At 43.9% G+C, this 267,123-nt stretch overlaps 5 protein-coding genes across 47 annotated transcripts in view; 3 read left to right on the top strand and 2 right to left on the bottom strand.

Annotated features, from left to right (window-relative positions):
• Nucleotides 1–23,605: 23,605 nt before the first annotated feature.
• PISD (phosphatidylserine decarboxylase) lies at nucleotides 23,606–62,381 on the top strand. 15 transcript variants are annotated; one of them, XM_070516437.1, is made up of 11 exons: nucleotides 23,661–23,736; nucleotides 30,045–30,124; nucleotides 33,736–33,911; nucleotides 55,481–55,730; nucleotides 57,491–57,656; nucleotides 59,045–59,281; nucleotides 59,485–59,623; nucleotides 59,888–60,034; nucleotides 60,323–60,483; nucleotides 61,078–61,351; nucleotides 61,920–62,381. In XM_070516437.1, the coding sequence occupies exons 4-10, from the start codon at nucleotides 55,681–55,683 to the stop codon at nucleotides 61,300–61,302; spliced, it is 1,125 nt and encodes a 374-aa protein (XP_070372538.1). In that variant the 5' UTR covers nucleotides 23,661–23,736; nucleotides 30,045–30,124; nucleotides 33,736–33,911; nucleotides 55,481–55,680; the 3' UTR covers nucleotides 61,303–61,351; nucleotides 61,920–62,381. The 15 variants fall into 15 exon arrangements, with proteins under 15 accessions (XP_070372529.1, XP_070372530.1, XP_070372532.1 ...); XM_070516438.1 differs by lacking the exon at nucleotides 23,661–23,736 and adding an exon at nucleotides 26,099–26,277; XM_070516431.1 differs by lacking the exon at nucleotides 55,481–55,730 and having other exon boundaries at nucleotides 23,647–23,736.
• Nucleotides 62,374–152,156, bottom strand: SFI1 (SFI1 centrin binding protein). 15 transcript variants are annotated; one of them, XM_044775544.2, is made up of 32 exons: nucleotides 152,017–152,156; nucleotides 139,299–139,424; nucleotides 131,915–132,088; nucleotides 130,365–130,436; nucleotides 122,072–122,182; nucleotides 120,618–120,712; nucleotides 111,966–112,083; nucleotides 109,921–110,023; nucleotides 100,160–100,316; nucleotides 98,705–98,866; nucleotides 96,787–96,857; nucleotides 95,659–95,751; nucleotides 93,537–93,634; nucleotides 92,118–92,184; nucleotides 86,613–86,743; nucleotides 76,202–76,283; nucleotides 75,700–75,878; nucleotides 74,832–74,907; nucleotides 74,243–74,338; nucleotides 73,695–73,771; nucleotides 72,457–72,559; nucleotides 71,109–71,205; nucleotides 68,191–68,351; nucleotides 67,662–67,736; nucleotides 67,000–67,074; nucleotides 66,683–66,859; nucleotides 66,343–66,605; nucleotides 65,439–65,543; nucleotides 65,050–65,281; nucleotides 63,376–63,713; nucleotides 62,637–62,748; nucleotides 62,374–62,559 (listed from the first exon to the last, which is right to left on the bottom strand). In XM_044775544.2, exons 2-32 carry the CDS (start codon nucleotides 139,319–139,321, stop codon nucleotides 62,455–62,457), a joined length of 3,828 nt encoding a protein of 1,275 aa, XP_044631479.1. In that variant the 5' UTR covers nucleotides 139,322–139,424; nucleotides 152,017–152,156; the 3' UTR covers nucleotides 62,374–62,454. The 15 variants fall into 15 exon arrangements, with proteins under 15 accessions (XP_044631479.1, XP_044631478.1, XP_070372512.1 ...); XM_044775543.2 differs by lacking the exon at nucleotides 152,017–152,156 and adding an exon at nucleotides 146,947–147,107; XM_070516411.1 differs by lacking the exon at nucleotides 152,017–152,156 and adding an exon at nucleotides 146,947–147,107 and having other exon boundaries at nucleotides 62,374–62,547.
• EIF4ENIF1 (eukaryotic translation initiation factor 4E nuclear import factor 1) lies at nucleotides 151,345–195,857 on the top strand. 11 transcript variants are annotated; one of them, XM_014834322.3, is made up of 19 exons: nucleotides 151,345–151,556; nucleotides 152,691–152,813; nucleotides 165,692–165,765; nucleotides 167,849–167,976; nucleotides 170,563–170,849; nucleotides 171,125–171,326; nucleotides 175,596–175,771; nucleotides 181,243–181,378; nucleotides 181,585–181,764; nucleotides 182,518–182,750; nucleotides 185,508–185,579; nucleotides 186,043–186,226; nucleotides 187,182–187,261; nucleotides 187,606–187,748; nucleotides 190,332–190,410; nucleotides 192,230–192,362; nucleotides 193,711–194,055; nucleotides 194,340–194,504; nucleotides 195,114–195,857. In XM_014834322.3, exons 2-19 carry the CDS (start codon nucleotides 152,718–152,720, stop codon nucleotides 195,353–195,355), a joined length of 2,955 nt encoding a protein of 984 aa, XP_014689808.2. In that variant the 5' UTR covers nucleotides 151,345–151,556; nucleotides 152,691–152,717; the 3' UTR covers nucleotides 195,356–195,857. The 11 variants fall into 11 exon arrangements, with proteins under 11 accessions (XP_014689808.2, XP_070372524.1, XP_014689815.2 ...); XM_070516423.1 differs by having other exon boundaries at nucleotides 151,444–151,556; nucleotides 187,609–187,748; XM_014834329.3 differs by lacking the exon at nucleotides 151,345–151,556 and adding an exon at nucleotides 151,567–151,738 and having other exon boundaries at nucleotides 187,609–187,748.
• An 8,056-nt stretch (nucleotides 195,858–203,913) lies between these two features.
• Nucleotides 203,914–227,019, bottom strand: DRG1 (developmentally regulated GTP binding protein 1). The gene is made up of 9 exons (XM_014834407.3): nucleotides 226,709–227,019; nucleotides 225,800–225,923; nucleotides 224,177–224,352; nucleotides 218,326–218,395; nucleotides 215,575–215,744; nucleotides 212,656–212,786; nucleotides 211,335–211,502; nucleotides 210,731–210,853; nucleotides 203,914–206,509 (listed from the first exon to the last, which is right to left on the bottom strand). The coding sequence occupies exons 1-9, from the start codon at nucleotides 226,748–226,750 to the stop codon at nucleotides 206,410–206,412; spliced, it is 1,104 nt and encodes a 367-aa protein (XP_014689893.1). The 5' UTR covers nucleotides 226,751–227,019; the 3' UTR covers nucleotides 203,914–206,409.
• Nucleotides 227,020–256,344: 29,325 nt separating this feature from the next.
• The window catches only part of PATZ1 (POZ/BTB and AT hook containing zinc finger 1), a 17,620-nt gene continuing 6,841 nt past the window's right edge, over nucleotides 256,345–267,123 (top strand). For 3 of the 5 annotated variants that reach the window (XM_014834430.3, XM_014834439.3, XM_014834421.3), the window contains exons 1-3: nucleotides 256,425–257,700; nucleotides 259,079–259,142; nucleotides 264,840–265,011. In XM_014834430.3, coding sequence (XP_014689916.1) covers nucleotides 256,430–257,700; nucleotides 259,079–259,142; nucleotides 264,840–265,011 — 1,507 coding nt within the window. In that variant the 5' untranslated portion in view covers nucleotides 256,425–256,429. Of the gene's footprint in view, nucleotides 257,701–259,078; nucleotides 259,143–260,393; nucleotides 261,396–264,839; nucleotides 265,012–267,123 lie in introns of those variants that run through there. The other 2 variants (XM_014834427.3, XM_014834449.3) reach the window with 2 other exon arrangements.

Here is a 267,123-nt window from a genome sequence, read left to right as displayed (position 1 = left end):
TGCCATAAATTTTGTAGCTTAAAACAACACAAATTTTGGGCTGGCCTGGTGGCATAGTGGTTAAGCGTGTGCACTCCACTTTGGCAGCCCAGGGTTTGTGGGTTTGGATCCTGGGCACAGACTTACATGCTACTCATCAAGCCATGCTGTGGCAGTGTCCCACATACAAAAAATAGAGGAAGGTTGGCACAGATGTTAGCTCAGGGCCAATCTTCCAAACCAAAAAAAAAAAAAAAAAAAAAACACACACACACACACACACAAATTTATCCTTTTGCAGTTCTGGATGTCAGAAGTCTAAAATCAGTTTCAATGGGCTAAAGTCCAGGTGTCGGCAAGGCTGATTCCTTTTGGAAGCTCTGAGGTGAGAATTTGTTTCCTTGCTTCTTTTAGTGCCTAGTGGCTGCCTGCATTCCTTAGCTTGTGACCTCTCCCTCACATCACCACATCTTGTTTCTGTTGTCATATCTCCTACTGCTCACTGTGATCTTCTACCTCCCTTGTGATTACATTGAGTCTATCCAGATAAACCAGGATAATCTCCCTATCTCAAGATTCTTAATCACACTTGCAAATCACACTTTGCCATATAAGATGATATCACAGGTTCCACTAATTAAGACATGGACGTCTTTGGAGGGCCATTATTCAATGTGCCATACAGTATATAGTGAGATCGTGTTTACTTATCCATTCTGCCCATCTTTGCCTTTTAATTAGAGTTTTAAGTTTATTTAAATTTCATGTAATTACTGATAAGACAGGATTTACATCTGCTATTTTACTGTTTTCTATATTTATTATGTCTTTTTTTCCCCTATTCCTCCTTTTCTGTCTTCTTTTATGTTAAATAAATATTTTCTAATGTAACATTTTAATCCTCTTTTCATTTTTTACTATTTATTTTGGAGTTATTTTCTTGGTGGTTACCCTGAGGGTTGCAATTACCATTTTAACTTATAACAATCTAGTTCAGATTAATACCAACTTAGTTTCAATAGTAGATAAAAATTTCTCCTGTATGGCTCCATTTCCTCCTCCTCCTTGTGCCATTATTGTCATACAAATTACGTCTTCATACACTGTGTAGTCATCAATGTAGATTTATAATTCTTGCTTTATGCAGTTATATTTTAAATCAGATCATAGAAAAGTTACAAACAAAAAATAGTTTTATATTGGCTTTGATATTTACCTATGTATTTATTGGTGCTCTATATATTTACCTTTTTTTTCTTTTTGCCATATTCTTTCCAAGATTCCTTTCTTCATGTGGATCTGAGTTACTCTCTAGTGTTCTTTCATTTCAGCCTGAAGGATTCCCTTTGATATTTCTTGGAGGACAGGTCTACTAATGAAATTCTCTCAGTTTTTGTTTATCTAAAAATGTCTTAATTTCTCATTCATCTAAACAATTTTTAAATGTTTTTAATTTATTTTAAGAAGAGTAAATACACCTGGAAATTTGTTAATTTTTATTATCTCCATTTTTTGAAGATTAGTTTTGTTGGATATAGAATTTTTGGTTGATAGTAGGGGATTTTTTTCTTTCCTTTTTTTTCCCTTTTTCTGGTGAGGAAGATTGTCCCTGAGCTAACATCCATGCTAATCTTCCTCTACTTTGTATGTGGGACTCCATCACAGCATGGCTTGATGAGTGGTGTGTTCGTCCACACCCGGGATCTGAATCTGTGAACCCTGGGCCTCCGAAGTAGAGTGCATGAACTTAATCACTACACCACCAGGCCAGCCCCAATAGTGGGTCTTTTAAAGCACTGTTATGTCATCCCACTGCCTTTCTCCTGGTTTCTGATGAGAAATCAGCTATTAACTGTTGAGGATCCCTTGTATGTGATGTCGCTGTTTTCAAGATTCTCTCTTTGTTGTTGGCTGTCAACACTTTGATTATGATGTGTCTAAGTGTGAACCTCTTTTTAAGTTTATCCTATTTGGAGTTTTTTAAGCTTTTTGGATGTGTAGATTAATGTTTTTCATCCAATTTGGGGAGTTTGGGGCCATTATTTCTTCGAATAATCCTCCCGACTTTTCTCTCTTCCTTCTCCTTTTGTGACTCCCCTTATACATATGTTGGTATACTTGATGTTGTCCCAGAAGTCTCTGAGACTATGTTTATTTCCTTCATTCCTTTTTTTTCTGTTCCTCAGACTGGATAATCTCAATTTATGTATCTTCAGGTTCACTGATTCTTTCTTTTGACTGCTCGAAACCACTGTTGACCTCCTCTAGTGAACGTTTTAAATTTCAGCTGTTGTACTTTTCAACTCCAGAATTTCTATTTGGTTCCTTTTTATAACTTAAGAGAAAAAGGAGAGTCTGTTATATTTACCTTTTTTTTCTTTTTGCCATATTCTTTCCAAGATTCCTTCTTTTATCATTTCTTTCCTGTTTAGAAAACTTCCTTTAGTCATTCTTTTAGGTTAAGTCTGCTGGTGACAAGTTATCTCAGTTTTCCTTCTTCTGAGAATGTTTTTACTTCCTCTTCATTCCTAAAGGATTATTTCACTGGATGTAGCATTTTCGGTTGACAGTTCTTTTCTCTCAGCCTTTGAAAAATGTTGTGCATTTCTTTCTGACCTCCATGGTTTCTGTTAAGGAGTCCTCCATCTTCTTAATTGGCTTTCTGCTATAGGTAGGTTGTCTTTTCTCTCTTGCTGCTTTCCAGACCTTTTCTTTGTCTTTTGTTTTCAGAAGTTTGACTGTAATATGTCTTCATGTGGATTCTTTTTGTTTATCCTCTTTGGGATTTACTCGGCTTTTTGAATCTGTAGACTTATTTCTTTTGCCAAATTTGGGAGGTCTTCAGCAGTTATTTTTTCAAGTACTTTTCCCAATCCTGCCCTCTTTCTTCTCTCCTTGTGAGACTCTGATGACACAAATATTAGATTTTTTTGTTTTAATCCCACAGGTCCCTTCACTGAGACTCTGTTCACTATTTTTTTAGACTATTTTCTCTCTGTTGTTCAGATTGCATAATTTCTATTGTTCTAGCTTTGAATTAACTGATTCTTTTCTCTGTGCCTCCATTCTGCAGATGATCCATCCACTGAGAGTTTTTTTTAATTTCAGTTAGTATTATGATTTTTTACTTCTAAGATGTCCATTTAGTTTTTCTTTATATTTTCTATTTCTTTGCCAAGACTTTCTATTTCATTGCAGGGACTTACTACTTTTTCATTTGTTTCAAACATGTTTGTAATTGTTTATTGAAACATTTTATGATGATTGCTTTTAAAAGATTTTAATCTTTGTTAGATAATTCTAACCCCTCTGCTATTTTGTTTTGGCATATATTGATCGCCTTTTTAAAATTCAGTTTGAGATCTTCCTGGTTCTTGGTATGGTGAGTAATTTTTTTTTAAGATTTTATTTTTCCTTTTTCTCCCCAAAGCCCCCCAGTACATAGTTGTGCATTTTTAGTTGTGGGTCCTTCTAGTTGTGGCATGTGGGATGCTGCCTCAGCATTGCTTGACAAGCAGGGCCATGTCCATGCCCAAGATTCGAACCGGCGAAACCCTGGGCTGCTGAAGCAGAGCACGCAAACTTAACCACTCAGCCACGAGGCTGGCCCCCTGGTGAGTAATTTTTAATTGGAACATAGAAATTTGGGGATTTATGTTATGAGAATCTGGATCTTATTAAACTTTCTGATTTAGCTGGTTTCTTATGACACCACTCCAACAGGGGAAGTGGTGGTTCTGTCTCATGACTGCCAGTTAGGGGGAAAAGGCCAGGTTTCCCATTTTCCAGCCTCTGTTACCACCTAAGGAGGGGTCCTCATTACTACTGGGTGGAGGTGGGAGTTCTAGCTTCCTACTAGATCTTCATTGATGCCTCCCTGGCTGAGGGGTAGAAATGCTTGGTACTGCTCCCCACGTGGCATCCACTGGCACCACAGAGTGGAGGGGTGGCTTTGTTACTGCTGGTTGATGGTGAGAGTCCTGACTCTCCACTAAGTTTCCTCTGACACCACCCTAATGAGGATGGGGAGGAACACCTTGATCCTACCAGGTAGGTAGAAGTCAGGCTCCCCATGTGGTCTCCACTGACACCATGGGGGTGAGAGAGATGAGCTTGGTTACCTCCTGATGGAGATGGAAGTCCCAGCTCCCTCCTTGGCCTTCTCTGACACAACCCCAGCAGGGAGGTTGAGGTACCTCATTACAGCCTGCCGAAGGTGGAAGTCTAGGATCCCCATTTAGCCTTTGCTGGCAGGGCTGGGGACACACTTTTTTAATGGTATTTGACTGAAACAGAGTGGTTATTTCTAAAAGTTTTCTGTCTTACTGGGCTTCCCGTTTCCTGGTCCTTTGGCTAGAGAGAGCAGGCTTTTGTTGGGGCTTTTTTGGTACCTATTGGCATTATATGGTTGACAACTTTTTCAGCTTCAAGTCTGGGATATATGAGGCAAAAAGAAAACCCAGGAATCTCACCACTGTTGTCATTACTTGTGCTCTGAGTTACCTAGTCAGTCTGCCTCTGTCTTGCTTTCAGAGTCTTCTTGTGTTTTATATATATAATGCCCAGAGATGTTATTGCACATGGCAGGAGGACCAAGAAAAAGTACATCCACTTTATCTTCTCAGAAGTGGAAGTTTAAGGATAAGATTTTCATTCACGAACCTGATCATGTTGCTTCCCTGCTCCAAATACCTTAGTAACTCCCAGTTTTATTAAGATAAAACCCCAAATCCCTGCCTGGTCTGACCCCTGTTATCCTCTCATCGGCCTCATGTTGTCTACTCTCTGCTTTTCTCCTAGAGTATATTTCAGTCCCTCAATAATGCTGAAGGGTTTGCATGGCTGTTTCCTCCGCCGGGAACAGTATTTCCTGCATAGTACCTTCCCGCTTCCTCTACTTCTCTACCCTACCTGTAGGTCTATGTTAGTTTCCTTTTACTACTGTAACATGTAGCCGCCCCTGACACAGGAAGGGTTAATAATCACTGGAAAAAACTTGCCAACAAACTGTGACCGGGAGGTGAGAAGGCTGGTTAGCCAATGACGGGTAAGACCTCCAGGGGGAGGCAACCTAAGACAGGCGTCGGCCGCCCGGGGGCACAGATGGAGAAACGATATCGATATTGGGATCAGGAGGGACCGTTGCCTAAGAGACCTTGCCTGCTCCGAGATAAAAATATACGAGCACAGCAATAACATGATAATATCAAAACAGACGCCGAGGGAGGGCTCCTTGAGAAATCACTAAGAATTCTTGACATTCGCTAATTATTTCATCCAGAACACCTGTGTATGCCTAACAGATGCAAGCTATGTATATATTGAAACACTGCTTACAATAAACTCAGAGTGGCCATCAGCCCTCTCCGCATCTATCCTGGTGTGTACATTGGATCGCGACACCGACATAACAAATTGCCACCAACTTACTGGTCTAAAACATAAAAAATTTATTATCTTATACTTCTGGAGGTCAGAAGTCCAAAATGGGTCTTACTGGGCTAAAATCAAGATGCCAGTAGGACTGCATTCCTTCTGGATTTGTAAGGGAAAATCAGTTGTCTTGCCTGTTCCAGGTCCTCAAGGCTGCCGCATTCCTTGGCTCTTGGCTCCCTTCCATCTTCAACGCCAGCAACGGCTGGCCGAATCTTTCTTGTACTACATCCCTGACCCTCCTGCCTCCCTCTTGCACATTTAAAGAACCCTGTGATTACACTGGGGACACCAGGATAACCTTAATTCCATTTGCAACCTTAATTCTACTTGCCATGTAACATAACATATTCATAGGCTCTGAGGATTAGAATGTGGACATTCTGGAGGTGGTGGGGGGGCGCATTATTTTGCCTACTACAAGGTCTCATTGCAAACGTCACCTCCCCCAGGAGCCTTCTGTACCAATCACTGCCACCAACCCAAATTAAGTGAGCTGCCGTACTTCTGACTGAACTTCCTAATATCTGACAACGTTAATCATATGTGAAATTAATCATGTGACATTTTGTATGTAATTTTTGGAATGGGCTTTTAACTCTTGGGTTGTATAACCACCTGTCTTCAGACTGTAGCTAATAGTTAGCTTTTAAAGAACTACACAGTCCCTTACGTATTTCAATAATAATTTTCCTTATGCGACAAACATGATAGAATAAAACACATTAATTTCTTTGGTTGAGAGGTTGAACTCTAAGGACACAGTTGAAGACGTGCCTCTCGCTGATGCCTCCTCACATTAGAATATAAGTGTCATGAAGGCATGGGTGGCCACCCCCATACCTAGAACAGAGAACCCATAAATGCATGCTTATTAAATCAATGAGTAAGTAAATGGATGAATGAAGAAGCAAATACTTCTGACCAGAGGTGTCATGTGTGGCTGAGGGAAGGGAGGAAGAAGGAAGGGCAAGGGCAAGGTTGAGAGACAGCAGCCCTGTAATAACAACAATGATGGCAGCAAAGACAGTAGTCTGCACTTATCAAGAACGTCCTGTATGCTTCACTCAGATAAAGTTGTTGGGAACCCTCATAATAACTCCATGTTCCCATTTTAAAGATGAGGAACCTGAGCAGAGAGGCTGAGTTACTTGCTCTAGGTCAACAGCTAGTTTGTGGCAGAACTGGAATCAAACTGAAGTCTTGATATTCAAATTGGGGTCCATTTGGTTCCCAAGCCTGTGATCTTTCTACCATGTGGGGCCAGCGAGGATGCTCAGGACTGAGTGTGGCTGGAGTGGATGTCTCTGAAGGACACAGAATGGAGAGGAGGGAGGTCAGACACGAAGAGTGGATGGAGCCACACCTTACCTTGTGTGGATCTGGTTTGAAGCACCGTCCTGTGGGAGTTGACAAGGGTTAGGGAGGGTGGGCTGCTCCTTGGGGGCATGCTGCAGGGGTGGGAGGGTCCAGGGAAGCTGTTTCAATGCGTCAGTCCTAGGGACCGAGGAAGCTGTGCTGGAATGAATGAATGGGCATCAGCTTCTCCACTCCTTTCCTTGGCCTCAGGGGCCGTCTCAAGTGAGAGGAGGTGTGGCGACCTTGAGGAAAGACTGCTAGGAAGACAGCAGCAGGAAATGGGACAAATCACCCATGTCCGATTAACTGATACCCCAAAATCGTGGTGCTTTCTAAGAGAGGAGCTGCTTCACCTTTTCCAGGACTTGGGCTCCAGTTTGGGGTCACTTGATTCTGCACATCTCAGGGACATCCAAACTGCTTGGAATCATTCGTTCTACAAGAATGTGTTTAGTACCTCCCATGTCCCAGGTCCCACGTCCCATGTTCCATTGCGATAGGCTCCAGGGATCTAATGGTGAGCAAACAGAGGTATGGATTCTGCCTTCTCTGAGCAAAGAGTGCTAGGTGGTCATTTTCAAACTGTAACAAGTGGATAGAAAATGACACACTGTGATGAGTGCGAGGAAGGGCAAATATAGGGAGCTGGTAAAGCTGTAACAAGCTGGCAAGTCACTGTTTTTAAAGAATGTTGAGTGTATTGTCGAAAAACAGAAATATGTTCATAGAATTGGATAACTATATTTGGGTTGTTCAAATGTGCTCAAAATTTGGTTTTGGTTCTCACTCACAACTAACAATTCATATAATTTTAATCTAAATAGCATCTACTTTATCAGCAAAAAGTCTACTGATCTCAAATTATACATGCCAAGAAGTCAAAATATCCAAGTAGACCAGAATATTCAAACCTAAAGAGAAAGTTGAGTTTGGTGTTGATCGATGTGTTGGCTGGAGCCCTGTCCCCCGAGTATGCCACATATGGAGACTTAGGGGGTCCGGGCATTCACTTGATAAATAGTTTTTGTTGTTATGGAATTTACGTTCTAGTGGGAAATATAAATAATAAGCAGATAATCTATATGACGTCACATCAGGTAGTGATGAGGCCTATGAAGAACAAGGAAGCAGAAGAGGGAACAGAGTGACAGAGGTGCCGTTAGAACAGTGCTCTGATGGCAGGCAGGCAGGTAGGTTTCCAAGCAGGTAGCTTCTCCAACACTGTGAGCTGGAGCACGCCCACCCACATGCAGCCGTAAACGTCATGCTGGCAGCTGTCAATCCTTTTGAAATGGGATCTTTTCTGAGTCTCTCATCTTGCAGCACTGCTATTTACCAAATTTCTTGTATAATCCTAAAAGCCACTTTGAAGCCACTGTGATTCCAGCCAATAAGAAGGGGATGTCCAGATTCTGAAGACTGAGGCTGGAGAGAACCTCAGCCCAGCCTCCCCAGCTGGACCCTCGGAGGCCCTGTGTGACGGCTGCTCCCCGCAGGTCATCTCCTTCTGGGCAGTTAGGCCCTCATGGCCATCCATCCCCCTATCTCCCTCTACACATACAACTCTTCTAGAACTTAACACAGTGTCCTGTAGGTAGTAGTTGACATCTGTCTCCCTCAAGGGGTTCTGAGTTCCAAGAAGCCCTGGGGCCATGACAGGGATTCCCTGGGTTAACCATGGCCCCGGGATAAAGTAGGTCCTCAACAACGCTTGTTGAAGGCTAATCTCCTTTTCTGTGCCTTTTCAGGAGACTTAACCTGCTTCTCTCTGTAGCACCGAACTGTCCTCCTGTCACCTTTTCCATATCCTGTTTGAACCCCAAACCTAACTCATGATTGGTGTCTCCCCACTTTCTAAATTGAGGTGACATTCACACAACAAAATTAACCCTTTTTTTTGGAAAGAATAAAAATATTTTTATTTCATTATTTTTATTGTGGTAAATACATATAACATAAAATTTACCATTTTAACCAACTTTAAATATATAATTCAGAGATACAAAGTACATTCACAATGTTGGACAACCGTCACCAATGTCTATTTCCAAAATATTTTCATCATCTCAAACAAAAACTCCACAACCATTAAGCAAAACTCCCGGTCGACCCTCCCTCTCAGCCCCTGGTAGCCACTATTCTACTTTCTGTCTCCATGAATTTGCTTATTCTTGGTACCTTATGTAAATGGCATAATACAATATGTGTCCTTTTGTGTCTGGCTTATTTCACTTAGCACAATGTCCTCAAGATTCATCCACGTTTTAGCATATGTCAGTTTCCTTCTTTTTGAAGGCTGAATAATATTCTGTTGTGTGTATAGACCACAGTTTGTTTGTCCATTCATCTGTTGATAGACACTGGATTGTTTCCACCTTTTGGCTATTGTGACTAATGCTGCAATGAACATTGGCATACAAGTATTTGTCTGAGTCCCTGCTTTCAACTACTTTGGGCATATGCCTAGGAGTGGAATTGTCAAATCATAAGGTAATTCTAGGTTTAGCTTTTTGAGGAACTGCCAAACTGGTTTCTAGCGGCCGCAGCATTTTACATTCCCACCAGCACTGTACGAGGGTTCCAAACTCTCCACATTCTCTCTAATGCTTGTTATTTCCTATCTGTTTGTTTGCTTTAATTATAGCCATCCTAATGGGTGTGAAGTGGTGTTCAAATCCTTTGCCCATTTTTAAATTGGGTTGTTTGGGTTTTTTTGTTGTTAAAATTAACCACTTTAAAATGAACAATTCAGTCCCATTTAGTACATTCACAATGTTATACAACCATCATGTCTATCTAGGTCGAGAACATTTCATCACGCCAAAACAAAATCCTGTTGTGCCCATTAAGCGGTCACCAACGTTGCCCCATTTTAGTCTGAATGGACTGAATCGTGTCCCCTGAAAACTCGTATGTTGAAGCCCTGACCCCAGAACCTTCAGAATGTGATTGTGTTTAGAGAGCGGGCCTTCAAAGAGGTGACGGGTTCAAATGAGACTGATACGGTGGGCCTCAATCCCATCTGACTGGTCCTCATAAGAAGAAATTCGGACACACAGAGAGACACCAGGGGTGTGCGCATACAGAAGAAAGACCACGTGAGCGTAGTGAGAAGGTCATCTATAAGCCGAGGAGAGAGGCCGCAGAAGAAACCAAACTAGCTGACAACCTGATCTTGGACTTCTGGCCTCCAGAATTGTGAGAAAATTAATTTCTCTTGTTTATGCCACCCAGCCTGTGGTCTTTTGTTGTGGCAGCCCTAGCTGATTAATACACACGACTTGTAAGAGGCCCGGCCGGCACTCGGACACTCCCAAAGCCTCAGCTTCCCTCATCGCACCAGGAGTGATGGCATACCCTCCCCACCACCACTCAGGGCCGGCTTGACCAGCAGGCACAGTAGGAAAAGTGCTAGGGCCATGATATTGCTAGGGGCCCACGGCAATGTTTTGATTTTAATTTATTTTAAATAAGAAAAAAATAAATATAACAATGAACCCATCCTGGATTCTATTATCTTTATATCAACACAGTTGTAAATATGGTTTTTAATATTTTTTTTATGGAGGAAGGGGTTCATGAAGGTAAAAGTGCCTACGGCCCATGAAAGGCATAGTGCCGCTCAGCCGCCACCATCCACTGTGAAACTGCTTTGGAAATGCAAAGTTGAATCACCAAGGAGTGCATATTCATTCTTAAATCCTAGGCTGACTCTGCCCCCTAGTGGCAGTAGGGAAATCCCAGAAGAAATTAATGCCCAGTGGCTGTTGGATAATCCGCACCTAACAGGTGCTTTGAAAGTGTGCTGCATCATTTCATCCTCACAATTCCATGAAGCAAGCAATATTCAAACGTCCATCTAAGTCACTGAATATCAGAGTGGTTAAGTCATTTAACCAAGGTCACCTAGCTAGTTAGTGGAGAGTTAGTTTCAAGCCCTGGCCCAAGACTAAAGGGAACCCTGTTTTCTGGATTTCTCATTGTTGAGATGGGAGGCTCAGGAAGGTGAGAATTACAAGAATGCTCCAGGTTTTCCAGTTCGGAGACAGAGCAGAACCTTCGGAGATTTTGACGCCGTCGGCATCTTTCATGCTGTCTGCATCTGTTCAGAGCCAGAGACGGTGCTTAGGGAACTGCGATGGGCATCGCTTCTAAATGTAACTTATCAGAGTCTTCAAGGAGGTTACGTTTTTCAAAGTAGAGAAGAGATTTGACTGTGATGCCTCATTCACAACTCTTTGTAATCACACGTCAAATGATTTATAGCAATCAGTATTCAAGTATTAAGGATGCATGGGGAAAACGAATAGCTTTGTCATAAAGGGATACCCCCCATCGCTGACTTTTTCTTCCCACTCTGCTCACACACCACCAGCCTCTCCGAAAGAAAAACACTGGGTGTATTACTCCTTTTGGATAGAGGAGTGGATGCTTTTCCCTAGTGAAGAAGGGACAGCGAGGGCAAGCGTTGATGGGCACGGAGCATGTTCTAAAGTTTGGGACTATCTTTTATTAAAACCACTCAGGTATCCATTTCTTTCCTTCTTTTCCTATAAGCTTGGAAAAATAGGCTCTCTCCAATTCAGCCACATCACAGCAGAGAGGATGCTTTTGGGGGTTACCAATGGCAACTGGAAGGACTAGAATTTGGTTACTGTTGTCCAAGAGTCCCCGAGGAGCTACCTTTGGGGTAATTTCTTCACTTCAGCCACATCGTGCAAACTGTACACACCTGTTTCATGTAAATAAGCTACCACCATTATTCAGTTGTTCTTCTGCTCCTGCCACATGAAGACAGCTTTTTGTGGACCAATGAAAGTGGCCATGATCCTGCGGTGAACTTAGCTCCACTGGCTGCATTTATCTGCCTGTATACAGGTCACGTGCCACATTTAGGTCTGCAACACAGCTTTGGAAGAACTTTAATAACATTCTCTAAGAGGCCAGGAGCTGGAGAAGAGGCGCCGTGAACCTGCCTGCCCTCCCTAGGGTCTCATTTTCAAGTCTAGCTCATTACAAGCATGTTTGTTTCTAACGCAGCATCTTCCTTTTTCTCCCTCCTTCCCTCCCTCCCTCTCCTCTTTGTCCAGTCACTCTCCCTTCTCCTCATTAAGTAGACACAACTAGACATTATTTATTATTTAAAAATTTGGGGGCCGGCCCCGTGGCTGAGCGGTTAAGTGCGCGGCTCTGCTTTGGTAGCCCAGGGTTTTGCCAGTTCGGATCCTGGGCATGGACATGGCACCGCTCGTCAGGCCATGCTGAGGTCTAGAGCACCCTGCATGGCCAGGTACTTGCTTGCCCCTTTGAAGCCTCTGGACTCACCGACAAGCTCTCCCTGGCCTTTTCCACAAGGATTTCCAGCTCTCCAGCAAGCCCTCTGTGTCTTTCCCCGCATATCCCAGGATACCTAACCTGATCCAGAGTCCTCTGATTCCCATCTGAGTTCTAGTCTTGGTGGTAACTGAAGGTAAAAGAGCTCCAGTCATCCCTGAAGATACTCGTCCTTCTTGGTGAACTATATCCACCCCCCTCCCATAAGTTTTTCTTGAGCCTGTGGCCAGCCCCCACCTCTGATGCCATCTTCACTCTGAACCATAGGGCGGAAGCCCCCAGTCACTCTCTCTGCCTGGCCATGCAGGGTGCTCTAGACCAGGGGTTACAAACGTTTTCTGTAAAGGGCCCAATAGTAAATATTTTAGGCTTTGCAGGCCATACAGTCTCTGTTGCAACTACTCAACTCTGCGCTTATGGCAGGAAGGCAGCCATAGATGAGGTCAACAAATCTGCGTGGCTGTGTCCAATAAAACTTTGTTTACGAGAACAGGTGGTGAGTCCTGGTTTGCCAGCCCTGACTCTGGAGGAAAACCATCTCTACTCAGACTCAGGAAACCCCTCTTGGATTTTACCAGGGCACTCACCAATCCAGGATGTTTCTATATGGGATGACTTAAGGGGAAAATGAAACAAAATCTGTCAACACATGACATCCATATACTGTTTCTGTACCCAACCAGAGGAGACCTCTGTCAACACAGAAGTAGCTGGAAGCTTCTAGTCCAGTGCATGGCAAAAGGCAGCTGGGAAGTAGACAGAAGAGTCTGGAGCAGAGGGTGTCACTTGACCATAGCAAATTCCCTCAGGTCTATCTCAAGCCGCTGCAGTGTTTCCTCCTCCTTTTAATACCACTAGGACCTGGTGTGACAGGCCGTGAGCTGGAAGGAAGAGAGTCTTCATGTCTCTCATCTGCACATCGAGCCTGGGCTTTAAAAGGGTCATTCCAGAAATGGTCTCTGGAAAACAAAAGTAGAAAACTGTTTTTTGTGGGGTTTTTTCAAAACTTGTTTGGCAGCAGGACCAATCAGAGAGAACTGGAGACGTTTTCATGGAGAAACTTCTTCAGCCAAACTTACCAAGTATTTTATTAAATACTTATACAAACTTATTAAGTAGCCAACTACTTAATTCAGTAGTTTTTGTCTTTGCTTTAGTTTTTCCAGATTTTTTTTCTTTTTATTGCTCTATAATTTACCCACTGGAGAATGCACAGAACTTACATTTAACATTTGATGAGTTCTGACAAATGTATACATCTATGTAACCACCACCCAGATATTTCCATCTCCCCAGAAAGTTCCTTCATGCAACTTCCCAGTTATCACTCCTGCCCTGAGGAAAGCAACTGTTCAGAGTTCTATCCCCATAGAGTAGGTTTGCCTGTTCTTGAATTTCCTATCACTGCAACCAGACAATATTATCCCATGGTGTCTGACTTATTTTGCTCAATGTGATGTTTTTGAGATTCATCCACGTTGTTGCATGTCCTGGTAGTTCATTCATTTTTCTTGTACAGTAGCATCCCATGGTGATTTATTTGCCCTAATCTTGCTAATGGATATTTGGGTTATTTCTAGTTTGGGAACCTTATGAATATAGCTGCTATGCACATTCCTGCGAAAACAAAACAAAATCTAGTGGAAGAAAGATGCATTATGGTCTTAATACAAAGGCAGAAAAGGGATAAATGGAATTTAAACGTTCTAAGGTGCTTGCATTGACCAGGAATGAGCAAAAGTACTAATTTATACTTTTTACCGTACTTTTGATTGTAAAAAGTCAAAGATGGAGAGATTTCTCAGGTCCATGAATGGGGAAGCTCAACATTGTTAAAATGTCAGTTCTCCTCAAATTGAGCTCTGGATTCAACATAATCCCAATCAAAATCTCGACAGGCTTTTTGATTAAAATTGACAAACTGAATTCAAAATTTTTATAGAAATGCAAAGGGCCTACTGATAAAAGCCAAAACAATCTTGAAAGAGAAGAACAAAGTGAGAGGATACATGCCAAGTGATTTCAAGACTTACAATAAAGCAACAGTAATTAAGATAGATCAATGGAACAGACAGAGATCATTGAAACCCAGAAATAAACCCACACATGTACTGTCAGTTGACTTTGACAAAGATGCCCAGGCAATTCAGTGAGGAAAGGAAAGTCTTTTCAGCGACAGTGCTGGAACAGTTGGATAAGTTTATGGAAATTGAACCTAACTTCACATACATAAATTGATTTGAGATCAGCCATATACCAAAATATAAAAGATAAAACTACAAAGCTTCTAGAAAAACATGCAGGAATATCTTCATAGACTTAGGGTAGGCAAAGATTTCTTAGGATTAAAAAAACTATGAAAGAAAAAATTAGGGTCAGCCTGGTGTTGCAGCAGTTAAGTTCACTCGTTCCGCTTTAGCGGCCTGGGTTTCACTGGTTCAGATCCTGGGTATGGACATGGCACCGCTTGACAAGCCATGCTGTGGTAGGCATCCCACATATAAAGTAGAGGAAGATGGGCACAGATGTTAGCTCAGGGCCACTCTTCCTCAGCAAAAAGAGGAGGATTGTCAGAGGATGTTTGCTCAGGGCTAATCTTCCTCAAAATAAATAAATAAATAAATAAATAAATAAATAAATAAATAAATAAAAAGAAAGAAAGAAAGAAAGAAAAAATGAATAACTTAAACTGCATTAAAATTAAAAACTTCTGCTTATCAAGAGACTCCATTAAGAACATGAAGAGGCCAGCCACACACTGGAAGAAATATTTGCAATACATATATCTGATACAGAACTTATAATCACAGTACATAAACAACTCTGATAACTCAAGAATAAAAATCCAAACCACCCCATTTTTTAAAATGGGAAAAAGACTTGAGCAGACATTCACAAATGAAGACATATGAATGGTCAATAAGCACATAAAAAAGTGCTCAAGGTCATTAATCATCTGGATGATACAATTTAAACCATAACGAGATACATCATATCCATTAGAATGGCTAAAATTAACGTTGGTGAAGATGAGGAGCAACCAGAACTCATATGTTCTGGTAACAATGTAAAATGGTACACCCTCTTTGGAAAACTCTTTGGCAAGTTCTTATAAAATTAAATATCCTCCTACCCTACAACCCAGAAATTCCAGTCCCAAGAGAAGTGAAAACTTTTGTCCACAAAAATGCTTGTACAAGTAAGTTTACTGCCACTTTATTCATAATAACCCCAAACTGGAAAGAACTCAAATGCCTCTCAATAGGAGAAGGGACAAACCGTGGTATGTGTATATAATGGAATATTACTCAGCACTGAAAATGACTGCACTACTGATATATGCAACAACATCCTTGAATCTTAAAAGCATTATTCTGAGCAAAAGAGGTCAAACACTAAAGAGTACACACTGCATGATTCTACTTTTATATGAAGTTCAAGAACAGGCCACACTAATATAGTGCTGGATGTTAGAATAGTAATTGCCTTTGGGTAGCAGAGATGGTATGAAAGAGATTGAGGGAACATTCCGGGATAATGGTAAGGTTCTCTACCTTGACTGAGGTAGTGGTTATATGGCTGTATACATTTATCAAACCTCATTGAATTATACTTAAGATTTACGTATTTCTGTGTATGTAAATTTTACCTAAGTCAAAAAGGCAAACATATATGTTTTAATCTCTAGGGTAACCATTAAAAGACTAGTACAGAAATTATAACTAATCAGTTAACAGATGGGAAAGAATAGAACAATAAGAAAAAAACGTGATATATCTAAAAGTAGGTGATAAAAGAAAGAAAAAGGAATATAGAACAATTTGGTTAAATAGAAAATAAAAGTAAGACAGTAGATTTGAATATAAATGTATTGATAATTTAATTAATGATGGACTAAACACTCCAATTAAAAGATAAATATTGTCAGACTAAATTAAAAAAACAAGACCCAATGATATGCCACTTATAAGAGACACGCTGTAAATATAAGGACACATAGAGTTTGAAGACATAATGATTGAAAAAGACATACTTACTATGCAAACACTAGACAAAAAGAAAAAAAATGGCATAGCTGTACTAATATTACATATGGTTAGACTTCAAGGCACATAGCACTATCAGAGACAAACAGGGACATTCATAATGGTAAAAAAGGCAAATCCAGCAGGAAGATGTAACAATCTAGAATTTTCATAAATGTTAAAAAACATGTTAAGTCAAAACTGACAGAACTAAAAGGAAAAATAGACAAGTCTATATTACAGACGGAGGTATGAACATATCTCCCTCACCTGATGGAACAAGTAAACACAAATTAGTATGTTATAGAAGACCTGAAAACTTGATTAATCAATTTAACCTAATTGACACATATAAAAAATCAGCCATAGTTGAGCCACTAAGCAAATCTCAATCAATACAAAGTATTGAAATTCCAAGTACGTTCTCTGAACACAGAGGAATTATGTTAAATATAAATTACAAATAAAAATAAAACTATAAAAACCCAAATGCTTTTCAAATTAAGCAATTCATGATTATGCTAAGGGTGAAAGATGAAATCACAATGTACCTTAAAAGCATTTTTTTTTGTAAAGATTTTATTTTTTCCTTTTTCTCCCCAAAGCCCCCCGGCACATAGTTGTATATTCTTCGTTGTGGGTCCTTCTAGTTGTGGCATGTGGGACGCTGCCTCAGCGTGGTTTGATGAGCAGTGTCATGTCCGCGCCCAGGATTCGAACCAATGAAACAGTGGGCCGCCTGCAGCGGAGCGCGCGAACTTAACCGCTCGGCCACGGGGCCAGCCCACCTTAAAAGCATTTTGAACTGAATAATATTGAAAATATGATAGCTCAAAATAGAGGGCATAGCTAAGCCTGTACTTAGAAATAAATTATGGCCTAAAATGCATATATTAGAAAAGAAGGCTGAAAAACAAATGATCTAAGTATTCTTCTTAAGAATTTAAAAAAGAATACCGTATTAAACCCAAAGAAAGTAGAAAGAAATAATACAGCTAAGCAGGTATTAATGAAATAAAAAACAAGTGGACAATGGAGCAAATAATCCAAGTTAAAATGTGTTCTTTGGAAAAATAATACAATAATAATAATATTATTAAACATGTTTTTTTTTGAGGAAGATTAGCCCTGAGCTAACATCTGCTGCCAGTCCTTCTCTTTTCGCTGAGGAAGACTGGCCCTGAGCTAACATCCATGCCCATCTTCCTCTACTTTATATGTGGGACGCCTACCACAGTATGGCGTGCCAAATGGTGCCATGTCCACACCCGGGATCCGAACCAGCGAACCCCGGGCCGCCAAAGCGGAACGTGCGTACATAACCGCTGTGGCACCAGGCTGGCCCCTAAACTTTTATTACTACAAAATAATGCAATTAATAAAGCTCTAGCAAGACTGATTAAGAGAAGAAAGAAAGAGAGACTTCAATGTCAGGGAAGAACATGAGTACATCATTAAAGATCCTACAGACAGGAAAAAGAGTATAAAAGAATGTTAGTAACAAATTTGTGCTAATTAACTGAAATTTTAGATAAAACGAATACATTCCTAGAAAAAAAGACAGTTTACCAAAACTGACACAAGAATAGAAAACCGGAACAAATACTACATCTATTCAATTTACTCAATCCATAAGTAAAAATCTTCACACAAAGAATTTCCATGCCCACATAGCTTTGCTGATGAATCTTCCAAATTTTAAGGAAGATGTAACACCAATCTTACACTTTCCAGAGATTGAAAGGGAGGAGCACATATTCATTTATGATGACAAACACCTGAGAAGGGAAAAAAGAAAGGAAGGAAGGAAATAACGTTCCAATCTCTCTCACAAAGTAGCTGCAAAAAACCTAAACAAAATATTAGCAAATTGAATCCTGTGATATATGAAAAGGACAATACACCATGACCAGCAATGTAAGGTTGATTTAACATATGAAAATCAATCAGTGGACAATTGCATAGCCACAGGCAAAAGAATGAAGTTAGATCTTTACTTCACATCATGTACAAAACTTAACTCAAAATGGATCAAAGATGCAAACATAAGAGCTTAAACTATAAAACTCTTAGAAGAAAACATGGGTGTAAATCTTCACGACCTTGGATTTGGGAAAGGATTCTTGGATGACATCAAAAGCATGAGCAACAAAAGAAAAAATAGATAAATTAGACTTCATCAAAATTCAAAATCTTTGTGCTTCAAGGGCACCATCAAAAACTAAAAGATAACCCACAGAATGGAAGAAAACATTTGCAAACCATATATCTGATAAGAGAATTGTATTTAGAATATATAAAAAAACTCTCACAACTCAATAATAAGAAGACAAATAATCCAAGGTAAAAATGGCAAAGAATTCAAATAGACATTTCTCCAAGGTAGATAATGTAAATGGCCAATGAGCATAAGAAAAGATGCTTGGCATCCTTAGTCATGAGAGAAATGTAAACCAAAATCACAATGATATACCACTTCACATCCATTAGGATGGCTATTGTAGGCGCTGGCCCAGTGGCGTAGTGGTGAAGTTCACACGCTCTGCTTAGGCGGCAGGGGGTTTGCCAGTTCAGATCCTGGGCATGGACCTATGCACTGCTTATTGAGCCATGCTGTGGCAGGCATCCCGTGTATAAAGTAGAGGAAAATGGCCACAGATGTTAGCTCAGGGTCAATCTTCCTCAGCAAAAAGAGGAGGATTGGTGGCAGATGTTAGCTCAGGGCTAATCTTCCTCAAAAAAAAAAAAAAAAGAAAAGGGTGACTATTCTAATAATAATTTTCAAAAGACAGAAGATAACAAGAGATGGTGAGGATGTGGAGAAATTGGAACCCTCACACGCTGCTAGTGGGAATGTATGTAAAATGGTGCAGCCACTTTGGAAAACAATCTGCCAATTCCTCAAACAAACACAGAGTTACCAAACAACCCAGCAATTCCTCTCCTAGGTATATATACAAGAAAAATGAAAGTATACGTCCATAGAATAATTTGCATATGAATGTTTATAGCAGCATTATTCATAATTGCCAAAAAGTAGAAATGACCCAAATGTCCATCAACTACGAATGAATAAACCACATGTGGTATATCCACACAGTGGAATATTGTTTGGCCATAAAAAGGAATGAAGATACATGTTACAACATGGATGAACCTTGAAAACATTATGCTAGGTGAAAGAAGCCAATTCCAAAAGTCTACATATTATATGATTCCATCATATGAAAATCCAGAATAGGGAAATCTATGGAGACAGAAGGTAGATTACTCATTGCTTAGGGCTGGGGAGGTGGGAATGGGGGACGCAGAGTGATAGCTAAAGGGTATGGGCTTTCTTTTGGGGGAGATGAAAATGTTCTAAAATTCATTATGGTGATGGTTGCACAATACCTGTGGATATACCAAAAACCATTGGATTGTACACTTAAAATGAGTGAAATACATGGTATGTGAATTATATCTCAATAAAGTTGTTTTAAAAAAGGAAAGTAAATCAATGTAATTCTCCATTAACGAGAAAAAGACCCAATAATATATGCTCACCTTAATAGATGCCAAAACAAACACTTCATATACACTCACACATGATAAAAATTTTATACATAGGGGGAATAGAAGAGAAACCTGTTAATTAGAAAGAGGATATCTACTATAAACACCTACACCAAACATCTTATTAGATATAAGATCAAATACAAATATCAAGCGTATTTCTTTATTCCAGCCACAAATAGAAACGAAAAACTTTAAACAGCTATATTCACATATAGTTCACAAACTATGTAATTCACTCATTTTAAGTTGACAATTCCATGGTTGTTTGTAGCTTTACAGATATGTGCAATCACCACAATTTTAGAACATTTTCATTACCCCCAAAAAAGTCCTGTACCCTTTATTTATCCCTCTATTATCTCATTCCTTCTTCCTCAGCCCTAGGCAACCACTAATCTGCTTTCTGTCTGCAGATTTCTCTGTTCTGGATATTTCATGTCAATGAAATAATACAATATGTGGTCTTTTGTGACTGGTTCCCTTCACTTAGTGTAATGTTTTCAAGGTTCATCAATGTTGTAACATGTATCAGTATTTCATTTTTTACAGCGGAATAATATTCCACTGTATGGTTATACCACGTTTTGTTTATCCATTCATCAGTTGATGGACATTTGTGTTGTTTCCACCTTTTGGCTTTTGTGAATAATGCTGCCACAAACATTCATGTACAGACTTTTGTGTGGACATACGTTTTCACTTCTCCTGGGTAGATACCTACAAGTGGAATTGCTGGGTAGTATGGTGGTAACTCAACGTTTAAGTGATGAGGAACTACCAGTTTGTCTTCCAAAGAGGCTGTACCTTTTCACATTCCCACCAGCAGAGTATGAGGATTCCAATTTCTCCACATCCTTATCAACACTTGTTATTAACTCACTTTTCTTTTTTTAAAGATTGGCACCTGAGGGGGCTGGCCCCGCGGCCAAGTGGTTAAGTTCGCGCACTCCGCTGCAGGCGGGCCAGTGTTTCATTGGTTCAAATCCTGGGCACGGACATGGCACTGCTCATCAAACCACGCTGAGGAGGCGTCCCACATACCACAACTGGAAGGACCCACAACAAAGAATATACAACTATGTACCAGGGGGCTTGGGGAGAAAAAGGAAAAAATAAAATCTTTAAAGATTGGCACCTGAGCTAACTGTTGCCAATCTTTTTTTTTTCTGCTTTATCTCCCCAAATGCCCCCAGTACATAGTTGTATATATCATAGTTGCAGGTCCTTCTAGTTGTGGCATGTGGGATGCCTCCTCAACATGGCCTCATGAGTGGTGCCATGTCCACGCCCAGGATCCGAACCGGCGAAACCCTGGGCCACTGCAGCGGAGTGCGAGAACTTAACCACTTGGCCATGGGCCAGCCCCTGACTTTTTTTTTTTAAATTGAGGTCATAATGGTTTATAACATTGTGAAATTTCAGGTTTATATTATTATTTGTCAGTATTCTGTATAGACCACATCGTGCTCACCACCAATAATCAAATTTTTATCCGTCACCATATATATGTGCCCCTTTACTCCTTTCACCCACTCACCACACCCCTTCCCCTCTGGTAACCACTAATCTGTTCTCTTTTTCCATGTGTTTGTTTATCTTCCATATGAGTGAAATCATACAGTGTTTGTTTTCATCTGGCTTATTTTGCTTAACATAATACCCTGAAGGTCCATCTGCGTTGTTGCAAATGAGATAATTTTGTCTTTTTTTTGCCAAGTAATATTCCATTATTTATATATACACCACATCTTCTTTATTCATTTATCAGTTGATCGGCACTTGGGTTGCTTCCACGTGTTGGGTATTGTGAAGAATGCTGCAATGAACACAGGGGTGCATAAGTCTCTTTGAATTGTTGATTTTGAGTTCTTTGGATAGATACCCAGTAGTGGGATAGCTGGGTCATATGGTAGTTCTATTTTTAATTTTTTGAGAAATCTCCATACTGTTTTCCATAGTAGCTGCACCAGTTTGCATTCCCACCAGCAGTGTATGAGGGCGCCCTTTTCTCCACATCCTTGCCAATGTTTGTTATTTCTTTACCTGACTTTTTAAAAAATTGTGGTAAAATATACATAAAATTTACCATTTTAACCCCTTTTAATTGTGTAATTCAGGAACATTCATTAAATTCACAATGTTAGACAACCACTGCCACTGTCAATTTCCAGAACTTTTTCATCACTCCAAATAGAAACTCTGTACCTATTAAACAATAACCCCCACTCTCCCCTCCTCCCAGCCTCTGGTAACTTCTCTTCTACTTTCCGTTTATGAATTTGCCTATTCTAGGTACTTCATGTATGTAGAACCATACAATAGTTGTCATTTTGTATCTAATTTTACTTACTATAATGTTTTCAAAGTTTATCCATGTTGTAGCATGTCAGTACTTCATTCCTTTTCATAGCTAAATAATATTCCATTATATGGATATATCATTTTTTGTTTATCCATTCATCTGTTAATCCACTTTTTCACTATTGTGAATACTGCTGCTATGAACATTTGTGTACAAGTATCTCTTTGAGTCTCTGCTTTCAATTCTTTTGGGTATATAACTATGAGTAAAATTGCTGGATCATATGATAATTCTATGTTTAACTTTTTGAGGAACCACCAAATTATTTTCCACAGCAGCTATACCATTTACATTCCCACCAGCAATGCACAAGGGTTCCAATTTTTCCACTTCCTTGCCAACACTTATTTTTCATTTTTTTAAATAATAGCCATTCTAATGGGTGTGAAGTTGGTATCTCATTGTGGTTTTGATGTGCATTTCCCTAATGACTAGTGATGTTGAGCATCTTATTGGCCATTTGTATGCTTTCTTTGGAGAAATATCTGTTCAAGTCCTTTGCCCATCTTTGAATTGGGTTTTCTGTTGTTGAGTTTTAGGAATTCTTTATGTAATCCAAATACTAGACCCTTACCAGATAAGTGATTTGTAAATATTTTCTCCCATTCTGTGAGTTGTCTTTTTACTCTCTTGATAGCGTCCTTTGATGCACAAAATTTTTAATTTTGAGTAAGACCAATTTATCTTATTTTGTTCTTGCTGGTGCCTTTGCTTTTGGTGTAATAACCAACAAATCATTGCCAAATTCAACGTCATGAAGATTTCCCTTATGTTTTCTTTTAAGAGTTTTATTGTTTTAGTTCTTAAGTTTAGGTCTTTGATCCATTTTGAGTTAATTTTTGTATATGTTGTAAGGTGAGGGTCCATTTCATTCTTTTGCATGTGAATATTCAGTTTTCCCAAATGTACTTCATTTTGAAATAACATCCCCACATGGTTTTGAGTTACTACTCTCAATTGAATAGTAAAATCAATTCTGTACTTTTTTCCCCTCAGATTTTTAAAAATCATAGAAGGAGGTCTCTCCCCTCCAATAGGAAACCTGATGCTTGTCAGGCTCCCCATAGGGGCTGGTTATGCCCTAGTTGAGCTTAAATAACCACACAAATAATTGCAGGCATCAGGCAACCTGGAGCTGTGTTCCTTCAGCTTGGGAAGGTAAGAATGAGACACCATGCATGCAAAGTGCTCAGAAGAGAGCCTGGCATTTAGAAGGCACTTAGTAAGTAGTAGCTGGGTTGTGGATGCTCTTCGTTTCCCCATCCGTAAAATGAGCGAATTAGCTCAGGTGATATAGTCTCAAATCTCGAATGACTCAGGTTTTCCAGGCGCACGAGGAAATGCACGTCAGAGGGAAGGCGGAACACTGGCAACGCTGGGCCCAGGCCCAGCTTCACCATAGCAGGTGCCGCCACCACCCAGGCCTACCTAACCCGGCTCTGCAGCTGCCGGAAACTTCAGGCTGGTGGGGCGGAGAGCAGCCTGAAGGAGTACTTTAGTCGGCTCCTCCCACAGCCCTCTCGCGTTCCTCGTTGGCCCCGTGAACTCGAGGCTCGTGACGTCACACGCGTGCGCCCCGCGTGTGAAAGGGGGCGTGGCCCATCGGGAAGGAGGAGACAAGATGGCGGCGTCCGTGGGACGTCGGTGTCCGAGATTGCTGCGCGGGGTCGCGTCGTGTCGGAACAGGTACAGCTGCTTGGGGAGGCTGCCCCGGGGTGGGGCGCGGGGGGCGGCCTGGGCCAAACCGGGGTCGGGAGAGAGAAATAGTATTTCCATCGCGGGCTCGCCCTGAGGAGAGCTCGGGTGGAGACGGAGCCACCCACCTTCACCTCGAGCTCGGGAGCAGGTGCGACTGCCGCCGTGTAGGGCTGTTCAGGTTTAGTTAGCGTCAGGCCTAAGCGCTCAAGCTTTGCTCTGTCCAGGGAGGTGGAAGTGCACAAGGGGCACGCACACACAAAACAGATAGAACGTGTGCTCCCTAGTAGAATCGAGGCGTGACTGGACGCCTCTTTCTCGGGGATTCTGTTCCTGAGAGGGGCAGTGTGATGTGGGAAGAGCACTGGACTGGGAGTCGGGCGGCTTTCACATCGGATTCTTGGTTTTGAAGCGAGGGAGTTGGATTCGGTAGTTTCAAAATAGTCTGTTGTGGAATTGGGGTCTTGGTTACTCTGGTGACTTCCAACTGTTAGGTTCTTAGAGCTGGAAGAGACCTGAGAGGTCATTTAAATGCAGCTTTTTTGGAGTTGGCGAAATTGTGGCCCTGTGAGATGAAGGAGCTTGCTCAGTGTCACCCAGCCAGTTAGTAGCAGAGCCAGGACCACACCCGGGTACCTCTCTCTCACGCAGGGACCTTTCCTTCGGGCTTCCCACCATGAGGGCATTTATTATTTAGAAATAGCGTGGGAGCATTTGGACTCTCGGAAAATGGATTAAAATGTTGGTAGCTATGACTTCAGAGTTGGTTGCTCCGTGTCATTTCAGAGTTAAGGTTTGACAGACCCACAATACTTTTGTGTTTCCGGCAGGGATCATTTTGTCCGCATTGACCAAAGCTTGCGCTGTGCCTGGAGGTGACTTATCATTGTAACTTTGAGAAGTAAAAGGGCACTGAATTTCTACGGTGAGGGAAAAGAAACTGTCACTGGCTTTGCCGTGAAAGCTTCACTCTTCCATCGTTAAGTGTTCAGAAATGGTGTAGCTCTCTCAGGAGGCCGCTCTGCGATGTGGTGGTAACTGTTAGTATTTGGACAGGAAGGTCTCTGTGGTTTCAATGTTATTACCAGGTGTGCTGCTTGTGAGTCAGCCATGAATTCATCTAAACTGTGTCACGAGATGGAGAGCCTAAAAAATGACACTCCTAAAATATACTTTTTAAAATGGTGGTGAGGATATGTACCTCACTCACCATCATTAAAAAAGGAAAAGGAAAAACAAGTCATACTTTAGTACCAGTGTAGGTAGATAAGACTGGATTTAGGTGCAGTGGGTGGAAGGAATGAGGATTTGGGTACAATAAGAACTTGTAGTTTTCAAAGGTATTACATATCAAGATAGAAACTGTATCAATACACAAAAAAAACCCAAAAAGATAACATTCCCATGAGTTTTGAGTAAAGTAGTGTCTGTGAGACGTATAGATGAAAGCCTTGTATTGCAGGAAAGTTTTTCAATAACTGGATGACGTGGGGCAGGTGATAGATCAAAGAGAAAGGACCATCTTGGGTGATAATTTAGGGCCGTGTTTCCCAAACTTGTTTAATCAGAGAATGGGGTGGGATAGTTATTAGAAATAGAGATTCGCTGATATACCCCCACCCTGCTGCCAAATTCAGGTTTAGTAGATGTAGGTTGGAGCTCTGGCAACTATGCTTTTAACAAGTGCTGCAGGTGATTCATAGGTTCAGGCAAGTGTGGACATAGTGTCTAGGGAATGGTTGCTTGTGGAAGACTCATTCAGAAATGTTTATGACATCGTGCCAGGGACCATGGGGGAAATAGAAGAAAAGAGAGGAACTAAAAGATATATTTGAAATAGGCCTTGTGTTTAAGGAACTTTACAGTTTAGTAAAAAAGAGGAAACACTCTACTAAATATTCTAATACAAGATAGAATGTGGAAAAAGGTCTTGAAGAGGGAGAACTTTGACAGGTTTAGAAAGCAGGAGAGATATAAGGATTCTAGTTAAAATGTTACCGCCAGGGGTGATGTTAAAAATTTTATAACCAGGACAGTGTGGGCACAGACCAATCAGAGTGGACACTAGTCATAGATAGTTGATGTGGCCATCCCAGTATGATGAGCTGAATATCACCTCTGTTACTTTTAATAATAGTAATAAGTAACTAGGTGCCAAGCCCCGGGCTTAGGGTTTCACATAATTGTCTCAGTCCTAATGTGGTAGATCCTGTTCTTAGAGATGGAGAAACTGAGGCTTAGAATTAGTTAAGAAATTTCCTAAGGTCCCACAGCTAATAAGTGGCAGAACTGAGATTTGAGCCACACAGTCAGACTTGAGTTTTAATCATGCGCTGTAATTGCCTCCTTGCAGAATGCCCATTTGAGTTCACCATGTGGAAGAGATGTCTGATTGAGCCTCTCCTTTCATCTCCCTGGGGCTTAATCTCACTGTTGAGGTTGAAGTCCACTGAGAAGACAGACAAACCGCTGTGTTCCTGGAGACATACAGACAGTAAACGAGTGAACATATGTAGCATGTCTTCATTTCAGGTAGTGAGATGTACTGTGAAGAAAAATAAAGGAAGGCAATTAAAGGTTGGAGAGTGCTTGAGAGGGGCCACTCTTGGGCATATGGTGGTCAGGAAGAACCAAACTGAGGAGCAATCATTTGAGCAGAGAACTGAATGATGAGGGAGTGAGCCACATAGAGGGGTGTGCCCAGTAGTGTAGACAGCACATGCAAACGTATGGAAGGGGGCAGAGGTGTGGTATGTAGCAGGAGACATGAGTGACGAGGAGAGGGAAAGCAGCAGGACATCTCATAGGTCAGCAGGGACCAATTACATAGGATCTCATCTTTCTGTTTTGAAAAGATCACTTGGCTGTTTTAAGGCGAATAGGATATGAGAGGCCAAGAGTGGAAACAGGGAGAACAGGCTATTGCAGTCCTCCGGTCAGAGATCGAGTGGCTTGGGCTAGGGTGAGAGTGGTGGCCATGATGAGAAATAGGCAGATTAGGATATATTTTGAAGATAGAGTCTTCATGCCCTGCCAGTGGGTTGAATGTGGCTGGTGAGAAAGAAAGGACTTAAGAATGAGTCCTAGGGTTTTGACTTGTGTAGCTGGGTGTATGGTGGTCCCTTTTTCTGAAATGGTATATTAATTATAGTAACACTGCTGTCATAACAGGTAAACCCGAGCGTCTCAGTGAATTAATACGGTAAAAGTTTACGTCTTGATCTTGTAAAGTCCCAGTGGGTGCTCCTGATCTGTGGGGCAGCAGAGATTCGGGAACCCGGTCTCCTGCCATCTTTAACACATGGCTTCCCAGGGTCTGCATGTTTGCATCAAGCAGGCTGAAAGGGGAAAGCCTGGAGGTGGGTGCCTGGGAAGCCTGAAGGGTCCTCACATTGGCTAGAACTCAGTTCTGTGGCCACACCCTACTTCAAGGGAGGCTGAGAAATGTAGTCTGTTGAGTGCCCAGGAAGAAGAGGCAGATTTGGTAAACATCTGGCTAGTCGCTGCCGTAGATGGACAACTCTAGGGGAAGAGCAGGTTGAAGGGGGGTTCGGGAGGGTAAGGAATTCTGTTTTGGACAAACTTAGCTGGAGAGGAGTCACAGTGGGAATGTTGAGTTGCCAGTTGGAAATACGGATCTGCAGGTCCCTGAAGGAAAGAATCATCAGTATCTGGCTATTTAAAGCCATGCGACTGGATGAGTGTTTCTAGGGAGAGAGTATAGACAGAGAAGAGGTCTGAATCCTGGACTTGGCAACAGTTTGACGTTAGACAGAGACCAGAGAAGTAGGAGGAAAATCAGGGTCCCAGAAGCCAAGTGAGGAATGTATTTCAAGCAGGAGAAAGGGTAAAGGGGGTCAAAAGGTTCAAACTTCCAGTTATAAAATGAGTCTTGGGGATGTAACATACAGCATGGTGACTGTATTAATAATACTGTATTGCATATTTGAAAGTAGCTAAGAGAGTAGATCTTAAAAGTTCTCAGCACAAGAAAAAAGATTTTTGTAGCTATGTATGGTGATGGGTGTTAACTAGACTTATTGTGGTGATCATTTTGCAATATATGCAGGTATTGAATCATGTTGTATACCAAAACTAATGTAATGTTATATGTTAGTTATACCTCAATTTAAAAAAAAAAAGAAAGGGATCAACTGTGGCAAATGCTGCTGAGAGGCTAAATAACGTGATGGCCAAGAAATGTGTGTTGGTGTTGACAACATGGGGCTTGTTGGTGACGTTGACAAGAGGTGACATGATAGGAACAAAAGCCTGGTTGAGTGGGATTAAGAGAGAGTGGGAGGTGAGGAAGTGGCGACAGTGAACATGGCTCTAGAGCTTATTATGAAGGAGAGCAGAAAAGTTGGGTGGAAACTAGAGAAGGATATGTAGTGGACGGTAAGATCACTAAGATTGGAGAAAGTACAGCATTTGAGGATGGGAATGATAGAGTAATAAAAGACAAACTGTTGTGATGAGGCATTTGTTCCAGGAGCCGGCGCTCCAGCAGAGAGCCGAGCTCTGGGTTCTTGGGCGGGGCTGTGAGGGGGAACAACCATGTGCAAAACCAACCACCTGAGAGCTGTGCTTCGGTTATGGTGGATAAACGATTATCTCCCGTTCGTCCCTCCCCCAGCCAAAAAAAGAAAAAGAAAAAAGCCTTATTCAACAGTCTGCAAACATTCTTTTAGTTAGGAGATTCAGCATTAATTCTGGAACACACAGTACAGCAGTGTGCAGAACATAACAATGCCCCCTTTAGTAAGTTTCTACACTTCTTATTCTGATTCTGTTTGGAAAGCAGGGTTTTAGGCTTTTAGCTTCTGTGGTGGGAGTATCCACTCTAAGAGATGAGCATTGTTCAATGCTGAAAGAATGTTCATATTCTGAAACACACCCTTCTTTGTGTTAATAGCTGTGCTATCTGTCTGGCCTTAGGGGTGGGGATTGTCATGGTCCCATGCTTTTTCTCTGTACAAACCTTTTTGCTTATTGGAGACTCAGATTCATCTTATTAGCTGTGTTAGCACCATGCTGTGAGGGTGTTTTTAAGTCAAGGAAATTTCATGTGAAAAAATGAAGGTCCTAAATCTGGTAATGTTTACAGGATATCTTTATAAGACATAACCACTAGATATCCATGGAAGTAAGTATTATTGTATGAAAGTCATAAATTCAGTTGTATTTTCCACAAGAATAGCAATTTAGACATTTATAATAGAGTAAATCATTACATCATTAAAGGGTTCCAAGTTAAAAAGAAGTGCTTACTGACAAGGATATGGTCTCTTTACTTTAGATTTCAGGCCGATATTTGGGGAAGCTGAAGTGCTATCTGAATTCAAAGTGGGATGTTTGCTCCTTGATTAAGGGGAGATCTAGCCGCTAACTAAAAGTTCACTGATGCCTTGCTTGCTGGCATCGTCGTCTCTTATGCCACTGGGATATGTCCAGTTTCCCTGGGTGAAAACGGAACAAAGAAGAGAACCAAACTGAATCAGATATAATATTTTTCTTAGAGCTCAAAAGCTGTGAAAATAATTGGTAATTTTTTCTCGGAACACTTGAAACCTCTTCACTCTGTTGAAGTAGCTTTTGTGGCAAAATAGCCATGAAAGATAACTCAAAAATTCTAAACCAGTTGAGCCTTCCAGACTTGAAGTAGATTAGAATAATTCAACATGGTTTGTTTGTGTCATTTTTTTCCAGGATAAACATTTAAAATTTCAGCCACCTGCACTATTAGATTCTTTAATGAGTAGGGGTTAGATATTTACAAGGCTTCCTACAACTCTTTTGTGGTACAGAAATATCTGGCTTTGTGTAAGAGTACTGGCTTTGTTGCTCGTTATGATCTTAGGTTTAATTAAGAAAAAGGTAACTTTTTATTGTGAAATCATTTCAGACTTGCAGAATAGTTATGAAAATAGTACATAGAATTCTCAAATACCCTTTACCCAGATTCCCCACATGTCGACTCTGTTTGTTTTTTCATTCTCTCTCCCTCCCTCTCCCTCTCTCCCCCCCTCTCTCTTTATGTGTGCGTGTGTATATATGTTTTTTTCTTAAATATTGGAGAGCAAGTTAGACTTGATACCCTTTTACCTTTAAATATTTCAGCTCTTTTCCTACAAGAACATTTTCTTACATAATCACGGTACAGTGGTCAAAACCAGGAAATTAATATTGATATAATACTGTTATTGAATCTATAGACTGTATTCAGATTTTGCCAGTTGATCCAGTAAGTTCTTAATTTTAAGAACAATGTTTAATGTTTCATTTTTGCTTGGTTATAGCCTTCTTCACTGTGAAAACACTACCCTGAGCCATTTCCTACAACCCATAAGGAAGCTGCCTCTCAGAGCCTTTTGCACAAGTAAGTAGCAATTAGAGTGATGCTGGCTTCTCTGTGTTTCACTTTGCTCATCAGTAAATTGGGATAAACTTAGCACCTATGTCATAGGATTGTTGTTAGAATTAAATGAAATTGTGCCTGCGAAGTGCTTAGAGTGCCTGGCATGTAGTTATCACTGAAGCGTTAGCTATTAACTCATCATTTTTACTGGCTGCATAGTATTCCATTGCATGACTGTACCATTTGGTGTTGCACATTTAAGTTGTTTCTAGTCTTTTTCTTCTACAGACAATTCTGTTGTAATGTATCTTTGTGCATCTTCAGGATAAATTTGTAGAGGTAGAATTGCTGGATAGAAGAGTTTACATATTTTACAATTTGGTATTTAGAGCAAATTGCTCTTCAAGGAGAGTTGGCCCAGTTTACACTCATAGGAGCAGGAAGTGCTCGTGAGTGCCTCACTTTCCCACACCCTCACCAACACTGTGGATTATGAACTTTTTTGATCTTGTAAACAGCTGTTGGAACCCATACAAAAATGTGTATTATCTTTATTATCTAAATATCCTTTTTATTCCAGCATACCAAAAGCTATTTTTAGCTGCCTAGTAAGTGTACTTTGAGAATAAAATGAGATGGTTAATGAGGACAAAACAAAAAGCTTATTATGGTAGTTAATAGGGGCACATCTGGGGTTTACTTATTAATGAGGACTTGCATGCTGGAACACGTAGCAATAACAAGAAGGGTGGAGGAGGAGCCTCGGACATTGAGTCATAATCTGGATCTGCAGGAACGCTGTGCTCTTGTGAAGTGACAGACCTAGCAGAGAGGTGGTCAGGAGTGGAAGCTTCACTCTACTTACTCCTTCCACGTGGAGGGTGAAGTGAGCCTTTGAGAAGGCAAGAGAAAGAGCCCTGTGATCGAAGAAAGGACCAGTGTCCCGGACAGCATTCAGTAGAGGGTGACCAGTCAGTCTAGGATGCTGACTCAGTGCAGGGAGGGTACACCAGTTCTCTTGTCACCAAATATTTCAGAAAGAGAAAAAAAATGTTTTTTGCTTTTTGACAAGTCTTTCTTGGTCAGAGGTTGACTATTTAGTTGTTAAGTAGTAGGGTTCATTAGGAATAATTAGAAGATGGAAGAGATTAATGACATCTACACTTGCTCATTAAAAAAAAAAGAAACAGTAGGGGGCTGGCCTGATAGCATAGTGGTTAAATTTGCCTGCTTTGCTTTGGCAGCCCAGGGTTCATAGGTTCGGATCTTGGGTGCAGACCTATGCACTGCTTATCAAGCCATGCTGTGGTGGCATCCCACATACAAAATAAAGGAGCGTTGGCACAGATTTTGGCTTAGTGACAGTCTTCCTCAAACAGAAAGAGGATGATTGGCAACAGATGTTAGCTCAGGGTCGATCTTCCTCACCAAAAGAAAGAAAAAAAAGAAAGAAACAGCAACAACTAAAACATGGAGGAGGGACAGTGATGTCAGAAGCAGGATGATTTCCTTCCTTTGGAAGTTAGGCATTGCTAAGGTTATGCTCTTTGGTTTTGCACAGGCTACTGAGAATTCAGTTCTTGAGATTTTAATAACAGCTTTGTTGAGATAGAATTCGTGTAACGTAAATTCAGCCTTTTAATTATGCAATTCAGTGCTTTTTGATATATTCGCAGAGTTGTGCAACTGTCACCACTATCTAATTTTAGAACATTTTATTCCCTCCTTGTGCTGCCCTTGCTTTGCCCGCATAACAGCACTTGACCTATTAAACTGTCACTGTCTGTTTCTCCCTACCCCAGGACACTGGCAACCACTAATCTACTTTATGTCTCTATAGTATGTTTCCTGTACTGGACACTTTATTTGAATGGAATCATACAATATGCAGTCTTTTGTGGCTGGCTTTTTTTGCTTAATGTTTTCAAGGTTCATGTTGTAGCATGTGTCAATATTTCATTCCTTTTTATTATCAAATAATAGTCCATTGTGTGGATGTATCACATTTTGTTTATCCATTCATGAGTTGATGGACATTTGGATTGTTTCCACTTTTTGGCTATTATGAATAATCCTGCTGTTGAACATTCTTTTGCGGAGTGGGGGGAAGATTAACCTTGAGCTAACATCTGCTGCCAATCCTGCTCTTTTTGCTGAGGAAGACTGGCCCTGAGCTAACATCTGTGCCCATCTTCCTCTACTTTATATGTGGGACATCTACCACAGCATGGCGTGCCGAGCGGTGCCGTGTCTGCACCCAGGATCCGAACTGACAAACCCCAGGTCGCCGAAGCGGAACGTGCACACTCAACCGCTGCAGCACCGGGCCGGCCCCTTGAACATTCTTGTACAAGTTTTTGTGTAGATGTATGTTTCACTTCTCTTAGGTATATATCTAAGAGCAGAATTGCTGGGTCATATGGTAATTTTACATTTTAACATTTTTGGAGGAACTGACAGTCTTTTCCAAGTGGCTGCCCCATTTTACAGTCCCACCCGGAGTATGTGAGGGTTCCAGTTTCTCCACATCCTTGCCAACATTTCTTTGTCTTTTTGATTGTAACTATCTTAGTGGGTAGGAAGAGGTGTCGCGTTGCTGTTTTGATTTGTTTCCCTGATTACTAATGATACTGTGTTGGTTTGCTAGAGCTGCTGTAACAAAGTACCACAGACTGAGTGGCTTAAACCGTAGAAATTTATTCTCTCCCAGTTCTGGAGACTAGAGGTCCGAGATCAAGGTGTCACAGGATTGCTTCCTTCTGAGGGGTGTGAGGCAGAATCTGCCGCATGCCTCTGTTTAGCTTCTAGTGGTTTGCTGGCAATCTTTGACTCCTTCAGCTTACAGCGGCGTCGCCTAGTCTCTGCCTTCATTTTCACCTAGCACTCTCCCTGTGTGCGTGTCTGCCTCCCAATTTTCCCTTTTCATAGGGACACCAGTCATATTGGATTAGGACCCACCAATGATGCCCTTATTTTAACTTGAGCACCTCTGTAGAGACCCTGTATCCAAGTAAGCTCACCTTCTGAGCTACTTGGGGCGGGCACAATTCAGCCCATAACAGATGTTAAGCATCTTTTCATGTGCTTATTGGCCATTCAGATATCCTCTTTGGAGAAGTGCCTATTCAAATCCTTTGTACATTTTTAAATTGGGTTGTCTTTTTTGTTGTTGAATTGTAAGAACTTATGAGATTTTGCATTTGAGAATACTAGTGTCCAATGAGAATTGGGCCTGGATTGTAAAAGTTAGAGAGCCTTGGGTGAGAAATGGTACCTGGCTCGCAGTCATGGACTGGTTGGTGGCCCGCTGGGCAACCTTGATTAGTTTTTTGACCTCTTTGTGATTCAGTGTTTTCATCTTAAATTCTGTGACTATGGTGGCAATTGAGGTGCACTGTAGTTTCACAGGAAAGATCCTTGTCCCTTATTTCTTGATAAAATTTGGTGACAGAAGGATCTTAGTAGTGACTTAGGGTTGCACCTGTTTGTCAGATCCCTTCAGGCTCCAGTCATCTTTACCGAGGGCTTCTAAGATGCGTTGACTCTTCTGGGCTCTCCTGTTGATGCTGTGTTTGTATGACTCGTCCTTGTCCCTTCTCCCAGGCTCAGAATTTTTCTGTTTTTTGTTACAGGTGCCAGAAAAGTCCACACTGCCCCTGCTCGAAGCTTGTTCCTGCTGCGCCCCCTGCCTGTTCTTTTTGTGACAGGCACCGGGTATGCAGGTTACCGGCAGTATGAGAGGTACAGGGAGCGAGAGCTGGAGAAGCTGGGATTGGAGATTCCACTCAAACTTGCTGGTCCCTGGGAGGTAGGATTAAGGTGGAACCACCTTGAGTTCTCATCCAGCACAACTGTCTGTCACTTTTTAAATTGCCCCAAAGTTGAAATGTTTGAGGAAGTGAAATGTGCTTTTATTGGAGGTCAGGTCTCTGGTGGGTTTTTGGCAAGATACAGTTGTTCTACCTTTGGCGTCACGTCAAGGTTCCCTTCTGTCTCCAGACCTACCTGTGGTCTCCCCAAGGGCTCTGAGTAGAAGTTTCCTGATGTTGAAATCCTGAGTGTTCATGCCTTATACTGGGGCTGGCATCCTGGCAGTTCATGCCCTTCTCAGTGTGAGGATGAGCTGAAGCAGTCGGACTTTTGTGATGTGGATTAGTTCTCACCACGAACCAGACTGAAATAATCAAATTCCTTTATTGTTATTACTCAAAATGCTCTCCCCATGATAGGGCCACACAATAGGGACATGAGGTATAATGCACTGTCTTATTCATCTGTGCTTCCCTTTGCCAAGGCGATACCTAATTCAGAGCAGACATCCAGTAAATATTGAAATTAAATATAAAGGGGTAAGTTTGAAAATTACTTTCTTTTCAGCCATAATTTAGCAAATGAAAAATCTGAAATATCAGTATAGTCTGCTAGCTGGGGCAAAAGAGGGGGTGAAAGTAGAGATGCTATGGTATTTGGAATGATGCGTTTGGGTTTCTTAAGGAGTCACTCCATATTGGTAATCCAGCTCAGCTGAATGCAGTAGCCAGAGTGTCTGGGTCCTGAAGGCGAGTCCCAACCCTGCCCCTCGCTAGCTGTGTGAACTTGGACATGTCACTTTTCGTCTGGTCCTCTGTGTCTTCAGCACAGTGGGTTGGATTGGAACATGACTCTGCGATTCCTTCCTGCTCTAACGTGTACATAGGACTCTTTGTTGGCATTGGCATTACATGCTACATTATAGGTTTCCTTCCAAAATCCTGTTTTGTTTTGGTTTTGACTTTCTTCCTCCAATAGAATCCAGTGTAAGGATTTCACTTGATTTCCAACAGTCCTGTAAAACTGTGACTTAGTCAGCTGGCCATACAGATCCAGATGTGTCTGTTACCCTGAGAGGTGTCTGTCTGTGTGCCCATGTGTCTGCTCTTTGGCCTGTCCTTTTGGCTTGGACTTCATAATAACCTGGTAGTATATCACAGCATCCTTTTGGTGATTGGTAATTGTGTCATGTATGAGTCACACTTTCAAAGTATGTTGTACTCCTTTATTTCCCATGACGGTGGTGGTTTCCTCTGTAAACATATCCTCCTCTAGATTAGTAGAGTACTTGTAAGACTGTGATCATGTGACTCCACTGAAGCGTTAGACCCAAGCTGACTTCCCTCTGACCCCAGACATTTGTCAGGCTGACTCACCTTGTGACCAGCTCACATACTTTCAGGAAATTCCTACTCATTTCAAAGGTATCCCAAGAGAATCTATATTTGAAAGAAATCTGCTGCTTCCAAAATCATGAAAGACCGATGTCAGAAGTTTTTTTTAGCATCCACCATTTGTAGAACTGGTATTACCAGCATGAATGAGTCAAATACCTGAAAGATGATTGTTTTTAAAGAGGACGGGGTTGATTAGCTCAGAAGTTCTAGGGCCAGGACAGTGACAGGACACTGAGCAGAGTGTCCTAGTGCAGCATGAGATCTGAAGCCCCTGCTGGTAGAGAACTGAGCTTAAGTTAGATCCTGGTGTTTTGGTTGAGTAACATGGCCACAGGACGGCTCCTGGATTTCTAAGTTGGGCTCCGTCATTGCTGTCTGTGAAGAGGAAGTGGTCTGGACTCAGAGTAGACATTGTAAGGTTTCAGAAGAGGCAGCAGGCTGTGAGACGGAGAGTCCTGAACTGGCAGTCGGGGGCTGGGTCCCAGTCAGGCCCCTGGCCCCACCTAATCACCGTCGTCTCATATGAAAACGAGTGAGGACCCCCGTCTGGCTGATGATCAGAATTATTGGGGTGCTTTAGAAATTGTGGATTCTCTGGTCTCTCTCCTGGAGATTTAGAAAGATTGGGCAAGGCTCATGATCTTTGTTTTAAAAAAGCCCCTGGGTGATTCTGATGACAGCCAGATTTAGGAACCATGGACAGATGAGCTGTAAGTTTCCTTTAAGGGCTCCATTTTTAAGTGGCCAGTGAAAATTTCTGGTGGTGATTTGCTGGACTGTAATCCTTTGATATCCCTGAGGTCAGGTCTGGCATTTCCAGAGCTGAGAGAGAACACAGGCTGGTAGTTACTGCTGAGATGAGCCCCTGGGGTCAGGGGCGCAGTTGAGGTGATTGGATGATTTTGTTTTACCAAATAGCATCTTCTGGGTTTCCGGAGATCTACAGGGGTCGAGGGGCGAGGTAGCCTTCCCCACGCATGAAGCATTCCTGTTAGCTCCTGCTGGTCAGTGTGCCAGCAGGAAGCCTTTGTTCCCCTTTCCCATCTTGTAAATTTCTCTTGTGCCAGAGAAACATCTGATTATCCCTCTGATTCAGAACTCTTAAGAGAGTGGTTGTAATACGTTATGTTGAACAGCACTTCACAACTTTTTGAACCCTTTTCGTTACAACAGCTTACTGAGGTGGTCAGGGCAGATGTTAGAGTCATTTTATAAATGGAAAGACTAGTTGGTAGCAGAGTGGGTTTCAGAACAGAGATCTTTTTTTTTCTTTATGAGGAAGATTCACCCTGCGCTAAGATCTGCTGCCAACCCTCCTTTTTTCTTTCTTTCTTTCTTTTTTTTTGCTTGAGGAAGATTAGCCCTGAGCTAACACCTGTGCCAGTCCCCATGTACTTTGTATGTGGGATGCCTCCACAGCATGGCTGATGAGCAGAGCAGGTCCGCACCTGGGATCTGAACCCACAAACCAGGACTGCCGAAGCGGAGTGCATAGAATCTTAACCACTTGGCCGCAGGGCTGGCTCCCAGAACAGAGATCTTTTGATGCCAGATCCCATATTCTTTGAACAATACCATGTGGCTAGTAAGAGGTGTTCTTAATACGGAAGTCAGACACTGATTGCAAGAGATGGAGGTGAGCTCCCTGTCCACTGGGGCTTGCTGTGTCCTTGTGGTACCTCCATTCTCTGAGGGCTCTGACTGTTTAAAATGTGAGTGAATGTGAGCGTACTGACTTGAGAAGTTGTCCGCCATATTGTAGGTGAACATTCATGTTAGACCTCCCTCCCCTAGCATAGCGCTCTTCAAGAATTTATACCCAGATCTTTCCTTTATTTTACTAGAATTTCTTTTTGTTTTTGGTAACAGTATGGAAGAAACCGTAACTCCAAAATCTATGCCAACTGCTTACTACCAGCTGTGCTCTGGGGTGTGGGGGCAGGGCTCTCACAGAGGGGCATGGAGGGCGGAGTGTTGGACAAGGTCTAAAGAGACTTGAGCTCTGGGCGCCATCAGCTGCGAGACCTTGGGCAAGTTCTTTTACCTTTCTGGGTTCTGTTTTTACACATTCAAGAAAATATTTCTAAGATCTTTGCCTGCTCTAAGATTCATGGTCTTTTTATGGTAGGAAAAAAAAAAGGCTCATGCAGTTGGCTGAGTAGAAATGAAACCTTTGTGTTTGCAGCTATGGGATTAAAGGAATCCTGTAACTAGCAACGGAGTAACCTGTTAAAGAGGGTGCTCCAAAGTCCCCAGAAGCTTGCAGAAGCATCTAGGGTCTAGGTTCTCTCTTTTTATATATATGTGGCATCACTTTCCCCAACGTGGAAATAGCTTTGTCCTTTATCTAATTACAAAGATGTGTTCATTTAAGAAAAATCAGAAAATGTTGCAAAATATGAAGATGAGAACAATGATGACCCATAATCTCAGAACGCACAGGAAACCACAGGTAACATTTTGGTGAACATTAATTAGCCCTTCCAGGCTTTGGCTGTGTTTAGGAATGTGTATTGTTAATTTAATTTTTATTTTTAATGAGGTGGTTTTAAAAATTTCAAATAAAATATGATCATATAAAAATTCAAATAGTTAAGAGGGGTTTACATAAAAATAAGTCTTTGACGGGGCTGGCCCTGTGGCCGAGTGGTTAAGTCTGCGTGCTCTGCTGCAGGCGGCCCAGTGTTTTGTTGGTTCGAATCCTGGGCGTGGACATGGCACTGCTCATCAAACCACGCTGAGGCAGTGTCCCACATGCCACAACTAGAAGGACCCACAACAAAGAATATACAACTATGTACTGGGGGGCTTTGGGGAGAAAAAGGAAAAAATAAAATCTTTTAAAAAAAAATAATAAGAAGTCTTTGATTCTCCACCTCATCTACTGATCACATCCCGACTCTCCAGAAATAAGCAAGCATTTTTAATATTTATGTATATCTTTCCAGAAAGTCTCTCCATACCTACATAGCTTTTGTTATTCAAAGTTGATTTAATTTTTTCCAATTTTATTGAGAAATAATTGACATACATCGCTGTATAAATTTAAGGCATACAGTATGATAGTTTGATTTATATATATTGTGAAATGATTACCAACAATAGTTTCAGCTAACATCCATCAACTTATTTAGATACAATGAGAAGAAAGAAGAAAAAAAAATTCTTTTTGTGATGAGAACTCTTAGGATTAACTCTCTTAACTTTCCTATGTTTTTTACAGCGATGTTAACTATAGTCATCACGTTGTACATTACATCCCTATTACTTATTTATCTTATAATTGGAAGTTTGTACCTTTTGACCACTTCCTCCAATTCACCCTCTGCAGTATAATCTCTTCTCTTTTTTAGATTCCACATATAAGTGAGATGGTACAATATTTGTCTTTGTCTGACTTATTTAGCATAATGCCTTCACGGTCCATCCGTCTTGTCACAAATGGTAAGATTTCCTCATTTTTATGGCTGAATAGTATTCCATTATATATATACACACATACCATGACTTCTTTATCTATCCATACCTCACTAGACACTTAGGTAGCTTCCATGTCTTGACTATTGTAAATAATGCTACTACAATGATTTAATTTTTAAGTCAGCTTTACTAAGGTATTCTTTACATACAATAAAACACACCCTTTTTAAGCATACAGTTCATTGGCTTTTGATAAATCTATGCACCTGTGTAAGTGCTGCCACACTCAAGATGGAGAACGTGTGCCCCTTTGCAGTCAGTATCCACCTCTGGTTCCAGGCAATCACTGAGCTGCTTTCTTTCACTGTAGGTTAGATTTGTCTTGTGAGAAATTTTATATAAATGGAATATACTCTGTTATATGTGGTTTATTTCACTGACCATATTATAGTATTGTTGTTGATGTCTTCTTTTAGTTCTGTTAGAGTTGCTTTACAAATTTTGGTGCTCCTGTGTTGGGTGCGTATATATTTATAAGCGTTATGTCTTCTTGGTGGAGAGTCCCTTTTATCATTATATACTGTCCCTCTTTGTCTTTCTTCACCTGTTTTGCTTTGAAGTCTACTTTGTCTGATATTAGTATAGCGACACCTGCTTTCTTTTGTTCATTATTAGCTTGGAGTATTGTCTTCCATCCCTTCATTCTGAGTCTGTGTTTGTCTTTGGGGCTGAGGTGTGTTTCCTGGAGGCAGCATATTGTTGGGTCTTGTTCTTTGATCCGTCCTGTCACTCTGTGTCTTTTGATTGGAGAGTTCAATCCATTTCCATTTAGAGTGATTATTGAAATGTGGGGGCCTACTGCTGCCATTTTGTGTCTTGTTTTCCGGTTCTCTTCAATTTCCTTTGTTTCTCGTCCCATGGTTTAGTCTGTTCTGATGTAGACCTGCTACTCTCTGTTGTTGTCCTTCTACTTATCTCCTTTGCTCTTGGTTTTGTAGTCCCTTTCCTTTTTTTGATTTTTCAGGAATGAGGGTTTTCCTGAGCATTTCTTGAAGAGGAGGTTTGGTGGCAATGAACTCCCTTAATTTTTGTTTATCTGGGAAAGTTTTTATTTCTCCATCATATTTGAAGGATATTTTCGCTGGGTAGAGAATTCTCGGCTGCAGGTTTTTGTCCTTCAGATTTTTGAATATATCATTCCACTCTCTTCTAGCCTGTAAAGTTTCTGCTGAGAAATCTGCTGAAAGCCTGATGGGGGTTCCTTTGTAGGTTAATTTCTTCTGCCTGGCTGCCGTTAGTATTTTCTCCTTGTCGTTGACTTTTGCTAGCTTCACTACTATATGTCTTGGGGTTGGTCTACTTGCATTGATAAAGTTTGGAGATCTATTGGCTTCTGTCACATGAAGTTCCATCTCTCTCCCCAGGTTTGGGAAGTTCTCAGCCATTATTTCTTTGAATAGGCTTTCTGCCCCCTTCTCCTTCTCTTCTCCCTCTGGTATACCTATAATCCTTAGGTTGCATCTCCTAATTGCGTCAGATAATTCTCGGAGAGTTTCTTCATTTCTTTTTAGTCTTAGCTCTCTCTCCTCCTCTGCCTGCAGCATTTCTATATTCCTATCTTCCAAATTGCTAATTCTTTCCTCCATATTATCGGCCCTACTGTTCAGTGCATCTAGATTTTTCTTAATCTCCTCTATTGTGTTCTTCATTTCCAGTATATTCTGTTTGGTTCTTCTTTATAGTATTGAACTCTTTTGTGACATAGCTCCTGAACTCGTTGAGTTGTCTATCTGAATTCTCTTTTAACTCATTGAGTTTTTTAATGATGGCTGTTTTGAAGTCATCATCATTTAGGTTGTATATTTCATTGTCTTTGGGATTGTTTTCTGTGTGTTTGTCATCTTCCTTCTGTTCTGGAGATTTAATATATTTTTTCATATTGCTTGATGGTGTAGATTTGTGTCTTCACATAGAGATAGAGTTTAGTCACTGCTTCCACTTGTTTCTACTGGTGTGGTGGGGGGACAGCTGTTTATACTGCTCCAACCAGGAACCCTATCAGCTGTTGCTAACTGGGCCTGGGCCCCTCCTCGTAGTCACAGTGGTCCTGTGGGTTCCCTCTTCAGCTGTGGGGGCCGTCACAAGGGGGCTTCAGACTGCTGGTGCCTACTGTTGCAGACCACCTAGACGTGCTCCCTCCTTAGGGTCTGCAGCAGTGTTATGGGCTTTCCCAGTGGCCAGGGGCAGGATCACTTATATTTGCAGCTCTGTGACTGTCGGCGCCCACAAAATCTCGCTTGTCCGCTATAGGTCACAGCAGAGCTATGGGCATCTTCTGCAGTCTGTGGTTAGCTCACCTAGCGTTGTGGATGCTGGGCGGGGCCTCTCTGATAATGGCCGGTAAAGACTCTGCCTGCTGCCGGGATGGAACTCTAGAGTTTCTCCCCTGGGCTGCGCACCCAGCCGCTGGAGCTCCACCCAGCCCCAGTCCTCTCCCAGGAGATTTCTGGTAGTCCTGAGCCCCTCCCGGGTGAAAGCCCGGTCAGTGGAGCCGGCGGTGGCAGCTGGCGGGCCAGCGCGCCATTTGGGATTCTCTCCGGGAGCCCCCAGGCGTTGTGGAGGCTGGGCGGGGCCTCTCTGATAATGGCAGGCAAAGACCCTGCCTGCTGCCTGGACGGGACTCCAGAGTTTCTCCCCCAGGCCGCGTAGCCAGCCGCTGGAGCTCCATCCAGCCCCGGACCTCTCCCAGGAGATCTCCGGTAGTCCCGAGCCCCTCCCGGGTGAAAGCCTGGTCAGTGGAGCTGGTGGCAGCGGCAGCTGGCGGGCCGGCGCGCCGTTTGGGATTCTCTCCGGGAGCCCCCAAGCGTTGTGGGTACTGGGCGGGACCTCTCCGCTAATGGCGGGTAGGGGTTTTCCCCACTGCCTCCGGTATGTAACTCTGGAGCTTCCCTCTGGGCTCAGGTGTAATTGCGGGGGGCTTAGGTAGGGCTCTGTTCACCTGTTTCCACCATCGCTCCTCTGGTGTATGCTCCCTCCTGCCCTTGGCATGCGGCGATGTTCTGGGGGCGTCTGCTGGAAGAAAGCTGCCCGCAGGCTCTAGGCTGTTCGGGGGTCGGGGTTGGAGAGTTTTCACCTATCTCCACCTCCTCCCGGAGGGAAGTCCATCCGCCTTCCGATGTATAGCAGTGTGGGTCTCTCTGACGTCCTGAGATGCTACAAAGATATCCTTTGTCAAGCGATGAATGTCCAATTAGTTGTAGATTCGAAGGGAGAGAGACAAAGAAGTCTGCTCACGCCGCCATCTTGGATCTTCTCCCCTTCACTGACCATAATGTTGAGATCCATCTATATTGCGTATATTGACAGATTGTTCCTTTTTGTTGCTGAGTAGTATTTCATTGGGTGGATATACCACAAATTATTTTTAATCCTTTATCTGTTGGTGGACATTTGGGTTATTTACAGCTTTTGACTATTATGTATAATGTCTATATGAATATTTGAGTATAAGTATTTGTGTGGACATTTGTTTTCATTTCTCTTGTGTAAATACCTAAAAGTACAATTCTTTGGTCACAGGTATGTGTATATTTAACTTTATGAGAAATTACCACACTGTTTTGAAAGTGGTTGTACCATTTTGTGTTTCTATTAGCAATATAGAGAGTTTTTGTGATCTTGCTAAATTCACTTATTCTCGTAGTTTTTTTGGTAGAAATTTTCATTGTAGAGACTCTTTTTCATTTTAGAAGTTTCAAGTGATTCTCTTTTATGTCTTCCATTTCTCTTATTATGCTCATATTTTCCTGTAAATCCTTGAGTGTATTGTACTTGTTTATGTAGCCATCTCAAAGTCCTTTTCTCCTAATTTCGTTATCTTCTCTCATTTCTGGATCTGTTTCTATTGACTGATTTTTTACCCTCTTCCTGATTGTTTTCTTGCCTTTTCACATGTCTAGTTATTTTGATTCAGTATACATTGTGAGTTTTGCTTTCCTTGAATGCTGGATTTTGTTGTTTTCCATTGAATAGTGTTAGATTTTATTCTAGCAGTCAGCTTATTTGTGGATCACTTTGATCCTTTTAGGTTTGTTTTGAAGCTTTGTTAGGATGAATTTAGAATAGTCTTTATGCTGGGCTGGTTTAGCCCTGCTACTGTACTAAGGTGTGACCCTTCTCGGGTGTCTCCTAAATGCCCTGAGTAAAATACAGTGAGGAATTTCTGTCTGTCTGGTTGAAATGCAGATGTCTCCTGGTCCTGTGTGAGCTCTGGGAATTATTTGGCTTTCAGCTCTCACAAAGATGATTCTTTGCCAGCCTCATGGAATTTAACCCTAGAAAGTCAATGCTTAGTACTCAGCAAGGGACTCAGGGGAACCCCTCTGTAGATTTATGGAGTTCTTCTCTGCATGGTTCCCTCCTTTCTGGTTCTCAGCCTTAGAGCACCTAGCTCTTTATTGGTGTAAAGTCACCTGGATTTCATTACAAACAAGGAGGGCTAGAATTGCTGGATCATATGGTCATGCTATGTGTAACTTTTTGAGGAACTGCCAAACTTTTCCTCGGTGGCTGTACCATTTTACATTCCCACTGGCAGTGCATGGGGGTTCCAATTTCTCCACATCCTCACCAACGCTTATTTATTTATTTATTTTATCGTGGTCATAATAGTTTATAGCATTGTGAAATTTCAGTTGTACATTATTGTCAGTCACCATATATATGTGCCCCTTTACTCCTTATGCCCACCTCCCAACGCCCTTCTCCTCTGGTAATCACTAATCTGTTTTTTTTGTCCATGTATTTGTTTATCTTCCACATCTGGGTGAAATCATACAGTGTTTGTCTTTCTCTGTCTGGCTTGTTTTGCTTAGCATAATATCCTCAAGGTCCATCATGTTGTTGCAAATGAGACGATTTTTGTCTTTTTTATGGCTGAGTAGTATTCCACTATATATATATATATACCACATCCTTCTTTATCCATTCATCAGTTGATGAGCACTTTGGTTACTTCCATGTCTTGGCTGTTGTGAATAATGCTGCAGTGAACATAGAGGCGCATAAGTCTCTTTGAATTGTTGATTTCAACTTCTTTGGATAAATACCCAGTAGTGGGATAGCGGAATCGGATGGTATTTCTATTTTTAACTTTTTGAGACATCTCCATACTGGTTTCCGTAGTGGCTATACCAGTTTGCATTCCCACCATCCGTGTATGAGGGTTGCCTTTTCTCCACATCCAGTATTTGTTGTTTTTTATCTTGGTAATTATAGCCATTCTAAAATGTGTAAGGTGATATCTCATTATAGTTTTGATTTGCATTTCCCTGATGATTAGTGATGTTGAATATCTTTTCATGTGCCTGTTGGCCATCTGTATATTTTCTTTGGCAAAATCTCTGTTCATAGCCTCTGCCCGTTTTTTGAATAGGTTGTTTGTTTTTTTTGTTGTTGAGTTGTATGAGTTCTTTATATATTTTTCACCAACACTTATTTATTTTCAATAGCAGTCATCCTAGTGGGTGTGAAGTAGGTATCTCGTGGTTTTGATGTGCATCCCCTAATGACTAATGATGTTGAGCATCTTTTCACATGCTTATTGGCTATTTATATATCTTCTTTGAAGAAATGTCTATTCAAGTCCTTTGCTCATTTTTAAATTGGATGGTTTGTTTTTTATTGCTGAGTTGTAGGAGTTCTTTATATATTCTGGATACTTAGACCTTTATCAGCTATATGTATTTGTGAATATTTTCTCCTGTTCTATAGATCGTCTTTTCACTCTCTTGATACTATCTTTTGGTGCACAAAAGTTTTTAATTTTGATTAAGTCCAATTTATTTTTACTTTTATTGCCTGTGTTTTTGGTGAAATATCCAAGAAATCATTGCTGACTTATTTGCAAAGATTTTCTCCTTTTTTCTTCTGAGAGTTTTATAGTTTTGTGTCTTATGTTTAGGTCTTTGATCGATTTTGAGTTTTTTTTATATGGTGTAAGGTAAGGGGCCAACTTCATTCTTTTGCATGTGGGTATCCAGTTTTCCCAGTACCATTTGTTGAAAAGACTGTCCTTTTCCCATTGAATGGTCTTGGCACCCTTGTGGAAATCAATCGCATTCTCTTTTAAATGACAGAGTTGATATAACACTGTGACAGAATGTTGGAAAACAGGACAGTTGTGATTCCCACCCCTTCTCACCATATGACTGCGATTGCATAATCATGGGCTTTATTTTTCATGCATTCACTTCCTGTCTTTGTGTCTATTTTTAAATGGATATACCTGTTTTGTATCTTGCCTTTTTTGCCTTATATGTATTGCTGTGTATGATGATTTTGCAACACCGCGTGAAAGCACTTTTAAGTGGCTCTACTACCACAATCGATTTTGGTGCACCAGTAGTTTTTTTTTTTTTTAAAGATTTTATTTTTTCCTTTTTCTCCCCAAAGCCCCCCAGTACATAGTTGTATATTCTTCATTGTGGGTCCTTCTAGTTGTGGCATGTGGGACGCTGCCTCAGCGTGGTTTGATGAGCAGTGCCATGTCCGCGCCCAGGATTCGAACCAATGAAACACTGGGCTGCCTGCAGCGGAGCGCAGCAACTTAACCACTCGGCCACGGGGCCAGCCCCGGTGCACCAGTAGTTTTTGCCGTTGTGAATACTGTTGTAGAGCACATCTTTGCATATAGATCTTTTCCTCAGGGTGAATACGTACATGTGGAATTGCTGTCTGCAATAGTCTAGACACCTATGTGGTTTGTGATATGTATTTGGCTTCTAAAGCTGTTGTATCCATTTGTAGTTGTTGTTGTTGAGTACATGAACCACACTGGATGTCAGCAAAACAAAAATTGTCCTAGATGAAAATGATTCCTGTCTTCTTGAATTCTCTCCTTCACTCAGCAAATCTTTGAGTTCCTCCTATATGCCAGGCTCTCTTGAGAGGCTAGGGATCCACTAGTGAATAGAACCAGAGTTCCTGACCTTAGAGAGCTTCCATTATTAGTGGGTGAGATGGATAAGAAGCAGATGAACACGTGGACGTGTCAAGTGGTTGAAATGCCATGGAGAAAACTGAAACAGGTAAAGGGCACAGGTGTCTGGGACTGGGTAGAGCTAGGCTGCAACTGAGGCAGTCAGGGAAGGAGGGCCTCACTCAGTGCTGCGTGAGTGGGTGAGTGGAGACTGTAGGAGCAGAGGGCGGGCTGAGGGGCATCTGAGGGGAGAGCAGTTCAGGCTGAGACTTAAGATGGACAGAGTGTGTTTGTCACTGTTGAGGAAGAGCAAAGAACCCATGTGGCTGGAGGCACAGAGGGCAGAGAGGTAGAAGGGCTGGAGGACCCCATCGTGGGCCTGTCCTCTGAGTGAGGGTTGAGTGACCTGGGTTCTGGTGTGGCTGCTGTGGAGACAGACTGTAGGGGATCTGGAGTGGAGTCAGGGGAGCTGTTGGGAGGCGCTGACAATATCCCAGCAAAAGAAGGTGCTGGTGGCCTGGATCAGGGTGGGTGCAGTGGAGGTGAGGGGAAGGGACTCGATTCTGGGTGTGTTTTGAGGGGAGAGTGGACAGGATGCACTCATGGATTGGATGGGGGAGGGGGAGAGAAATGGAAAATGACTTGTGATTTTTGACGTGAGCAGATGGAGGGGTAGAATAGTTCTTTACTGAGAGCTGTGGAGGAAATAGGGAACATCAAGACTCTGGTACCTTAATATGGTTTGTAATTTGCTTTTCTTTAAATGTGAGTCCACTTCAGCATTTTTCACATGTTTAGACTCTGTTTAAATTGGTTCAGAGTATTTAAATTGAACATTTAGATTGAATGGCATGGAACAAGGAATCCATGGTCCTCCAGAAACAAGGCTCTCAGCCCCGGTCAGACCACAAGGGTGCCCGGCCCTTAGAGCAGGAGCTGTAGGCAGTCAGAGCTCCGGGAGTAGAGGAGATGCTTCTACAGATTTCTTTTCAGGAACCCATGATGTCCTAGAAGAGCCCTGGGTTTGTGGTCAAAGTGCCCGTTCATTTGGACTGCCCAAGGCCTGGCGTTTGGCCTTAGGGAGGAGGGTGGTTGACATGGGGGCCTCTCTGGAGAGCTGGCTTTGAGTGAACAGCACAGACAGAGGATGGAGGGCAGCGAATGTGCCTGATGTTTCGTGTGTTCTGCGTTCATGTGCCAGTTGTGATTTCAGATGTGCTGTCCTTTTGTCCCCATAAGTCAGAAAGGGGGAACAAAACCTTCAGAAGTACTTAGTGAGAGGCATGGAAAGAGTGTAGTGTCTGTAAAGCTAAAGTTACCAGGTGATGTCAGATGGGCTGGGGGAGTGCACAGGTGTGCATCCTGGTGATTCTGGGGTTTCCTGTGAACTTCTAGGTGATTTGAGTTCCATGCGGGATGACATCTGGTGACAGACTCCCCTTGGTCTCTAGCATTCCCAAGGTGTCCTTTCTTCCTTGGCTGCTGGACTTGGGGACAGAGGCACATGTGGTGGAAAAGCTGGCCAGATGGAAATCATGGGCCCTTTGGAGTAGAAGTGGTCCACGCGGTCTTCCTCTTTCTGCAAGGCTCAGAGGGGACTCTGTGGAAATGAGAGGGCCTGTGGCTGCAGGGTGAGCTGTGGTTGGCAGCTGGCCTTTCCCGTCAGGCGTGAAGGGCTCTCTCTCAAACACCAGCACCCAGCCCGGAGCCGGGCACTCAGGGTGCTGAATGGACCTGGGCTGAGTGGACAGGAAATAAGTGGTTTGGTCCTGAGTTCCTGTGTTGAAGTAGCAGCAGTGGGTGATGGGGCACCCTGAGAGCGGGCCTGGCTTGTTCCGCCTTACCTCAGAGCAGGAGAAGCTCTGCGTGGGGAATGCGATCTTGGGTTTTTCTCCCCAGAAATAGAATTTAGAGGTTTTTCTGTTCTTCAAAGCAAAGTCTTCCAGTTCTTTTGTTGTGAACACTTTTGAACAGAGTAAGAAGTTGAGAGAATAGAGTTACCCACGTGCACACCCCTTGATTGGACAGATCGAGCATAATAACAATGCAGATTTGTTGTTTTGGCCTGGCCATGGGGGCTTGTGGTGAGGTCTGAGGTGTTTGGGGAGCGAGCGTGTAGACAGGCCTCAGTTAGAAGCTGGCTTGCATCTCACTTCCTGTGACAGCACTGTTTCCTTATTTCTAACCTCAGTTGAGAATTTTAAAAAGTGTGTGGTGCACCATTCTGGGTCACGAAAAGGAATAAAGAGATCAGCCTGTCCATTCTCCACATTGCCCCGCGTCCGTTCCTGCCCGCCTGCCAGAGCCCCGTGGGCCTGCCCTCAGCGTGCTCTTCTGTGCTCTGCTGTCCATGACCCTGAACAGTATTGAACATGTTCTGCACGTTTGTAAACTTCATGTAGTTACAGCTTTCTTATCCGTGAACAGGCTGCTATTAACTCCCTCCTCAAGTTGTTAAATGAGAGTGATGTGTGTGAATACCTGGTCTCGTGCTGGCAGGGAGTAGAGATTTGGGACGCACTCTTTTACTTCTTACCTCCTAGGTGTTGAGAAAACAATGGTGGATGTTAAAATGGGCAAATAGGCAAGGTGGCAGGGAGGTGGATCTCCCGCCTGGTCAGGGGCGGTTTCCTTCCAGCCCAGCTCTGTCCTCAGAGAATCTTGGGCTCTTTGTAGGGCTCAGGGCCCCTCCTTCCCGGTGCCCTTAAGGAACTCTGGCAGCCTCTCCCTCAGGAAGCTCAGGCTGTGCTTGTCCCCTGCCTCCCCCAGCCCAGGGCCAGCTCTGTGCCTGTGCCACTCGGCACTGCCTCCCGTGACTTGGAGCAGCCAGCATGTGGAAGAGCAGAGGGCTGTGCCTGGAGAAGATGGGAACAAGGAAGGCTGAGCTGTGGGGCTGGAAGGGGTCCAGGGTGGCCGACTCAGGCCTACAGAGCCCTGTGGGAAGCTTTCTGCTGGGCTTGCTGCACCTCAGAGCACTTTGTTTCCTTTATCAGGCTGCGGGCCAGCCCTCCTTGGTGCCTGGGCAGGGCCCTCAAAGAGCTGCTGGAGGACTCTGCATGGGCCAGGGGGCATCAGAGAAGTTGTGCGGGCTAGTGGGACTGAAAAACATTTGCAAATGCAAGAGGAGAATTTAATTTAGCAGGGCTGGGACAAGCTTGTGGATGAGGAATGGCCTGAGGGCACTTCATGCCTGTCTGGGCTCCCTGGCAGGCCTCTGTGAGGCTCCTAACCTGTCCGTGGGACACCAGCCATCACCGGTCTTCCTCAAGGGACCTCTACCAGCCCCCAGGGAATGAGAATTAGCAGAGAGCACCTGCCACCCCTGTCCTGCCACTACCCTCCGTCCCCTGGCACAGGAGTGCATCAGGTTACTCGGGAGGGAGCTACAGTGGGTTGACTGAGCGGGGAGGCCTGTCTGCAGGTGCTGTGGCCAAGTGGCCTGGAGCCTGCAGAGCCTCCAAGTGGCACTAGGTGGCACTCCCACCCAGGGGAGTCCAAACAAGGTCCAAATTGGACTGGAAGTTAAGGACCCAGAGTGGCCGGAAGGGACTTCATTCCGTGTGGGAAAGTAAACTTACCAAAGGGTTTTTTGTTTTTCCCAGAAGTCATTTCTTAACTATTGTCTGGAATCAGAAGGCATTTCCCTACTGAAACATACATGGCTGAGGTCAGGTTAGAAGGCAGGGAGGGCTAATTTCAGGGCAGACCCATGGTCGGGTTTATGCGTTTTCTAAATGCCAATCTGCCTGAGAGGCTTAGAATAGTTGTAAAGGAACCCTGGTAGACGCGGAGCAGCCCTGTTGCTCATTTTACAGGGAGAGTGTTGATGCTCCAGAGGCTGCTCAGCAAATGAGAACCTGGGCTTTTGATCCACACCCTCACCCCCAACCCCGGTCTACCTTGGGATAGGTTTATTCTATACTCAGGGGACCCGTGGGGCCTCATCTGGAAGTACTGGAGGCTTTGGGGAAGTCAGGATGGTCTTCTGGGATTTAGTGTTGCTAGGATCCTGTGTCAGCATCTTTAACTCCTTTTTATCCCATCTCACTTGGCGATTGCTTGGAGGTTAGAAGAGGACTGCCGTCCCACGGGGGCTGAGAATGCTGTGGGCCCAGGCTAGGCGACAGACAGTGAGGCGCAGGCTGCATGTCAGGGCTTCACCAGCCCCGTGGAAGAACCTGAGCCCCTTAGGGCTGGAACTCTGCTAGCTCACCCCTGCCTCCCTGTTCCTACTGGTGCATTGTAGGTGTCGAATATCATGGAAGTGCAAGAGGTAGGACCCCACCCATCTTCTCCCTGCTGTGGCATCCTAGGGCTGTATCTTGTCACGGAACACTTACTTGGGCTGGATCCAGATGAGGACGACAGGTGCTTTGGGCTGTGTCTGCACGCCACTGTGTCCTGTTTCAGGCTTCCTTGGCCCAGCGCCTGTCTCTTCACAAGGCCCACAGGCTCTCTTCCTGTTCTGAACACTGCTTTAGAAACTAAGTTCTCAGTGGGCAGAAGTAGCTGGGGTTGTATCTTTGTTCAGTAGCCCAGAGTGAGGTGACTGAGCCTACTGAGGCAAACTCACCATTGGGTGTGTGCTGCGTTGGGGCGTGACCTACGCAGATGCTGGTCAGGTTCCTGAATTCCACATCCTTTCTTTGGTTGAATAGTGTTCCCCATCAGACCATCCCCATGGTCTAAAAAATGTTAAGCTGATTCCTTGCATCCCATGTTGACCGAGTGCTTGGTGGGGCATGGGGGTAGGGTGCTGACCCCACAGGCTGGGCTCTGCTGTCTAGTGGGGTAGAAAGATATGCCACAAGTCACCCCACAGGCTCTTCATCCCAGCTGAGGAAGCCTGCTTGCTCCTCCCGGGGTGGCCCTTGCCCACTGGGTCCTGTTTGCTAGTCTCCATCAGGGGATTTTGTATGTCAGGGTGTGTCTGCCTGGAGGAGATGAGGTAGGTGGGAATGGGGGCAGCCTGTGTCTTCAGGATGGGGTATGAGAAGGAGCAAGGACTTAGATGCCTTCTGTCATTTCGAGGGCTAGAAAAGGTGGCTGGAGGTGGCTTTCTGCTGGGTCCACAGAAGCTGGCCCTCCGTGAGGTCAGCAGCACCTGGAGGCCCCGGGCCTGCCCAGAGGCCCGGATGGGATGGGAACAAGGGCATGTTTGTCAGGGGGAGTGGTGAGGGAGGCAACAGCCCAGGGAGCCCGGCCATCACTGCGGACTGAGGTCCCCAGCCCCAGGAGGCGTCACCGGGAAGTCCCGTGACCAGAGGGCTGGTACCCTCTTCCCGCAGCTCTCCCCCGGCTTCTCTGAGCCTGGCCCCTCCTCTTAAAGGGGCCCTGTGTACGGCGGCTGGGCCTGGCTGCCGCCCTGGGAGGGCAGAGTGCGGCTTCCAGCGGCCGGTGTCTCCTCCTGCCCCCGCCCCTGGGCGGTCTGAGTGGCTGGAGCCCGAGCCCCGCCCTCCTGCCCGCCCACCCGGAGGCTTCCGCCGAGCGAGAGAGCGAGCGAGCGGGGGCCTCCCCAGGAGTCGAGTCGGCTACCCGGCTGCCGGCCGGGCGGAAGCAGAGCGGACCTGACCACCTGCCAGTGGGTGAGCCTCCCCGGGCCGAGGTGCGGCTTCTTGGAGCTGCCCTGCCCTGCCCCGCCTGCCAGAAGGCCTGTTTTCAGACGTGGGAGGGCCGTCCAGTCCTTGGGGTGTGGGTCACTGCCTTCCAGCGTGGGCCCCATGCTGTGAGGCCTGAGGAGCCCACCCCACAGTCTTGATGGAGTTGTGGGCTTCTCCTGGTCCCACATGGTCATGAGGTGGCTGGATGAGCTCACTTCCTTCACATCCTGTAGCATCTCCTGGCCTGTAAGGCCGGCCGCTGGGGAAAAGGGAAATGCTGGGCGTGCCGGGGGCTCTGTTCCCTCCTGCCCTGAGAGCTCTGGGCTCATTTCCTGAGCACTGCCCAGAGAGCCTGGGGCAGCACCAGAGGGGGAGGGAAGTGGCACTGTTCCTCAGTGGGACCTGGAGGTGTTAGGACTTGTCAGCATGTCCCTACCTGAGGGGCGGGGAGGAGGTGGCACACTGCCCTTCGCAGAGCTCCAGTTGCCACTGGCACTGAGGATTGCCCGAAAGAAGATTCCTTTTCTTAGGGAGATTTAAGGAAGACCCATGCGAGTCCTGTCCCCACTTCCACTCACCCTGCCCTGGGCCCATACGCATCCCGGCCACTGACTTGAAAGAGGCACCTGTGGGCCCTTCTCTTTGCTTCCTCCTCTCTTGCCCAAGCCTTCCCCAAGATGGCTCACCTGTTTCACATGGGGAGAAGCCATTTCCCCATTCCCTGCTTTTGAAGTTTTGTCTGCTTCTAGCTCTGGAACACGGGGGAGGAAGGGTTGGTGTCCCTTCCACAGGCTGGGACACAGCTGCCTGGCTTCAGGTGAGCTGGGGGAGAAAACGGCCCTGCCCTCCAGGTGGGAGTGTGTGAGAAAGTCAGGCCAGTAGACACCGGATTTGGGGACCCTCGGGGTTTCTGCTGAAGCTTCAGGAGGGCACCCTGGCACCCAGTGAGATTTCCACTCTGGGAGCAAGAATAAATTCTCTGGTTGTCTCCGGCTCGACACATGCAGGCTGCAAGGCACAGTGTGCTGAGGGAGAGCTTGTTGAGGGGCGGACAGTCCTGACTCCCTCACTGGCTTCCCGGCCTTCCTGAGACTCGAACCTGAATCTACCAAGGTCCAAGGGAACCAGGAGGAGCACCGCCCTGCCCCCCCAAAACCTGTAGTAACTGGTAACTGGCCTGGGTCTGTCCACTGGACTTCAGTTGGAACATTCCATTCCACTGAGAGGGTATTGTTGCCCTTGTCCTGGGCAGTGAGGGGACGTTGCAGCACTGCTGGGGTGTGAACCCCTAGAACAGCACATCCTGACAAAGGTGACTCCCTCCCCACTCCTGGTCCTGCTTGGCCATTGTTTCCTACTCAGAAGAGCAGCCACTGCCCCGCCATTTGGGCTCCTCTTCACAACTGGTGTCTCTGCCCTGTTCCTTGCGTCTTGCCAGTGGTAGCAAACCTCTGTCCTCCCAGGGTGTGGGCGGAGAGGGAGGTGAGGTCTCCTCCAGGTCGGGGGGGTGAAGCTGCACCAAACTCTTGGGTGGAAGTGAGGCGCGAGGTTTCTGAGCAGAGTTGTTCTGGGCCATGGTCACAGCTATGACCTGAGCCTCACGGGGCTGAGCAGGAGGAATGACTTCCCATTTTCCAGATGAGGAGACAGACCCAGAGGGCGCCTGTGACTTGCAAGGCCTTTCCCAGCTCCCTGGGGCCGGGGGGGGGGGGGTGGGGGGGGGGGGTGGGGGGGGGGGGGGTTGGTGGGGGAGGGCAGCCCGGATTGCAGTAACCAGATTGTCCCTGTCCTCCACCAAAGCCACTCTGCGTTCTCATATTCCAAGTGGGTGGCCATTAGGCCATGTAATGACTTTAAAGTCCTACTGGTCATAGCCCCAAACCCAACTCTACCGAGTGTCCTTGAGAGAGGGAAGCGTCTGCACTTCCCCGCTTCAGGGTGCCCTCCTTGCAGGTTCCTTGTCTGGGCCTGAGCCCCCCAGTGGCCCTCAGGGATCCCGAGAAGGGAGAAGGCTCTGGCTTGGGGTCCAAGGGCTGTCACAGGTGGGGAGGCCAGAAGCACTCCTGGCCGAGGAAGTGGCTCTGTCTTTGGGAAGCGACAAAGAGGGACCTCTAGGGACCCTCTTCCCTCCATCCTGCAGCTCTGAGCTAGACAGAGGTTGCCTGTTTCCTGGGGGACAGGTGAATTCATGTCTGCTCCCTGGGGACCTTTTGGACCCACAGATGGTGATTTGGGAGAAGCCTGACACCTTGGTCTCTGTGCCCCGCTTTAAAAGAAGAGGTAGGGGAGTGACGGAGACAGGACTGTGGGGGTGAGGATCCCCTGCCCGGCCCCTCAGGGCAGTTCCTAGAGTCCTTCCAGGACAGCCACTCCTTGGGCTGGTCCCCCTTGAGCTCCCGCCACTGCAGGGGGAGGGGCGAGGGCCCTCCCTGCTCTGTTGGGCTACCTGGCCTGGCCAAGCCCCTGGATTGGAGGCCCTGGGGGAGAATGAAGTGCAGAGGTACATGCGGGAATCTGCTTTGAGGACCTGAGGGTTTGGGCCAAGCTGGGTTTGTCTGTGGGCTCCTGAATGTGCTTTTCTGACCCTGATGCGGTGGCCACCACCCCACATGGTAGGACAGTGAGGAAAACTGGCAGGAGGAGACTGGGGCTCCTGTCCCCTCCCACAAGGTCTCACTGGCCCCCATAGTAACTCCTGGGCATGCGCTCAGTCTGTGCTTTCTAGAGTTTCTGGAGTCGGGGAAAGAGCCTCATCCTGGCAGCCAAGCACCAGGCTCAACCCCAACTACCTGTCACCCCTCTGGGCCTGTCTCCCTGGGGAACTGACAGGAAGCCAGTGCCAGGCCTCAGGGCCTGGTGGGCTGGGGTGCGGTGAGATGTGTGCTCAGTAGGTGGGCAGTATGATCCAGGAGACCTGACTGTCGTGGATGGGAAAGTCAGTGGCAGGCTCAGCGTGGGCCTGGGGCAGGAGCAGGGTGTCTGTGGGCCCTGGGCCTGTCCTCGGGGCGGGAGGAGGCTTACACTGCAAGTCTGCTTCTGGGTGAAGCCTGGGCAGTGGGCGCCCTCCTGCCTGGCACTCCGCAGTGAGCTGTTCTGCCACTCGGTGAGGCGAGTGGCCTGGGGAGAGCTCGGCTGGAGGGTCTGGAGTGGGCCAGGCCTCACCACCTCCTCAGCCAGGACTGGAAATCCGCACTTTGTCCAGATCTTAGTCAGCCTTGCCCCGGGGCTCCTGGCAGCCACGGCAGCCGCAGGGACTCACGGACTCTGCAGGCAGGTGCCAGGCCGGCATTCTCAGTGCCGTGGCTGAGGTGGGTGTGCCGGTGCGTCAGCCGTCCACCCTTGTCTGGGTAGAGTCATGTCTGAGCTGGGGCCTCTTGCTCTGTTGCAGTGCCTAGGCTCTGGGGGCGTCGGGAGTTGCCCTGGGACAGGGTCCTTGGCTGGTCAGTTCCCTACCTTAGGAGCAGCAGTGGGCCCACATTTCTTTATCTAAAGGTGGTGGCAGGTGCCTGCCCCTTCCAGCCTGCGTTTGGGATTGGAGGCCAGGGGGTGGGCGACATCTCTGGGGCCTTGACTACTGTGGGCTGAGACAGCAACAACTGTGCAATGTTTGCTGTCCTCCTTCACTGTTATCTGTGAGGGCGGACTGTAGGGGCTTTGTGGAGGCTGGGCGTGTCCTCGCAGATGGCCAGGCAGGGCCCACCGGCCAAGTGCTGGCCACAGTGCTGTTTCGAAGCAGAGATGATTAGGGCAGGTGGAGCTGTTTGGGCTTCAGTCCGGCCCCAGCTCCACGCTGTTTTCCCTGAGGTCAGCCAGGTGCTCATCTTCTGACGAGGCCTTGGGGGGTCGGTGCCAGGTATGGGGGCCCCCAAGGCTGGGGGTGGGGTGCAGTGAGGAGAGAGCCAGAGCAAGTCAGATGCCCAGGGTCTTGCTCAGTGTGCTCTCCTTCCCGCTCCCTCGTTCCTCAGATGCTACTTTGTCACCTGAATGGAAAATGGGTCAGGTCCTGGGGAGGGAGGGGCCATCCAAGCCGCAGACTGGCTGACGCTGGGTGCCCTCCTGGAGCGCAAGGCTCAGATTCCCACTGGTGCTCCTTGGGCTGAGAGGTTCCTGGTCCCCTCCCTGCCTTCGGCTCACTGAGCAGGTGTGTGACCAGTGCCTGTCTTTGCAATAGCCCTGGCCTGTAACCTACGCCCTGTGAGCCGCCGGACTGAACCAAGCCAGGGAAGCGGCCCACCAGCCACCAGGCGGCCTGGCAGAGGCAGAGCCCGTGGAGCAGTGACAGCGCAGGAGCGCCTCTGGCTGGGGGGAAGGGAGGAAGGAGGAGGAACAAAGGCGAGTGTGCCTGGCACCGCCCTCCCTGCGCCGCCTACCATGTGTCAGTCAGAGGCGCGGCGAGGACCTGAGCTCCGCGCAGCGAAATGGTGAGAAGCTGCCCATCGCGTCATAACCCCACTGTGCCCCGCCACGACCTCCGGAAGGTTAGAGTTCATGTCCAGCGGCCCCGCGGTGGAGGTGGTGGCAGGGGGCCGGGGGATCAGCCCCCGCAGCTGGAGGGGCCCGGCCCGGGGGGCCTGAGTCAGAGAGCCTGCTTCAGGTATCTGGGGAGGCAGAGCAGGCTGGTGGCCCTGTGTCTGTGCTCACCTTAACTGCTGCTCCAGGCCCCCTGCCCTAGGTGCCCCCACCCCGCTCAGGAGGGTGGCAGCGCCTCAGGATTGGTTGCTGTGCTTCTGCAGAGAGCAGGGCTGGTGAGGGAAACCCTGCGGGAGAGCAGTGATTTGTCTGGCTTTGCTTGGTCCCTACTGCCTTCCGGACCTTTCTAAAACATGATGGGGGCGGGGGGGGTGGGGGGAGAATGAACCAGGGAATCTGGGCAGCTGTGGAGATGCAGCGCCTTCCATTGCCATCGTGGAACTGCGGGGCCGGCCGTCAGCTCAGCTCCGTGTTTTCTGCTTTAGTATCAGCTGGGGTGCCTCTTTGTTCCTTGGTTTGTTCAGCAACTGGGGCAGAGGACACGGCTTATGTGAGAGTGCCCAGGCACAGACGGGGCCTTAGATGGTCCAGTTGAATGCAGTCTTTTTGCAGATGAGGAAACTGAGGCCTGGGGACATTCTCAGAGTTGGTGGCAGTGTGCTCTCCTGATGGCTACACTGGGGCTCAAGAGCATTTTCTAGGGCCTAGGCATGTGACAGGGGGACTCGGTCCTCATAGTTGTACCTCTGCAGGCCAGGGTTCTGGTGGAAAGGCCCATCCCAGCCTCTGCAACTCCTGTGAGGCTGAGCCTGTGCTGAATGCACTGAATTTGGGCTGGTGGGGTCTGGGGAAAGGCCCACCCATCTTTGCTGAAAGGAGGGGCCTGGGTCAGATGTGCAGCCCCAGCAGACCTGGGAGGTGGCCTGCGGGTTGGGGAGGTTCCCCCTACCAACCTCTGGATCGGTTTTGGAGAACCTGGCCTGATGTAGAAAGTCCATACAGATGGACGAAGCAGTAGCCGTTGCTGGGGGGAGGGGGGTGGGGGGAGGCGTGCGTGTCCGTGTGCATGTGCCTGTTTGTCTGTTTTCCTTTGTGGTCTTATCAGGCCCAGTCCCTTAATTTATCAGGTGAGGAAAGGAGGCTTGGAGCCATGGAGGGGTTTTCCCAGATCCTGCAGTGGGTGGTAGCAGTGGCACCCGCTCTGCCGTGTGCTGTGCTGTGCTGTGCTGTGCTGCGCTGCTGAGGGCTCAGGGTCATGACATTAGATCTCCCAGCGCCTCTGCGGGTGGAGCTGGCCAGGGAGCGGGGGCACTGAGAGGCCGGCTCTGCACCCGGTCTTCCCCGTGCTGGGCCCAGGTGGTACTTAGCCCTGAAGGCCCTTGCTGGGGCCCCTCCCATGTTCAGAGGCTGCTCTGGCTGCAAGGTCCTGGGCCTGACCTGGTCTCGGCTGCCTCTGATTCCCGTTCTCCTCAGCTGGCAGGCAGATGGGAGAGACCGGGAAGTGAGTCTGCCGACCAGAGGCAGCCAAGCCTCCAACTCAGAATGGGATTGGGTTGAAGGGGTGCAGCCAGTGCTGCCAGACTCCATTGAGGGGCGAGCTTGCTGAGGGTGGGGCAGACAGGAATGGCACGGCCTGGGGGGGGGGGGGCCTCCTAGTCACTCCCATACCCCGGCCACTGACCCCGGCCATGCGTGGACATATACCCTGCAGGTTGCACTTCCCCCAGCTGGCGCTGAGGCGGAGGCTGGGACAGTTGAGCTGCATGTCCAGACCCACACTGAAACTGCGCTCCTGGCCCCTGACGGTCCTCTACTACCTCCTGCCCTTCGGTGCCCTCAGACCGCTCAGCCGGGTGGGATGGAGGCCCGTGAGCAGGGTAAGTGTGTGCGCACTGCTGGCTTGGCCCTCCCCCTGGGCAAGCCTGAGCTTGGGGCCCAGGAGCTCGAGGAGACAGTTGTCAGATTGAAAGGCAAGTCAGTTGAGAAGGCTGGGCTGGTCAGTGGCCAGGTGGCCCGCAGACAGTTGACCAAGGGCTTGCTGCCCACTACCTGCTCTCCTTGCCTGCATTCGCGCCATTAGGGGCTCTGCTTCTGGAAGGAACCTACACTGGGCATTCAGAAAATGGTATCTGATTTCCTATGTTCAGGCAGAGAGCTTAGAGGTGATTTTCAGAAGAATCCAGATTAATTCCTGGCTGCCGGAGGGTGGTTCAGGAAGGCTGGAACCTGTTGGGCCCTTAGGGTGAGGATGCCTTCCAGGACCTGGGAGCCCTGGGCTCTCCGGACAGGCTGACCACAAGGAGGAAACTGCTCCTGGGCCCTTGGACCACCCAGGTGGTTGTCTCGAGGGCTTGAAAGCTCAACGGCATCTAAGGGGGCACTGGCCACTAGACCTGAGGTCACATGGCAGCCCTGGGCCGCTCCAGCGGATGGGTGTCAGCTGGGAGGAGTTGTGGGAGTCAGTAATTCAATACCTCGTAGAGGTGTTTAAAGTTGGAATGAAATTACTTTTACACCTTGGGGACTTGGTGCCTTGGTTGTGTTCAGACAAGCAGCTGCTGCTGATTAGAGGCAGGTTCCACTGTGGCAGCAGCACTTGAGATTTAAGAGGCTGCTCCTTCCAGGTCACCTGGCCCTGAGAGTTTCGGTTGAAGCCAGCCGAGGAGCCTCAGGGGGCCAAGTCCCCTCCAGCTTTGTGGACTGGCCCAGTCTCTGGAGAATGCCTCTGAGCTCCCGGCATGGCGAGTCCAGGCCCTCTGAGTGCTGGCCCAGACGACAATGATACAGCGCATCTGCATGCAAAAGTCCCAACCCTGGGGGACTTCTGGGTGTTCTCCTTGCTTCCTGTTAGGATGAGCGTGTTTGCTTTGGCTTCGTAGCCTTTCCCATGCCCCCGGGGCCTCCTTTCTGTACCAGTCCAGGACACAGGCAGCAGCACCGCCTCCTGCCAAAGCTTCTCTCTGGGACGCGATCAGATCCCTTAATGCCCCCCCTTCAAGAAGTAAGAACGTGCTGGCCAGTCTTTCCCTGGGGACTAGGCCGGTTGCTATTCGCCCTCTGCATTAGACTGGAACACCTGAGTTGTAAGACGCCATGTCATGGTCTCGGCCTCGGCCAGTACTCAGTTTGTGAGAGTATTTGGGAAGCTCAATCCAGTTCCTAGTGAGAAACAACCACATCACAAAGCCATCGTGGGGGTTGGCTGACTAGGGGGACGTGGGGTGGGCATGCAGTTTGGCCAACTCTGCCTGCCTGTGGCCTGCAGGTGGCCCTGTACAAGTCAGTGCCGACGCGCTTGCTGTCGCGGGCCTGGGGCCGCCTCAACCAAGTGGAGCTGCCGCACTGGCTGCGCAGGCCCGTCTACAGCCTGTACATCTGGACCTTCGGGGTGAACATGAAGGAGGCCGCCGTGGAGGACCTGCACCACTACCGCAACCTCAGCGAGTTCTTCCGGCGCAAGCTGAAGCCGCAGGCCCGGCCTGTGTGTGGCCTGCACAGCGTGGTGAGGCCCCGCCCTGCCTTCCACTCCTCCCTCCAGAAACGGGACTCCCGCTGTGCCTTTGGGAGCCAGTCCCAGCAGCCTCCACAGGTGGCCCAGTGAGCACCGCTCCTGGGCTGTGCCCCCAGGGAGGAGAGGGCCCTGCCTGTGTCCCCTCGCCCCGCCCCCTCCCCTCCCTGGCAGCAAGCTTCTCCTGGCCCTTCCAGATCAGCCCGTCGGACGGGAAGATCCTCAACTTTGGGCAGGTCAAGAACTGTGAAGTGGAGCAGGTCAAGGGGGTCACCTACTCACTGGAGTCATTCCTGGGCCCGCGCACCTCCACGGAGGACCTGCCTTTCCCACCAGGTGGGTCCTTGCCTGGTCACAGCCAGGCAGCCCTGCTGCAGTGTGGCTGGGCTGGACATCAGAGGATGAAGGACTGGAGTGGGCGGGGGAGGGAGGGGATGCTGGGAAGGCTATCGGAACTGAGGGCCGGCACGTGGTCCTGGAACTGCTGTGCCTGGAGCTTCGGGGCCTCCCTGGAGCCTGTGCCCAGACTGCACGCAGGTTCCATGCTAGGCGGCCTCGGGTGCTTGTCTGAGAGTCTGGCCCTGGTGTCTGCCCCCTCAGCCACCTCCTGTAGCTCCTTCAGGAGCCAGCTGGTCACCCGGGAAGGGAACGAGCTGTACCACTGCGTCATCTACCTGGCTCCCGGGGATTACCACTGCTTCCACTCTCCTACTGACTGGACCGTTTCCCACCGGCGCCACTTCCCAGGTATGCCAGGGCTGCACGTGGGTGGGAGCGGCTTCCCTGGGCCTCAGAGGTCGTCAGCTTTTTGGTGTGAGGGGACCCAGGCTCCAGATTTGGCTTGCCAAGGCCCAGAATTGACTATTTTAGTTTGGCCAAGCATGGGCAGTGGGGGCAGGGCGGGGTCTAGCCCGCTCTGCATTTGCGATGACATGGGGTGACATTGGGTCTTGGGCTGTCTCAGAGTGGACACACTGGCTGCGGGAGGCTGGTCCTCCTACTGGGTCGGGAGTGGCAGTGTCCTTGCCCCCACAGGCTCTCTGATGTCCGTGAACCCTGGCATGGCCCGCTGGATCAAAGAGCTCTTCTGCCACAATGAGCGAGTGGTCCTGACTGGGGACTGGAAACATGGCTTCTTCTCGCTGACGGCCGTGGGGGCCACCAATGTGGGCTCCATCCGCATCTACTTCGACAGGGTAAGCAGAGCTCAGACCCTACGGAAGGCCAAAGGCTGGGCCACTCATGGTCCCCTCACCCCATCTCCTATGTATAGTCTGTTGGGACTATAAATTCTAGGAGGGTGTGTCCCCTGCCAGGCTTGGCTCTGCTGAGCAGCTGCCCCAAGGAAGGCCTGGGCCCTGAGCTTCTGCTCTGCCTGGTGCCCCTGCTGCCCAGATTTGCGGCCACTTGCCCATCTGGAGGTGCCTGGAGAGGGAGGGAATTAACCTCCTCACCTGGCCCTTTGCTTCTGCCGAGAACCACAGAGGAGTACTGAGTTTGGGGTGGGGTGTACTGATTGGAGGCAGAGTGTGTGAGGGTGCAGCCAATGCCCACCCAGCCCACGGGGCTAACTTTCTTGGTGTTGGTTTGTGACCACCTCTTGCCCTCCTGGGTGCTGCAGAACAGAGATCTCCATGATTACCACGTTCCTCCGGGGCCCAGTTCATAGCCCATGGGCCGAGTCCCTGTCTCCACCTCCCTTTCCGAGCTGGGTTGGGGACAGGCACCAGATGAGTGTTCAAGGTACAGGGAGCAGGACTCCACATGCTCTGCCCCCTGACCTCCCCCAGGACCTGCACACAAACAGCCCGAGGTACAGCAAGGGCTCCTACAACGACTTCAGCTTCGTGACACACGCCAACAAGGAGGGCATCCGCATGCGCAAGGGCGAGCACCTGGGCGAGTTCAACCTGGGCTCCACCATCGTGCTCATCTTTGAGGCCCCCAAGGACTTCAACTTCAAGCTGAAGGCGGGACAGAAAATCCGATTCGGGGAGGCTCTGGGCTCCCTCTAGAGCCTCCTTCCTGGCTGTGGCTGCTGAGGAATCTTTTCCAAACAGAAATGTGAGGGTCTTTTTGAGGGAAATCTCTGCGGCTGTCCTGGGGAGGGGACTACCTTGGGGCCATGGGGTCTGACAGTGGGTGACTTCTGTCTCTGCTGTCCCAAGTGCAGACGACAAAGTCAGAGCCCGTCCTGCCCTAGACCAACGACGTCCCTTCCCACCTTAGAGAGAAAGAAAGTGCAGGCTGGGATGATCTCAGATTCCCTTTTGGAGATTTTTTAACGTACTGTATAAACATCTCCTGGCTGAGTGTTCAGTTGGTCTTGATTTCCATTTTAAGATGATAAGTGATAAATGTACCTTTTTGCTGCTCGTCCCATCACTGCTTTTTGGCCTTCTCCCTCTGCCTCCCCTGCACTGGGTGAGGTGCCTCCGGCACTGACTGGGTCTGCGCTGCCCCCTCAGAGCAGGGCCATACGGCCTTCAATGTGACAGCTTTCTGTCCCAAGTTTGCCCCACCCTGCTCGTTGGGAAAACTGTCTTTCCTCTTTGCACTTGTGGCTAAATGCATCACCCCTGGCTCTGCCAGCATCTTCTGCGGATGGTGACAATGGCATGGCACTTTGCAGGCCCCAGTGAATGACCTTCCAGAGCTGGCAAGTCAAGTCCGCTTCCTAGGGGGCAAGACCAATTGCTGCATCCACCTGAATGGTGTCCAAAAAGTGAATGGGGCCGGGGAGAGCTTGTGTCCCCTCCCACGTCCAGACGCACAGAGACTACGGGAAAGTTGCTGCTATTGATTCAGGAGCTTGCGGTGGAAGCAGAGGAGCCTTGGTGTGTTTGGGGGAAGGGGTCAGTGCCTAGAAAACCTGTCCCCAGGTAACAGATGCACAGTCCTTGGGGAGCCACTGATGGTGGGGACAGGGCCAGGTCTCATGTTTCCTGGGGATGCTGTGAATTTCTCCTGCAGGAGAAGCCATTTGAACTTTTTCAACTGTATCAGTAGCACAGTATTTTTGTATGAAAAGTGGGAGACTTCTGAACAGTAATTCATTTAATTGCAACAATTTGAAATAAAAAAACTCATTGCAGCTCTGCGTTCTGTTCCTGGAGGTGGGCTGAGGCCTCCCGTGAGGCCCAGCACCTGCCTCCCCGGGGCGATGACTAGCACAGAGCCCGCCGCAGGGCCTGTAGGCGGGCGATGCCGGCGCTGATGGGCTGGCGCTGGGCCTGGAGCTCAGCGGCCAGCTGCTGGATCTGCAGTTCCACCTGGGGGTGAGAGGGACGGGCTGAGCTGAGAGGAAGCACAGCCTGGGAGCTGTCCCAGGGGCCACCTGGGGCCTCACCTCCTGCAGTTGTTCCTGCACCTGCTGCTCTGCTTCCTCGTCCTCAGGCCTGGGCTCCTCCCGGCTCAGCTCCAGCCACCGGCGCAGGCTCCTCGCTTGCCGCTGATAGGACCTGAGGGAGTGAGACACCTGCTGCCTGGCTGGGCCCGTGGCAGAGCCTTTGGCTCAGGGAGAAGCAAACAGCAGCTATTTGATGCAGGTGGAGAGAGGAGGGTTGTTCCTGCTCCTCTGCCAGCCTCCACCGCCCGCAGACAGCAGCTCATGGGGCCCAGGCAGAAACCCTCCCTGTCCCTCTCCCTGTGCAGAGCTGAGTGTGCGGGACCTGCCCACTTCCCTTCAGCCTCCAAGGCTGCTGCTCGTGTGGACAGCCTCGAGCCTGAGCATGGGGGGTGTGGGCTCTGCACCCAGACCACAGGCAAGACAGGATGGCTGACTGCACCTGCGGCCCAGGCCTGTCTTCTCTGCACCGTCATCCCATGTCATCATCAATTCCTGGGTAGACCACTGGCCTGGCTTTCACTTGACCCAGTCAAGTTTAAAGTTTTGCTCAGTTTTGTCCCCTGTCCCACAGGTAAGGCCAGCTGGGACCTTCCTGAGCAGGACTGAGAAGTCAAGGTGCCACCTGTCTGCGGGGGGCTGGCACAGTGTAGAGGCATCACCCCCAGGACCCTGGCAGCTAGCTCTGGGGAGACAGAGCTCCCCACTGTTTCCTGGGGACGGGCGGCAGCCTGAGTCTTACCAGAGGTTCTGCTTCGTGGTCTGGTAGTCCTGCAGTTGCTGCTGGATGCCCTCAAGCTCAGCCTCCAGATCGGTGTCGCCCATGGCAACAGGAGAATAAGCTTCATCTTGACCACCCTTCCAGCCGGGCCCCGGCTGAATGCAGGGAGCCCAGGTGCTGGGAGTGGGCCGAGTGCTCACTGTGCTGCCAGGCTTCAGGGGCACACCTGCAGTTTCAAAGCCAGGCCCATGTCTGGTGCCTGTGAAGTCCCCAGGAAGGAGCAGGCAGGGGTCAGGGACACTGGCTGGGGATGGAGAGGCCCGGGACATGAGCCCAGGGGTGGTTGGCAGTGCTGACACCTGTAAAGGAAGGATGGAAACTGAGCAGGGAAGCTGAGAGGAAGGCCAAGGAGGGGGCACTGAGGCTGCCCACTGTTGGGGGACCAGGGTTAGGTGAGGCCCCAGGAGCTGGGCTTCCCCACACCCGCTGCAGCCAGCTCACCCAGTGTGGCCCTGCCCCTTCCTTCAGGACCTGACACTGATGGAGAACGTCCCACAAGCAACCCAGGGAGCACCCCACACCTTTGCAGTTAGGTCCCACCCCTTGCCCAGGGCCTGGCTCAGTACCACCCAAGAGCTGTTTCAGGCCTTACTGACCTTTCACCCCCGCCTACTCAGCCGTGACGTCTGTACTTCGGTGAGAAAAGTGGTCAGAGGCAACTGTTTTCCTTGTCCAACCACATACCTACAACCCTCCTCCATTCCCTCCTGGTGACAGTGTCTCTCCTATCACCCCTCACCCCCTCACCACTCCTGCTTATCTCGCACTCTCTTCAGACACCAGCTCCTTGGGGTGGCCCAACCCCACTGCTGTCTCCTCCATTCTGAGCACTCATGCTTTCTCACGGCTCCCTGCCCAGACTCCTCGACTTTGGTGTCACGTGCCCCAGGAACTGAGGGCCCTCTTCTTCCAGGGCACCTCGTTGGTGCCCAGGGGTTTACCTTCAATCCGTGTGGATTCTCAATTTTCATCTCCAGCCCTGACCTCTTCCCTGAAGGCCACACTCACAGTCCTGCAGCTTTTCTCCCATTTGACAAGTTTAAGACGCACTCTTCATGCTTCACCCCAAACGGGTCCCCACCCCCCTTTTCCCTCTTTGAGTAAAAGAACTCATTATTCTCTGAGTTATTCAAGCCAGAAACCCAGGAGCCATCCTGGATTCCTTCCTTCACTCTCTTATCAAACCCATCAGAGCAAGTCCTGCCTACTCTGCCTCCCACTGAAGGTTTACAGCCACCAGCACCATCCGCTGGGCCATCGGATCACAGCCCCCAAACATCCTCCACAACTTCCTACAAATATTCCTCCAAATATTTCCCCAGGGCCCACACGACCCGCCATGATCTGCAGTCTCTTCATTTGTCTGCATTGGGGGGTTTTCTTTAGTCTCTGCCACTGGGAGATAAGCTTCACGAGCAGGGGCCTCAGCAGGCTGTTCACCACTATGTCCCTCGGACAGTGGCCCCTACACTTGGTGCCACAATCATTGGTGAATGATTGAGTGGCCTCCTTGCATCTTCCTGAGCCAGGAGCGTCCAGAAGCAATGAGCACAGCTGTGGCTACAGCCCCGAGTGCATGAGAAAGAGCACCAAAAGGCCAGAGAACAGACCCCCAGGTACCCAGGGAGGACTTACGCTGGAGGGTGCTTCTGTCCCACGTGGCATGAAGGAGGAAGGGGGCAGCAGCTCTGGGCCTGTACTCACTGTGGGGGGCAGCTTCAGGCCGGGGGAACCCAGCAGGGCCCTGGGCTGGGGCAGGGGGCTGCCTGGGACCAGTGCTGTCTGGGCCTTTGCCAGGAAGGGCCTTGTCACGGAAGGGCCCGCTGGCTGGGCCACACCTAGGCCACGCTCCCGCAGCACCTCCAGCCTGAGCAGAGGGAAGGCAGGAGCTGGTCAGGCCATAGCACCCTCCTAAGGAAGAGGAGGGAGAAGGGGAAAGGGGGCTACCCTCCCTCAGGCCCCAAATCACAGGCCCCAGATGGAGGGACCACCTGCTTTTGGGGGCCCAGGACCACACAACCTACCCCTGACCCCTGAAGGTGCCACAACCCAGGGGCCTCTGGCTCTGCACAGGCTCCAGCAGGAAGTCGGGGCGTCGAGGCTGCTTCCTTGCTGAGCGGGCAGCATTGCTGGGAAGAAACATGGGCCCATTCCTGCAGGCCGCTCAGGGGCTGCAGGGGGCCTGAGACCTCTGTAAGATGGGTCATCCAGTCTGACCCCTCCAATCTCACAGGGAGACTGAAGGCCAGAGAAGGAAAGGTTCTTGCCCAAGGTCAGCAGGTGACCTGGGATGGGCCCGAACCACATGGAACTTCTAGAAATTCCAATGAAGCAGGCCTCATGCCATGGGGACGCTTGACCCACGTCGTCTCATCTGACCTCTACAGCAACCCAGGTGACATAGGTGCTCATCCCATATCACCAGGAGCAGGCTCGTCAGGGTTGGGCCCTTGTCAGGGTCAGGCGGTGAGGGAGGCAGAGCAGGACTGAGACCCAGGCCGGTGGCCCTCCCTGCTGGCCTCTCCCCCAGGCTCAGGCAGTGCTGGTCACTGTGGGAGCTCACAGCTACATCAGCATGGTGTGCGAGGATGGGGCAGGAGACAGGTCACAAAAAGTGAGGTTTCCTAGAGGGAGCCTGCTTCCCAGCCATAACGGGGGAAGTGGGGTGACTGGTAGGTCTAGGGGCAGGAGGGTGGGGCTGACCCACACCCTATTCCCTTTGCTAACTGCATGTTCTCTCCCCCACACCCAGGAGGGACAGAGACTGTGGGCCCTCTTAGGGCCCGGCAGAATGGGAGGGACGGGATCCTGCTGGAGAGAGGGAGCAGTTCAGTTGTGACCCTCAGGGCCCAGTGTCCTCCCTCCAGTACAGTCCGAGCTTTGCCCCAGGTGGAAGCGAGGAGAAGCAGTGAGGGATGGGCTACTCACAGCTCCAGGAGTTGGGAGTCCCCGGCAGCCAGGGTCATGCTGCCCAGAGCTCCCTGAGGCCCATGAGGAGTCCTCAGCCTCTTGGTCTCCAGGGTGGCATCTCCAGGCCCCACAGCAATGCGGTTGGGAAGGGGACCCTCAAATGTCACTCTCTTGCTGGGCATGGTGGATGCAGGTGGCCGAGGCTCCCTGCCCCAGCCCAGCACCTTCTGTTTCCAGAGCATGGCACAGCGATGGACCGCACGGTGGAGACTGTGGGCTGCCTGCAACCGGCCTCTGGTCAGGTCATGCTGTGCCCTGCCCACTCCCCACAAGAAGGGGTGAGGGACCCCGGGCCTACCTGCACCTGCTGCTGGGCATGCAGCTGCTGCCGAAAGGCCCTCATGCCCGCTGCGAACCGCAGGAGGCGCGTAACGCCCTCCTGGAGGAGCTGCTGGTGGTAGGCCTGCACCGCCCGATCCAGACGAGCCTTCTTTCTCCTCCTTTCCAGCAGAAACCCCAGCCACGCGGCCCACACCTCCAGGGAGAGGAAGTGAGGCCTAGCTCTCCCTGCTTGGGCTCCCCCCGGGGCTGTGCCCACAACCCGCCCTGCCCTCCACCAAGGCACCGTCTGCCTCTGGGAGAGGTAGGAGCAGTGGGATGCGGAGCCCCCATTACCTTTGCCTGTAGTGAGAAGGACCAGAACCACAGGGCCCGCGCTGTGCCCTGCTGCTCCCGCCTCTTGTTCACCAGCTACCGGCCAGAAAAAGAAGATGACAGAGACATCACCTTCAGGGAGGCCGCCCTGACCACACGGCCCTGGTCACACTCAGACCCCTGTACTCGGGCGCTGCCCCCCTCCACTAGGAAGGGCTCAGCCCTGCCAGGCCCTGAGGTGATGGATCAAAGAATGATCTTTTGGAAAGAACAAAGGCAAAGAGCTCTTGGGGGGAGGGAGCAAGTGGGAGACAGGCTGGGGACAGCTCGCATTACAATCCAGAGAGCGAGAGGGACATGTGCATGTGGCAGGGACACGTTGCTGAGCATGATGTAATCCTGCCTGGTATTCTATCAAGGCCTCGGCAAAGACTTAAAATGCATCTAATACTAATTTTTGGATATCACCCTGATGTATTTTTCAATGTGACACTGTAGAAGCAGGGCCCTGACGTGACCTGGCCTCACGCAGGCACAGGCAGAAGGAAGCTGCAGTGCAGGGAAGTGACTGGGGGTGAGGAGCCCTGGAGGAGGGTGACATTAACAATGCTGAACCAGAGGCGTGGGCTCCGGAGGCAGTGAAGGGAGCGGGAAGGGAGGAGGGGCTTCTCTCTGGCTCCCACCTGCTGTCTCCACTGGCAGAAGCAGGACCGGCTGAGTGTCTGGGCATGGAGTCGGGTGCCCTGCCTCTGCAGGAGCTGGGGAGAGAGTGCCCAGGGAGCCACGTGGCGAATGGTCAGGTGCCCAATGCCCAGACCACCTGGGGGCCACCGCAGGGGGAGAGGCTCCAGGCCCAAGTGAACCTCCCATTGCCAGGAGGAGTCTTGGATGAAGCCAAGGGCCTCCCGCACCAGGCGGGCGTGTCTAGATGACTCCATAGGTCCCTGGCCCCTGACAAGCCATGGTTCAGGGTGAACCAGTTTCCCTGCTGAGCCATCTTCCACCTGCAGGAGACCTGATCCTGAGGCTGGCTTCCCCCCAACCTTCCCAGAAGGCTCCTGCAGCCTTGTGCCCACAGCACCCTAAACCACCCAGCACCCATGCTGGCTGCTGTGAGCGCTGCAGGAAGGACCTCTTCCTCCCTGGGAGGTGGTCTCCTGGCCTGGCCAGCCCCACCACTCAGGGGACCTGGGTAGCTGCCGCCTGCCTCACCCTCTTCCTGACGCAGCACAGGTGGTGCGCCTTCCAACGGGCCATGCCCCGCAGCAACAGCCGCTGGTGGTCATGCTGCGCTGCCCTCTCCAGCTGGACTCTCCGCTGGGCTGCCCTCTGGCCACGGTCCCGCCAGCGCTGAAACCAGGTCCTGAGACAGCCTAAGGCAGATCAGAGTCAGAGTTTGGTCTTTTGCAGGATTTATACAAATGACTACGCAATGGTGAAAGTTTAGAGAGTAGGGATAGAGTTGAGGGTGTCGGCCTACACTTGGTGAAACCACCACATAGGATGGCAGCCACTCTGTGGGGACAGCTCTGGCCACCTTCAGCAACTGCGAGGCCCTGGGAGACTGGAACCAGGTCTACTGTTCACTGTTTTGCCCCCCAAGAGCCCGCCAGAGCCACGAGTCTGTCCACAGCAACGGCAGGTGTGCCAGGGTCCCCTGCAGAGCCACCTGCAAGATGCTGCTGGGCACGCAGATGAGAAGACCCACAGTCTGAGGGAGTGGGAGGTCGCGGCCCTGTTTTGCCAGGGAGGAAACTGAGGCTCAGACAAGTCCAAGCAGCCTGAGCCAGGCCTGGGGAGGAGGCACGGTGTCGGCCTGGCCGCATCCTGCGTTTTGTTTCTATCACCAGATTCCCTTCTGAGGGACCGAGCACTTTCTTCTCTTGATTTTTTCCTTTTGGATTTTCTCCTTTTCTTAGGCTCTAAGAGAAGTTTCTTTTAGAGACAATAGAAGAGGGTTGATACAGGGCACTGATGCCAAGATGGGGTGTCCTCCAGAACTTGGAGGGGGTGGGGAAGGCGGCATTCACAGGCCCGGAGACCAAGCGTTAGGACTGGTGCTGACAGCTCTTGGGTACTGCTTTAAGTGTGTCTACATTGTCTCAGTGGATCCTCAAGACAACCCCAAGAGGCAGGTACTATTATGCCCATTTTACAGATGGAGAAACTAAGGCTCAGAGGAAAGGACTTGCCCGAGGTTGCACAGCCAGCATATGACCCCACCTGCACTTCTTAAGCATTCTCTTTAATGTGTCTCATGACACCTGCCTTTAATTCATCCTTCTCCAGCACCCGGCCCCCACCCTTGGACTGACAAGGTGTGCCTGAGACACGGATGCCTTAGTTAAGCCAAGAAATGGTTCCACAGGCATTGACTGCACATCTACCGTGTGCTGAGAACACAGTGTCCTGTCACATGGTCTTCTAAGTCCTTTGTACCATCTGTAATGGACACGGCAATCCCAGGTCCTGCCACGTGTCGCCACTCCCTTCTAAGGAAAGCTGGCTGCCCCCTAGTCCTGTGGAGGGAAGCAGCTTCAGGCTGCACCTGGTGCCTGTCACCTCTAACTCCCTACTGTGGCCGCCTGTGCCAGGCAAGGGCACCTGACCCAAACCGGTGAGGCCTCTGCAGCACTGGTGCCAAAGCGCTGTCCAAACAGGGACCAAAGGATGGGCGGAAGCCCTCGGCCTCTTTCTTGGGAGTGAACTAGAAACACAGCACTGGTTTCTGGGGTGAGGAGCAGCTTGAGGACACCGAGAAGCACGTTAAGGGTGGAGCAGCTGCAGGATGCTGACCCCACGGTCCTGTGCAGAGGATCTGTGCTCACGAACACAAACTGCAGTGAGAACCAAACCAAAGCTGATTCATTTTCGTCCTGGCGCAGACTCTATGAAGCCAATGTACTAACTTGATCTGTTTTCTCTGTGGTCTGATTTAAACCATTTCCATTTATATTTTCACTTATTCTAACACGAGCTGTCCCCTCGGAGTGTCAGATTCCCCTGCTGCAGGGCCACGGGTCTCTGTTTCCATGTGTCTCTCAAGCAGAGGCTCCCATCTGGACTGTCTTCCCCAGGCTGTTTGTGCAGCAGGTTGTGAGACCACCTGAGGCCAACCCTGCGCTGTAAACCTACGAGGGCCAACTACGCAAGGAAGCGGGACCCTAACAGGACGGGGCTGAGCTGACGAACAGCAGCCACTGGAAATACTTTCTCATCAAAACCACCCCGTCCCAACCACCTTGAACGCCTCCATTCCAGCTTCATTTCTTTATTTCTCTGTAGAGCTCAAGGCCTGGCCTTTCATTTTATTTTATTTTATTTTTTATTTTTATTTATTTTTTTTGAGGAAGATTAGCCCTGAGCTAACTGCTGCCAATCCTCCTCTTTTTGCTGAGGAAGGCTGGCCCTGAGCTAACATCCGTGCCCATCTTCCTCTACTTATATGTGGCGTGCCACGTGGTGCCATGTCCGCACCTGGGATCCTAACCAGCGAACCCCGGGCCACCAAAGCACAACGTGTGAACTTAACGACTGCGCCACCGGGCCAGCCCCTGGCCTTTCATTTTAATGCCAACTGGTTGGCAATCAGTTGGGAACAGAATGCTATGATGTTCTGGATTGAATAGTTACCCCCTCCTGAATTCATGTACATCCTGGAACCTCAGAATTGATGTTATTTGGTAAGAGGGTCAGGATGGTGTAATTAACTGACATCATACCGAAGTAGGGTGGGCCCTTAGTCCAGTATGATTGGTGTCCCTATAGAAAGAGACATGGACACACAGGGAGGACAACCATGTGACGACAGACGTAGAGGCTGGAGAGATATGTCTACATGCCCAGGAACACCAAGGACTGCTGGGGCCACCAGAAGTTGGCAGAGGCAAGGAAGGATTCTGCCCTAGAGCCTTCAGAAGGAGCACGGCCCTGCCAACATCGAGATTTTGGACTTGGCCTCCAGAACTCTGACAGAACAATTTTCTGTGGTTTTCAACCTTCCAGTCTGTGGTAATTTGTTACCTCAGAAACATGAAACTAATACACATACGGAGGAGACAATGACTAAGGGGAAGCAAACGGAACACCAAGACGGTTCTGTGTCCTTCACAATCCTCTCCTCCGCTTACCCCTCTCCAGCACCTTTTGGGCCTCCCTGACGGCACAGTCCTCCTGCTGTCGGTAGTATATCTGCACTGATGCAGCCTCCCGCCACTGGACCAGGACCTGAGGGGCAGATGAAGAACACAGAGGTGATCATAGCACATCCTGACTTGCTGGGGACACCCCAGCTCTGCTGGCAGCTCCTTGTGGAATGAAGCCAAATGGTGGTCATATGGCACTCACACACGATGCAGGAAGCACCCACTATCCACGCAGCCCACAGGCAACAGGACAGAGCCCCAGACCCCTCACAGGAAGCCCAGTATCTCAGGCAATGGGATATGTCTACCAGAAGGAGTTAAACCACATCACACCACAAAAAAGTAAAGTCGTTATGCAGGCTTTCATTCTGTTATTGTTAAATGGAATCTATACATTATATGCACTCTTTCACATGTGAGACACATGAAATCACGGTAACAAAACACTTCAGAAAGAAGTCAAGCAGCCAGGGGACACCTGGTGCCTACTCCCTGAACAGTCGCGAACTCGATTCCCCTCCAAAAAGCCCTCTTCCCTTCTGAGCCTTGAAGCCAAGCAGGGTCTGACCCTCCTTTTAGGGCAGGGGACACAAATGTTGGCCTCGGAGCTTTCCTGAGAAAAACTGGGCCTTGACCAAACATAATCATCGCTCATCCATGGGAGGCTTCAGCGTTGTCAGGACCAGCCCCCCACCCCCGGCCTTCCCACAGGTGAAGTGCTGTTGCTCAGGGCTCCCGAAAGACTGCCTGCTACTAAAACATCCCTGAGTCCAGGGACCACGTCAGTCATTTCATTTCTGCATAGATCCCACGTCTTGTTCCCACGGCCACGTCCTCCCTTGCTTATCATGTGGGACCAGGCCCCATCATGTGGCACTTTGGGGATATTTCCCACTGATGGTGACCAGTGACCTCACATTCCCGTGATGCTCTATGTTTTCCAGAAAGCCTCCATGGCCACAAAACCTGCAAGGCCGATAAGCAGGAGCGAGTACCCTCTTCTGACAGATGAGGAGATGGAGGTGCAGTGACTTACATGGCTTGTCCCAGTGGAAAATTCCACATGTAGAAAATACTGGTTCTGATAAGAACTAGTTCACTCACACGTGTTGTATTTTTGTTTTACTAGATATTGGTTCATAACTCAGTAAAAATAAATAAATTTTAAAAACCCAGCTGCTCACACAGCTGTATGTGTGCAAGCTAGAGAGTTGTCCCATATCCTAGGTTCCTCATTCAGTTCCAATCTCTGGCACCACCCCCCATGCCACTTCCTCAGAGGAACACGGTCTCAAACCCTCCTGGTTGACCAGCTGGCTTCCCCATGCCTCACCTTGGAACACATGGTCCTTCTGTAGTGAGCACTTGCTCGAGACGTTTTCTTTGTTTCATCCACACGGGCCATGGTGTTCTCTCTCCAGCAACGTAACACATCCCTGCAGGTGCACAGAGCGGGGAGAGGGAGTGACACCAGTGTGGAGAAACAGTGCGAGGTTTCTGTGAATCATTCCTGGTTCTTCAGCCCACTCCCGAGTCAAGGACTCCCCATGCCCAAGACTACTGTTTCACTGACAGCCGTGTTTATGTTGATGCAGACACTCAATACACGGCTGCTGAGCACCTGCTCTGAGCCAGGCATTGAGGGGGCACCAGGGACAGCGCGGTGAACAAGACCAACACCACATCCTCATGCATTTATGTGCTACAGGGAATAAGAGCCAAACCGGGCAATGGTGACAACAGGCGGTTCATGCCGTGAAAAGAGAGGTGCAGAGAGAGGGAAGCTGGAGGAAGGCACTGGAACCTCAGTGTCTGTGCTGCTGCTGAGTTAGTTCAGGGAGTCCCTCTTTCTTATTCTGCTCTGTCTAAGGAGCTGGACGGGCACTTTACGGGACCCTGAAGGAGGGACGGAGGTGTTCAAACTCCACCGCCCACAGGCAGCCTAGAACAGCACGTACTGAACAAATACAGAAGAAGGAAAAGAAAGGGTAGAATGAGGGAGGCCTGCTGGGAAGGAGTGAGTTCAGAGCTTGGCTGAGCAGGAGCAGGAGGATGGGCTGAGGGAGCCAGAGCCAAGGCAGCAGAAGTGACCTTGAAGGGCGTGAGAGATGCTGATGGTCCTAGAGGCTGAGAGATGGCTCTGGAGAGTCAGTGAAAGGCCTGGAAAGCCAAGCAGGGAGGTGACTGACTAGGAACTGAGAGGCAAAGGGAGTTACTGCAGCTTCTGGAGAAGGAGAGGAGATGAAATGGTGCCTCGAAAAGCTGAATCCTGCAGGTCTGAAGCAGGGAAGGAAAAGTGCTCAGAGGAGCAAGACAAGCAGGAATCTTGCAGACAGCCAGGGGAGAGCTGCTTCCCAGAGGCCCTGCTCTGCACACAGAAGGGGTTCAAGACGTATGAGGTGAACGAGTGAATGGAGTGCTTGCTGTGGAAAAGGTAGGCCCCACTATGAGCAGCATGGGGCAGCCAGGCCCATCCTCTGCTGGGCCCGGGTCCAGAGCCCCCAACCTGCCTGGGTCTGGAGTTAGTCCCCTGATCCTCAGGCTGGGCCCAGGAGACACAGGGACACTCACCGCAGCAGCTGCCTCCTGTGCTGGCTCTCCCTCACTGCCACCTCTTGTAGGATGCTCCGCACCTGGCTCTGGTACGTCTGCAGGAGACCAGGAGGACTGGAGGCCACCCCTGGGCCCACATCTCTCCCTATTCCCAGGCAGGTCTCAGAGGTGCCTTCTCAACAGGGGCTGTGATGCCCAGAGCACTTACCACAGAGGGTGGGGAGAGGCCAAAAGCCTCGAGTCCCAAGGCCGGAGATCACCCAGACAACAGGGAGAGGACTGTCTCGCCAGGCCCTCACCTAATATGTCAAACCACCGGGCTCCTAGACAAGGGGCCACTAAGGCTGGCACCTCAGCCAGCACTTGGTTTCATTTTGACGAGCAGGGATGGAAGAACTTAGCCCCGAGGCTGCAAGACCTCTGCCCAGGGCACTTGCTCTGTGTGAGGCTTGTGGAATTACTCTGCTTTGAGAGGGGCAGGAAGAACAACGAAGGGAAACAAAGTCTCCAGAAGCCCCCCCCACTGCAACGTAAGGAGAGATCTGGAAGGAAGCAGCAGCTCCTACCCCCCAGCTCTGCAGCGCCCTGTGCAGTAAGGTGCGCTGGCGATGCAGGTCAGCTCGCATCAGCTTCTGCCGCTCAGCACGCCGCAGGGCCAGGCACTGCGGACAGAGGAGAGGGCCGGGCTCTGAGGGCCATGGGGCCAAGGGGGCGGGCTCAGCTTTGCCTCCATCTTACACACAGTTTGGGTGAGTTCAGGTAAGGTACTTAACCTGGGAGCTCCAGCTCATCTATGTCTTAGGAGTTTGTGAGGATCAAATGGGGCAAGTGCCTGACTCGGGGCAATGCTCAAGCAGGGTTAGCTTAAAGGTCCTTTACCCTGAGCAGTAGGAGGCCTGTAAATGCCGAAACTGGGAATTCTAGATTCAGTGAGTCAGAAGAGAACAGCCTAGCACCTAAAGAACGAGGAATTCTGAGCCACTCATCTCAGAGACCAGGTAACAGTTCTTCATCTGCACCTGGCCTCTTCTCTACGCTGAGGCAGGTGGCTTCCGAGGGACTGTGGAGGAGCCCATATGTCCCTCTGAGTCATGCTGACACACCACTCCACCTGTCCACAAGCCACATGCAGTGGGGCCTGTGCCAGAGCCTTACCTCTCTCCACCTGTTCCAGGCCCAACGCAGGAGCCATGCCGAGTGGAACTCTGCAGCCAGCAGCCTGTCCACCTTCCTACAGGGAGACAGGTGGAGCTCAGTGCTGCGGCCCAGACCCAGCCAGGGTCCTCTCGATGGACGCTCCTTTGCAGTCCCTGGTCCCTGCCAAGTGGTTCTTAAATTTGGGGGGGAATAAGATCCTCTCTGAAGAGCTGCCAAAGTTTATATGTGCACTTCTCTCCCCCTAGAAAAGTGTACATATAACCAAAGTTTTGCAGACAACCTCACTAGGCTTCCAGTACCACTGAAGCATATTCATGTGCAGGTGACTGAGAAGGTTAAATGTGGCCAGAGTTGGAGAAGTGGGGAGATCCTCAGGGCACAAAGAGGATATGGAAAGGCAGCAAAGCAGGACAGTGTCTGCAGTAGACATGTGGGCTGCCTGCCCTTCCCCAAAACCACGTGGTGTGGTAGAAACTGCCACAGCTTGCCCCCTGGCCACAGCTGCTGGTCCTGGGCGGTCAGCTATCCCAAAATGGGCCTCTCGGTCTCTTTCCTGGCCATGGTCACTTTGAATGGGCCCTAACCAGGAAGGAGGATGTAGCTGATGGGACAGGACTGCAGATCCACAGAGCATGTCTGTCCCCAGTTGAGTTCCTGACACTGGGAGCTCCATGAGGTACCCCAGGATCCTGTCACTACAGCCCTGGTTTTGCTTAGACTGTTTCAGGCTGAATTTCTGAAACTTAAAACCAGAGTTTAGTCTAACATGACCCTCCGGATGAGCACTCAGAGCTGCCAGTGCTGCTACTGTGGTCAAAGCTGCCCTGAGAGGGGTAGAGCTTCTGAGGCAGAAGCAGCCACTCACTCTGCTCTGAGCCCTTGGGCACGCTCCCTCCAGACACGGAAAGCCTTCCTGAGCCGCCCACGGCGGTGGTGGACACAGGCCACTGCTTGCCACTGCCGTTCCTGGCAACATGCTGCTGCCTGCTGGTGCCACATGGACCAGGACCTTCGCAGAAGCTGCCGCTCTGCATGAAGGATGGCCTGCGGCAGGACGGGAGGGAGAGAATGCAATGTAGGAGGGGGTACAGAAGCCAGGGAATAAGCTACAGGCCACAAACAATGACCAAGGCAAAGGAAATGGATGTTCAGGAACCATCTTGGCCCAGAAGCCATCTGTAAATTCCACTGACAAGGGAAACAGATGCCCCAGACCCTGCTCCTGCCTCATGAGTCCTGGTCACAGGCAAGACGCCCTCCAGTGTGGGCCTGGGTGCTGAGTGATGTCCTGAGGGAGGGAGGCAGTGAATGCCAAGGCCTGAAACAGGGCCTCTATCCCAGGCATCTCCTCAGGGACAGCCACTTACCATTCTCTCTGCCAAGCGGTGTTCTCGATGCTGAAACATCTTCTGCCACCAAACAGCAAACACTCGCTTCTGTAATGTCTCCCTAAGAAAAACCCAAATGAAGAATAGGAAAGCACTTAAAATAAAACAACTACAAAAGAACAAGAAGTTCCAAATAGTTGGATTCTTCCTCATATACTGTGCCATTAAGAGGCGAATAAGCTTAGATGGGGAGAAAAGAAAGGAAAGTAGACAACAATACCCCCCAAAACCACCAACAACCCAACACTTTCTGTTATTTCTGGTGTCAGCCCTGCACTCACACAGTATGAAAGACAGACTTTGAGACCCTGGTTCTTCAGCAGTTCCAGGTTGAACTACCAACAGTGCTCAGTGGTCATTCGTGAAAGCCCTTCCAGTCCATGCTGACCAGCTAGGCTGCTGCTGTATAGATCCCTGGGGGAAGTGATTAAAAACAGATGCCAGGCCCCCAAGGCTGACCATGCAGGTCTGAGCTGGGTCCCAGGAAACAGTACTTAAAACAAGTGTTCCAGGTGAGGTCAACAGGGAGAGAGGCCTGGGAACCACTGCTCTGCCACCTCTGCCTAGGGCTACCTGCTCATCATGACGACATCAAAGGCTGCCAAAGCAGTGCTGGGACAACTGGTCAGCAGCCATCACGGGCTGTGTCGGCCACACCATGGGGTAAAATATGTGAGGCAACTGTTTCCAGGACCCTGGGCAACAGGCAGTGCAGACTGTGATCCCCAAGAGAAGGGAAACGCCCCAGGTGAGCCCCTTGGCCGCCTAGGCTTACTGCCTGGGGGCACTTTCTGGACACTGAGGGCGGGGGAAGGGAGTCCAAGCAAAGCATGACAGTCTCACTGAGCTGAGGCACAGACTGGAGTTCAAGACTGTAGGAAGGACTATGTGGACACATGTGGCCTTCCTAAGCCTAAGCTGGTGGAGACCTCACCCCTCCCCACAGGCATGCTCACAGACACCCTGCACACTCCACAAGGGGATACCCAGAATTCTACGTGAGGCTGCCCCAGGTCCTCTGATGAGGCTGCACAGGCAGACTCTCTGAGGCCTAGCAGAGTGGCTGCTGCAGGGCTAAGAGCTGAACAGAGATACCAGCAGTTGGAGAAGGCTGGGAGATGGAGAGTCAGCCAGCCCAGTCAGAGTGGAGAGACCTCACTGAGAACCTCAGAACTCAGAAAGGCTAAGCTTGAGGAGTAAGAGCCATGCTCTAACACTGAAGAAAAAATTTAAGACAACGCAGACAGAGAAAGAAAAAAACCACACTTGACAAGATCCACAGGAACCACAAGAACAAAAAGGAACCATGGCTGGCCAGAACAAAATGCAACACCTTTAAAGGAAAAAAAGCTGTCAACAGAAACAGTGATCCAAATGTTGGAATCAGCAAATGCTTAAAAACAGCTATTATAAATAAGTTTGAGCACCTAAATGAAAAGATGAACAAAATTAGTTAGCAGACAGGGAATCTTAGCAGAGAAATAGAAAAACTTAGCAAAGAAACTACAAAAAGAACCAAATGGTTTGGTGGTTCCTCAAAAACTTAAAGATAGCATTACCATTTGATCCAGTGAATCAACTCCTAGATATAAAACCAAAAGAATTAAAAGCAGGGACTCAAATAGATGTGTGTACACCTATGTTCACAACAGCATTATTCACAATAATCAAAAGGTGGAAACAACCCAAGTGTCCATCAACATATGGAGGATAAATAAATTGTGGTATATCTATACAATGTAATACTATCAAGCCATAAAAAGGAATGAAATTCTTATACATGCTACAACACAGATAAACCTTGAAAACACGATGCTAAGTGAAATAAGCCAGACACACAGGACAAATATTGTATGATTCCACTTATATGAGGTATATTGTTTAATGGGTACAGAGTTTCTGTTTGGGATGACGAGAAAGTCCTGGAAATAGATACTAGTGATGGATGAATGCTGTGAATGTACTTAATGCCACTGAACTGTGTACTTAAAAATGACTAAAATGGTAAGTTTTATGTTATGTAGGTTTTACCACAATTTAAAAAAAAATGAGAATTCTAGAAGTGAAAAGTACCATATCTGAGATAGAAAAGTCATTGGATGGGCTACAAATTAGAACCTGCAGAAGATGACTGAACTTGAATCAGATCAATAGGAAGTATCCAATCTGAAAAACAGAGAGAAAAAGAATAGAAAAAAATTGAACAGTGCCACAGTGACCTGTAGGACAATATTAAATAGTCTAACATTTGTAATTTGAGTCTCAGCAGGAGAGAAGGGAGGATATGAGGCAGAGAAATTATTTGAAGAAAACATAATATAAGATTTCCCAAATTTGGTCAGGATAGGGCAGGACACCTCAGATCCAAGAAGCTCAGTGAATCCCAAACAGGATAAACACAAGAAAACGACACCTTAAATATATCATACTCTAACTGCTGAAAACCAAAGGTTAATAGGAACAACTTAGAAGCAAAGGAAGAGGGACAGATTACATCTAGGAGAACCACAATACAAATGATGGGTGACTTTATATCAGAAACAATGGAGGTCAGAAGACAATGGAACAATGTCTTAAAAACATGTGGGAGTGAGGGGGTGGAGAAATCAAGTCATTGTTCTATATCCAGGAAAAGGTCCTTTAAAAATGAAAGTGAGAGTGAAATAACCATAAACAAAAGCTGAGATAATTCATCCCCAGTTGACCTGTACTTTAAAAACACCAGAGGATCTTCTTCAGGCTGAAAGGAAATGACATGGATGAAAACTCAAATCTACAGGAAGAAACAAAGAACATCAGATATGGAAAATATGTGGGTAAAAACAAAGGACTATATTTTTTCTTAATTTTTTGAAAAGAATTCTGATTGTTTAAAGCAAAGTGACACTGTATTGGGTAAAATATATGTATTATAAACACAAAATATATGACAACAAATACCATTAAGGATGGAGGGGAAAGGGATTTTATAGGTTTTATGTTCTTACATTTAACATGAAGTATACAATAGTAATTCTAAATAGAACTGTAATAAGTTAATGATAAATACTGTAATCCCTAGAACCACATTTAAAAAATACAAAAGGTACAGAGTTAAAAAGTCAATGCAGGAAATAAAATGTAATATCAAAAATTTTAAATGAACACTAAACAAGGCAGAAAAGGAGGGACAGAGAACTTTTAAACAGACGTAGACTTCAGCCCAACCATGTCAACAATTACATTAAATATAAAGGAACCACACACTTTAATTAAAAGGCAGAGATTGTCACATGGGATAAAAAATTAAGACACAACTACATGTTGTTTACAGGAGACATGCTTTATTAGTATAAAGACACAAATAAACTAAAAGTAAAAGAGTAGGAAAGGTAAACCACACAAATGGTAAATATAAAAAAGCTAGTGAGGATTTATTAATATAAATCAAAGTAGACTTTGAGGAAAGAAATACTACCAAAAATAAAGAGGTTCATTTCAAAATGATAAAGGGGCAGTTCATGAGGAAGACATAACAATCCTAACTGCACATGCATCAAATAACAGCTTCCAAACATGAAATGAAACGGACAGTATTACCAGGAGAAATAGAAAAGTCCACGATCATAGTTTGAGATTTTTGACACTCCTCTCTAGTAATTGATAGAACAAACAGACAAACAAAAAATCTGTAGGGATAAAGAAAATTTGTAGATGACTATCGACCAGCTTGACATAGAACACTACACCCAACAACTGTAGTATAAACATTCTTTTAAAGTGCATGTGGAATATTCACCAAAATAGACCCTATATACTGGGCCATAAAATGTGTCAATGCATTTCAAAAACTGAAGTTATACAAAGTATGTTCTCTAGCTACAATGGAATTAACTTAGAAATTAAAAACAATAATAACTCAAGAAAATTCCTAAATATCTGGACATTAAATAGCACATTTCTAAATAAACCATAGGTCAAGGAATAAATCACAAGGGAAATTAGAATATATTTTTAATTGAATGATAAGAAAAATACAACATATCAGAATTTGTGGGATAAAGCTAAAGCAGAGGGAAACCTTATAGCATAAAATGCTTATATCAGAAGAGAGAGATTTAAAATCGATAATCTAACAAAAAAATTCATGCTCTGTGCTTTCACCTTAAGAAGGTAAAAAAAAAGGAAGGCAAATTAAATCCAAAGTAAGTAGAAAGAACAAAATAAAGAGCTAAAATCAAATAAATAAAAATAAACCATAAGAAAATTAGCAAAGCAAAAGTTGGCTTTTTAAAAACACTGATAAATTCCTAGGAAGACTGATCAAGAAAAGAAGAGAAAAAACACAAATTGCCAAAATCAGGAATGGAAGAAGTCGTGTCATCACAGATTCTACGGTCATTAACAGAATAATAAAGCACTTTTATGAACAGTTTTATGCCAATATATTTGACACCTTGGATAGAATGAAAAATTCCTTGAAAAACAGTTTACCAAAACTGACAAGAAAAGAAACTCTTAGTAGTTATATATCTACTTACAAAATTAAATCTGTAATCAAAAACCTTTCCATAAAGAAAGTTCTAGGCCCAGATAATTTCACTAGAAAATTCTATCAAAAATTTAAAGAAGGGGGTAGAGGTGGGCACAAAGGGTGAAGGGGTGCCTATATGGTGACTGACACACAACTACATACAACTGAAATATCACCATGTTGTAAACTACCATAACCTCAATAAAAACAAAAAACCTACTTTAGAACATTTAGAAAATACAAAGTAAAAAAATATAACTCCTATGCAAACCTATACCCAGAAAAAAAAAATTTAAAGAAATAATACCAATCTTACAAAGTCTTTCAGAAAATAAAGACAAAACATTACAAGAAAACTACAGACCAACATCCCTCATGAAAGTACCTGTAAAATTTTTTTAACAAAACACTAACATATCAAAATCAATAATATGTAAAAAGGGCAATACATCACAACCAAGTGGAGTTTATCTCAGGATTATGAGGTTGATTTAATATTTGAAAATCAGGAAAACCACATGATCATCTCATAAATGCAGAAAAAGCATTAGGCAAAATTTAACCAACATTCATAATAAAAACTCCCAATAAACTAAGAATAGAAGGGAACAATCTCAATCTAATAAAGGGCATCTTGAAAAGTAACAAACTCAATGGTGAAATACTGAGTGCTTTTGTTTTCCCCCTAAGACTAGGGAAAAGTCAAGTATTACCAGCTCATCACTTCTGTTCAATACTTTATTGGACATCCTGGCCCGTACAATAAGGACAAAAAAAGCATACAGACTAGAAGGGATAAAGTTGTCCTTATTTGCATATGACATGATTATTTACACAGACAACTCTATGCAATTAAAAAAAAAGAAAGAAAAGAAGGGAGAGAAGGAGAAAGAAACTACTAAAACTAATAACTATTTACAAAGGTCACGGAACACAAGGTATCAACTGCATTTCTATATACTAGGACAAACAACTGGAGAATGAATTTAAAAAATAATTCCATTTCCAATAGCATAAAAAAATAAGATATTGGGGCCGGCCCAGTGGCGCAGCAGTTAAGTTTGCACGTTCCGCTTCTCGGTGGCCCAGGGTTCACCGGTTCGGATCCCAGGTGCGGACATGACACCGCTTGGCAAAAGACATGCTGCGGTAGGCATTCCATGTACAAAATAGAGGAAGATGGGCATGGATGTTAGCTCAGGGCTAGTCTTCCTCAGCAAAAAGAGGAAGATTGGCAGTAGTTAGCTTAGGGCTAATCTTCCTCAAAAAAATAAAAAAGACATTTAGGACTTTAACAAAATACATACTAAACTTCTACACCAAGTTACAAAAAACAGCTGAAAAAATTAAAGAAAACCTACGTAAATGGTAAGGTGTCCTATGCCCATTTATTGGAAATTTCAATATGGTTAAGATGCCCTATCTACCCTAAATTGATCTGTACAGATTTAGTGCAATCCCAAACAACATCCCAGGAAGAAGAAAGCTGAAGGACTCACTACGGATTTCAAAACTTACTATAAAGACACAGTAATTGAGGTAGATGGTAAGGAACAAGGATAAACAAATAGAGAAGTGGAACAGAAGAGAAAGTCCAGAAATAGATACAAACTTATACGACCAATTGATTTTCAACAAAAGTGCCAAGGCAATTCAACGGGGTAATGAAAAGTCTTTTCAACAAATGGGGCTGGAAAAACATGATAAACAGATAAAAAAAAAAAACAAAAAAACTTTGACTCTTATCTCACACTATACACAGAAAAAAATTCAAGATGATCACAGACCTAAACATAAATGCTAAAACTATAAAGCTTCCAGAGAAAATGTAGGAAAGTATCTTTTGAGATCTTGGAGTAGGCAACAATTTCTTACAGAGAACCCAAAAATCACTAATTACAAAAGAAAAAAATGATGAATTGGACTGTATCACAATTAAACACTCTGCTCCTCAAAAAATGATGTTAATTCATTTTAATATAGATAACCACCTACTTTGTTCTCAATAAAAAAAAATACTGTTAGAAAATGAAAAGGCAAGCCACATACTGGAAGGAAATATTTTCAATACATATATCTCAGAAAGGACTTGTATCCAGAATATATAAAGAACTTCTACAAATCAATAACAATAAAAGACACATAACCCAATTTTTTAAAAAGGTATGAAAAGACGAACAGATACTTCACAAAAGAAGATATACAAATGGTCAATGAGGACATGATAAAGGTTGAAAGTGTCAAGACCTGCCTGGTATTCAAAGAATGAAAATCAGCTTAGACTGAAAAGAGTAAAAGCAGCCCTACCATTCATCAGATTGGAAGGACAGACAGATAAAGCCAGCTGCAAGGAAACATTGTTTCTCCCAAGTCCACATGGCAGTTGTAAAATGCCACAAGGACCCCCTCTTTGGCTTCCTTACCAATGATACCCAGACAAGCTTTGCTGTTTTCCTTTATTCCTGAAGATACCCACAACAGTACTCCCTAGTGTATCCCTACTTCTCCTCATCTTGCCTCAGAAATAGCAACCAATCCAAAACTGATCCCTGTTTCTCTTTGACTCTCCTCAGAATCCTTCAGTGGGAATCCAAACCTTACAAATTCCTTTCCTTCAGGTGGAGCAGCATTTCAGAGTTCCTCTCTGGAACTCCCTCCTTCAGAGCAATCAATCTGACCTGATAAAACTATAGGCGTTTGTTCCTGGCTGACTGGGCTTTAACAAGATGCTCAATACCATTAGTCATCAGAGAAATGAGACAGCACTCCACATCCACCAGGAGGGCTACATTAGAAAGACTGTCAAAAGCAAATGCTGGCGAAGATGTGGAGCAACCAGAATTCTCGTGTTGGCTGGTGGAAGTATAAAATGCTGTGACCAGCTATAACATTAAGGATATGGCCACCCTATGATCCAGAAATCTACTGGTAGGTATCTACCAAAGAGAAATGAGAACAGATTCCACCAAAACAAATGCTCATAGCAGCTTTATCCATAATGGCCTCAAATTTAATGGAAACAACTTATATGTTAAAATGGATCAAAATATTGCCTTATATTTATACAAGTAGTCAAATAAAAGACTGAACTACTGAGACATGTGACAACATGGCTGAATCTCAAAAACATTATGCTGAACTTTAAAAGAAGCCAGACATAAGAGGGCACATACTGTATGATCCTAATATATGAAGTTCAAAAACACGCAAAAGTAACCCAGGATGACAGAAATCAGAACAGTGGTTACCTATGGAAGGTGGGAACTCACTGGAAGGGGGCATAAAGGAACTTTCTGGGGTGATGGAAACGTTCTACATCTTGACTGGGGTGTTGATTATCCAGGTATATAATTTGTGAAAACTCATCAGTTTACTTAACATCTGTGCCTTGCACTGTATATAAATTTTAGCTCAATTAAAAAAAAAAGACAAACCAATCTTGTTGCATTCTCAGTATAATATTTCACTGATGGATTAATAAACTACCATTTTTAGTCATAATTCATCAGATTCCACCATAGATTCTGTCCGTATTCTCAAGACATTAAAAAAAAAAAAAAAAAAAAAACCTGGGCCAGCCTGGTGGGGAGTGGTTAAGTTCGCACAATCTGCTTCGGCGGCCGGGGGCTTGCAGGTTCGGATCCCAGGCGGGCACCTAGTACCACTCATCAAGCCACGCTGTGGCATCATCCCATATAAAATAAAGGAAGATTGTTACAGATGTTAGCCCAGTGACAATCTTCCTCAAGCAAAAAGAGGAAGACTGGCAACAGATGTTAGCTTAAGGACAAGCCTCTCACACACACACAGAAAAAACCTAAGAATTACGGAGAAATAGAATATACATATTTATTTGGAACTTTGATTTGCTAAACTCCAAACCAAATCTATGAATGTTAATTTACCGTAAGCGTCACAAATCAATTCCAGGGGTTAAGGGGATAGCTAATATTTTGTGCTGGATACTTAGCTTGTATTTTACATAGATTATCCCACTTACTTTCCATGACAACCCTCATGGTAAGGACTATTACCAAATCATCTCCATCCTACATTTGAGGAAACAGGCTCAGAGAGGCTGAGTGGCTTGCCCAGGGTCACAGAGCTGGCAAGTGACAAAGCAAGGGTCTGAACTTGGGCCCATCCAGCTTCTGAATCCAGGCTCTCAATCACTCTGCTTCCTTGTGAACCAGGAAGGCAGGGACCTGAGAAACTAAGTTTTCTAAAAAGATACAACTAAACCAAAATGAGATCCAGATCAGGCCTTCGCCGTCCTTCAAGCCTCCTGGCTGCTCCTTGTCTCCAATTCACCCTCTACCCTTTCGTCTCGAGAGTGATAGCTGTAAAATCAGGCCTGCTCCCCAACAAGAATTTTTTTAGAAGCTCCTCTTGACTATTTTGAAGGTACCCTCAACTTTTGGTCCTCACGGCAGGCCAAAATACAAAAAAGCAATAGAATCAATCATGACTTGACTTGTAAAGAGAACAAAGTGGGTGTGAGCGTGTTTTAAACAGTGGAGCCACTTTTTGAATGAATGGCTTCTCTTTCTGCAGGAGAAGGGACAGAGGTGAGTGCTGTCCGCTTCTCAGCCTCCATTCCTCGTGGCTGACCCCTAAAAACATCTCCTCGGACTTTGTGCTGAGGAGCCCTGGAGCTCTGGCTGATGCCCTCAGACTAGCATTCAGAGTCCACCCAAGTCAAGACCACTGCGACTACTCCCATGAGTGTCCCTCCCTCTCATCTAGCTGTCCTAAGGTGATGGACACCGTACTCAGGGCAATCTCCAAAACAGTCACTGTCCTAGTCGCATGTGCCTGTGCAAACAACTGTCCATCATCTATCTGAAGGATTGGGCAAATCCCTCGGTCTGGCCTTCCTCGTCCTGCCCACTCCCACCCTCCATCTCCCGTCCCTCAGTTCTCAGCAAGCCTCCCCCAGGTACTTCCCTCAGCATTAGCTCCGAGTTCTAGAACTTGAGGCTGACATAATTGAGGACGCATGGGTCTATTTTCTTGTATTGTTCTTCAATTGTTTTTTGTCTATCAGTCTTATCTCCTCACAAAGATTTAACAGTTCCTACAAAGTCATCAGAAAGATCTTCCTCTTGATCTAGTAGAAAGTCCTTAGGCTTTGGAATCAGGGAGATCTGAATTTAAACCCTGGCTCTGCTACTTCTGGTTGTGTTGCATCGGGAGTCATTTATCATTCTGAACCTGTTCTCTTAGGACTGCTGTGAGAAGGAAGTAATTAATGAAGATGATGACGCCATAAGCGAATGAGCTTATAGAGCTGTTTCCTTTCTTTCATCACATCATGCCCACCACAGGGGCAGACACACAGTTAGCGATTAATAATTTCATCACATTCCACCAACACGTAGCAAGGACCTGCTATGGGCAAGTTTGACCCTGTGTGAGCTAAAAAGATGTAGCTCTGCTCCTTGCCTGTCCTAATTTTGTTGACGACTATAATTTCAAGACTTCAAAAAGCCAGCTCTAGCAGGAACCAAGCGTTTCAGGGAAATCACACTCAAGAATGCCTGCCAAGGCGATGCAAGGTCCAACCACGCTCTGGTCCAGAAAGCTAATGAATGGGCAGCTTTAATGGAGTTCAGAGTGGCTTGTAATGAGGGAAGGGGCATAAAAGCCAGGCTGTTTCAAAAGCACTAGCAATAAAGATGGACAAAAGTTTTCCCAGGGGGAAATAATGGCTGTCTTTTCCTGCCAGATGAAATCAACAAGCCCACATTATTGAAAAACCAGGAAGAACCAGGGCCTATGGGGCTGGGAGGCTGAAAAGCAAAGCAAATGGCTGTGCAGGCAACAGAGTTAGACTGAAGACTCCCGCCCCAGGCAGACAGGAGCTGCACAGCATACCTGTGAAAGCGTGCTGCTCTTGCATTGAGGACACCTTTCTGCTGGTGCTGTTGCCAGAGTCTTCTCCAGGCCTGGAAGGCTGCAGGCAGGGCTCTCTGCTGGAAGTGACCGTCAGCTCTGGCCTGCAACAGCTAGAGTAAAACAATGAATGATCTTTATTTGTAATTTACATTAAAAAAAATGACCTTTCAGGGTCATACTTTCGAGGGAGGGTTGCTTCCTACAAAAAATTGAGAAAAAAGATTAACATCAATATTTTTAATGTTTTCCAATGTGACAGGTAAAAAATTTTCACTCTAATTAAAAGTGGGCTAAGCATCTTCATATACAGGCATACAGAGATATTGCAGATTTGGTTCCAGATCCCCCGCAATAAGGCAAGTCACATGAATTTCTCGGTTTCCCAGTGCATATAAAAATTATGTTTACTATACTGTAGTCTATTAAGTGTGAAATAGCATGTCTAAAAAAATAATGTATATACCTTAATTAAAAAATATTTTATTGCTAAAAAATGCTAACCCATCATCTGAGCCTTCAGCCTTTTTGCTGGTGGAGGGTCCTGACTCAATGCTGAGGGCTGCTGACTGATCAGGGTGGTGGTTGCTGAAGGCTAGGGTGGCTGTGGCAATTTCTTAAAATAAGACAACAATGCTGTTTGCCACATCGACTGACTTCCTCTCACAAACAATTTCTCCGTAGAATGTGATTTGACAGCCTCTGACTCACAACAGAACTTCTCTCAAAATTAGAGTCAATCCTCTCAAACCCTGCCACTGCTTTATCACCTAAGTTTATGTAATATTCTAAATCCTTTGTTGTCATTTCAACAATCTTCACAGCATCCTCATCAGGAGTAGATTTCATCTCAAGAAACCACTTTCTTTGCTCACCCATAAAAAGCCACTCATCATCCGTTAAAATTTTATCACGAGATGGCAGCAATTCAGTCACATCTTCAGGCTCCACTTCTAATTCTATTTCTCTTGCTATTTTCACAACTGCAGTTACTTCCTCCACTGAAGTCCTGAACCCCTCAAAGTCATCCATGAGGGTTGGAATCAACTTCTTCCAAACTCCTCTTAATGTTGATATTTTGGCGTCTTCCCATGAATCATGAATGTTCTCCATGGCATCTAGAATGGTGACTCCTTTCCAGAAGGTTTTCAATTTGCTTTGCCCAGATCCATCAGAGGAATCACTATCTATGGCAGTTATAGCATTACAAAATTTTTTCTTAAATAATAAGATTTGAAAGTCGAAATTACTCCTTAATCTACAAGCTGCAGAATGGATGTTGTGGTAGCATGCATGAAAACAACATTAGTCTCATTATCCATCTCCATCAGAGCTCTTGGGTGACCAGAGCATTGTCAATGAGCAGTAATATTTTGAAAGTAATCTTTTTTTCTGAGCACTAGGTCTCAACAGTGGGTTTAAAATATTCAGAAAACCATGTTGTAAACAGATGTGCTGTCATCCAGCCTTCGTTGTTCCATTTATAGAGCACAGGCAGAGTAGATTTAGCATAATTCTTAAGGGCCCTCGGACTTTCAGAATGGCAAATGAGCCCTGGCTGCAACTTTAAGTCACCAGCTGCATCAGCCCCTAACAGGAGAGTCAGCCTATCCTTTGAAGCCTTGAAGACAGGCATTGAATTCTCTCCAGCTACCAAAATCCTAGATGGCATCTTCTTCCAACATAAAGCTGTTTCATCTACACTGAAAATCTGTTTAGTGCAGCCACCTTCACTAATGATCTCAGCTGGATCTTCTGGAGAACTCGCTGCAGCTTCTACATCAGCACTTTATGCTTCACCTTGCACTTTTATGTTATGGACACAACTTCTTTCCTTAAACCTCATGAACCAGTCTCTGCTGGCTTCAAACTTTTCTTCCACAGCTTCCTCACCTCTCTCAGTGTCATAGAATTGAAGAGAGTTAGGGCCTTGCTCTGGATTAGGCTCTGGCTTAAGGGAATGTTGTGGCTGGTCTGACCTTCCATCCAGACCACTAAAACTTTCTCCATATCAGCAATAAGGCTGTTCCACTTTCTTATCATTCATCTGTTCCCTGGAGTAGCACGTTTAATTTCCTTCAAGAACTTTTCCTTTGCATTCACAGCTTGGCTAACTATTTGGCACAAGAGGCTTAGCTTTCAGCCTATCTCAGCTGTCCACATGCCTTCCTCACTAAGCTTAATCATTTCTAGCTTTTGATTAAAAGTGAGAGACGTGTGACTCTTCCTTTCACCTGAACACTTAGATGCCATTAGGATTATTAATTGGCCTAATTTCAATACTGCTGTGTCTCAGGGAATAGGGAGGCCACGGTGGCGGAGGTGGGGAACGGTTTGTTGGTTGGTGGAGCAGTTAGAACACACACAACATTTATCGATTAAGTCCACTGTCTTATGAGGGCATGGTTCATGGAGCCCCCAAAAAATTACAATAGTAACTGATTGTAGTTAAAGACCATTGTCAAAGACCAATGATCACAGATCACCATAACAAATAATAACAAAAGTTTGAAATATTGCAAGAATTACCAGAAAGTGAGACACGAATTGAGCAAATGCTGTTGGAAAAATGGCACTGATAGACTTGTTCAATGCAGAGTTGCCACAAACTTTCAATTTGTAAAAAAATGGAATTGTCTGCGAAGCACAATAAAATGCAGTGTGCCTGTGTGTATATTTGTATGTATATGTCTGTGTACGTGTATATATATCTAAACTTTTTTCCAACGGCCTAAATGTTCAGACCCATTGCCTGTTTCACTATCTGACTGTCAGCATTTCACTCGGGGATATATATGGGCTTTTTGAACCTTGAGAAATTTGCTAGTCCTCTGTCATGTGTGTTATCAATATTGTTCCCACCCTGACGGATCTTTTGATTTTGCTTATAATGTTTACTTGTAATACAGATTCTTTAAATTTTTATGTAATTATAAAAGGCCACTAATATTTCACTGATATATCACTAGAAAGACAGACAACTGACATAAGAATACATATGCCTTCATGATCCAAAACTTCGGAGGGAAAAGCATCTATGTATGTGTGGTGGTTTTTAAAACGGGACGGCAAATCCTTTGATCCTCCTTCACTGAGAAGTGGCCTATGTCCCTAACCCTTGAATCTGGGTGGGTCAGTGACTGCTTTGACCAATAGAGCATGGTGAAAGGGACACTATGTGACTTCCAAGGCTACATCATAAAGGGCATACAGCTTCTGTCTTGTTCATCGGAACACTCATTTTTTGAGCCCTGAGCTGCAAGAGAGGAAGTCTGACTATCCTGAGGCCGCCATGCTGTGAGGTAGTCCAAGCCTCTTGGAGAGGCCACATGTAGCTGCTCTGGTTAACAGTCCCAATTTAGCCCAGTCTTCGAGTCATTCCAGCACAGGAACCAGACAAGTGAGTGAAGAAACTTCTAGACAATTCCAACCCCCTGCCATTAGAACCTTCCCAGCTGAGGCCCCAGTAACCATGGAGGAGAGACCAGCCATCCTTGCTATATCCTGTCTCAATCTGTGACCCAGAGAATCCTTAAGCATAATAAAATGGTGGCTGTTTTAAGCCGTTTTAAGCCACAGAGTTTGGGGTGATTTTTTTACATAGCAAAAGATAACTTAACAGTATGCATATGTATGTGTGAATGTGAATACATTGGTACACACACTCCTACCCACAAGGAGGAACAAAGATACCAGGTTTACTCACCAAATGTTATCTTAAGAGGCAAGATTATGGGTGTTTTTATTCTTTAAGTCTTCCTACACTTCCTAAATTTTCTATAATGTCTATATATTGCTTATGGGCATTTTCAAATGTAAATAAAAATGGAAGCAATAGTATAATGAATCCCCATGAACTTATCATCCAGCTTCAACAATTAGCAAACATTTTGCCATTCTTTATACATCACTTTTTTTAAAAAAAGAAACCAACGATAAGTAATATTTTTATTTCTCCCTAAAATAGAAAGAACTGATGTGCTCCTTGGATATCTAAACCAAGATATTACATTCAGACTGTCAGCTAAAGATTTAGAAAAACCCAACAACATGGGGCTGGCCTGGTGACATACTGGTTGGGTTCGGATGGTCCGCTTCAGTGGCCTGGCATTTGTGGGTTCAGATGCCGGGCGCAGACCTACACATCACTCATCAAGCTGTGCTGTGATGGTGTCCCACATACAAAAACAAAAAAATAGAGGATGATTGGCACAGATGTTAGCTCAGCAATAGTCCTTCTCATGCAAAAAGGGAAGATTGGCAACAGATCTTAGCTCAGGGTCAATATTCCTCATCAAAAGAAAAAGAAGAAGAAAAAAAAATCTAACAACAACTAAGCAAAGCTTTTACTATTTGTCAGACCTTCTACCACACAGGCCATGCTGGAATAGTGTGAGAGATAAGAACACTGACCCCTGACCTTCTGCCAAGGCTGGGTCCCAGTGTCAGGAACTCTCTTTTTACAAGAAGGAACTAAAAGAGACCCTCAGCTGCTTTCCCACTGTGAATACACACAACCTTTTGACCTTGGCATTCACATTCTTTTTCTAAAAGCGCGCTCTACATTCTCTTGAGATTGCATTAAATGAGCTTAAGAGACCCAGTGGCCATGTCCTTTTAGAAACAGCCACATAACCCCAAAGGATGTCAAAGAAGTCAGCAATTCCAAGCATTTTCTAGATGTGGAAGGCCAGGGTGACACAAAAACAAGACATGCCTTGGGTTAATACCACCCAAACTCCAAGAACTGAGATGATCCTCGGGAGAAACTCTGAAGCAATCAACGGCAGTGCATTTGATGGTTCGTTCACTTACTTCTTCGCACCTACCTTTTGCCAACACTGCGCTGGGCTAAGAAGAAAGAGATAGGCTGTACCTGCAAGGAGCTCACAGCCTGGCAGGGAGAGCAGCCAGTAAACAACCATGTGATGAACCTTTTGATAAAGATATAGGGGCAGGGCGAGGGGAAGAGATAACACCTGGGCTGAAAGGTTATGAGGAACAGAGAACTGCAGGTACAGTGAGAAGCAGGAGAGCACAGAGGACACTCAGGGAAGGACTGACTGGCAGTTTAATGGGCCAGAGTGCAGTTGTGAAGGAACGGAGAGAATGGTAACAGGAAAGGGTAGGGAAACAGACAAGGACCAGCTCCCACAGGAGTTTGTATGCCTCTCTAAAATATATGGATTCTATCCCAAAACTATGAGGGATCACCCAAAATCTTTAGATTCACGTGTTAGCCTCTAGCAGCAGATGGAGGTAGGGGTGGAGAGGCCAGCACAAAAATAACTAGGAGAAGTTTGGTCTGTGCCTTCACAGCAGATGAAGGAATGGGAGTTATGCCGACTTTCCAACATCACTCGAGGGACTGGGGGAAATACCTTTGAGCTTTTTACAGCACCCTCTCTTCCAAATCAGAACCTTTCCAAAGCAAATGGATCGAAGAATGTAAGCCAGCAGAGCTGTCTGCTATGAAGTACTCCATACCTGCTTGTATCGCCTCTTCTGAGTACACTGTAACCACAACTTGATACACTTGCATAGCAATGTTATTCTGAAATAAAACACAGAACACTAAGGTACTGTCTTCAGGTTTCAGAGGTTTTTTCAATTTTTTTTTTGTTTTTAAGGCAGGTAATTTCGGGTGTAGTTACACCTTAGGCGTTAAAGGCACCCCACTGGTTCACTTATTTCATTCTGGAAGAAAGGGAAATAAGAATCTGATATCTAACATGAAATCTGTCAACCCTTGATTTTGGACTATGGTTTGCTCAAAAATTCTGACAACTGGGGCTGGCCCCGTGGCTGAGTGGTTAAGTTCGTGCGCTCCGCTGCAGGCGGCCCAGTGTTTCGTTGGTTCGAATCCTGGGCGCGGACATGGCACTGCTCATCAAACCACGCTGAGGCAGCGTCCCACATGCCACAACTAGAAGGACCCACAACAAAGAATATACAACTATGTACTGGGGGGCTTTGGCGAGAAAAAGGGAAAAAAAATAAAATCTTAAAAAAAAAAAATTCTGACAACTTTCTTGTAAATCTAATTAGACCACCAAGCACAGTGTCTCTGGAACTTAGGAAATATGTATGAAATTCCTCAAATATCCTTCTGATTTTATGGCCAAACTCTGCGCTTATGACCACCTGGATCTGTGACATGCTCCTTTCACACAGTGATTTGGAGAGTGAGAACCACATTCAGCTTTGTAAACCAAGTTTTAGAATAATGATATATCTTGACAACTCCAAAACGAGTCAGTTAAATATTGGGATTCTCAGTGAGCCACTAAGAAATGCTCCAAAATTGGACTCATAACTATGCAAAGTTGATTATACTATTGAGGAGGGGGTATACTGAACATTTCTGGCAGCAAGACAGTGAATAGTGGTTACCTCTGAAGAGTAAGACTAAGGGGTCAGAGGGAGGGATCCAGGCAGCTTTTATTTTTCACTTTATAACTTCTTTCCTATACATTCTGAGTTTTCCTCATGGACAAGTGGTGCTTTTATTTATTTACCTGAAGATTAACTCTAAAACACTGGGGACACCCTCTGCACCCTTGAGACCAAACCATAAATATTCACCTGGCCTGAGCCTTCTCTTTAACACTTTCGATGCATACATTTTAAGACATGAACAATGCTAAAGCCTGAAGGACTGAGGCAGTGAGCTAACACGCACATATTTAAGACTATGGTGGCCAAGAACTAGTACAAACATCCTCATTCTACCTCTCATCTCATCAGCCAAAAGAAAAATGCAAGCTCAAGAACCTCTGGTTTACAGCAGGGCCTTTATGAATCAGCCCCAATAACGCATGGAAGGGCAAATGATCACTCCTGGAGAACAGTGAGTTGATCACAACGTGTCCCTGGAGAGCTCGAGGAGAAGGCCAGAGTCCCTACCTGTAGTGGTCCCAGGCAGCACGCAGCAAGGGGAGCTGCTCTCTTTCCTCCCTCTGCTCAATCCGAGACTGCCAGAGGTTCCAGAACCTGTGCAGCAGCTGAAGCAAAACAGGAAGAACATGACAGTTTATGAAGGCAAAAGGTAAAACGATCTTTCTTAACCTGTTAGCAAATCCTTACTCCAAAAGACTGTAAGCTCCCCTAAAGCAGGAATTACCTTAGTTTGGACCACCCGATATATAACAGGCTTGCAAAATAATTATGGCTAAGCTATATGGAAGCCAGCCCTGGTGGTCTAGTGGTTAAGATTCAGCGCCCTCATCGCGACAGCCCAGGTTCATTTCCCGGTCAGGGAACCACACCACCTGTCTGTCGGTTGCCATACTGTAGTGGCTGCCTGTTGCTGTGATGCTGAAAGCTCTGCCACCAGTACTTCAAATACCAGCAGTCACCCACGGTGGACAGATTTCAGCAGAGCTTCCAGATTAAACAGATTAGGAAGAAGGATCTGGCCATGAAAACCCTACGAATAGCAGCAGAGCACTGTCTGATACGGCACTGAAAGATGAGAGGATGGCACAAAAAGACCGGGCACGGTTCCACTCTGCTGTACACAGGGTCACTAGGAATCGGAATCGATCTGACGGCACTAATGACAAAGATATATGGAGCTATTCTGGGCCAATATAATGGCAAAAAGATGGATCTTCCAGTCTATGGAAATCAGAATGAAGAAGCTATTTCTAATCTGGGCCTCATGGAAGACAATGCCATTTTAGAAATTAAAACGGATCTTATCACACATTATTGTCTATGAAGCAGTCTTGCCAAAAAATGTTTCACTTCAATCTAATCAAGCCCTTAGATCTAACTTCTAGTTTATAGGAGCTACATAGAAAAAATGAAAATCAAATGTCATTGAAAGGAAACAAAACAGATAAATCATGAATACAGAACATTGTACAAAATAACTGGCCTTCCTTTTCAAAAAGTCAATGACATTTTTAAAAAAGTGTACATTACGCTGAGTGAAATAAGCCAGTCACCAAAGGGCAAATACTGTAAATATGAGGTACCTAATGGTGGTTGTCAGGGCCTTGGGGGGAAGGAGAATGGGGAGGTACTGTTTAATGGGTAGAGTTTCAGTTTTGCAAGGTGAAAAAAGTTCTGGAGAAGTGATGGTTGCACAACAACGTGAAGGTACTTAATGTCACTGAATTGTATCCCTAAAAATGGTTAAGATGATAAATTTTGTTATGTGTATTTTATCACAATTAAAAAATAAACATGTTAAACAAAAGAAGTGGGGAGTGGGGAGATTGTTACAAAGAGTCGTAAGAGACAACCAAACGTAGTGAGCAGTCAATCCTTAAGTGAATCCTGATTTTAAAAAAACAGCTATAAAACCATTTTGGGGGCAACTGTGGAAATTTAACTATGGGCTGTGTATTGGAAAAAATTAAGGAATTACATGGTTCATTTTGTTGGGGATGATAATGATACTGTGGTTATGTAAGAAAATGTTCTTATTTTTGGGTGACATGCTGATATGTTTAGGTGTAAAGTGTCATGATGTCTATAATTTACTTTGAAATAATTCAACAACAAAAAAAGAAGTGAACATTAACAATTATTGAATATAGATGAAATGTACATCGACATTTATTATACTAGCCTTTATGTTTTTCTGTACATTTGAATATTTTCATAATTTAAAAACAGAGAAAAAAATCTCATCCTTCTACACCCAGAAACGTAAGCTACAAGTGAAGATAGATTGTCTGTTGCCCTCAGGTAAATAAACCACTGAAGACAATAGATTTACAGTGCAAACGCGAAAACAAAGCCTCCTGGAATGCAAGACTTAATGTGTATTCCCTGGGTCAGGGTTGGAATCCACAGTCCTTGACCTCTGATTCAACTATCAATTTTCTTAGCAAACAGATAAAAAATGATTGAACAGGAAAAAACAAGTTTCCCTATCGGCAGGTATGGATTACTAATGAAAACGGACACTAAGGTTTCGGAGTCTAAAGGTCTGGACAAATCTCTAAACACAAAAGTTAAAGAAAAGAGAATGGCCCTCAGCACAGGTCCCTTGACACAGAAGATGACCCCTTACCATGACATCACGCTGCTGGTGAGCGAGATTCCTTCTTACTCGTTGGAGGTGGGCACGGGTCACATTGTCTTTTAGGGCTCTAAAGCAAAAGTGCTGTGAAATAAAGAAAGGACACAATTGTTACAAATCAGTAGTGTTCGTGAAAACAAGAGCAGTGCCCGGATCCAGTGGCAAGCAGCTCACTCATGGCTGTCCACAGCTGCTCCCATGTCCCTGAGAGTGTTTCTCTGCTTTGAGATTCAATTGGGAGCCTGATACGAGCCGGCTCACACAGTAGGCACTTAATAAATAGCTGTCGAACCACTCCCTGCTGTCCACAGACCCTGCACAGGAACAAACACACCTTCACCTCTGATCAGGAGAGGTCCCGGTGACTCAGAGGGGAACGCTACAGACAAAGGTTAAAAACACCAACTTCGCCTCTCAGAAAACAGACTTTTAGCCTATGGTGTTTTGTTTTTTTACCATGTGGGGGTCAACGCATATAGTTACACAGTTATAAATGCAGTTTTACACAAGTAGACCGGAAGAGAAGGAATCCTTGGTGAGTGGGGGATTGCGGTAGGGTAGGACATGCGGCCTGGCTCCAGCTCTGTCAATAACGCCTCACATGCGACCTAAGCAAAGCCCATTCCCCACCTCCTGGGCTTCAGTTTTCTGAGACAGAAGTGAAGCAAGTAGGCGTTCTCATATTGCGCTCTGTGGAACCCCAGAGGCTCCTGAAAGTGTCTGAAGACCGGCTCGGGTGGTGAGGGTGAGGGAGAGTAGCCCGTAGAACAGAGTAGCCGGGGACTACTCCCCGCACCTTGCTTCACCCTCAGCATCTTTACTTTGACCGATTTCACAGACTAGGTTTCCACTATTAAAAATGGGGCCCGTCATGTAAAAAACCCCAGGACTAGATCACCTCTAAGTTTCCCTTACAGCTCTGCACCCCCCTGACCTCACACCATTACCATCTCTGATCCAAAAGGAAAACAGGGACACCCACAATGAAGGAGGGCTTCATGACTGAAGCTAACCACATAACCAGACACACTTTAAGAGCATGATGTGGGTCCGGGTCCCCCAAGAGTGGATGCCTGAGCAAAGTTGACAAGAGGAGCCTTTCGAGGCTGCGGCTCTTACCAGCAAGCTGCACCTATGGTGCTCTTCTGCCACCTTCCACTGGGCAGCTTCTTCAGCACATAGCAGCACATCTGCCATGGAGTTAAGGCCTCTCATCTCAACAAGGTTCCCATCCCCACACAGTGCGATCCTAGTGACCCATCGGAAGGGTCCTGGCTGCAGGGGGTAAAGGGCATACCAGGCGGGCTGATGTTCACCTCTGTTTCCTCTGGTGACCAGATGAAGAGTGGGGAAAAGGGAAACCATGTGAGGCGCTTATCAAACAGCTGGCCTTGCCTTTCTCCCCTCTGATGCCTATTTCAGGAGAGGCAAAAAACAGTGGAGATGAATTGCCACCAACTGCAGTAAACATTTCAAAATCGCCATAACTAAAGCAGAATCTGCTTCTTCTCCTGCATTCTGTTTGGCATCACAATCCACTCAGATGTTTTAGCTAAAAACCTTGGAGTTATTTTCAACCTTTTTCTCCTCCCACTCCTTCCATCTACTTGGTCGCCAAGTCCATCTGCTCTCCTCCTAAATCACTCCTGTTCCTCTGTCTCCGCCCCAACACCCTGCAGTCATGTACCTTGTCCCTCACACGACTGGTGAGAGAGGCTCCCCATGCTAGCTTCACTCCTAGTCTAGACTTATCTTGTCTAAACTACAAATCTGCTGTATTACTTCTCTTGTTAAAAACCTTCAGAGGATCCCCAGTGCCATAAGGCTAAGGCCCAAATTCCTGACCACCGCACACAAGGGCTCTACAAGCTGGTCCCCAGCCTGCCTCTACCTGCACTACCCAATTGCCAGCCACACCCCACAGCTCACTAGAGACCCATCACCAACCTTGGATGCTTTTCCTTATCTCTGCTTGTGTAAATGCCATTCCTTCCACCTGAAACGCCCTTCTTGACTTCTCTGCCTGGCGAACCTATCATCTCCTAAGACTTAAATTCAGCTCAAACATCACCTCCTTGGCTGAATCTCCACAGTAGCCCTCGCAAGACTTGACACAAAACTTGATGATAGCACTTATCACACCATACTGTAAAGACCCATTTTCAAGTGTATTTTCCCTACTGGGCAATGAACTACTATTAGTCTTTGAGTTTCCCCATATTCCTTAGGCAGGAATTTAAAACAAAGCAAGAGTCTGATGAACAAATGAATGTGTTGCTGAACACCCAGGGCAATCCAAATCACCACACCTGGGCACCGAGTGCAGCAGGGGCAGTGACTAAGAACATGTGCACCGGAGTCAAAGGCCTAGGTTAAAGCTCCTGGCTCTGCCAATGACTCGCTGTGACTTTGACAATCACTTAACCCCCCTGAATCTCTGTTTCCTCATGTGTAGAATGGAGATGGTAACACCTACTCCATAGGGTTGTTGCAAGGATTAAGGAGATAATACATAACGTCTGCACATAGTAAAAGCTCAACAAATGGAAGCCATGATCATAACGATAGAGCCACCAAGAACAGGCGGCTTTCTGAAACAGAAATGATGACACAAATTTCTGAAACAGAAGTGGCTGTGGCCACTTCTACTGCCTAATGGGTAGAGAAAAGCAATGAAATGATAACACAAAATTCAGGACAGCAGGATTACCTCTGAGGGGCAGGAAAGAGAATGCAACAAAGAGGAGCAGACAAGGGTGTTAGCAATGTTGTATTTTTTGAGTGGTGGATACATAGGTATTCTTTTATTATTCTTTATACTGTAAATTTATGTTGTATACACTCTTTGGTGTGACTGTTCTCAAACAAAAATTTTTAAGAAGTCAGCAGAGATCAGGACTTCCTAAACTGTTCAGTAATCATTTCCCACCTATCTCCTGACTCTTGTATTACAGGCTGCTGAGCTCATGCTGTCCTGGCTGAGCTCAGGCTGTCCTGGCTGCGGCAGTGGACAGAGCTGGGTGGTTGAAAAGGATACAGTGTTTCCAGTGAGTAAAGGCCCGCCACAGCACCATCCTCCTGGCCAGCCCCATCACACGTGTGTGGTGGGTGTACAAGCTCTTCCTTCGCTCCCAGGCCCACTGCCAATCACAGAAGTGTGTGTGGAGCACAGTGACACGGTGGAATTGCTGAGCCATCTCTGCAATAGAGAAAATGACTTACGTGCTGCCCCCGTAAGGTTGGGAGATGAGCTGGAAGCATCTTTAAAACAAGCCGAACCCCACTACTGGCAGACAGCAGGAATTCAAGGCTGCTCTCACAAAGAATCCTAGAATAAAAGTTTTCTAAACATGGTAGGGTTATTAGGAATCCCTTAGCTACATCTCTTCTCTCCAAGGAAAGAGAAAAGGGTTATATCAAACAGCTGGGGCTCCTAGTTAGCTACTGATGAGCAGGAATGGCGACTGTTGCTTTCAAAGTCTTCGTTTTACTTTTGCCTTTTTACTGACGTCTCCCGGATAGGACATTAGGGACTGAGTCAATGACACACAACTCATCAACATGCTGGCAAAGGCTTTTTTGAGCTTTCAGCCAGGCTGATCCAGGCTGCCAGCTTCATTTCCTTTTAACACTAATTAGCTAATAGCCTGATGAGCTTAAGTTCAGGAAGTGGAAGGGAATCGCTGCTGGAATTCAAATGCTGTAAGTGGAGGCACCGTTAGTCTGCAGCTCATCATGGTGAATAGCTTAATGCCCTCACTTTCCAAGCTTGGACATCCAAACAGTTGGTCCCCTGTCACTATTCTCAAACGGACACATTCAAACTCTCCCAAGGGACAGTGTTGGCAGCCTAGGAGATTTCTGCAGGAGGCCTAGGTGAAAGCCGGAGAGCCTAAGCCAGTGTCTAGCACACTGCTTGACCCATTTCTGCGTAGGCTCAAGAGACCAAAACACAAAGAGTACCGATGATCACGACCAATGTATTAGTACTTCTGAACTCTCACTGGGAAACTAAACAATGAGAAGTGTTAAAAAAACTCAACATCATGAATCACACATATTTGCATAATTGGTGACAGACAGAAATAATCCAAATATCCATCAAGAGAAGAATGGCTGAGTAGATTAAGGTAAGCCATCCTATAAAAAACAATCATTAAGAAAGTAACATTTATGAAGAATAAAGACATAGGAAAGTGTTGATCAGTCGTGTGAAAAAAGCAAGGTACAAAATTGTATGTATCATATTAATCATAATCATCACAGATTTTACAGCATAATTAAAATCCCAATGAATAAAATACATGCATAGAAGAAAAGGTCAGAAGGAAATATCTTAAGTATGAATCAAGGATGATGCATTTTCCTCCGTTTTCCTAAATCTGTGGTGTAATATGGTTATATCTCTCCTAATAAATTAGTTTCACTGGCAGCAGGAGAGTGAAATTGTGACCCGACCCTCTGTCCCTAGAGCCAGGGACTCCCCGCTCACCTTTCCACTGTCTCTTCACTCTGCGGCCCTGCAGATACTCAAGCCAGGCCTTCAGGGATCTCCACTTTTGCCAGTGCTGATGGTGTTTTACTGCAGAGACTACCTTCCTTCTCTCCCTCCGGACACACAGAAGTTGTTGTTGCCACTGTGACCAAGCCTGAAAACAGAGAAAAAATAACGATCGAAGGAGAGGCAGGAAAACAGAGGTGAAGAAAAGATGAGGGAAAAGGGAAACAGACAGACATACCCTGAAAAGGCTAAAATGAGAAATGAGGAAAGTGGCAATCCCCAAGCAGCATCATAAAGCTATGGGGATTTGGGGTGAAAAGATTTTTAAGAAGTACATTCAGGGCAGGCCTGGTGGCATAGTGGTTAAGTTCATGTGCTCTGCTTCAGCAGCCCAGGGTTCACGGGTTCAGATCCTGGGTGTGGACTACACATCACTCATCAAGCCATGCTGTGGTGACATCCCACACAGAAGAACTAGAAGGACTTACAACTAGGTATTGGGGCCAATCTTCCCCACCAAAAAAAGAAAGAAAGAAAGAAAAAAAAGAGGAAGCACATTCAGCTTCCACAAAGTAATTTTTTTTCTGGATTAAGACCAAGAACAAAAAAGAGGAATAATAAAATCGATCAGTAGACAAGAAGCAGGGACAAGCCAAATGGTGATATAATTAATTCAGATTTGGGATAGTCGAGGATCTGCCGTTTCTTCCAAAGTGGGAGGAAGCCTATTGTCAAGAGGCCCTTTTTCAGGCACATTAATTTCCCAGAAGCATACCTACAGAAATTGAGGGTCTACAGACAGATCCCCTTAAGACTATCCATAAACATGCACCCTTAGGAAAGTCCTCGTGTATGCTCAGCAATATGCATGCCCTAGTTTGAAGATGGCTATCTTAGACGACGACTCCATACCTTCTTTTCTTAAACCTGTACCATCTCTTCTCCTTTCCTTCCTCTCAGCTGAATATCATTCTTCCTATTTCACCAAGAAAATAAAAGCAATCAAAACAGAATTTTCTCAAGCTCCCCGCACATCTACCCACCCAGCTGCCCCAGGCTCTGCCCTCTCTCCTGTTCCTTTGGATAAACAGTTCATGCTGCCATCGAAGGTGCCATCCCCCACTAAGGGTACATCCCATCTTCTCTCACCTTCTCAGGTTTATCACTCTGGCAATTTCCCCCTACTGCATCATCAGTTCTCACTCTCTACTAGATTTTCAAAATCAGTATATGGATGGGCTATTATTCCTCCCATGCTAAAAAAAAAAAGAATCCCTTTAGGGATGTGACAACCAAAAGGAGTGAGTGACTTTTGATTGGACCCGGGACCTGACACTAAAACTGCAACAATAAACAGTTCGAATATGAACTGTATTTTAGATATTATCATATCAGTATTAAATTTCTGGGATATGATAATATTGTGGTTATCATCCTTCTTGTTAGGAGATATAAACTGAAGTATTTAGGGTAAACTTAATGACTACAGCTTTTCTTTTTAATTTATTTTTTGTGAGGAAGATTGGCCCTGAGCTAACAACTGTTGCCAATCTTCCTCTTTTCTGCTTGAGGAAGACTGTCACTGAGCTAACATCTATGCCAATCCTCCTCTTTTTTTTTTTTTTTTTTAAAGATTTTATTTTTTTCCGTTTTCTCCCCAAAGCCCCCGGGTACATAGTTGTATATTCTTAGTTGTGGGTCCTTCTAGTTGTGGCATGTGGGATGCAGCCTCAGCGTGGCTCGATGAGCCGTGCCATGTCTGCGCCCAGGATTCGAACTGACGAAGCTCTGGGCCGCCTGCAGCGGAGTGCGCGGACTTAACCACTTGGCCACGGGGCCGGCCGTTCCTCCTCTATCTTATGTGGGATGCCACCACAGCACAGCTTGACCAGCGGTGCTAGGTGTGCACCCAGGATCCAAACCTGTGAACCCGGGCCACCAAAGCAGAGCACGCAAACTCAACCACTGCACCACTGAGCCAGTCCCATGTCTACAACTTTTAAGTGGCTCAGGAAATGAAAGAAATATATTGATACTTATAGAAATAAAGCACATGTGGCAAGATGTTAACAATGGGTTAAACTAGTGAAGAGTATACAGTAGCCACCTTTTCTGTGATTTGGTATTTGTCAAAAACAAAGTCAGAGAAAAAGATTCTGTCACAAAAATACTACCTGAAAAGAATAAATCAGTGATTCCAAACCAACCAACCAACACCCCTCTCCAGACCACATTTTGCCATCCAGTTAACATTTGAGTTGTTTCCTTTCCTTTCCAAACTCCTCAAAAGAGCTATTTTCTAACTTATCTTCAACCAGGCAGGCTTTCTTGAACTCTCTCCCCATCAGGCTTACTGAAACTGCTCTTATCAAGATCTCCACGTTGCTCAATCCAAAGGTCAAATCTTAGTCCTCACCTTTCTTGACCTGCCAGAGGCATCTGACACAGCTGATCACACCCCCTTCGCCTGGCTTCCAGGATACCTCAGGTGCCTCTCTGTTCCCGTTGCTGATTCCCACCTCTTCACCTCACAGACTCGGTCCTGGAACCTGTCCTCTAGCTACACTCACCCCCTTTGTGCTTTCACCTAGTCTTGTGGCTTAAGAACCATCTGCATGCTGAGGACTCCCAAATTTACATCTCAGGTCTAGACTCATCCTCAATACCCTACACATATATCCAACGGCCTCCTTGACATCTCCTGGATACTCAAAAGGTCTGTTAGGCTGAAGATACAGAGCTCAGAATGGAGCTCTTCCTAAATCTTTCCCCACAAATCTGCTTCTGCCCCCATCGTCCTCATTTCAGAAAATGGCAATTCCATTGTTCCAGTTACTTAGGCCAAAAACCTGGGCGTCATCTTGAGCTCTTTCTCTGAAACTTCACATCTTATCCATCCATTAGCAAATCCTATTGGCAATACCTTCAAAACATATCCAGAATCCAACATCATCTTGCTATCATCCTTGTCCAAAATCTCACCTGGAATTTTGTAACAGCTTCTTTACTGTTCTCCCTGCCTTTATCCTTGATCTTCTTAACACAACACCTAGAGTGGTCCTTGTTCACTTGTTTCGGTTGTTACATCACTTAAATCTATCCATGTTACATAACAATTTCCCTCCCTACCTTATTTCTCTTTCAGAATGTCACCAATTTGTTAGAGAAACCAGGTCATTTATCCTTTAAAATGTCCCACATTTTAGATTTGGCTGGTCATCTCCTTAAGGCTGTAATTCTCCTTGTCCCTGCATTTCCCATGAACTGACAGACTCATGTTAGGTTTGGTTGGAGTCACGTTCAAACTTTTAGGTAAGAACACTTCCTGAGTGTCACTGGGTACTTTCCATTCCACTGGGTCATGAGGCACACGATGGGCGGCTGCCTTAGTTTCAGCAATGCTGATGTTCAGTAGCTTCGGGTAGCATTAGTCTGATCCTTCCATTACACTTCTCCATCATCTTTTCAGCTAGTGATTGCTGCCTAGATCCATTTTTCTCATTGGGGGTGGCAAGATAGCAATTTTCTAATTCTAATACTCCTGCATTCATTAACTGGAATTCTACAAAGAAGGCTACTCTCTCAAGAACCCTCTGGCTTCTCAGAGGGTTAATTAGTTTGTACAGAAAAGACAGGATAAATGCTTGACTTTTGTTTTCATTAATTTTCAGAGAATTAAGTTAATGTTCTAACAACCCAAAATTGTGACCAATGAGTTCCTTTTTTTCTCGTTATGAATGCATGAATTTTTATATGTTTGATATGTTTTCAATCCATTGCAGTCATTATTCTTTTTGACACTCAAATTGTTCTATCTTAAGTCTATAGGAGCCCTTTTGAATTGGCTCTGAAGTCCTTCTGACACAACCCCATTAACCTTTGTTAATTTCCTCACTTTTCAGCACACCATATCCTGGGCTTAGGATGTCTATTTCATGCTCTAGACCTGGAATTAGCCATTTGTCCAAAAAGCCTCACTTCCTTTTAGTGGGAAATAGTTGAGACCACAACTTGGGCATTGGGGATGCTGAATGGCTATATTATGGCCACTGCTTCTAAGTCTTTAGAGTAAATAGAGTTAGAAATACTTTTTTGGGGGGTTAAAAAAATATCATGAGTTCATATTGATATCTACCTTTCCAATTTCAGATTACAGGGCTTTTACTTAACTTCTTTGATTTTATACCTGTAACCTTTTCTTTTACACTGAAAACCATGATTCCTAACGACACTGCCATAGTTACTGCTTTATCTTACAATGTAGCTTTAATAGTTTCAACATAATAATTCTAAACCTGCTACTAACAATAAGACTACTGAATGCAGTTTTAGATTTCTTAGCAGTCCTTTGCGTCCTTAAAATACATCCCACTAGGGATGAACAGTCAAAATATTGTATTTAAAGTTACTTAAAGTGATGATTTTCTCTGTGTAGTCATTGCCATGAACTTGATATGTTTTTTAGTGTGTTTTAAAATCCTAGGGAATGCTTTTCTCCTTTTTAATTTACTTTGTTTTTCAATTATGTAAAATATTTACGTGGTTCCAAAGTTAAAACTACGTAACAAAGTAAATTCATAGAAGTACTTCGTTCCCACACTGTTCCCCCACTCCCACTATAGGTAATCACTTTTTGTTAGCTTTGGTTTATTTTTCCATTAGTTCTTTTTAAAAATACAAACACAAAATCTCATATCTCTCGCTCCCTCTCTTACCAAAAAGACAGCACACAATGAACCAGAGGGATCCTGGTAAGAGGGAGGTGCAATCATATCATTCGTCAGTTCAAAGCCAGCAGCTTCCCACCTCCCCTGGAATGAGAGCCAAAGGCTTTCTGGGCACAGCCTGCAAGGGCCTACAGTCTGCCTTCTTGTTACCTCATGACCTAATCCTTCCTACTCTCCCTCTCATGCTCATCATTACGTCACAAGAGATATCAAGTTCACGGACGGGATGACTCAGTATTGCGAACATGACAATATTCCCCAATCTAATGTAAAAAGTCAGTGTATTATAATAAAGATCCTAGTAGGCTTTGTTGTGGAACTTGACAAGTTGATCTTAAAATTAGTCAGAAAGAGTAAAAGAGAAGAGCCAAGACAATTTTTAAAAAGAACAAGAATAAAAAATATCCCTTTCCATATATAAAAACTTATGAGCTATATAAGTAACAGCAGGAATAGTAATAAACAGTTAGCATTTACGGAGCATTTCCATATTCCAGGCATTGCTCTAAGCCTATTATATGTATCATCACACTTAATCTTCAAAGCTAACAGGTGATGAGGCAGAATTCCACCTGGGAAGTCTGACTAGCGAACCTGTGCTCTTTCCTACCTGTTTCATTAAATCATAATTAAAACAGCGTGGTATTGGCTCAGAGACAGACAAACAGACCAATGGAATGGAGAGTCCAGAATAGATGAATAAATGGGACCTTGCTCTATAACAGAGGTGAATTAATAATCAGCATAAAAAAGAAGAGGGATGAATTAATCAGTAAATAGTGCTGCAGCAATTAATTATCCATATGGAAAACGACAAACTAAGACCTCGTTTCACACAATTTATAAAATTAAATCCAAGATGTATTAAAGACCAAACCATAAGATAAAAGAATAAATTAGCCTACACTGAAATTAATAACATCTGTATTAAAAAAAGGCACCATAAACAAAGCGAAAAAACAAGGTATAGGCTGGAAGAAAGTACCTGCAACGTACATGACAGTAAAAAAATCAGTAAGCAGAATCTACGACAATGTCCACAAAATCAGTAAGAAAACGCCAAATAACCTAACAGAAAAAAAGGAGTGAGGGATGTAAACAAGCTCAAAAGCAGAAATGGCAAATAAGCATCTACAAAGATGCTCACCAGGAATCAGTGAAATATAAACTAAAGCAACAATGAACTATCACTTCACATCTACCAAATTGGTTAAAATGACCAAGTCTGGTAATGTAAAGTGCCCGTGAGGCTGAAGAAAAGGGAACTGAAACGTCAGCACATGAATTAGCACAGCCCTGGAGAGCAACTAGGCAATACTTAATAAGGATGAAGAGAGAAACACTCAATGACTCAACAATCTCACTTCTAGGAACTGGACTAGAGAAACTCGCAGACTCTTGCACAAGGATATATGTTTAAGAATGTTCTCTGCAGCAATGCTGTAATTGCAAAAAGAAGTCATCAATAGTCCACGAATAGTGAGCAGATAAACTGTGCCTTATTCATACAATGGCATATTATATATAGTTAATAGATCTCTATATCAACATGGATAAACCTCAGAAATACACTGCTGCATGAAAAAAGCAAGCTGCAAAGTAAATGTACAGTATGACATCATTCATAAATTTACTAACTACACAAAGCCAGAAGATTTATTCTTTTCTTTTAATGAGGAAGATTGGCCCTGAGCTAACATCTGTTGCCAATCTTCCTCTTTTTGCTTGAGGAAGATTGTCCTGAGCTAACATCTGTGCGAATCTTCCTCTATTTGGTATGTGGGACACTGCCACAGCATGGCTTGATGAGTGGTGTGTAGGTCCATGCCCATGAGCTAAACCCACGAACCCTGGGCTGTCAAAACGGAGCATGCAAACTTAACCACTATGCCAGCCACAGATGACTTATTCTTTATGGATATGAATGTACACTTTTTTTTAAAAAAAGACTGGCACCTGCGCTAACATCTGTTGCAGATCTTTTTTTTCTTTTTTTCTTCTTCTCCCGAAAACCCCCTGGGGTACATAGTCATATATTCTAGTTGTGAGTGCCTCCAGTTGTGGTATGTGGGACGCCACCTCAACATGGTCTGATGAGCAGTGCCATGTGTGCACCCAGGATCCAAACCAGTGAAACCCCGGGCCACCAAAGCAGAGGGCACAAATTTAACCACTTGGCCACAGGGTCAGCCCCAAATGCACACATTTTTACAAGTAAAAAAGAATGAAGACATCAGTATCAGGGTAGGGGCTCTCTCTGAGGAGGAAAGGTGGCAGAAAGGAGGAATGGTAGGGCTCCAGCAATGTCCATTACATTAAATTCTGGGGCAAGTTTGGAAAATGCTAGCAGCCTTTAAATCTAGGCAGGGGTACTTGGATGTCTGTTAATATTTTTATAAATGTTTTATATTTAACGTTCCTATGTTTGAAGTACGTAAATTTAATTTTAAAAAATTTCACACATCTCATGATGCCTGCCCTGCCTAGTTCAGAGATGTTATGAAGATTAAGAGAAATGACTTAAGTGTAAGTTCTTGGTAAACCATATGGTACTTATCAGACACAAGGCCTTATTACTTATAATCCACACGATAAAATCTGGGTCTTAAGTGTCATACAGCTTTTGGTCCATATCAATATCATCCTAATTACTCATATTTTTCATTGGATTTGATTCTGAGTGACTTTTGGCTGTTTTATAAGGTTAAATCCAACCTCAAACCATGAAAACCTGCTATTACTAAAAACATTCAGGGGCCAGCCTGGTGGTATAGTGGTTAGGGTGGCGCACTCTGCTTCTGCAGCCCAGGGTTCACAGGTTTGGATCCCAGGCATGGACCTATGCGCTGCTCATCATGCCATGCTGTGGCAGCATCCCACATACAAAATAGGGGAAGACTGTCACAGATGTTAAGATTGCCACATGGGACCAGCCCAGTGGGACAGTGGTTAAGTTCGCATGTTCCACTTTGGTGGCCTGGGGTTCGCTGGTTCAGACCCTGGGTGCAGACATGGCACCACTTGGCACGCCATGCTGTGGCAGGCATCCCACATGTAAAGTAGAGGAAGATGGGCACGGATGTTAGCTCAGCGCCAGTCTTCCTCACCAAAAAGAGGAGGATTGGCAGCAGATGTTAGCTTGGGGCTAATCGTCCTCAAAAAAAAAAAAAAGTTTAAGATTGCCACAGATGTTAGCTCAGCAACAATCTTCCTCAAGCAAAAAGAGGAAGATTGGCAACACACGTTAGCTCAGGGCCAATCTTCCTCATCAAAAAAAAAAAAAAAAAAAAGGAAAAACCAAATCTGTTGTTGCAAGCTTTGAAGACAACTGTCAAAAAGGAATTCTAAGTGTTCTGAGAAATAGTAGCATCAGTAGAACGAGTTTATAGGCTCTCAAAGTGGCTATGTGAAAGGGAAGAACACTCACACAGTTGTGGTCCATCAGTGACAGAAAATCAGTTTCGTTATGTTTCTATGTTTACAGCATTTTCACACTGCTCAGTTCCATCTCCCTCCTGAGATTACAAGTCTACTAAGGACAATGCAACACGATGGTTTAAATCCTGGCTCTGACATTTGCTAGGTATATCACCCTCGTTAAAGCAACTTAACCTTTCTAGTCTCCTCAATAATAATATGAGACCAAAAAAAGAGAATCATGAAAATTAAATAGATAACACATGTAAAGCACTTAGTCCAGCACCCAGCCCAAGTAAGACCACAATAAAAGCTATTGTTGCTGCTGTTGTTACTGTTATTATTACTGACAAGACCTCTGATTCCTTGCTATTGCCTCAGAAGACCTTATAAGTTCAGCGGTCAGCAAACATTTTGTTAAAGTGTCAGACAACAAATATTTTAGGCTTTGCAGGCCATACGGTCTCTGTTGCAACTACTTAACTCTGCCATTGTAGCCTGAAAGCAGCCTTAGACAATACACAAATGACTAGGAATAACTGTCCCAATAAAACTTTATTTACAACAGGTAGTAGGCCAAATCTGACCTGTGGGCTAGTTTGCTGACCCCTGATCTAGATGACTATATGTGCTACTTGCATGTGACTTCCACAGACTGCATACATTTGCATGGATGATACAGTATGTTGTCAGATTAAAAAGACATTAGTCCTACAGTTAGTAACAGGCACTTCTTTTTTTCCTTTCCCTGTTCTAATCTCTATAATTGACTTGGCAGCCCTATAAGTACCCAGCAGACACAAAAAAGTGACAGGAATTCAGAGAGTCTCTCAAAGGCCGTAAGAAAGCTTCACCACAGCATAAGCTGGTATAGATGTCAAGCCTTTATAGGTGACCAGCTAGTAGCTTCCCCAAATGAAATCTCTAAGATACACAAAATTATATGAGAAAAGAAGCCAGCTTTCTTTTCAGTCTTAGTTTCTTATCTGCCCTCCTTATTTTCTAATTTGCTATAGAAAAATAGTAATGAAAAAATAAAGAATATACTGCTGTTTCTTTAAACATATTTATAACTAATTCATAAATCCCTTTCCAGCTCCACCATTAGCAGATGCTTTCTTTTCTTTTTTTGAGGAAGATTAGCCCTGAGCTAACTGCTGCCAATCCTCCTCTTTTTGCTGAGGAAGACTAGTCCTGAGCTAACATCCGTGCCCATCTTCCTCTACTTTATATGTGGGACGCCTACCACAGCATGGTGTGTCAAGCAGTGCCATGTCCGCACCCGGGATCTGAACCAGTGAACCCAGGCCACTGAAGCAGAACTTGTGAACTTAATCACTGTGCCAGCGGGCCAGCCCCTAGCAGATGCTTTCTAAAAACCTCTGGTAATAACATCTAGCACATTCCTAATAGCAGCCTCTGTCTGTTGAAGAGCCCAGCCTTCCACGTTCTTCTGCCCCCTACCTCCTCATCAGACCCCTGAGCTACAGCAAGGGCCCAGCAGAGAGGCAGCAGCCTGATGGATGGCCTTCTGCTTGGGAGTCCGACCCCACCCTCTGTGGGTGTGCAGCTTGAGAGCACACCAAAATCCGAGTCTGCTGGACTCACCTGCAGCTGGAGGCGCAGGGCCCTGTGCTTCACAGCTGTGGCATGGAGAGCACGCCCTAAGCGGACCTGTCCCAGTCGCTGCCTCCACTCTCTCCACCGCACCCTGTCAAAGAGCAAGGGGAAGACAGAACCAGTCAGCAGAAGCCACCCCGAAAAGAGAAGGGCAGTGAGGCCTGGACCTCAGACTCTCAGCTCAAGTCCCTTTCCTTCATGGTGCCACCTCTCGACTGTCATCTGTTAGAGGCACTGCTGAGGAAAACAACTGAAAAACAGTCCCAGAGTTGCCAATTAAGGGTTAGAAACCGATAGTTCCTCAGGTCAGATGCGGCCTTAGACACTACAGACCTTCTCTGTTTGGCCTACACAGGTTTTCGTGGGTTTTTCTTTTTTAAATGAACTATTGCTAACATTTAAAAAATCAGGAGATTTCACAGAATAATTTGCAAAATAGTGGCTTTTCAATTTCCAGTCTTGATGGACCCCTTCCCTTCCTACCACCCTGGCCAGGCTTCATTCCAGTCTTGGTTTCCTTTCTGCCTATTGTCTAATTTGCTGTAGGGAAACAATAATGAGGAAATGAGAGTTTGCAACCTCTGCTTTACAGAAACATTCACCTTACCTGACCACTCTAACCCACCAAAATCTCTCTTTCCTCCTAACCTAGGACATGCTTAGCTGCAGCACTCACTCCAAAATCACAAGGTATCTTGCATTATTACTTATCTTTTTAAGCACTTAGGGAATTATAAGTTCCCTGAATGCAGCCCCAGCACCCAGTATAGTGCCAGGAACATTTTAAGCCCTCAATAAACATACCCTGAATAAATAAAATTATGCAAAACTATCCCCCATAGGCTCCAGTAGAATTGCATACATATTAAGCATTTAAGAATATTTGCTGAGGGGCTGGCCTGGTGGTGCAGCGGTTAAGTGCGCATGTTCTGCTTTGGTGGCCTGGGGTTCACCGGTTTGGATCCCAGGTGCGAACATGGCAGTGCTTGGCAAGCCATGCTGTGGTAGGTATCCCACATATAAAGGAGAGGAAGATGGGCACGGATGTTAGCTCAGGGCCAGTCTTCCTCAGCAAAAAGAGGAGGATTGGCAGCAGATGTTAGATCAGGGCCAATCTCAAAAAAAAAAAAAATTTGCTGAATACATTTTAAATAATTTAAAATTTTTTTATTTTAAATAACTTCTTTATGTCTATTGACGTTCTGGATACTATGCTAAATACTTCACTGACATTACCTTATTTATTTCCCATGAGAACTCTGAAAGGTACTTAATTGTGTGCCTATTTCACAGATGAGGAAAGTGAGACTGGGAGAGGTGAAATGACCCAATAATACATGTCAGAACAGGGATGTGAACCCAAGTGATCTAGCTGCAAAGCCTCTGCTCTTATCCATACTATACACAAGGCCCAGTTCTTTTGGGCAAGAACTGAGCTTTTAATATGCTACCATTCAGGACACCAGCAGACCACTAGAGACAACGTACAGTGGAATCAGTCCCACTATAAAGTAGCTCATTGTTACGCACGTCCGGCTTTCCAAGTAGATTAACTCAGGTCCCTCCAATGTGCAGACAACACTGCTAAGACGCAGTGCAGGGCAACAGTTCAGAGCATGCACTTGGGCATCAGAGAGATGGGTGGGTGAGCCCTAGTCTTGCCAATTACAACTTACATGAACTTGGGCAAGTTACTCAATCTTTCTGAGACTTACTGTATAAGTATACAGTAATCTGTACAATAACAGTATTTTACAGTTTATGGTAAGGATTAAACGAGACACTTTACATTAAAAAATGAACACACAAATTTAAAACAGGGTTTAGAACACAGTAAGTACTCAATTAGTGTTACTTAGGATTATGTGAAACCTATCTTATAGTTGAACAAGTTATCAATAAATATTTATTAGGCATCAATTATGTTCGAAACATTGTTTTAAAATGAGTTTTTACGCTGCTTTACAGTAGTATAAAGCAAGGCTGAGGTAAAATGATACCTGCTGATCTGTAGGGCAATTGAGCGCACTCACCACAAAACACTCCGCTGCCTAAACTCCAGGGCAGTGGTCTGCATCTGAAGTTTGGTCCTACGAAAAACCACGTAGATCAACCAGGACTTCCAGGCCTGTCGCATCTTTTGCTTTGCGTCTAGATGCACCAAAGAGATTTTTCAAAAAGGGGTGGGAAGAGAGGGGTTACTCTGGGTTATGATAAAAGCTCAAGGGCTCTCCCTACGCATCCCTCCTGCGAGTATCTAAATTCCTCCAGCCTTCAAGTGCCCCCTGCTGGAAAAGCTGTGTGAAGCTCTACAAAACTAGTAAGGATGCAAGCGCATAGGAAGAATAACTGAAGACATTTACAAAACATTTAAAGGAAAATCAATGTACCGCACCGTTTAGAAATCTTCTAGAGGCCAGCCCTGTGACCGAGTGGTTAAGTTCGTGTGCTCTGCTTCGCAGCCCAGGGTTCAAATCCTGGGCGCAGACATGGCACTGCTCATCAGGCCATGCTGAGGTGGCGTCCCACATACCACAACTAGAAGGACCCACGACTGAAAATACACAACTATGTACCGGGGGGGCTTTGGGGAGAAAAAGGAAAAGTAAAGTCTTTAAAAAAAAAGAGAGAGAGAGAGAGAGAGAAAATATTCTAAAAAGAAAAGAAATCTTTTATTTTAAAAGCCCTTATTTTTTAGAGATATGTTCTGCAATATTTACAGATGAAATGATGTAAATAACAGAGGAAACAGAGAAGTGAGTGGGGATATGGATCTAACAAGACTGGTGTGAATTGATAATTGTTGAAGTTGGGCGATGGGTACATGGAGGTTCATTATTCTATCTTTCAATTTTGTAGATATTTTAAATTTTCCATAACATAAAGTTGAAGTAGAAGAAATCATGTTATAAAACTTGCTGTTTGGAACAATAATTGTAAAGTCGAATACACAAGACAAAAGGAAAGGATGCTATCTGTATCTGTTTGGAAAACAATAAAAAGGAGCAGAAATGATCCTGGAGGAATGACAATTTACTAGATATGGGCAGTGCAAAGGTCACCAGGTCTCCCTCTGTGGTAAATTCCATTTTCATTGTGAAAGTCATCACTAATAAAGTAAATTTCTTTTCCTTTTAGAACACAAAAGAAAAAATAAAAGTATGTAAATTATTTTCAAGACACTCCCCAAAATGTGGTGAGCAGGACTATAGCTATAACTTTATATTTCATAGCTGTTGACAAGCCAAAATAGGAGAATTTAACATGTAGCTTTCTCGAGTACCCCAGACCTCAGCAATCAGCACACCTCGAGCAACCAGGACTAATATGCTGCTGTGGTTTAGAGTTTGTGCTCCTGAGTATGACAAGTTGGGTTTCAATATTGACTTCGTCACTTCTTAGCTAAGTAAACTTGCACAAGTTCCTTATCTGTAAAATGGTGCCTCCTTTTGAGGTATGTTTGCAAAGAGTAAATGAGATTATCTATGAAAAGTATCTACAATAAATGCAAGCTGTTATTTTCTGTGTGGAACCCAGGAATCTGCATTAACCACCTCTGCCATGATTCTGATGACAATTTGAGAACCATTCTCCCCTAGGCCTGAAAGTACTTGCAGACTTTTTATTTAGCAGAGCAAGAGTGAATGGACATTCCTTCGTGTCTGTGGGTATGGGCTGAAACAGCTGTCATATGTCAGAAATAACTCTTATCTTAAAAATTCCAGTGACTTTTCCTTCTACTCTGTAGTATAGCTGTATTCCTTGTAACCATAAATAACAATATAAGACAGCAGAATGCACATTCCTCAAGTAAATATGGGACGTTTACAAGATAGAGTATATTCTGGGCCACAAAACAAACCTGAACAAATTTAAAAGAACTGAAATCATACTAAGTTTGTTCATCATAATCAATAAACTAGAAAACCAATAATAGAAGATATAGGAAAATCTCCAATATGAGACTAAACACACTTCTAAACAATCTATAGGTCAAAAAAGAAGTCTTAAAGGAAATTAGAAAACATTTTTTACTGAATGAAAACAGAACTGCAAATATTAAAATCTGTGGATGTAAGACCTGGCCCCACGTCTGAGTGATTAAAGTTCTGCGTGCTCTGCTTCAGCGGCCCAGATTTGCAGGTTTGGATCCCGGATGCAGACCTTACTCCACTCATCAACCACAATGCAGAGGTGTCTCACATACAAAAAATAAAGGAGGAATGGCATGTGCATGTCAGCTCAGGGCGACTTCCTCAGGAAAAAAACAATTTGTGGATGCAGTGAAAGCAGTGCTTAAAGGGAACTTTATAGCAGTAAATGCTTACGTTAGAATAAAAGGAAAGGTCTCAAATCAATAATCTCAGCTTGTACCTTAAGAAATTAAATCGAGGCGCCAGCCCCGTGGCTGAGTGGTTAAGTTGATGTGCTCTGCTTCGGCGGCCCAGGGTTTCGCTGGTTCGAATCCTGGGCGTGGTCATGGCACCGCTCATCGGGCGACGCTGAGGCGGCATCCCACATGCCACAACTAGAAGGACCCGCAACTAAAATAGACAACTATGTACCAGGGGGCTTTGGGGAGGAAAAGGAAAAATAAAATCTTTGAAAAAAAAAAGGAATTTGAAAAAAAAGAAACTAAATTGAATGCCACCAGGGTCACCAAAAACAAAAAAAAGAAAATAAACTAGAATAAGAAGAGCAAATTAAAACCAAACCCTGCAGAAGTGAGACAATAATAAAGATAGGAACAGAAATCAAAGAACTTGAAAACAGAAAAACAAGAGAATATCAATGATTTCAAAAGCTGGTTATTTGAAAAGATCAATAAAACTGACAGAGTTCTAGCCAGACTGACCAAAAATAAAAGACCAAAGACACAAATTACCAATATCAGGAAGGAAAGAGGGGCTACCTCTACAGACTTGGAAGACACTAAATTGTAAGAATGAAATACTTCAAATGACTCTATGCCCATAAATTCAAGAACATGTGAAACGGACCAATTTCTTGAAAAACACAACCAACCTCATTCAAGAACCTGAATAGTCTTACATCTATTAAAAAACTTGAATTCAAAGTTTAAAACACGTCAACAAAGAAAACTCCAGGCCCAGATGATTTCAACTGGAGAATTTTATCACACATTTAAGACACAAATAATTCTAGTTCTACAAATCTGAAAATAGAAGAAAATGAAACACTTCCCAACTCATTCTATGAGGCCAATATTACCCTGAACAAGAACCAGACAAAGACATTACAACAAGAGAAAACCATAAATCAATATCCCTCATAAACACAGATGCAAAAATCCTCAACAAAATATTAGCAAATTAAATCCAGCAATATATAAAGAGTGGCATCAATTTGAGGAATACATGGCTGGTTCAAACTGAAATCACTCTATATACTTCACCATTATCAACAAACTAAAAAAGAAAAGCCACATAATCACCTCAATAGAGAAAAATTATTTGACAAAATTCAACACCTATTAATGATAAAAATGCTCAGAAAACTAGGTATGAAAGAGAACTTCCTTAATTTGATAAAGGACACTTAGAAAAAACCTACAGGGGCTGGCCCCGTGGTGCAGCAGTTAAGTTTGCACATTCTGCTTCTCAGTGGCCTGGGATTCACCGGTTCAGATCCCGGGTGTGGAAACGGCACCACTTGGCACGCCATGCTGTGGTAGGCGTCCCATGTATAGAGTGGAGGAAAATGGGCAGGGATGTTAGCTCAGGGCCAGTCTTCCTCAGCAAAAAGAGGAGGATTGGCAGCAGTTAGCTCAGGGCTAATCTTCTTCTTCTTCAAAAAAAAAAACCCTACAGCTAACATCATACTTAATGGTTAAAAGACTGAATGCCTTTCCCCTAAGATCAGGAACAAGGCAAGGATGTCCACTCTCACCACTCCTGTTCAATATCATATTGGAAGCCCTAGCCAGTGCAATAAAAAGAATTTGGAAAGGAAGGAATAAAACTGTCTTTGTTTACAGACAACTTTCTGCATAGAAAAACCCACGGAATTTATTAAAAAAGCTCCTAAAACTAATAAATGAATTTAGCAAGGTTGCAGGATATATAAGATCCATATGTAAAACCTTAAAACTTTTAGAAGAAAACGTAAGAGAAAATCTTTGTGACTCTGGGTTGGATAGAGGTCTTAGATACAACAAAAACAACAATCCATAAAACAAAAAATTGATATTTGAACTTCATCAAAATTAAACTTTTGCTCCGCAAAAGACACTGTTAAGAGAATGAAAAGATAAGCCACCAACTAGGAGAAAATATTTGCAAATCATGCTTTTGACAAAAGACTTGTAATTAGAATGTATTTAAAAAAAAAAAAAAATCTCTTGGGGCCAGCCCCATGGCCGAGTGGTAAAGTTCCACATGTTCCACTTCAGCAGCCTGGGTTCACAAGTCTGCATCCCAGGTGCAGACCTGCTCCACTCATCAGCCATGCTGTGGAGGCATCCCACATACAAAATGGAGGAGCACTGGCATAGATGTTAGCTCAGGGCGAATCTTCCTCAGCAAAAAAAAAAAGAGGAAGATTGGCAATGGATGTTAGCTCAGAGCGAATCTTCCTCACCAAAAAAAAGGGGTTGGCCCAGTTGCATAGTGGTTAAGTTTCACACTCTGCTTCACCAGCCCGGGGTTTGCAGGATCAGATCCCAGGCGTGGACCTACACACCACTTGTCAAGCCATGCTGTGGCAGCATCCCATACACAAAAAATAGAGGAAGATTGGCACAGATGTTAGCTCAGGGTCCGTCTGCCTCACCAAAAAAAAAACCACTTCTCAAAACTCAACAAGAACACACACAACTCAGTTTATAAGTATAAAAGATCCTGAACAGACACTTCACCAAAGAAGATATATAAATAGCAAATAAGCATAGGAAAAGATACTTAACATCATTAATCATTAGGGAAATGCAAATTAAAACTGCAATGAGACACCGTTACACACCCATTAGTATAGTTAACATTTTATTTTAAATGGCAATGCCAAGTGCTGGTGAGAACGCAGACCAAGAACTCCCATAAATTGCTGGTGGGAACGCAAAATGGTACAGCGGCTTTGGAACATAGTTGGCAGTTTCTTATAAAGTTAAACATACATCTACTATATGATCTAGTAATCCTATGCCAAGATAATCTACCCAAGAGAAGTTCACACGGAAACCTATATATGAATGTTTATGGTAACTTTATTCATAATTGTCTAAAACTGGAAACAACCCAGATGTCCTTCAACTGGTGACTGGATAAACAAACCTTGGGACATCCATACAAAAGAATACAATTCAGCAAAAAGAGAACTACCGACATATGCAACAACTTGGATGAATCTCAAATGCATTATGCTGAAAGAAAGAAGATAGAGTCAATAGCTATATACATGATATTCTAGAAAGGAAAAATCTATAGTGATAGAGAACTGATCAGTGGTTTCTAGGAGTCAAGTATGGAGGGAGGGTGTTACAGAGGGTTAGCACAAGGGAATTCTATCAGGAATGATGGAACTGTTCTCTCTCTTGATCGTACTGGTGGTTACATAACCATGCATTCATCAAAAATCACAGAACTGTATACCAAAAAGAGTAAGTCTGTGCGTAAACTAAAAAAATAAACAACAAGGCAACATAAGTCACTTACTAGCTAAATACTGAAACAATGCATCTGGTGCTGTAACTAAGGGGCCTGGGTAAGAGCTTCTTAAATTTTGGGAGCACAGACAAGGGAAGAAAGAATCCACTGTGCTGGAAGGAGATGAAGGAAAGCTACATGGGGAAGGTGACATTGAAAATGAGCCCAATGGAGGAACTGTAGGGGTAAAGATGGAAAGATATGGAAGTGCACATTCAGTCTGGCAAAGGCGTAGGGTGTATGGGAAGGCACAGCAAGAGAGCAGGTGAAGACTTTGCCTGCTGTACCAAAGAGTGTTGACTTAATTCTGGAAGCAAAGAGGAGTCAAACGAATTTTTATGCACAGGAGTGACATGATCTTATCTATGCCCTAGCCCTCCTGTGTACAATGAGGAGGAGGAGAAAATAAATGCAGGGAGATGAAAGAAGAAGTACTTAGTAATACTTTGGGAGAAAAAGAGGATTAATCTCAGGCAGTCGCAAAGAAAAGAAGATGAGTGCAGGTGACACCTCAGAGGGAGGTATTATAAAAGTAGGTAGCTGAATGATATGAGGCATGAGGAATGGACAAGCCATTCCTATGTAAGGCTTCTCACTTTGCCAGGAAAAGTAGGAGCAAGAGCACGTCTAAATGGGGGGGAGTGGACAAGTTGTATTTGTGACTTGCTGAGTTTGAGGTGCCTGCAGGGCATTCATGTGGAAAGGCTAAGAGGCAGCTGCTAATGAAGGCTGCATTATCATTTTGAAACTTAGTGCCTTTTTCCCTTAGACTCCCCACATGGGTTTCTGGGCTCAACTCACAGAGAAACCAGACACTGACCAGAGCTAAAGTGGCCACAAGATCACTAAGGGGCAACCTGGGCAAAGCAGATCAGAAGCGAGCAACACAGACAACAGTCCCAGGCACCATGGGAGAAACACTGCCCGCATGCTGCACCAGCAGGGCAGGAACAGTCAGTTCACACAAATTGTGCTTAAATGAGTTGTAGGTGCCAAAACCATGCCATATGGAGAAAACCACAGAGTTCTGATCATACAGGAGTCCCCACTCAGAGATCACATATTCTGGAAAATATGAAATGGAATAAAAAAAAAATCTTCCCTTTGACCTAGAATAATTCTCTGTCAGAGATAACACGCTCATTCTTCCCAAGAGCTTCTGCAAAAGTAAATGTGGGTTCTCAGTAAACTAGGAAAAGAGGGAGATCTTCCTCAACTTGATAAAGAATATTTACAAAAAACCTATATCATATTTAAGGGTGAGAGACTCAAAGCTTTCCTACTAAGATCAAGTACAAGGCAAGGATGTCCCCACTCCTTTTCAACATCGTACTAGAAGTTCTAGTAATGCAATAAGACAAGAAAAGGCAATAGAAGATACACAGATTGGAAAGGAAGAAATAAAATATCTTTGTTCACAGATGACATGATTGTCTACGCAGAGAATCCAAAAGAATCAACAAAAAACTCCCAGAACTAATAAGCAATCATAGCAATGTTGCAGGATACAAGATTAATATACAAAAGTCAACTGCTTTCCTATATCCGAGCAGTAAACAAGTGGAATTTGGAATTTAAAACATAATACCATTTACATTAGCATCCCCCAAAAATGAAATACTTAGGCATAAATCTATCCAAATATGTACAAGATCTATATGAGAAAAACTGCAGAACTCTGATGAACAAAATCAAAGAACTAAACAAATAGAGAGATATTCCATATTCCTGGATAGGAAGACTCAATCCATGAAAGAAAAAATTGATAAGCTGGACTTCATTAAAAGTAAAAACTTCTGCTTTGTGAAACACAATGTCAACAGAATGAGAAGACAAGCTATAGCGTGGGAGAAAATATTTCCAAAAGACATATCTGGTAAAGGACTGTTATCTAAAATATAGAAAGAAGTCTTAAACCTATCAACAAAAAAAGAAACTCGATTAAAAAATGGCAAAAGACCTTAACAAACACCTCACCAAAGAAGATATACAGATGACAAACAAGCAGATGAAAAGATGCTCCATATCATGTATCATCAGGGAAATGCAAATTAAAACAATGAAATTCCACTTCACACACATTACAATGGCCAATATCCACAACACTGACAACACCAAATGCTCATCAGGATGAGGAGCAACCGGAATTCTCATTTACTCCTGGTGGAAATGCAGAATGGTGCAGCCACTTTGGAAGACAGTGTGGTGGTTTCTTACAAAACAGCATACTCTTACTATACGATCCAGCAATTGCAGTCCGTGGTATCAACCCAAAGTAGTCAAAAAATTAATTGTGCAGAAAACTTTTGTGTAGAAAACTTTCCACACAAGAACCTGCACAAAGATGTTCATAGCAGCTTTATTCATAATTGCCAAAACTTGGAAGCAACCAAGATGTCCTTCAGTAGGTGAATGAATAAACCGTGGTCCATCCAGACAACGGAATATTATTCAGCACCAAAAAGAAATGAGCTATCAAGCCATGAAAAGACATGAGGGAACTTTAAATGCATATTTCTAAGTAAAAGAAGCCAATATGAAAAGGTTATGTATGATTGCAAATATATGACATTCTGGAAAAGGCAAATCTACGGAGACTCTAAAAAGATCAGTGGTTGCCAGCAGTTGAAGATGGAGGCAAAGATGAATAAATGGAGCACAGAGGATTTTTAGGGCAGTGAAAATACTCTCTGATATCATAATAATGGATACATGTCATTATACATTAGTCCAAACCCACAGAATGTACACTACCAAGACCGAATCCTAATGTAAACTATGGACTTTGGGGAACTATGATGTGTCAATGTAGGTTTGTCAATTGTAACAAATATACCACTCTGGTGGGGAATGTTGACAACAGGGAAAGCTGTGCATGTGTGGAGGTTGGAGACATATGGACAATCACTGTACCTTCCCCTTAATTTTGCTGTGAACTTAAAACTCCTCTAAAAAAAAGTCTTAATAAAGGAAAGAAAAAGTAAATGTGGGCATTTTCTTTAGACATGCATTTCCTTTTCTCACCATGATCCTCAGATTTCATGTACTTGTTCCTCATCTCCTGCTGCTGATGCACATAGGTCTTCCAGGTCTGGAACATCAGGTTGTACAAGTAATATCTGAGGAGTCAAAAAAGCAGATGGCATTTCTTTAAAACAAAACAATTCCTAATCTGACAGTCCCAGTCCATTCCATACTCAGAAGAAATTAACAGGGACACTTCTGACACAAAAGAGGCGTATCAACATCCTAAGCTAAAATTTCATTTCCTGCAATCACAGGGAAACCTATTTTCCTTCAGGGAGAATAGTTCTCCACACCTTACAGTATCACTGAGGGAAAAAAGCTTGATTACTCCCAGAATAACTCAGCATCCACAAAGCTGTGATGTTTAGAATGACAGTCATATCTTAATCATCCACATCATGTAAAACATTACTTCTCCCCTGCATGAAAACATGGTCAATACCACTTTTTCCTTTGTCTTTTCCTTCTTGATACATACACTACACACATTAACACTGTCGATCCCTCCATATTTTCACTATCCCATTTCCTAAGATTTGATTTCATACTCTATCAGCTATTAGAACTATTCAATATCTATATTTTATCTGAAATATCCATAAATCAGAAACCCTATCCCAAAATACCTAAATACAGAGTGATTATAATGAGTGAATACCATTTTAAAGACATAAGACATACTTATTAAATGATAAAATATATTTATTAATTATTATATTAAATATGACATTTATTTTTTGAAAGGTCTAAAAATGTGTATTTGATATAATTCCCAATTTTTACTTTTTCCTCCACCTATCCCTGGGAATATGAATGTCAAGGATTAAGAGTGTTTTCTTTCTATTTTCTTTCTTTCTTTCTTTTTTCTGCTGAGGAAGATTAGCCCTGAACTAACATCTGTGCCAATCTTCCTCTATTTCGTATGTGGATTGCCACCACAGCATGGCTAACGAGTAGTGTAGATCCATGCCGGGGATTCAAATCCATGAACCTGGGCCGCCGTAGCAGACCGCACTGAACTTAAGCACTATGCCACGGGGCCAGCCTGTTTCTATTTTCTTAATGTCCTATATTGGGCATATATTTTCTCCTATAATCCATATAAATTAAAACAACTTATTATTTTAAAAAACAGAATACTCTCAGAATTAGAAATGATAGAGAAGTGAGAGTCAGTGAGAAAACCCTATTCAAATCATTAGGGTGACCAACACACCATGGTTACTTGAATTAGAGGGGTGTCTCTGTGTGTGCACTTGTGCACAGGTGCACTCACAGGTGTGTGCGCTTGGGTTTAATTTAGGACTTTGATCTTGCTTACTCTAAAATGAATTTGAAGAAAAACAGAAAATGATTAAAAACTTTTCTCCTTTTGACCAGAAACATGCCAACAAGTAATTATTTGATAATGTGTATCAGTAAAATCGAAGTAATATAACATGAAATCTGACCTGTAGTGACAGTCAGCTCGAACACAGAGTTTCCACTCTCGATGGAAAACCCACCAATCTTCTTTCCATTCCTCAAAGACCTTCCGTAGTATTCTCTGCTCATAGTAAAGCCTAGGGCAATGAAAAAAAATCAGGGAGAGGTATACGGTGATGCTGGAGCTGACATCTAGTCCCAAATCCCAGTTTCATATTGCCACTGCATTCTCAGAGAAAAGTGTGGCTCACTATTTAGTAACACAGTGTGACTCATTATTTGGTAACAGTAAAATAGATTAAAAATAGACACATTTAACTTTTTCAGATCAAAACCTTAGGGCTACTTAAATTGGAAATGGAGCTAAAAAATTTCATACTACAGATCTTACCAACTAAAGATGTTAAAGCAAAATAAAAATCTGACTTTTCAGGGGCTGGCCCCGTGGCCGAGTGGTTGAGTTCACGCGCTCCGCTGCAGGCGGCCCAGTGTTTCGTTGGTTCGAATCCTGGGCGTGGCGGACATGGCACTGCTCATCAGACCACGCTGAGGCAGCGTCCCACATGCCACAACTAGAAGAACCCACAACGAAGAATACACAACTATGTACCGGGGGGGCTTTGGGGAGAAAAAGGAAAAAATAAAATCTTAAAAAAATAAATAAATAAATAAATAAAAATAAAAATCTGACTTTTCAAATACCATGAGTTGAGAACTATCATTTTCAATCTTTTTCATTCACCAGACTAAAAAATTTTTTTTTTTTTTAAGATTTTATTTTTTTCCTTTTTCTCCCCAAAGCCCCCCGGTACATAGTTGTATATTCTTCGTTGTGAGTCCTTCTAGTTGTGGCATGTGGGACGCTGCCTCAGTGTGGTTTGATGAGCAGTGCTATGTCCACGCCCAGGATTCAAACCAACGAAACACTGGGCCGCCTGCAGCGGAGCGCGTGAACTCAACCACTCGGCCACGGGGCCAGCCCCCTAAAAAATATTTTTGATTAGTAAAAAGTAGTAGCTACACTTCTCATTGACATACCTAGGAGATTAAAAGTTATAAAATGAGCAGATGCCTAAAGGTGTTCCTAATACCTAACAGGAACAGAGCATATTAGTTTAACTGAAGTCCACCAGGGGGTTATAACAACAAAAGATAAAGAAGAGAAAATAAAGAGGGTAAAAAGGTAATAAGAAAGAAAACAGAATAGCAGTGACAGATTGTGTTGACGCTAACAAAGCACACTGTCACGGTGGCTGATAACTTGAGATCTCTGGTCCTGTCAACCACTTTCAATTTCCTTTCATGGTTCTGCAGGTTAATATTATGTCCTCATCCTCACCTACTTATAGTTTTAAAAAACTGGCCTGCAAAGAAACATATGGGGAAATTTACCTATTATTCTTAATAATAAAAAAAGAGAGAAAAAAATACCACAAACGCCCAATAAAACAGAACAGGTTACATTCAATCAGTGTCACACAGTCATTTTTTATGACTGAAGTAGTGCTAAAGACACCGAAATGGAGAGATGCCCAAAAAAGTTGGTAGGTGAAAAAATGAAGTTACCTCATGGTTTGTATACTATAATATGATACCATTTTTAAAAAATTAATAATTTTTTTTTGTGAAGAGAGCAAATCCTAAGAGTCTTTTTTTTTTCCTTTTTTCTTTTCTCCTTTCTTAATTAATATAACATACACCAAATATATATACATAAAATGTATGCACACACATACATATTTGTATATATACATATAAATGTGTGTATGTGTATTTACATATATAAATGATTATATTACACATGTTAAACGTCTAGAAAGATCTCCAGAATACCATAGTATTACCAGTGGTTCTCTCTCAGGTGGGATTATAGGAGACTAGTGTTTCCTACATTACACATTTCTGTAGCTTGAAAGCTTTTTTAACAACAGTTTTGTTCATAATTGTTAAAAATTTTAATGGAAAAGAACCACTGCCATTTGCACATGTACTTCCTTCTACTATCTACTTTTTATCCCTCTACCTCCTTCCCTTCCCAAAACCCCACTAAAATAATAGCAAATACATTTCAAAAGGTGTAAGCCCATAAAGACAAGGAGAATAAGAACAACAATGATAGAAAGAGATGTCAACAAATTTTAGATGATGGAAAGCAGGCAGGCAAGTGGCAACTGAAGCAAGAGATCGGAGAAGGCATAGGACTAAGTGGTCGGGGAGTCAGGAAGCAACCAGCTGGTGGCACAGACCCCAAAAAGGTGTGGGGACGAGAGGCATCAGGAAGAGGGGAGCCCTGGGTGAAGACGAAAACACAGGATAGTTCCCAAGCCTGTGTGTAGGAAGCAGTTAGGCCTCTGGATCCTGTTTCTCACCCAAGCAGAGATTCATGCTTATCTCTGGAGAGGCTGAACCAGAGGGGCACTGGACTCTAGAATCCAGGCAGAGCTCTGGAGAGGGTCCTAAACTGAGAGTCTACCTACTGAACAGTGAGGCCTACACTCCCTCTCCTCTGCTTGCAACCAAGCTTATAACCACCCTACTCCAGAAGGCGTTTGGAGGATTCCTCTGCTCTGTGGAAAACCGACCAACCTAAGGAGAAAGGCCTTCAGACACTGACAGCTGGAGGTGCCTCAGTGAAAGCGTCTGGTCTCTGCTTTAAAAGCCTGAAGTGAAGCCCTCGTACAAGTCCCTATGCATACATATCAAAGCTTCTAAAATTAGCGTTTTAATGCCTAATTCAAAGATGAACAGACAATAAAAGGACCTCTTGACATTTGAGGGAAGGTTCCAACATGAGGCAGTGAACACATAGAAAGCAGAAGCTCAGAAGAAAGAGACAATAGGAGCAGACAAAAATCTTAAACACAAACAAATCACTACATTATCCTCAAAAAATTATGAGTCTCCAGGATTCTGTTTTTTAATAAAAGAAACATTCACAGAACAAAAAAGAGCTCTTGCAAATTAAAAATGTGACAGCAAAAAGGGAAAAAAAAAAGATCCACAGACAGGTAAAACAAAAGTTAATTGACCTTGTAGGCCACAGTAAGGACTCTGGCTTTTACTCTCAGCAGTACAGGAAGCCCCACAAGGTCTGAGCAGAACAGTGATGTGACGATTTACTCAGACCACTGTTGAGAAGAGATCAACTAGGGGCAAGGCTGAAAGCAGGAGACTAGTGAGCAGGTTAGTGGAGTCATTCAGGGGAGAGATGATGACAGCTTGGACCATAGTGATAGCAACTGGAGGCGCCGAAAAGAGGTTGGAGTCTGCATATATTTTGAAGGTTGAATCAATATACTTGGCATATGGCATTTTAAATTGGGGTGTGAGAGAACAAGGGGAGTCAATGATGACTCCTAGGTTTCTGAACTGAGTACCTAGAAGGATGGGAGTTTCCATTAACTAAGAGGGGAAAGACTCAGCAGGGAGGTTTGTGGGGAAGATTCAGATTTTGGTTTTGGACCTACTGAGGTGTGACGTCTATTAGACACACAGTAGAGCTGTCACATATGTAGCAGTCTAAGTTCGAGGGAGGGGTCTGGGCTGGGTGTGTACCTTTGGCAGTCATGATGAGATTTGATGAGATTGCCACGTTTGTGAGGTAGATAGAGAGCCAGCGCAAGGACTGAGTGTGGGGTATTTAGATGTGCAAGAACCAACAAAAGAGTGTTAGAAGGAGCAGTCAAAGACGTATAAAGAAAACTAGGAGAAGACGGTAACCTAGCAGCTGGGAGAGGAAAGGGCTTCTTGAAGAAGGAAATGATGGACTGTCTAATGCTTGGCAGGTCAAGTGAGTTTAAGAATTCACCACTGATTTTAGCAAATTTAGTGACCTTAACAAAAAGTTTTGGTGCAGCAGTGGAATCCAAAGCCTCAGGGGACGAATTTAAGAGAGACCACAACAAGAGGTGCTGGAGACATTGAGTATGGCCAGGAGATTCGATATAAAGGAGAACGAAGAGTTGGAGGCCTAGCTGCAGGAAGAAGCAGGGTCAAAGAGAATTTTTTTTCCAGGACGGGAAAAACAACAGCATTATATGCTAGCACAAACAATCTAGTAAAGAGGGAAAAATTGATGATGCAGAAAAGAGAAGAAAACTGAGAGTGATGCTCTGGAGTAGGGGAATATAGTGCAAAAGTCAAGAATCTTCCCACAGATGAGAGCAGAGACAGTTCATCTGCCTAACAGATGACAGGTTACATGGCAACAGATGCTGGAGGTGGGGAGATGTATTGGAGGGAGCTTGTGGAGGTCTCTTTAGTTGTTTCTCTTTTCTCCAGAAAATAGGAAGCGAGGCCATTAGCTAAAAATGAGGAGGAAGTACTGATGAACTAAATGCTACAAATGAACAAGACTGTTTTATCTATTTCCCAAATTTGCCAAAAAATTTTTCTCAGATCTTCTCTTCAAAAAAACAGATGACTACCTCCTATTTAAGACTGCCTTATATACAGACACGTACTGTATTATTTTTGACCTACTAATTCAATGGTCATTTTGGTTCAGTTTATTAATGACAAAACAACTCCAGTTTATAGAAGTTAAAACATTCTCCAAGAACATAAAAGTATTATTCTACAGTTTCTGGTATGATATCATTCCTCTCTAACATTCCTGAAAGTGAGAAATAAATAATTCAGTATGGAAAAGAACAAAAAAAGCAAAGATCATAACCAAAGTAACAAATAATCCATTTTGCAATTTGAAAACCACCACCCCATCACAAGTTTCTAAGTCAATGGAAACACAGTATAGAATTCTAATTCTGATAGATGCTTAGAGAGCAAATGTTCTCACTCTCACTTTACAATTTGAGAAACTGAGGCCCAAAGCCATAACTTATCCCCAGATCAAGCAATTAGCTAGGGTCTGGGTTAGAACCCAAACTCAGGCCTCCCAAGTTCCATTCCAGGATTCTTTCCTCTATGTCCCGCTACCACTCAAGAGCAAAGAAAGTAAAAGAATATGATGTGAATGTTTTAAAGCAGCGTGGCAGACATCGGTCACTGTTAACCCAACACACACTGCCGAGCCTTTGCTTCCTCACCAGCATTCACTCCAGGGGATGGAAAGGCTGCTTTGCCAACCTCTGCTGTAGCTGAAGTGGCCAGTGACATAGCTCTGGCCAGTGAGGCAGAAGCAGAATGCAGCTACGGGTTTCTAGGATAGTTTTGCTTTCCTGATAAAGAGACAGATTGAGCTGACACCACCCGTCCCCCGTTCTTCCTGTGTAAAGCTAGGACAGTCATCTTGCAACTATGCAGTGTGTCACCTCTGAGGACAAAGGGCCAATATAATAAGGATGATGAACTAGAAAGCTACTCAAAGCTTGAGCCTTTGATGGCATCAACGAACAGCTGAATCAATACCAACCTCCAGACTGCTTGTGAGAAAAAGCAAATCTCAATTTGTGTAAGCCATTGTCAGACTTTCTCTTACTTGGAGTCAAATGTACTTCTAACTAATACATTCAGCATTTCCCAAGTACTTGGAATATAAGTAGGCATTATTTGAAAAGATGTTTCCAGTTAAATATGGGTCAAATATAATTTAAATAAACTAAGTAGGAAAAGGATTTGAGGAAGATAGTGGGGCAGCAGTATAGTTTTTCAATCTCTGAAGCCCCACAGAGCAACCATGAAGCAAAATCAAAAACTCATGTATCAATTATAACAAAACTACGTGACAAGGTATCCCCACAAATCCAAAATGCAAGCAGGTAATGAAAGACCACCCATAGTCAAAAGACCTGCATGGTACAGGAGGAAGGAGGAGCAATGAGGGTGGTATCTGAGGAACCGGAGAATGGGAAAACCTCAAAACAGACAAAAAGTCATCACTGGAAAATGCAGAAGCCCAATTCCAGACCAGTAGCTGAAACGGAAAGTGTGGTCCTATTACCAAGGCTCACATACAAAGAACTGAAACAGCTGGAACAGCCCAGCCCCTATCGTCTAAAAACTGACCCGCCAGGCTCCCTTCTGAGACAGGGCTTTCTTCTGAGGAGAAATTTGCTGGGAGTAGAATGGAAACTGAGCAGGAGAGAGACTATAGCGACAAGGAAAGAGAGGATCAGACCAAGTGTGGTAAGGAGACAGAACCCAGACATCCCATAGATGCCACGAACACTACAAAAAAGACAGAAGAGGGAGCTCTGTGAAACGGGGAAAGCTTAACTGACTGCCTCACTCTAAAAGTTCAGAAAACTTAATTTCACATAAAAATGAGCAACAGAAAAGTATCTGAGGTCAAATCCTATACAAAGTTATTGTATGAGAAAAGAAAAGCAGCAGAATAACATGCCTACAGACAAAGAAAGTATGACAGAAAGATGTGCCCACAAAACAGAAACAAACAAACAAAAAATCCCCTATAACCTACTATCTCAAAATAAGCTAAAGGACTTTAAGAAAATGAATCCATGCCTGGGCATATCTCATTAAAGTCTTTGAAAACTAAGACAAAGAATGAATCTTCAAAAAAGCAACAATTAGTCTAACAGCTTACAAATGGAAGCCATCAGACAATGGAATATCTTCAAAGTGCTGAGAAAAAAACTGGCAAGCAAGATTTCTACACCTAGTGAAACAGCCTTCAAAAACAAAGGTGAAGGGCCGGCCTGGTGGCACAGTGGTTAAGTTCGCACGTTCTGCTTCTCAGCAGCCCGGGGTTCATTGGTTCAGATCACAGGTGCAGACATGGCACCACTTGGCAAAAGCCATGCTGTGATATAAAGTAGAGGAAGATGGGCACGGATGTTAGCTCAGGGCCAGTCTTCCTCAGCAAAAAGAGGAGGATTGGCAGGAGTTAGTTCAGGGCTAATCTTCCTCAAAAGAAAAAAAAGGTGAAATAAAAACATTTTTAGACAGACAAAATCTTAGAGAATTCATCACAACTAGACCTACTCTAAAGGAAATGCTCAGGGATGTTCTATGACAGAATGAAAATAATCACAGATGGAAACCTGGAGATGCAGGAAGAAAAAAAGAGCAACAGAAAGGGTAATTATGTGAATAAACCTAAATGAATATTGGTTGTATAAAATGAGAAAAATAATGTTTTATAGATTTTAAAATATAAACAAAATTAATACACATTACAGTAAGGGCATATAAGTGGGACGGGGGCAAGGAGAGTTAGTGGTCTAAGGACTTTGCCTCATTTGGGAAGAGAGCAAAGGAACCAATTAACATTAGATGGAGAAATTAAAGATACATGTTATATTTTTTAAGGCAGTCAGTAAAAGAATAAAAGATATAACTTCTAAGCTAATGGGGAAAAATAAATGAGTTACTCAAATGAATAAGAAGAAACGAAACAAGAGACTTCTGATAATGGCAAACTAGGTAATTCAAATCAATTCTCCCACTGAGAACAAGAAAAGCAGGACAAAAGAAAAATTTATTTGAAGGCACTGAAGAGCTACTACCGCAGTGAAGAAGGACAGGGCCAAAGTCCAGGAGAAGGAAAAGCAGAGGTGAACTCTGCCTAGTAGCTGCTGCTGGGATGGGCCGTTGCCACATTGGGAGCTTCACTGGTAAAGACTCACAAAGGAGATTCACAAAGGAGACACACAAAGGGCCTCCCACAAAGAAAGACTTCAGAAAACACACGCAGGCCAAGTGTGCTTGAGAGACCTTGAACCAAGAGGCATTGGGTAATGTTCCAGGTTAGGAACACTGTCAGAAAAATGAAACAGGAAAGGTTGTAGGTCAGGGAAGAGAGGAGGAAGTGAGAACCTGTAACGTTTCCGTTTTTAAAAAACGTTTACATTCTCAATGGTTGCCAACCCTCCCTCTGAAACACACCCCACACTGGGCCCTTCTCTCCCACTGCATCCTGTACAGTATCCCTGACCTTGGTGGCTCTCCCTGCAGTCCACTCTGGGCGCTGCAGCTGAAGTGATCTTAACCAAAACCGCAGCAGCGTGTAGCGGCCTACACAAGTGAAACCATGGCAGAGCAACTTTCTCGACTAAAATTTCACTTCCCTTGCCAATGCCAAAATTCCCCAGGTTCTGCCCTAGATCCAGCCAATTTATCAGTCTCACCAGTTCCCTGAAAGAGCTCATTTACTTCTCCTGGGCAAATGCTTTTTTTCCCAGAGGGTCTGGTTTACTTAAGATTCTTTCATATACTCATTCAGTCAAACTAATACACGTTAAGGTACCATTGTATTATATGCCTGCTGGAGGCTCAAGAGGCGCAGGGAAGGAAGGTAACACATGCTACAAATAATGAAGGTTATATATGGGCTTAATACAAAACAAAAACCTAGAATGAACTCAGCAGAAGCTTGATGTTCTGAGCTAATACTACCTGGCTTTAGAGGGAAATACTCTTCCAAAAGTCATTCGAATCCACAAATACAAGAACTTTCTGGCCACACATCTGAAAGAAGGAAAGAAAGGATATACACATTTTAAAACTCCATTTGGCTTATGTCATCAATTTTCTGGAAAGGAAAGGGAAACTTTAAGGTCCCCGGGGGAGAAATGCCAGTATGAGTCAAAAGGTGAATCATACCTGATCTTGCATCAACCAGAGCACAGGATGGGACAGATTTATAAAGCTAAAATCAAGCAGACCATTTTCTTTAAATACTTTCAACATAAAGTATTCAGTCAATGAAGATTTCAGAGTTGAGAAGAAGAAAGTACATGATAACGCTTTTGTTAATATCCTTCTTCCTGCTTAAAACATCTGGCAAATGCCCACCTACCCATCAAGGCTCATCTTCAATGCCTGCTCCTATGTGAAGCCTTCCTGGACCTTCCCCAACCCAAACACAGTGAGTTGCTTTGTACTCTCAGCACTCTGTCCCTGGTGTAATGTTATGATACTAAATCATAGTAATCGGCTCGCAGGGTGCCTGTTGTTCCCTCTGCACTGTGAGCCCCTGAGAACAGGAACCATGTCTTATAGTATCCCCAGTACCTAGCAGAGTGCCTGGTACACACACAAAAAGATGGCTTGTCTTGGCCAGTTAATCTTCAGGTTCAGTTTGGAATGCTCTTCTTCCTCCTGCCCTTTATCTGGTTTATTCTTACATTATCCTTCAGGACTCTGCTTAAACTCCACTTCCTCCAGGAAGTCACTGATGGCTACACTAGCGGGGCTGTTCTTGCCATGTGGGCCTATGGTACTGCATCCTTCTCCTCTCATAGCACTTATCAAACTTCATTGTTGTGGCTTGTTTAAAAGTCTGTCAAGGCTACCTGATTTTAAGGTTTCATGAGGTCACAGACCAGGAATGTCTTATTCACCTGGTATGCTCAGCATCTAGCATAACACCTGGCCAAGTCTGTACCTGATAAATGTTTGTTGAATGAAAAAATGGACGCCTTTGAGAGATCTAATCAAAAGTAACAGAAAACGGTAATTTTTCTTGGACCATGTTTAGACTTTTTCTGGAAGACTTTTAATAGCTTACACAATGTGGGGCACAACTGGAGAACGTGAATGAAAACACTCATTAACATATTTTTACCTGCAGATTCCTGAATACAACCATGCACCACATAAAAACATTCCGGTCAACAACAAACTGCACATACAATGGTGGTCCCATTAGATTAGTACCATATAGCCTAGTTGTATAGTAGGCTACACCATCTAGGTTCGTGTAAGTACAAGCTATGACGTTCTCACGATGACGAAATTGCCTAACGATGCATTTCTCAGAATGTATCCCCGTTGTTAAGTGATACACGACTGTATCCTTTTCTTCTGAACATTCTACCATGAAGAGCAGGTATCAAGATATCCAACTAACTGAGACAGGAGAATAAAAATCATGCCCTCATTTTAACCAACAAAGGAGAACAATAGAAACGTCACTGCAGACAGGTGACCACTCACATGCTCACCTGATGCGTAATTCTCTTAACCGGCCCCTTCGGGTCCCAGCATGTGAGGCACGATACTGTACTGGATGACTGGGACTAGGTATCTCACTCCGGATCACAGAGACGGCAGAAGACTTCTTGTTGGACAATATCTTTGGAGAATAAGGTTTCTTAACTGCACCATCCCTAAAAGACCTTAAATTTGAGGAGTAAGAGGGAAAGGAGAGAATCAAATTACCTCTGCCTGTGACGTAAATACATTTTAACATATAGATGAAATTAAATAGATAAGGTCCTTGAAACTGATGATAACTATGCCTCAAGGACAATAAGTAGCCCAGTCTCTGACAGAAATACCTGTCAGCCACTGGAGGTAGGTACTGCTGGGTTGGCTCTAGGCAGGAACTACAGAGTTGGAGGGTACCTTGGAGTCATTAGTCCTAACACACATTTTTTTAGTGTGTCATTTTAAGGGGAATGATTTATAAACTGGAAACAGGTTCCTTTATATAAAAAACAATTAGGAATGATTTTCAGATAATGTGACTTTTATATCAATATGAAACTACATACTTTACTACACACTAAATTTCTGACTTTTAATCCCATTTCAGAAACAGTGAGAGATTATCTTATTGGTATGAATGCATGATTTTAAAAAAATATACGTCAGACCTCTGCCTGCAGGAAATACCTAGAAGCAGCGACATCCCATTAGCAATGAGCATACCCAGAGCTCAAATATTGTTTCTAAAAATTTTTTATTTTTCCTTTTTCTCCCCAAAGCCCCCCGGTACATAGTTGTGTATTTTTAGTTGTGGGTCCTTCTAGCTGTGGTATGTGAGACGCCACCTCAGCATGGCTTGATGAGCAGTGTCATGTCCACGCCCAGGATCCAAACCAGCAAAACCCTGGGCCGCCGAAGCAGAGCGCATGGACTTACCACTCGGCCACAGGGTTGGCCCTCAAATATTGTTTCTAAAATACCGTTCTCTACTAAAAGGAACCAGTGCTCCTTGGAGATATGGCTGATTTTCAGGTCTGGGACAGGGAAAATACAAAATGAGCCTGAAATATCTTATTGGGTCAGAAAATAAAGAAGCGTTCAAAGAATGATGGCGGGGGGTGGGTGTCAAAGGGACACAGTTGCCAGCTTGAAAGTGCTCCCACTGGTCAAATCTGGGGCAATTTGAGCAGTAACAGATTAAGACTGACTGAATAAAATAGGAATCCATAAATCCATACTGATATAAGTAAATAAGTAAATAAAGAAATACACAGGGGAGAATGGAAAGCTCTACTTGTAGTAGAATGACAACTAATAAATTTAGAAGGAATGAGAGAATTAGAAAATCATCATTTAAGAACCATAATAGCAATAATTGATTCAGACAAGAATCATCAATGGATGCAAAAAAAATTGGGTGTTAGTTTGTGAGGAACAGGATATTAATGTAGTTTCACAAGTATCTCCCCAGGGACCAGCGTAGTGGTTAAATTTGCGTGCTCTGCTTCAGCGGCTCAGGGTTTGTGGGTTAGGATCCTGGGCACAGACCTACATCCTGCTCATCAAGTCATGCTGTAGTGGCATTCCACATACAAAATAGAGAAAAACTGGCACAGATGTTAGCTCAGCGACAATTTTCCTCAAGCAAAAAGAGGAGGGCTGGTGGCGCAGCGGTTAAATTTGCACGTTCCGCTTCTCGGTGGCCCGGGGTTCGTCGGTTCGGATCCCGGGTGCAGACATGGCACCACTTGGCAAAAGCCATGCTATGGTAGGCATCCCACGTATAAAGCAGAGGAAGATGGGCATGGATGTTAGCTCAGGGCCAGTCTTCCTCAGCAAAACGAGGAGGATTGGCAGGAGTCAGCTCAGGGCTAATCTTCCTCACAAAAAAAAGGCGGGGGGGAGATTGGCAAAAGATGTTAGCACAGGGCCAATCCTCCTCACCAAAAAAATAAAAAAGTATGTCTCCACAAAATACTTATTTATTACTTTATAGTTGAGAAAACTGGCAGACATCATCTTAACCAAGTGATAAAAGTTAACATCAATGGTAATGGGACCAATTCAACATGAGGTATCTACTGATATTGATGCACTGAGAAGAACACAGCCTCACTTCTGTGATATTCCTGCCAAAAATACATAACCTGAATCCAGTTATGAAGAAACTTTCAACAAACCCAAATTGAGAAATATTCATAGAAGGTAAGTGGTCTGAACTCTTCAAAAATGTATACGTCGTGAAAGATAAGGAAAGACTGAGAAAGAATTCCAAATTAAAGGAGACTAAAAAGATAAATGCAATATGTAATCCTGGACCAGAAAGGAAAGGAATAAAAAGAGAAGTTTTTCTTATATTTTATTTTCTTTTTGCTATAAATAACATTTTTGGGACAACTGGCCTCAGCTTACTCTCATCTGGTTCCATGAAAAAAAATATAGGTCTAGACAAAATTGAGTCTTGTTTTGCAGTACTTATATTCTATAAAGTCACCATAAATACCAAATTAATGAATATACTGAACCATTGTCCCTAGGGGAAATACATGGTTAGTCCTGTAAACCTTTGAAAACATTTTCATCAATCAATCAATCAATATATAATCTTGTTTTACATGTCCTTCTGTTTTAAGACACCTTATTTCATACATATAGAGATGCATGAACACTGAACTCATGGCCAACAGCACTATAACTCATGCCTGAACAGAGCTTATCTAACATACTTATTTTCTCCATAAGGTACATCACAGCCTTCGTGCGCTTAGCAACACTAGATAGAACTTCAGCACTATGCTTGGGGGCCATTTTAAACAGCAAAGTCATCAACAAAGAGCACAAAACTTTGAAAACATGGCATTACATAGACTGTGACAAGGACACTTGTTCACAGTATGAGAGCTGAAATGAGAAGGCAGAGCATCGCCTTGTTAGACCTCAGCTGGGAACACGTGCACTGGGTAAGTAAAATTTTTTGCCCGTGTGCACATGTCCACAAATGACATGCAAATGTCAAAAGAGAGACAGAGACCAAGACAGACAGACAAATGTGGTAAAATGTTAATAACAGGAGAATCTTGGAGAAGAACGGTATAGAGTTCTTTGTCCAATTCTTGCAATTTTTCTTTAAGTTTGAAATTATTTTAAAATAAAGGTAAATAAAAACTTCAAAAATAAATAAGGCTTTCATCCCATCCACTTTAAAATAAAAAGAAAAAGGACCTTTAAAGGTTAAAAGCCCATGAAACAGCAAATTGGTGGGAGGTATGCTGGGATTTGAAGCCCTGCGACATAATCAAACAGGTAGGCAGCTCTCCACAGACTGCGAGCCCAAGCCTAAAGCCATCCCTGTCCCTCTGCTCTCTCCTCTCATCAGTCTCTCTGGGCTCCTCCTTACCAGCTAGCAATTCCAGCAACAGATGAACTACCTACATCTCTGGAAGTTTAAAAGCATAAAAATATCAACACTGGCGTAAGTCAGGTAGCCCCAGATATCTAAGTTATTCTAACAAAATCAAGACCTAAAGGAAGAGAACATAAACTAAAACTACATATTTGTCTATTTACATGTGTATCTATTTCCCTCAACCTGTCTGTAAGCCTCATGATGACAAGGACCATTTTTATTTGCTAATATATACTCAGCCCATAACACACTGCCAGGCACATAGCAGGTACTCATAAAAGCTTTGTTGAATTGTCAGAGGTAGGAAGGGCAGAAGGATGGAAAGGACTAAAGAAATACGAAATAGATGAAACAGAAGGAACTTTAAAAACATAATATCAGTAGGCCAAAAATCATGAAGAACAGGGTAGGAGACTGGCTTAATAAAAAACATAGGAATACAATTACTATTTTTTTTAAATGTCAATAGGAAGAGTATTATTAGCCAAAAAATACAGAAAAATCGAAGTGAGAAGAAAGACAATTTTAAAATGTTCATCCAAAAGTGCCAAGGGGAAAGCATGCCCTGGCCAATTCATTTAACTATTTACTCGGCAGGTGTATTCTGCAGTGTGTTTGTTTATCCATCCAGTATCAAGGAGCTGCTATATAACCAGGAACAAAGTGAGGCCTGGGAATGCAAGAACAAATATGTATTCAATGTTAAGATGTCGTACAATGAGAAAACAAGATGTCGATAGCTTACAGTAGGTACAGGACACCAACACACATCCAATATCTATGCTCTCCTTCTTCCATATAATAGAATGTTTGGCTGGGCACATGGCTGCCCAGAATAAAGATTACATTTCTCAGGCTCTCTTGCTACTAATTTGTGAAATTAAGTTCTGACTACGAACGTAGGTAGGATCATCAGGTGGCAGCTTCCTGTAATCTGCCTTAAGAGCCAGCACACTTTTTCTTCCTATCTTCCTCCACTGTGCTGCCTGGAATGGCTGTGAACTTGGACCAGGAGGATGAGGACCACATCCGAGGATGGTGGAGTGAAGACGGGGAAGGTCCCAGGTCCATGAGGACCTTACTGGACATTTCAAGAAAGGATAATTACGTGTCAACCTCACTAATGAATACATACGAAAGAATCTAAACAAAGTATTAGCTAACTGAAGTCAGCAATACAGAAAAAGGATAATATAACACGATGGAGGATTAATTCCAGAAAGGGAAGGTTAATATTAGAAAAATCAACCATCAAAACAATCATATGATCATCTCAATAGATGCAGAAAAGACAGTTGATTAAAAATTCAATATCCATTTATGAAAAAAAGTTTTAGCAAACTAGGAAGAGAAACTTTAATCTGATAAGGGATATCTATGAAAAACTTATAGCAGATACCATACTTAAGATGAAACATTGATAGCTTTTCTCTTTAAGATTAGGAACATGACAAGTGAGACTAATATCACTTCTATTCAACATTGTACTGGAGGTCCTGGCCAGCAGAGTAAGGCAAGAAAATGAAATTACAGTCATAAAGATCGGAAAGTGGGGAAAAAAGTGTCACTTTGCCTATGATATGATTATGCATGCAGAAAAGATGCAAAATAATCTACGGGTAAATTACTAAAATTTATAAGCGAATCTAGCAAGACTGTTCGGCACAAAGTCAACATATACACAGTCGACTCTTATCTGCAGTATTCATATTCTACAAAGTCACCCTAAACATTCAATTAGTGAATACTGAACCCATTGCTCCTAAAGGAAATAAGTATATATGTATACATATACACACATGTATACACATTTCTCTCCATATACATATCTCACATAAATTATAACCTTAAATCCTAAAAACAACTCATCCTGTTAAATTCTATTTTCTTTATTTTACAAAACAGAAAATGAAGTTCAGAAATGTTAAGTGACTTGCCTGAATGTGTCTCACTACACAGGTGACAGAGCTGGGTCTCAAATCCTGTCCAGCTGGCCCCAGAGCAGGGGCTTCTCACACTACATATGCACTGTCTCCATCCTCTGGTCATCTCTGTATGAGGGCTAAAATAAGAAGGCAGAGCAGTGCCTTGTTCCACCTCAGAAGAGCTAATCTTCCTCAAAAAAATAAATAAATAAAAAAACAAATGATACTGGGCCAGCCCCAGTGGCCTAGTGGTTAAGTTCAGTGTGCTCCACTTTGGTGGCCTGGGTTTGGTTCCCAGGTGTGAACCTACACCGCTCTTTTAGCAGCCATTGTGTGCCAGTGGACCACATACTAAAAAAGAGAGAAAGACTGGCATGGATGTTAGCTCAGCACAAACCTTCCTCAGCAATAAATAAATAAATAAATAAATAAATAAATAAATACCAATATTCTACAACCTCTTCCAGAGAACAAAGGAGGAAGACTTCCAAATTCATTCTTTAAGGCCAGTATCACAACCTGATACCAAAGGCAGACAAAGATATCACATACATACTAAATACATATCACATACATACCAAATATCCCTCATGACTCATAAACACAAAAATACTCAAAAAATATTAGCAACTCAAATCCAACATAGAAAAACCATGTAACAAACACCATGACCAAGAGGGATTTATCCTAGGAATGCAAGGATAGCTTAACACCTGAAAAATCAATTAATGCAATACATCTTATTAATAGAAGAAAGGACAAAAACGATATGATCATTTCAACAGACGTAGAAAAACCATTTGACAAAACCTAACACAGTAGTGATAAAAACTCCCAAGAGTCCCAAAGAAAACAGATGACATATTAAAAATAGGATAACTTGAGGATGGCGTATTTACAAAGGTGTGGGTGTCAAGGAACCACGAGGGACAGTGCAGGAACCTGAGCTGGTAAAAGCTAAGATGGTGCCACCTCTAGGCCCAAAGAGATAAGGGGAGGGAACAACTACCAGAATCCAGAAGGAGAGCCAAATAGAGTCTGCTGCCTTGCAAGGTGCTGTGAGCTTCAGTGGAGGGACACAGACGATGCAAGCCATCTTGAAGAAGGGAGCCAAGGGAATACAATCTGGCCTCATTCTCATCCCTCCCTCCTATCTCCTGCCAGGGCTCCTCTCTGGCCAAACCCAAGAGGAAGCCCTGGATGTCAATGAATGGAGATTAGACCTGGAAGATGAAATTGAAGCTATCCAGCACAAACAGGTAATTCCCTGCCACTTTGGAATTCTGAACCAAAGCCTCGAGAACTAGTACTGGTGTCTCAATGCTGTTAGGTCTTCCTGCTTCTCTCAGTGTGCTGACCTGCTTACCTCCTCTAGCACAGGCTCCCTGTTGCCTCTGCATGGTGGAGACTGCAACTGCTGTCACAGAAACCTCAGCATTAGGTGGGCCTCTCTCTCTACATGGCTGTCTCAGTTTAGAGAAAAACCTCTGATTAGGCCTATGAGGTCACACACCCACTCCTGAACCACTGTGTCTAGGGCAGTGGGATATTCATAACAGGCCAGCTCCAAGTCAAACGCCCACCCTTGTGAGTCTGAGGTTTGTTAGTAAACCACAGATTCTCATAAATTCCTCCCTTTTGCCTAGGCTAGCTAGATTTGGATTCTGCTATTCGGAATCAAAAGAACCTTAATGCAGGCTGAAAGTAACCATGATCAAAAGTACGGGAAAGATACAATAGCCAGCCAGCCTCGATATTATAACTTCCATCCTCAGGAAAAGCATCCTCATTCCTACTTAAAATCAAAATTTTAATGATGGATATTTCCACATACTCAAAATGGTTTTTCACTGTAGGGTTAGGGTATGAAATGTGCATTATACTCTATACTCTAGATGAGAAACGCAAAATATCAACATCAGAAATCCTTACCCAAAGTTCTTATGTTACCATTCATAATTTAGGAAAAAATTACTTTTTAATTATTATTTTTACACACAAAATGTTTACTGGCTTTTATATAGACTATAATTTCAGTTACTTTTTTTGTCAAGTCCCATCACTCACCTGGAGTTAAACTTTCTTTCCATTCTCTGTTTAATCCCTTTTTGATGGAAATTCAACCAGTGGCTTGATACACTTCTTAATGAGCAGATTCTTCATGAATCAAAGTCTTTTATCTTCCCCTTGTTACTACAGGAAAAAGGGGAATAAAAGAGAAAGTAAATTATATGAAGCCTCTTAGGAGCCACATTTCTGAACAGCTACATGCCAGCTCCTAGTCTCCTGCCCCTCCTTAATTCAACACTAGATGTACATGGGGGAGTCTCTGATTTAAAATATTTAACTGTATTTTTTGGGGGGGGGGGCGGGCTGAGGAAGATTGGCCCTGAGCTAACATCTGTTGCCAATCTTCCTCTTTTGGTTTGAGGAAGATTGTCCCTGAGTTAACATCTGTGCCAACCTTCCCCTATTTTTTATATGCAGGATGCTGCTACAGCATGGGCTTGATGAGTCATGTGTAGGTCCACTCCTGGGATCCGAACCTGTGAACCCTAGGCTGCCAAAGCAGAGCATGCAAACTTAACCACTACGCCACTGGGCCAACCCCTTAATTGTATTTTTAACAAGTTATTTTCTAAGAAAGGAAACTGAGAGGAGAATGAGCCACACTCAAAATGTTATGACTGGCACATTCTTCCTGTCCAGGTGATGCTCCAATTACACTTCCCTTTACAAGAACACCAGTTAGGCCAAGATTTCTCATTTGTTCCCCAGATTAATTTTTATGGTTGTCAATGTTACCTATAAGAATCTTCAGGCAGTTTTTGATCAGTAATAGATTACTATGTACAGTTCTCATTTTCATTTGGTGATAATCTCTACCAATAATATTCATTATGAACTGAATAAATAAAGCAGTTTTTGTGTATTTCTTAGTGCAAAGAATAGCAATTCTTTGCTATTGTGGGTTGAATCGTGTCCCCTAAAAAAGATGTGAATGCCTAACCCCTAGAACCTATAAATGTGACCTTACATGGAAATAGAGTCTTTGCGGATATAATTAAGATGTAAGTTAAGATGAGGTCATACTGGAATAGGGTGGGCCCTTAACCCAATATGACTGGTGTCTTTACAAAAAGAGGAGCAGAGACATAGGGACAGATACACACAGAGAGGAGAATGCCATGTGGACACAGACACACAGGGAGAATGGGATGTGATGACGAAAGCAGAGACTGGAGTGATGCATCTACAAGCCAAGGAACATCAAGGACTCCTGGCAACACCATAAGCTAAGAGAAAGGCATGGGACAGATCCTCCCCCAGAGACTTCAGAAAAAAGGATGGTCCTGTTGATATCTTGATTTCAGACTTCCAGCCTCTAGAACTATCAGACAATAAATTTCCGTTGTTTTCAGCCACCCAGTTTGTGGCATTTTGTTACAGCAGCCTTTGGAAACTAATATAAGTAGTCAGACAAAGGAGTAAGATTTAAGTACATAGTGGAGGAAAGCTGATAGAGCGGACGTGTCCTATGTTGAGTAACTGTGATGCATCAATGAGACATTCATTCTAAAAGAATGAAATCACCCTTTATAGTCAAGGTCTCCCTTATCAAGATCACACATTTCAATGAAATCAGACGAGGAATTAGCCAGAAAAGAGAGTTTATCCATACAAAATGAATAGTCCTTATTGAGATCAAACCTATGTCCTAGTCTTTCTGGTACTGCACTCCAAGTAACAAAGGTCATCATTAGTGACTATTTCTGTAAATAAGTTAAATTGAAGGATGATTCAAATACGGATTTTTGGTGAAATACTGCTATAATAAATGGGTCACTACCTTGGGTTTTATGTCGTGTTGCAACGAATCTACAGATTGTCATCTGTGGTCAGACTCCCTTTTGTTATACGCTCTGTGCCAACATTCTAACTACTTGCACAGATCTGTCTTCCCCACTAGAATATAAATTCCATGAAATCAGGAGCCATATCTGACCTTCTCATCACTACACTTCCAGCATCTAAAACAATGTCTAGAACCTGACAAGTGAGATATATAAATACTGGGAAGACTAGGACATAGGATTGATCTCAGTAAGGATATATATGAATACGAACTTGCTTCTGGGTTGGAATACACACAATGATAACCAAATATAAAAGACAGCCCAAGAAAAATAAAGATTATTAGGTGTGGGCTCCCAGTTAAACCTACAGATTGACCTCCTAAGATGACAGTAAAGGATAAAAGGGTATAAACCATAAGGTCCAAGAGATGGGAGAAGAAATCATAGGAAATGAAAAGATTTCTACAAAGTTTTGCAACAAGAAAGTAGAAGGAGGAAAATAACCGACATAACAGATTTTAGGAGGTGAAAACCTGCAGAGTGGGATACCAAAGAAAAGCAGGCCCACAAAATCTCAGAAGAGCTCACAACTAGAAGAAACAAGGAATGGCTCCTAGAATTGAAGCCATAGGCCACAAATGAGGACACTGAATGGAAGTCTATATGGTGAGCATTTGGAGCCCCTGCTGTCCTCCCCAACCCTGCCAGGCCGTGTACCCAGCTCTCTCCCCACAGAGGCACTTCTAGAATTCTGGCAGCTAAACTGGTACCTCCCAGTCAGGAGACTGGAAGAGTCTCCTCAGAAGAAGCTAAGAACTAACAGATCTCCAGATTCTGACATCTGTGCTCACCTCCATCAATGAAAAAGCAGGCTTGTCCCCAGAGAGAAGCTCACAGACCTATGAGCCCTGCTCAGACACTGGGAGCTTCCAACTACTTTGGACACATTGTGTGACACGTTGCTGACACGTAAGTATGAATGGACAGTCAAGAATCACAAGACATTTGGAAATGGCTTCCAACAAGAAAGAGACCAAAACAAACAAACAAAGGAATACATCACCACTGCCAAAAACTGGAATCTAAGTGTCATCAAACCTCATCTAGAACTAAGTACCAACCTACAAAAAATAAAGGGGACAGTAAAAATGACTTTGCAATCAGCAAAATCAATGATGTAGGAAAACTTACAGGACAAATGACCCAATTACTTCAATAAAAAAACCGAAAAGGAAAGAGGGAAAAGCTTATACATTAAAAGAGAGTTAAGATGCATATCAATCAAATACAATGTGTGAACTTTGATTTGGGATCTTGATCTTAAACTCACTACAAATCAACGGTCAAACAAAAAAGATGAAACAAGCAAGGAAATTTAAACTTTATTTTATTCTTTACTGAGGAAGATTTGCCCTGAGCTAACATCTGTTGCCATTCTTCCTCTTTCTGTATGTGAGCCACCGCAACAGTATGGCCACTGACAGATGAGTGGTGTAGGCCTGCACCCAAACCCAACATAGGGCACCAGAGTAGAGCGTGCTGAACTTAACCTCTAGGCCACCAGGGCTGGCCCTAAATTTTTTTAAACTTAAAAATGTTTTAATGAGTTATTAAAGAATTATCATTAATTTTTTGTTGTGACAGTGGTGTTGGCTGTTCTTTTAAAAGGATACCTTACCTTTTACAGACTATACAGAAAAATTTACAGATAAATTTGAGCACCAAAGTAATTAAGGACAGTAATACATTATAACACATTAAATAAAAAGGGGATCTATGAGTTCAGGCTGATAATAAGAAGTAAACTGAAAGATAGATAAATGGGGGAGAAGGGAGGGTTCATCCTTACACAGAATGCCCACTGAGAAACGTGGAGGAAACTGTAGAGTTGGAAAACCCCCATTTTGAACCATCATGGAGAAAACGATTAAAAAAACAGAAGGGGCAAAAAAATTAAAAAGTGGTAAATGTAGATAAAGGTATATGGGAGATCTCCATATCATTCTTCCAACTTTTCCGTAAGACTTTATTATTATCTCAAAGTAAAAATTAAAACAAAAATAACTCAGTGGGGACAGAGCGGACAGAGGTATAGACGAAACAAGATAGTTTATGAGTTGATAATTTTCAAAACTGGGTAATAGGTACATATTATATGTGCTTGAAATTTTTCATTTAGTAACAAAATGTTTTTTTAAAATTCTGGAGGAAACAAGGACAATATGGAGAACAGAAGAAAAACAAAATCAACAACATAAAAAGAAAACCCAATAGTTAATATCCTCAGAGAGATAAGAGAACATATCACATACCCATAGAATAAAATGAGGATATCATTTAAAAAAAAAAAAAATAAGAACAAGAAACAGATAGGAGAGCCAAAACATTAGAATGTGGCTGATGAAGCTGAAGAAATGTCCTGGAAATAGGAAGGGGGAGAAAATGACAAAAAGAAAGAAAAAGTCAGACAATCAGAGGCTCGATCCACAGGACCAGATATACAACTAGCAGGAATTCCAGAGAGATAAGAGAATGAAAGAAGAAGAAATTATCAAAGAAATAAGAAGAAAGTTTCTCAAAACTGAAGGATGCAAACACTCAGATGAGAGGTCCTGCACCGAGGCCAAATGTCAGCATAGATCAAACACTCTTTCCAACATACAAGGAGAAAAGCTTACGATGTTCCTTTCTTGAGAAGTTACAAGAAAACTGGACATTGTTAAAATTAAAAACATTAGGGGCCTGCCTGGTGGCGCAGCAGTTAAGTTTGCACATTCTGCTTTGGCAGCCCAGGCTTTGCCAGTTCCGATCCCGGGTACGGACAGACCGCTTAGCAAGCCATGCTGTGGCAGGCGTCCCACATAAAATAGAGGAAGATGGGCACGGATGTTAGCTCAGGGCCAGTCTTCCTTGGCAAAAAGAGGAGTACTGGCAGTGGATGTTAGCTCAGGGTTAATCTTCCTCAAAAAAAAAAAATTAAAAACATTTGTGCTTTAAAGAACACCATCAAGAAAGTGAAAAGACAACTTAACGGGAGAAAATATTCCCAAATCTGCTAAGGGACTTACATCTAGATTATATTTTTAAAAATTCCGACAACTCAATAACAAAAAGACAACCCAACTGGGAAGTAGACAAAGGATATGACTAGACATTTCTCCAACGAAGATATATAAATGGCAAATAAGCACATTATAAGATGCTAAACATCATTAGCCACCACGGAAATGCAAATCAAACCACAATGAGATACCCATTAGGAGGGCTATAACCAAAAACACAGAAAGATAATAACAAGTCTTGGTGAAGACGCAGAGAAACTGAACCCCTTATACACTGCTAGTGTTAAGGTAAAATGGTGCAGCCACTTTGGAAAATAGTCTGGCAGTTCCTCAAAAAGATAAATACAGAGTTACCATTTAATCCAGCAACTCCATTCCTAGGTCTATATCCAAGAGAAGCAAAAACAAATATCTATACAAAAACTTGTACCTGAACGTTCATAGCAGCATTATTCGAAATAGACAAAAAGGGGAAACCCAAATGTCCACCAACTCATGGATGGATAAACAAAATATGGTATATCCATACACTGAAATACTCAGCCATAAAAAGAAATGCAGTACTGTTACATGCTAAGACTTGAATGAACCTTGAAAACATTATGCTAAGTGAAAGAAGCCGATCACAAAGGACTGTATTGTCATATGATTCCATTTATATGAAATGTCCAGAACAGGGAAATCTATGGAGTCAGAAAGTAAAGTGGTGGTTGCCTAGGGCTGGGAGGATTGAGGGAAAATGAGAAGTGACTACTAACAGGTAAGGGTTTCCTTTTTTGGGTGATGAAAATATTCTAAAATTGATTATGCTGAAGATTGCATAACTCTGTGAATATACTAAAAACTGTTGAATTGAACACTTTAAGTGGGTGAATTGTATGGTATGTGAATCATATTACAATAAAGCTGTTAAAAGAAGAAGAAAAAAAGGAGGAAGAGGAAAAAGGAGTAGTTATTACAGGAAAATGTGCCCCAAAAACCAAGGAAGCAAACAAAAAAAAAAAAATTAAAGGGGATCTGGGCAACAGTGAATTCAATAGCAAAAAGGAGCAAATCCCAGGACAGACGTGAAAAGAAGTCTCTGGATTAGAACTGGGTACAGCAGGCACAAAGCCACCAGATCAGATTAGTGCAGAGGAGGAGGCCATCCAGGAAAAAGACGAAACTGATGGTTTAGAGAGAATGCAAAAAATTACTGACAGGCATGAGAGAAATGTTGAAGCACTTAGAAAACAAATTTAGTGATCTATGCATAGAATACTAGGCAAATGAGATAAGACAATTATTAATTCTAAGAAAAATGATGGAATGTACAAGAAAGGAATAGTTGCAGTACTCTACTTGGTTCAGAAGTGACTATTTGTTATATAATGTAAACACTACAATTTAACAACGAATTACCACATAACCAAGTTGGTGAGATGAAGGAAAGAAAACTGTGAGCTAAGCTCTTTTCTCCCATGAATAACAGTAAACAACATATAAAACTAACAAATCAAGAAGTATCATCTAAGGGAATACAGTCAGTAATAGTTTAATAACTTTGTATGGAGACATATGGTTACTAGACTTGCCATGGAGATCATTTCGTAATGTATATATATATTGCATCACTATATTGTACACCTGAAACTAACAGAATATTGTATGTCAACTGTACTTCAACAAAAAATAAATTTAAAAAAAGAAATTAAAAAAAAAGAAATATCACCTATAAGGATATTTACTTCCAACTTTTAATAACATCTGGAGAAACAGCTAGAAGAATGGAAATTAGAACTGGGGCATGGAGGCTATTTTCTATCACAAGCTTTTAAAATTAGGTATGTTAATTTGAAAAATATAAACCTAAAAGTATCTTAAAGAAGCTTCTACAGTATTTGCAGCTTCTAACAAGGACTGAGAAATGTATGATCCTACTAAAGAAAAAGAAATACCTAAAATTATATCTTAAGCCCCAGAAAAAGTTTCACCTACTTCTTGCAGAAAGCCTTCCCTGACACCTCCAAGTCTCATACCTTCATAGAACTTGGGCGAGTACCACGCAATCTAAAACGTATAGATTAGATTCAAAATAACATTTATGAAGCGGGTACTCTATGCCAGGTATAGCACTAAGGACTTCTCATTAATTACCTGCTTTTTAAAACAACCACCCCAACAGGTGGCAGCCATTTCATTTTATAGACGAAGTGCACCAGGTCACTAGCTAAGTGATAGAGCTGGGACTGGTACTCAGGTCCCTAACACCATTCATTCAACAAATATTTACATCGACACAGAGGTTAACAAGAAATCTGAACGGCCTCCCATCAAATAAAAACGAGCAGTAATCGCCCTCGGGGCTCAGGTGGGGCTCCCGAGATCTGTATACAGTAGTCCCCTGCCTCGCCACTCAGCAGCGATCCAGAAACCCCTGACTCGGATCCGCGCACACGAACGAGCCACGCACGGACGCGGGCACCGGCCCCGCCTGCAGGGGACTAGACTCGCGGGAGGGCGACAAGATGCTGACTGACGGACGAAAGGCAGCACCGGCGAAGACTACGCGAGCGCGGCGCCAGGCGAGGGAGGGGGACTCCGGGCGCCGTCCGGGGCACTCTTTTCACATCTCCTCCACCCGCCGACCAGAGCCCCGGGGGTAGGCAGCTTCACCGCACTTCGCGAGCAGGGGGAATCGGAGGCCCCGACAGGAGTCACCCGGCCCAGTTCGGAGGGACGTGCGCTTGCCGCTGGACTCCCACCGCAGAGGCCGAGCCACCCAGAGGCTGGGGACGATCGGACCGGGCCTCGTACCTGGGGAAGCCGAGCCTTCCGACTCGCGCCTCAGCAGAGTCTCGGCGGGAGACAGCGGACGTGCACCGACCTACCGAAGCCCTCACAGCCCACGCGCGCCTCGCCGCTTCCCGCGCCTCTCGACGCAGGTCTCGCGCCGGCCCCGCCCCCATCTCCACGGCGACGCGGCGTGCGTGAGGGCGGTCCACCCAGGGTCCCTGGAGTTCGCGCAGCCTCAATCCAGCAGGCGACACGCCTCCCTCTGGCCGCCGAGGAGCGCACGCAAGGCGAGTTGGCCCCGTGGATGAATGCTGTGTTTGTGAATCCCCATCGAGGGCTCTCTGCCTCCCTGGCCCCCTTGCTTCTCTCAAAGCTCAGCCTCCTACTGCTACTCTTATTGGAGTGGGAGCTGTTTCAAAGCGGACTCAGAGTTAGGCTTCGCGCGGTAAGCACTAAGGATGAGGTTCCGTCTGGAGGCCCGCGCAGACGAAGACCCTCCTTTCACACCTTCACGTTCGCGCGAGAGCCTCTCTGGCTCTTGGTTCTCAGAGAGTGCAAGCCGGCCCTCAAGGACTAGGGCGCGCGCATGCGTGGACCACGCAAGTTGTCAGTCTGGACCGGGGTGCGGGTGCCACGTTCTGCAACCCGCAAATTAAAATTATCTCAGGCTGATGTGTTCTCAACTCTTCCGTTAAAATGTAATTAACAAGTACTACTTGTCAGTAAAGAGTTGTTAAATTTTTTAATTTAGGTCCACTCTGATCATTTAAAAAATAAGGGTAGGCGAGGGTCGGTGGGGCGTTTTTATATGCTTTTCTCTTGTGCTTTGTAACATATTTGAGAGCACATGAGATTTCTGGTGGAGAAAGCAAAGGCTTGTATTATGTATGTAAATGCTTGAAAGATTTTTTAAAACATGAGGAAAAATAACTTGCGTGTCTTGGAATTAGAATCACAGGTAATTTGTATTTTTGCCCTATTTTTTACATATGTTAATTTTTATAATTTTTAAAAAATGTTTAAAATAAGTTCCACTTTAGCAGGACACGGGAGCCAGTCTTTTAGCAACGACACTTCTGAAGTTACGTGGACAAGTAGTTTTAAAACAGTTTAATGGGTTTCAAGGTCCTAATTAACATTGTAACTAATATTTGCTTACTGAAAAATTAGCCTTTACTTTTATATAAATTATATACGTTTATATAAATTATGACAGATCCAGGATGATAAATCAATAAGCATTCTTTCTAGATGATTTGCTCATGCTTTCTTCCTGTCATGTGCATTTACCACCATCAGCTTTGACTAATTTAGAAAAGGATGAGGGGCTGGCCCGGTGGTGCAGCGGTTAAGTTTGCACATTCCGCTTCTCTGCAGCCCAGGCTTCGCCAGTTTGGATCCCAGGTGCAGACATGGCACCACTTAGCAAAAGCCATGCTGTGCCAGGTGTCCCACAGATAAAGTAGAGGAAGATGGGCACAGATTTTAGCTCAGGACCAGTCTTCCTCAGCAAAAAGAGGAGTATTAGCAGCAGTTAGCTCAGGGCTAATCTTCCTCAAAAAAAAAAAAAATCAAAGAAGTGCCAGAAGGGGGTCTAGGCTCCGCAAATAATTTGCTGTGTGGTCTTCCAGAAATCTCTTAATAAGTTCTTTATAGTCCTTAACCTCAGTACATCATGCCACAAGTGTGAAACTGTTCAAATTCTATTTTCTTGGACCTAGGGATTACCCTTGGAAGAAGAAAAACTGAGTAGGAAAAAACTCTTTTAGAGAGGTACAGGGCAATTAAAGTGTACTCCCAACTTTCTGAGATGAGGCTGCTTTCAAAATTTCCAGGTTTCTGATACTTTCATTTGCTTCTCTACGTTCTTGGACTACTAATTTCCCCAAATGACTGAACCTTTGCGTCCCCTTATGACAAACTTTGAACAATATGAACGTAAACCAAGATCTTATATTTAGTAAAGAACTAGAATAAATCATTTCTCTCTCACTCTCTCAAAGGGGTTTCCCATACTGATATTTGAAATTTCATTACTAGTTGCAAAAAGGGGCATTTAGAATTACAAATTATCATTCATGCCAAGGAGAATAACATTCAAAAGCTACAACGAAACAAGGATTTGCAAGTATCTAGGGTTTGCATGGCACAGATTAAAGAAGTTTACAGATCCCCTCCCTTAGTAAATTATTACCTTTATTCCTAGGTACTAATTGTCTTCTCCTTTCACAAGGATAAATTGAGGTTCTGAGAGGTAAGAAGTGAGTTGAGACCAGGGTTCCACAAGAGAAGAGCCTGGTGGAACAGCATGTCCTAACTAGGATAGACCAGAGGGCCTAAGAAATTAGCTCCAGGTGAGGAGCTAGCTCTATCATGCTAGCTACAATGCCTTGAGCAGATTGTGTGTGTGGCTTGTGGTAATTTAACAATATGCCCACAAATTCTTCCATATTCCTCTCATATAAAGATGGAGTCTCAGTCCCCTCCCCTTGAATATAGGCCAGCCTTAGTAACTCCTATCTAAGGAACAGAATGTGGCATGCAGCGGAATAGACCCTGAGTGACTTGGAGGCTAGGTTAGAAAAAAAACTATTCAGCAACCATCTGGCCCTCTTGTTCTCTCTGCACAGTCACCCATCCAGCCACCACAGTGTGAGGAAGCTCAGGCCACAGAGAGAGGCCATGTGTAAGTGTTCCAGCCACAGCTCCAGTGGTCCCAGCTGACAGCCACCATCAACCACCAAATAAATGAATAAGTGAGTGATTAGATGATCCTAGCCCACAGCCTTCCAGCACCCCAGCTGATGCTGAATGGAGCAGAGACCAGCTATCCCAACTAGAACAGGCCCAAATTACAGATGTGGGTGCAAAATAAATGTTGAGTTAAGCCACTGAGTTTGGGAGTGGTTTGTTACACAGCAATAACCAAAAACACTGCTTTTAATCTTATCTTTAATTCCTCCCGCAAGTCTGAAAAGGACGTACTGCTATCCCTTTTTGACAGATGAGTAAACAGGTACAGAAAGGTGAAATGATTGGCTCAGGTTTCACACTAAGTGGCAGAGCCAGGATTTAAGAGCTTCAGAGAATGGGCCTTCTCCACTATTCCATAATGGCAAGGGGATCAGACCATTTCTTCAGCATCAGGAGTCTAAAAACAGCTTAGTTTTAAAAATAATAATAAAAACGGCCATTGTTTGACCACCTACAACGTGTCTCTGTATAGGCTTTAAAAACAAAAACAGCTTTACCGAGCTTGTATAAAACTTTTTACCTACCTTATCCTATTTTAATGTTGACAACAGCCCTGTTGAGTGGGTTATCTTCTCAATTTTACAGATGAGATAACCAAGGCTAAAGATAAATGGCCTAATTCTCCACAGCCTGTAGGGTGTGGTAGAGCTGGGATGCAAACGCTTCCCTCTGCCTCTGGCCTGCAGAGAAGATAGTTTTTAAGAAACACACCTTATTCAGTATTACAGACGAAGAGAAAAACGTTTTCATAATTGTTTTCTCTCTTGCCAACATTCATAGGGAGGGAATTTAGTGAACACTCATTGTCCAATCCCCTCATTTCACAAGGGACGAAAGTGAAGCTCAAAGAAAGTAGGCCCCTTCAAAGAAATGTAGTCTTCGCTACCCTCCAACCAGAAAAATTACGTTTCCCTCCACGCCCATGTATCATTTCACACCAACCCTGGGCGGCCCCACGGGGCAGAAAGTGGGGCTCGTGATATTCCCGCAGACCGGGTTCCCATGTGATCCCCGGCAAACCTCTCCCGATCGCTCCTCCAGGGAGCAGCACTTATTCTCGTTGCTTAGAGAAGGGAAGTTGTATTTGCATTTCTGTGCCCCCGTCAGCCAGTCTCGGCACCATATACTAAGCGCTTGACAGTCGCCAGCTCATTTTCACCCGAACACACTCGAACTTCCCCTTCCCGTGCAGGCTAAGGAAAGATTCAGCTTATAGACGCGAAAGAACCTTTCAATAAATTTGTCAGTCACCCGTAGCTCAATCAAAAAGAACCATGGCAAATTTGGCTATTAATGTAGCAACGCGTAATCTCGTTTATTCCTCATAAATTTATAGAGAGGCCATTTGAGGAAAGAGAACAACGAAACTCAGAGAGCGTTGCCCGAGATTACACCACTAGTAGAAAGGAGCTGAGGTTCGAGCCCACACCCGGAAGGCTCAATAAGCCCCCGGTTCGCCTAACTCAGACTGGCAGTGCCAGGGCCCCAGGGTTCTCCGCCGACGCGCACCCTGGTCGCGCCGGGCCACGCTTCGCGGCCGCCGCCACCTTCCCAGGAAAGCTACCGAGCGGGGGTCGCGGGTTGCAAGCACCACCCGCTCCGTTCCGCCCCGCCCCGCCGCGCGCGTGGGAACGCGGCGCCCTCCCTGGGGCTGCCCACGACGACCGCCTGCGCGCACCGGGGACGGCTTCCACTGCCCCCGCCCTGGCCTCCTCCCAGCCGCCGCCATCTCCTCCCCGCCTCCGCCTCCCCGCCGCCGGGCGCACACAGGGGCGGGCGCCCGGGGAGTGCGCCGCGATTCTTCTCTTTTCCGTCCGGCACCGCGGCGGCCACCTCACATCCGGGCGCGCGGCAGCGCAGGCGGCGCTGGGGCCGGGGTGCGTGGAGGGAGTTATTAAGGGGGAGTGGGCCCGAGGAGGAGGGGCGGAGGGCTGGGCCGCGGTTACGGCGGCTGAAGAGAGACAGCTCGAGCGGGTGGGGGGGCGAGAGCGGAGGCCGCGCGGAGCAGACCTCGGACCGGCGCGGGTGGCGGGGAGGGGAGCGGCGACGGAGGCACCGAGTAAGGGCCTGGCGGCAGCGGCGACAGAATCCGAGGGACCGCGCGCTAGGGCCCGCAGGGAGAGAAGGGGCGCGGGCGCGCTGCTCCCGGGGTCGCGTGCGTGAGCGCGAGCGCTGGGGCGCGCGCGCGAGGTGGGCAGGGGCGCGAGGCCGGCGGGCAGCGGGCGGGCTGGCGGGGCCCGAGCCGCCGGGCTGGGGCGGACGGCGGTGGGCCTGCGCCGGCTCCAGCTCGGAGCGCCCGGGCCGGGGGATTCGGCCTCTCCGCTCCCTCCAACCTACCTCCCCTCCGTGAGTACCGTCCCCGCCCTTCTTCCGACGAAGGCCGCTGGGCCGGGGCCTGTGCGAGAGGCCGGGGGTTGGGGTCGCGGCCCGGGGAAGCCGAGTTTCGAAGCTGAAGCCAGCGCTCTCCCCTTCCTTGCCACGGGCGCTCTTGACATGGCCACAGGTGCGGCTGGCCAGGCGAAGGGCGCTCGGGCTTGGTCCCCAGTCCCTGGCCCCCGAATAACAAGGGGCACCTGGCGCCGTCCATTGGCAAGTGACAGGCACTTTACTATACAGTTCGACTTCCCGGATCCCTGGCCCCAAACTCTCTCCTACCTGCCCCCACCCGGGAAACTTCCCCACTGCTGCCTGATTGGCCCCTATGGGTGACAGCGGCTAACCTTGGTTTCTTTTTATATTAAAGCTGCTTAAAGTCTGTACCCTGATTTGGGCACCTTCCGCTTCTGCTTTCCTTACCTTTTTGATGCTTAGAGCATTTTACTGTATGAGATAGCTAAGTACCAGTCGTTCTATTTCCAAGGGGGTTCTGGTTTATAGCCTCATTCTTGGGTGAGGCGTTGTTTTTTTAAAGGTAGTCATTTTAAGAAATACGAGTTTCAGTTTCTTAAATAGTCAGGACTTCTGAAAATTTATTGTTCTCCATGACAGTTTTGTGTTGATTTATCTTTCAGGTGCAAAGAATTGTAGACCAAGGCGCCATGGATAGGAGAAGTGTGGTTGAAACAGAAAACGGAGATGCTTTCCTTGACCTGAAGAAGCAACCGGCCTCCAAATCCCCCCATCGATATACAAAAGTAGGCTTTGTTACTAATGAAGTAGTGTTTCTTTCCAGGTGGGGAGGTTAGTAACATTGTGTAGGTATTTCATTAGTATTATCTAAAGTGGTAGTCTAACTCTGACTCACTATATGGACTAAACTAGATTTAGTAAAGCATTGCTTTGAACTTTTTCTGGAAGTGTGAATACCCAGAGTTTAAACTAGAATTTGCTTCTAAGTAGCTTTCAGGTGAAGGGACTATGGCTCAGATCCCATGTGAATGTGTGGATCAGTATATGTTGGCACACACATTCTGTAACAGCTGTGTAACTGGTGTCTTATTGACTCGCATGCTGTAAGGTAAAGGTTCCAGCTCTGGGATGCCTCACAAAATCAGTGTCCTGTGTGTTGATATTTCCTTGAGAGGCGAACTCCCCAAAGAAATGCTCTTTGGTGTACTTAGCTAGGGTAACCAGATGTTTTGTTTTTTATTTCCTGTTACAAATTGGCTATGGACTCACAAAAATAAGACCTCAGTCATATTTCCCCTAGCTTGTGGTGATTTTAAACTCATCTAGATACCTGCTTTTTCTAGTGGGGGAGCATATCACCTTACGGTCGTTTATTTATTGCAGCTATTGCTTTGGTATTTTGTTGCCTACTGAATGTTTCTGAAGAGGTTGACGGGACTCGGTGAGCTGTGAATTCATTTCTGGTTCCTTGAGATGTGTTGGGCTGGACTACATAAAGTATGCTTGGGACTGTTGACAGGAAGGCTTATATTCTACCTAGGCCATATGTCTATTTCTTTAGTATGGACCTAATCAAGGACTCTAATGTAATTATTGTACCTGGCTTCCCAGGGTACTGAATGTTTAATATTTTGAAGTCCAGTCCTTGTTTGTATACTTGTTGTGCCACTATTCTTACCTGCTTGGTAAAGTATCAAATGCTGTCAAAGTAATATCCATTTTTAGCATTTAAAAAACTCTCTACAGGAAAAAAATGTTTTCAGGTGTAAAAGTGTTCTTGGTTAGTTGCTATCTTAGCACAGTCTGTTTTGGCGTAATAGAATGTGAGTTGGTAGGAAGTATTTTACTTCATTCAGATTTGGTCTTCCCAAATGTTTCTCTCAAACCTAAGAGTGCTTTGAATAGTGTTTCACAACTTAAATTCATTATTTAAAATGTTGACAGGTGCATTCTGAATGGAGAAAAGCTTATTACATGAAGGGAAACTGATTTGAACTGCTTCTATAAGCTTATGTGATTTCAAATCTCCCAGTTCTTTTTGAATAAAAGTTCTGACTGGTACTTTACTTTGTAGAGTCCAGGCAGAATTTTGAATCACTTTCACACACTGATTAGAGTGGTATGTATATTTCATCTTTATGTATATATCTTTATGCATAAGTCATTTCTAGGAAAATATTGGTCTCTTTTAGGGTAGAACTTATGTACGTCTGCAGTAAAGATTAAGAATAAGAAGCTCAATATTGCCCATTTTTGACAGTCCAACCTCAGAATTCTGCCATACTGAGATAAGTGTGCCTTAAAGAAATGGTTAAGAAAAACATTTTTTAGGTGTTAATGACAGTAGAGCTTAGATTTAATGGTCTTCTCTACCAAATTTAGTTGGAAATAGGTTTACTTTCCACTCTATTGAAGAGGATTTAGTTAATCACAGCTTTAGGATCGTGTTTGGGCAGTGTTAGGGTGGTGCTTGCTTATTATACATTATTGCATTATATATACTGTACTATATATACTGTATTATATTTACAGTATGCAGGACTTGAGGCAAACTAAGCCTTTCTCCTTTTGAAGAAAGCTTGAAACAGTCCTGTGTTCTAAGCATTATTATAAATGGTCTGTTGGTTCCACAACTGAAATAATATTTGAGCCATCCTCCTCCCTGTCTGCATGCTGAGATCAAACTGTTGGAATAAATACAGCATTTAGTAATGTTTCTGCCACTTCAAGTTCACGGGGTAGAAAGTTTAGAAGCAGTAGAAGAAAACTATCCTCAGTGATTTTTATAAGTGATGTATTTTGTGAGAACTTTTGTAAATGTGGGATGTTTACTACAAGGTCAAAAAAACCCATTGGCCGGATGAGAGGGCTTCTTAACCGTTGACTCTTCTTAGTCTAGCATTCAGTTTTAGGTGGAATAATATTAATAGTTCAGAATTTGAGGTTTTTTTCCGTAAAGGTCGAGGAGTCTAGATGTCTGGCCGAGTGCTTTTCAGGCTAACATACCAGAGTTTCCTTGTGTATTGGGACATCCTTTAGTCCACCTTGCTTCTCAAAGGTTAATGTGTCTGGCTGTCACCTATGAATCTTGGTAAATTGTGAATTCTCATTGATAGGTCAGGGCTGGGCTTTTATGGTTAAAATGTGGCTTTTAACCAGCTCCCAGGTGGTGCCCATTACTGCTGGTCCACTGACCATACTTGAAGTAGCAAGACTTCAGTCTCCCTCAGAGAACTTGATAGATGGTATTGATGTTTCAAGCAGCTCAGGTGCATAGTTACTCCTCAGCGTTCAGGTGGTGTCCGTTGTGCTTCCATGAATGTCTCAGGAGCTCAAGTTAGTCACATTGGATACTTTCAGGCCTTCCCCTAGCCTCGGTCATGATTAATTGGGATGATTATAAGTGAGTTTATTGTGTGCACCTGTTATCCTGAGGGTCTTGAGCCCTTAATTTATAAACCCACTCAGGCCCATTTTGCCAGACCAAATTCCTAAGGTATTTACATGTGCATTTATAAACTGATTGGATTATGTTGAAGGACTTTTGGAGGTTATAGAGTGGAGTTTCACCTCAAGGTCATGGACTGAAAGTGGTTTAGACAGTGGTTCTCAAAGTATGGTCCCTGAACTAGCATTTAGCGTCATTTGGTAACTTGTTAGAAATACGAAATCTTAGGCCCCATCTCAGGTATTGAATCCAACTCTAGAGGTGGTGCCCAGCCATTTGCATTTAACAAGTCTTTCAGGGAATTCTGACTCTGATGCAAGTTTGAGAACCATTCTAGGAATAGAAGGCAGTGATGCTTATTAGTGGAAAACCTTTGGGACTCATTCAACTTTTTCTTACCTTCATCAGAGGTCCTTGTTCACCAGTTCTTGACGTGTAGTATCGCTAATAGAATACCATCTTCTGCTTGAATACAAAAATAGAAGTGCTTTGGACTATCCCACTATTCAGATCCAGGTTTTTTTCTTCAAATGAATACTGATCCTCTTTAGATGACAAAGTATACGTACTTTGTGCTGTTCCTCCTTTGCTCCTGTATTTTGCCACTGACTCCTTATTGAATGCTGTTACCTGCTAGTAGGACAGGGAATAAAAGCAGAGGACACTCAAAACATTCAGCTGGATACTGACCGCTGTTAATCATGCATGTGAAATCTACCAGTTAAAAAGTAGGTGTTAGATTATCTGAGATTCATTTCACATGTGCTCTTCATTGCCTTGACTAGTTCTGAATTGGGACCATTTTAGTCATCATTGTTCATAAGCCAGCCTAATTTATGGTTGATGAGCAGTTGGTCACAGTGGTACAGCCATGTTTATGTCTTTGCTTTTTTTTTTTTAAAGATTTTATTTTTTCCTTTTTCTCCCCAAAGCCGCCCGGTACATAGTTGTATATTCTTCATTGTGGGTCCTTCTAGTTGTGGCATGCGGGATGCCACCTCAGCGTGGTTTGATGAGCAGTGCCATGTCCGCACCCAGGATTTGAACCAACGAAACACTGGGCCCCCTGCAGCAGAGCGTGTGAACTTAACCACTCGGCCACGGGGCCAGCCCCTGTCTTTGCTTTTTTTTTTTTGGTGAGGAAGATTGGTCCTAAGCTAACATCCGTTGCCAGTCTTCCTCTTTTCGCTTGAAGAAGATTGTGTGTGAGCATCTGTGCCAGTCTTCCTCTACTTTGTATGTGGGATGCCGCCATGGCATGGCCCGATGAGCAGTGTATAGATCCACACCTGGGATCCAAACCCGTGAACCCTGGGCCAACAAAGCAGAGCACACAAATGTAACCACTACACTACTGGCCAGCCCTTAGATCTTTGCTTTAAAACCACTAAGAAAATAGACAAGCAACTGAAGTGAACTGATTTGAGTAATCCTCCTAGCTTTCTGGGAGAGAATGTTGTGAGACTTGAAGTCAAGCCTCTGAAGAAAGAGTACTGTGATTTAAATCTTAGGTTGAAGTCAAGAGTCAGATGGTCAGTTTTGCCTGTAGAAAGATCTCATTTGATAACTTAGTAGATATCTTTCATAAACTGAGTTGAGTAGTAACCTCTAACGGGTGGCATTTCAGTGACACACTTAGCTACAAACTTCTTAAGCTAGTATAAAAATAGGGATGCCTATTTATATTGGAGAAGGCAGGATTATAGTATGAAAAATCGTTATACAGTCTTAATGTTTCAGCTGTCCAGGACACCTAGCCAACTGGAAGTTCTTAGAGGGGGCTGGTTGGCAACACCGTAGGTACTGTCTTCTGACTGCTTTTTCCTACCTGTTCCAATTCTCAGTCATATTGAAAAATTGTGATTCATGACCCTTGCTCATGGCGGGAACTTCTAACTAGATTAGGAGCCAGTCGTTTCACAATTGGAACCTTTAATAGAAATTTGTGGGCAGGGCCTTTGATTCACGAAAGGGTGCTTTGGGCGGAGTCTGGCTTAGGGGAAGTCTGCCCAAGGAGGTGGCAGTTTGGCTCAGGATTCCCACTGGTCCCATTGGATAGAGACAAACTCAGCACTGAGTGACAGAGCTGTTGGGAGGGGTCATGCACCTTCCCTTGTCCTCTCGAGAAGCAGTAGAGAGGAGAGGATAAGGGCCGTTGAGCCCCACTGCCTCATTTAGGATCCCCCACTCTACCACTTAACCTATGTGACCTTCAGCCATATACTTAGCTTCTCTGAATCTCATCCTTTTCCTCTGTAAAATGCAGGTGAAACAGTGTCTACCAGGTAGGATTTCTGTGGGGAATAAATGAGAAAATGCACGTCAGGTGCTTAGAAAAGCAGCAGGCACACAGTTAAGTGCTAAAAACCACTTATGATTGATATTTGTAATAAGGGTAGGGAGTGCTACTAAACGATACCAACTTTAGGTCAAGATGCTTATTTGCTGAATGTCATGGTAACCATCTTTATTTCAATAAGAAACCAGAAAGCCCTACTGAAAATGTAATGCCCCCACCCTAGAAATGATTTGTTTCCTTCTAGTATTTATCTACCTGCTTACTTAATGTTTTACATTGTACATTTACATTACATTTTATCAGTTGTGTAAACACATTTAAAAGCCAAGTTTTATTATTATTGCATTGGCCAGAACAACAGAAAAAACAAGCTTTCCTGGGGTGTTTTTCCCGGTCTCATTTTCTTAGTTTCAGATAAGTTCTTTCAGTAGAAGAAAATGTTTGCATCAAATCAGCTACCATTAGATGCTTGGGTGGAATCCAGGTGCGAAGTCCTGCTTATCAACTCTGCAGGATCCAGTTTGAATCCTGACCCTGCTGTAAGAACTGTTCTAAATGGTGCCCCTTTAGCAATAAACCTCATGAATGGGCAGGTGGCAGGGGGTAGTGGAATGTATGCCATGTGCCCTATGTTGTTAGTTCACCATTACCCTGGCTATCCACTATGGATGCCATTACCCTATTGTGATCTATTTTTGAAAGCTTTCTAATCCTTTCAGAAAAGTCATGTGACTCAGTAGAATGAAATATCAGGTCAGTCAGCAACCATGTGAGAGCCTGATGGGCCAAACCCAATGCTAGTGGGTGTGTGGAGGGTGGGGACTGGGAGAGAAAGGTCAAAGGCAGACCCAACCCAAACACTGCTCCCCTGGACCTTTGCCTTTAGGAAGAGCCAGGTGCACACACAGGTGAGGTGCTAGGTCACTTCTAGAGTGCTTTGACTATTAATTAAATAAAACTGCAATTTTTTTTTTTTTTACAAAATATCTACATTAATTATAAAAAATTGAGCTTTTTACTCTTGTGAATTGAATTCAGCTTACAAAGGTGAAGAATATTTCCCCTTTCATCTCTTCCTGTAAGTGGCTTGTGTGAAACTTCTATAATGTCAGAATGTCATCAGAATGCATAGCTGCTTCTGCATGGGATTTCTGCCGAAAGAAACAGGATGAGGATTTTAACCACTGTTGTTTGGGGCTCATACTCAGATTCATTTGCTTTCTACTTTATATTGATAATTAAAAGTTGGTGTCCATATTAGTAATTCCCAAATAGATTGTTTTGGGAAGCTTGGCAAATTTTCTTTAAGAAAGACTGCTAAAACTAAGGAAATCTGTTTATACTTCTTTGGGTGTGTGTCTCTTGGGCAATTAGCAGCTTGTTCCTGCCTGGTCAGGTTTTAGTAACCTGTACAAAAAGTAAGGTCTCAGATAGTAACTCTCCTCTTGTCCAGATGATAATTTTAGTGAATTTGTTCATGATCAGTAAGTTCCTATGGGTTCTCAGGATTCTACAAAAGGGTCATCTCACATTCCCCCCTGAAATACTCATGGAGAGGAGCACTCCCAGTTCAGACAGGGCACTTTCCAAGTATTTTGCTTTTAGCCAAAGTTGATTTTCTTTGAAAATATCTGAAAGGGGTTCCTTTCCAGGAAGAATTGCTGTTAAGGGCTCTTGATGAGATGGCAAGTTCAAGAACACTTCTCTTGAGAGACTGGAGAGCCATGGGGCCAGAGACAAGAGTCATCTGCCTGTGCTAGACGCTATGCCTGGCACACAGGAAATGTTCTGTGGACAGTTACGAAAAGAGCAAACTTTGTATTGACTTAGCTTGTGGCTTCTCCCCTCCCCACTTAAATGGGGGATCCTCTTAGGCTGGGATAACATCTTATGCAACTTTAAACATTGCTGGAAGGCAACAGATTCAGCCCTCTAAATCCCATGAGAAGGATCTCATTTTTTCTTACGTGTCCAGGTGGACCTTGGGCCATATTTTGAGAAACATTGGTTTAAAGCACTATTTCTTAACCTCTTTGTGTCCATTGGAGATCTTTTGAAGGTATGAACACCCACTACAGAAATTGTATGAATGCATAATTTTGTATATGACTTCAGGGGGTCTTCTACTCCTTGAGGCCATGAAACTGATTTAAGTAGTCCTGCTCTCAAGAACAGTAAGTTTGGTTTTACTGAGATGTTTCAAGCTATTCCCAGCAGCGTTTACAATCCAAGAATTGTTTTATTTTCCCAGTTCTCAGCCTATTAATGAAGAAAATGACTCTTCATCCTCGTACAGGTGGGTTGTGTTTTAGCCATTGCACTTGGTCCAGGTGTACCCAGGCACAAATGGTGCTGCTGGCATGGTTAATGCGAGTGTGCAACTGGCCTGCTGTTCTACCTTGTGCTCTTACAGGCCTCTCAGGTTTGTATAGATGGTCGCTTGAACGTTTATTCACACCTAGTATATGCCAAGCATATAAAGTCACAGGGAAAGCTGGAATAATAGAGGGAAAGTTAAAACATTTTTACCAACCTGAGTGACTCTCGTATCTGAGAGTTGTTATATTGGTAGTGCCGCTGAATCAGTTCCAACTCCTGGTGACCCTGTGTATAGCAGGAACAGATGGCCAGGAAAGGACCCCAGGCCTCGGCTGTGAGAGCACTGAATCTTAACCACTAGACCACCAGGGCGGGCTGTGTCTGAGAGTAGTTGGCATGTATCAGTCTGTGATTAGAGTAATGAGTCTGTAAGAAGAGAAATTAAATAAAATATTAACCTCTGGTAACTGAACCTCTTAGTTTAATTTACTTAAAGAAAATTTGTTTTTATTGAGATATGCACATACATAAAATTTATCCCTTTTAAAATGCATCATTCAGTGGTTTCTAGTAAATTCACAAAGTTGTATAACCATCACTGCTGTCTAATTCCAGAATATTTTCATCACCCCAAACAGAAACTCTCTACCCATTAGCAATCACTCCCCAGTATCCCCTTCCCCCAGCTCCTGGCAACCATTTAATCTACGCTCTGTCTCCGTTTACCTATCTGAACATTGCATATAAATGAAATCCTACAACATGTGGCTTTTTGTGTCTGGCTTCCTTCACTTAACATAATGTTTTCAAGGTTCGTATTTTGGCATGTATCAGCACTTCATTCCTTTTTATTGCCAAATAATATTCCATTGTATGAATTTACCACATTTTGTTTATCTGTTCATCAGTTAATGGACACGAGAATTCTTTCTACTTTTTCTTGTTGTGAATAATGCTGCTATGAACATTCATGTACAAGTTTTTGTATGGACGTAATCTTTGAGTTCTCTGTAGTGTATGCCTAGAAGTGGAATTGCTGTGTCTTATGGAAACTAACTTTCTGAGCAACTACCACTGTTGTCCACAGCATCTGCACCATTTTACATTCCCATCAGCAATGTTAGAGGGTTCCAGTGTCTCCGTATCCTTGCCAATATTTTTTCCCCTTTTTTTATTGAGTTCATAATAGTTTACATCATCGTGAAATTTCAGTTGTACATTATTTCTTGCCTGTCACCACTTAAGTACTCCCCTTCACCCTTTGTGCCCACCTCCTACTCCCCTTCCCCTGGTAACCACTGAACCGTTTTCTTTGTCCATGTGCTTGTTTATATTCCACATAGAGTGAAATCATATGGTGTTTGTCTTTCTCAGCCTGGCTTATTGCACTAAGCATAATACTCTCCAGGTCCGTCCATGTTGTTGCAAATGGGATGAATTTGTCTTTTTTTCTGGATGAGTAGTATTCCATTGTATTTATATACCATGTCTTCTTTATCCAATCATCTGTATGATGGGCAGTTGGATTGTTTGCATGTCTTGGCTATTGTGAATAGTGCTGCAGTGAACTTAGGGGTGCATATGTTACTTTGGATTGTTGATTACAAATTGTTTGAGTAGATACCCAGTAGTGGGATAGCTGGGTCGTAAGGTAGTTCTATTTTTAGTTTTTTGAGGAATCTCCATACTGTTTTCCATAGTGGCTGCCCCAGTTTGCATTTTCCTTTTTTTTTTTAAACAGCAATCCTAGTAGACATGAAGTGGTTATCTCACTGTGGTTTTAACTTGCATTTCGCTAATGACATTGAACATCTTTCATGTGCTTGATGGCCATTTATGTATCATCTTTGGAAAAAAATCTATTGAAATCTTTTACCTGTTTTTCGTTTGGATTGTTGTCCTTTTGTTGTTGAGTTCTAGGGGTTCTCTATTCTGGATACTAGACCCTTACCAGATACATGATTTGTAAATATTTTTCCTATTCTCTGGTTGTCTTTTCACTCTCTTGGTAATGTTTGAAGCACGAAAGTTTCTAACTTTGAAGTCCAATTTATCTGTTTTTTTCTTTGGTTGCTTATGCTTTTGGCATACTCTTAGTTTAATTTTACTTAAATTTTTTTACATTTTGAGTTAATCTTTGTATGTCATGAGGTAGAGGTAAACTTTATTTTTTAGAACAGTTTTAGATTTACAATTAAGCTGGGAACATAGTAGACAGTTCATAAATAGCCCTCACACAGCTCCCTATTATTAATATCTTAGATTTGTATGGTACATCTGTTACAATTAACAGTGTTGATACATTGTTATTAACTGAAGTCAATACTTATAGTCACATTTCCTTAGTTTTTTTCCAGCTTCATTGAGAAATAATTGACATACATCACCATATAAGTTTAAGGTGTACAGCATGATGGTTTGGTTTACATATATTGTGACGTTTCCTTAGTTTTAAACTGATGTCCTTTTTCTGTCCCAGGATTCCATCCAGGATAGCATATTTCATTTAGTTGTCCTCTCTCACTAGCCTCCTTATTTCCCTTTTTGAAAGGCTGTTTGTTGCCTTTGTTAAAATATTTTTTGATCCCCACATATAGAACATTTGGTCCTCCTACATGTTTTGTGGCTTTGTTAAAATGTTAGTCTTTCCCAATTAACTCCTAAATAAATAGATAAAATCATTAGAGTTTTAGCAAGAATGTGTAGTAGTAATAGAGAGTACTTATCACTTGGACTCTATTATCTTTTGGGGTTAAAAGTTTCAAACAAAGCCTCATTGTTGAGAAACTTTTGTATATTGAGAATATACATATTTAAGTATGAAATATATTGCTCTCAGTTTAGCAGTATACTAGGGTTCTTAGTTTAATATTTGAATTAGAGAGTAGTGGATATAAGAGAATACGTAATAATCTTTGGGTTGCTTCTAATAGCAAAAAAATTGCTTTATAGTGTTTTTTTCCTGTAGCGTATGTGTAAAAGTATTTCCTATATTGCAACGTCCTTCCTGTTTCTACTGGAAAATTTTAAGCCCTGCTGTCCTTAGGATTTCTGTATCGTAACATCTGCTATCATCATAACTACTATTGGTCCATCCGCCCCCAGCCAAATTTGTGTCACCCCTGCACCTCTGACACCTGTTTACCCTGCAGATTTCACTGGACTCCAGTCTTTTCTGGCAATTTGTAGGTGGTATGTCAGTGCTTTGACGGTTTTTTTCAGAATTTTGAGCAGCCTCTAGACATTTTCTTATATTTGAAATTCTGTTTATCTCAGACTTCTAAATTTTTATAGGTATTTCTACACAATAAGACATAATTCATAAATAAATTCTAAATAAATGCAAGTGCCTGATTGATATTCTGGGTTTTAAAGTTAAAATGTCATCTAGTCCTAGGGCATTTTGCTGTCATGGAGAAAACATTTAAATGCTTCAGGTAACCTGAGTGAATTCATGGCATGCTTATGTGCCGTGATTCGTGTAGGCTGAGAGAGTAAATCTATCCCTCCGTATTTACCCCAAGATATGGGAAGCAGTGATCAGAGAAGCAGCGAGCGTTGTATCTTGAAGCTTGTGATGAGGGTATTCCAGAGGTCATGGCACAGTGGGATATGCTTTTTTACAAGGCAGTTGAAGCATTTTACTGGTACTGAAAGTTTAAGAATTGCTTTTTGTACTTTGTTATGAAAATGTTTAAATGTGCATAAAAGGGGAGGCATTGTTTTTTGTGTGCATGCATCTTTAGGAACAGATGTGTATATATTAAATATCTGTGTATGTATATAATTGCATATATTTCCTAGTTCTGCTGAAAGGGCCTAGAAGCAAATGAGGATACCCAGTTCCCAGAACTTGGTTTCTTAACCATTCCCTCACTTAAAGGAACTAGGATTTCTCAGAGAAATGGCTGACTCTAGGGCTAGTTCTAGGCTAGGGCCAGATGGGTACAAGATAAGCCAGAAAGTAAGGAAGTACTTTTTAAAAAATGGTAGGGCATGTCAAAGGGACATAGGAGCCAGCTTTAAAGAGGCTCCCAATTTGAGCACCAAAATAATGAAGGACATTAATGAATTATAGACCATTGGAAACTAGGAATCTGAGCCCAGGGTAATAATAAATAGGCAGATAAGCAGGGGAGAAGGGAAGATTTGTGTTTACATGGAATGCCAAGTGCTGATTGGTAACTGTGGAGAGAAACCAGAGAGGCCTAGAGTTGGAAAATCAAGATTGGTTTGGGCAAGAATCATCAATAGATGCTAAATTTAGGGGGAAATTTTCATGAAGACCAGGATATTTGCATGACTTAAGAGCATCTCCCCATAGATTGCATACTAATTGCAAGTGGGAAAGTAGTAACTGAACAGTAGAGAGACTGGAGAACACCTTGACCAAGTGGTCAGAATTACCATCAGTAATAAGGGACAGGTGGACATGGGCATCCAGAGGTGATGCTCTGAGAGGGACACAACGTTTCTTAAGTTAGTGTTCTGCCCCAGGGTTGCTTAGCCTCAGTCTAATCATGAGGAACATTAGATAAACCCAAAATGATAATGTTCTCTTAAACAAAAAATTAAGCTGTAATCTAGAAATCTCAAAGTCATAAAAGACAAAAGAAGTTGTAGAAATGTTGCAGATTAGAGGCCGAAATACATGACAACCAATATCTGATTCTAGACTGGATCTTGTGTTGGAGGCTAAAAAAGTAACATAAAGGACATTACCGGGTCAGTTGACAAAACTGGAATCCGGAGGGGTTGATTAGATAAAATATTATTGATAACTGGTTATATGAAACTGACAGCCCTTCTCTACCAGGTTCTGCAGAGAGGAGCCCTTATGCCCTAAGGCACCCATTGTATGTAGTGGGTTTGCTTATCTCTTATGCATCTAAAATGATGTTGGCCAAGTATAATCCTTAGGAGAATGGAAAAATAGTCACTCAAATCATTTTCTGTGGGGCTTAATTCTCTCCTGGAACTGGATAAGAGGCTGTGAAAGAATATCCTCATTCTTAGGAAATAGACACTGAAGTATTTAGGAGTAAAGGACCATAACTTATGCAGTTTACCCTTAAATGGTTCCCAAAAAAAGTTACATATAGAGAGCCCAAATGCTAAAGCAAATGAGGGGAAAATGTTAATGGCAGGCAAATTAGATAAATGGTATATGGATGTTTGGGTTGGTTTTTTTTTTCTGGCACTTTTACTATACATTAAAAAAAATCTAACTCCTTGTAAATTGGCATCTAATGCATTTAAGAGTGGTAAGATTAGCTGGAGGTTTTATGTGAGCCTGAAGCTTCCATGCCTTGATGAGCATTCCGTGTTGTGTAATATAACTATATTATTGGACAGCGATTTATAAGAGAATGTATTGTAGCAAGAAACTGATCACTATTAAGTTATTTGCCAATTCTGCTTGAGATTCTTGCCAGAACTTTGAGCTAACTCGAGTCCTTTCTGGAATATGTCAAGATATAAATAAGAACTGTGTGAAATGTTTAAGGTAGACACTCAATTACTGAGAACAAAAATAAATTGAAAGTGTGTGGCCTGAGAAATGTTATTTAAAATCACCATTTGATTTCTCTTTCTAGGAGGAGCTCTTGGATATAAAAGAACGCCCTCATTCCAAACAGAGGCCTTCATGCCTCTCTGAAAAATATGACAGGTATTGGTGGCAGGGGGTGTGTTTCTAGTCAATTTGTTGTTACACTAGACTTGGTAAATTTAGAATTGTGTTGCTTTGGAGTTTTTTGGTAGAATTTTGAGTGGGGAGGTTTCATGGGTAATGACATTGGGCTTCTGGACAGATACATTGCGGATAAGGTATGAACATGACTGAATAGTGTGTCATTGCATTATCTTCGTCAGTTTCATTATTAATTAGCTTTACACCAGTAATTCAAAGATTTGAGCTGCAAGGGACTCTAAGGACAACTAAACCAATTCCTTTTCAACTAACTGGTGATGGAATTAAAATTAGAAGATGACTTTATCAAAGGTACAGAGTCAGAAAGCAGAATTAAGACTTGAACACAAGAGTCCTCACCAGGGTCTTTTCTCTCTATCAGTGGCTTACACTGTGCCTTGAGGGTCCTTCTTCAAAGGGCCTGCTCCAAGTAGGCTAATCAGGACTCTGAACCTTTTATCTTTGCCCCACCTCCTCAAACAAAATAACCCATTTAGCCATTTATATTAGTCCTTTTGCATCCTGGGCTCCTTCATAAGAAGTAGAAGGCTTTGTTTTGAGAAGATAGTAGCTAAAAATGGTCTGAAAATCCTTTATGATAACCCTGTGTTGCACTTCTAATGGTCACCTTAAGACTTTAAGGTCATTTCTTAAATGTCAAGCTAGATGGTTCTTTTAGTATTTTAAACATAAAATATCTATTATGTTTAATTTCTTGGTTGAATAGGACATACTCGTATCATTTTGTATTTGGACTGTTCAGAAGCTTGTTAAATCTGGACTGCTCACCGCTTTCCCCTGATGAGGGTGTTACTTGAATAATGATTATTACAGTTGGTTAGGGTTTTTTGATAAGTCTCAGATAAGCTGGTTTTTTCATTAAAGCTGTAAAGCTTTTTTATGCCTCAATTTATGCCTTGAACTTTTTTGTGTTATATTTCTTCTTGGCATAAAATAAAGTTATCACTGGCACACACATTCTCTTTTTATTCTAAAGTGGAGACTTTGTGCCTAATAATAGTAATGAAAATGAGAGAGAAGAAAGAGTTTCTCATTCTTCTGTTTCTCTTCTCTCAGAGAATTAAAATTTGTTGGGTTCTTAAACTCCAGGCATTCCTCACAACACACTAGAAGATAGGTACTGTCTCCTTTATTGTGAGGAGTTTGAGACTGAGAGGTTTACCCACTTATTCAAGAAATTCAGCTGAAGCAAGGATTCAGTTGTTACCTACTATGTGGCAAATACTGTGTCAGGTGTTTATTAAATACTACCTTCATGAAACATTGGTCTGTGGAAGGATACAGTCTAATACTCAAAGAGTTGATCATTACCCGCATTACAGGCGTGAATTACAAGTGTGGAGTACAGTGCTAGTTTGTAGCATGGCCTGGTCTGATCTTGCGGGTTGGGGAAGTCCTTTCAGCAGAAGACTGAAGGGTCCAGGATGTCCATGGTGGTGGTGGCAGAGCTAGAATTTGGTTCCAGATGATTGGGCTCCAAAGCCTCTGCTCGGCACACTGTACCACCTGCCACCCCATCGTTAGAGGGTAACGAAATAAAACTCAAACCACACATTTTAGGCTCTTAAGAACTGTCTGTCCTGCTTGTGGGAAAAACTGAGACTATGCATAGAAATTCTGGAAAAATACATACCAAGCGTTCCAGGAGCTACTTCTAATGAGAGGATTAAAGAGTTTTTTCCTCTCTTGTACTAATCTTCAGTAAACTGAGTAATCAGTATTTATGGAGCATCTTCTTTATGTAGGACAAGCATAGTTATTGTAATCCCTATGCACCCCAAGGTTTGTAGTCTGAATGTTTCATTTATGCACAGACCACTGGTTTTCAAGTGACTATTGGTATTATGTGAACAACAACAAAATTTTACTGACTTAATAGTTGTTTTTTGTTTTCATCTTAAAAGATATAACCATTCTGATAGCAACCATGAAGTTTTATATTGGAAAGGGGTTTCTGTAACTTATTACCTAAAGTTTAGAAATTAGACTATTTGTAGTTCATGGATGCAAGTGCTAACTGTGAGTACTCTTTGACCTTTAGTGATGGCGTCTGGGACCCTGAGAAGTGGCATGCCTCTCTCTACCCAGCTTCAGGGCGGAGCTCACCAGTGGAAAGTCTGAAGAAAGAATTGGATACAGACCGGCCTTCCCTGGTGCGCAGGATAGTAGGTGAGCACAGTGTCACTCAGAAGTCGGGGCAGCAGTTTTGGAGACAGTGCTCTTTGCTGCTATCTTCAGGCTTAGCTGTGAGAGTTTTACGCATTGGGGGAAAGTGTCATTATCAGGAAACTGATTTACCAATGGGATTTTTCCTGATTAGCAGAATAAAATCATAGCTTTCCTGTATAGTAGTGGCAAGTAGACTATATTAGGTTACGTGCTTTTGAATTAAAAGTACTGATGTCTTTCATTGACATGAATAACTGAGTTAGATGTGGGAGGGAGCATAAAACTGTGTTATGCTTAGTATTATATATGAGACTAGTTGTCAGGTATAAATCAGTTCTGGCAATTCTTAATTCGTATTGTATTGTGATCTGAATACAGAGTTTGGGTATGGTTTGAGACTGGAGTAAAGTTTGATCCTCCATACCTTTATCCCTTTAAACTAGACAAGATATTGAAGAGTGAAATGGAGACCTGGCAATATAAAAGCGAGTCAAGGAACTTGTTGCAAAAGGAACTCCTTTTGAGATGAGAGAGAGACTCAGCATAAAATAAATTTGGAACTAAGCAAAAAAGATAGAGGTTGACTCTAATTTGAGCAATAAGACCCCTCAACACAGAGTGTATCAGTATACTTAGTGCAGTAATGTCCCCAAAGCAAAGAAATTATTCTAACGTAATCATTAAAGATGTGCACAGAGATTTTAATGAAATGATGCAAACTTAGAGGCAACCTAACTGTCCAACAGTAGAAATGGTTTGGGTAAACTTCGGTATAGCCACATGTGGGAATATTACATTGTTCGACTGTAAAAACACTGGAGTCGTGTTTACCAGCTCATACAAAACTGTCCACATTGTATCTTCTTGTTAGAAAAAACTGAGACACTGCTCGGAAATTGTGGAAAAGCACATAGCAAAATGTTTTAGGAACTGTTTCTGGTGAGAGTACTAAAAGAAGTTTTCTCACTTGTACTTATCTTTTCTGGTTTTTCTAGGAAGAATTTTTTCTTGTGGACATGTTTATTTTTCTTACACCTTTATTGAGATATAATTGACATATAATAGACTGCACATAAAGTGTACCATTTGATGTTTTGCCTTGTGTATACACCTGTGAAACCATTACCACAATCAAAGTAATAAGCATTTCCATCAGTCCAAAAAGTTCCGTAGAACCCCTGTGAGTTCCTCCCTTTAATTCCTCCTCACTCTTCCCCCCAGGGAAGCCCTGTTTTCTGTCACCATAGATTAGTTTATATGTCCTAGAATTTAATAAATGGAATTATATAATAGACATTCTTAGGGTAGCTTCTTTCACTCAGAATTAGTTGTTGTAAGATTTGTTCGTGTTGTTGGGTGTATAAATAGATTGTTCCTTTTTATTGCCTCGGGGTATTCCATTGTATGAATTTGCCACAGTTTATCCATTTATCTATTAATGGACATTTGGGTTTCCAGTTTTTGACTATTAGCCAACACTGCTATTACATTCATGTACAAGTCTCTATATGGACATATGCTTTCTTTTCTCTTGGGTAAATACCTAAGACTGGAATCGCTGGGTCCTATAGTAGATGTATGTTTAACATTTTGAGAAACTGCCAAACTGTTTTCCAAAGTGATTATACCATTTTACATTTCCACCAGCAGTGTGTGAGAGTTGCACTTGCTCCACATCCTCGTCAGCACTTGGAATGGTCAGTCTCTTTGATTTTAGCCATTCTATTAGGTGTGTAGTGGTATCACATTATGGTTTAATTTACATTTCCCTAATGACTAATAATGTTTTCATATGCTTCTTTGCCATCCATATATCCTCTTTGGTGAAGTGTCCAAATCATTTGTCCATTTTTTAATTGGATTGTTTTTTGAGTCTTTGATAGTTTCATATATACTAGATACAGGTCGTTTTTCAGATAACATGCGAAATATTTTCTCCCAGTCTGTGGCTTATTTTTGCATTCTCTGAACAGTATCTTTCAAAGAGCAGAAGTTCTAAATTTTCGTCAAGCCCAGTTTATCATTTTTTTTAAATGGATTGTGCTCTTGATGTCATGCCTAAGAAAATTCAATGTCAAAGATTTCCTCCTGTGTTTTCTTCTAGAAGTTTTATAGTTTAAGGTTTTACATTTAGATTTATGATAATTTTGAATTAATTTTTGTATATAGTACCAGGTAGGAATTCAAGTTCATGTTTTTTGCACATGGATAAGCAACTGTTCAATACCGTTTATTGAAGAGACACTTTAATTTTTTATGTAGTTATTTTTCAAATAGTGAAACCTGCTATAGTGTATTAGTTGACAAAACATTTGCTAATTATTACGTAGTTAAGGACTTAGTCAAATAAAGAGATTGTGGAGACTAATCATGGAAAATCACTCATTTAGAAGAACATTTATTGCTCCGAGAAAAGGCCGAAGGCTCAGTCTTATTTAAATATGTAATGTACATATTGCTCTGTATCTGTTTTGGTGGTGACTCTTTTCCAATACCCCTCCCCACCACCAGTCATGGACAGACCACCTAAAGAGGAAAAATGCCCTTGTTGGTTTGCTTAACTTTCTTTTTCCGGCATCTTTCCAGATCCACGAGAGCGTGTGAAAGAAGATGACTTAGATGTTGTTCTCAGCCCACAGAGACGAAGCTTTGGAGGGGGCTGCCATGTGACCGCTGCTGTTAGCTCTCGGCGTTCAGGAAGCCCATTGGAGAAAGACAGTGATGGGCTTCGCCTGCTTGGTGGACGAAGGATTGGCAGTGGGAGGATAATCTCTGCTCGGACCTTTGAGAAGGATCACCGTCTTAGCGATAAGGACTTGCGAGACTTGAGAGACAGAGACCGAGAGAGGGACTACAAGGACAAGCGCTTCAGGGTTTGTCTTCTAGATCCTTTGGCACCTCATGTGCTTAGAAACTCGACATACGCTTCATTTGTACCAGGTTACTTTGCTATCCTGGGTGAACATAGCCCATTCTAAGCCAGATTAAGGAGGACTAGAGAGAGCTGGGGATGGGGAGGGGCTTCAGGTCTACAGCCTGGTATCTTCTTTGCACTGTTGAGCATTACTTAATTCATCAAGACTTTGATTGAGGTAGAAATGCCTTAATGAAAGTCTTATTTTTTATCTTGCATTATGTACTTTTCCAGAGGGAGTTTGGGGATAGTAAGCGTGTCTTTAGTGAACGTAGAAGAAATGATTCCTACACAGAAGAAGAACCAGAGTGGTTCTCTGCTGGACCCACAAGTCAGTCTGAAACCATTGAGCTGACTGGCTTTGATGATAAGATACTGGAAGAAGATCACAAGGGGAAAAAAAGAACAAGGCGACGGACAGCCTCTGTGAAGGAAGGTCAGCAAAAACTTGGGAGGGAAATTCGCTGTTCTAAAATAAAAGGTGCTTATAGTTGACTTAATTGTACACTTAGGAATGGGCAGCAGTTGTTGGGAAGTGGCAAGATTTTAATGTTGCAGCCTGATTTTGAAACTGCTTTGTAAGTGTGAATTTACTAGGTGTAGATTGTACTATCTCCTCAACTTGTTCTGCCTGCAGTACTAAAGAGAAAAGTCTCACATTACCCTATAAGAGTACTGTGTACAGGAAAGGGTTCCCCAAAGATAAGAAATGCATGGTAGGAATAATGAGGGGTCTAATTTATTGAGCACTTATGTCCTAGACATAGTGGTGAGTGTTTTGTCTATATAATCCTAACTTCTCCTAATAACCCTGTGGGGTAGGCACTTTTATGCCCATCTTATAGATGAGCAGATGGAGGCACAAAGCACTTAAGTGATTTGTCTGTGGGCCCTGAAGAAGTAATTAATGAAGTTGGGAGTTGAGCAAGATGCTTTTGTACTTTAGAGCCCACATTCTTTACCATGGTGTTAGACCTTCGTAGGTCTTTGTTTATGACTTGGCTTCTCCCAAACTCAATTTTCTCAGCTATGAGGTAAGGTCAGGTATTTCCCTTACTAAACTGAAGAAGCCAGAGCTAATGTGTGAGAGGTGCCTGGTGCAGAGTGGGAGCCCATTAGTCATTTTCAGGCCAGTGACTTGGCTCTGAGGTGGCCAATCCTGGGCTAATGGTCTTGGGAAGAAGCAGTGTAGGACCATGCTCAAGAGCCAGGTGAGCTAGCCTGGGCTTGAGTATTGGGCTGCAGCTTAGAAAAAAGATAATCTTTGTAAAACTCTTAACAGGTGGGCCTATTTCTTTCTAAGGTGAAGACAGTGCCTCATAACTTCAAGGGTTACTTTTAGCATTGAAGATAAGACATATGCATCAGAACTCAGTCTCTTGTAGGCACTTATTCAGTAAATTCTGGTTCCTTCCAGCCTTCAGGTTTAGTTGAAAAAAATCTTTTGGCAGACACTAGGCAACAAAAGGGAAAAGCTATTTTATTTTAATATATGAATGTTTAACCGGTGCCAACTTAAGAGGCTAGGACATATTTAAGCAGAAATAAGCTAATGGAATCTAGGAGAAATCATATTACTTGTCTTTTTTTGGTATAGTCCTTAAAATGCAGTAGACATTACCATTATCTTTGTGCTGTTACACATTCTTCCCTAGCGTGATGCAGGAAATTGATGGATAACTTGGGAGACTTTGCTATTAAATTGTCTTTGAGATATGAGTTTGTCTCATTCTCTGTTAGACTAAACAGCACCAGCAAGTGCAGTCTTTTCATCGAATGATAAAAATCAGGCTTCTGTTGAGAAAAGCACGTGTTTTCCCTAACTGAGATGAAATCTGAGTTTTAGCCATTCTTGTATCAACAAGTAGAGAAGCCAGAAGGAGTGAGATAGATCAGTAGTGTCACCTCTTCACTACAGATGCAAAGAGAGACAGGCCTGGAAAAAGGGGACAACCCAAGACCCTATCACGTGGATTTTGTGGCAGAGCCTCGAGTAGCATCCAGGGGTCCTAGCTCACTCACCCCATTAGTTAATTGCAAAAGGTCCCTAGGCTGTACTAGCTACTGTATTTGAGATAAACAGGTCCCCTGTAGTTTCATCTTGGCTGCAAAAATGAAAGGAAGGGTGAGTGCCTTTCAGTCCATTTTTGTGTCTCTATTCTAGCTTTCTACTGAACTTGTTATGTAGCAGTTCTCGGCAGGTACGGACTAGTACTGGGAGTATAGTAAATGAGCAAGACAGACGTGTTCCTTGCCTGCATGATTTTAAAACATATCAGTATCAAGTTCCCACTCTATACAGTGCTGGGTGATGAATGAAATAATTAGAATATGTGTTATACCAGAAAAAAATTATGTAGAAGGGGGAAATAGTTAAAACCCTCTATTGATAGAAAAGAAAGTTTTTAATTTGCATTCTCTCTAATGAAAATACATGTTCGGGGCCGGCCTGTGACTGAGTGGTTAAGTTCACGCGCTCGGCTTCAGTGGCCCAGGGTTTCACCAGTTTGCATCCTGGGCACGGACTTAGCACCACTCATCAAGTAATGCTGAGGCAGCGTCCCACGTAGCACAACTAGAAGGACCTACAACTAGAATATACAACTGTGTACCAAGGAGCTTTGGGGAGAAGAAGAAAAGAAAACATTGGCAATAGATGTTAGCTCAGGGGCAATCTAAAAAAAATACATGCTCATTCTGAAATGTTATAAAACTTGCCCTTAGTTCTTTCCTGGGTCCCTGGCTTTTGAGTCTATCACAGTAAATGGCCAGTTGTGTTTGTCTGTCTACTAGTGCGTATTCCTACCCACTCAGACCCACTTTCAGTTGTCAGGCCCATTCTGCTTTCCAGAGAACTTGAAACTGGCATAGAATTGCATGCGGGGCACTCTTGCTGTTTGCAGCAGCTGTTCATCTATTAAGAAATGTCCCCATCTCAGCACAAAATAAAAGTGAATGGGAGAAATATTCGTTTCTTTTGTAAATGTATGAGCCAAGTACAGACTCTCTTCTGGCTCTCATCTCTAAATTGGGACACAAAAGTGCAGCAAAATGTATGTTGCTTGTCAGTCCTGAAGTGGACAGTCAGGTTCTGGTGGGTAAAATGGGTCGGGGAAAAGCACTGCTGTAGTGGAAAAGGACATGAACTTGGCATTGATTAGGTTATTAAGTTGTTTACTTTTCTAGGGCTCACTTTGTAACATGAAGATAATGAGTCTACCAAAGCAGTCATTTTAGTTTAAATGTCAGTCTTTAAGAAACAGCATTTGCCTCTGGTGGTTGGCAGTAAGCATGTACTGACCTGGAGAGACTTCCCATTGCCTTGTCCGTGGCTCACAAATGTCTATCTCACTGGTTGCCTTAGGCCCTCAGAAGGCTCAGCGTTCTTAGGTGGCAGGCATGCCTGTGGAGGAGCAGTGCTGCCTCGTATGCACAGCATGGTGCAGGGAGCATAGGTGGCCTTCCTAGGATTGAAGCTTCTGCCACTTGCTAGTATTGAGACCTTCTGTGAGCAAGTCACGTAACCTTTCAGTTGTAGTCTCCTGCTTTGCTGTCTAACTTTTTCAAGTGTTATTGAGACGAAAGCAGGTGATAGCATTTAGCCTCTCTTGGTCTAGAATATGCTGGCTGATTAATAATGACACTCCAGAAATTGTTGAGGACTTTTGAGAAGGGAAGGCTCCAGGCTTTGGCGCTTTTTTTCTCAGAGGACTTCATGTCTACTGTGATACTGAAACAACAGGCGCTCTTATATAGGTGCTTTTGTAGAGTGGGGCTTTGGGAGTTCTGTTCTTTGAATTAAAAAGTTGAATGCCTAGTATATATCTCAGTGCACATATTCAAAAGAAAAGAAGATTCTTTTTTTATCGTAAAGGATTTTGCTTTTTCTGTATTCTGGCTAAAACTAAGATGTTAGATTCCTTAAGTGTTAGCACTGGGTACCTTCACTTAAACCTTACCTTCTCATCCTAACAACAACCAAACATTACTAAGTTTTAAATGTGCCAGGCATCACAGAGTAAGACAAAGCTGATAGAGCCGGTTACCTGTCCTCAGGGAGCTCCGTATCACCGGTTACTAGAATATACTGTGATTAGAACTGTGAGAGATAACACAAGGATTATAGAGAAGGCAGCAATTAATTTTGCCAGATAAGGTAAAAATAGGTAGACAGGGCAGGCTTCCCAGAGGAGGTGACATTGGGGCTTTGCCTTGAAGGATGAGCTAAAACCAGTCTATAGGCAAGTGAAAATTGTCCTCATGCTAGGTTTCACATAAATACCTTAGGTTGTTGAACCCTGACTTAAAAGTGGTGGTGCAGATGCATGGGTGAAGGCAGAGCCAAATTAATTTGGTCCCATTTTTAAGCAGTAAGAGACTTAGAAAGACTATCTTTAAAAAAAAAAAAAAATTCCCATTACAAAAAGAATCCACTACAGTGTAGAAAACTTGAAGAATGGGTGGAGGAGGGACCATAAGTCTTCCTCCATGTGTTAGGGTTCTGGCCTGTTGTTAAGGCTTTGTTCCTCCTCCAGCTCCCATAGGAAGGGAACTGTTTTACTGTTGCGCGTGCTGGACTGGCACAAGGAGTCTGCTTTTAAAGTCAACTGTGGCCTTTCTGTGTGTGCGATGATGGTTGAGGCCACAGAGTAAGTCTGGAGCAGTTCACTTGATCAGACTGTTTTTGTCCTGGTTTTGTTTTCAGGCATAGTCGAGTGCAATGGTGGAGTGGCCGAAGAGGATGAGGTGGAGGTCATCCTCACACAGGAGCCTGCTGCTGATCAGGAAGTGCCAAGGGATGCTGTCTTGCCTGAGCAGTCCCCAGGAGAATTTGACTTTAATGAGTTCTTTAACCTTGATAAGGTGCCATGCTTGGCTTCGGTGAGTGTAGCAGCACACTTATAAATGTGGATGAAGCAATTGTATGGTTAAATTTGACCTGAGTCTTTAAGATACCTCTTTATTCTTTCTTTTTTCTTTCTTTTTTTTTTTTTGAGGAAGATTGGCCCTGAGCTAACATCTGTGCCCATCTTCCTCTACTTTATATGTGGCAGGCATGCCATAGCATGGCTTGATAAGCGGTGCGTAGGTCCCCACCTGGGATCCGAACCAGCAAACCCCAGGCCGCCGAAGCAGAGCGTGCGAACTTGACCACTTCGCCACCAGGCTGGCCCAAAGATACTTCTTTTTAAAGTATTATTTTGCTTGATTCTTTGGGGTTTTTGGCTTTTATTCTTAAATATTACTTGAATTTTTGTTGGCTTTGTTTTGAGAGGCTTAACAGAAATGACTGAGAATTCTGTACCAGTTAACTCTTTTTCCAGGCTGGTGGCATTGGACTAAGAATTTTTCAGATGTTTAAGAACATTGTCTACTTTTATTTTTAAGTAGTTAAGTGTATATTGTGGTGGAGGTGGATTTTTATAACTGGCGATTGGAATCATGCTGATCTGCATTTTTGAGAAGGCTGATTGTTAGGTGGTACCTTTGTGATGGGATGGTTCCAAAAACCTTTAGTGAAAAGGAACTTGGGATACTATCGGTGTTGCTGTTAAACTGTTGAAGTCTAGTCTTTCTTGACTTTTAAAGTAGAAACAGTAAGACATCCCAGATCTTCACTTGCTACCTGCCCTTGCTCTTATCTCCTGTCAGCCATTTAAGGATTAATATAGTTTCATCACATTTTTGGAGAAAAGCTGTAACTGTGGCCTATGTACACAGAAATGAGGCTTTCTGTGGTTGCTGAAAGAGTACACAGAACTATGATGAAATGGAATTTTAAAAACCGTTTGACCTAAAGCATCTCTACATTTCATATGCCTCATTTATAGCAGCAAATACAGTAAGTTTGAGCAGTCCTTTAGAATTGGTGGTTCATGGAAATTAACTTAAATGACTCTACTCCTTGACTGTAACTCCTTGTTTGATTGTTGCATGAACAGACATAACTGGGCACGACAGAGCAGGCAACCTTGGCCTGTCTCCTTTGTCTTTTGCCTGCCTTCCCAACCCCCAAAAGATGGCCACGCACAACAGGTGAGCAGACACTGCGTAGCCCTGATAGGTACAGGGCCGCAGGTGAGTTCTAGGGCAGTACTTCTTAAATTCTCTGTGGTGAGGGGCCAGACTTTATTTCGACTCCATTGAGGACTGATACTTTAGTGTAAAAGTACAAATGTCATAGCAATGCCAAGTTGCTATTAAAGTTTCTAAACACTTACTCTCACTCTCTGAACTTAACTCCATGTGGACCAGCATGGTCCAAGACCACACTTGTCTATAGCACTGTTAGGAGCGTGTGAATTGCAGTTTCAAATCAACTGGCAACTGCATGGTTTTGTTCCATAAGTTCTAGCAGCAATTTTAATTGTAAGTCTCATAGCCAGATACCTCACTTAACCGTCAGCTAGCCAGTAGTCCTTTGCTCATTACAAGCAGGATTGCATCCAGATGTAATTTATTTAACATAAAACTAAGTGGTTCTCTCAAATTGTTAGCTTTTGAGGGGACAGTAATTTTTTATTTTTTACACCATCTGTGTTTGGTGACTTTTGTTTTTTGCATTCTCTTAGAAGACAGGTGACAATCTTACTCTAAAAAAATTTTCCCAGTAAAAGGTCAAAATTTAGAGGCCTGCATTTAGCTCCAAATGTGATCACCTGTGAAACTTACCAGCGTACCTAGGCAGAGGAAGAATTCAAAACTAAACTTTTAGTAACAGGTAACATGCATACGGTGCTATTGTTTTAGGCTTTACATATAGTAAGTCATTCAATCCTCACAAAACCCTTAGAAGTTAGATTCCTACTGTTTCCATTTTATAGGTGGGGAAACAGGCATAGAGAGGCTTAAATAACTTGCTCAAAGTTACACAGCTAGTAAGTGGTGGAAAATGAATTCTAATTTATGGAGTTTCAGCTAAGAGTCTTTGCTCTTAATTCCCCACAACTATAATGCCTCTAAAGCATAAAAGGGAGGAAAAGGTACTCAGCACCATCTTATCCTTTGGCCCTCACCCTCAATCAAAACTTGGCTAATGCTGAGCAGGAGGTACTAGGCTAGGAATATCTCCATGTTTTTCACGGAGATACTGCTCATTAAGGTGTGTATTCTATAATAGCTTCACTTAAAAGCGAAACTGGAATCAGTGAAAACAGATGCTGTGATTGTGCTATATAACTACCTGAACTCGAATACAATGCTCAAAGAAAATGACCAGTCAATTGGGAAAAATAAGTAAGAACTATATAGGATTTGAATATCTATTGACAAATATTATATAAAGTGCTTGAAATAGTCCCTGACACTTAGCTCCACAGATGTTGGGTATTAATAGGTATAAACAGAATTATACCTATATCTGTAGGCTGTGTTTACTGGCACTGCAATACATTAGAAGTTGACAGCCACAAAAATCTACACAAACTGAAAATTTGGATCACGTGCAAATAATTTCAGTTAAATAATTTAAAATAAGTATATTTTAGATAATGCAACTCTTACTACAATGCCTGACACTTAACAGGTCCTTAAGTATGTTGAATGCAGAAAAAGGAAATCAAAATGGAAATCCTAAACTATTTAGAATGATGAACAGGAGCATGACATAGAAAAACCTTGGTGGTTTAATCAAAAGTATGCTCAGAAGAAGGCATATAGCCTTAAATGCCTTCATTAGAAATAAAAAAAAAAACTAGAGTGAAACAAATACAAACATACAGAAATTTCCATAAAAGTGAAAAGCAATAAAAGAAAAGCTTTGATCAGTAAAACCTAGTAATTGTCAAAGGGCAAAAATATTTCACAACATCTGTTTGATAATGAGAATAATAATTTGAATCTTAGGATATGACTTGTCTAAATGACCTTTGTTTGAAGGACTGGGCTAACAGTCATATAGGTTGTGTTAAAAAATGCTATTAAAGGGGCCGGCCCCATGGCCGAGTGGTTAAGTTCACGCACTCCACCTTGGTGGCCCAGGGTCTCGCTGGTTCAGATCCTGGGCACAGACACGGCACTGCTCATCAAGCTACGCTGAGGTGGCATCCCACATGCCACAATGAGAAGGGCACACAACTAAAAATATACAACTATGTACCAGGGGGCTTTGGGGAGAAAAAGGAAAAATAAAAAATAAATTTAAAAAAATGCGATGAAAATCTAATCTAGTAAGAACAGCTGAAGCATACCAGAATACAGTTCACAGGCTCCTCTTCCCGATCAGCTGATGGCTGACAAGGATGTAGCAGAGGATGTCTTGACTAGAAGTCAGAGCTATGGGTCCAGGTCTCCATTTCCTGTACCAAGGTGTTGGAGGGAGGTACTGCTGTTAGAGCATCACAGCTTGCTCTGTGGTGAAGATGACTCTCTAGATAAACTCTTAGGATTCTTTTCAGGTTTAAAATGCTTTAGTTTCTTGAAATTGGCATTTCCAGTAAATGTGTGTAAAAGTAACTTTGTTTCTATTTTTTATGTTTTAGCTATAAAACTTAGCTTCTCTAACAGAAAAAACTTTGGTCACTGATCAAAATATGGAAATTCTTTCTCAACACTTACTGTCATATTTTGAGAAAAGGTCCAGATACTTTATATTCCTGTCCTTTACTTTTTTCATGTTCCTCCTGTGTATCTTCTGACTTTTTTCCTATACAATATGATCAGAAGAAATAAAAGGATTAAAATGCAAAGCCGTTTTTGCTATTTGTAAAATTTCAAATTCTTTTCACTGTTAAAATATTTTTAGTAGCTGTAGCTCTTAGTTACTATTAAAATAATTCCTACTACTAAGGTGGTTGTATTTTGGGTATAATTACCAGTTTTCACAGACATCATTCATAATGCTCTTAATTGCAAAATTAGTGCACTTGAAAGTCAGTGTTATTTAAGGTCTGAATGTCTACACATGGAATGTGATTGAAACTGAATAATATCTCAGAAAATAGAAGTACCACAAGTAATAATCAAATTAGTGTCTTGAGTTAAAATCCCTTATTCTTACATTCAAGAGAAGTATTTTGTGGCTTAACTTGGGTATGTGTTTTGAGAGAATTCTTCTAGACAAGAATGAAAGAATAATTCTAACCTTCCACTGCTGAACGTTGACTGGAAACTGGGTTCAAGACTTCAGATGAAACGGTCACTAACTCTATCATCCATGTACCAGTTTTGGGAAAAATCTGTTTTCTGTTTATCATTGGTATAGAAGTGAAAGTTCATGCCTTTCAAGGATGTGCCTCATTTTTTCTTTTCTAAATATTGATAAAACACTGCATAAAGTTAATTCGGATATTTAACTAGATTTATGATAGTGTAGAATTGAAAAGTTCATTTTTAAAAAAATGCTTAAATCTAGTTTTTAAGGATTGGTAATAGAAATTACTGTTATGAAATGGTGTTGAAATTATTTCTGATTGCAGTGCGTCATTTAATTGCCCTTATTATGAAACCGAAAACTGTGGAGGTCAGATTTAAAAGAAAAACACCTGAGGGGCCAGCCTGGTGGCACAGGGGTTAAGTGCGAATGTTCCGCTTGAGTGGCCTGGGGATCGCCAGTTCGGATCCCAGGTGTAGACATGGCACTGCTTGGCAAGCCATGCTGTGGCAGGCGTCCCACATATGAAGTAGAGGAAGATGAGTACAGATGTTAGCTCAGGGCCAGTTTTCCTCAGAAAAAAGAAGAGGATTGGCAGCAGTTAGCTCAGGGATGATCTTCCTCAAAAAAAAAAAAAAGAAAAGAAAAAAACACCTGCAAATTCCCCATTAAGTTCAAACAGATATTGGTGATCAGTTAAAAAGTTCATCTTTCACATTCTGACATTTTTTAAACTTTGACTTGGAATTATGATCTTTATGAGTTCTACATTTTAGCTTTGGGCTTCTGAAATTGTCAGCATTGAATTTTATGATGATCATTACAACCTTGAGAATGTCAAAATTTGAAACAAGGGTTTTCTTTTATCGGCTCTCCATATCTGATGTTTAGTTGAAGGCCGTTCGTTAGCTTGGCAATGGAACGCTTTACTCTCGTCCTGATTTTGAAACTATGTGCTCTGAGAACATTCAGTAATTTATGGATTTTCTAATGAGGTAAAGGAAACCAAAACACTCTCTGTGGCACAGAGGTTTTGCTTTCCATGCTTAGAAAGTACATGGTTGCTTATGCCCAAGTTTGGGTTACTCAGAAATGACCCACGAGGGGAAGATGTTCAAATCCTAAATTCTGAAGGTGTTTACCTTCAGGTCAGCAGCATCAAAGGAAGTTTCAAAGTAAGTGACCCTTCCTTAAAATTTGAACCTTCTTGTCCTTTTCACCCAGAAACTATTATCTTAACTCCTTTTGTCTTTCCCTTTAGATGATTGAAGATGTTTTGGGAGAAGGCTCAGTTTCTGCCAGTCGGTTCAGTAGGTGGTTCTCTAACCCCAGCCGATCAGGAAGCCGATCCAGCAGTCTTGGGTCAACACCACATGAAGAACTGGAGAGACTGGCAGGTAAAGTGGCTTCAGATTCTGGCCTTGGATATAGGCCTGAGCTTTCTCTGTTTTGATTCATTCTGTATTCATTAGAACATTGGCCTTAAAGGGTGTGTAAATACTGAAAAAAGTCTTCAATTTGTGTCCTTTTAATACTGTTGAAAATATGTTCCTGTGCTGTATTTGGACCAATTAATTATGAATATATTTACTTTAAATATTAGGTCTGGAGCAAGCCATCCTCTCTCCTGGACAGAACTCGGGGAATTATTTTGCTCCTATACCATTGGAAGACCATGCTGAAAATAAAGTGGATATTTTAGAAATGCTACAAAAAGCCAAAGTGGATTTAAAACCTCTTCTTTCCAGCCTTTCTGCAAATAAAGAAAAACTTAAAGAGAGCTGTAAGTGTTTGTTTAGATATTTGAAAAAGTTTTGATGCTAAGTCTTAAGGCAGTTGGTTCTAAGATTCTGCTGTTTCATCAGAAGGCAAATAGATGATGGGTTTTGTTTAGTGTTCTTCAAAAAGATGTTTTTATTAAACAATACCAGTTCTTTGAGAATCTGGTAGTTAGGAGGTCATGGGCCCCATAAGAACTTTTCCACCAAGTCCTCCTCCTCACCTGGAGCCTGATTATAACACTCCAGTGAAAGCTGGAGTCCTCCCAAGCCTAATTTGGTAGCCCCTCAGACCTTTGCCCCAATCTGCCATGTTTTTGCTTAGGTTATAAGCCCTCAACAGAAAACCTTAGTAATTCATAACTATAGAACAGGTGGTAACCTTGTGATGTTGGGCTATCTGGGATTCCTGTCCTTGGTAAAAAGTCTCCAGAAGATTCATTATAAAAGGCGCTCCTGCAGGATGTGCAGCAGGATCCTGTCAAGTCTTAAAGCATAGCACCCAGTGGTTGTGGTCCCCCAGTTTCTAGCCTCTAAACATTTTAAGTTTAGTTTATGCCATCTCTTACTAAATATGCAATTACAGCCTTATTCCCACTGAGGAACCATGATTTTAAGTGTCTTCAATGTGTCAGTCTTTTCTGACAACCTCACGTGAACTGTGAAATAAATTATTCTCACTTTAACTTGGTAGCCAAAGAGAATTCCTACCACATGTTCCTCTGCTTGGCTTAACCTGTACTTTTTCAACCTTCCAGCACATTCAGGGGTTGTGCTTTCAGTGGAAGAGGTAGAAGCAGGGCTCAAAGGCTTGAAAGTGGACCAGCAAGTGAAGAATTCGACTCCCTTCATGGCAGAACACTTAGAGGAGACCCTGAGTGCTGTAACCAGCAATCGACAGCTCAAAAAAGATGGAGATATGACTGCGTTCAACAAGCTAGTGAGCACCATGAAGGCAAGTGGGACTTTGCCTTCTCAGCCCAAAGTCAGCGTAAGTATTTGGCACAAACCCCAACCTTTTCTCCTTTTCCCTCTTTCTATCCCACTTCCCACCATAATAAATGGATTTTTAAAAAGGTATTCTGAGTAAGTTGGAAATTCTTCAGTAGTCATTTGGTCTGTGACGCTTTTGTGTGTTCTTTAATTATTGCTATGCTATTTGTTACTAGAAAAAGTAGGCTTGTGGTTAATCTCCGTATTGTGGGTGACAGCATAAAGACTGAGAGATGCAGATGTAACTTTATTAACTTTAAGTCACTGCTGAAAAAAAGTGTAAAAAATATCTTTTTGGATGAGCGCCAGAGAAAGTTTTGTTTATTCAGCTACTTAAGTTAAAATAACTTACTACGTTTTTCTAGTAAAATCTTTCTTGTCACACCTTCTAATTATACCCAGATACCTGTGATTACCTGCTTTCTTGATTAGGCAGTTGGCAGTTGTACAAATCATTTGTGAAGTATCTGAGATGGATTTTTCAAGACAGTTGCCTTCTGTTAATTTACTAATAGAAAAAGCTGTGACTCCAAACTTGTAAAACACTTTGGGTTACAAAGTGATTGCATGTCAGTAAATGCAAGTGTGTAGCATATACTGGTCTTTGTCATAACACCTTAGAGAGTGGTTCTCAGCCATGGCCTGTGTGTCAGTATTGCTATCCCTTGATGATACAAAGTGATAGGGGAAGCAGGGTAAATCTGAATAATAAAAACATAAACATAGACTTATTCTAGTTGCTAAATTCTAGCAAATTTACCAAACTGAGTTTTGCCTCTTGTTTTCTTCTGACACCTTTTTATCTGGGAACTACAAGTTAACGACGGTAGCAATAGCTGTTTGATATTGTGTCTTGTACCGAGGGAAGGCAGCTGATTTTTGGTGTTTATCTGACCAGCGGTTAGCAACAGAGATTCTGACAGAGGTGCTGTTGTTCCTGGCCTTACTGCTAGGACTGACTCACTCAGCACCATACCATGCCAGTTATAGGGGGATGTTTCTTGTAAACTGCTTTAGAGTTATTTCCATACAGAGAATTATTAAGTAGAAATGCTTTCAAAGGAGGACCAGATTGAGATTGCAAACTATCCTGTTTTCCTTTCTTGTTACCTTTGTGTCTTGGTGATTGAGTGCTGACTGCCGTGGTAAGGGTCGAATATTGTAAGTAGCTTCTTTCCTTTAGTGTGACTAAGAAATGCGAGCAGGGGATTCAACAGTTTACCTGAACATTTTGTTTCAGATATGATTCTAGGGTTTCATATTAACACAGTTGACCCTGAGTTGAGAATAACTGGTTTGATGTTAGGGTTTCAGTGCTCTGAAATATGTCTGGTTTCAGCCAAGGGAATGAGCCTCAAACACCTGCATAAAGGGATGGATGATATAATTCAAGTTGGTAGGCAAAGAGTAACACAAATTCGATCTAACCTAGAAAAGAAAGCATCAAGGAGAGTAATGTAATAAAACACACCAGGTATTGTCCCGAATTATTGCTTGATTTACATGTTGAGTCATGGTCTGCTTCTAAAATCAACTCTTGAATTACTATGACTGTGTGTATCATGTATACTATTTCTGATCTGCCTCCATACGTTTACGTTCAACCATATTGTTTCATACCCAAAATAGGGCATATTGGTTGAATCTAAACTCCATTTCAAATTGAATTGTAGACTCTCTCTTCCAAATATAGTAAGTCATGTAATATAAACCTGCCTATTTGTTTTTGTTAGATGGAATTAAATGACTCTTGAAGAGATCTCTTACTAAAATCATCTGTGGTCAATCCCAATTCCAAAACCAACAATAAAACACTTGGATATCTTTGGGCTATTTGTCATGCCCGAGGATATTGCTGTGGACCTTGGCAGCTCCATCTAGTACCAGAGAAAGCACTTCAGGCAGAGCTAAATGAGCACAAGGATGATGTCCTGAAGTGCAGGAGATAATGCAAGTTGGATACAAAACATAACTGCTGCTCATTAAAAGAGCAAAAATTGAAGGATTTGAATTTCACTTTGTATATGAGACCCATTTTGGAACAGCTTGTTTAAAAATAAAGATTAAATTTTCTAAAATATGAGACTCTGAAATATAACAGTTCTGGCCAAACTGGCATGTTGTTTACTAGGTTTTTAGTACCATCTGTGGTCTCTAAATCTTGTTAAAGATAGTAGTAGCCATGGTTGTCTCAGAAATTAAAATCTAGGGTCCAGTCCTGTGGCTGAGTGGTTAAAGTTCTGTGCTCCACTTCAGTAGCCCGGGTTCGCTGGTTCAGATCTCAGGTGTGGACCTACTTCACTCATCAGCCATGCTGTGAAGGCATCCCACATACAAAATGGAGGAGGATTGGCCCAGATGTTAGCTCAGGGCTAATCTTCCTCAAGCAAAAAAAGAAATGTTATGAATTATTAAAATTTCCTACTTGTGGCTTCTTAGTAAGTAAGTGCTCCGCTGTTTCACCATGTTCCTTTTCTCTTTTGGTCACAGTGTTAGAAACAGTGAAAATGGACTAGAGTTACTACAGGGAGGAAAAGACCTTGTCTGAGGGTCTCTGAGTGGACTTTGCATGTACATGTGAAGATTCTTTTCATTCCCAGATCTTTGGGACCTGTGTGATGAGAGAGTGGTACATCATCCTGCTATTAAGTGCCATCTCCCTGGGGAATTTTTAATGCTTTCTTGTGGTCCCCAATTAATCTGCAAGATAAGTATGTAAGAAGGTTAAAACCAGTTTTCCTTTGACTTTTTTTAGCGAAACCTTGAAAGCCATTTGATGTCCCCTGCTGAGATTCCAGGCCAGCCTGCCCCTAAGAACATCTTGCAGGTACTTCACAATCTTCTACCAAGGCCTCGGAGCCCTAAACAGTAGTCCTCTGAACTGGTTGTGTGTAGTGGTCCACCTTTGGGCCTTAGAGAATGATCCATGTTGCCTGGCAATCAAGGATATGATGTCGCTGCCTGACATAGTTCTGTATCACTGTTAATCTCAGTGTGGGGTTGGGGAAGTGGCTAAAAAAAATGACAAAGTCAGCCCTTGATTTCCAGTTTGCAGGTTTGTAATTTATATGAAAACTTAAAGTATCTACCTGTATTTGTAGCACTAACTTAAAGCAGATGTTGCCAGCTGAACATTCAGAGAAATGTATTGCACGTACGTGTGCCAAGTCCTTCAGTGGAGCATGATGGAGATTCATTGTTGACTTCCAAAAGTTAATCCATAGTCCCTAGCCTCTGGCAAGGAAAAAGAACTAGGTTTATTCAGGAGGATTTGACTTTTCTGCCTTTAGGAACTTCTGGGTCCACCAGTTCAGAGACCTGCTTCTTCCAATCTTCTGAGTGGCCTTATGGGGAGCTTGGAGCCTACAACATCTTTACTGGGCCAAAGAGCACCCTCTCCTCCCTTGTCACAGGTGTTTCAAACGCGAGCAGCTTCAGCAGATTACCTTCGTCCTAGAATACCATCACCAATTGGTAAATACTCTTGTGTATCGATGTCTGTCCATCTCCCCTCCCTGCCACACAAAGGTCTGTCCCCTAGAACTGGCAAAGTCTTCTTCATGGATATCCTTGAAGGGTTTAAAAAGAAATGTGAATTTATCATACTTTTTTCATGGAGTGGTGGGGACGCAAATGTGGAATATAGTTTATTATCCAGCTGCCCTTCTAGATAAATATGCTCATGTTATAGTCTTCTGTTTTTTTCTTTCTCTTGAGATTGATCTAAATTGGATCCAGCTCGTTAGTCTTCTTCCTTATTTTGATAATTTAATCCAAAAAGTTAATTTGGCTTCCTAGGTTTTTTCTAGATAGAAGAGAAGTCAAGAGTTAGTGGCTCTCTACCAACCAGATGAAGTTGGTACACAATCAGCTGTGAGGTCTTGTGGCTAATTCAGAATGTAAATGGAAAAACCACTTTCAGAAAGCTGTCTTAGCAAAGTGTTAGGCAGAATCTCATAGTGTCCCTGCCCCCATGGACTACTTTAGGCTGCTGGCCACTCTGGCCCCTGCCTGTCATACCTTGAGAGGAAGTTTTTGTAATCTTCTTTCCACATCTAGTGAGATAGAATGGCAAGAGTGTGAACCTCAGAGCACTGACCTCTGCTTTGGTATCAGCTAGTTTTGTGATAAGGGGTCAAATCACTGGTTCTTCTCTCCTGGATAGAGTCAGCTCTGAAAGGGACAAAGCTGACAGCTTAGTGGGGAAGATGGATGCACCAGCAATTTGAGTCATTGAATGTGCTCTGATTAAGGTTCACTAGCCCACTGTGGGTGCAAAGAAGAAGAGGGGAGGGACATCATCAGCCCAGGAAGTCAGTACTTCCAGAAAGAGACGGTGTTCAACAAGGAGCAGCATGCATTAGTTATAATGCCTCTCTGATGGACGTGTGCTTCTTGACGCTCACTGATAACTGTAACTTCCCAACAGGTTTCACATCAGGACCACAGCAGCTACTCGGAGATCCATTCCAAGGCATGCGCAAGCCCATGAGCCCTGTCACAGCCCAGGTCCGGCTGAGCTCTTTCTCAAACTCAATCTGTAGCTTGCTTTTCACCCTTACTGTTGCTTCTGGGATAGAGAGTTAAATTGCTGCAATGCTTGGAAGTGGTTTTGAACTATATAATTCAAGCTCAGGGAAGGTTAAAAAATTGGTGAACAATTGAAGTCATACTTAAATAGTTAAAATCTTGTTCAGTGGATGGCAGCACAATTTAGTTAGGTTTGCAGTATCTAATCTCTCTCAGCTGCTGTTTAAACATACCTTTCTAAGAGAGTGCAGAGAGACATTTGTACAAAAGTTCATTGACTGTCCTCGTTCTTCTGCTGATCCTCCTCTGCCACTTCTGTTCAGCAGATGAACCAGCTAGAATTGCAACAGGCAGCTTTGGAGGGGCTGGCCCTACCACATGACCTTGCAGTGCAGGCAGCAAACTTTTACCAGCCTGGTTTTGGCAAACCACAGGTAGACAGAACCAGGGATGGATTCAGAAACAGGTAAGTTACTAATCCTACCTTTGTGGGGATTTGCAAATTAGTTTTCCTCAGATTAGCAGATCAGTTATCCACAGTGTGATTCTGTTCACACTGATATGTTATACAATCTGTGATGAGAATTCTCTCTCACTCCAAATGGTCAGTAGAGGAAAATAACATGATTGAATTCTACTGCAGGGGCATAGATTTCTTATCCTGTATAATTTTATTTATATTCTCGATTTAAAGGATTTGTTTTTACAAATGTAACTATCATAACTCCTTATTTGCAGTTGTGCTTATGAGATGATGAAAAGTAAAACTCTACCTGGCTTCTTCCCCAGCAGATTCCTTGTTGAGTTATCAAACTGTCCCTTGATGCAGGTTTGTTGATCAAGGAGCTGATGGGTCCTCTTTTTGGTCAGAGCTGTTAACAAATGATTACTGGCTTCACTCTCCTCCTGTTCTTTTCGCTAGTTGCAACAAGTAATGAAATGAACCATAAGATAGAGGAGAAAGAGGTAGCCATATTGTTTTTTGTTGTAAAATAAAACAGATACAGAAAACTGCATTGAACAAATGTCTGGCTTATTATAAGGCAAACTCGCTTGTTAACTACCCATGTGCCCTGTCCCAATGACATCCCTTTTCTCCCCCAGAAATGACCACTGTCCAGCCTTTAGGAGTAATCACCACCTTCATTTTTTGGGTTTTATCACCTAAATGTAGATCCCTGAACCACTACAGTTTAGTCCTGCCCATATTGTACTTGGTAATTAAGAAGTATTTGTTTTGACACGATTCTTAAAATCACGATATCAGTGTCTCAATGTTTTGCTCCATCTGGTTTTATACATTGACACTTTCAGAAAACATTGAGACCAGTAAGTACCCTGTACCTATGCATGAATGCATCCTATCTATAGTAGCCCTCAGCCTAAACAGAGAGCTCACAACTGGTCTGCTGAGCTCCCGTCACTGGATTTCTGTCTATAATATAATGTAGTTACCTAATATTCATTGACATGATTTGTTGACTTTCAAAGCACTGCTGATATCCAGAACTTTCTTTGCTCTTGGCAACAACCTTGTGAGGTAGATGGAGTAAATAACTGCCTTTTACAGATATAGAAACTTAGGTTTTTAAAATGTGACCTACTAAAAACTAGCAAGGAGATGCAAGTCAGTGTAGTGGAGCCTTCATATTTTGGATCAAATGTCAGCCCCTCAGGTCCTGCCTGAACACCCTATAAGTTGTGTCCCCCAACAGACATGACTTTCTCCTTGCCTTGCTTTATTTTTTTATTGTACTTATCATCTAGCACACCATTTACTTTTTTTCTGTCTCCCATAGTAACCCCTCTCTAGCCTGCACCACAAGAATATAACGAGGCCAGAGATTTGTCTGTTTGGTTTACTGCTGTATCCCCAGCACCTCAAACAGTGTCTAGCACATAGTAGTTGCTCAGATATGTTTATCAGAAGGAATAAGTGATAGGTCATGTGGAACCACCAGATTTGGGGTTTACTTCTTAGTCACTCCACATACTACTGATCTGTCTCTCCCCTCATTGTCATACTCAGAGTCTCAGTGTGACAGCACTGAGGCTTGCCTGGTACACACTGGAAAGAAGCCATGGGTTTAGAATTCCCATCTGTTTATATGAGTCAGAGAAGTTCCAGAATCACTGACTGTACTTGGGCTTTGGCTTTTGTGGTACAAGGTCTGACATGGCTGAAATGCAGTGAAGCCTTCATTAGCTAGTGAGCTAACATAATTCATTCTTCTCTCAGCCTGTTTACATCTTCATCAGCTGGTTCCTGTTTTCTTCCAGGTTAAGGGAGAATGAGTAGAAGTTCTGGGGAGAGAAGGGAGGTGTGTTCTTTTAAACTTTATTTGGGAGGCCTGTGATCAACCTTGTGTCTAGACCAGGAGTGATGGAGAGTACCACATATAACTGGGTGTTAAAATAGCTGAGACTCTTGGCGCTCTATCTGATTTGAACCAGTGTCTCACAGAGCTTCAGTTCTCTGCAGGCACTTTGCTTGTCAGTGTTGCCTACCGTTTGGCACACAGAATGAAGGCCCTCCCTAGCCTCCATCACTGCTATAGTCTGCAATAAACTATACACCTTCCCTGGATATTCCTGCATTCCCAAGGCCTTCCCAAGGCCCTGTACTTGTTCCTTCTACCTGAATCATTGTTCTCCATCTTGTAGCTTCTCATTGGTCACACCCAATTGAATGCAGTTCCTTCCCAGAGTCCCTTCAGTTAGGAGTATCCTGTCATTCCTTCTACCCCTCATTTTCCCATTAGACCTTGTTGGTACTTACTATCTACATGCCTTGGTTTGCCCTAGGTTACTAAGTGTCTCCCCCACTAGACTTACAAGTCCGAGGACCATGTTTTGTTAGGCTTTTGTCTTCCCTCAGAACTTAACATGTGGTTTTGCATATATTAGGCACTTATTACATGCATGGGAAATTGAATTGGATAAGGGAAACGGGATGTTAAAGTCCGAGGGTGGTCTTGAGTATTATGTGGTTTTAGGACTTGGAGTTTGAGCAACTTGGGGCTCACACTGATACTTGGTTTGTTCACAGGCAACAGCGAGTGACCAAGTCACCAGCACCCGTGCACCGAGGGAATTCCTCTTCCCCTGCTGCCTCCATCACAAGCATGGTGAGTGACCTTTGCCTTTGTGAATGACTTCTAGGCTTCTCCCCCTGTGGTTGTGCCTGTGTTGTATCACGGTGCACCCTTAAATTGTTCTTGAGTGCCTTCCACGGGAATAACTGATTTAATAATCCTTCACACCTGCCTATTTATTAGGTCTTCCCCTTTCAGGATAGTCTCTTAGGATTCTAGTGAAGCCCCAACATTGGGCAAAGTGTGTTCCAGCAGATCTAAAGTATAGACCAGAGTACACAGGAGATACAGTGTGTTCAAACAAATGAACAGTGGGGGTGGGGGTGGAGACATGGACAGACTGGTAAAAGACAGGAGGTGAAGTGGATGGGCTAACTGGGGTCAGACCATGGGGAGTCCAGTGAAATATGGTGGGGAGTTCACAAATTCAGATTTGTATCTCAATGCTATGAATTAAGGCTGGACAGAGGGGTTTGCTTATTTGTGGTGACAAGTCTAGGTTTACAACTGACTCGTTTACCAGCATTATTTTTTTTTTAAGTTTCATTCCCCATACACCTTTATCACCTAGTTAGAGCTGATAGACAAGGGGAAGAAAGTATTACTCTGTGCTTCAGGACTCCAGGTGGGTCTTTGCACAAAGCACCTTGAAGGCAGCATTTAAAAGGAGCTTTTCTGTTCACACTTCATGCCCGGTTACCTGCCATCAAGAATTTGAGGTGGTTTAATGAGAAAAGTCATATACATAATAATTCAAGGCAGGGGGCTGGCCCTGTGGCTGAGTAGTTAAGTTCACGTGCTCTGCTTTGGCAGCCCAGGGTTCACTGGTTCAGATCCTGGGCATGGACTTACACACCACTCATTAAGCCATGCTGTGGCAGCATCCCACGTAGAAGAACTAGAGTGACCTAACAACTATGATATACAACTATGTGCTGGGGCTGTGGGGTGGGGGGGGAGGAAAAAAGGGGGAAGATTGGCAACAGATACTAGCTCAAGGCCAATCTTCCTCACCAAAAAAATAGTACAAATTGACAGGAGGTGGGAACAAATGACCTCAAATGGTGAGTCGTAAGGACTGAGGAGACTATTATGATAATTAGGATTTCTGGTAGCCAACTTAAGATGGGAAATATTAGGGGCCAGCCCAGTGACGCAGTGGTTAAGTTCACACATTCTGCTTTTGCAGCCCGGGGTTCGCTAATTTGGATCCCAGGTGCAGACATGGCACCAATTGGCACACCATGCTGGTAGGCGTCCCACATATAAAGGAGAGGAAGATGGGCACAGATGTTAGCTCAGGACCTGTCTTCCTCAGGAAAAAGAGGAGGATTGGCAGCAGTTAGCTCAGGGCTAATCTTCCAAATAAAAAAAAAAAGATGGGAAATATTAGGAATACAGGGAAATTTAGGTTCTGAGGTTGCCTCTGAAATGTCCTTTCCCAGATGGAAGGTCTATTACTCCAGGGTATACTTCTGGCAATGTTCTTCCCCTCTTTCTGGCCCAAGCTGGGGAAGTGGCTAAAGTGGAGGCTGCACAGGCAGGTCCCTATCACCACCCACACAGGTAGGTTGAAGTTCTGTGCTTTAACTACCTTTGTGCTAGAACTAAAGCTAGGTTTTGATGAAAGTGAGTTGTGAGCAAGGGGTGATGCACTTGGGACACCACCTGTTTGGCCCACCCTGTTTCTTTTCCTCCTGCAACTAGAGACAGAAACGTGGGAGTTGGCCTCTGCCATGTGTGGCCAATAAAGGGACTCTGCAGCTTGTTGAATAGTTTGTCCAGTTAAGCCTGCCTTGATTAGGGAAAAGCATTTAGAGAATGTGCTAATACTAATTGTTTTTCTCTGCAGCTTTCTCCTTCCTTTACCCCTACCTCAGTGATTCGTAAGATGTACGAGAGCAAAGAGAAAAGCAAGGAGGAGCCAGCATCTGGAAAAGCAGCTCTTGGTGACAATAAAGAGGACATTCAGAAGGCCAGTGAAGGTACTGCAGAGCTATACTGCCCAAGAAAGTATGTGACAGAGAGAGTATGGGCCTGAGTGCTGACCAGCCTCACCTGATTCTCTGCAAAGCCCTGGGCAAGACCCTGGGCTGCTCTGGACCACAGTTCTGTGTCTGACAGAAGGGTTGGACCAGCTCACAGTCGCTTAGCCACTTGAAATGCTGACCAATCTAATAGTGGTATGAGTGCTAGTATTAGGAAGAATAACCTTTAGTTTAGAGTCCTTATTTAGGCTTCAAAGTTGAATTATTGGTACATTTATTTGGCAGATTAATATAGTTCAACCAGTATTACTTCTAAAAGGTTCTCTCCAGTCTGTGGTCACTGGAGAGAACTGCAATGGGTGAAGCATATAGGAGGTGTGGAGAGCCTTTTAAAAGTATATAGGGTATGTGATGGGCCAGCCCCGGTGGCCTAGTGGTTAAGTTTGGCACAGACTTATACCATTTGACTGTTAGCAGCCAGGCTGTGGCAGCAGCCCACATGAAAAAGAAAAGAGATTTTTTGGCAACAGATATTAGCTCAGGGTGAATCTTCCTGAGCAAAAAAAAAAAAAGAAAGAAAGAGTATATAGAAAATGTGAGAGAGGCTTTGGGATTAAGGACACTTGGGATTGTTAAGGACATGGTGAAACAAATTCTCATAAATTAGGTTTACACAGGTCTAGAGTATTGATCTGAGAGCTTTTTGCCCAAGAGAAAGCTTCTGAGGGAAACAGAAGGAAATCCTGTTGGTCCAATTAAAATTTTAGGCCACTCTGATTTCTTCACCAGACTGTAATTGCTGTTTCAACTTTCTGTTCTGATGGATTTGCATAATTTTACTCACTTGATTTTTAATCCCAAGCAGCTGACTAGGATGAGACTCGTTCCCACAGGGATCCAGACCACAGCTATATGGGCAGAGCAAGGTGGCCAACTGAGTTAAACCACCAGACCTGACATGTCAGGTCACTTGCCCATAGCTATTCCTGGGTTGGGAGGATTATAAGAATAAAGACATGGGCTTTTTAGAGTTACATCATGTATAACTTCAGAGCTTTTGGTCTTTTGGAGTGTAGCAAAAATAGACTCTGTTACAGAAAGGTGTTGGAAAACTGAAAAACTTCGGGTCTGGTCTCAGCTCTCTCCCTAACTATCCCTGTGACCTTGACTGAGTCTGTTCATAAGGCAAAGTGATAGTCCCTAGGATGCAATTCTCTGATTTGTTTAGGGGCTCAAATAAGGATTGTGAGCTTTTAAGAAATGAGATTTGCTGGATCATTGGGAGGACAAAGTGTTTGGGAGAAGATTGCCAATACTAAAATATTCTCTGTCTCAATCCTTATAGAGAACTTCCTGTCATCCAACTCTGTGCCCAATGTTGATCGAGACGCTTCTCCCACCACAAATCCCAAACTGTCAACGTTGCAGCGGTCTTCATGTTCGACCCCGCTGTCCCAGACCAACCGTTACACCAAAGAACAAGATTATCGACCTAAAGCAACTGGAAGAAAAACACCCACCTTGGCAACCCCAGTTCCAGGAACACCTTTTCTCCGCCCTATCCACCAAGTTCCTCTTGTCCCCCATGTCCCAATCGTTCGGCCTGCTCATCAGCTTCACCCAGGGTTGGTCCAAAGGATGCTGGCCCAGGGAGTACATCCACAGCATCTTCCAAGTTTGCTGCAAGCTGGTGAGTTTCTGACCTGGCATGACAACAGTTGCTAAAACTGATGAAGTGCTATACTGTGAGAGGTTTTCATCCCTAGAAAGATGTTACTAGACCTTTATATCTCACTGATGAGCAGTGGATCCAATCTAATCTATCCTCCCTTAGTCCTTTAAAAGATTAGGAACCTAGCTTGAGCATTCTTTATTCTTAATTAACTTTCAGATCAGTAAAACTGTAAGTCAAGCTTGAAAATCTCCAAGTAGATTAAGATAACTTCTCACTAGTTTCTTTTTTCTGCCAAAAAGGTGTGCTTCCTGCTGGGATGGACCTGACTCACTTACAGGGAATATCTGGCCCAATCCTGGGTCAACCCTTTTACCCTTTACCTGCCGCTAGTCACCCTCTCCTAAACCCTCGTCCTGGGACACCTCTGCATCTGGCAATGATGCAACAGCAGCTGCAGCGCTCAGGTAGGTTTAGGAATGGGCCAAGTGAGCTGAGGATGGGCTGCACAGGCTTAAAGCTTTTGGACCAGTTTCCAGGGGAGGGGAATTGACACTGATGATTCATTCTTTAATTTATCCTAGCAAGATTGGGATAAGGGTGTAACCAGAGAATAGGATGAAGTAAACCAACCTCTATGGTGTGTGGAATTCCTGTTCCTGTAAAGATGGGGGGAGAGCCAAGTTTGCTCTGACATTTTTTGTGCTTTGCCTCTTAGGAGAGGCGGCCAAGAATCCTTCTGACAGAGGTTCAGCATAGGGACTGCCCAGAGTAGACGCCCTCTGACCAGCTAATGTTAGTGCTTCTGTGATGTGGCTGCTTGCTATGGGAAGTAGTGGTTATGTCGTCTAGGATGGGTTCTCAATATGGATGGCTTCTGAATAGCTCAGCTTTCCAAGGTGTTACTGTCTTCTGGCATTTTGCAAAGGAATTTCCTACAGAAGCCCTATGTGAATTATCTGGTAAAGAAGTCTGTTTGGACTTGTATGGATAGAGTTTGAGTGAAGCAGGGCCTGATATGGGACTACTTTTCCCCTGATACTCTGAATGATAATCCTTCCTTCCTATCCCCGCAGTTCTTCATCCTCCAGGCTCTGGTTCCCAGGCAGCAGCTGTCAGCGTTCAGACGACCCCTCAGAATGTGCCCAGCCGGTCAGGCCTGCCCCATATGCACTCCCAGTTGGAGCACCGCCCCAACCAGAGGAGCAGCTCCCCGGTGGGCCTTGCCAAATGGTTTGGCTCAGATGTGCTACAGCAGCCCCTGCCCTCCATGCCCGCCAAAGTCATCAGTGTAGATGAATTGGAATACCGACAGTGAGCAGGGCAGGCAGGCTCACCTAAGCCTAGACCCATGGTGGCACCTGGACAGGATTTCTGCTCCCTCATCTCGGGTTGGTTCACGGGCTTTTACTTTGGAGCACTCTGTGCGAAGCTCTTGGGGGTGCCCAGGCACCTGGTGTGGTCTGCATTATGACAGCAGGATCTTAACCAATCGAGTGGAGTCTAAATACAGGATGCACAGTATGGTCAATCCTGGAAACAGTCTTTTTTTGTAAGATATGTGAATGAAGTGTTGGTGTCACCAAGAGGTGGCACCTAAGGGTTCTGAGGAAATAAATGTATAGACCCTTATGTACAGACCTGTGTATAAACAACTTTTGTATATACATATAGGATAGCTTTTTTGAACTTATACAGCTGTACATAAAAGTAGCTGATATTAGTTAAGCCTGTGTCAACAGTTTGGATTTTTTTCACTTGTACATTTGGGACTTTTTCTTTGGTTGATTAAAGTTGCATATGCTAAGTGTGTGAATGAAGTGAATGGCATTGCTGTGTTTATTTCTTCTGAATCCCTTCCTCCTCGTTTCCAACCAGCTGTCCAGTGAGGCTCAGTAGGTTCCTTGAGGGAAATAATCTGACGTTTTTTCTTTAAAACTCATGGAACTGAACTTGTATCTCATCTAGAAGGAGGAAGTTATGGTCTTCTTTCTTGAGTCTTAAAGACCCCAGTGGGCCAGTTTACTGGCTGGGCTGACCCAATATGTAGCCTTACAGCTAATACTAGATTATAGAATGCACTTTGTAAGATTAAACCCACCTAGTGAAAACAGTTCATTAGGTAATCATGTATATGGTATTTTCTCCAAAACAAATCTACATTTACTGGGGCAGAAGTTAGTAGTTAGTTGGCATCCTGTTCTCCAGCTCAGAGTCCCCTATAGGGAAAATTGGGGCCTTAGAGTTCTGATTTAATCCATTAAAATCTAATTTTTTCCATATAGAACTTCCCTCAAGACTCTGATGCCTGTGTTAACAGACTCCTTGTATTTTGTATCTCATTTTTCAGCTTGAAGCCAGATACCTGAGAGGTACTGTAAATTTTAAACCAATTTGCTGGAGTGACTCAGGGGTCTTGAGGCTTTGTGAGCTTGTTTTGCAAAAGAGAATGCCTTCTTGGGATCAGGGAATGGCCCAACCTCAGCAGCCGCCCTCAGCAGCCAGCAGCCATTGAAGCCCAGAAGTCAGATTGCCCAGGGGCTTATCGGGAGTGACTCCATTGTTTCCCTGAAGCTCCTCCTGCCAAGCTCCTTAGCTCTGTAAAACCCCCCTGCTTTCTGTTCTTGGGGAGGTAGATTTGAGCAAACCCAGGCTGCCAACTACTCATTTTGGCCAATTCGAATAAATCTTTTCTCCATCTCCAAGCACCACTGTCTCAGTGTTTGGCTTATTGCACATCATGCACACGAATTTGAGATTAAGCTGTTTGGTATCAAGCTCACAGTTATGTTCATTATTCACCTTAACTACCTGCACAGCATTGGCAAAAAGGATTCTGTCAGAATATAATAACTGTGATCTTGAGTCCCCTTTCCTAACTGAAGGTCCTACTGACCTGAGGTGACAATACTTATTTCTCAGACTCCTCAGTTTGCCCTAGTTCTCAATATTTGTCCATTTAGGGCCATGAAAGCTACTTTGACTTGATGCTAGAGGGTCAAATAATTAGGCCATTCTGATTCACAGGTGAAGGGCAAGGTGGTTGGATTTTTTTTTTATTGACTTGATAGGTTATAATCTTGTGAAATTTCAGTTGTATGTTAATGTTTGTCATTCGTGTTGTAGGTGCACCACTTCACCCTTTGTGCCCACCCCCCACCCCACCTTTCCCCTGGTATCCACTAAACTGTTCTCTTAGTCCACATTTTTAAGTTCCTCATATGAGTGGAGTCATACACAGATTATCCTTCTCTAGCTGGCTTATTTCACTTAACATAATTCCCTCAAGGTCCATCCATGTTATTACAAATGGAATGATTTTGTTCTGTTTTGCAGCTGAGTAGTATTCCATTGTGTATATATATATACCACATCTTCTTTATCCATTTATCTGTTGATGGGCACTTAGGTTGCTTCCATGTCTTGTCTATTGTAAATGCTGCAATGAACATTGGGGTACATAGGACTTTTGGGATTGCTGACTTCAAGCTCTTTGGATAGATACCCAGTAGTGCAATGGCTGGATCGTATGGTAGTTCTATTTTTAATTTTTTGAGGAATCTCCATACTGTCTTCCATAGTGGCTGCACCAGTTTGCATTCCCACCAGCAGTGTATGAGGGTTCCTTTTTCTCCACAACCTCTCCAACATTTGTTACTATTAGTTTTAGATATTTTTGTCATTCTAATGGGTGTAAGGTGATATCTTAGTGTAGTTTTGATTTGCATTTCCCTGATGATCAGCGATAATGAGCATCTTTTCATGTGCCTGTTGGCCATCAGTATATCTTCTTTGGAGAAATGTCTGTTCATGTCTCCAGCCCATTTTTTGATTGAGTTGTTTGATTTTTTGTTGTTGAGTTGTGAGAATTCTTTATATGTTATGGATATTAAGCCTTTGTAGATATATGACTTGCAAATATTTTTTCCCAGTTAGTGGGTTGTTTTTTTGTTTCAATCCTGTTTTCATTGCCTTGGAGAAGCTCTTTAGTCTGATGAAGTCCCATTTGTTTATTCTTTTTATTGTTTCCCTTCTCTGAGAAGACATGGTGTCTGTAAAGATCCTTTTAATACTGATGTCAAAGAGTGTACTGCCTGTGTTTTCTTCTAGAAGCCTTATGGTTTCAGGTCTCACCTTTAGGTCTTTGATCCATTTTGAGTTTATTTTGGTGAATGGTGAAAAAGAATGGCCAATTTTCATTCTTTTACATATGGCTTTCCAGTTTTCCCAGCACCATGTGTTGAAAAGACTTTCTTTTCTCCATTGTATGCCCTCAGCTCCTTTGTCGAAGATTGGCTGTCCATAGATGTGTGGTTTTATCTCTGGGCTTTCAATTCTGTTCCATTGATCTGTGCACCTGTTTTTGTACCAGTACCATGCTGTTTTGATTACTGTAGCTTTGTAGTATGTTTTGAAGTCAGGGATTGTGATGCCTCCCGTTTTGTTCTTTTTTCTCAGGATTGCTTTAGAAATTCGGGGTCTTTTGTTGCCCCATATGAATTTTAGGATTCTTTGTTCTAATTCTGTAAAGAATGTCATTGGGATTCTGATTGGGATGGCGTTGAACCTGTAGATTGCTTTAGGTAGAATGGACATTTTAACTATGTTTATTCTTCCAATCCATGTACATGGAATGTCTTTCCATCTCCTTATGTCATCATCCAGTTCTCTCAGAAAGGCCTTGTAACTTTCATTGTATAGGTCCTTCACTTCCTTAGTTAAATTTACCCCAAGGTATTTTATTCTTTTTGTTGTGACTGTGAATGGTATTTTGTTCTTGAGTTCTTTTTCTGTTAGTTCGTTATTAGAATATAGAAATGCTACTGATTTATGCAAATTGATTTTGTACCCTGCAACTTTGCTGTAGTTATTACTTCTAAGAGTTTTCCAATGGATTCTTTGGGGTTTTCTATATATAAGATCATGTCGTCTGCAAACAGCGAGAGTTTCACTTCTTCTCTCCCTATTTGGATTCCTTTTATTCATTTTTCTTGCCTGATTGCTCTGGCCAGGACCTCCAGTACTATGTTAAATAAGAGTGGTGATAGAGGGCATCCTTGTCTCGTTCCTGTTTTCAGGGGGATGGTGCTCAGATTTTGCCCATTGAGTATGATGTTGGCTGTGGGTTTGTCATATATGGCCTTTATTATGTTGAGGTAGTTCCCTTCTATCCCCATTTTGTTCAGAGTTTTTCTCATAAATGGCTGTTGGATCTTGTCAAATGCTTTCTCTGCATCTATTGAGATAATCATGTGGTTTTTATTCCTCAGTTTGTTGATGTGGTATATCACGTTGATTGATTTGTGGATGTTCAACCATCCCTGTGTCCCTGGTATGAATCCCACCTGATCCTGATGTATGATCCTTTTGATGAATTGCTGAATTCTGGTTGCCAAAATTTTGATTAGAATTTTTGCATCTATGTTCATCAGTGATATTGGCCTGTAGTTCTCTTTTTTCGTGGTGTCCTTGTCAGGCTTGGGTATCAGTGTGATGTTGGCCTCATAGAATGTGTTAGGAAGTGTTCCATCCTCCCTAATTTTTTGGAATAGCTTGAAAAGGATAGGTATTAAATCCTCTCTGAAAGTTTGGTAGAATTCCCCAGGAAAGCCATCTGGTCCTGGGGTTTTATTCTTTGGGATGTTTTTGATTGCTGTTTCAATCTCTTTCCTTGTGATTGGTCTGTTCAAATTGTCTGCTTCTTCTTGAGTGAGCTTTGGGAGATTGTAGGAGTCCAGGAATTTATCCATTTCCTCTAGGTTATCCATTCTGTTAGCATAGAGTTTTTCATAGTATTCTCTTATAATCTGTTGTATTTCTGCAGAGTCTGTTGTTATTTCTCCTCTTGCATTTCTGATTTTGTTTATTTGAGCTTTCTCCCTTTTTTTCTTTGTAAGTCTGGCTAGGGGTTTGTCAATTTTATTTATCTTCTCAAAGAACCAGCTCTTTGTTTCATTGATCCTTTCTACTGCCTTTTTCGTTTCAATAGTATTTATTTCTGCCCTGACTTTTGTTATTTCTCTCCTGCTGACTTTGGGCTTTATTTGTTCTTTTTTCTCTAGTTCAGTTAGGTGTAGTTTAAGATTACTTATTTGGGATTTTTCTTGTTTGTTAAGATGTGCCTGTATTGCGATGAATTTTCCTCTTAATACAGCTTTTGCTGTATCCCATATGAGTTGGTATGGCATGTTATCATTTTCATTTGTTTCCAGGTATTTTTTGATTTCTTCTTTAATTTCTTCAATGATCCATTGCTTGTTCAGTAGTGTATTGTTTAGTTTCCACATCTTTGTGCCTTTCTCAGCTTTTTTCTTGTAATTAATTTCTAGCCTTATAGCACTATGATCTGAGAAGATGCTTGTTATTATTTCATTTTTTTAAATTTGTAGAGGCTTGCCTTGTTTCCCAGCATATGGTCTATCCTAGAGAATGTTCCATGTGCACTTGAGAAGAATGTGTATTCAGCTCTTTCAGGGTGAAGTGATGTATATATGTCTAGTAAGTCCAGTTGTTTTAGTTTTTCATTTAGCTCCACTATTTCCTTGTTGATTTTCTGTCTGGATGATCTGTCCATTGATCTGAGTGAGGTGTTGAGGTCCCCTACTATTATTGTGTTGTTTTTAACATCTTCCTCTAGGTCTGTTAATAGTTTCTTTATGAATCTTGGTGCTCCTGTGTTGGGTGCATAGATATTTATAAGTGTTATTTCTTCTTGATGAAGTGTCCCTTTGATCATTATATATTGTCCCTCTGTGTCTCTCTTTACCTGTCTTATTTTGAAATCCACTTTGTCTGATATAAGAATTGCAACACTTGCCTCTTTTTGCTTGCTATTAGCTTGAAGTATTGTCCTCCACCCCTTCACTCTGAGCCTGTGTTTGTCTTTGGGGCTGAGGTGTGTTTCCTGCAGGCAACAAATTGTTGGATCTTGTTCTTTAATCCATTTTGCCACTCTGTGTCTTTTTATTGGAGAGTTCAATCCGTTTACATTGAGTGTGATTATTGATGCATGTGGACTTAATGCTGTCAATCTGTCGCTCGTTATCTTGTTTTCCTGCGTTTCTTTTCCTGTGTGCTTTACCCTACCCATTTAATACTGCAATTTCTTATGCTGGGTTTCTTAGATTTTTCCTTATTTACGTTTTGTGGCTCTGTTCTGTTTTTTAGTTTAGTGGCTACCCTGAAGTTTTGTATTTAGAATCTCATATATAATATAGTCTATTCTCTGGTAGTCTCTTACTTACTTGGCCTAGACTGATTTAGACCCTTTGCTCTTCCCCTCCTAAATAATTATTTTCATTTCTTATTCCAACTCATGTTATGAATTTGTAGTTAGGGTGATAAGATCGTCCTTGCTTTGGTAGTTTCCTTACCTTTACCCTAATGCTATAGTTGAATATTTGCTATCCTGTTCTGGTTCCATCCATCTGTCTCCCTACTCTGTGGTTTGTGACCCCTTTCTCCCTTTTTTCTCTTTTCAGGTATGAGAGCCATCTTCAGGATTTTTTGTAGTGGAGGACTTTTAGTTACAAATTTCCTTAACTTTTATTTGTCTGGAAAAGATTTAATTTCTCCCTCATATCTGAAGGATATTCTTGCTGGATAGAGTATTCTTGGCTGAAGATTTTTATCTTTTAAAGCTTTGAATATGTCACTCCATTCTCTCCTAGCTTGTAAGGTTTCTGTAGAGAAATCCGCTGAAAGTCTGATAGGAGCTCCTTTGTAGGTTATTCTCTTCTGTCTTGCTGCCCTGAGTATTTCTTTGTCTTTCATTTTTGCCATTTGTACTACTATGTGCCTTGCAGTAGGTCTTTTTACACTGACAAATCTAGGAGATCTGAAATCTTCCTCTACACACATTTCTCTGTCAATCCCTAGATTTGGGAAGTTCTCTTCTATAATTTCATTAAGCACACTTTCTGCTCCATTTTCCTTTTCCACGTTCTCGGGAATTCCTATGATCCTTAAATTCTTTCTCCTCATTGAATCCACTATCTCTCGGAGATTTTCCTCATTCTTGTTTAATTCTTAGTTCTCTTTCTTCCTCTGTCTGGAGCCATTCAAGCCTATCTATCTTCGATTATGTTAATTTGCTCTTCTATGGTGTCTACACGGGCATTCAGGGAATCCGTATTCTGTTTTATCTGGTCCACTGTGTTTTTCATCTCTAGTAATTGTTTGAGTCTTCTTTATAATTTCAGTCTCTTTTGTGACGTAACTCCAGAACTCATTGGCTTCTCTTTCTCTCTACCTCATTGAGTTTTTTGATTATAGCTGCTCTGAACTCATTTTCACTTAGTTTGCCTAATTCCAAGTGCTCAGGACTTAATTCTGTGTTTTTATTGTTTTCCTTCTGGTCTGGAGCTTTTTATAAATTGCTGGATGGTAGAGGAGCGGTTTTTTCGCATAGTGGTAGAATTCGGTTGCAGTTACAGCCTGTCGCCACTAGATGGGGGTCGAGAGCCGCGCGTTCTGAGCTCTCTGCCTTCGGGCAAGATGGCAGCGCCCAGTGTGCTTTGCCAGGAGGGAGCAGCTGCTTTTCTTGTGCACCGATCTGGATTTGGATCAGTTTTGTTCTCTGGTCTCCCGGGGCCCTGGGTTTATGGGGTCCCTGCGCACAGAAGCTTTCCCCTGTCAGCGGGTTTCCACTGTACCAGTGCAGGGAGTCCTGGATGATCCCCTGGTTGCGTGGCCCCTCCCCCACTCCTTCCCGGACCCACGCAGCAATCCCAGACTCTAGGGGAGGGTGCGAAGTTCTCTCCTACCCTATTCCAGCTACCTCCAAGGCCGGCAGCAAGATCTCTGTCCTCCGTCTTCTTGGTACTGTAGGTCTCTGACGTGTTGGCATTAGATTTATTATCTGAAATTCAGTTTTTCCAGTCCTTTGTTGTAGTTTGGAGGGGAGAGAGTCCCGGGTCAGCTCACCCCGCCATTTTGCTCCGCTCCTTCTCCAAGGTGGTTGGATTTTGACCACAAGGGTAAAAACAGCCTGAGTCTTGAGTGTTAGGAGTGTTGCCAATAAACCTGGAGTTGCCCACCCTGCCCTATACTTCCAGGTACACAAGAAAGCAGGTCGTCTTTCAACAAAACCTGCCTTTGTGGAATGAGCATGAGGGCCTATCTCTTCATGGTACTTCAACTTCATTAGTCCTCCCTTCCCCACAGTGGATTTGTTCTGTGTGATTCTTCAGCTTCAGAAATAGACCCTACGTTTAGAATTTTTGCCAATGCTTTGTTTCCACAAGTAGAAGCTAGAAAGCAGTCTCAAGTAACAATGGCAAAACACAGGCCTGAATCCAGTTCTCCCTTTCCTATGTGTCCTCTTTCACTTCTTTCCCCTTCGAATTAAACCAACAGTTGTAGGTGTAAGGTGGGGAGGACGGGGTTGGAGCTGTCAGTAAAGGATTCCTTTTCAGACTAGAAGCTAGTAGGACAGAAATGAACAAATGTAGGCACCAAGCAAAGGGCAAAGCCATCAGCTTTGGTGAGATGGAGCCAGAAGGAAATAAGGGAGTGCTGCTAAGAATAGCACAGAAGCTAGATGTACAGATTTTAAAACTATTTTGGTACATGGGAGGAAGTAAAGGCAAAAGAGGACACTAATGCAGTCTTCCAGGAACTAAGAGCCTGATACATATAGGGTAAGGGCAGAAGGTAGTGCTATCTCAGCTAACAAGATGTCTCATGGAGTAACTTGGAAAGTCTAGAAGGCATGAGATGAGTTTAGAAGCAATTGGGGCTGGAAGGCCCTCCTTTGAAAATGAGCACAAACACAATCCAGGAACAAAGATAACTTAATAGGGGTAAACTGATTTTCAATAATTCTATTCCCTTTACCCAACAACTGATTCAAGAATGGACATGTGACCCAATTTAGGCCATGAGACAAAAGGACAAACTGGCTGGGCAGCTTCTGGGAAATGGCTTCCCAAAAAGATTCAGCCCTCTTTATTATCCTCTGGATGCTGATGTAAAGCCTGGGACTATAGCAGACATTCTGTAACTGTGAGGGGAGCCAGCTGCCCAGCAAAGCCAACAAACTGCAGCAGACAGAGTAGCTTGATGGAAAGAATTTGGATCCTCAGTGACATCACAGCTCCCACAAGCCCATCTGAGCTCCAGACAACTTACGTGAGAGACCAAGTTTCCTTCCATTTCAGCTGATTAATTAGGGTTTGCTGTTAAATACAGCTAAAAGCATTCTAACTAATTAATGGCACAGGACAGTAGGTCTGTCTAGTTGTGCTAAAAAAGATCATGAAAGAAACAGCATATGTAACAGCACAGGAAATTCAAGCCATGCTGTGACAGCCAAACTACTATAGTCTTGGCGTTCACAGTGAAGAAAACCTTTAGCTGGAGGAATGCCCCCGCCCCCCCTTGGCAGCCCTCCCCTAGGCAGCATTCCTAACTCAAAACCATGCCCCTCTCCGAGAACTCCCAAGTCCGAGCCCAAAATGAAGCAAAAGGAAAAGTAGGGTAATGCTCTCCTCAGGCACCAGGGACCCACCAAGGGGGGAGGGTGTTCAATGATGGAAGGAAGGCCTATCCAAAGCATATTCTGAGGCCTTGGATGAACTGGATTTCAGCAACCTTCTCTCCCCAACATCCTGGCAGTACTAAATTCTTGCTCATGAAAGTGAATTTGAACATGAGGATTCCCCCAAAACCTAATATATGTTCTGGCTGGAGAGCAAACCTTGCTGGAAATCCCATAGCTCAGAAAGCCAATGTTTCTCCGAAGAGTTGGGGCAGGCTCTAGGTTATGGCCTCTATCATGAATGCACCAGTGATATCAAGGTCTATATCCTGGCAAAGTGAATAGGATACCAGGCCTGAGAGACTTATTTCCAGGGTCTGGGGACACTATAAGCCCAAGTTCCAGGAAGACTATTAGAAACACCTGTCACTAAGGAAGCAGGAGTAACAAGTACTGGAAAAGCTGAGTATGTGGATAATCCCACATCCCCATCCCTCCAGCTCTAGCTCATTTCATCTAAAATCAAACTGACTTCCTGCAAAATCTGTTTCCTTTCCTGATTTTCTCAAGGACAACCCTTCTCTATCATCCCTGTAATCCATACTGAAATAACCTTTGACTTCTCTCCCAAAGAGCAACTCAGTCTGTTACCAAGTTTAGATTTCTCCTCTGCACCTATGTGCCCACACCCTCCCTCTGCCCATATTCCTACTAGCCCAGTCCACTGCACAAAGATTTTTGCCAATCAATTTCCCATTATCAGAACAATCCTTTTAAATTCCCTTACTTCCAGCCCCAAACCTTTGATTATGCCCTTAGTACCTTCTCAAATAGTCCTGACCCCACCTCTCCTCCTAACCTAACCTCCCACCTCAACATATACACATACGTGTACACACAAACCTGCTCTGATTACACTGGTTGCCTCACTTCAATGTTTTGCCTCCCTGCCTTAGCCCAGGTTATACGGTTGAGGCCAGGACTGCCATGGCAGTTCAAGTAGAAAAGCTGGGCTACAGGAAAGGAGACGCTTAATGGCCCAGCAGGCAGCATGGTTCAGCTCAACATTCAGCCCAACACTGAAATACAGCTGTGCTCTGACTAGGGCAGGCAGGGAACCCTGGTAAAGGAAAGGGACTGGCGAGAACAACAGCCAACACTCACCAAGTACTTACATGCCAGATAGTGTGCTAAGCATTTTACATGCACATCTCCCTTAATACTAACAATCTCCACTCTAAAAGGTAAGTGCTATTACTATCATCTCCATGTTACATGAGAACACTGAGCTTAAAGAGACTGAGTAATTTATGCAGAGTTCTACAGCTAATTAGAGGTAGGCCTGCAATTCAAACTCTGATGTGCCTGGTTAGAATAATTTACTCAACTGCCACAGTACACTACCTCCCAAATGGGCTAGCCTTGCAGGGAATAATCAGTTAACACATCAAGTCCTTCCTTTCTCCAGTATCATCTGGGAAAGACCATTTGAAAGGACTGAAAACCACATCCAGTTGGAAGGGTCTCCCATGACTAAACATCACATAAGATGTTGCAATCACATTTTTATCCATTTCACACTCAGGACCAAGCTCCCAAATACCCCTTTTGCAGCTGCCTCATTGTACATACCCATCCTCATTCAGCCCATGCCAAAACAAATTCTGAAAATGACACATGAACTGCACATAGCCAACTCGCCCACAAGGTCCTTTATGCAGTTCAACACACAAGGTGACACCAAGTTAATACAAGTGAAGTTTGGGGACCTTCATCTCCCTCCCCTGAATCCTGATCCAGTGGCTGCCAAAGCCAGAAGGGTTTTGGGTAGGGTGCTTGGTCATGGGGAAAGTTGCTGTGGTTGGTCCGGCAGATGGGGAAAAGGGAAGGTTTCACTTCTTCACAATCTGAATGACATCCTCGTCCTCCAACGTATGGTCTTTACCCACTTTTTGAGGATTGTGTTTCACAGAGAGACCCCAGACCAGAGCACTGTATGGAAGGGAAAAAAGAACAGTCAGTGTAAATAATTACCTAACTTCTGCCCTACCTACCTGCATACCACATTTCTCCCGATTTAGCACTCCAGCTCTTAAGAGCTACAGGCCTGCAACAGCCAGGGTCCCCTCTCCCCAGTCACAGACCACACTCAAAGACCAGAGGCTTCAGCTTCCCCAGCACTGTGGCACACTGGATAGAGCCTTCACATACAAAGTGGCAAAGCTTTCAGAAATTGTGTGGTTCCTCTTGTTCCAGAGCCAGTTTAAGAGGGGCAAAGAGAAAAAATGCAAATGAGAAGTGTGACAAGACTAGTTTAACATTAAAAGGAGAAAGCATGGGTTTGATACAGAGAAATGCCCTGAAATAATTCAGATTGGAAATTGATTCTTACAGATAAAATGTCCTTTATAGACTATTACAGAAGACTAGTTTTTATTAGGTCTACTGAAACCATTGGTGGGTACTGATAAGAAATGTAGGGCCACCCTCCCTATCAAGAAACCATACTGAGGGGCCAGTCCCATGGCCAAGTGGTTAAGTTCATATGCTCCGCTTCAGTGGCCAAGGGTTTCACGGGTTTGGATCCTGGGCGTGGACCTAGCACCACCCATCAAGCCATGCTGAGGTGGCATCCACATAGCAGAGCCAGAAGGACCTACAACTAGAATATACAACTATGTACTGGGGGGCTTTAGGGAGAAGAAAGATGAAAAGAAAAGAAACCATAGTGATATGTTCTTCTGATACGATACATGGTCAAGAACACATATCTTCATAGAATATATGAAGGTAATTTTTATCCACATGCCTTAAATACTAAGATTATGTTGTGCGAGTAATGGAAATTAGTGAACAAGACATTGAGACTTGCCTCACAGAGGCTAAGAACTATGTACTAAGGGGTAGAAAATGGTGGCCATGTTGTTATTATATGGTCTTGCACCAACATTTCTTTAACAAATCTATATTCCAAACAGAAATAGTGAGATTTCACTTTTTTAAAAACAGATAAACAATAACAACAGATATAACAGCATTAATAAAACAAATACAGTCATGTGTCACTTGACAACCAAGATACATTCTGAAAAATGTGTCATTAGATGATTTCATAACTGTGAGAACATCACAGACTGTACTTACACAAACCTAGACAGTATAGCCTACTACGCACCTGGGCTACATGGCACTAATCTTATGAGAGCACCGTCCAATATGCAGTCCATTGTTGACTAGAATGTCATTATGTGGAGTGTGACTACATATACAAAAATTTTCAAATGCACTAACATGCAAAATAAATGCAAGGTGACCATTTTACTGTCTTAAACTAAAAAATCAGTTTTTAGCAGTCATACTCAACACCTGCAGTAAAGTCAGTGCCTTCCATTTTGTTGATAGCAACGTAAACAGGTTCAGCCCTTTTGGAAAACAAGGCAGCAAAACATATCAAAAGCCATATAATCATTAATTCTACTTCTAGATTAAATAAATAAAGGAAATGTGCATGAAGACTAAAAAACTATATAAAGTAGCAAAAGATAGGAAAAATATGGTTGTAAAATGATATATATGAATCTTATATGGTAAACAATCAAAGGATGTGTGTTTGTGGTCAAGGACACAAAGGGAATAGACAAGGGACAAATGTTATAATTAGTAGGCCTAAAGCTGAATTTTTCTCTATTAAGATAGCCAAAATTTACACAATAATTAAAACCAAAAACAGATAGTGACCAAATAAAATTCTACTTGCTTTGAAACATCTCTTCTCCAAAATATTTTTCTCCTATCTCATGTAACTCACAGTTAATTTTAGTTCTAGAGGCTTTGAACAGTGTTCTACCACCATGGAAGGCAGGAGCTATACAGAAATCTATGAAGTTTGAAAAAAGAAAATGTCTAACTTTTCCCAAGACTCTCCTTCACTAATTCAACTATGTGCCAAAATATAACGTTTTGAGAATCATGGAAATTAGCACCTACATGTGAAATACAGTTATTTTAGATAAAAGGAATGTGAAACTTAATAAAAGACTTCACTCTTTCTGTATTCTTAGGATCAGAAACAAGTATTTTTAGAGCCAGCCTCCATGGTCTAGTGATTAAGTTTGGCACACTCTGCTTTGGCAGCCTTGGTCTGGTTCCCAGGCATGGATCTACACCACTCATCAGCAGCCATGATGTGGCAGCAGCTCACATACAAAAAAAGAGGAAGATTGGCAACAGAGGTTAGCTCAAGGCAAATCTTCCTCAGCAAAAAAAAAAAAAAAAGTATTTTTAAAATATCACAATTTCTATGCATTCCTGATTTTCTACAATTATTTTCTTTTGTTTTTAAAACAATTTAAGTTTCAGCCTGTGTAGATGAAAAGAGCTATTCAGAAATACTGTAATCCAATTAGTTAAAATATTTGTCACAGGATTATATCTCTCAACTCTGAACTACTTTATATATACTCTAGAATTAAATAACTAAGTAGATTATAGATAATGAGAGGTTTCTCACAGATGGAGAAAGAAGTTAAAAATAAGAAAAAGGGGAAAGTGGTGTTGAACAGAATCAGAGGTAACAATAAACTCATGATTTTTAAGATAGATAAGGATGGATGGATGGATAGATAAATTAGATAAATTAGGACAAGAGAGAGAGAAATAAAGATATGTTTGTAAGCACAGGTTGGTATTCACATATTTATTTCCTAGCTCTGTCTGCTGAGAGGGCCTACAAGCAATGATAGCCCAGTTGAGCAAGCCTAGCACACCAATGCTGTAAACAAGAGCTTCTTGGAGAAGTGACTGATTCCAGGGCTGGTGCAGGGAAAATCACTATGAATGAGGAATATCCAATAATGCCAAAAAGTAAGGAAATGCTAAAAAAAAGATGTCAGCTTATCAAAAGAACACAGGAGCCAATCTGAAGGAGTCCCTAATGGCCAAAGCTGGAACAATCTAGGCAAGAAAACAATGACAGTATTGGATTATACCATGGAATAAATATCAAAGGGCTCATACTGATATAAATACAATACGAATTAAATTAATAAAGAGGGGAGAAGTGACAGCTCTATCTCACAGTAAAATTCCAATAAATAAACATAAAACAAAAGAGGGAAATAAAGAATCATCATTAGGCAAACACAGCAATAAATACTGGCAGACAAGCTCCACTGATAGATGCTCAACTTAGCAGGCAAAAGTTTGAAGAGAAAGAGCATTGCATAGTCTCAAAGCTATCTCCCTCAAGATATTTATCAAATACAAAGAGAAAAATACTATCTTTACAGTAGAGAAACCCAGCCAACACCAACTTAACCAAGAGATCAAAGTAAATATCACCATCAATAAAACATATCGCCATCACGAATCCTGTGATATGATACACTAAGGACATACCACTTTTGTGATATACTTAGCAAAAATGCATAACCTCATTTCATTCATGAGAGAACACTGGAGAAACCCAAAGTGAAGGACATCCTAGAAAAACAATGATCAGTACTCTTCAAAATTGTCAAGGCCATCAAGACAGCAAAAGACTAAGGAAATATTACTGGGAGAATCAAACACTGGAAGACCAAGGAGAAGTAAAAACTAAATGCCACGTAGATTGCTGAAACACAAAAAGGGCATTGGTAGAAAAGGTATTAAAATTCAAATACGATCTATAGTTTAGTTAATAATATTGTACCAGTGCTAATTCCTGTTCTTGGTAACTGTTCTATGGTTATGTGAGCTGCTAATGTTAGGAGAAGTGGAGTGAAGGATATAAGGAAACCCTTTGTACTATTTTTGCAACTTTTCTGTAATTCCAAAATTATTTCAAAATAAGATGTTAAAAATTTTTTTTAGCATGTATCAGCAGTGAAAAGTATGAGAAAGAGATTAGGGTGATTTTACCCATACTTCAACTCTAGAGAGGGACTCAATACCCAGTGGAGATCAGTATGATGCTGGCAGGAAGAATTAACGTTTGTGTTTGCCAAGAAGAGGGAAAGTCAGAGCCCCTTGTACTGTCAGCCCTCTCAACCTGAAGAGGCTTCTAGAGCTCTTCCTGCTCCAACATGGCATGGTTTCAAGAAGACACTACAAAGTTCTTACCAAGCAAGCCTCCCTGATGTCCAACTTCTTTAATGCTATCCCAAGAACTGCTAGTTAGTGGAATCACTAGCTCACAGGGAAAAGAAGGCACCACACGCTCATGATACTTACTATTTAAATTCTTTGATGAGATTTTTGTGAATCTTCATGCAGAAATCCTCCACCGTGGTCCTGGAGAAAGGCAGCACCACAGGGGATGTGTAATCAGGCAACTGGCCTTTGGGTTTGGTGTAACTACAAGAGGGAGGAAGCAGAAGTTGCCTACTTCTTGGAACGTTTCATGTGTTGAATGCAAGTCAACCCTCCACCACCCCTGAGAAGATCAGATCCAGATTACCTCCAACTTGAGGAAGAAGCGCCCTCAATACGGCCTAGCAGATGATAGGAATTAATTTACAGTTGTGCGTCAATTAATGATGGGGTACTTTCTGAGAAATGCATCACTAGGCTATATTGTCATTGTGCGAACATCATCGAGTGTACTTACACAAACCTAGACAGTATAGCCTACTACACATCTAGGCTTTATGGTACTAATCTTATGGGACCACTGTTATATATGGGGTCCATCATTGACCAAAACATTGTTATGCAGCACGTGACTGTATTTATATCTCCAAAAACAGACAGATTATGTTAATGAGCTCCAGCAAGTTATCATTTTAGGACAGTCTGGTTTAATTTCTACAGCAATATCCTGTCCACTAAGACTTACATCCTCACTAGTTTCAGATAGTCCCAGATCTTTTCCAACAGGTCGTCAAAATTCCAGCGGTGATGGGCAGAGATAGGTACACAGTGAGGCACCTTATAGATGATATCCAATTCCTCAATGGAGATCTGATCAATCTTATTTAACACATAGATACAGGGGATATAAACTCTACAGAAGTAGAAGAAAAACAGGACATTAGTCTGGAGCTGTTGACAAGACTGTTAGTCTGATTATCAGCACCCCCTCACCCAGAACCCCAAATCAGAGACTCTCAAAGAGGTAGATCAGCCAAACAAACAAAAAAAGCTTCCCACCAAAATAAGGCAGAACATCCTAAAAGTGAACTATGGGTTAAGAAGTAACAAAACTCAGGCCCTAGGCCCAGTCATGTAGCTAATGAGTGAGAGCATGCTGCAGTGGAAAGAACACAGCTTTGGAGTCACACAGACTGAATCTACTCCTGGCTCTGTCACTTTCTAGATATGTCCCTGCTCAAGTTTTGGAGTAGATTTCCCATAAAGGTGTCTTATGAATTCTAAGAATATATTTCTAATAAAATATTTCATGATAATTTTTAAAGTATTAAAAAAAGACTTTTTTAACACACTATCTACCCGTGTCACAATCCTAATATCCAGTCAATATGGAAGGTAAAGTTACCAATAATTAGGCAAGATACAACTTCTCAGGTTTCATCTGCCTCACTTATAAAATGCCTAACTCAAAGTATTGGCTTTTGTTTGTTTTCAAATGAGGATCAAATAAATCCATACAACAAACAGGGACAAGTGAACAGGAAAGCAACTAGAAAATAGTATATCGAAATGCCAGGAATAATTTTAACAGTGGTTTCAATTATTATTTAATTTCAAATATTAATAATAGCAGTATTTCATAGATTAGGGTTTTAGCTATGTACCCTTAGGTTGTCCTTAGAGAGAACAGAGCCCAGTCTGCTCTAAGTTCTGTAGGACAGCCTACAGGATTTCTCAGATGGATTAATTCCGCGAGAGCAGACTGCGAACCTACATACTCCCTTCAACCACCACATGACACAGAGCTTAGGGGACAGCCTAGTTCTCAGCAAGTAACTGAAATGGGGAATGTGACCATCATAATCCAATTTCAGAGCAAAGAAAAGTGTCAGAAATCAAGACCAACCCTTCATTTTACAGCTAAAGAAACCAAGGCCCAGTATTATTTGAAATAGTAGCACAAGTGGAGTTAGAATCAATGCCTGCCAGATTCACGATCCAATGTTGTTCCCATTACAAGGCTTCAAATTCAAACTCAGGCACCAGACTGCACACTCGATCAGTACCTATTTCCTTCCACCACATCAATGAGGTCATCCGCTGTGGCATCGCTACGCAGAGTCACATCAGCATTATGAATTTTGTATTCAGCCAGAATGCTCTTCACAGTTTCAGCATCCAGCTCACTCTGAGGGCACTGAATAGGCATAGAAGAAAACGACTGGTCAGGGAACAAAAAAATCTCCCAAGAATATGTATCGAGGTACCTGAATAATCCCAGCTAAGGTGCAAACTCATTCTAAAGACTGTTATCCTGGATGAAGAGTAACTCACTTTTAGTAGGAAATATTAAGAAACTAAAAATTTTTCCAAACTCTAAAGAAGGTGCTATGGGCTGAACTGTGTCCCCAGCCCCCCACCCAAATTCACATGTTGAAGTCCTAACCCCAGCATCTCAGAATGTGACTGTCTGGAGATAGATCTTTAAAGAGGTAATTAAGTTAAAATAAGGTCATATGGGTGGGCCCTAATCCAATGTGACTGGTGTCCTTACACGAAAAGGAGATTAGGACACAGACACACAGACAGATGACCATGTAAAGACACAGAGAGAAGACAGCCATCTACAAGCCAAGGAGAGAGGCTTCAGAAGAAACCAACCCTGCTAATACCTTGATCTCAAATATCTAGCCTCTAGAACTAAGAGAAAATAAATTTCTGTGGTTTAAGCCACCCAGTCCATGGTACCGTTATTATGGCAACCTTAGTAAACCAATATAGAAAGAATATTGAATGCTCAAATTCAAACATTATGACAGGATAATGGGAAAGACCTTTTGGGCAGGACAGCTTAAACCTATGCCAGTCAAATCCTCTGGACCTCTAGAATGTTCAATCTTATATGAAATTCTCAGTCTTCAATTATGACTTAGAAGCAGCATTTGACAGAACTGATCACTCCTCTACTCTGAAACACTTTCTTTACTTGCCTTCCAAGATTCCAAACTCTCCTGGTTTTCCTTCTCCTTCTTTGTTTGAGAGGTCTTATTTGCTGATTCTTCCCATCTCCCAACCTCTAATCATTGAGGGGGCCACCACACTCAATACTTGAACCTCTTTTCTATTTACACTCACTTCATAATGATCTTAGCTAAGCTCATGGCTTTAAAGTTGATAACCACCAAGGGTATTATGCTAAGTGAAATAAGTCAAATGGAGAAAGACAAACTCTGTATGATTTCACTCATATGTGGACTCTAAGAAAACAAAACAAACTAACAAACAAAATACAACAAAACAAAATTTATAGAGACAAAGAATAGATTAGTGATTACCAGAGAGGAATGGAGTTTGGGGGCATGTGAAATGTGTGAAGGGGGTCAACTGTACGGTGATGGATGGTACTAGACTTGTGGTGATGATCAATGTGTAGTGCATACAGATGTCAAACTATAATGCCGTACACCTAGAAACTTATATAATAAAAAACAAAGTTGGTAACAACCACATTTATATCTCTAGCCCAGATCATTCCTCATATGCCTATTTGACAGTAACACTTGGATATCTAACTGGTATCTCAAACTGAACATCCTGATCTTCCCCTCCCCTCCAAACCTATTCCACCCAAAGTCCTACCATTTTAGTAATGAGAGCCCATTTTTCAAGCTCAGAACAAAAAATTCAGTCATCTCTCTCTCACAAACCACAGCCACTACAGCTATAATTCCTGCCAGCTGCCAGCTACTTGCAAAATCTTTCCACAATCAACCACTTCTTGTCTCTATCACTATTATAAGCCTGGTCTCAGAAACCATCACTTCTTTTTTTTTTTTTTTTAATTGAGTTAATGATAGGTTACAATCTTGTGAAATTTCAGTTGTACATTAATGTTTGTCAGTCATGTTGTAGGTGCACCACTTCACCCTTTGTGCCCACCCCCCACCCCACCTTTCCCCTGGTATCCACTAAACTGTTCTTAGTCCATAATTTTAAATTCCTCATATGAGTGGAGTCATACACAGATTATCCTTCTCTCGCTGAAAAGCCATCACTTCTTAACTGGATTATTCAATAGCCTGTTAAATAATTTTTCTGCTTCTATTCTTCACCCATTTCAGTCTCTTCTCAACAAATAGCAAGACTGATTCCATTAAAACCTAAGTCAAATCATGTTTACTCCATAGTTAGGAACCAATAGTTTGGAGCCCAACCAATAGTTAACCATCTCCTGCAAAGCAAAAGTCTATATGGCCCCATGCTATGACTTCATCTCTTACTACTCTCCTACCTGCTCACTCTGCTGTTCCTCAAACATGCAAAGGCATGCTCTACCTCAGGGCCTTACACGTGGGTATTTCCTCTACATGAAATGCTCTTCCCCAAGATATCCATTTGGTTCACTCCTTGATGTCACCTCATAAAGACTTCTCTCATTAACCTACTTACAATGGCAACCCTCCCACCAACACTCTCCATCCCATTTCCCTAGCTTACTTTTGTCCTTAGATTTATCATCATCTAATATACTATATTCACTCATTAATTCTGTCTGCTACTTTCCACTATTAGAATATAAGAGCAGGGTTTTTTATCTGTCTCTCTCCCTCTTCCATCCCCGCCAGAGGCTAACACAACACTTGGCCCAGGGTAAGTGCTTTATAAATCTGTACTCAACGAATGAAAACACGTGATATTGGCAGCCATCCACTTCACACAAGCATAAGATTGGTCTATACCCCGATACCATCCCAAACAGATAACCGAAAAGGGGAAATGAAGTTGCAAAGCTAAGGCTGAGACTGACTCTTGTCCTATTCTGATTCTTGTCCTACTCTGTCAGTCATTACAAGATCACTGTGTTACCTCAATTAGTGCTGGAAGAAGCCAGGTAATTTCCAAATGTCAAGGTCCCTGTACCTCAATCCACTCCTCACCCTAGTCCCTAGTTCAGCAGCCTGCCCCATATCACCTTCTCCACTTACAGTGGCCGTGAGATTAATGCCTCCCTTATCCTTCTTCTTAAAGCCAATGTTGGGGGGTTTGCTGTTCAAGCGAATGCCAAAGCCTTCCAGTTCATTTTCAATTATCTTCTTATGCCCCAAGGGTTTCAGGACATCCAGAACAATCAGGATCAAGTTACACGTTCGGGCCACTGAAGAATTGAAAAAATATATATATACCCAGGCAAAGCTCATTAAAGACTTAACTAATCCAAATACTTAAAAGTGGGAGGAGGGGTGGAGCTCCAACATTTAAAGAGACAAAGGATTTTTTTATAAATACAAAGATACACATGAAGTTCTTAAGGCTACCAAATATTTATGCCAGAAGTCAATTTGCACCGTATGCCTTGTTTTCTACTAGTGTATCTAGTTTATCTAGACTGTGTCAACTTCTAGATAAACTAGCAGAAAAACAAGTCAGAATGAAGATACAAACCAGGCCAATAACCTAAATCCCTGAAAGAGTTTAGAAAGATTTAACACAGTAAGAATTCTAAAAGAATAAGATAATATGGTTAGTATATTTTTAGTCAACTTTATTGAGGTATAATTTATTAAAAACAAATTGTTCCCATGTTAAGAATGTGGTTTGATGACAAATATATATACCTGTGTAACCACCACAGCAACTGAGATACAGAACATTTTCATCACCTCCGAAAGCTCCCTTGTGCCCCTTTGTGATCAATCTTCCACTCAAATCCCAGTCAATCACTGATCTGCTTTCTATCACCATAGGTGAGTTCACATTTTTTAGAATTTCACACAAATGGGATCATACAAAGTGCAGTCTTTTGTGCCTAGCTCTTTTAATTTAGCATAATGCTTCTTTTTTTTTTTTTTTTTTAAAGATTTTATTTTTCCTTTTTCTCCCCAAAGCCTCCTGGTACATAGTTGTGTATTTTTAGTTGTGGGTCCTTCCAGTTGTGGCATGTGGGATGCTGCCTCAGCATGGCTTTATGAGCAGTGCCATGTCCTTGCCCAGGATGTGAACCGGCGAAACCCTGAGCCACCAAAGCAGAGCGCACGAACTTAACCACCCAGCCATGGGCCGGCCCCAAGCATAATGTTTCTGATATTCATCCATGAATGACTTCTAACCTATAAATCTAAAAACAGCTAAATTAATAACTTAATACAAAGGTAGAATAAAAATACTTTCAAACATGAAAACATAGCAAAATTTACCTGTTATTCACCCCTCTTCAAGAATTTACTAAAGAATGTGCTTCAGCAAAACATGAAAATCACCCAAAAAAAGTAAGACACTCACTCTAGGAAATAGGGAATCCCACGACACAATAACACAGTAGAAAAATCTCAGGATGAGAGCCATGCAAAAAGTTTAGAGCTGTCCACTACAGACTCCACTCACCACCTGGGGCTATTCAAATTTAAATTAAATTAAATTTAAAATGCATTTCCTCAATTACACTAGGCACAGTTACAGTGCTCAATAGCCACATATGCTTAGGGGCTACCATACTGTACAGCACAGATTCAGAACTTTTCCATTACTGGACACTGCTGGTGTGGAGAACCACCAATCCAAACTGAAGCATGAAGACAAAGGGTACAGGAGGGTACTGTCAGTGTTGAGGGGAGAGAATGAAATCATTAAGATTGTATGTGGAACTGTATTTAACAACCTACAAAAACACTGATTGAGGGGCTAGCCCCATGGTCAAGTGGTTAAGTCTACACGCTACGCTTTGGTGGCCTGGGGTTTCACCGGTTTGGATCCTGGGTGCAGACATGGCACCGCTCACCAAGCCATGCTGAGGCAGCATCCCACACAGCATGACCAGAAGGACCTATAACTAGAATATACAACTATGTACTGGGGGGCTTTGGGGAGGAGGAGGAGGAGAAGAAGAAGAAAAAAGAAGATTGGCAACAGTTGTTGGCACAGGTGCCAATCTTTAAAAAAAAAACCATTGATTGATAGGCATTTGATCCGTTGGAACATTTGAAAAATATTAGCAAACAGAAAAGTAAACAAAACAAAACAGAACCAACTATTAACTCCATGAAAAACAAATTTCAAAAACAGATTTCAAGAGAAAAGAAACCAAGTCATAATATACCACCTATCTCAGCACTGAACAAAAGTTACATAGTCATTACATAATAATGTAAACCATGACTGACAAGTTAACTAAAACCTGTGATATAACTTCTTTAAAAGAATAGGAAAAGAGATATGGAAAATAAGAGAACCAATTCTCTACCATAACCAACAGAAAATATCTAAAATTAACTAATCATGAAATAGAAGCATAACATTTAAAAATCTGAAGGTAAGTAGCAGAAGGAACAGCTGAACAATTGACAGTAGCTGCCAATGCGGAAAGACAGTAGAGGTGAGGGGAGGTGGGGTAGCAGATTATTGCAATTTGATTAGCCTTTTACAACATTTTACTTTAAATAAAAAGAAAAGAAAGAAAGGCATGGGTGGGAGTCAAGAAACCTGAGTTCTAGTTCTGAATCAGCCACAAACAGTGCGACGCTGGACCATAGCACTTCACTTCTCCTGTCCTTAGTTTCTCCTCAAACAGGGATCTGGAATGTTACTGTCTGAGGTCCCTTCAAGTTCTGACATTGTACTCCAGTAAGAAGTCAGGTAAAATCATGCCCTGCAGTATCATCTCCAAGCCCAACAGTCCCCATCTAAAGGAACAGGACCCAGTAAAGGGATGATATCCCAAGAAGCGACCCTGGACCACTCACCTGCAATGACTTGACGGCCTCTACCCTTCCCATCCTTGGCACCCTCGATGATACCTGGGAGATCCAGGAGCTGACGATTAAGGACAGGGGAAAGGAGAGAAAGGAAAAAACTGTTATAAATCTGAATAGATCAAACAGAATGATTTATTTCTCAGGTATCCAAAATTTAGGAGCTCCAAATCCAATCTTCCTTGTAAGTGAGCATGTGAATATTACTTTACTAAGCATCTACAAATGTCAGATACGAGCTTTTTATAGACTTTATATAGTTTAAAATGCCTAACAACTCTGTGAGATAAGAATATTAGCTAAGAGATAGAGGTTAAGTGATTTGCCCTAGGCCACAGTCCTAATAAACTAAGTAAGATTATAACCCGTTTTTTGGGTCAAATCCTTTATTGTACATTAATATCGTTCAATATTCTCCCACTCTTCAGAAGGCTGAGCCTCCACACAAATTCTTTACTATAGATAATAGCTGGATCTTGACATTCACACATGATACTTACTGAGACCTTCACAAATCTCCCAAATTCCCCAATTCACAAAAATTTCTGCAATCATTCTTAACCAGGCAAGCACCTAAGAATCACATGTAAAGCCTTTAAAAATGCAGATATCTGAGCCCCATCCCTGCAGATTCTGATTTGGAAGGGCCAAAGTAGAGTTCAGATATTGATCTGTACTTCAAAAGGCTCCATGGGTGATTCTGATGTGTGTCCCCATTGAAAATGACTGCTCAATTGCCCAGGAAATACAGTAAAGCAAACCTTCACAGACGTCATAGCCTATGGACCTAATAATGAGAAAATCAAAACCAACTCCACAGCACACTAATTCAAATTCACATCTCAGTAAAGTTATACAGTTATAAGCCCTTAAGAGTCTGTCAAAAACAGTTAAGACAGCATATATAAAATCGGAAAATACCAAGGGCCTACTGTATGTATGTAGGTATAAATACTGAATTATCCACATGAATGGACAGGGAACAGAGTTGCAGCTTATCAAAACATTATTTAAAACTAGCCTTTGCTATTAGTATAGCTGACATTATAGAAATATACTTCACATTAAATAGACCACCATGAAAAAGAACTAATTCAGGAGGTGCTTAGTTCAACTTTTCAGCTCAAGAACCTACTCAAAAGCTCCTCCCTATTCCTCAATCCATAATAAATAACATTATCTCCTCTAAGACTGATACAACACACCAAATTGAGTTACGCTTTGTCTTTCAAAAAACATAATTTATCTTGAATACACTGGCCTTGACACAGAAACTTTAGTAACATTGATTTAAAAGGCTACATGGGGAGTAGTAAGCACAGAGAGCTTGATTTCTAAACACTATTCTCCACTAAAATGAACTAGAGCTCCCTCAGAAGTGGATGATTCCAGGGCTGTGGCAGGGAAAATATAAGATTAGCCTGGAACATTATGTGGTGCCAGAAAATAAGGAAGTACCCACAAAAAGACAGGGGCTTATGGAAAGAACACAGGCCAATCTGAAGGAGTTCCTAATGGTCAAAGCTAAAACAACTTCAGTAATAAAATAATAATAGTACTGGATTATAACCCATAAATGAAGAGAAATAGGGACCGGCCCCGCAGCCAAGTGGTTAAGTTTGCACACTCTGCTTCAGCAGCCCAGGGTTTCCCCAGTTTGGATCCTGGGTGCAGACCTAGCATCGCTCATCAAGCCATGCTGAGGCAGCGTCCCACACAGCAAACTAGAAGAACCTACAACTGGAATAAACCACTACGTACTTGGGGGCTTTGGGGAGAAGAAGAAAAAAAAAATATGGGAAAGAAATGTTACCTCAGGTGCCAACCTTTAAAAAAAAAAAAAGAGTGTCAAAGTCATGAAGGACAGGCCTGAGGAACTATTACAGATGGCAGGAGAATAAGGGGAAAGAACTAAATGCAACATGGGATGATCCCAGATAGAATCCTGGAAAAGTATAAAGGACATCGGTGAGAAAATTAGTAAAAATTCAAATAAGGTCTGTAGTTTAGTGAATACTGTTGCACCAATGTTAATCTAGCCCTGATAATTATTCTATGGCTACGCAAAATGTTAACATTAGGGGCAGTAGGGTGAGTGACATAAGAGAACTTCAAAATAATTATGTTGAATGAAAGAAGCCAGACAAAAAAAAGAGAGTACATTTATATTTACTCACAGTCTGACTTATATAAAACTCTTAACATGTAAACTAACCTACAGCGACAAAAATAAGTCACTGCTTGGAGAGGAAGGAGACAAGGAAGGACAGGAGGAAAAGGGCATAAGGAAATTTTTGGGGATGATACGTTCATGATCTTGATTGTGGCGGTTTTCACCAGTGTATAGATATGTCAAAACTTACCAAGTGGTATACTTAATGTGTAGTTTATTGTATGTGAATTAGACCTCAATAAAGATGTTTGAAAAAAGAGAACAAAACAATTCATCATTAGTTGTTCCTGGAAATTAAGTCTAGAGTCTCTCTCTTCAGTCCTCCCAAAGATTTTGTAATCTACTTTTACCACTTAATAAATCCCTTTCTGCTAAAAAAAAAAAAAAAAAAAGTATTTCATCAGCAAAGCTTTCACTGCATACTGAGACTTACTGCATACTGAGCCTGCCTAAGTGATGTCATCAAGAACTCGAAAATCCATCTAGATAATCCAAAACTTCTACATCTAGAATATGACTATAGTATCAAATAAAAGATTGTCTGAAAGAGAGAATATTTTACTGAGAGAAAAAACGAAGAGCTTTTTAACTATGGCAGGTGAACACAGCGGGGAAATCTATTGAGGCTCCTATAAAAGTAAAAAGTTAAATTTAAATTTTCTTGAGAGGGAAATATTTTTAAAGTTACATTGAACTATTTAAATGTGGCAACTAAATTTCATTCAATAAAAATAGCCTATGCTGAATTTCATATTACAACCAATTAAGAGATAAGAAAAAATATTTCTTTAAATCATGGAATTGTAGGATTTTAAGGACTGGGTGTTAACAGACCTCAAACTCAAATTGTAAGATTTTTAAGGACTCGGTGTTAACCTACTTGAATCCTTTAGAGGTTAAAGCAGTTAACTTAAATGTGCAAGTCAATTACATAAAAAGGACAATAGGAATCCTAGGGACCCTGGCAAGCTGAAACACAAGCCCTGTAATTTTTAAAACACTATATATCCACTCTACAGGCCAATCTCTGCCTGTATGACACATCAGTTTTCATTACAACGTCCCTGGTAAAAGTGGTGGTTTAGCCACTACTTGAACACCTCCAGACACAGTAATTCGTTACCTCAAGAGGTACCATTCCATCTTTAGGCACCATTACTGTTAAAAAGATCTTCCTTCCTAAACAAAAACACCCAGAAATCTCCCTCCTTATAATTCTTATTAAGTGGTTCTAATTTTGTACACCTCCCCCACCAAGTCATAGATAATTGAGTCTTCTGCCGCAAAACAGCCATTTAAAAATATCCAAGGGGCAGTCATCTTAATCTAGCTAAGCACATCTACTAGTATGCTTACTTAACTTGGTTTCTGGATAAAGTCAGAAGGGAAGGAAAAACAGGCAGAGGGCATAAGCAGAAAAGCAAGCACTATGCAAAAAAGGGTGGGGGGCGGAGAACAGAAAACACTGAAAGGCCAGGAGGCTGAAATGAATGAAAGCTTTGTGGGAAAGAGATGGAGAGAGAGGAGTTAAGTAGCTCTTCATTCTGACATACTCAGAACCCTTCAGAGAGGTGTTACTAGCATCCCATCAGGAAAGAGGTTACTCTCTGAGCTGGCAAAGCTGTGACTATCAACAAGACTCTGAAACTAGAAGGAATCAAGCAGTGCTCCAGATATGACCAAGTGTCCTCATTCTTTTTTAAAGATTTTATTTTTTCCTTTTTCTCCCCAAAGCCCCCCGGTACATAGTTGTATATTCTTCGTTGTGGGTCCTTCTAGTTGTGGCATGTGGGAGGCTGCCTCAGCGTGGTTTGATGAGCAGTGCCATGTCTGTGCCCAGGATTCGAACCAACAAAAAACACTGCCTGCAGCGGAGCGCGCGAACTTAACCACTGGGCCACAGGGCCAGCCCCTCCTCATTCTTGTTATCTACATTTGGACCTGGAGTCCCAGAAAGGTACATGTCCCAACACAGTCTCTGCATGGGCACCTACCCAGCAGGGAAAAAAGCCATTGAAAATACTACCAGGACACTGGTCCCTTCCTACTTCAGATTCTATAATAAAGAAGCACGACTGCGCCTCACAACTCACTGTGTAGCTCAGGAGGGAAAACAAATGCTTACACCAACAGTTCCCAAATGACGTGCCAAGGCACGCTGGGGCACCATGGAGAACTTAGGTGTGCCACTGGATAGTCTAAATTTTCAAGAGAAAGAGCAATTCATGATATATGTCAGGCACTGAGGGAACGACTAGCTCCAGGTAGCTCACAATTTCCTTACATCCTACTACACTGCTTTCAGTTACATCAGATCCAAATCTTCGGCAAGTTGGCTTTTTGAGCAGTTGCTATGGTAAAAAGCAAAATCACAAAATCCACACAAAAATCAGTGTGGAAAGGAAATAAATGTGGCGCTATCCAATTTGATTCCAAGGCTTGAGAAGTTATGTGGTACCCAACAGTGCTCATATCCCATTAGTAAATAACTGTGGCTATAAGAACATAAACACTTAAGTTGTTTGGACCTATTGAATGAAGAGAATCATTACGGGGTCTTTTTGGCCTGGGGCACCATAAAAAATGACTGGGACAAGAAAAGATGTCATGAAAAAATTGCTGAGACACTAAGGGTGCTGTGAACCAAGAAAGCTTAGGAACCTCTAACCTAGATTCAAACGTCATGGAATTCAGAACCTTGCGTTCTTAGCTGTGCAGCCAACAAGAATATGTTCCATTATACTTTATGCACACCTTTCAGATCCAAGGGGACTCTCCATTTTGGAAGCCCTAAATCTATCATCTAAGAAGAAATTCTCAGGACACCAACTTCATTAGGGCCCCCAAACAAGAATTATCTTCTAAAAAGGGTCTGATCATGTTACTTCTTTATTAAAAAGTTTCTGATGGTTCCTAGCTATGTACAAGGTAAAATTCAACTTCTTTAGCAGACACTCAGGCCCTTGATAATTCAGCTCCAGCCTACCTTTCCAGATTGTTTCTACCACCCTCTGTCCCACACCTAAACACGCAGCACAGCAGGCTGTTCACCATTACGACTGCCTGAAATTGCCCTTTACCTTCAATGGCTGGTGAAATTCTATTTGAACTTCAACTTTCACCTCCATTGTCAGTTTTCCCCAAGAAACTTTTCTTGTCTTCCAGACCTTCCCCCCCATCCTCAGGTGAAATAGTACTCCCTCTTTCTCTGCATTTTCACAGGCACTATCCCACTGCATTATTTTTTTTTTTTAAGATTGGCAACAGATGTTAGCTCAGGTGCCAATCTTTCTTCTTCTCCTTCTCCTCCACCTCCTCAAAACGCTCCCAGTACAGAGTTGTATGTTCTAGTTGCAGGTCCCTCTAGTTGTGGCACGTGGGACGCTGCCTCAGCATGGTCTGATGAGCAGTGCCATGTCCTCGCCCAGGATCCAAACTGGGAAAATCCTGGGCCTCCAAAGTGGAGCACACGAATTTAAACACTCAGCCATGGGACCAGCCCCCCCACTGCATTACTGTCTTTATGTACTGCTCTATCTCCCCTGCTAGACAGTGAGGGCCTGGTATATCAAAGATCAGGCCTGGCACACACAGAGCTCCCAATAAGCGCTTTTTAAATGAATCAAAGAATGGATTTCTTCCCTTCCTTGGCCTGCAGGCCTGACTCACCTGGATCTTGGCACCTTTGTATCTGATGACACCAGGCACAGTAGTCAGAGTAGTGAACTCATAGGCTGCCACCTCGGAATATACCCCCGCCAGGTTACTGAGCAGTGTTGACTTCCCCACAGATGGAAAACCCACAAACCCAATTCGAGCATCACCTGTCTTGGCCACGTCAAAACCTAAAATATCAATAAATATCAAAAAGAGGATGAAAGTTACCCAAAACAGTGCTGAGATTCATGTAATTCCATTCACATTCTGGTTGCCTATCCCTCTAGGACCTATTGCTCCAACTTTTTTTTTTTTTTTAAAGATTTTATTTTTTCCTTTTTCTCCCCAATGTCCCCCGGTACATAGTTATGTATTCTTCGTTGTGGGTTCTTCTAGTTGTGGCATGTGGGACGCTGCCTCATCGTGGTCTGATGAGCAGTGCCATGTCCACGCCCAGGATTCGAACCAACGAAACACTGGGCCGCCTGCAGCGGAGCGCGCGAACTTAACCACTCGGCCACGGGGCCAGCCCCCTATTTCTCCAACTTTTTACAGTTCACCTCTAGAGTAGAACTTTGTTGTTGCTGTTGTTAGTACCCTCCAGTAGATTCTAAGTCCTTGCAACTCTGTATACAGCAGAGCAGAACCCTTTTTGCACGATACTCTCACCTTTCAGCACTGTATCAGACAATGCTCTGCTGCTATTCACAGGGTTTTCATGGCCAATTTTTTTCAGAAGTGAGGGCCAGGTCCTTCTTCCTAGCCTGTCTTAGTCTGGAAGCTCTGATGAAACATGTCCACCAGAGGCAACCCTGCTAATATTTGAAATACCTGTAGCACAGCTTTCAGCATCACACCACCACACAGCTGACACTGTGTGGTATAACAACGCACAGCTGGGTAGTGTGGTTCCCTGACCAGGAAACACAGTCAGGCAGCTGAGTGAGAGCACCGAACTTCAACCACTAGACCACCAGGACCAGCTTAAGTAAAACTTAAGCACACAAAACTCCCCCTATAGCAATTCACAATGTCTAACAGAGTGTCTGATGTAAAACCTTTATTCTTCTATCACTAAAACTGTTATCTATCTTTCTAGTACCCATAGTATTTAAGGCCCAAATATTAGATAATAATTGATCTAAAAGATGGGTTTCTTTTTGCCTTTCAAATCCTGGGAACTTGTGATTGACCAGGTTTTCTTTTTTACAATGGCTGGAAACGAGTTCAAAGCCAAATCTGTGGCCCTTCTCTAGGAAGTATACAGACTTTATGACATTACTTTTCGTCCTAATCTTATCTCTGTGGCTTCAGCTTATTCTTCTTAACTTCATTTCCCTCTGCAACAATTTCCTTATTTTTCACCTTGTTGACTGTATATATTTACATACTCCTATAAGCCAATGTAATCTATTTTGGAATCAGTACAGGATATACATAAATAAAACCCTCGTTCGCTTGGACGATATTCATCTGCCTTTAAAATGGCAGAAGGATATAAACACATTTCAAGAATTTTGGCTTAAAAAAATAGAAATCTACTCTGACAGAAATTTCAAAATCATTTTTAAACCATATACCTGTACTATTCTGATAGAAATTACACATTAAAAAAAAATGATGAAAAACACAAACCTTCTCCCGGCCCACCACCGCCACCACCTTTTGGAGTAATGAGTTCTCTGCGAAGCTTAGCCAGGCGAGCCTTCAGCAGCCCTAGGTGGTGTGCTGTGGCCTTGTTCTTCTGCGTCCGAGCCATCTATAAGAGAGGAATCACAGCCATAAATCAGAAGCAGTTCCTGCAGCGGAAGATATCCAGAATGAACGCTCCCCCAGCTCCGAGAGAGAACGATGTTTTCTTTCTAGGTCCTACTAATGTCAGTGTACCTACTTTAGTCAGACTTAAAAAAGAGCAACAATCCATTCTTTCCGTCGCCCAGCCCATTCCCCTCATTCCAGAGCAAACTGAGGCCCAAGAAGAAGAGACATGACCAAGATCATTACAATTAGCGCCCACAGATTAGACTAACACAGCCGCTGACGCCTCTTCTACTGCTTGTACCTCGTACGCCCAGTCTGATACACGGTCACCACTTCCCCGATTTGGAAGAGCCCTGAGCGCTTTAGACAACAGAATCACACAATAATCCAGACAGACTCAACAGCTACCACAGGTGTCAATTTACTTCCAGATCCTACTCCCGGGAGCAATACTCTGGGAAAGACGGCCGTCAAGGTAGAGACTGGGGAGGGTGGGCGGGTGGTCGAGGGATGATAAGAAAGATACTGAAATAGATGAGCAGGTCGGGACTGGAGTAGGAGGACAGGATTGGCAGAAAAAGAAGAAGAGACAGAGAAACAATGTTCGGACACTGGAAGGGGGTACCGACCAAGGTGCAGGGGGTGTGGAACGCGGGCCCGGACTGAGGGGAGCCGGGGAACGCGGGCCCGGTCCTGACGCGGCTGAAGGAAGCTCAGGCAGGAGCGACATGGCCCAAGAAGGAACGCTCAGACGCACAGTGAAGCGCCAGCTACGCACATTACCTCGGCTTCGATTTCCGCGATCTTGGCTAAGGTGCTGCTCATGGTGATGAATCGCGGTGGGCGCAGCGGCCGCCGCACTGACTGACCCCCTTCACACACCCGCCGGCTAACCAGCCACCGCCACAAGGCGCTACTGCAATACGCAAGCGCGGGACTTCCTACTTCTCGCGAGAGAGTGCCGCACGAGGTTCATCGCGAGATGTACAGCGTGGAGCGGTCTCCTCCCCCTCAACCAACCCCACCCCGTCCTGCGAGCCTGCGCGGTGTCATAGAGCCCGCGGGAGCGGGGGCCAGAGAGGCCGCTCGGGTCTGTACCTCCCCGAGCGCGCCGAGGGTCGCGCGCCGCTCGGCCCCGCCCCGCCGGGTTTGTGCTCCGCGTCTGGCCCCGCGCCCGGCGCGTGGTGTGTGACGAGGGGCTCGTCGCTACAGCTCTCCAGAACCGCGGCCCTCAGACCCTGGGCGCACTCATGTCCTCCTGCCATCTTCCTCGCCGGCACCTCAGGGTCCTGGAGCCCCGTTTTCACAGCTGGGGAGACACCCCGGCGGACTCCTCAGCCTCCTGTGTTGATGTAGAGACCGATCTTACCAGCCTGTCTGATCTTTAGCTTGTCTTGCCCTCTTTGAAAAAGAAACTGCCCCCTTTCCATCACTCAAAACTGTTTTTAGATGTCTGTTTTGTTTAACCCCAAGTGCGAGTAGAGTGCGCGGCACATGGTGAGCCCACAATAAATGCATGATTGAATGGACAATTCCCGAAGAACCAGTACTTGCAACATAGCTTGTAATACTGAAAATTTTGAAACTGTGTTAACGCCTATCAGAAGGGACATGGATAAATAAATGATGGTGCCTCTATGCTGTGAAATAACTATTTTGCCGTTAAAATATAGATCTCTGTGGTCTGACTGGAAGGATGTCCAAGACATTTAAAAAAAAAAAAGCAGAACCTCACCTCCGTTATGATCCCATTTGTTATTTTTAAAATTAGATGTTTAGGTGTACATGTATGAAAGTGCATTGTTCAAAGGTCTGAATAAGAGGATACAATCTCAAGCTCTTAAAAGTGGGATTGGATGTAAGGAAAGGGGGAGAAAGCCTTTCACTTGTTATTCCACATATTTCTGTTTCGTTCAAATTTTTTAAAACATGAATGTTTATATATATTATTTGTGTGATAATAAAATTAAAAATTTCAAAAGACCCCACTTGCCCAAGTGTCTTGTGAAGGAGCCAGGACGTCTAGGAGCTGTGCACTGGTTTTGAAAGCTGCTTCCTGCAAGATCAATGAATTCTTGTTGATTGATTGATCCATCGGGATTCAGCAGGCTATGCCTAACCCACATGGCTGGGCTCCACTCAGCCCTGAGAGGGAAGTTCATTTAGATGAATTTGTAAATAGAACAATTCCAACTTGCCATAGACAGAAAAGGAGGTTTTATCAGGCATAAGGGAGAGAATGGGGACAGAAAAGCTTTTACAAAGGTCCCCAAAGGGGCCAGGAGTTTCGTTCTTCTTTTCTTTAACCTCAGCCCTTTCATAAATAAATTAAGAGGTGATGAGGTAATTAGATCCTGCACCATCAGTAATGGAGGCGGGAAGAAGAGGAGAGGAAGTCCAGCTGGAATGGGATATGATCAAAGATCAGTCTTAAAAGACAGATAAAATCAAATCAGCAGGCCTTTCCTAACTTGGAGTACCTAAGGAATTAATTGGCTGACAATATCAAGGGTATCACTGCTCTGTGAGGAGGTTCTCCTTAGCAAATGTATCATAGGAGGCCTGCAGCTAAGTTAACTACTTCATTGCTCAAAGACACCCCAGGACCTACCTTGGGGGCCCCAAGCTGTCAAGAGTGTGCCAAAGAGTAATAGTCATCTCCCTAGGGTCCTGGGTGGCCATCGTATTCATCCAACGAATATTTACTGAGCTCCGACTGCTGCCTGGCCCTGTACCAGCACTGGGGACAGAGCAGAGAGTGAATCAGACACTGTCTCTGCACCTATGAAGTATCTAGCTTGGGAGGCCAATGCCAGACCTTTAAACTCAGCTCCTAAGAGCCACAGCTAGCCCAGCTCTGCTTGGTACTAAGCAGAACAGAGGCCCTGTTTTGCCATATGGCTAAACCACTAGTGCCTTAGCACTGTATTTCTAAAAAAAAGTTAAAAATGAAACGAGGAAAGACAGAAAAGCTTCATCTCTTGCAGGGACACTCCAACCATTCTGAAATAATTGCACTTCTACAAATGTGCAGTTCTCTGACACTCATTTTTTATGCTCAGCATACTCTTCTCCCACCCTTTCCTTCACCACCCACATCTGGCTACCTCCCTCATCCTCACAGTCTTCTGGTCCCTATAGTCTTTGAGAAGCATTCCTTGCTACTCAAGATTGGGTAGGGGACCGCCTCTGCCTTCCCCAATCACAGGCTCCCACCCCATCAGAGCGAAATCACTCTGCTTGTTTACTTATCTGACTAGCCATTAACCCATGAGCCAGTGAGGGAGGAGCAGTATATTTCTCCAGCGTCAGCATGGGAGCAGCTACAGCAAACTCTTGAAACATATTTATTAAACACATGGAAACAAAAACAAGGATACAGAAAAAAAAATTAAGGAAGAAGCAGAAGAGGTATTGAAAATTTTTTTTTCTAAATGAGCATTTATACCTTATTACAGACACCATAGTAATTGAGAGCTAAACACTTGCATCTGGTTGATGGAACGAGCAGTAACAGGATAATGATACATGAAAAATCCATGTTACCACTTTTTCAAGCTTAGCTTCTGAACAGATCAAAATTCCTGGGATACTGTAGCAGTAGAGAGTGGGAAGCCCTGGATGAAGGAGAGTTTTTAAGATCATTAGTGAGTGATACACGTTTTGCTTTTAGAAAGGGGATTCTCGAGAATGTGCACATCTAGGGCTCAATGAGGGCAATTCTTCTCTACAAACGGCAAAAAATAAAGGTACACAAAAGTCTTCACTATGCATAACTAGAAGGACCTACAACTAGAATATACAACTATGTACTGGGGGGGGAGGGGCTTTGGGGAGAAGAAGAAAAAAAAAAGTCTTCACTAAATCAAAATCTGCTTCTTTTGCCGTTCAAGTGGATGATTCCTTAATCCATTCTAGTCTTTTCAGTTCAGTATGTATTATCTGCCAGGGACTGTGCTAGGCACTGGGAATTCAAAGACAAGATACCTTCCCCTGTCCCCTCACTCCCAGAAGAGGAGAGAGGTGAAGGTATGAAAATACCCAAACCTCAGTAATACAAGGCCAATGAATGAGGTAAGTGTCAGAGAGATATAAACAAGGTACATTGTAGGGGTCAGAGGAAGAAGCACTCGCATCTGGTTTGGGTCAGAAAAGGGCTCTGAAAGAGATGGGCCTGGGAAGATGGAGAAAGATGAAAGAGAAAAAAACATTCCAGGCAGATGAGCAAAGCCAGGGCAGAGGAAAGCACAGCACACGTCTGCAGTCTCCACCAGTGCCCCTAGGCTGGAGGGAGAGTGCACATGCTAAGGACATCCTGAAAGAGAAAATTATTCTTGAACATCAACACACATCCTGCTCAACAGAGATCATGAATATGGTCAGCCTGGGCAGTCTTTTTTGGGGTAGAAAGCAAATAGCACTTTGCTGAAAGATAATTCACTTTCTGTCCTTAGCCTTCTTCCGAGAAAGTTGTAAAAGTGTCCAAAAACTTGTATTATTTGTTCTAAGTAAGTATGCTCCAAACAGAAGAAATGAACTAAAGAGAAATTTAATTAAAATCCTGAACTAGAAATGTCAATCTAGTTTAGCAAAATCAAGGTATTGAGAGGGGGCAGAATAGAGAAATAAAAGTATTCTAAAGACTTGGTCATTATTTAATTGTGGTATGTTAAATAAATATACATTTGATTACGATGTTGGCAATGGGAAGGTAACCATAATAGAATTGAAAAGCTTAGTAGAGCTTCTAAAATAAAGGGAGATGGAGATGGCCCAGTGACTTAGTGGTTAAGTTTGGCGCACTCTCCTTCAGCAGCAGGGGTTCACCAGTTTGGATCCCAGGTGCAGACCCTCACCACTCATCAGCCATGCTGTGGCAGTGACCCACATGCAAAGTAGAGGAAGACTGGCACAGGTGTTAACTCAGGGCTAATCTTCCTCAAGCAAAAGGAAACAAAGAGGAAGATTGGCAACAGATGTTAGCTCACGGCAAATCTTCCTCAGCGAAAAAACAAAATAAAATAACAGGGGGGATGGGGAAATTTGATTAAGGCAGCAAAAATAAGGAAAAGAAAAAAATAAAGTAGAATAAATAGTAAACATAAAATAGTATGAAAAGAATAACATCCAATATATCCATTATCACACAATAAACAGGCTGAATTCCCCTTTCAAAAAAGGATTGTCAAATTGGATTTTTAAAAAATCTAGCTGAATCTTAACAAGGGAAAAAAACACCTAAACAATGTGACCAAGAATAATTAAAAATAAAAGAATAAAAAGAGATAGATGGCCAAAGATATATCAGATAAATGCAAACAAAAAGAAAACAGCATTATTCATAATAGGTGAAAAGTGGAAATAATTCAAGTGTCTATAAACTGATGAATGGATAAATAAAATGTAATGTGTCCATAAAATGGAATATTATTCAGCAATAAAAAGAATGAAGTACTGATACCTGCTACAATATGTATGAACCTTAAAAACATTAAGCTGAGTGAAAGAAGCCAGTCACAAAAGACCATATATTGTATTATTTCATTTATATGAAATGTCCCGTATAGGAAAATCTATAGAGACAGAAAGTAGATTTGTGGTTACCTGGGACAACACTGATGGTGGGATAATGACTGCTAAAAGGTATGGGATTTCTTTTTGAGGCGATGAAAATGTTATAAAATTGACTGTGGAGATAGATACACAACATTGTGAATATACTAAAAAACACGGAATTGTAGTAAAAAAAAATACAAGAATATTTTTTAAAATCTTCTAAATAATCCAAATAGTAGAGATTACATAGGCTGCATTCTCTGAGCACAATCCAATAAAACTAAATATCAGCAACCAAGATAGGAGGAAAATGTAACCATTCAGAAATTAAGAAACACTCTCCTAAATAAAAAGAAAAAGTGAAATTTCAAATCATCTATAATCTTATGAATAAAGCCATGCCCAAACCATAAGGATACTGCTAAAGCTTCACTCAGAGGAAATTATGTAGTCTTAAAGGTTTTTATTATTTTAAAAAAAGCTGAATGAATTAAATATTCAAATTTTAAAATTAATACAGGAACTATATAAACCAAAATAAAGTAGAAAGAAAATTCTAAAACAAATTAAAATCTAAAACTAACAAAATAATAATTTGTCAAAAATAGTGAAACGATTTAAAAGGGCCAATAAAATAGAAAGGAAAAATATCCTGGCAAGTCTGAACAAGGAGTAAAGGATAGAAAAAATAATAATTAACAGTAATCAGGAACAAGAAAGGAAATATAACCACTAATAATAGAAATTAAAAGAATTACAAAATGTTATTATGAGTAACTCTACGCCAAATAATTGGGAAATCTGGAGGAAATAACAACTTCCTGACAAAATAAAATAAAATGCTACAATTCCCCCAAGAAGAGAAAGAAGGCCTAAATAGACTGATAACTATAATAGAGATTGGAAAAGTAAGCATCGATCATTTTAGAAGTACCAGTTCAGATGGTTTTACAGCTGAGATGGCTTGAATTTTAAAGAACAAGAGGAAACTTGGGGATGATCGATATGCTCATTATCTTCATTTCTTCATTCTAGTGATGGTTCCATGGGAATATACATAAATCAAAACTCATCAGTTGTACCCTTTAAATATATACAATGTATTCTATGTCAATTATACCTCTAAAAAGATGTTTACAAAAAGACAGAGAAAGAAGGACTTCCACCTCCAATGATGAGGAACTAACTAATCCTCTAATCCTAAACAACTATAAAACTGGATGAGATCAGAGGTGATGGAAAACAGCAACACAGACTAGGAGCCTTGAGAAAAGGGAAATAGACAAGATGGGCCCCATGTTTGTCCTGGCTTTCTGCCTGAGGACAATTTCCCAGCTACAGTGGAGAGAGGTGGATCCCAAGCAAAGGAGCAGTCTCCCTGAGCTGAAGAGGCAGAAATCGGTATTTAGGGCTGCTGAAGCAGCAGGACTCACAGGTCAGGGTACAGAAGCGGAGGGAGTACCACAACAACGGGTGGGAGGAGGGAGTTTACACAGGAATTCTTCTTGAGTCTTTGGCCAAAGAAGGCTGGGCTGTGGGCTGTGTGTGTACAGAGTGAGACTCTGTGAGTTTTAGCAGAGAACAATTGCTCAGGGCTGAGAGCTAACAGACACACCAGAGTTTGCTCAATGTTGGAACATGCTGGAGTTCAAGCCCAGCCAGAGTGGATGTGCTGAACATTTTGGGCCTTCAGCTGAGATCCCCAAAAGGCTATGCATTAGGAGTAAGGACTAAATCCTAAAGCAAGGGCCATGCCCTAGGACCAAAGACAAAACCAAAATAAACCCTCCCAAACAAAACTGAAAATCAAACCTGATAGGAGCAAGAGGCTCCACCAGTGATTTAACCACCCACTAGAATTAAACTCAAAACCCTTGAAAAGAATGAAACAAAATCCAAACTGTCTACAATTTGTCATTCATGTTTACCATACAATAAGGCAAAGATTCAGGAAAATGAGATACACAATCTAGAGAAAAGTCAATAGAAAAAGACCCTAAGAGGACCTAGATTTTGGAATTAGCAGAAAAGAATTTAACGCAACTATTATAAACATGTTCAAGAATTTAAAGGAAAAAAAATGGACATAATGAGGGAACATAGAGAAATGGAAAATATAAAAAATGGGATTTCTAGAACAGACAAGTACAATATCTGAAAAGAAAAATTCACCATATGAAGTTAACAAAAGATTAAAAAGTGCAGGGTAAATGAAAACTTGATGGATCAATAAAAATTATCTAAATTAAAAAACAGAGAGAAAACAGTTGGGGAAAAAAATGAACAGAATCTTTGTTTCCCGTGGGCCAGTATCAAACTGTAAGTTATGTGTAATGGGAGCCCAGAAGGAGAGGAGAAAGGAGGGGGTAGGAAAACTGCGTGAAGAAGTAAGGGCTAAAATTCCCCAAATTTGGCAGAAAACATCCTACGGATACAAGCAGCTCAGCAAATCTCAAGTAGGATAAATACAAACAAACAAACAAACAGCTAGGGACATAATATTCAAAGTGCTGAAAACCACAGATACAGAGAAAATCTAAAGAGCAGCCAGAGGAAAAAAGACGTATTTATATACAGGAGGAAAACATACAAAGGACAACTCACTTCTCATCAGAAACAGATGCTGGAAGACACTGGAGCAAGATCTTTCAAGTGCTGAAATAGAAAAAGTGTCAATCCAGAATTCTATCCAGTAAAAACATCCTTTGAATATGAGGGTGAAATAAAGACACATTCAGATAAACAAAACCTGGGAGAGTTCATTGCCAGTCATAAGGAATGCTAAAGGAAATTCTCCAGGCTGAAGGGAAATGATACCAGATGGAACTCAGATCTGCAGTAAGGAATGAAGAGCGCTGGAAATAATAAATATGTAGATACATATTTTTAAAAATTATATCTCAATAAAACTGGAAAAATTTGTCTTTTATGTTTTCTTATTTTCTTTAAAAGACAACTGTTTAAAGCACAAACAGTGATATTGTATTGTGAGGTTTGTATATACACATGAAATATAAGATTATAATAGCAGAAAGGACAAAATTGGGAGTGTAAATGGAATTGTATTGTTGTAAGAGTCTCACATTTTACCTGAAATGGTACAATATTAAATCTTTTCTAAAAGGCCACAATTAAAAGTGTTAGAAGAAATGTTAGGAAAACATTTATAAAACCTTGGGTGAGACAAGCCTTCTAAAATAAGGCAAATCCAGGGGCCTTGGCAAATTTAACTACAAGAAAAACCCCACATATTTTTGGACTGCAGAAGATACCAAAAACAAAGTCAAAAATAAATACCAATTGGTAAAAAATACTTACAACACATATGAAAGACAAAGGTTTACAATTCCCACTATACAAAAAAGCCTCTACAAATTGTTGTGAAAAAAAGATAAACAGTCCAACTGAGAAGTGAGCAAAGGATATGAACAGGCAGGGGCGGCCCTGTGGCCCGGTGGTTAAGTTTGCATGCTCTGCTGCGGCGGCCCAGGGTTTCACTGGTTCAGATCCTGGGCGGGGACATGGCACCACTCGTCAGGCCACGTTGAGGCGGTGTCCCACATGCCACAACTAGAAGGACCTGCAACTAAGATATACAACTATGTACTGGGGGGTTTGGGGAGATAAAGCAGAAAAAAAAGGATATGAACAGGCAGTTCCAAGAAGAGGAAACCCGAATTGTCAATAAATGTGAAAAACTGCTTACCGTGTCTACTGACCAGGGAAATTCCAATTAGAGAAACTACGACAGAGCATTTTGTCCTATCGTATTGATAAAAATAGAGAAATGACATCCAGTGCTAAAAAGAATGTGGGAAAAAAAGGGCAATCGCATTCCTTGCTACTGGAAAGGTGAATTGTCACAATCCTTTTGGGGAATAAGATGATAACATTTACTAAAATTTAAAACATACATGCCCTTTAACTCTGCATTCCCACTTTGAGGAATCTATCCTATAATTCCTGAATAAGTACAAGAATGTTTACGGCAGTATCGTTTATAGTTAGCAAAAAGATAGTAAGGGGCCGGCCCAATGGCGCAGTGGTTAAGTGCACACATTCCGCTTCTCGGAGGCCTGGGATCCGCCGGTCCAGATCCCGGGTGTGGCCATGGCACTGCTTGGCAAAAGCCATGTTGTGGTAGGCGTCCCACATATAAAGTAGAGGAAGATCGGTGCGGATGTTAACTCAGGGCCAAGCTTCCTCAGCAAAAAGAGGAGGACTGGCAATAGTTAGCTCAGGGCTAATCTTCTTCTTCTTCAAAAAAAATAATAATAATAATAAAAGTCAGCCCTGATGGCCTAGTGGTTAAAGTTCGGTGCTCACTGCTTTGGTGGCCGGGTTCGCTTCTGGGGCACGGAACCACACCACCCATCTGTCAGTTGCCATGCTGTGGTGGCAGCTCACACAGATGAACTAGAACAACTCACAACTAGGATATACAACCTTGTACTGGGGCTATGAGGAGGGGGGAAAAAAAAGAGTCTGAAAAGCCTGAAACAACCCAATGTCCACCAGTAGGGGAACAGCAGAATCCATTATATATATGATCAATATGGAATATTACATAGCTACTAAAAAAGAATGAGGAAGATCTTTATTATTTTACTCAGAGGGATATACATGTACTTTATTTTTAGGTGGAAAATCAATTTATAGAGTAATATGTACAGTTTACCTAATTTTGAAATAATACAAACAAACAGGAAACCTTATATAAAATCCTATAGATACAAGCACCCAAGGACCAAAGCTGGGAAAACTTGAGCAACAGGGTAAATAAAGAAGTATTGGATTATAACCCAAAGTATAAATAAGAAATATCCATGAGTCCATACTGATATAAATGATTGAATAAATACATAAATGGGAGAGAAGAGATAAATCCCTGTGCAGAAGAATTCCAAATGATTTATATAGACCCTCCATCCACAAGGAAGGGGAGCGTAAGTCCCCACTACTTAGGTGTGGGCTGTACATAGTGACTTCCTTCTAAAGAGTAAAGTGCGCATGGGGGGAGTAACTCGACAGTGGAGAACCCTGATGAACACTATCTTAGCCAGGCAGTCAAGGTCAACATCAACAGTAAGTCGTGTAGATAGTATATACCTTTGATATGACATGATGAAAATGACACTTTCCCTCTGTGGTCTTCCTCCCCAAAATCCATAACCCCAGTCTAATTATGAGAAAAACATCAGACAAATCCCAACAGAAGGACATTCTACAAAATACCTGAGAAGTACTCCTCAAAACTGTCAAGGTTATCAAAAACATGGAACGTATCAGAAATTGTCACAGCCAAGAGGAGCCTAAGGAGACATGATGATTAAATGTAATGTGCTATCCTGGATGGGATCTAGGACATTAGGTAAAAACTAAGGAAATCTTAAACTGTGGATGTTAGTTAATAATAATGTATCAATCTTGTTCAATAATTGTAGTAATGTACCATACTTATGTAAGATGTCAATAATAGGGGAAAGCGGGTGTAGAGTAAATGGGAACTCTCTATCGCCTCAGATTTTCTGGAAATCTAAAACGGTCCTAAAAAATTAAAGTCTGTGTTTCAAAAACCCTATATATACATGTAGTTATATTTACCCATAAATATGTGTAAGAGTGTGGGCAAAGAGGTAAAAGTATAGATACTTAGGCTGCAACCCTGGTCACGTCAATGGGGTATAAATGGAGGCAGGTGGGAAAAGATTATTAAGATTGGTTTCACCTGTTAAATAAGTCTGTACACTATTACTTCTGAAATTTAAAAATATATATTAAAAAACAGTAATACAAATAGCAATGGAATATAAGTGTGTGCCTTAAGGAGTGAGTTAAAATGAGAGATTTTGATACGACACCTCTACGGATGGTCCCATGTTGCCCTTCTGTGACAAGCGTGAAATCACACGACCATCACCTAACCATCCTCTTTCCCAAACCTGTCGCCATAGGAACACAAGACTTCATTGAGCCTAGAACCAACAAACGAAAGCATTCCTGGTAAAGGTGGGATTCTTTAGTTCTTTGTTCAATTTCTATTTATTTATTTATTTTAAATCATATTTAATTAAAATTACATTTAAATTATTATAATTTAAAAATGTCCCCTTGTAGTCAGTTGGCAACATACACAGCATAAGGAAAACAATATAAAACACCTACAGCTCCATCACCCACTATTGTTATTTTTTGCACATTTCCTTCTAGGCCTTCTTTCAATGCACATGTACTAGTTTATATTTAAACTTGTTTTCTTATTACAAAAATAATAAATACTCAATCAGAAACTTCAGAAAACACAGATCTACAAAAAGAAGAAAATGAAAATCACATATAATCCCACCACTGTTCACATTTATACATGTATCCTGCGGACGTTTTTCTCTGCATTGACTTTCTTCCCAGACAAAATTGGGGGTCGTTCTTTATATCCAGGTTTGTACCTTTTATTTCTTTGAACTCAATATTATACTATGAGCACTTTTCTGTCCATTAACAATCTTGGTTTCATTAGAATCCCTCTGGGGAAATACTTCTGGAGTTGAACTTTCATTCAAACAGATATTTTCGGAGCACCTGTTCTGTGCTACAACCAGAAACCAACCCAACAGATTGCCTGGCCTGGTAGAGTTTACACTCTGGTGGAGGAGGCAGAAAAAAACGCAAATGCACAAATCAATATGTAATCACAATTTGGAGAAAGTGTTTTGAAGGGAATAAAGAGGGAGTAGTGATAAAAACGATATTGGGGGTGGCACTTGTCAGGGTGGTCAGGGGAGGCCTCTGTAAGGAGGTGGCATTTAAGCTGAGACTTGAGACCAAGAGGAGGTGGGGTAGGCTCTGGAGTTGGCAAGGAAATAATCTTATAGATTTGTCTGGAACCTGGTGAGGTAAAGATACTTAATCAAACGTCCCACCAAAAACGGAACACGAATCCGAACTCCCCATCCAAAGCTCTCGGCCCTTGACTGCTGCCCATTCAGTGTGGGTTCCACTGTGCTGGAGGAGGGGGCAGCCACCAGCTGGCATCATGGGTCTGCAACCTATGCAGTCCCACAGGGTCCCTCACCCAGAAGGGCTTTGTACTTGCTGTCACCATCTTGAAATTCTTAATAATTTTATCTTTGAACTGGAGTTTTGTAAATGAAGTCCCATGGGACAATGGAGCAGAGGAGATAAGCACCATATGTGTGTGCCTAAGTGTAGGTATATATGCTTGTATATCGAAAATGTTCCTATCATTCTCCATGTCCCATGAGCACAGAATTCCAGTGGACCCCCGCTGCATGGGAGTTCCAAGAGATCAAAGCCAGTCTAAGGTAAATGGGTGACTCTAAGACTGAGTAAACGGGGGCACAGCTCTGAGAGGCCATGCCTTCCATTTGAATCAGAACTTGCATGAACACAGAAAGAAGACACTAATGTTCTAAGAAACATGAATGACCAAGGAACCTTATCATGTTCTTTCTTACTTATGTGCCTTCTCTGTATTAACTAACTACTTACGCTGCAAATGATGACAGAAGAAAAGGGAAAGATAGGGCAACCCACAGTTCCTTTTCCTTTCAATCTTTCCTTACTCATCACTAGGCTGAGAGAGAGAGAGAGTGTTGGAGACTGTCCATGTACCAAGAAGTGAAATAAAAACAGTTGAGCTTGTTTGGCGCAGCATTTCCACTGCCGTAGCAAGAAAGAAATACAAATGCATGTACAAGTTATAAAATGCAAATTGTGTAAGTTGGGTGATTCCACACACGAGTTAAGTTCTCTTATAAATTTTTGCATTTAAAACTGGCATTGCACAATACAAACATGAATGGTAAAATTCATGCTAAAAGTTTAAAATTTTGTTTTTTCTTTCCTTAGAATGACATTAAATAGTAAATAACAAACACCATGTCAAGTGGAGAGAGAGATTGCGGAAGAAAGGAAAAGCTTTACATGTTAATACTTTCAACAGCACTTTTTTCTCTGCTTTTTACACAAGAAGCCCATGTTTTCATTTTGCATGGGGTCCCACAAATTATATAGCTGGCCCTGGCAGCAGCCAAGAGAGAAATCCTAGAATCTCTGCTTCTGAGTGAGAGGCTCGAGGTAGAAAGAAGAGAAAAAACCCACGTGAGACAGTAGCACTGTTTGCTTAGCTTTAGGACAAGATGATATTAGCAGCAGCATGTGCCTGGACATGTTAAAAGCTGATAGGCAACTTCTTTTAATTTGCCTTTGTCCATTTAACTCTGTTTTAAAATTTAAAAATAATAAGAGAAACACAAGCTGTCTGTAGTTAATTCAGACAATATCTAATGAAGCAATATGTGAAAATTTCCTTTCGTTGCTCGTTGAAATCCCGGCTCCTCTGGGAAGTAACGGCAGCTAGTTCGCGGTTCTGTGCACCTTTCCAGGGAGGTGATAACTGAGGCTCAGAGACGGGAGGTGGGCCATCCACAGTGACCCAGCTAGTAAAAGGAAGAATCGGGACTTGCGCCCAGATGGGTCTGCCTCCCACACTGAGTGTGTCCCCCTCATGCCTTCAGCAGAACCACTAATAACACGACAAGCCGAGGCAGACGCTGGAGCGCATCACGAGTGTGTCTGGCCCAGATTCCGCTCCATAATGACAGGCCTCCGCGGCTGCTTGGGAAATCCCAACCGGATATTAATTTCACCACTATCAATGGCCTTCATAATATTTTTGTTTTAAAAAATGATGATTCGGAGTAAGGAGATCAAGTACATTATTAGTTCCTGTGATCTCAACTCTCAGATGAATTCATGCAATTTAGTGCCTCCTAATGCAGTCAGATGAAAGTTCCAAAGCAGGCAGTGTCGGAAATAACAGATTTTTAAATGAGCTTGACTGATATAAACACAATATTGGGGACCAGAGCAGGATCTACTGAGCAGAGATAATATCTGACCATCTCTGGACTGTCAGGTGCCTGACACAGTGTCTAGCTCAAAGTAAGCGTTCAATATGTTAGCCAAATTGAATTAGTCAGTGTGCATAAAAGTTTCTAGTCCTGATGTCCTTAAAAGGAAAAGACACCTTGGTTTTTCGGGGGGCTTCAATGAAAGATAGCGAAGCCAGCCCCTCATTTATGAAGATGCTTTCAAGCTTAGCAGCCATGACACAATGTAATTGCATCAGGAAGTGCCCTCATCTTGTGAGGTTATGACCAGTTCATAACAATCCACATTTTCCAAGAACTGCCCTCTCCTCACAGTGTGGGCCAGGGTAGCCATTTGGTAGGACAGGACCCTGCTTGTGGCCACAGGGGATGGCACCAATGTGGCTGGGATGAGGAACATGATGAAATTTGGAAAAATTTTGAGAAAGCCAATCTGTAGAGGGCAAGGATGCTCAGGGGAAAGAAGAAATGAGGGCTGGCTCTTGGCAGCTGTGTTTGTACCATGTGATCCCGCCTTTAACCACAGCTGAGTGGACCCAAGTGGCAGCAGATCCAAGTCTGGCTAGTTAGTTCTTCCCCCAGGAATTTGGTGAGAGGGCCAGTCTTTCTGTATGCTGGAACTATACATGTGACACTGGGGAGCTGAGGAGCGACACATTCTGCTCCCCATCAAGGCCAGAGAAGCAGGTCTGCAGCCTGAGAAAAGCATGTCAAAGACAAACGATGGAGAAAAGGACTTTCTTGGTCCCCAGAGTGCTCTTCTCCATCCTTCTGGGCCTGCTGGTATTTCTTTTTGGGTCCAGGAGACCCCCCTATATCTTTCAAATAAAGTCCTTTTTTTTTTTTTTGTGAGGAAGATTGTCCCTGAGCTAGCATCTGTGCAAATCTTCCTCTATTTTACTTTATTTTATCTTTTTGAGGAAGATTAGCCCTGAGCTAACATCTGCTGCCAATAGTCCTCTTTTTGCTGAGGAAGACTGGCCCTGAGCTAACATCTGTGTCCAGCTTCCTCTATTTTATGTGGGACGCCTGCCACAGCATGGCTTTCCAAGCAGTGCCATGTCCGCACCCGGGATTCAAACCGATGAACCCTGGGCCGCCAAAGTGGAACGTGCACACTCAACCGCTGCACCACTGGGCCGGCCCCAATTCCTCTATTTTATATGTGGGATGCTGCCACAGTATGGCTTGATGAGCAGTGTGTAGGTCCACGCCCAGGATCCGAACCTGGATGCTGAAGCAGAGCATGCAAACTTAACCACTACGGCACTGGGATGGCCCCAAATAAAAGTCTTTTCTTATTTACAGAGCTTGAGTTGACCTTGTTACCTGCAACCAAAGAGCTCTGATTCTCAGGGCTCCTGACTCCTTCCCATCTCTCGTTCCAGGCCTCCTGAGGCTCCGTTACTCTAGGATTCAGTGAGATGTGACAGTGCCCTTTCCGAAAATTTATATTCTGTTCACTTAAGCTAGTGTGAACAGCTCTTTGCTGTTTGCTTCCAAAAGAGCTTTGACTGAGACAACACACGCTTGTATCAGTGAAGGTATGGACATACGCCTGTGTGGATGGGGAAGTCAACACTGGACAAAGCTCCCCCTGCCCTATTCAAGATGTTGCTTCACGTCTATGGTTTTTTCTGGTCTCTCTGCCCCATGCGCAATCTTTCGATGCCACATGTGCATGGCCAGGAGAACACAGGAAGTGACTGAGGGGTTTCCCCTAAAGAGGCAAAAACAGGACTTGGGAGGATCTGGGAGTCTTGGCTCCATGCCTTAGCTGTAGACATTGGGCAAGTCTTAGACGCCCCTCTAACCTCAGTCTCTGCATCTCTAAAATGGGAATAATGGTCCTCACCTTCCTGATCACCCAGAGTTATTGGGTGGTCAAAGAGCATAAGGGATTCAACAGTGTAAAGAACTGTTATTTTATAATGACTACAAGTTGAATAAATGGTTATGTGGAAAATTCTGAAAATGAAGAATAAAATGAAAAGGGAAGTAGAAAAAAAATTCACTTGTAATTCTGCCCCCCACCAAATGCCACTAGTAAGATTTTGCTACATGTCTTCAAATCTTTTTTCTATGTCTACCTTCTTTTTTCCTGACAAAATTAGGATGCTACTGTTTTGTGGGAAGTGGTAACTTACTCTTTCTTTTTTTTAAAGATTTTATTTTTTCCTTTTTTCTCCCCAAAGCTCCCCAGTACATAGTTGTATATTCTTCGTTGTGGGTCCTTCTAGTTGTGGCATGTGGGACGCTGCCTCAGCATGGTTTGATGAGCAGTGCCATGTCCGCGCCCAGGATTCGAACCAACGAAACACTGGGCCGCCTGCAGCGGAGTGCGCGAACTTAACCACTCGGCCACGGGGCCAGCCCTGTAACTTACTCTTTTAACTCAACAACAATTTCTGAAGATTTTCCAGAATTCTTCTACTTCGTTTTTACTGGCTGCATAGTATTTCGCTCCATAGATTAATTTTAATCTTCACAACCAGGGGCTGGCCCCGTGGCCGAGTGGTTAAGTTTGCGCGCTCCGCTGCAGGCGGCCCAGTGTTTCATTGGTTTGAATCCTGGGTGTGGACATGGCACTGCTCATCAAACCACGCTGAGGCAGCGTCCCACGTGCCACAACTAGAAGGACCCACAACAAAGAATACACAACTATGTACTGGGGGGCTTTGGGGAGAAAAAGGAAAAAATTTTTTCAAAAATCTTTAATCTTCACAACCATTCCCCCTTCATTGAAAGACCCCATGCTGGGCATTGTGGCAGTTTAATGGCAGGAAAGGTCGAAGATGCTGGGGTAAAGGCTACAGATCGAGAAAGACTTCATTCCACGTGAACTTTGTGAATGTATTACCTATTCAAATGAATAAACGGATGAAAGTCTTCAGAGAGGACTTGAAATCTGAGCTGACTGTCAAAAAAGAAGCAGGATTTTTTTTTTTCAGAAGTGAAAAATGTAGGGAAGGGGGAATTCCTAATAGAGGGACAGCATAAGCAAAGGTACAGAGGCAAGAAACAGAAGGGGATTATGGAACAGATTTATTTATCTAGAAAAAGTCCTAACATCAGGAGCTTGCAAGCGACAAAGTCAGGATTTGAACCCAGGCCTGTCTGGCTCTTAAGTGCTCACTAGTAACCACTGTCCCTTTTGCAGACATTTGGGTTCTCCTGGATTTCGGCAAATTGCTTCCCACTCTGGGTCTGTATAATGAAGGAATTGAAGTAGATGATACTTAAGGCTCAGTCCAGGCTTACTTCCTGTGAATCCAGGTTCTGACTCACCACAATTTGTTTGTCGGCCACCCTGGGTCTGGGGAATCAGATGAGACTGCCAAGGGTGGGAGACCCTGAGGGCTTTTTAGGAATTTCTAAGAAAGCACTGAGTTTCTAGGAGGGTACCAGGGACTTGTCTCAAGGCCCAGGCTCCATCTCAGAGTGCTTCTGTGGTGGGGTACAGCCTGCAGGCTCAAAGCATTTGACCTCACTGCCCAAGGTCATATATTACATCCCACTGGCAGAGAAAGGCCCACCCGGGAATCCTGAAAGCAATTTCTAGTCACATAAAATGGCAACTGTGAGTCAGAGGACTCCTCTGAGAACAGCCATTCCAGGGATGATAAACTGGAGGCTTGAGGCCCACTCTGGCCCACTGGCCTGTTTTATTTGGCCAGCACAACATTTATTGAAAAGTTGGGATGAGTTGTCAAACATTTAAAAATGGGAGATTTCCAGATTTCTAGATTGTTCTGTAAAATAGGAAGACCCGACAACACTGGGCCCACATACCCACAACTGGCTGGACTCTGGCTGCCCCTTTGCTGCGATGCCTTCCTCGGCCCTGGAGTTTCCACTCAGCCTCCTCACCTCACCAAGTTACCCTGGGCCCTGGAGCACACGATTTGAGACCCTTGATCAAGGTCAACTCTCTCATTTTACAGGTGAGGGAACTGAATTAGGGTCACAGGGCCTAGAGACTCCAGCTAGTTTCCAAGGTCCAACTCCCAGTCCTATGTTTTTTTTGAGCACAAGCCATGCATCAGCAAACCAGGAATCATCATGCCCAAGGTGAAGACCGAGAGCCTACTGTGTGCCAGGTGCCTCACACAGAATGGAATAGCAGTTCCCACTGGGGGCTGGTGCCTCCAGAATCTCGTGTAACCCACCACCCCCTCCCACTCTCTCCTCCCCACTCCCATCCCAGCCAGGTTTAAGAATCACCTGGCGGGGCCGGCCCAGTGGTGCAGTGGTTAAGTTTGCACATTCTGCTTCTCGGTGGCCTGGGGTTCAGCGGTTTGGATCCTGGGTGCGGACATGGCACCCCTTGGCAAAAAAAGCCATGTTGTGGTAGGCGTCCCTCATATAAAGTAGAGGAAGATGGACATGGATGTTAGCTCAGGGCCAGTCTTCCTCAGCAAAAAGAGGGGGATTGGCAGTAGTTAGCTCAGGGCTAATCTTCGTCAAAAAAAAAAAAAGAATCACCTGGCATTGGGATAGACCTCAGAGAGGTCTAGCTGCCAGAAAAGAAAAACTCTAGGGCCTTTCTTCTTTACAACTCAGAATTTGTCCGTGGCTTCCTGTAGGAAGCCTGCCCTGATCCCCCAGGCTAGGTTCCATCATCCCTGATGGGAGTTCTAATCCTTGCACTTCTCTCATCACAGCATTTAACACTGAATTGCAAACAACAACAACAAATTAATTAAGCATTTACAATATGCATAATAATATTCTCACGAATCTCTGTAAGAACCCCTTAGGTTCTGGGAAGTAGAGGAAATTTACCCCAAATCTCACAGCTGGAAGTAGATTCAGACCTCTTTTCTGACAAGAAGCTGATGCTCTTCCTATTGTTTGGTATCTCAGTTCCTAGAAATGGATTTTCAGAATGAAGTGAGACCTAAAGGCCTGAGGATGTGGGTTTACTCCATCACGCTGACTTTCCAGGTTCTCCACATGAATCTTGCAGTGACAGGTCTGCACAGATGGGAGAAACCCAAGTAAGGAACCCCATGGGGCTTGGCAGTGTTTCTGTAAATATGGACTGTGGATCACAAGCTTTTCCTCATATCCCCACCTACCCCTCACCCCAGCCCCGGTCTGAGGTGAATGACCATTAGCCCGTTTGGATTGATGCCCCAAATTCCTGAGCCAGGGTGGACCTGAGGCTCATTTAGCTAAACTCCAGGAATTTATATAATAATTTTTATTTTAAAATCTAAGTTTTGGACTTCTGAATAAATTTCGGGGTTTTTTGGTGTGTTTTTTTTGTTTTTTTTTTTTTGAGGAAGATTAACCCTGAGCTAACATCTGCTGCCAATCCTCCTCTCTTTGCTAAGGAAGACTGGCCCTGAGCTAACATCCGTGCCCATCTTCCTCTACTTTATATGTGGGACGCCTGCCACAGCATGGCTTGCCAAGCGGTGCCATGTTCCGCACCCAGGATCCAAACCCGCAAACCCAGGGGCGCCGAAGCAGAACATGCGCACTTAACCGCTGCGCCACCAGGCCAGCCCCAATTTCGGTTGTTTTAAACCCCCTGTCCAAATCTATTCATCTCCCACCCCCAGTAGAAAACTCCTTGTGAAAATACCATTGGCCCCACAAACTCTCTCTCTCTATTTCCAGTCCAACGTGCTATCAAATTAGATGATCATTTTAAGATTTCTGCTACATTTGATGTGCAAAGATTTCATCTCAGTGTTGACTATAACAGCAAAGAAAAAGAAAAAGAACACAACCTAAATGTCCAACATAGAAAACTGATTAAGGAATCAAGGTGCAACCATCTACCCAGTAGGAAAGCTCTGCAGCCAATGAAAATAATATTCACTTATTTTATCTGTAATGTTTATGTAATGACTTGATAAGCACTCACTATATTATGGATTCTTTATTGCTTTCCAAATTACAAAAGTCATCCCTTTTTATTATAAAAATAAAATAAAACACTATAGAAGTGTTTGGGTGAAAATTGAAAGAGCCCCACAAACATACCTACAGTATGTTAACCGTCCCAGTGTTAACATGCAATGTATTCATGATATACTGATGGTACGTTTAAGAAGCAGGATAAAATTGTATACATATAGTATTTTTTTAAAACCTATGCATTGGAATATAAAAAAAGGCTATTTGTATACCCACGTTCATAGCAGTATTATTCACAATAGCTAAAATGCGGAAGAAACTCATGTGTCCTTCAATGGATGAATAGGTAAGCAAAATATGGTCTATACACACAATAGAATATTATTCAGCCTTAAAAAGGAAGGAAATTCTGACATATGCTACAGCATGGATGAACCTGGAGGACATCAGGCTAAGTGAGATAAGCCAGTCACAGAAAGACAAATCTGTATGATTCCACTTACATGAGGTACTTAGAGGATTCAAAATCATAGTGACAAGGTAGAACCGTAACCACTGTTGCCAGGGGCTCAGGGGAGGAGGGAATGGGAAGTTACTGTTTAATGGGTATGCAGATTCAGTTTTACAAGATGAAAAGACCTATAGAGACGGATGGTGGTGTGATGGTTGCACAATATTTGGGATGTATTTAAAACTATGGAACTGTACACTTAAAAGTGGTTAAGGGGCCAGCCCGGTGGCACAGCAGTTAAGTGCGCATGTTCCGCTTCAGCAGCCCCGGGGTTCGCTGGTTCGGATCCCGGGTGTGGACATGGCACCGTTTGGCAAGCCATGCTGTGGCAGGCATCCCACATATAAAGTAGAGGAAGATGGGCACAGATGTTAGCTCAGGGCCAGTCTTCCTCAGCAAAAAGAGGATTGGCAGCAGATGTTAGCTCAGGGCTAATCTTCCTCAAAAAAAAAAAAAAGTGGTTAAGATGGTAAGTTTTATGTTATGTGCATTTCACCATAATAAAAAAAAGAAAAAAAGAAGGCTAGACAAAAATATACCAACATTTTAGCACTTCTGTTTGGGTGGTGTAGCTGTGGGTATTTTTTTTCTTTTTCATTCTGCTTTTCTTCATTTTCCAAATAAGCCTTTATGAAAAAAATAAAGACTAAAAATAAAAGGGATGGGGCCTGCCCAGTGGTGTAGTGGTTAAGTTTGTGTGCTCTGCTTTAGCAGCCCAGGGTTCTCAGGTTCAGATCCTGAGCCAGGACCTACACACAGCTCATAAAGCCATGCTGTGGTGGTATCCCACATACAAAAAATAGAGGAAGACCGGCATAGATGTTAGCTCAGCAACAATCTTCCTCAAGCAAAAAGAGGAAGATTGGCAACAGATGTTAGCTCAAGGCCAATCTTCCTCCCCAAAAGAACAAAACAAACATAAAACTAAAAATGAAGGAATCTTTTCTCTTTCTTCATCTTATTTAATCCAAGGATGAGTGCTAGGGCCAGATTCAGTTTGTGTGGAATTTGGCTGCATCCAAGCCAGGCTGACTACCTCTGTGGTAAACCATACTAATGACAGTGCCATTTTTGAACTAGCTTATTGGTAAGGAAACTGAGGCTCAGAGAAGGGCAGTGCTCTGAGAAAAGCTGAGATAGAGACCCAGCATGGACATCCATGGGAGGTCATGCTTGCCCATGTCTTGTGGTCTCTCCACTGAGGTCAGTTCAGTTCAACAAACATGAAACGTACTGAGTACCGACAGTGCACCAGGCTCTGTGTCCTGTACCAAGGGCTGGGGAACAGGAGCGACCCTGGGACCATTCTGCCTTCTCACAGTCTGCTTGTGCGGACTACAAAGTGCTCAAAAGGAGCTGCTGGTTGGACCATACACCACCCCGGAATCTTCAGCTAAAAGCTTAATTCAACCCAAGCACCATCACCTTTGTTCATGCAACCAACCCCCACCGTTGGACATTGAGAGGGTTTCCAGTTTTCATTGTTAGAAACAGCACTCCAGCGAACATTCTTGAACCTACATCTTGGAGCACAGCTGTCCTTATTTCATCAGATTCCTACAAATGAAATTGCTGGATCAAAGGGTAAAAGTACTTCCTAGGCTTTTAAAACATATTGCCGGACAATTTCTAGAAAGTTACACCAATGTATGCTCCCAGCAGCAGGGTACGAGAACACTGCATCCTTCCCGGCCCTCGCCAGCCATAACGGCAGTTAGCAAAATATTTGACAATTTGATAGCCAAAAATGATTCTTTCATGTATTCATTCAACAAATATTTATGAGCGCCATGCACTGTGCTGGGCAATAGAGATACTGTGAGGACAACACAGCAGGGGTCCCTGCCACTGGGGCCTCTGTCTAGAGAGAAAGAAGACAATTTAAGAGGTAATTATTACCTTGAGGAGTAGTGTGTCAGAGGTGTTGTGAAAGAGGAAAGGGAAAGGTTAGGGCACTATTGGAAACGTAACAGAAGGATTTAACTACTTAGGGTGTGTGGGGCAGCCTCTTTGAGGAAGCTGCATTTAAACAGAGACCTATTAGTATGTTGGAAATAGTATTTGTTTTGTTTTTGTTTTTTTGGTTTTTTTTTTTTGGAGGAAGATTAGCCCTCAGCTAACTACTGCCAGTCCTCCTCTTTTTGCTGAGGAAGCCTGGCTCTGAGCTAACATCCGTGCCCATCTTCCTCTAGTTTACACGTGGGACGCCTACCACAGCACGGCTGCCAAGCAGTGCCATGTCCGCACCCGGGATCCGGACCAGCGAACCCCGGGCCGCCGAGAAGCAGAACGTGCGAACTTAACCGCTGCGCCACCGGGCCGGCCCCAGTATTTGGTTTTTATAGGCCATTTGTATTTCCTCTTTTGAGAGTTACCTGCTTGTGTGTATATTTTTTCCTTTAGGGTATGCTTTTTAAAATTTTCTTTTTCTTTTTCTTTTCTTTTGAGGAAGATTAGCCCTGAGGTAACATCTGTTGCCAATCTGCCTCTTTTTTTTGCTTGAGGAGGATTATCCCTGAGCTAACACTTGTGCCAGTCTTCCTCCACTTTATATGTGGGTTGCCGCCACAGCATGGCTGACAAGTGATGTCGGTGTGCACCCAGGATCCGAGCCGGTGAACTTGGGCTGCCAAAGCAGAGTGTGCCAAACTTAACCACTAGGCCACAGAGCCAGGCCCTAAAAAATTTTTTTTAAATTGAGGTAAAATTCACATCACATAAAATTCACCAGTTTAACCATTTTGAAGTGCACAATTCAGAGGCATTTAGTACATTCACAATGTTGTGCAGTAGGGAGTTCTTTTTCAAGTTTATTTATTTATTTTTAAAATCTTCTAATTCACAGAATGGTTAAAAAGCAATAAAAGAAATAATATACCCTAATTTTCAAGGTGTTTATTTTTTAATTGATCTTAAGAACTCTTTCTAAACTCTATTAAGATATTGACTCTTTCTCTGTCATATGTAGCCAATTTTCTTCAGTTGGTCATTTGCGTTTCACGTGTGTATATGTGCAGGGCTGTGGTGCATGTGTGCCATGGTTTATCATCTGCCACGTTTCCTGCCCCATGTCACCAGGGCCACCCTAACTCTCCTTCAGTTAATCAGGAACAAAAAAGAAGTCCTCATAGATTTGAATATAGAAATTATAAAACAGTGGCCGGCCCGGTGGCTCAGCGGTTAAGTGCACGTGTTCTGCTTCAGCAGCCCGGGGTTCGCCAGTTTGGATCCCGGGTGCGGACATGGCACTGCTTGGCACACCATGCTGTGGTAGGCGTCCCACATATAAAGTAGAGGAAGATGGGCACAGATGTTAGCTCAGGGCCAGTCTTCCTCAGCAAAAAGAGGAGGATTGGCAGCAGATGTTAGCTCAGGGCTAATCTTCCTCAAAAAATAAAATTAAAAATAAATAAATAAACAGAAATTATAAAACAATTGCATATGAAGGATATTTTTCTTTTTTGTTCCTGGTGAACTGAAAAAGAGAGAGCTAAAGTCCTGCTGGTGACAAAGAGGCAGGAAACACAGCTGCTGATAAACCAGGGCCCACAAGGTCCCTGTCAGGCCCTGAAGACCACAGCACAGAGGGGCCGAGATAACTCAGTTGGGGGCGGGAGGCAGGAAGTCCTGAGCCTGCGCCTCTTGAAGGATCCTTGATGAAGCTCAAAGAGCTGGGCCTCCAGAACAGGCAGAGGATTTGCACCCTCTTCCCAGTCACAAAGGAAACCCAACTATCAAGAAAGAAAAGAGGCCCAGGGTTTGGTGGAAAGAGCACGGCTGTTGGAGTCAGGGAGGCCTGCGCTCAATTTGGACCCCACCCTTCATGGTGCAGGCTTGGACGAACCACCTAACTCCCCCGTTACCTCACCTATGAAAAGGGGGCAATGGGGCTGGCCCAGTGGCACAGCAGTTAAGTGCGCATGTTCTGCTTCAGCAGCCCAGGGTTCGCCAGTTCGGATCCTGGGTGCAGACATGGTACAGCTCAGCAAGCCATGCTGTGGTAGGCGTCCCACATATAAAGTAGAGGAAGATGGGCACAGATGTTAGCTCAGGGCCAGTCTTCCTCAGCAAAAAGAGGAGGATTGGCAGCAGATGTTAGCTCAGGGCTAATCTTCCTCAAAAAAAGGGGGGAGGGGGGCAATGATCCTACCCTCAGAGGAAGGCTGGGGGCACTAAGGAAACTTCTGGCACAGTTCACCCAAAGCTACACTGTTAGCAAGGGTCAGAGCCAGAAATCTGAACTCAGGTTTGTCTGGCTCCAAACCCTGAGCTCTGCTCTCGCACAAGGCGCCTCAATTGCTCAATGAATGATCTTGTCGCTCTCGTTGTTTGGGAGGCAAACAGCTCTGCACTGAAGAGAGTCAGCCAAGCAGCTGAGGTGGCTTCACATGCTTTCTAAGCAAGCTCCATAAAGGCAATGGGATGGTTTCTTGTTGTCTGGCAGAAATGAGGATGCCCCTCTCCCCTGCCTCTCTCCATCACCTCCTCCCATTGGGTTCCTGGTTCATGGCCACTCACTCAACAAAGCCTGGCCTGGGTTGGTGGGGAAGGCCTCAGGGGCAGGCCGAGGTCCAGGTGCCCCTCTGTCTTAACACGCTTTGGGCCATCCCCGTCCCTTCCTCACCTGGCCATTCCTCAGTTTCCTTATCTTTAAAATGAGAATCCCAGAATAGGTACCTCATAGGAGTGTTTTCAGGATTACAGAGGGTAAACCAAGGAATGCTGTCAGCACCACGGCTGGCCCAGTGTTCAACAAATGTTCGTCGTTATTATCAACGTCCTGTCCCCGCCCTGGGAACTTTGAAATGTGTTTGAGGAAAACACATTGTTATGAGACAAGATTATAAAGCAGTATGTAAAATAAGACTCAGTTATGTTAAAAACAAAAACATTATACATATGTAAAAAGGGCAAAAGACCAGAAGAAAATATTGGCAGCACTTAATTCTCGGTGGTGAAATTATAGGGGAATCTTTATTTTTCTTTGTGTTCTCACATATTTTTTACATTTTCTGCAATGCACATATCACTTTTGCAATCAGACCAAAAAAAAGGAAAATGTGCCGTGAGAGCTGAGAGGAGCTAGCTATCACTTGGATCTGGGCTCGTAGAGAGCATGAGCCCCAGGGGAAGTGGAATTTGAGTAGGGCCTGGAAGGATGGGAGAATTTGAAGAACGGGGAAGGGGAGCCTTTTTTATTTCTTTGTTTTTTTATCTGTCTCCTCCCCTAAGCCGTGGGCTCCTTGAGGGCACAGTCCATGGTCTAGCTTGTTCACTGCTGTATCACTGGCATCTAAAGCAAAAACCAAAGAAAACCCCCCCAAAAAGCCTGGTGCTTAGTAGGTGCTCAACAAATATGGATCTAGTGAGTGAATAACCTTGACAGCTCCACTTAGCCTGGGAGACAAGGATGCTCAGTTCGCTGTCCAGCTGGTGCACAGCCAAAAGGGAGGTGTGTGGTTTCCATGGCAACAGAAGAGGGCCAGTGGCAGGAGGCAGATGCAGGGATTGTGAGCTCTGCATCTTTCCAAGGTGCAGACTGGAAATTGGGAACATGGTGATGAGTTCTTTCAACAGATGTTAAGGGAAAAGAAGGAGCTTCATAAACATGATTAACTTAGTTTTTCACTGGATAGGTTTGTCAAATCAATCAATAAAAGCTCAGGCAGGTAGTTCAGGTCTTTGAAGGAGGGTGGGAGGCTCGTAGCGGGTGTAAGGCCAGGGACTCAGGAAAGTTTGGTTCTAGCCTGGATCCTGCTGTGTGACCTTGGACAAGTTACTTAACCTCTCTGGGTCTCAGCATGTTCATTCATAAAATGGGAGGTTTGACTAGCTCTGAGATTACTTATAAAAAGACGTGTGAGGTAGGAATGTAAAATGGTGCAGCCACCGTGGAAAACAGTTTGGTGGTGCCTCAAAAAGTTAAACAGAATTACTATATGACCCAGTCATTCTACTGGTAAGTATATACCCAAGAGAATTGAAAACAGGTACTTAAACAAATACTTCATAAAATGTTCATAGCAGCAGCATACACAATAGCCAAAAGCCACCAATGGATGAATGGATAAAGAAAAGGTGGTATATCCATACACTGGAATTCAGCCATAGAAAAGAATGAAGTGCCGATATGTGCTACAACGTGGATGAACCTTGAAAATGTTATGCGAAATGAAAGAAGCCAGACTCAGAAGATCAAATATTGTATGATTCCATTTATATTAAATATCTAGAACAGGTAAGTCCATAGAGACAGAAAGCAGACTGGTGGATGCCAGAGGCTGGAGGAAGGGGGAAGTGGGGAGTGACTGCTAATGGGTACAGAATTTTCTTTTTGGGTTACGAAAATGTTCTGGAACTTGACAGATGTCTTGTTTGCACAACATTGGGAATGTAATTTGTGCTACTGAACTACAAACTTTAAAATGGTTAATTTCACACCGTGTGAATTTCACCTCAATCACCAAAAAAAAAAAAAAAAAAAAAAAAAGGTGTATGTCCTGTAAGCATGCCTTGTATCCCGAAATTACAGAATGGAATCCTGGGAGCCTAAGAGATGGATGGGCAAGACTGAAGGTATGGTTACGGATGAAGCTGAGATCACACGCCTCCCTCATAATTACACGGCCAAGGTGTCAAGCACGAACAAAACTCCCACCTGGGGTCAGAAATGGGACCTGGATCTGTCTCTGGCCTCTTCCCAAGGGTGGGATCCTGGGCCACCCACTCAAGCCCCCTGAACTTCAGGCTTCCTATCTGCAAAATGGGGCTGATGCACCTTCCCTGTTTTCCTAAGAGCACTGTGGATGAGGGTCCTGAGAGCACTCTGTGAACCCATCTTCACAGGGTGAACCCTCTGGGATGAAGCCTCTGCTCATCATAGCACCCTGTTTGCAAAGCACGGCAGGTTGAGAGCCAGTTTCTGGTTCACATGGAGCCACTGAGGGAGTTCAGAAGCCAATGGGAAGGAAGGGGCACACTACCTTAATTTCCAGTTGACCGGTTGGATTCCTGGCTCCACCACTATCTGTGTGGCCTCGGGCAAGTCACTCATTTTCCTGTCTCTTCAGCGGCAGAATAAGAAAATCTATAACTTGGAGAGAGGATGTGTGTATAGCACAGGCACTCAATAATCAGATCCCTTTTCTCTTTCTTTGTGGCTCCTCCCAGCAGCACCCACCGAACACAAAACTGCGGTTCCAGGAATCTGCCCAAGAAACTCAGAACTTTCCTCAACTCTCTAAGCTTCATTTATTCTCTCCAACAGGCGTTTAGCACCTACTACGCTCTAGAAAGGGAGGAGCTGTGTAGGGAGAGAGACCCGGCACAGAATCAGGTGCTGTGCAGCCATGGCTTTCTAATCCTCTTCACCGCATGGGACAGGTGGGGCTGTCCTAGGTGTACGTCTTAAAAACCGACTGTTTAACTGAAGGTCAGAGAGGCCAAATGACTGGGACCAGAACACAAGACCAGAGAGCCGAGGTCTGGAATTCGAACTCGGGCCCTCCTGCGACGCCACGCCCGGAAGCCCCCCAGCGCGCGCGGCGCAGCGCAATCCAGCGCGCGGCGGTGGGAATCCCGAGCGGAGTTGGAAGCCAGGCCCGTTCATTTGCATGCTAATACCCAGAATGCTTTTCCCCCGCACACCGCTTCTCTTAATGGAAGCGCTCAGTTTGGAACCGTGGAAAGTTTGGAACAAATACTTTGCTGCCTCTTTGCAACTGTGGGAACTTCCCGCCCGCACACGCGGTGCCTGCAGCCCAGGGCTCCAAGTAGAGCTGCCCGGCGGAGGCCGGCAGCGCTTCACGAGAGGACGAACCTCGGTGTCCAAACCGCGCGCTGCAGCATCCCCGGGCCGGCCGGGGACAAAGCGCCCCGGCCTGCCGGCAGGGTCCATGGCCTGAGCGCTCGGCGACTCGCTGCGCTGCGGGCGCTGGGGATGCTCCCGGCCTCAGGCGGCCGAAGGGCGCTCCTCGGACCCCACGGTACCCCCACTTCCCTGGGGTCTGCGGGGGACCCCTGCTCCTGTCCATCGCCCTTTCCTCTATGTTGTCGCCTCCCTGAGCTGGTGACTTCCCGCTTCCCGGGGCACAAAGCTCGGTGGTGGTTTGGGGGAGAGGCTGGACGATGGCCTCATCTCCCCAGCCCTCTCGGGCCCGCAGCCCCTTCGGTTCGGTCAGGGCGTGGGGGGCACAAGCAGCTCCCGAGGTTCGGCTTGCCCCCAGCCCAGACCCAGGGCCGCTTCTGGAGCTGGGAACGGGGAGGCGGTCACAGGCGACTTCTGGAGATTTCGCGCATCAAAGGGGATCCGAAGGGTAGCCGACGCCCGCTCGACTTACGGGTGCGCATCGCAGGCTGAGGCTTGGGGGGGGCCCAGATCTGCACCCCTCGGTCCCTCAACCCCCCGCCCCGTCTGCTCGCCGCCACTCTCAGCGGGGAGGGAGGGGCAGTGGGAACTGGTTTGCTGGCTTGGCGCTTCGTTTGCATTGGTCCGGGGGGGTTGAGACTGCAGCCCCCGGCCCTGCGGGCGGGGTGGGGAGGCGGGGGCCGGACGGGGGCTCAGTCTGCGCTAGCATTGGCGGAGCTGGGGAATGGGGAGGGGGGGCAGGAAGCGGGGGGAGCGGAGCTGCGGGGGGGGTGTATAAATAGGGAAGGGGGGACGTGCATCCCCGGCTGGGTGAGGGGGGGGCGCTCGGCACAAAGAAAGTGGAAAGTTTGCAGCGCGGGGCGGCCCGGGCCAGGGATCCGGGTGCGCACGTGCAGGGCTGGGGGCGCCGGGGGGGCCCCCACGCCGAGCTCGCCGTTTCTTTTTTTTTTCTGCAAGCGAGAGGGGGGGTGTTGTTGGTATCGCCCCCTCCTTCTCCTCCCCCCAGGGGTGAAAGTGCAAGAGGAAGTGCAGCCGCTGCCATCTTTCCTCCGCTCCGAACACACGGAGCCCGGGGCCGCAGCGCCGCCGCTCCGCCGCCGCCTTCGCCCGGCCCGGGAAAGGGCCACCCTGCCGCTGCCGCCTTCGCCCGCCCGCTCCAGCCTTCGCCGCCGCCATCGCCCGCCAGGCTTCGGGAGCCGGCCCGCGCTGCCGTCCCCGTGCGCGCCCCGCCGCCGCCGCCTTCGCCTTTTGTTTCCTCCGCTCCGGCGCCCCCGCCCCGGCTCGCGCTTTGCAGGGGACGCAGCGCGCGCCCCCAGCGGACTCGGGAAAAGCTGCGGCGCGCGCGCGCGCGCGCCTGCGCGGCAGACCCCTCCTCCTCCTCCCCCCCTTACTCCTCCCCGCGCGCGCCCCCTCTGTTGCGCGCCGGCGCCGCCTGGCGGGCGGGAGGGGAGGTGGCAGGCGCGTTTGCAGGAGGGGCGCACCTCTTTGCTCGCGTGCCCCCCAGAGGTAGACCGAGAAGGGGAGGCGGGCGGGCGGAGAGGAGAGAGGAGAGCGCGATTCAGCAGGGGTGGGGGTAGCTATGTGGTGGGTGGTGCGCTCTGCCGTCTAGACAGTCCTATCCAGGCAGGGGGCGTGTGCGCTCCGCGCACCTGTGAGACTACAGAGCCCCGGGCCGGCACGTGTGGGGAGTGTAGACACGTCCTCTGCGCCCGGCTTTTCGCTGCCTAGGGGAAGGGAGGGGGGCGGGCAAGTGCCGCGGCCCGGTTTGTGGGGAGGGGGCGGCGGCCATGGAGCGGGTGAGCGACGCTTCCTGCGGCCCGTCGGGCTGCTACACCTACCAGGTGAGCAGGCACAGCACGGAGATGCTGCACAACCTGAACCAGCAGCGCAAAAACGGCGGGCGCTTCTGCGACGTGCTCCTGCGGGTGGGCGACGAGAGCTTCCCAGCGCACCGCGCCGTGCTGGCCGCCTGCAGCGAGTACTTTGAGTCGGTGTTCAGCGCCCAGTTGGGCGACGGCGGAGCTGCGGACGGGGGTCCTGCTGACGTGGGGGGTGCAGCGGCAGCCCCAGGCGGCGGGGCTGGGGGCAGCCGGGAGCTGGAGATGCACACCATAAGTTCCAAGGTGTTCGGAGACATCCTGGACTTCGCCTACACTTCCCGCATCGTGGTTCGCCTGGAGAGCTTCCCCGAGCTCATGACAGCCGCCAAGTTCCTGCTGATGAGGTCGGTCATTGAGATCTGCCAGGAAGTCATCAAACAGTCCAATGTGCAGATCCTGGTGCCCCCTGCCCGGGCCGACATCATGCTCTTTCGCCCCCCTGGGACCTCGGACTTGGGCTTCCCTTTGGACATGACCAACGGGGCAGCCTTGGCAGCCAACAGCAATGGCATCGCAGGCAGCATGCAGCCCGAGGAGGAGGCAGCCCGGGCGGCTGGGGCTGCCATTGCGGGCCAAGCCTCCCTGCCTGTGTTACCTGGGGTGGACCGCTTGCCCATGGTGGCTGGACCCCTGTCCCCCCAACTGCTGACTTCCCCATTCCCTAATGTGGCATCCAGTGCCCCTCCCCTGACTGGCAAGCGAGGCCGGGGCCGCCCAAGGAAGGCCAACCTGCTGGACTCAATGTTCGGGTCCCCAGGGGGCCTGAGGGAGGCAGGCATCCTTCCATGCGGCCTGTGTGGGAAGGTGTTCACTGATGCCAACAGGCTCCGGCAGCATGAGGCCCAGCATGGTGTTACTAGCCTCCAGCTGGGCTACATCGACCTTCCTCCTCCAAGGCTGGGTGAGAATGGGCTTCCCATCTCTGAGGACCCCGACGGCCCCCGAAAGAGGAGCCGGACCAGGAAGCAGGTGGCATGTGAGATCTGCGGCAAGATCTTCCGTGATGTGTACCATCTCAATCGGCACAAGCTTTCCCACTCGGGAGAGAAGCCCTATTCCTGCCCCGTGTGTGGGCTGCGGTTCAAGAGAAAAGATCGCATGTCCTACCATGTACGGTCCCATGATGGGTCCGTGGGCAAGCCCTACATCTGCCAGAGCTGTGGGAAAGGCTTCTCCAGGTGAGGAATGGTGCCCTTCCCCATGACCTGTCCCATTCCTGGCTCATGGGACAGGTCTTTGGCAAGGTCTGGGGATGTGGGGTTTGTGGGGGTCCCCTGACGTTATAGGGCCATGTCAGGTATGGGGAAGAGTGTTTTAATGGCCCTGATTTTGAGATGGTGTGGCCTCGAGCTGCTTTCTCTTCCCTCAGGGAAGTTCTCTGGCACTAGGTGTGCCCTACTGTCTCTGCCTCGGGGCCTTGTGGGAAGGGGCCGGATTCCTGAGGCCACAGCCACCGGGCCTCACCATTCTTCTCCCTGGGCTCCCTTTGTGTTTCCGGCACCAGGCGTGGGGCCCCCTCTGGGGGCGGGAGGCTGGGCTCCTCCAGCGACTTTCCCCGCTTGAATGGCTGCGGAGGGAGGGACTGAAACAAGTGCATCTGGGACTCTACACTCTTATGCCACCAAATCCCCCAGCACAGAGCTCTGGCGGTATCGGTAGACTTAGCATTGCCCCTCACAGCCCCAGGATCACAGGGCACCTAGAGTCTTCTCTTAACACTGAAACCTTTGCTGTGCTCTGACCTGGTGGGTCCAGAGCCTAAGTGCACCCACAGATCTCCTTTATGTTCTCAGGAGAGAGAGGAAGGGGAAGCAAGACGGCTCTTTAGATTCACTTTTTAGTGAGCCTGATAGGGAACTGAGGACTTGTCTGGGAGCGGAGGGTGGTTTTGTTTCTCCTCTTAAGAGACTATTCAGAAGAAAAGGCTGGTTTTAACTTGCCTGGATACTGAGGACCTTGTGTGTGTGAACCTAGGGATGGAGAACTCCCTCAGAGGGGCCCCAAGCAGGAACTAGTCTTACCGGTCAGGCAGCCCCTGCCCACCTGCTCTGGCGGGCATCTGGTTTACCAGCCCAGCTGGGGATTTAAGGCTCCATCCCTTGGCCTCTGGGGACTGAATTCCATCTGGGTGGCATTCATTGGCTGCCATGGCGGGAGAGGCTGGGGGAGGGGAATACTGAGTTTCTAAGGGGCTTTAGTCTGGACAATGAATCTCACATACCCCCTCCCGGAAAGGCTGCAGCAAGGCAGCCCTGTCTCGTTCTAAAGCCACCTCCTCGGGTCCTAGAAATCACGGAGTTTCTGGGCGGTGGGTCAGTGAGCAAGGTCAGAGACAAACGCTCCCTTCCCTTCCCCCTCTAGAGAAAACCAGGGCAGGGAGGCCTGGGCCTGTGGAGCCAGAGCTGGGTGGGAACTTTGTCTTTGTCATGCTGGGTGGGGGGGAGAGAGTCCTCTTCAGCAGGGCGTGTGAGGCCGTGGGTTGGGGGTTTGGCCAAGTTTGTGGCCCCATCTTTTGAGGTCTAGTTTTAAAGTCTCTTTTGGTTCTCTCTCTTCCAGGCCCGATCACTTGAACGGACATATCAAGCAGGTGCACACCTCTGAGCGGCCTCACAAGTGTCAGGTAGGGGCCGGGCCAGGGCAGAGGTGGGCTGAAAGAAAATGCTGCTGTTCTCACAGCCGTGGCCATGAGCCAGCTGATGTGTGTGCTGGGCCGGCTGACTGACCACCGCTTTGCACACCTCCCCCTCTATCCCTCCACCCTCCGTCTGCTCTTCTCCTTTGTTCTTTCCCCTGGCCCTCTCCCCCCCACCGCTGATGTCCCCTCCTTCCTGGTTGCTGGGTCCTGGTTCCCACCCCATCTCTGTCTTTACTCTGTTGCTTGGCTTTCCTCTCCTGGTGTTTGCCAGCTCCTTGGATGGTGGGCCACATTGCACAAGTGTCGTCTTTTGGGGGCACTGGCACCCCACTGGGCCCGGCTTCTGGTTCCCAGCAGTTTGCAGGGGCCACTGTGGGGAGGGAAGGGTTTGTAAAGGGCTCCTGGTAGTCCAGCCAACAACTCTGCCCCTTGTCTGCCAGGCACCCTGACCTGAGCTGGAGCTTCTCCTGGGTCCCCTCAGCTTAGGGCATGAGGCAGTGGCGGGAGGGAGGAGGGACATGAAGGAGGTAGGGAGTGGGTGGGCTCATCTCTGAGCACTGGCACCTGTTTAACCCATCCTGAGCCACATGAGCAAACAGCCAGGGCTTCTGAGGCCTGGAGAGCGAGGCTGTTTCCTCTCCTTGTGAGCTCTTTGTGTAGCAGCAGGTAGGGAAGGCTGGGCAAGACTCTCCCCCTTGGTCTGTCTGCTTGAACAATACCTGGGAGCCCTGTGGTCCCCAGAAAATTGAGTTTCCTCTCCTGGCCACTGAGCATTCCTGTGTGGATGGAAAACACGCTTTTGTTTTCTCCTTGGTTATCTCCCCTCTCCCATGCCAAGTTCCCACCATCTGAGGGAGAGAGGGGGCTGTGGGCTGCTTACTTGCAACCTCTGGTAGAGTAACCTGCTTCTCTTTATCCTGTTGGTAGCAAGGAGGGAGGGTTCAGAGAGACCTGCAGGTAGGGCAAAGAGCCCCCAGGGGCCAGATGTGCACGGTGTTCACAGACACCAGGCTAGGTGGCCTGCTCCGAGGACAGCGACCCTGGGGTGGGCCTGCTGGGATCCATCTGTGCCTCACTGCCTTCTCTCTCTGTCTCTGATTCTCTCATCACGGAGCACATTCTGACCCTCCCAGGTAGTGTGCAGAGCAGCTTGGCAGAGTAGGAGGAGCCCAGAGGGCAGTGGGGGCGTGCCCGGTGGCCTGGGGGGGTAACCTGCACTCTCTGCCCTTTTTCCAGGTGTGGGTTGGGAGCAGCAGCGGCCTGCCGCCCCTGGAATCTCTTCCTAGCGACCTGCCATCATGGGACTTTGCCCAGCCTGCTTTGTGGAGGTCGTCCCATTCGGTTCCTGACACCGCCTTTTCCCTTTCTCTAAAAAAACCATTCCCTGCCCTCGAAAACCTGGGCCCAGCACACTCCAGCAACGCTCTCTTCTGCCCAGCCCCGCCGGGATATCTGAGGCAGGGCTGGACTGCCCCAGAGGGCAGCCGGGCCTTTACCCAGTGGCCTGTCGGCTAGCCTGGGCCTCGCCAGAGAGGGTTTTCTGTGGAGGGGAATGGGAGTGGCAGTTGCTCTAAGACTCCTGCTTTTGGGAGAGGCCAGCAGATGGTTCCTGCCCACCATGCCCAACTCCTCCCTGTGTGGCTTGGAGTTTTACCCAGTTCAGGGACTCCAGATGGGGGTAGCAGGGAGCTTCTTTCGGGGTCCCCCCACAGCCTCTAGGTTTCCTTCTGGGCTCTCTTGCCTTTTTTCCCCCCTTTAACAGATGGTACCCCTGAGTGTCTGTCTTTGCCTAGGTGATTTTGGAGGTTGGTGCTTTCCTGGGAACTAAGCCACCGGCTTATATGCTTCTCCTCCTCTGGCATCAGCTCCCCTAAGGCGTGAGGTTTCTAGAATGGGGCCTGGCCACCCCTCCCCCTACTCTAGGAGTGACTACCCCTCCAGAGGAGACTCTGGTCCAACTCCAACTGGGTCAACCTGTGCTGCCCTCTCCCCTTCCCACTCAGACAGGTCCTGCTTTCATTTCTGGCTACTGAATTAGACTTTTGTGTTTTTGAGGTTTATTAGCAGGTCTGCTCAGGAACTAGACTAACCAGTAGCTTTATTTTGGGTCACCCCGATATGTGGCTTTGGGGGCTGATAAAGCAGATGTAGACCCTTCTTGGATCCCAGTGGTGTGCCCTTTAGCCCTTGCAGGCTCCATGTGGATAACAGGAGTGATGATAAAAGTTTTCATTCTAACATTTGAGGCTTTGTGTGTTTTGTCCTTGGTCTGTGTCATAATACTGACATCACTGTCCCTTGGTGTACTAGCCTGATCCTGCCCTGCCCCTCAGCACACACTCTCGCAGACCTCCGGGCCCCACCTCCAGCCCCATAGCCAGAACTCTGTAACGCTGACCCAGCAGGTGAAGACATGCTGGCTCTCATGCTCTGGGCTGGCCAGCCAGGTGTGCCTGGGCTTGGTTAAACAGCGGGGGCATCTGTTTTGCATGGTGTGTATTCTGAAAGCATCAGAAGTGAAGAGACAGCTCTTTGGGGGTTGGTTCCTTGGGCCCCTGGCAGAGCTGGGCACGGGCTATACCTCTCAGCCCCTCCTGATGTCACAGAGGACAAAAGGGGCAAGTTACAGAGATTGGTGCCACAGCTGGAGTGAAAAGGCCATACAAACGTTGGGGCATGAAGCCTCAGTGACACACAGGTCTCCTTGAGGCTTGGCCCGAGTGTCCTTGATTGGCCCAGATGCCCCAGGCACTGCTAGACCTATGAGTGCAGTGGGCTGGGACATTTCCCCTATGTGGAATTCAGTCTGAAGCTGAGAGGCTAGAGCAGCTCAGACCTCTCCCATTGCTTCCCGTGGCCCCACTTCTCAAGGGCGAGTTGGGGTGGTTTGGGCTGGAGGGATAGCACATTAGAGAAGGAGTGAACTGAGGTGGGAACAAGGGAGCTGACACCCTCAAGAAGAAGGTGGCCAGCATGGGCCATGGCACTGGGCCTCCGTGCATTGCCATTAGACCTTTCCAGGGCTGTGGAAAAGGCTGCTTAAGAAACCTCCTGAGGCTACCAGACTTTAAAGGCCACCAGAGTTTGGGTGTGCATGCGTGTACCTGGTACCATGTGGGCCCCATTCATAACCCGCTCAACCCTTGGGAAGAAAAACTTTAGGAAGTCTGGGACAAGGAGAAACTGGCTGGGGAGGGAAGGGAGCATGACTGGGGCTCAGTGTTGAATGCTGATGACCAGAGGTGACCCAAACTCAGGGTGGCTGGCCTGGGACCTCGCAGGCGTGCCTCCTAACAATAGTAGGCTGCCCAAGCACAGAGCCATGGGCAGGTGGCCATTCCGAGCACCACCAGCCATCAGGGCACGCTTCCACTGGCTTGCTCTTGTCCTGCTGGGGTCCTTCTGTCCTCTCCCTGCCTCCAGGATGGGAAGCACCTTTCTCCTGTGTGGCCCCAGCATGGAGGTGCCAGCTGTCCCCTGTTTTGAGATCTGTCTCCTCTCAGCCATTCTTCTCTATCCCTTCTCTCCTGGGTCGTGTGACCAGGCTCTTTATGTTCTGTGTTGTCTGAACTTCTGGCAGGCCTAGGCTCGCGCTCGTACACTTTCACAATTCTTCCAGAAAACCTTGGGGACTCCAGCCACAAAGGGTCAATTCTGGCATAGAGAAGCCAACAATCACTTCAGCTTGGCTTTGTAACACAGTGAAAGTTTTTGTTTTGTTTGTGTTTTTTTTTCCCAGCAGCAGATTTACATCCCTAATTATGTTTGCTCAGGCTAAAGTTAGCTTTCATTCCTTGAGAGATAATCAATGGAGGACAGGGTGGGGGAAGTCAGCCCAGTCTGGGATTTTAATTTTGCTTAGCTAATCCTCCAAATGGATAATCCACTTGTGGATAATTGAGGTTTGGCTATCCATTATCTTTAGGTGGCAAAGTGTGACAGGCAATGCTTTAAAGGACAGATCCCAAAAGAAGGTTGGCAAGAGAAACATGGCATCTCTTTTATATCCCTCTAGTGGTGCCCTCTCCCAGGGACCGTGGAAGATGGATGAATGTGTGCTTTCAGCTGCATTTTCCTTACACCTGGTCCATAGTTGATTCCTTTGAGATCTGAGACCTAGACCACACTGCCTCTCATCATGGGAGGGTGGTTCTCAGGTCACTGGCTGCAAAGTCGGCTCTTATTTCCAGACAAATCCACAGGTGCACTCCTTTCTCCTGAGGGTGTTTACGGCAGCCCTTGTTCTGGTTTACAGGCTGGTGGGCTGGGTGGAAGGTCCAGAGTTTTTCCCCCCACAGTAACCTGTGATTGGGTCATGAGGCCCCTGACTGAGGTAGGGCCCACCTGTGGCCATGGGACCAAGTACCCATGATGCTTTCTGAGTCATCTAAGTGCTTGAGTTTCCCTGCACCAATCCTGTCACCTCTCCCTATCAGGGGAGTCCAGGCCACCAAGTAAACTGTGGTAACAAGTCTCCGCACCTTTCAGTCACGAGAAGCTGCCCTGACTGAGTCTGGAGGTGGTCAGAGCACACACACATAGAGAACATAAATGTCAAACTTGACTAGAACCCCTGAAACACCTCCATGGACCCAAAATAGCTTGAAAGTCACTGGATTCAACTCTCCTGAGGGCTTTCCCGACATTCTGTGACCCCCAAGGCTGGGGTACCTCTGCGAGCCCAGCTGAGGAAGAAATGTTGTGGGGAGATAGGGACGGAGACTGAGTCAGGTCCTCAGGTACAGCAAATTCCTGGGGATCTGGGCGGCCCTCCCAGGGAGCTGGTGCTGACCTTCAGCTCCTGAGTTGTCCACCCCTGAGAGTGTGTGTGTTGGTGCTCAGACTACAGCTTTTTATGGCCACAGTCTCTTGGAGGGTGATCACATGGCCTGCCTCAGGGCCTCTGTAAGGAGGGATTGCATGAGATAAGCGCCTCCAAAAGGCTAAGCGTGGTGCCTGCCTGGCACAGAATGGGTGCTCAGTCACCACAGCGTAGTATCATCATCCTTGTTATTACCAGCACTTCCCCAACTCAGTGCTTCACAAATGCTCCCGAAGCCTCCACCCTTGTTCTCTCTGCTAATTCTCACGTTAGCAGGATTGATACTATCATTTTATCAGTTGCTTTTTCAATACAAACTCACAAGAATATTATGAAGAGTAATCTCTGTGCTTTGTCCTGCCCTTCCTTTCCATTTCCTTGTGACCAAGACTAATGTCACTTCTGAATACAGTGAATCAATTGAATTCTTTGTATAAAGCAACGAGGGGAAACCCAGGATAGAGAACAGGAAGACTGGTGTTTATATGCCAATAACCCTTCTGTAAATTCATGTGTGGTCAATGCAACTAAAGTCAATTCTTAGTGTTTGGGAGTGAACAAATGCCCAATCTTCATTTTGTAGAGGAGCGTAGAACTTAGCATGCTATGTTCTGGGCATGTGGCAGCAGCCACTTGGAACCAATAATTCTAACTCAAGTGTCCCATGAGGAGGCATCGTGGGAAATAAGAGTATCTACTTGGCATTCTGGGGAGAAAGGCTGGGCCACATTCTAAAATTCTCCTTATACAGGGAATCCATGTGTTGGCTGGAAACGGATTTTGCTTCATGGTGTGCTTGGTGGGGACTCAGATGTGGAATGCCAGTTGTCACCTCATCCTGTTTTTCTTTCTGCTCTCAGACCTGCAATGCTTCTTTTGCCACCCGAGACCGTCTGCGCTCCCACCTGGCCTGTCATGAAGACAAGGTGCCCTGCCAGGTGTGTGGGAAGTACTTGCGAGCAGCGTACATGGCAGACCACCTGAAGAAACACAGCGAGGGGCCCAGCAACTTCTGCAGTATCTGTAACCGAGGTAATCTGCCTGCCGTTTCCTCACTTCCAGAGGATGGGCCTGAGCTCATATGGGAAGCCGGGGGGTGTCTTGACCACCCTGCCTCAGACTCCACTCTTTGCACAGCTGGGCCTCCCTTCCCACTGAGTGATAAACGCCTTCATCGCCCAGCTAGCTATTTGCCACCCCTTTCTTCCCAAGCAACTCGGGGTGCTTGGACTGGGAGTTCCCAGATCAGCAAGTGGGAACAGAAGGAGAGAGTGTTGTTCCCAAGCTTGGGCCCATAGCACATCTGCTGCTCAGGTGGCAGGATGGATGCATTTTGTAGATACCACTGAACTACTGAGGTTGGTGGGAGAGTCACTAGGCCCCAAGCAGTGGGAGAAAAAAGGGGTCCTGCTTGAGAGCTTTTGCTGGCTGATTCACTGGCATGTGAAATCCGGCAGCCAGGGAAGGTTTACTCTGGAGATGGACAAGGGGCAGAAACTTTCTAACACAGATGGTCAGAAAAGAGCCCAAACCCAGGTAGACTGTGGTCTTGACGAGAGAGGAAAGTGGAAGGTGCTCTGAGCAAGGCAGCGTGCTTGCGGCCGAGGTCGGCCTAGGTGGCGTCTGGCTCTGTGCCCTCGGTGTTGTATTGGATGAAGTCGGGCCTGCCCCTGAGCTTCTGCCAGGGCTTGTTGGCGGTTGGAAGGGCTGGAGTTTGTGTTTGCAAGCACAGTGTCAGTGGAGGAGGCTTGCGCCGTATCTGTGCTGAAGGTTGGGACGGCTGTCTGTGGTGGGCCTGAGGATGCTTCTGCACGATGCACTTGCTTTGGCCAGGTGGGGACATTGCTGGGAAGTCCTATCTCCTGGGACACTCTTGTCCCAATGCTTCTGGAACTCTTGAGTGTGGCTTCGTGGATTGAGCATTGAACCAGGAGTCGGGGGACCCAGGGTTTAATCCCAGACCTATCTCGCCCTACTATGTGACCTTGAGCTCTCCCTTCCCCTCTCTTAGCCTCAGTTTCTTCATCTCTTACATGGGGTTAAGAACACCCCCCTTGCCCACCTCACAGGGTTGTCGCGAGGATCCCGGGAGACAAGGTAGGTGAAAGTTCTCTGAACCCCACATGGAGCTGCACACTTGGGAGGCCCTGTTCTTACACTTTGTGACAGTGTTAGGAAGGACACAGCTTGCTGACACTCTGGTTTGGACCAGGCACAGCACCCCTGCAGTCCTTGGCTGAAACCTCTGGGTGCCTGTGCTGTCTCTCTGTGCCCTGAGGTCGCTGGTGGAGGGAGACTGCTGAGTACCTGGGTGTCCTTGGTGCCCTGGAGCTGGGTCTTCCCCTGGGACTGTACTCCTTGGGTTTGCCTTGAAGGCCACTGGATGTCGATGTTTGTGCCACCAGGAAACCAGCTGTGAAAGCAGGGAGGTGGTAATAAGAGCTGCTTAAGCATCTGTCCTATTTTCTGACATGTCAGTAGAGCCCTTTCTGGCAGCAGCTTCCCCCGGGTCATGCATGCAGGGAGTTATCAGGCTGTAGCTGACCATCTTGACATGGCTGCTCCAGCTCTAGAAAAAGGTGGTTTCTTGTCTTGCTTCATCCTCGCCTGGCTTCCTGACAGCACCCCCAAATTACTCTAAACCTGCTGTAGCATGCCATCAGCAGGCATTTTGTCAAGTTTTCAAGGTTGAAGTTCTCAGCTTGAGAACTAGGGTCAGAGACCAGAGGTGGGAAACCAACGAGAGCGGAGAAGGATGCTAATGATGAAATTCAGAAAGCCTGGATCAGATTGCAGAGTGGGGCGAGAACTGGACGGGAGACTCAGGGCACAGCCCCTGGGGGCCCAGCTCAGGAGGAAAGAAGAACTGAGAGCAGCAGGGAATAGCGGGGGAAGTCGACCCAGTTAGCAGACAGCTGATGTGGCAAAGCCAACAACTTGTGTACGTCAGGATTTGTATTTCCCAGGGCTGGTAAAGAGGACTGGGGCAGCGGCCACAGGGCATGACTGGGGTGAGGGCGCCAGAAGAGTCAAACCAAAGCCCACCTTTTCTCAGAAAAGCCCAGCCTAGATCTGGATCACAGGCTAAACAGCTTTGGGTCCCAGAGTCAGAACAGGAAGTCCCATTCCTCCCAGAAGACAAAA

Source organism: Equus asinus, chromosome 8, assembly GCF_041296235.1.
Source record: "Equus asinus isolate D_3611 breed Donkey chromosome 8, EquAss-T2T_v2, whole genome shotgun sequence".
Lineage (NCBI taxonomy): Eukaryota > Metazoa > Chordata > Mammalia > Perissodactyla > Equidae > Equus > Equus asinus.
The sequence above is the reverse complement of the archived record's forward strand: the minus strand, read 5'-3'. Positions and strand labels throughout refer to the sequence as shown.

What these genes read in the sequence shown, in the direction of transcription:
- SFI1 (XM_044775544.2), bottom strand. Translation starts at nt 139,321, where the DNA reads ATGGAAAGAAAGTTTAACTCCAG. An exon ending in CGAGCTGACTGTCACTACAG is followed by an intron (nt 120,713 to 122,071) that starts GTCAGATTTCAT and finishes TTGACTCCTCAG; the next exon opens with ATATTACTTGTACAACCTGA. An exon ending in ATGCCCAGCAGCAGGTGCAG is followed by an intron (nt 66,606 to 66,682) that starts GTAGGCCCGGGG and finishes GGCCGGTTGCAG; the next exon opens with GCAGCCCACAGTCTCCACCG.
- EIF4ENIF1 (XM_014834322.3), top strand. Translation starts at nt 152,718, where the DNA reads ATGGATAGGAGAAGTGTGGTTGAAACAGAAAACGGAGATGCTTTCCTT. An exon ending in CCCCCCATCGATATACAAAA is followed by an intron (nt 152,814 to 165,691) that starts GTAGGCTTTGTT and finishes TTCTCTTTCTAG; the next exon opens with GAGGAGCTCTTGGATATAAA. An exon ending in GACAGCCTCTGTGAAGGAAG is followed by an intron (nt 171,327 to 175,595) that starts GTCAGCAAAAAC and finishes TTTTGTTTTCAG; the next exon opens with GCATAGTCGAGTGCAATGGT.
- PISD (XM_070516427.1), top strand. Translation starts at nt 55,728, where the DNA reads ATGGTGAGAAGCTGCCCATCGCGTCATAACCCCACTGTGCCCCGCCAC. An exon ending in GATGGAGGCCCGTGAGCAGG is followed by an intron (nt 57,657 to 59,044) that starts GTAAGTGTGTGC and finishes TGTGGCCTGCAG; the next exon opens with GTGGCCCTGTACAAGTCAGT. An exon ending in TCCGCATCTACTTCGACAGG is followed by an intron (nt 60,484 to 61,077) that starts GTAAGCAGAGCT and finishes GACCTCCCCCAG; the next exon opens with GACCTGCACACAAACAGCCC.
- DRG1 (XM_014834407.3), bottom strand. Translation starts at nt 226,750, where the DNA reads ATGAGCAGCACCTTAGCCAAGATCGCGGAAATCGAAGCCGAG. An exon ending in CGGTGGTGGGCCGGGAGAAG is followed by an intron (nt 224,353 to 225,799) that starts GTTTGTGTTTTT and finishes TTGATATTTTAG; the next exon opens with GTTTTGACGTGGCCAAGACA. An exon ending in GATGTGGTGGAAGGAAATAG is followed by an intron (nt 211,503 to 212,655) that starts GTACTGATCGAG and finishes CTACTTCTGTAG; the next exon opens with AGTTTATATCCCCTGTATCT.